A 216644-nucleotide genomic window follows, 5' to 3' on the forward strand; every position below is an offset into this window, starting at 1 on the left:
CTTACAGCATTTATCAATTCCTTCCTCTGGTTTTTGTTACTTATTGAAAAAAGTATGTCCTTCTCGTTAGACTATAGGCAAGTTTCCAGAGGTCAGAGACCCTGTCTTAAACATTCCTGTGCTCCCCACCCTCGCTAATAGTGTATGTGATTTCAATGAATGTTAACTGTTGAATGACTGATTTTCTTCCTCATAATAATCTGTATATTTGAAAGTAAGGGGGTACATTCATTTTGGAGTTAGGGTGATATTTTTATGTAGTTTACAGTTACTTCTGTGTATAGTTGTTAGCACTTCCAGGAATACTTCTTCCACCTCTACCCCTGGGGCAAACTCACCGAGCATTGCAACATGAAAGAGTGATACATCTTGATTCATGATATGAATATATTCCACTAGGCCTGGTACCTGAAGTATGTAGGTAGAGGAGAAATATTGTTTGAAATGTACAGAGTCAGAAACTACTCTTTGGAAAATTCTTCCACTCATGAGATGTTAAAATTGTAAGCAGAGAATTTGGTTGTCATTGAGCCTTGTCAAAAAGGAAAAATCTCTCTCAGTAGAAATATATTCAATATGCAGTTTATACAATTGTAAATGTTACCATATTAAAAAGAATCCTGATGTAAATCATGCAAAAATAGAATTTATCAGAATTCTTTTGTTTGTAGAACACAAACCTATAGCAATTATAATTATTATAAATATTAGCTATTTTTTAGTAGACTTCTTTTAGAGCAGATTTAGGTTCACAGCAAAACAGAGTGGAAGGTACAGAGATTTCTCATATATTTCCTACTCTCTCCCTCTCCTGGCCCCCAGAGCCTCCTCCATTTTCAACATCCCCCACTAGAGTGGTACATTTGTTACAAATGATGAACCTACCTTGACACAGCATTATCACCAGAGTTCACAGTGAATATGAACTTTTGTACCTAATTTTATAATCATAATTTTATATTTTTTATTAATTAAGGCTCCCCAATTTTATAAACTTCAGGATCCACAAATATTTGTTTTTCAACAAGATGATTTATGTTTTCCCTTAAGTTCTAATCTCTGTTGAGATTTTATTTTTCTCCTTACGCAAATATACAAACTTGAAATTGCCCATAGTGATCTCTCCTGTTTATTTATGGCCACTCTTCCAAATTATATTTCAATCTGGGCGGGAAATTTCATTAAGTGCTATTTTATGGCTCACTGTGAAATGTCAATCATTTTTTCTTTAAGCAGTTTAGGTATGTTGGTAATGCATAAAATTAATTCATAAAGGAATAACCTAAGTTTGTTGATACATCGTTGACAACTGGTTTTAGTACAATAATTCTCAGCTTTGTAATCACAAAAGTAGGTATAGAACAAGAACGATATTGACAAGTCCAACATACTCATGAAAAGAGAGGAGCCAAAATGCAAACCTGCTCCCAACACTAAAGAAAACCACAGCCCTCAATTCCTCTTTTAACATTGTTTTCATGCTTTCAGAGTGGAGCATAATCCAGTTCCAATGTCTTTCTAACCCATACCTCCCTTCACATTCTCTCCAAGTGTAAGATTGGGGTTTCATTGGGTCATAAGGGCCTTAGGAAGTTAGGGAATGAAAGGATTGCGATGGGTTAGTACCTTTTACCTAGTCAAAGTTCCAACATGTGGGTCATGCTTTGAAATTTCAACTGGAATAATGCTGAGGAAGTTTTTTGTAAATAATAAATGTTGTACAAAGGTTACTTTGTTGATGTTACTGTTGTCATTATGATGGGCATAACTTTTCATCTCTGTAAGATCAAATAAAAAGAATTGTTCATTTTGTATCAGAAGAGATTTAGCTCTTAATGGAGAAAATCCTGGCACTGAAACAAAGTAATAAGAGGCATAACATTAAAGATGATTTGCTAGGCTTTGACAGTGAAGGTTATTGTAGGGTAGAGAGAGGGGGAAAAGACTGTAAATAATTGCATGTACCTACTTTGTAATTTGGTTCTTTCCAGTCTCTTTGAGGCTAACTACATTAAGCAGAAAATTAAATCATGTTGACTATAGCTACACAAATGTATTTTGGTATGTATAAATGTTAAGTCAACACCAGTAGTTACAAGCATGACTTGCAAGGAAGGAAAGATTCACTCTAAGGAAAAAGCAAATTATCAGGAGGAACCAAAAAATAGGCAGGTTTTCTACACTTGAGAGGAAATATCTACCTAGCAATTAAAATGAAATTGGTTAAAATACTCATTTATAGACACATATAGAGAAAATACAAAAATGCCTTTTAACATGTCCTATTAGACTAAACAAAATGTGTTTGTAGCTCTGGTTCTACCATATTCACTCAGTACTATTAAATATTTCATTGAAATGATATCTTAAAAGAAACAACTGTTCAAAAAGCAATTAAAAAAAATCAGTCAGAAAAAATTGTGATTAATTAAAGGTATGATTCAGATTCGCTTTGGGGAATATTTGGGTGATCTGAGTTTATCTATGATGAATAACATTAAGTTCTAAGACAGACTGTGTTTATACATTTTCAAATCTTTAATCTTTTAATTTGGTTAAAAAATTCATGTTTTAGATAGGTCTGGAGTTTAGCAAATAAATGTGATTTGTTCAAAATTTGGTTTCATGGTTCAGTTCTGTACAAACCACTCATATGCATGACCCCAAACTGCAGTGAAAAGATTACTCCTGCAGAAAAAAAGTCAGAAGGGGAATATTTATCATGAATAATTTATATTGACGCAAGGTTATAAAACTGATGTATTATCTTTATCCAAATGCAGAGTAAAATGTATAATCAGAGTAATAAAAAACAACCAGTTCAGCATTATTAAAACGAGACTTAATAACAAATTCAACATAAACAAAAGGAACTTCAGGATCCTGCCCACTGCAGTTGAGCCGATTTTATGACAGGCTTGTTTCTGAAGCAAGGCAAGTTGTTTTGGGCATATCAGCCTTGGGTGATCACAGTGCTGTGCTGACCTAATTGTCCAATCCTCTCCCCCTCACCTCTCTGTTTAATTTCTTCCCCTCTAATACAGTCTTTGAAAACTTCACACAGAAAAAAGTGAGGAGGGGAATGCAGAGAAAATGATGTTCTGAAATTTTCTTTCAAAATGGGTAGTTACGACATTTGAGAGGGAAGAGAGAATACATGTGAATATAATCTATTATGAAGGAAGTCGTCACTGATTATGATAAGTACTATTTTTGACGACATGAAATAAAAGATGACATGTGACCAGATTTCGCTTCCAACAGTGGAAGGCATATTGAAAGGAACCTAGTAAATAGACTATATAGCCTTAAAATGAGTTTTTAAAAATACAATGTAATATCTGTTTGTTGCATTGGTTTTCCAGTTTTCACTATAACTCCCTTTAATCTTCACAACGACTCTGTGAGGTGACTCGGGTGGGCCTTTCCTTTTGGTCCCCTGAGGGGAGGGGGAGATGCTGCGATAGGCTCCAGCCGGGGCTGCCGCGGGACCGTGGGGGTCATTCACGGATCAGGGCGCCAGCCCCCTTGGCTCCCAGCTTAGCTGACACCAGCCTCTGGGATCTCACAGCCGGCGAGGGCAGAGGCCGCGGAGAGCGACTGCTCCCCCATCCGTCTCTCCTCGCAGTGCGGATTCCTGCCCCCACTCCGCACGCGAGGGCCGGCCGCTCTCAGGGAAATGCGAGGGTCGGCGACGAGGCGGTGGTCAGGGCACTGGCTTTGTGGCGTCAGCGTCATCTGGGTTTGAATCCCCAGACGTTTCCTTACTGTGCTTCACTTTAGGCAATCTCTCTCAGCCTCCATTTCCTCATCTGGAGAGCGGGCATGCTTTGATTCATTCCAAGGGGTTCGCCGACCATTGAATGATTTAAAGCAATGAAGGTCTTTGCCTACTGCCTGTGTCGAAGAAAATGCTATAAATATTATTAGCTCTGGGATAGGTAGGTCACCATCTCTACCGGCTTGGGGAATCTCCATCTGCAAAATGGGCGCAATGTAGATCGCAGTCTCTTAATAGCAAACGTTGCTTTGCCAAAAGACCCCTACAACCAAACCCCTCACCATCCCTCCCCACCGCCCTGCTCCCGCGCCCTATTCTGACGGACCAGTGTTTCCAAACTGGAGGAGCGGATCCGGAACTTAAGGAAACATTCTTATCAACCAGGGAAATTGAAAAGTGAGAGTGCAGGACAGGGTGGGTAGCGATGGGAGACAGGGGAGGCAAGGAAGCCTCACCTCTGCTTCGAATGCGTGCGACCCCGGTCGCAGTCAGGTGAACCGCCCGCGCCCACTGCTCGGCCCGGAAGCCTCGGCTGGGACCCTGTAAACCGAGCCTCAGGACCCGGAGCTCGACCCTGGGAAAGGAAACTGAGGAGGGAGGGGGAGGGACTTTAGGGGTAGGGGCGGGGCCTTCAGGGAGGGTCTACCAGAGCTTGAGGGGCGGAGCTGAGGCTAAGCGGGCAGGGCTAAGGGCGGGAGCTCGCAGAGTTCTTCGGCTGCGCGCCACGTCTCTCTCAGCGAGCTGGTTGGGGAGAGGCGAGGGGCGGAGGAGGGAAAAACCGCTCGGGGAGGGAGCTATCTCTTCTCGCGAGAGCTGGGACCGCAGCGGCGGTGGCGGCGGCGTGTCCGTGAGAGTAGCGTGGGGGCGGGGAGGAGAGGCGGCGGCGTAGGAGCTACGCCACACGCGGCCGGGGCGCTGGGAGTCCGAAAGCAGAGCGGGGTCGTGGCGGCGGTGGTGAGAAGAGGGAGGCGGAGGAGGGGGTGCCATGGCGGGGCAGCAGTTCCAGTACGATGACAGCGGGAACACCTTCTTCTACTTCCTCACCTCCTTCGTGGGGCTCATCGTGATCCCGGCCACATACTACCTCTGGCCCCGAGATCAGAATGCCGGTGAGTCCCGCCGGCAGCAGCCGGTGGACCCGCGCAGGCTCCGCCGGCCCCTCCGGGCCGCGCCGCTCCCACCCTCTCCGGCCCAGCTCGGCGCGCCCGGGGTGATACCGCACGCGCGGCCGGGCCTCGAGTCCAGGCGTCCGCGCCCGGCGGGGCCCGGGCTCGGCGGTGTTTCCCTCTGTGCTTCTCCGGATTCCTCTCCACCCCCTTCATTGTCCTCCTCGGGAGTTTCGCTTTGCACCCTGTTCCCCATTGTTCTGGACGCTGCTTGCAGCATCGTTTTGCCTCTTTGTCTTCTCTGCCTCCTGTGTTATTGGGTATTTTTCTTTACGGAGGGAGCAGGGTGGGATAGGGAGGATGGGAATTGGGAGGTGAGAGAAGAGTTGGCCAAGGAGGAAGCCAAGCGTGCAGGCTCCACTCTGAGCCCCCAGGCCACGGTCTTCTTCCCCCCACAGCCCAGTTTCCCTGTTGCAGCGGTCGTTACAGATGTTTCGGGCACCGTCTGAGCTGGGTGGCAGGTATAGGACTCCAGCTGAGCTCGCCAACCGCCCCTCCCCCCGTGCCTTTCCCCCGTTGCTTTTTCATTTGTTCACTCACACTGGGGGGGGGGGGGGTGTGTTGGAAGCGATGCCGTTATTACCCTTAGGAAAAATTAGGCTTTTCTCTATTTCCGTTTCTTTGGAGTTTCCTGTTGTTTATGGCGGAAAAAGTGCAAGTATGAAGGAAGGATTAAGTCTTCTAGGTAGTCCAGTTGTGAGGTAGCTGGTCCGTTTGCTTTTAGTTCTCAATCTTCACATTAAACAACATCGGGTTAGAACACAGAATTATTTAGATTCTTTGCAAGGCATTTTATGTTTGGGTTTTGGATTCCGTTTGTTGCACTCTACTAGGATATATGGCAGGTGATATTCTTATAACTGATAGAACTGCAAGGCCTTAGTAGGTTGTTTGTGGTAGCGTTAACAGTAACAAGTAGCTTTTGAGTAAGAACATTTAGGGAAGGCTTTCTGTTTCACAAGAGCTATGCTAACTTGAATAAATAGATTCTCTCAAGTTGGGTGTGGTGGGAGTCTAGGTTGTCCAGGTGGTATACTGTACTTTGGGGACATTGTTACCAGTGAAGCATGGAATCACATCGGAACTTGTTATGCTTTAAGACTGATTCAGTGCTTTTAACTACTTACAGTTTCACAGGAAAACTAAATAAGCTTCAAAAATCAAATATTAAAATATCCTGTTGTGTTATTCAAAATTACTACTACAGATCCACATGCTTTATTCAAAACGCTTGAGGACAGGTATGCTACAGAGTTTTTCAAATTTTTGAAAGATAGTACCTACCCTAACAAGCCTTTAAGGGTCTAAAACAGCACCAATAATCAAACAAATTAATATCCCAACAGCAAAATATGACTACTTTTTTAAGTGAGTTGAATAAAGATTATAAGTAGCCTTCTATCAGTCCAAGTCACCAAATTATTTTCCTGCAAACATCTAGGCATGTAATTTTGAATTTCAGAGTTCTTATGGCAATATTGACTTTTCAGGGGTATCTTCTATATGAAAGCATAAAAAGATTTACTCAGCAATTGTACAACATTAAAGTTGAGTTTAATCTTTGTTAAGCTTTTTTAAAAGATGACACATTTGGGGGCTTTCAGTTTCAAGGTTGACAGTTGTTTCAGTGTTGCTCTTTTGGAATTGTTGGGCTCTTGAGTCCATCAGAAAGCATGGCGCCATTTCAGATTGGAAAATACAGGGTTTGACAAATAGAAATAGCTTGGTCATTGGCATATTTGACGTGTTAATTGAAGTTACTCTGTTATCCAAAACATTATCATTGGAATCCTTTTGCCTTGATTTTTGTCTAATCTGTTGGGCTAAGTGCCCTTATAATTAATACCCCTTTTAGTAGTTGAAGGGTCCTATTTATCTTACTCTCTTGGTTGTTTGCAAATTGGCTGAATAAGATGACTGAATACTTTTTCAGACCTTTATGGGCAAAAGCTCTGTGTGAAGTAGTAATATGGAGGGTTTGGATTTCCTTAGAATAGTGGTTCTTAAACCTGACTACTCATTAGAATCACTTGGGGGACCTTTTAAAAACTTAGACCCATCACCAGATATTGTGATTTAATTGGTCTGGAGTGGGTGCTATGTATTGGTTTTTTAAAAAGTCCCTATGTGATTGTAAATTGTAACTAGGTTTGAGTAGTGTTGCTAAGGTAGGTAGTGGTCTTTTGTTGGAGTTGTCATTTTGGGAGGTGGTGTATTTCTTTTGATATGTGCACTTTCCTGAAAACAAAAAAACCTCTAATGTCTTAGCTTTTTTATTTTACAAAGCTAATAAGTACTTACTGTAGAATAGGGCTGTAAAGTTCTTGTAGTTGAAAGTAGAATATTTTTGTTAAAGCAACTTTAATAGGTTTATAATGATATTTGAACAAGAGAAAATAACTGTTTCTAATTATTAGAAATTCAAATAATCCAGAGAGGGCTTTTATTCTTTCCATAGGTTAAGGATTATAGATCCTTTGAATCGAGATAAAATACATCACTGCTTTTCCCAGATTTTGGAAGTTTTTTTTTTTGACTCCTTGATCTTACTTTTTCAAAACTGCCTAGTTTTGAAACCTGGATCTGCCAATTACTGTGTTATCTTAGGCAGGTGATTTAATTTATAGAATTAAATTAATAAAATAGATATATGTAAAATGTTTAGAACAGTGTCTGGCACATATGGGGGCTCTTAGCTCCTGTTGTTTTTGCTGGTTACTTAGACTTTCTGGAACAATTTGATTTGGTACACTTATGTACTCAGATTTTTTCCCCCATTGTTTGAAAGGATTAATGAAACTTTTTTTTAAAAAATTACATTCCTTTATTCTTCTTTGCTTGCTCCCTCTCAAATAGTGTACAAGTGATTTAGCTCTCTGACTTGGGAATGTGAGTAGGAGTTCACTTTTAGTGCTTAGTAGTGAAGTAAAAAACGCTGTATTTGAAGTTAGAAGTTTTGGTTTTAAGTTCCAGCCTAGTCCCTGTTTAGTTGTTTCTGAACTCTCATCCTCATTTTCTGGGGGTGATAATAATAACCTGCCCTACCTACCCAAGCAGTGGTTATGAGAAGCAAAGAAATAAATGCATATAAACATGCTTGCTTGTAAAACTAAATGTACTGTAGAAATTTCTTCATTTTGCAAGTATTTATAAAGCATAATACTTTGTGCTAGATGCTGCTCCTAGGTGATGGATCAGGCTTTTTTTTTTAAAGCTTTTTTTTATATTTATTTTTTTATTTTTGGCAGCGTTGGGTCTTTGTTGCTGCACGTGGGCTTTCTCTAGTTGTGGCGAGCGGGGGCTACTCTTCGTTGCAGTGCGTGGGCTTCTCACTGTGGTGGCCTCTCTTGTTGTGGAGCACAGGCTCTAGGCACACGGGCTTCAGTAGTTGCAGCACGCAGGCTCAGTAGTTGTGGCTCGCGGGCTCTAGAGCACGGGCTTGGTAGCTGTGGCTCACAGGTCTTAGTTGCTCCGTGGTATGTGGGATTTTCCTGGACCAGGGATTGAACCTGTGTCCCCTGCATTGGCAGGCGGATTCTCAACCACTGCGCCACGAGGGAAGGCCGATGGATCAGGTATTTAAGGGCTTATAGCTTTTTTCTTAGTAAGTTGCATATACTCAATGCAGAAAAGATCAAAGGAACAGAACAAAAACTGCTTGTAATTCCATCACCCAAATCACCCAGAAGTGATTAAACATTTTGGTGTGTGCATCCCCTTGGGATGACTTTAGACATAGTCCCTTTTCTTGTGGGGGGGAGACCCCACATCCTCCTCCAGTCTTAGACAGATAATTGTGATCCTCACCTCAGCTTTGCTGCTGTTCATTGAATGTTGACTAGCCTCAAAGATGGGTAGTGCTGAGTGCACTCACTGTAGCACTTTAAACTAGACTCAAGTGTTATCCCAATTTTATTAATGAGAAAATTGAACCCTAGAGGAGGTAACCAACTTGTCTAAAGCTGTATTGCTACTAGGTGGCAGATTGAGTGTTGGACCCAAATCCATCTTATGCCAAAGCTTCTCTTGTTAGCCACTACCTTATACTCTCTCCTGTAATTACTATAACACATTATAATAAGTATTAAAATGATAAGTGGAAAGTGCCGTGGGAGCACAGAGGAAGGAGAGAATAATTCTGTTTGGGGACTTGGGTGTTTTTTTTTTTTTTTTTTTAAATCTTTTATTTATTATTTATTTTTGGCTGTGTTGGGTCTTCGTTTCTGTGCGAGGGCTTTCTCTAGTTGTGGCAAGCGGGGGCCACTCTTCATCGCGGTGCGCGGGCCTCTCACTGTCACGGCCTCTCTTGTTGCGGAGCACAGGCTCCAGACGCGCAGGCTCAGTAGTTGTGGCTCACGGGCCTAGTTGCTCCGTGGCATGTGGGATCTTCCCAGACCAGGGCTCGAACCCGTGTCCCCTGCATTAGCAGGCAGATTCTCAACCACTGCGCCACCAGGGAAGCCTGGGATTTGGGTGTTTAATGTAGAGGAGTTGGTTTGAGATAGGTCTTAAAAGGTAAATGGGAGAAGTGCGTTCCAGATGTAGGGGAAAGCATATGCAAAAGCGTGGAGATGTTCAGTAAGTGGTAAAGATTTAATGTGATTGGCACTTAGGAGCAAATCAACCATTTTATACTTTATCCTATAAGTTATTGGGTAAATAATGGAGGTTTTTAAGTAGGGTAATTTACATGGTCACTTTTGCTTTTGTGGAGCTTTTAGTGGAGAATGGTTTGGTGGGAGGTGGTGGTGTCTGGGCGGGGAGAAACTAGATGGAGAAGGAGTCCATTTCAGAGGCTTATTAGTCCTTTGAGATGTCAGCATATAGGGGAATGAGAAGGTTAGAAAGAGAATTGTAAGATAGCATGGGCTGTTTGTGGAATATATGTACTGTGGAGGGAATGAGAGAGTGGAGTGCAGATTTTGAATTTTCACTCATTTCTGTTTTGTTTCTCTTCCTCTTAAAAGCTGTTTGGTGACTCGTCCAATAATAACATACTAACTTTTATCAGTTTTAGGGTTGAGTGCAGGGAAAAGGATGGGGATGAACATTTTTATTTAAAATGAAATGTTGGCTTTATCTATTGATTTATCTAGATAATTTCTAATTACAGTAGAGTTATCTCAATCTGTTGTTGAGTGGATTTTTTAACAGAAAAAACTGGCTAGTTATCAGTTTTGTGTTCAAAGGAGTATATTTTATGAATGTTCATATTCCAGTTAGAGCATACGGTCTTCCTAAGATTTTAGATTTTGAAGGGGTATTAGAGATCTGAGAAGTTTGAGTCATTTTAAGGTAGTCATTCCCTCTGTGTTCTGTCTGGACAGAAAAGGTATCAGACGTGAGCATGTACACATTTAAGTCTCACGTCATAGAGGAAACTTGGCAGTATGAATTATAGTACAACATTTAGGTTTTATAAATGCGGTGACAGACATTGGATTAGTAAATGCATTTATAAAATTGTTTTTAAAGGTCATCTTGCATTCTTGCTTGATCTTGGAGAACCTGAAAGACAAAGATAGGCTTACTTTCATATAAAATAAAATTTTCAGATGTTCACTCCCTTACTTATACTTTACAGGTCATAACAAATATATCCATATTGTACTCAGACTTCCTTTTAAAAAAAGTCCCATTACCAGACTCTGTTGATGACAAATGTTGTTACACCATCTCACCGTCACATTGTTTGTTGAAAGGCGTTATTGTTCATTCTCTTAATAAGTGAAACCAAGTCCCCCTAAACCCCGAGTTCCTCTGCCGAGTTTATGATTAACCTCTCTATTCAAAACGTTATTCCCTTTCTTGTCCCGTACCTGTTCCCCTCAAGATTGAGGAGTATCAAAGGAAAGGGGGATTGAAACCAAGCAGGACCCTGCCAGGTACAAAAGCCCCTCCGTGTCCCCCATTTCTTGTTTGTAGAAAAAGACTTTAGTCTCCTAGGCCTTCCTTGAGTTCCAAAGAGTAGGCATAGGTAGTTACTAAGTAGGGAAGTGAGGGAATGCAGAAACAAAGGAAAAGCAGTTAAACAAGAAAAGTAATGACAATAGTTCAGGGATAAAACAGAGTCCTAGTTCCTTCTCAAGGGATATACAGAACTATCTGAAGGATCTCTTGGAGTTGTTCTTCAAGAACTAAGACCTACCCCCCCCCCCGCCCCCCCCCAACCCTGTGGTGACTTTGGAAGGTTGATGATTGAGATTCCTGAGACACCACCTTGTTACCTCACCACCAGCCAATCAGAAGAAAGCCATGTATCCTGCAGCCCTCACCCCCAGATGCTGCCTTTAAAAACCCTTGCCTGACAACAGTCGGGGAGTTTGGGTCTTTTGAGCATGAGCTGCCCTACTCCTTGCTTGGCACCTGCAGTAAATGCTGTACTTTCCTTCACCACAACCCAGCGTCAGTAAATTGGTTTTGCTGTGGCAGGTGAGCAAACCCAAACTTGGGTTTGGTAACATAAGGTGTTCCTTACATTTTGGAATTATATTTGTCAGTATGGATGAAGGAATTTTCTTGTGTAGATTCCAGATGTTTTTCACTTTAGATTTTTGCCTGTTTAGTTAAATCTAGTAGTTATTGATTGAGCATTCACTGTTTGCCTGTACTAGGAGCAGCAGACGGTACAAAGATGAATGCAGTGTAAATATAGTCTTTTGATAGCGTTTATAATCTGGATGGGGTGGGAGAATTAGGATTAGACAGATACACAAATTATTATATCCAAAACGCAACAAAGAAAGTGTAAGAGAAGTGAAAGCAAGTGCTATGGAAGTTAGTTGGATAAAGTATTTGCATCTAGTTGGGGGTGGTAGTGGGCATCTAGAGATGAGGAAAGGCTCTTCAGAGTAAGTTGATTTTGACTGGACTGTTAAAGGATAAGAAAGATTTAATGGGTGGAATGGAGGGAGGAGGTGCAAAGAAGAAATCACATGAGCAAAAGTGTAGAGGCTGGAAAGCATGAAACATGTTTAAAGTACAGATCAAACCAGTTGCAGCAGAGTTCCCAGAGTGAAAAAGTGTGAGAAAAGGCCAGAAAACTTGATTAAGTCATATAGAAAACCTTATATGTTCAGCTGAAGAGTGTATATGTGATTTGGTTGACAGTGTGTCATTTTGAACATTTTAGAACACTTTTGCAACTGTGCTATATGCAAGTTAATGTAATAACATCTCATAGGATGAGACAGTATAGAGATTGAGAAGCAGACAAGAAATAATATGGGCCCAGACAATGGTGGTAGCAATAGGAAGGTAAGGGACATACTTGAGATATTACTTGATATATTACTTTTCTTTTAAAATTTTTATTGTGGTAGTATGTATATAAAACATAAAATTTGTAGTTTTAACCATTTTAAATGTACAGTTCATTAGCATTAATTACATTCACAATGTTATGCAACCATCATCTTTCCAAAATTTTTCATCATCCCAAATAAAACTGTGTACCTATTGAGCAATAACTTCTCGTTCTCTCTTTCCTTCAGCCCCTGGTAAACTCCAAGCTACTTTTTGTCTCTGTAAATTTGCCTATTCTAGATATTTCATATAAGTGGAATCATACAATATTTGTCCTTTTGTGTTTAGCTTATTTCATTTAGCATAATGTTTTCTACATTCATCTATGTTGTAGCATGTATCAGAACTTCATTCTTTTTATGGCTGAATAATATTCTGTTGTACAGATATACCACATTTTTATTCACTCATCTGTTGATGAACACGTGGGTTGTTTCTGTTCTTTGTCTTTTGTGAATAATGCTGCAGTGAACATTGGCATTCAGATGTCTGAATTATTATTTTCAGTTCTTTGGGGTATATTCCTAGGGGTGGAATCCAGTTGTCCAAATAGTATTTGTTGAAGAGACTGTTCATTTTTCATTGAATGAACAATAGCCTTTTCAAAAGTCAGTTGGCTCTAGACACGTGGGTAGTCTCTATTTTTGTGGGATAATTTATTGAGCATAGTTTACCAGTGAGGACCTCTTAATTTTAGAATACCTCAAGGCTGAGTCCTTGACTTGTTTTCCATCCACACTTATTCCTTTGGTGATCTCATCTGGTCTCATGGCTTTAAATATCAGCTGTGTGACTCATGAAAACTTATATTTCCAAAACTTATATTTCCAGTCTAGAACTCTTTCCTTGAACTCCAGACTTCTGTATATGTAAGTTCCAGGTCCACATTTCCTTTTGCATATCTAATAGACATCTTAATATGTAAAATACTGATGTGATTTCTGTCTGCCCTCTCCCCAACCTTCTTGACCCATAGTCTTCTCCATCTCAGTTAATCACATCTGTTTCTTCAGCTGTTCTGGGAAGAAGCCTTAGAGTTATTCTTGGTTCATGTCTTTGTCTCATATGCCACTTCCAGACTTTTAGTGTGTCCTGTTGGCTCTACCTTCAAATTATTATATCTAGTCTGACCATTTCTTTTTGCTCCACCACCACCACCACCACCGTCCTGTTTTATTGCCTGGATTATCATTAGCCTTCTAACTAGTCTCATTCTTTCTACCCTTACTCCTTGCAGTCTTTTCTCAAAATAGTAGCAGAGTGATCCTTTTAGAACTGAAGCTGGTCCGTGTCACTCTTGTGCTCAGAACCCTTTAAGCCTCTCCCATCTCAATCACAGTAGAAGCTAAAGTCATTAGAGTGGCTGTGAAGTCCTTCATGAGCTTTTTGACTTCATTTCTTATACTTTCTCTCTTGTTTCTTCCATTCCAGTCATACTAGCCGCTCTGCTGTTCTTAGGGCACATGAGGCACACTTCTTCTTTTGAACCTTTATAGTTGCTGCTCCCTATGCCTGGAATGCTTTTTCTCTAGATAGCCACATTATGACCTCCCCCATCTCCATTATGTCCTTGCTCAAACACCATCTTCTCAGTGTTGCCTTCTTTGAGCACCTTATTTAAAATTGTTAAGTATTTTTCTACCTTCAAAGAAGCTCTTCCCTTTTTCTGTTTTATTTCTCTTCATAACACTTATCATCTTCTAATATACTATATAGTTTACTTAATTTGTTTATTGCTTTCTCCTCCGCTAGAATATATGGTGTGTGAGAGCGGGGTTTTTGTTTTGTTTTCTGCTGTATCCTCAGTGTCCAGAAACATCCAGGCATATAGTAGGTACCCACCAATATTTATTTAATAAAGCTGTTCTCTACATTCTATACAAATATTTATGTAGTGCTTGCTGTATTCTTGGCAACTGGAAAGGGCAGGGCTGATTATGTATATGACAACAGTGTCTGCCTCCAAGAGTTTGAGTACAGATTAGTAAAAATTGGATTTAATACTGGCTGCTGAAGAATGGTGGTGCCATTCATGCCAGCTGCTGAAAAGAATGTATAGTCCTACTTCCTTTTTTAGAAGAGAGCTATAAAGATGTTAAAAATTTTTAATTTAGTAATTCCACTTCTGGGACAGTGTTCTAAGGATATAGTTCTAAATACTTGTAGGACCAAAGAAAGCTACTGTGATATTGTGACTTATAAAAATATATTTTGGTCATCTGAATGACCAGATATATGCTTCTTGTATATATTTGGCCTTTGTCCACAGTTTCTGCTCACAACTTCCAAAATCCTTGGAATTTCCTAAGTGTTAAGAGTGACACAGGTATCTTTTGTTATGTGAATGAGGTGACTTTTGGAAGCACTGAAAAGGGACTCTGCTGGTCACCAGGAGAACCAACCATGTGATTAGGGGGTTGGAACTTTCAGTCCTACCCCTGATCTCCAGGGATGGTAGAGGGGCTAGGGATTGAGCTCAAATGCCAATGGCCAGTTATTTAATCAACCGTGCCTATATGAAGCCTCTATAAAACCCCAAAAGGATAGGGTTCGGAGAGGCTTCTGGGTTGGTGAACACATGGAGATTTTGGGAGAGAGGCGCACCCAGAGAGGGCATGGAAGCTCCTCGCCCTTTCCCCAAACCTTGCTCTATGCATCTGTTCCATTTGGCTTTTCCTCAGTTGTATCCTTTTATAGTAAACCGGTGATATAGTAAGTGAAATGTTTCTCTGAGTTCTGTGAGCCACTTTAGCAAATTAATCAAACCAAAGGAGGAGGTGATTGGAACCCCCCCCAGTCTATAACCTGGGCTTGCGACTGGCATCTAAAGTAGGGGGGCATGGGTGTGCAGTCTTGTGGGACCGAGCCCTCAACCTGTGGAGTCTGATGCTAACTCTGGGTAGATAGTGTCAGAACTGAGTTGAATTTTCGGACACCTAGCTGGTATTCCAAGAATTACTCGTCGAAGGTGTGGGGACCCTCCCCACCCCCACGTTGGAAATTGAGTCTCAGAACACCCTATTTAAATGCCCGTAATATCAAAAAATCAGAAACAATTTGTATGTCGAATTATAGGATGGTAGATATATTATGGTGTCAATTTATTTGGTTATCAGTAGTCATTAAATGATGTTTACACTGAGTTTCTAAACATGGGAGATATTTAGAAATTAAAAAATGAAAAATTACAGGTAATGTGATTTTAACACAAACTTTAGCTTTATGTGTTTGTGTCTGTCAGTTTGTACGCTGGTACATTATAGAGTGCTGCCCTTAAATTAGCATTTGTATGTCCTGCTTGTTCTTCTGTCTGAGAAACTATCTCTTGGGCATCTGCTGCACTGGGGAGAAGTAGTAGATGTCATCATTACTGCAGAAGTGTCCTTGAGGGCCTTGATTGAGGCAGCCCCGCAGCCCTCTGATTGAGGGAAGCACATTGCCCCTAGAAATTAGTTGCTGGAATTTCCTTGTTCTTAGAGAAGTCTTTCCTGAGTATGTACCCTCAACCTTGCCAACTTTCCTTTCTTCCTTCCTCCTTCCCAGATGTTCTCCGAAAGAGGACTACAAAGGAAACACATTAAAATGTTATTATTGATTATTATCTGGGTGTCAGAATGGTGAATATTTTCTTCCTTCTGCTCTTATGTATATGCTGAGTTTACTGTATGAATTTGTATTAATGTCTGAAAGTTTATTCAAAGAATCTCTGGCTAGATTGGCTATGATGGAATGAGCCAATCATAGCCATAGAAGGAGGAAGACATTCTCTGTACCTCTTATGTCTGCAGGCCCTTTCAGCTCAGTGAATTGTTTTTACTTTGGGGTATGTAGTGTTTAAGGTCCCAGTGGGACATACATCCTTGTGTTTTTTGGGTTTTTAAAAATTAATTTATTTTATTTTTTATTTTTGGCTGCGTCGGGTCTTCATTGCTGCGTGCGGGCTTTCTCTAGCTGCGGTGAGCGGGGGCCACTCTTCGTTGCAGTGTGCGGGCTTCTCATTGCAGTGGCTTCTCTTGTTGCAGAGCACAGGCTGTAGGTGCACAGGCTTCAGTAGTTGTGGCTCGTGGGTTCTAGAGCACAGGCTCAGTAGTTGTGGCTCACGAGCTTAGTTGCTCCGCGGCATGTGGGATCTTCCCCGACCAGGGCTCGAACCCCTGTCCCCTGTATTGGCAGGCGGATTCTTAACCATTGCCCCACCAGGGAAGCCCCATCCTTGTGTTTTAAATTGCCGTTTTTTTTTAAAAGCTAGTATTTCTTCACTGTAACAGTATTTGAGTTTCTCTATTTTTTTTCTCTTGTTTTGTCTTAGAAATAATTAACCTTTGACTTGGGCTATGGATTATCACTTGGGATAAAGGTGAAAAGAAAAATAGAGTGGTAATGGTAGAGGATTGGATGAAGAGTAAGGTAGCTAACAGTAGCTGTGTTGTCGGCTGATGAGATGGCAGGGTAGAGAGGACCCTTTAGTAGGATCTTGGGTCATGTTTGAGAGTATGCTAAGGAGACATAGCATCCTTCTCAGAGACCCACTTGCAGCACACTATAATTCGTTTAGAATTCTCCACTATCTTGCATCTCTAGTTCAGTTTAAGAAATGTAACTTGAGGGACTTCCTTGGTGGTCCAGTGGTAAAGAATCTCCCCTGCAATGCAGGGGACGCGGGTTTGCGATCCCTGGTCGGGGAACTAAGATCCCACATGCTGCGGGGCAACTAAGCCTGCGCGCCACAACTACTGAGCCCGTGCACCTCAACTAGAGAGCCTGCGTGCTGCAAACTATATAGCCCACGAGCTGTGGAGCCTGTGCCACAACTAGAGAAGAGAAAACCTGCACGCCACAACTAGAGAGAAGCCCATGTGCCGAAGCAAAAGATCCTGCATGCTGCAATGAAGATCCTGCATGCTGCAACTAAGACCCGATGCAGCCAAAATAAATAAATAAATAAATAAATAAAATCTGTTAAAAAGAAATGTAGCTTGAAATGAATCGTTCCTGCAGTTGAGACTCCCCTTCTTTCCTTAGTATTATCTTCTGGCTTAGAGACAAATGGCTCACAAAAACCCCTGTGTCCTACAGATATGAAGGATGGTTTGCTTTTCTTTTGGATCTTGACACTTCTACAGCAAATTGAGCTAAAACAAACAAAAGAGAACTGGTTTGCCATCCCCTCCCCCTCAAATTTATGTACTACATTGCCTTGTCCCACACTCTTTAATACTGAAGTCCTTGTGGCAGTTTTATTTGTAGTACTTTTTTAAAAATAAATTTTAATTGTTCTTTTCGTTTGTTTGTTTGTTTGTTTGTTTTGGGCCACGCCGCACGGCTTGCGGGATCTTAGTTCCTCCACCAGGGATTGAACCCGGGCCATGGCAGTGAAAGCACCGAGTCCTAACCACTGGACCGCCAGGGAATCCCTGGTCTGTAAACTTCTGTTTCAGAAGTTTAGAGGTGTCACCTAATCAGTTGTTTTTAGCTACTCCTTGTTCTTAAATATTTTGACTTGAATTTCTTCATATTACATTTTCTGCTTCGGAGATATAGTCCAGTCTGGTTAAGTTAATGAGAATAGGGATATAATATATTTTAGCTGCTTTTGAAAATTGTCAAGGCAATCTAACTATTCTCTGATTAGGAAAGACAGTTAAAGTGATTATGTGCACAGACCTATGAATTTAAACCTGGGCACAAGTCTCATCTGTATTCTTTAGTGGTTATTTGCAATTCCTTTGGTACCGTCTGTAACTTTGGGCAAGTTACTTAACCTCACTGAGCCTAGGTTTTTTTGTTTTGTTTTGAAGTATAATCATACATACATACATACGTACCCCCAGGGTGGTTGGGAGGTCTAAATGAGGTAATTAAAACATTCAACAAATATTTATTAAGCACCTACTATTTGCCAGGCATTATGTTAGGCAATGGAATATGGGAGTGAACAATATAGACAGGATCCCTGCTCTCTTGAAGCTTACATCTTAGTGTGGGGGAGACGATTGACATCTAAACAAACAAACAAACAAAATCAGATAGTGATAAATACTGTGTAGAGAAGTAGAATATTCAGAGAAAATCTTCCTGAGAAAGTTTCTTCAAGCTGAGTGACAAAAGGGAGCCAGCCATTCAAAGATCTGAATTGAGTGGAAAAGCCTGTTTCAGGCTGGGGAAACTGTGTACAAAGTCTTCAAGGGAAGAAAGAGTTGGACATATTCCAGGAACAAAGAAGACCAAAGTGGCAAGAGTGTGGCAGGTGAGGAGAAGAATCTGGGATAAAGTCAGAGAGGGAGCTGGGGTGCTGAAAATGTCTGTAAGCCTGGTACGAAGCTTGGATTTTATTTTAGGTGCAGTTGGAAGCTATTGAAAGTTTCTAAGCAGAGAAGTTGACAAGGTCTCCTATTTCTTAATGAGGTGAAAAAAGTTTTTTGGCCAGCTTGGATATATATCCTTTTAAGGATGAAGTTGTATCTACTTAAAATATTTAAAAATCATATACTATAAAATATAGTACTTAAAAATACAGTTTTATCCCCTTACATTTCAGGAAACAATTATTTTCAAACTTCTCATGTATTCAACCTCAGTGTCTTTGTGATCACCAGAGCTATTTTATGAGTCATTTAACAATTTTTCAGAATGTATATGTTTCATCTGCGTTTGTGATATAGCACTTTTGGGCTCTGAATATGATACCATCACTGGAAATTTTATTCCAAGCCACAAGTGCAGCATTATATAACATTAGGTGTTTGATCATCCTGTAAGTATATATTTTTAATCTCCATAATGTAGCCACTTGCTAAATTTTTCAAGTGGTCTTTACAGAGGTTGCTTACAATGACAGCTTAACACTTGTAATTGTGAGATATACCCCCAGGGATAATTATGGAATATCTAAATATTTTTGCCTTCAGATGACCTCTAAGTGTGCTAAACTACTATTAATTGAGATTGTTGTGGGCTTTCTTCCTCTAGCTTTTTTTTGTTGTCTGGCTTTTTTCTTCTTTTAAAATAATGAAGCTCCCCAACCTCCCCCTCCCTCAAGGTGTTCATAAGTACTCAAATATATAGTGATTCTCTTTGCCTGAAGGATACTTGTAGGGGAATGGAAAAAGAGAATTGTTGCCTTATCACCTCTGTTTATTCTCCCAACCTTTCCTTTCTTCTCCCTGTGTCCCTGATCTTCAGGCCATATCATTCAGCTGCTTTCCATGACCCCTCTATAGCCATGTGTTTTGGTGTGTGTGTGTTTAATATTGTCTCCAGCGGGGAGGTGCTCTTGACATCTAGTGGGTAGAGACCATAAAGCTGCCAAACATACTCTAATACACAAGGCAGCTCCCCACAACTGTTACCTAGTCCAAAATGTCCATAGTGCTGAGGCTGAAAAACCGTGCTCTCTAGTACTCATTTCAGTACTCTAAAGGGAAAATAAAATTGAGGTGGGTAAGCATATGGTATAGTTGTATGCTGCTGTCCATTCAAGCACCAGCTGAATCTGTTTGAACCACTTGGTTTGTATTGGTTTGCACTTATGTTGCACTTATATAATCCTTAGGCATTCCTGAGGATTATGAACTTTGGTGGTGGTGGGGTGGTTCCACTCTGATCCAAACATTTTCAGTTGCTTTCTGGGTTTCCTTCTCTGTTGCCAGGGTATGCATAAGGGGTAGGTGGCAACTGAACCCAAGTTTCTGAAATCCTTCCAATTTAGGTAATCTGTGATTGTGTGCACTGGGTGGTAGTGATGGTGAGTAGTGTTTAGTCAAGTGTCTTATCTATCCCAAATCCAAACAGTTCTGACCTGGCCTTGAGAATGACACAGTATGGCTAACTATTCAGATTCAGGTTAAGAGCATAACAGAAGCTTTAGTTTCTCTTAGTCTGTTTTGAGATTAGGGTGACTAGGTAAGCTATAGTTTTGGTGGTCTGGAGCACTGAATTCCCAGTTTTTCATTTCCAAATTATCATTTTCATGCCTTTTCTATTTTGAAGTATTCTGGGAACCAAACTGCACTATTATAGTGAAATGTGTTTTCCTGTTTTTTTTTTTTTTAAATAAGACGGGGTTCCTGCCTTCATGCAACATGGCATGGCAGACAAAAATCAAGATTTCAGAAGTGGTAAGAGCTATGGAGGTAGAAAACAATGGTTGAGCAGTGATGGGGGGCCTCTGTGTTTTGTTTTTTTAAATTTATTTATTTTTATTTATTTATGGCTGTGTTGGGCTTTGTTTCTGTGCGAGGGCTTTCTCTAGTTGTGGCAAGCGGGGGCCACTCTTCATCGCGGTGCGCGGGCCTCTCACTATCGCGGCCTCTCTTGTTACGGAGTACAGGCTCCAGACGCGCAGACTCAGTAATTGTGGCTCACGGGCCCAGTTGCTCTGCGGCATGTGGGATCTTCCCAGACCAGGGCTCGAACCGTGTCACCTGCATTGGCAGGCAGATTCTCAACCACTGCGCCACCAGGGAAGCCCTTCCTGTTTTTTTTAAGTAAAAGAACAAAATTGTCCCAACAACAAGTGAGCCAGTGTCATCACATTGAGGTAATATATTCTCAGCTAGCTGCAGAGAGACTTTGGGTAGCTAGAAAACTGATGTATAATGTCTTCTAGACTTTTTGGAATATTGAATATAACCTTTTGATTCTTGGTACTATTTTCTTGGACCCCTTAGGGATTTAGGAATAGTTTTTAGGAGTCATTGAATTTTGGAAAGAAGTGTGGTACATTTTTTTCTTTTAAGTAAATTATGTTATCTCTATATCACTTAGCTTTATTAATTTTAGTAATCTATATTGCAAGGTATATTCTAAAATTTATTTCTCAGTGATTTTTATAATCCTCAAAATATCAAAATATATATTGATATATTTATTTGAACTGAAAAATGAAGTCAGACTTTTTTTTGGACCAAGTTTGATTTGCCTAATTGGTTTAACAGTGAGGACTGCCTTTGTCAGTTAGGTTATGGAGCATGTTTTTTTCTATAAATTGAATAACTGAAGATAATCTGCAACTTCCAAGTTTTGAAAAAATATACTTAAAGTAAAAGATAAAGCTATTTTACCTAACATTGTGCCATATTGACAACAGTGTACTTTTTATTTTTAAAACTAAGTGTCAGTGTTTAGAATTTCAACTCTTTGAACATATGGGATATTTACAAGTTGCTTATAAGTGAAAGCGTAATGGATGTTTTACTCTTATTTTAGTAATTTATCAATTTGTAGTATTTATGTTGCCTTGATAACACACACACACGTGCGTACACACACACATACGTATAAAAGTAGCAGCAGAAATTTTAACACATAAAAAACCTTATGGATGTGTTAAACTTCACTGTGGTAAAATTACTGATGTCCTTTGGTCACGCATGCCAAAGCATTTGGAGGTGAAGTGTCTTGATGTCTGCAACTTACTCTAAAAAAAGGGGAGAGGGAGGGAAAGAAGGAACTAGAGATAAAGCCAAGAGTTGCAGAATGTTAATAGTTGGTGGATTTAGGTGAAGGGTATTGTTCATTGTAATATTCTTTCACCTTTTCTGAAGGCTTGAAAATTTTCAATATAAAAATTTGGGAAAAATAGTCACAGGGAATAAAACAAATTAATTTGAAGAAGTATGTGTCAGTATTATAAGAAATGACTTACCAGGATAAAAATATATTACATTAGGATAAAATTATGTGGGGGAAGTAGAATGAAGAGCTTGTTCATAAATTTCTGTAAATGGATGATGGTGGATATGAAATTGCTATTATGATTTTTAGATTTCATTGGTACACTTAAAAGCAGTGAAACTATTTTATTTTAAAATATCAACTTATGTCAGAAAACATCTTTTGCAACTCTTCAAACTTACGATGAAAATTTTAGATGCCAAATTAGAACTCTACAAGAGGGTACATGATTTTTAAAAATTCTTTTGTGGTAAGCAGGCACACAGGTTTGAAGACCGGATCTGACTAACATTCTTTCAGCTCTTCAGGTTCTAGGAATATGGTGCTAAGGGTTCACTCAGTTTTACTACAGACTGACAGATCATTCTGCATGACAGGTGGATATGACTGTTTTAGCAAAGGCACTGTATAGCTTATGAAGCATAACCATAATAACCTGCCCCCAAGCCTGGACTGCTCCCGTGGACATATAAACTTCATGATTGCTGAGAGCAATTGTCATATGTTGCTATTTTTTTTTAAATCACAGAATTGTTTTATGACCTTGTAATTTCCCTTTTCTATAAATGTGAATAATTTCTTAAACTATATTATAAGTTAATGATACTACTTAGGTAATTTTTGCTAGCCATGAAACTAGTAATTCTATAAACTAGAAGTTGATAAATGAATTTCTTTTTATTCTAAGTGTCTTTAAAAAACTCTCAAAGTACTTTACTTTTTTCTTCTTTTCCATTATGGTTTATTACACGATATTACATATGTGCCCTGTGCTACACAATAGGACCTTGTTGTTTTTTCTATATATAATGGTTTGCATCTGCTAGTCCCAAACTCCCAATCCATCCCTCCTTGTGGAAGGACTTTACTTTTGATAGTTACTTTGACTTGAGGTCATTAGTATAGAATTTTGGAATGTGTACTATGAATATTGGGTGGTGCTGGATGTCACTGTGTTACTGTGTAAACTATACCCCATAGTACTTACTGATTATTTAAATATTCTACTAAAAGGTTAAGATATAAATTTTGGATTGGAAGAGTGAGGCATACAAGGTGCATGTACACATTGTGCAAGACTTTGGGGGCTGAAAACCATGTGTACTTTCTCTTGGACAGAAACATTGGGAGAATATCATTCCTTTGAATAGATCAAGCCATCTGGTTAATAAAGAGACTTCAGCATGTTCTTATAACATGTTTCCTTGGTTTCATACTTAAAATGGGAGACTGTGGAGGCTTAATTTAATGAGATCCAGATTAAAAAATCACCAGTGGTGTTTTCAAAAGTGTCCATAATTTAATTGTGAAACTCAGAAAATTAACATTACTACCATTTCATTTTCAGACCTATTCAAGTTTTGTCACTTTTCTCAATGATGTCCTTTATAGCAGATGATCCATTTCAGAATCACACATCACATTTAGTTGACATGTTTCTTTAGTCTCCTTCAGTCTGGAACAGTTCTTTAGTTTTTCCTTGACTTTAAAGATCATAGGCCAGGGCTTCTCTGGTGGCACAGTGGTTGAGAATCTGCCTGCCAATGCAGGGGACACGGGTTCGAGCCCTGGTCTGGGAAGATCCCACATGCCGTGGAGCAACTGGGCCCGTGAGCCACAACTGCTGAGCCTGCGCATCTGGAGCCTGTGCCCTGCAACGGGAGGGGCCGTGATAGTGAGAGGCCCGCGCACCGCGATGAAGAGTGGCCCCCGCACCACGATGAAGTGTGGCCCCCGCTTGCCGCAACTAGAGAAAGCCCTCGCACGAAACGAAGACCCAACACAGCTAAAAAAAAAATAAAATAAATAAATAAATAAATAAATAAATAGAGTAGCTATTAATTTAAAAAAAAAAAAAGATCATAGGCCAATTATTTTGTAGAATGGACCTGAATTTTGGTTGTCTGGTATTTTCTCATTATTAGATTCAGGTTATGTATCTTAGAGAAGAATTTCACAAAACTGATTCTGTGTTCTTCTCATTGCATTCTGTTAGATGGTATATGATTGCATTTTGTCTCATTGCTGGTGATGTTCACTGATCACCTGGAAAGATGGTGTCCACCAGATTTTTTGTATTAGTTTCCTATCATTGCTGTAACAAACCACAACCTTAGTGGCTTAATATTACACAAATTTATAGTTTTGGAGGCCAGACTTCCAAGGGCGGTTTTACTGGGCTAGTGATTGTGTTGGCAGGGCAGGTTCTTTCTGCAGGGTTTAGAATAGAATCCTTGCCTTTTCCAGCTTCTGGAGACAGCCTGTATTCTTTGGTTTGTGGCCTCTCCTTCCATCTTCAAAGAACATCGCTCCAACCTCTGCTCGCATTGTTACATCATCTTCTCTTTGACCCTCCTGCTTCCTTATAAGGACCCCTGTGATTATATTGGGGCCACCCAGATAATATAGGATAATCTTCCCATCTCAAATCTTTAATTTAGTCACATCTGTGAAGCGCCTTTTGCCGTGTAAGATAATATATTCACTGGTTCTGGGTTTTAGGATGTGGTGGACATCTTGACAGGGGGCAATTATTCAGCCTATCACACTTCCCCACTGTAAAATCATTCTTTCCCTTTTGTAATATTTTGTGGGAAGATACTTGGATCTCTGGTTCCCGTTCGCGGAGAATGCTATTTAGAAATCAAGATCTGGGTACTAGGTGTGCTCACTGCTATTGAGATGTCATTGTTCCTAGGCTCACTTAATAGAGTTAGGGAATGTGTATGTATGTGTATAGATCTACATCTATATTTCTATATTAAAAGATATTAATTAGTTCTTACTGATATCTTCAGTTCCACTCTAATACCACAGAGTTCATTCATGTTTTCTAATTTTTCACATATGTAACTCCCTTCTCTGACAGTGAAAAACTGACTGCAGTTATCCTTAATATATTAACTTACTTGATAATTCTCCCTGCATATTACCCGTCTCCTTTTCTGCCACCACCCCTCCCCCTATATGGATCCCTCTTCACCACACCTGTTTCTGATACCTCCTGCCACATAGCCCTCTCATGTGGATTCTTTCCTGGAAGCATGGTGATAACAGGGTTGGTGGACTTCTTATATGGCAGCTTTGGAACATTCTATTATATGCAAAGTTCTTTTACTTATCTGAGATCTCATTTAAGGACTTTGGTTTTGTAGTTTTTTAATATTGTGAAAAAATTTTTTTTAGTATTAAGCGGCTGGACTCAGTTTAGATGATCTCAGTTTTGTTGGCAACATCCAAAGCATCATAGTCAGTAGCCAGTTGAACATATACCTTCTTATCTCCATCAGCCCTGATCAGGGTGTTGACCTTGGCCATGTCAATGTTGTAGAGCTTCTTCATAGACCGTTTGATCTGGTGCTTGTTGGCTTTGACATTCATAATGAACCCAAGTGTATTGCTGTCTTCTGTCTTCTTCATGACCATCTCCCTGCTCAAGGGGAACTTGATGATGACATAGTGCTTAAGCTTGTCGCTCTTCCAAGGATAAACGGGCTGCCTTCGGGGTGTCTTGGGCCACCCAGAAAGTGGGTAACATGCAGTCTTCTTTTTTTGTGTGTGGATATGGATGCTTTTTAGCACTGCCTTCTTGGCCTTCCAAGCTTTTGTTTTTGGCTTTGGCTTTGGAGTGGCATGGGCTCCTTTCTTTGCTTTCTATATGCCATCTTCATGAAAAGGTAGATTTTTATTTTAAAACTTACCTAAAATTTTTTTAAACTTGGGAGTGTTATTCAAACCAAGTGATTGTGGTGAGCTTAGTAAAACAGTATATGATATGTTGGCTTTGGTTTAATTCCTTTTTAATTGAATTACAGATTTTTCCTGGGGACTAAAATAATACTTTTTGTTATAACTCTTATATAAACCTATTTTAACTTCTTATGGGTTTGGATGACTTTTCTCATTTAACGTAATTATTTTCATATTTGAAGACTATCATTTCTGCTTGGCTTCCCTAATAAAGTGCACGTTCCAACTATTTTGCACTTTTTGTTAACTTTTATAGCAGAAGGGAAAGGAGGAGAGAACTTCTCAGAAATTACTGATTATATAACTAAATATTTTGGGTTCAAGTCAGTTTTTAATTTTTTCAGTTAGAAGTTAAGTCTCACATGAAAAATGATTGCCTGGTAGTTGAATAAAATTTTCCAGATAGATCATTTGTTCTAAGTGGTAGAAAATTTAGCCTATCTTGTGAATTTTTCTTAAAAGTTTAAGTGGAGAGTACTTTGATGTTCCAATATAATATTAGCATGATAATGAAGGTTAGTATGGTTTTAACTCTGGTTTTTGCCTTCACTGTGGAAATCGTTGAACTTACCACCTTATTTTTCTTTTTTTGACAGAGCAAAATCGATTAAAGAATATCAGAAAAGTATATGGAAGATGTATGTGGTATCGTTTACGGTTATTAAAACCTCAGCCAAATATTATTCCTACAGTAAAGTAAGTAATTGATTTCAATAAAAAACATACTTAGTGCTTACTCTTTGCTAGGTATCATATAAAATAGGGGTATAATGATGAATAAAAACATGTGTTTGTAAAGAAATTGTAACCTTAGTAGGGGTAAGATGTGATTAGTAAATTTGAGAACAGTCTGAGCAGAGTGGTTTAGAAGTTCAAAAGAGAGAGAGTGTACTTCTGACTTGGGGGAGGAGGGGAGAAAGAGAAGTCAAATCTTTTTTTTTTAATTAATTTATTTATTTTTGGCTGTGTTGGGTCTTCGTTTCTGTGCGAGGGCTTTCTCTAGTTGTGGCAAGCGGGGGCCACTCTTCATCACGGTGCGCAGGCCTCTCACTATCGTGGCCTTTCTTGTTGCGGAGCACAAGCTCCAGACGCGCAGGCTCAGTAATTGTGGCTCACGGGCCTAGTTGCTCCGCGGCATGTGGGATCTTCCCAGACCAGGGCTTGAACCCGTGTCCCCTGCACTGGCAGGCAGACTCTCAACCACTGCGCCACCAGGGAAGCCCTGAGAAGTCAAATCTTGAAGGAAGATCTTGTATATCTTGTGTCAGGATTTGAATTTTGTCTTAAAGACTATGGAGGAATCTTTAAAAGGTTATCGAAAGCACAGAGGTGACAGGGTCAAGTTTGCATTTCATGGTGATTGAAGTTTTTGAGCACATACTGTGTGCCAGGTGCTGGGCTAGGATTTTATATGTTATCATTAGTTTTATGTTAACTTAAAGGTAGATATTTTTGCTTTTTCTCAGATGAGGAAACTGAGACTAAGAAGATGAGGTAACTTGACCAAGTTCCTGCAGCAAGAAGTGGTGGAGTAGGGACCTAGTTACCCTTTATTTTTGCAGGGCCATCTGCTTAAACAGGCCATTAGCATGTTTAATTAGAGTAGGTGTCTTTGATTTTTTGAGGCTGTGGGGTATGCTGGTTAGCCTGGGCTTTGGACCTTCACCCTAAGGCATCAATTTACAGGTAACAGATGAAACTGAAGGGAAGTGAAAGAGCTGCCATTATTGGAGGACTATATCCTGTGAATTACCTACATATATCTATCCAGTAGATAGGAGGGCAAGACCTAGCAGAGGATATTAGTAAAAGTGGATCCAGTTATTTTTAAAAATTGGTTTAAATGATGATGATAGTTTTCAACATATGTGCCTGGTTTAGTTCCTTTGTAGAGGGAGGGAAGTCTTAGCTTTGGTGTTAAGAGTTCTTCAATGGTGTGAAACTAAAAGGCAAAATTAGTGTTTACAAGAGTAGTTTCATGTTCACTATGTATTCCTTGCTATTGCTTCTCATTTTTTGTTTTGTTTTGTTTTTTTAATTTATTTATTTAATTTATTTTTTTTGGCTGCTTTTGGGTCTTCGTTGCTCACGCGGGCTTTTCTCCAGTTGCGGCAAGCAGGGGCTACTCTTTGTTGCGGTTCGTGGGCTTCTCATTCAGTGGCTTCTTTTGTTGCGGAGCACGGGCTCTAGGCACGCGGGCTTTAGTAGTTGTGGCACGCAGGCACAGTAGTTGTGGCTCGCGGGCGCTAGAGCGCTGGCTCAGTGGTTGTGGTGCACGGGCTTAGTTGCTCCGTGGCATGTGGGATCTTCCTGGACCAGGGCTCGAACCCATGTCCTCTGCTTTGGTGGATTCTTAACCACTGCACCACCAGGGAAGTCCTTGCTTCTCGTTTTAAATTAAACTTTTCTGAGGCAGCAAGGCAGATATTTTTCGCTTTCCAGTCTCTTCTGTTTTGGGCTTTGGTCAACACATTGTGGGTATCTGAACCTCAGTTTTCAAGAAAAAAAACCCAACTTTGTTCTATTTAATAATTAGTAAAGAGATTTACTTAAATAGAAGTACAGATTAATGGATGTTTAAGTAAGGAAGAATTAAATAATGGTAAAATTTTAGATAAGGTCAGGAACCATCAAAACCTTTTTGCTACTTAACCTTGAAGCATTCTTTCAAGATTAAGTAGTCATTGTGTAATACTCTAATTTCTGGAAGTTGCTTAAAAGAAAAAACACAAGACCTCAACTTAATTACTGAAGCCATATGTAGGGAAAATGTTTGTCTTTTAAGAGAAACCAAACATGTTTTTAAAAAATTGGGCACAGAGCATGATATAATTTGTTATGTTTCTACCTTTGGTTTGGCTCTCTGGAAATTAGAGCGTGGTTTTATTGGTTGTGGTAGTTTTCATCAGCCTGGGGATTCTGTCATGAACCTCTTCTCTCCTCCCTTTATTCTTTGGCTCAGAGAGCTAGATGCTACATGAAGAGCATCTAACACAGGGTGTAGTGTGTTTTAGGTGTTTTGTTCCCTTTCTCTTCTACCCTTGTTTGCTTTAAAATTTTACTTTAGTGGTTTTCAATTTTACTTTTATCTTTGTTTTTTGAGCTTTGTAGCCTTTTGGGGAAGTTCACAAAACAAAATGTGGAGTTACTAAGTTTGTGTGGAAATAAAATATATTTTCAAGTGTTCTTTAGCATATTGAGGGTATTAGCAAACTTTGGGTTTGAGTCAAAAGTTACTGTTTTAAATTATTTTCATTATTCATAAAATAAGTAGTTATTGTGTGCTATGTATGTGTCAGGTATTACACTAGGCGCTGATATACTGTGAGTAACAAATACTAACAAGTAAACAAGTGATGATAATAGAGTTTAGTAAGGGTTGTAAGGGGCGGGGAGGGTGTGCCATAAAAGAACTTAGGGAGGGCTCTTAACTGGCATGAGATAGAGAAGATTTCCTTGAGTAAGTGAGGTCCTAGTTGAAAGCTGAGACTTGGGTAAGAGTTACTAATAACAGCAAATAGCTACCATGAATTGGTTGTTTACTATCTGTGAGGCACCTTTTAGGGGCTTTACATACCTAATCTTATTTAATTCTCAAACCCACCCTGAAAGTTGGAAATTGAATTGTAAAAGGCTAAGCAGCTTGCCAAGATCTCTCAGTTAATAAGTGGTAAAGTTGGGATTTGACTTCAGGTAGTTTTTGCTCCAGAGCCTATGTTCTTAACTACCTCTCCCTAGATAGCCAGGTAAAAGTGGGAGTATTCCAGGTAGGCCTCCCTCTTCGTCTTTGGGCATACAGATAGTATGGAAAGCAGCTTGCGGTATTATACCCTTAATAAGGTTTAGAGCATTAATTTGGCCAGGTAGAAAGAAATTTGCATCTGAGTGCCATCTCTTTGTTATGCTGAGGTTAGTCAGAACTGAATAAGATCCTGTCCACATGCTCAAGGAGTTTGCAACGAGCCAGAGGAGGAAGGTCATGGTTTGTGCTTCTTTGTGACTGTAACCATGGTCTCCCCATTGATCATCTTAACAAGAGTTAATGATTGCTTCTTGGAGGATAGATAATTTGAGTTGAGTCTTGAAGGATGAATATAGTTTGGAGACGCAGCAATGGGGAATGGGAATTCTAGGTAGAAAGACCCAAGAGAGCAAAAGCATAATGGTGGGAAAAGCTTAGGGAACTGTGGGATATGGGGATTTATTTTGTTTGAAATACTAGGGTGATAAAAGTAAGGAGGTAGGTTGGAACTGGATCCTGGAAACTCCAAATAAACACGTTTAAGCTAGGTTCCTATCAAGAGAGCTTAAACACATGGAATGTTTTCTTTCTGTATTTGAAAATAGGTCACTTCAGTTTTGTTTGATTAGGTCTCCTATGATTCATTTATGTCTTTGTTTAACAGTTCCTATCTAATGTAACAAATTGTGATACAAAAGGTATAAAAAATTATTCAATTTCATCATTAAAGATAACCACCATTAAGATGATTTACCTTCTATATTTTTACTTATAATAAACTTTTATTTACAAAGAATAGGATTATATTATACATACAGCTTTGAAAGCTGTTTTTCTAATTTAACAGTACAAGGTAGATAATCTTCCACAGCAAATATTTTTAGTGTCTAGATAGTATCTCTCTATGGATGTACTGTTATTTATCTGTTCAGTACTGTATTGATGGACATTTATGTGTGTGTGTTTTCAGCTATTAATTATACCTGTAATCACCCTTTTATACGTTATAAACTTAATTTTAGTTTATTTCCTTCTAAATTTCTTGAAGTGGAATAGATGATAGTTAAAAAGGTATAACTTCTTTAGGGCTTTTGATAACCTTATTGCCAGATATTCCTTCAGAGTGTAGAATGTATGAGAGTTCCTTTTTACCTTAGCCTCTCCAACACTGGTAATATCAATCTTTTAAATATTTTTACTAAACAGAACATATTGAAGAGAAAAGAAATTAGTTGTTTTTCAAACTATATGTTCTTTTATATCTTTTTTTAACCTGTTATGCACGTCTTTCTATATCTGTTAGCTAAAAATGTTCTATTGTGTGGCTATATCTTGGTTTATTTAATTAGTCTCCTATAAATGGTTTATTTAATTAGTTCCTTATAAATGGACATTAAGGTTGTTTCCAAATTTTTACTGTTATAAACAAGGCTACTTATTCATCTTTGCACAATTGACCCATTATTTTTCATACTTTATCTTACTAAAAGTGTAATTACAAGGTCAAGAGCAATTCTTTTTTACATTAAATGGTTAACTGAATACTAAGTATTAATATATTTTGATCTAATGGAATGGGTCCAATAAGTTAATGAGTACATTAACTTCTTACTTAAAATTCTGCAAATAGTAACTGAGAGAATATTATATGCCAGGCACTGCTAGATTCTAGAGAATTCAAAGGTGAAAAAAGATGCTGTCCTTATTGTGTCTTACAACCCAGTGGTTATAGAATTTGAGTCAATAGCACAGTGACATGAGACTACTTAAGATTGTTTTATGCCTTGCCATAGTGTCTTTAGAATCTTAAAGGAAAACCATATAGTTGTATTTATTTATACTTCACTTATCTTTTTTCTAAACAGGAAAATAGTTCTGCTTGCAGGATGGGCATTGTTATTATTCCTTACATACAAAGTTTCCAAAACAGACCGAGAATATCAAGAATACAATCCTTATGAAGTATTAAATTTGGATCCCGTAAGTAGTATTTTATATAGTCCCTTGAAAATACTCTGGGCCCACAGCCTAAAAGAAATTGAGCTGTGCCTAAAGAAATCAGACTCTGGTCAGTTAAAAAAGATACCTAATCCATTATTATTCTAATGCATATATGTTTTTTAAGCCACAGATGTTGATTGCCGTCCTATTAAGGGTTGGTTTATAATTGCTAAAATGTAAAAATATCTGAAGATGAGATAAGAAGTTAGTATATTTTTAAAAGACATTTCTAAGGTTGGTTTAATGCAAAGTTAGAAGCAAGGGGTTTATTTATGTTAGTTGGGTGGGACCCTGTGTTAGTTGACACTAAGGCAGTGTGTTGGTGTCTTTGTCATAGAAATTCAGGTTAATCTTGAGTGTACCTGTTAGCTGACTTTCTTGACTGAACTTGAGTGATGGGTCCCAGTAGAAAACTGGTCTTTTAAGTTAATCAGTGGAAAGTTAGAACTGAAATGAATGCTAGAGATCATTTAGCCTTTTTTTCTCATGGAGAAAATGAGGCCTGGAAAATTGTGTTTTGTCTGGGGTCCCATAACTTAGTAACCAAGGTGAATCTAGTGCCCTTTCCATTTTTTCCCCCATATTACTTTTTTTTTTACTTCTAGCCTCTCCTCAATAGATGGCTTGATCCAGAGATTCATATGATACACAGTAAGGACTGTGTTTATCTTCTAGTTTTCTGCTTTGTAGAAGAAAAGTTTGCATATCACCTGAGTTTTCTTATTGTGATGATCATGGTCATCAAGAGAGATTTTTTAAGATTAAAAGGTTTGGGGGCAATTTAATGCCATAAAAAATCAATGTGAAAAATTTATTCATAGAAATTGAATCTAATTAGGAAACAACTAAGGTAAACTTATTAAGTATTTACTTAATATTAAAATATTGACAAGCAGGTGAAACCAGAAATTCTTCAGATTTTTTCTTAGAAAGGAAGTTAACCTTTGATTTGAGTTTTTTTCAGCCAGACTTAATTTACTGTGATCATTCGTTGATATTTAAATGTCACTATCATTTTATTTTATTTAAATGGCATTATATAGTATCAGTCTCAAATCGTCGGTGCCTAGGGTACTGCGTGGCACATACTAGGTGCTCAATAAAATAAAATACATTGGACAAAATGAGTATTTTTATTTAAAAAATATGGAGGTGAAATTTATAGGACAAGGTATATATAGGATGAAAACTTCATTTTCTGTTTCTGAAAATATTGAGTAGTTCAATATTTTAAGTTCAAAGTGGGATGGATTATGTTTTTACAGCATTGTGCTTATTTTTACTAAAACAAAGCCTTTTCTTTTAGGGGGCAACAGTAGCAGAAATTAAGAAACAGTATCGTTTGCTGTCACTTAAGTATCATCCAGATAAAGGAGGTGATGAAGTTATGTTCATGAGGATAGCAAAAGCTTATGCAGCGTAAGTATTATAGGACCTGTTACACATTTTTAAGAGTGGTAAAGATAGTTTTCTATTTGAATAAAGTAGTAATAAAATAGTTGTCATACACTTTTATTAAGCGCCTCATATGTTGAGTCTATCATTTATGGAACTACCTGGCAACCATGAAGTGTTAATTTAGCCAAACCTTAATTTTAAGTAACTTACAGTAGTGCTTTTGCCATGTAAGTTGGTTAAATTAATAAGTGATGGGTTAATTGAGCTATTTTCAAAGCATCCTGATTAGAAGAGATATACTTGCCCCTTGTTTTCATTTCTAGGCTTTTTGTTAGGCTAGATCTATTTCTTTTATTTTGGCCTGTAGCTTGTCTCATTTAAACTATAAACTAAAGATGAGTTTAATTTTGGGGAAACAGGATAGGGTATATAAAATTTGAAGTAATTCCTTGAGTATTAATATTACAAGAGTTAAAAAGTTAGCTGGACTCTTCCGGAATCATAGATGTATCCCACACAGCTCTTATGTTGAATTAAAGAGTAAACTACAGACAAGATGTTATCTGTTTTTTGGGGACTCGGTGATGTATATAATTTTGTAAGGTAACTTAAAAAATATAAGTAAATAATAGGATATGCAGATATAATAGCAGGCTGTGAAAGTGGTATGTGAATGACAGAAGTTTGGGAAATATCATCTTATGCATTTTTGTGCTTAATAAAAGTATATTGACCGTGTTTCCTCTCTGCCTAGCCCGCCCCCCCTTTGTGGATTGCTTGTTATCTATGTGAATATGATTCTGTAGTAAAGCAATACTTTCAGGAGCTTCTGAAGTGTACACTACATTTTCTTTTCTATGCAGCAGACGTCCTCCAGATTGCTGTCTTTCAGTTGGTGTCTCCTTTTCCCCTTTTTTCAGTGTGTCTCCTTTAAGCATTTACCTTTGTTGCACAAGTATTGCAGTGCCTTAGTTGCTGTCTTCAGGTAATTTAAGAAGAACTGAAGATTTCCAGAGGAAGTCGGATAGCCTTGGTTTCCCTGTACAATTGTCCACCCCACCCAGAGCTTTAGCTATTGTTTCTTTCAGCTTTCTGTCTCCTAATCAGATTCTTTTCCCCAAAATAATTAGTAGTTTTAATTTTAGTGCTTTTGGTACAGTTATTTTTTCCCCCCCTGAGTTTTCAGGTATTTAACACTTTCAAGTTCATGATTTTGTTCTCAGGTTACTGGAAATCTGACTCTATGATGTATGGTCACTATTCTAAGAAGTACAGAAGAATAATATATGGCCTTTGGTTTTAACTCAGTTACATGTTCAAGATGTAGAATGTTTTGTATGTAAAATGTCTTAAATAGTTGATGGTCTATCAGACAAATGAAGAAGTAAAATGATTATGGGACCCAGAACTTTGAGTTATTGTAACTTGGACAAGTATAACTAGATTAGTTAAAAGGGTGCATTTTACTGAATATAGGTTCTGAGTGATTGAAGCTACTATCTTACATATAACTCTACCAGCCTAAGTTATGTAATTCAATCAACTTGTAGAATGCAGTTATAAAAAACTACATGATCTACAAAGTTTTTCAGAATTTGCCTTGGTTATTCAGGCTAGTTTCTCTTCCCTTATTCATTCATTATAATAAACAAGCTGGGTCATTCCTATTTCTTCAGACCAGATTGTAACTTAAAGGAAAGGAGGTATAGTTATTTTTGAGGAGTTAGACCAACTATTGATATCTGATTCATTCTTCTGGATATAGTTGGGATTTTGCTTTTGTGTGTAAAATCTATGTTTAAACTACTTTATAACAAGTGGGCAGCATGATTTACATCCTTAAAGATATTTTGATTTTTAAAAAGTATGCTTTCATGTGTTCTTACATATGAATATGTAACTTAGCTCTACATAGCCAACTCAGGCCCCTCACATATAATTTAGTGAAAGCATTCTCTGGGTTAGGATTTATAAACTGAGGTCCCTGAAACTGTATACAGAATTTATGTGTGTTTGTAAATGTGCATTTTTTTTCCAGGGCAGAAGGGGCATAGGTTTCATTAGATTCCTAATAAGATCTATGATATAACCTCCCACCCCCAACGTCAAGGGATATAATCATGTTTAGGAAACTTTATACTCATTGAATTTAAAAAAATTATGTTAGCACCATTGGTGTTGTTTAAGCTTGTTATATATAAATTATACTGAAATCACATAGCTTTTAAGTACCTTAAGTCTTAGGAATGGATACTGAAGCACTAATAAGTAGCCAAAAATCAGTTGCTTTCCTACACTGACTTTTAAAAAAATGGATAATTCCTCTGAGTATACAGGATGGTTACACAACAGTTGTACAATTGGTTTAATGAATGAGTTAATGGAATTAACTCATTAATCAGCTGTGTATGCAGGTTGAAAAATCAAGTGCTTCTCTGATGAGAGCTGTGCTTTATTTTGCAAAACCTAAGGGCATTGTATAGAGAACAGAACAGTTTGTGGTGCTGCCATCATTAGAAAGTCAGGAGGGGACAGAGATAATTATTTTGGGGAAAAGACTCTGATTAGGAGACAGAAAATTGAAAGAAACAATAGCTAAAGCTCTGGGTGGGGTGGACAATTGTACAGGGAAACAAAGGCAAAAGTTTTTGAAAAACATCCCTCCCTTAGCAGAAAGGAATCTTAGGACCACTCCTTATTAACTTGCAGTCTCTCTAATAATGCCTTTCATTGGCTCCTGTATTTTACTGCGGCCTTAGGTCAAACAGTGTAAGTGGAGTTATAGTTGAATAAGGACTAAAGACATCAAGGTTCTTGTTTTCATAAATGACTAAATTGATAAGTTTAAAAATATTTTCCAGTCATTGAAAAATTTTGCAATTTTATTAAGGTACTTCTGCATTCTCTCTCTCAATTGGAGCTTTGTTGAATAGAAAATGCATTGTATCTTAAGTGCATATGTTCTGGGAAATAGAAATATGGCTAAAATTAGATTTGGACATAAACATAATCTTTTGCCAGTTGGTCTGCAAGAATGCCTTCCTTATTATGTTATTGGTCATTTTGTGTGTATGTGTCTGCCTTGTCTCCTTAACAGCATTGTAAAGTTTTTGAAGGAATTGAAAATTTCTTTTAATTTTTTTTTTTTTTTTTTTTTTTAACATCTATGCTGGGACCTGGAATAAAACTACTCTCACCCTGTGCCTTGAGCCATTGCCCAGGTTAGGGATTATATTTATGTTTAGGTGTTTAAAAAATCACTGTCACTTTCATATTGCTTGGGTTAAGAAGCTGTTGCTTTAGCAGGTATTTTCCTAGTCTTGCTTGAAGTTGGCTTAGGAGAAAATTGTGATCTTAGCACAATGCAAATGACCTTTTCCAAAGCAGTGGAATTTTATAGGTGTTATTATTTTTTTCTTTGAGAATGTGGTGCCAGTTTTGGAGGGATTATTATTAGTCATGTATTAAGTTTATATTTAAAAAATAGATATATATCATTATTAAAGTAAAAACATGCCCATTGAAGAAATTTTGGGAAATATCTGAGTGTATAAGATTTTAAAAAGTAACCTATAATCCTCCCTGCCTCCTTAAAAAATGTAGTAGCCTTTAAAGTTGCATCTTCTGGCTTGAACTGGCTAAACCTGAGAACCCGTGGGCCAACTAGGAATTTGTATCTGGGCTCAATAGTTAGCATTTTCTGTTAATGCTGAATTTCTTATTTTTCTCGCCCCCTTTTCTGATTTCAGAGAGTTCTTTTCTTGATTCTCTGAAATTATCTTTAAGAAGTGAGTTGGTTAGTTAATGGAGTTTGTGTATATGAGTACTTACTTTTCAGATGTGGCTTTCTAATTTTGCACCTTTGTTCCTTTTATGCTAGTTTAACTGATGAAGAGTCCCGGAAAAATTGGGAAGAGTTTGGAAATCCAGATGGGCCTCAAGGTGTGGTAAATGATGATTAAAAAATACTGGGGTTATGATATGTGTATATTATAAAAATGTTAACTAGATTGAAAAGAATGTTTTGATTTTCTTAGTTTGTGAATAGGAAAACTACAACCACAAGGAGTTAAACAAATATGTAAATTGAGTTCCCTTTAATTAATTTTTACTTTATTCTTCTTTCTAGAGATTGGTTTGAAAGATAGAACGTTGATTGATTTGATGAGGAAAGTAGTCACTGTCATTATTCTTCATTTCCAGTTAGTAGTTGATAAAAATTGGATGAAGAAAATCTGTTTTTCCTTACTGACTAAACATTTTCTCATATATTCATAGTGTTTACATAAACTCAGGACATATAAAAGAATTTAAGTGTTCTGGGAAGAAAGAATTCACGTACTTAGAATTTTTTTTTCTTCTGGAAAAATTTAAAGTTTCAAATATAAACCATGTCCATCAACTTTTGTGTAATGGAAACACATAATAAGATAATCTTAAAGCTTTTTTGGAGGGGGTGGGGGAGACAGAATTTGGGGATATAAAGAAATAAAACTGGAAATGGAGACTCTTCAAAAATATTCTTCCTATTTTAGCCACGAGCTTTGGAATTGCCCTGCCAGCTTGGATAGTTGACCAGAAAAATTCAATTTTGGTGAGTACATTTAAATAAGACACTGTAATGTGTTCGATATATCTCGGTAATATAAAGAGAGCTTTACAAAGAAAATACTGGTATGCTGTTTTCAGTTTAACTGTGGATTGTGAAAACTGTTTTTGCATAATGGAGAAAAGAATTGGTTCCTATTATTAGGTTGTTGGTTTGGGGCAGTGTGTTCTAGTGTAGGGTTCCCCCCCCCCCCCCCCCACTGTTTAAGGAATTCCTTACAGTTGTGGTGATTTCTTGTGGAGGTGGTTTCAGATTGGGTCCTACCCTTGGTTTAGGGAACCACTGTTTTTTTATGGTATCTACATTTATCTTAAGTAGCGCTCAAAATTTAAGTTATCTTTTATTCCACATTTACCCAGGCTAAATTAATTTTAATGTGTGCTAACATAATGATATATATTATATATGGTACTTCAGGAGGCAGTAGGTTATCAGACTTCAGTCCGTAATAGAGGCTGCAACTCTTAAAACATCGGGAGTTATCCTAACCTATTGTTCAGGAATTCCCTACTTCTCCTTTCTTGAAAATAACTATCTAGGAGCTATCTTTGAAGCAATAAAAAAATCCATGTTTTGTGTTGAAAATGGCTACTTAGTGTTATTTTATGGCTATTTATTTACATGTTATTTTCCAGAGTATATAGCTGCTGTATATAAGCGTGTTTATTATGCTTAGGGTTATTCAGGGAATACTAGAGAAGAGAAAAGATAGTTAGCTGTCAGATTTGGGATCAAACAGTAGGACAGACATCTAAGACCAATAGATAGAAATTACTTGCAAACAGAACATTATGTGTTCTGTTTGATATTTAGGTAAAGAAACCAGCTTCTGCCATTTATTTCCAAGGCACTAACTACTTGCCAAGGTGTGGATATATAATAGAGTTGACCCTTGGACAACAGGGCCTTGAACTGTGTGGGTCCACTTAATACATGGATTTTTTCGATAAATACGGACTACAGTACTACACAATCCATGGTTGGTTGAATCTGCGGATGCAGAACCACAGGTAATGGGGGGCCAACTCTGAAGTTAGAGGTGGATTTTCCACTGCAAGGAGGTCGGGGAGCCAAGCCCCACATTGTTCAAGGGTCAGCTGAAGTTGGCCCTCCCTTTCAGCATGTTTTGCATCCATGGATAAAGAGGCCCTACTCTTTTATCACCATTTTGTATAAAGGACTTGAGCATCCCTGAATTTTGGTATCCTTGGGGGCCTTAAAACCAGGTCCCCATGGTTACCGAGGGATGACTATATATGCTGCAGGTTCCCTATCTGCAAAAGGAAAATAATAATGGTACATTCCTCTTAGAGTTTGAAAATAAGGATTAAATGAAGTACTGCGTGAGGAGTGCTTTTAATAGTGCCTCCCCCATGTAAGCCTCAAAATAAGTGTTCATGGATGTTGTCATAGTTTACCTGATGAAGGCCATAATTTTTTCTTTCCTTTTCAATTCAAGGTTTTACTTGTATATGGATTGGCATTCATGGTTATCCTTCCAGTTGTTGTGGTAAGTTCCAGCTCTTTTTATTAACATTTTTTAGGGAAGGGAATTGGTGCATGCTTTGGAGTCTCCTTATAAGATTGTAATTTGTATTAGAATATAATCCATTAATCCTTGAATTTTAATAATCTTATATTCAGTTATACTTTAAAGGTCTTCTAAAGGTGACATCTCTTTAGTATGTTAAAATGAATCTCCTCCTGATCCAAAAATTACACACAAACGAGATAGTACAGATGTATTTAGAATTTAAAATGAAAATCTTCCGTTACCACCTCCCCCCAACTCCATTTCTCTGTCAGAGATAATCACTGCTAAGTTTGCTTCCTTTTCAGATATTTTTCTATGCATTATGTATATATACATGTGCACATTTTTTTAAAAAATGTGATCTTACTATATGTATTGTTCTGTGACTTTTTTTGCTTCATATAGGGGTACAACATGTAGAACAACCTCATTTTTAAAAACAGTTGCATAGTACCTCAATATGGAGGTACCATAAAGTTTATGATTTTATTGTTTATTACTCTTATGACTGGTGGTGTTCTTACTGATCTTACGGTTCCTGTGGGTCCCATAGTGAGGCTAACAATTAACTTGTCTTGCCTTCTTCATAGGATTGTTGTGTGAGAATCCACTTGTGTGGAATAATGTGAATGAAAGTAGTATATCAACTATAAAATTGCTCCTACGCTTATTTGTCAAATATTTGTTGAAGACATGCTGTGTGTGAGGAACCAGCTTGTTGCTTATAACAGTGGGTTGTTTCATTCCTATTTTGTCTTTAATTTCTAGCTGAAACTTAAATGTTTTAATCATATATATGTAATGAGGTAGGTTGGTGTTTAGGCCTCAGGCAGCATAAATATTTACCAAATAAATCATTTGAAATATGTAACAAAGGCATTTGTTCTAAAGAGCAGGTCTTTTTATTGGTTTATGAACATTTAGAAAATTTGACCATTCTGCATCAAAGTTAACATTTATCATGGTTTTTATGCTTTATTTCTGGTTTAATTTTGTGTTTTAGGGCTCTTGGTGGTATCGCTCAATACGCTATAGTGGAGACCAGATTCTAATACGCACAACACAGATTTATACATACTTTGTTTATAAAACGCGAAATATGGATATGAAACGTAAGTAAATTTAAGTAACTGTGACATTAGATTATTTTCTGAGTCATTTATGTAGAGTTGATATATATATTCAACTGGAGAAATTCCATTTAATAGTTTTAGGGATATTCAGTTCATTATAGCTAAAGCTGGAGGAAAATGCTAACACCCTTTATCATGTCTTAATCTGTAGTTCTCTTGTTCCCGTTTTACTCAGCTATATGTATATATCAATACATATTTTTTTCCCTCCAGAAATTTTATAGTAAAACTTCTTGTGGGCTAATTTTGTAATAATAATACCAGCTAACATTTCTTGAGTATTTGTCGTTGCCAGGCATTGCTAGCCACTATGCATGTATTAACTCATTTAATCTTTGTATGCCCCCATAAATAAGTGCTGTTTTTAAGCACATTTTATAGATGAAGAAACTGAGCCCAAGGATATACAGTAAGTGACAGAGCTAGGATGGAACTCAGGTAATGTGGTTCCCAAGCCCTAAACCAGTACATTATACTGTGTTAATTGTGTAAAGTATGTAGAGGTCTTGGGTGTGTTAAAAGAAAACTGCCAGAATATTTCATTCCCAGAGTCTTATTTCAAAATTTATTATGAAAAACAAAAAGTACCATCCTAAATAACTTTCTTTGATCCCATAAAGCTAACATAAATTTTATCCCTGGAATATATAGTGTTGCCTTTCAGAATCACTGCTCTGTGGAAATCATACACATTTCCCTTCCCTTCCCTTCCTTAAAAAAAAAAAAAAAAGTTAAGTTTTAAATTGTGCCTCACTGGAGGATGTATTTTTGTTCCAAAACCTGAGTGGACTTTTTCGTATTTCATATTTGCCAATTTTTAAAAAAAATTTATTTATTTATTTATTTATTTTTGGCTGTGTTGGGTCTTCATTTCTGTGCGGGGGCTTTCTCTAGTTGTGGCAAGCGGTGGCCACTCTTCATCGCGGTGCGCGGGCCTCTCACTATCGCGGCCTTTCTTGTTGTGGAGCACAGGCTCCAGACTCGCAGGCTCAGTAATTGTGGCTCATGGGCCCATTTGCTCCGCGGCATGTGGGATCTTCCCAGACCAGGGCTCGAACCTGTGTCCCCTGCATTGGCAGGCAGATTCTCAACCACTGTGCCACCAGGGAAGCCCTGAAACTCTTTTTAACTCTTATTTCTCAGCTGTATTTAGCCATGGAGTTCCCCCCCGCCCTTTTTTTTTTTTTTTAACAAAGCAGTTAGTAACATCACATAGAATACTTCCTGCTATAAATTTCTGTGGAACACATGCTTAGGTCTAGAAACCGATGCTATTTGTAGTGATTTTAACGCACCTAGTTGCTTCTGGGCCCTTAATTTGATGTGTATTTCTATTTACTTGTGATAGGTAATATTGCACACATTTTAAAAAGTGAGACGTTTCTTTTGTTATGAGAGAGATTACTGCTTATTGATAGTGGAGTTCAGATGATTTTAGCATTGTGTGTGATTGGAAAACTGCCTCACTCTAGGATTAACCAAGTATCATGGGAGGCGGATTAATGGGTGAGCAAATTTATTTTTCTTCATATTTCTTTTGTTTTCTTAGGGCTTATCATGGTCTTGGCTGGAGCCTCTGAATTTGATCCTCAGTATAACAAGGATGCCACAAGCAGACCAACAGATAATATTCTAATACCTCAGGTTAGGCCTGCCTCCCAAATTCCTTGATAAACATTTAAGTATATAAAGTTAATGCTTTTTTAAGTATACATTTTTAAATGATTATTTTACTTACTCTAGCTAATCAGAGAAATTGGCAGCATTAATTTAAAGAAGAATGAGCCGCCACTTACCTGCCCATATAGCCTGAAGGCCAGAGTTCTTTTACTGTCTCATCTTGCTAGAATGAAAATTCCTGAGACCCTTGAAGAAGGTATTTGTGATTCTAATATCTGTAGGGTTTTAGTGGTACAGAAGAGGTGGATTTAATTAGACCTCATGGTGCTGTGTTTTTTTGTCACTGTTCTTTTTTGCTCAATCAGATAATTACTCAAGGACCTTTTAAAAACAAATCTATATGCTACGTACATAATTACTTCACAAATTCTTTGAAGGTATTAGTAAGTCAGATGTTTTGGCAAATGTTAAAATGTTGTATTTCAAGGTGAGAGAATACTCTCTATGAAAAATGTTAAGTCAGTTGCAGATTATACAATAATTCCTGATGACTTTTAAAAAAGGATTTTGTAAGCCTTTTGGGGCAAGAAAAAAATGGATTTTCACAACAGATGTCTCAGTCACTGCCACCAGTACCACCATCATACTCCAGCAGTAGTTACCAATAAAGTGTCTGTTTAATCTTTATTTAAAGCTTCATAAGTACTTGAAGCCATCTATTCTACTTAAAAGAAAAGCAGTGGATTGGGACAGTGGTGTTTTCAGGGATGTCATGAATTTGAGTGTCATCTCTTTTCACTTGCATTATTTCAATTGGAAGTTTTAAAAGAAAGTTATTATCCTTAGGGAATTTTCTTTCTGAATGAACCAACAACCCCCCCCCCCCCCCAACCCCGCAACCCTGCTTTAAGCCAGTAATGCAATCAAATGCCTTTGAAAACAAGGTCAGTTGATGCTCAGTGATTAATGATAGGATAGGCTGCTTATGATGGAATCAAGGAGCGCTATTTAGACATTGTTTATTGAAGTTGCAAGTTAACTAGTAATTCTGTTCCTAATGTTCTGTACAGATATGAAACCATCTCCATTTTTACCAATTATCTAAGAAACAGGGAACAGATTTTTTTTAGGTTGAGTACCAACCCCAATAGATGATCTTAATGGTTAACTATTATATGCAGTATAAATGAAAGTGTCTGTCTCACTCCTCCTCCTATCCTCCTCTCTCCATTTAGTTGACATTTATTCTCAATCTTAGTCTTTGGACTTATCCATAATTATACTTATAGGCATTTAGGTATACAAGAAGAAGAATTTTGAAGTTCTTAAATTAGTAAGATTATGATTAAATTTAAGATTAAGGCTATTTCAAAAAAAAAAGGTAGGGAGTAATTTATAAAGGCCAAGACCATAATATTAAAAGTTTGCCTTTGAAACATCTAATTTGAAGTAGGGTTTTCTGATTGATTTTTGACATAGTGCTGCCGAGGAGAAACTATTGTGTTCAACCTGTAATATTCTGAGGTTATGTGAAAAATTTGTGTGACAGCTTAAATTTAGCATTCGTCTTGGACTACAGGTGATAAAGATGTTTTAATCATAAAAGAAGAATGATTTGTTTCAGGTGTTTTATTGTTTTGCAGATCAGCAATTTATGCTGAAAAAATGCCCTGCCCTACTTCAAGAAATGGTTAATGTAATCTGCCAACTAATAATAATGGCCCGGAGCCGTGAAGGTGAGGAGGAAGCATAATTATGTTGTACTTTTTCTTGCAAGCACATACAGATTACACTTCATAGTTTTAAGATTTTTGGGTGCTTAGTATAATTCTGTCTGTAAGGTGAATCAGTTTTCCCAGTTTTGTTCATGGTTTTTCTTCTTTCCTGTATTTTTCATGATGTAAAGTATCGTAACTTAATGTTTTTTGAGTTTAATTTTTCATTGTTTTATTGTTATTTATTGTTTGCAAAGATTTAAAATACCCTTTTCCTTCCTCTGAGTAGTTTTAGAATTAGGTTAACAATGAGTTTGAAGTAATTCTTTAAGTGATGTTATGGTGATTGATCTGACATGTAGTGTTTTTTACATAATGGAAAAAAGAACGAGGGAGTTTATTTATGGTCAGTAATGGAAAGAGAGACCCTTAAAAAAGAGATACTGGTTGTGTTTTGTTGTTATGGATGATGTCAGTTTTTGGCATGACATCAGTATGTACATTTGATCAAGTTTGTGTATTTTCTGTGTCTTACCCAGTAACTTTTAAAGGAAATTCAACACTGTGATCGTAAAATTTGAGGTGTTAAGGATGTTCACATGAATTTGGTTTTGTGATGAATTGTGTACTCCTGAACATATAAAAAGTCCAGGCCTGTTTTTGCTTTTCTTCTGTTCTTTCTAAGAAAGGGAGTTTCGTGCTCCAACTTTGGCATCCCTGGAAAACTGCATGAAGCTTTCCCAGATGGCTGTGCAAGGCCTTCAGCAGTTTAAGTCTCCCCTTCTGCAGCTCCCTCACATTGAAGAAGACAATCTTAGAAGGGTTTCTAATCATAAAAAGGTAATTTGCTACTTTAAAATTAGTTTTAAGCAGTTTGTCCTGTCATTTAAAGGTAACATGAATGAAAATTTTTCTAGAAATGGTTACTATGAACTTCTTACATTTACAATGTTTTAAACATTCTAAAGCTATCCCTCAAGTGATTCTGTTAATACTTTCTTGATTAGGTAGCTGTTTTGTAATATTTTACTACTGTAGTGGTTTACTTTGGCTGTCAGTTCATTTTAGCAGTCAACACTTTGTTCTTTATGTTGCCAAAAATAAATGTACTAAGTAAAAATGCACTGTATACTTTCCATTTATTTCATTCGTGGCTTAAAGGGCTGGGCAATAGTTTATTGGTTGAGTATGAACAAAAAAAATTAAGCATTCAAAAAATAAGTAGATCAAATACAGATAATTCTTATTTAGAAAATACAATCTGTATATAGATTATGATAATGAATCTTAAGATACTTAAGAAATGTAATATAAATGAAAACTTGAGGAAATATAAGAAAAAGTGGAATGAAATTTAATTTTGCTAGGAGATTTTAAACATTACTTTGTATATATTGATATTAACAAAGTAGGCAGAAGATAGACATTGGATTTGATAGTGTTAAGGTAGAACTAATAAATATATATTAGAAATTTGCATCAGAGTTCTCTCCTTTCGAGTTAAGTGTGTTACTCTTATAAATTTGATCACATTTTAAGTCATAATTGTAAACTTCAGAATTCAGAAGCAGGCATTTCACATGCCTCATGAGCTAATCCCTATCGGTGAAAGTAAAAATTAATAACTGGCACCAAATACTCAGAAATTAAAAAATCCTCTCTTGAGTATCCATTTAGCCAGGCTGGGTATTACTGCAATAACAGATAGCTGTACTTAGAAAATAACAAAAATGAGAGTATTGCATAGTAAAACTTAAGGGTGCATGCAGCTGTTACTTGGACATAAATTCATACTCTTAAAGGTTTTTATCATTAAAATTAAAAATAAATGTCTGCAAACTGAACAAATCAAATGACAGTCATTCTTGCTTGGGTCAAGAGTTTATATGAATGTTATTATTTTTTTCCTCTAACTTTATTTTTTTCTAATTAAAAAAAAGTAACTGTGTATTAACTTTGTAATAAAGAAAATTCTTAAGTTTAAATTTCCTTGGAGAAAAAGGCCATGAAATGCAGTGAAGTTGTATTTTCTGCTTTGAAATGTATATAATCTTAATATTTTTCTAAAAGTTTTTGGATTTTGTTTTGGTAAACATGCTAATAATTTTCCTTTTATGTAAAGTTATATGACTTCGGGATTTATTTTCTTTCTCTTTTTAAATTTAGTACAAAATTAAGACTATCCAGGATTTGGTGAGTTTAAAAGAATCAGATCGTCACAATCTATTGCACTTCCTTGAAGATGAAAAGTATGAAGAGGTTATGGCTGTCCTTGGGAGTTTCCCATTTGTGACCATGGACATAAAATCACAGGGTAAATGGGAGGTTTCCCATTGCTTCCCTTTTGATAGATTGGCTTTTGCTTATTTGGCTCAAGGTCCTCAAAACACTTCATTTAATAACTTTTAATTAGACTTTGCAGAACTATAGTTTACCTGTCAAATTTGCTGTGATGGAAGATGTTGTATACTTACTAGTTTTGAGAACCCTACTTTTATTATCCTCCTAATGGGCTTAGGCTTGAGGATGCTTCTGTTCTGTAGTTCAGCTTTCAAGAAGATCTTAACTTTTCAAAGAATGAAAGAGATTTCTAGATGTAATGAAGGATATTTGAAATATATCTATTGTTAGTATAAGATACCTGCTTAGTTCTAAAATTAATTTTTGAAAAAGCTAACTTGTTTATATTAATTAAATCTTGAAAATCACCATGCTCTGTGGCACATTTCATGTGTTTTTCTTGACTGACTTCTGTCTTTATGTCTGCTTGGAGTGAAAAAAATAGAGATTATTTTTCTACCTACATAATTGTCCTGTGAGTTCCCATTTTAGAGCTGAATATAGTATCTTAGAATGGTGAACAGAATTAGAGATTATTCTGCTCCATTCCTTCATTGTGACATTGTTCTGAGCTTTGACATTTACTAAGTTGCCATTGTGAAAACATTCTTGTGGGACCAAGAATACAAGGATGTGTTAGGAATGGTCTCTGTTTTTAAAGGGCTTGTAGTTGAGTTTTCTTATTATTAGACTTTTGGGGGTGTGTGTAGCAAATGTGGTTTTAAAAAATTAAACAGTTGCAAAAACATTGCAAAAAATGTTTTTAAAGTGTTTTTTAATATAAACAATATTTTCAAGTTCTTGCCTTAAAATATCTTTACTGTTGCTCAGAATACTAGTTTTAATTATTTTATTCTTACAGGCACGCATTTTTTCATATAGGTAAGATCTTGTGAGTATAAAGTTTGCACAATTTAATAGAGTGACAGAATTCTATTTTTATATCACTGTGAGAGAAAGCTGTTGTAGTCCTAACATTATACTCTGTTTTAAAAGACTTGGGTTTGAAACTTGGCAGTGTCGATGTAGCCATTTTGTGACCTTGGGCATTTTACTTTATTTCTGAACCTCAGTATCTTCTTTAAAGAAATAATAATAATGCTTCATAGAGCTGATTTAAGGATTAAATGAGTACATTGTTGAAGGCATCTACTAGAGAGCTTTTTATAGAGTAGATAGTCAATGAATTATTTTTTATTTAGTAGGTTTAAAACTCTGTATGTTTGAAATACTGAAATACCAGATTGATTTGAATAAGTTAAGTTTTGCTGTTTGCCTTGACATAGAGCTTGATTTTTATTTATTTATTTTCCTTTTATCTTATAGTATTGGATGATGAAGATAGCAACAACATCACAGTAGGATCCTTAGTTACAGTGTTGGTTAAATTGACAAGGCAAACAATGGCAGTAAGTAGTCTGTTTGTATTTTTATGCTTTAAGAGTTATGTGTTAAGGTTTTTATATTCTTTCATTCTAAGTTATACATTCTCAAAGTCAAAACTATTGTAGATTTTTAAAATAATTAATTAATTAATTTTTTTATTGTAGATTTGAAAATCTAATTTTGCAGGTTCTGTTAGCTGTTTTGAAATTTTAAATTAATTTTTATAATTTTCACATTAGTTTTTAACACACACACACAAAGTTGAAAAATACTTTTAATTCTTCCTGTGATGATTTGTTAATTCCCTATAAAACATTATAATTACAAGGTAGTGTGGGTATCTTGAACTGTAAAGTGTTATACAGAGGTTAATTATTGATTATTGTTGAGAATTTCATTACCTACTTTTTTTTTGAATTTTTGAATTTTATTTTATTTTTTTATACAGCAGGTTCTTACTAGTTATCTGTTTTATACATATTAGTGTATATATGTCAATCCTGATCTCCCAATTCATCCCACCACCACCAGCACCCCCCCACCCCCCCCCGCCACTTTCCCCACCTTGGTGTCCATACGTTTGTTCTCTACATCTGTGTCTCTATTTCTACCCTGCAAACCAGTTCATCTGTACCATTTTTCTAGGTTCTACATATATGCGTTAATATACGATATTTGTTTTTCTCTTTCTGACTTACTTCACTCTGTATGACAGTCTCTAGATCCATCCACGTCTCAACAAATGACCCAATTTCGTTCCTTTTTATGGCTGAGTAATATTCCATTGTATATGTGTACCACATCTTCTTTATCCATTCGTCTGTCGATGGGCATTTAGGTTGCTTCCATGACCTGGCTATTGTAAATAGTGCTGCAGTGAACATTGGGGTACATGTGTCTTTTTGAATTATGGTTTTCTCTGGGTATATGCCCAGTAGTGGGATTGCTGGGTCATATGGTAATTCTATTTTTAGTTTTTTAAGGAACCTCCATACTGTCATCCATAGTGGCTGTATCAATTTACACTCCCACCAAGAGTGCAGGAGGGTACCCTTTTCTCCACACCCTCTCCAGCATTTGTTGTTCGTAGATTTTCTGATGATGCCCATTCTTACTGGTGTGAGGTGATACCTCACTGTAGTTTTGATTTGCATTTCTCTAATGATGTTGAGCATCTTTTCATGTGCTTCTTGGCCATGTGTATATCTTCTTTGGAGAAATGTCTATTTAGGTCTTCTGCCCATTTTTGGATTAGGTTGTTTGTTTTTTAATATTGAGCTGCATGAGTTGTTTATATATTTTGGAGATTAATCCTTTGTCCGTTGATTCATTTGCAAATATTTTCTCCCGTTCTGAGGGTTGTCTTTTCATCTTGTTTATGGTTTCCTTTGCTGTGCAAAAGCTTTTAAGTTTCATTAGGTCCCATTTGTTTATTTTTGTTTTTATTTCCATTACTCTAGGAGGTGGATCAAAAAAGATGTTGCTGTGATTTTTGTCAAAGAGTGTTCTTCCTATGTTTTCCTCTAAGAGTTTTATAGTGTCCGGTCTTACATTTAGGTCTCGAATCCATTTTGAGTTTATTTTTGTGTATGGTGTTAGGGAGTGTTCTAATTTCATTCTTTTACATGTAGCTGTCCAGTTTTCCCAGCAGCACTTATTGAAGAGACTGTCTTTTCTCCATTGTATATCCTTGCCTCCTTTGTCATAGATTAGTTGACTATAGGTGCGTGGGTTTATCTCTGGGCTTTCTATCCTGTTCCATTGATCTATATGTCTGTTTTTGTGCCAGTACCATATTGTCTTGATTATTGTAGCTTTGTAGTATAGTCTGAAGTCAGGAAGTCTGATTCCTCCAGCTCCATTTTTTTCCCTCAAGACTGCTCTGGCTATTTGGGGTCTTTTGTGTCTCCATACAAATTTTAAGATTTTTTGTTCTAGTTCTGTAAAAAATGCCACTGGTAATTTGATAGGGATTACGTTGAATCTGTAGATTGCTTTGGGTAGTATAGTCATTTTCACAATATTGATTCTTCCAGTCCAGGAACATGGTATCTCTCTCCATCTGTTTGTGTCATCTTTGATTTCTTTCATCAGTGTTTTATAGTTTTCTGAGTACAGGTACAGGTCTTTTGTCTCCCTAGGTAGGTTTATTCCTAGGTATTTTATTCTTTTTGTTGCAGTGGTGAATGGGATTGTTTCCTTAATTTCTCTTTCTGATCTTTTGTTAATAGTATATAGGAATGCAAGAGATTTCTGGGCATTAATTTTGTATCCTGCAACTTTACCAAATTCATTGATTAGCTCTAGTAGTTTTCTGGTGGCATCTTTAGGATTCTCTATGTATAGTATCATGTCATCTGCAAATAGTGACAGTTTTACTTCTTCTTTTCCAATTTGTATTCCTTTTATTTCTTTTTCTTCTCTGATTGCCGTGGCTAGGACTTCCAAAACTATGTTGAATAATAGTGGTGAGAGTGGACATCCTTGTTTTGTTCGTGATCTTAGAGGAAATGCTTTTCAGTTTTTCACCATTGAGAATGATGTTTGCTGTGGGTTTGTCATATATGGCCTTTATTACGTTGAGGTAGGTTCCCTCTATGCCCACTTTCTGGAGAGTTTTTATCATAAATGGGCGTTGAATTTTGTCAAAAGCTTTTTCTGCATCTATTGAGATGATCATATGGTTTTAATTCTTCAGTTTATTAATATGATGTATCACATTGATTGATTTGCATATATTGAAGAATCCTTGCATCCCTGCGATAAATCCCACTTGATCATGGTGTATGATCCTTTTAATGTGTTGTTGGATTCTGTTTGCTAGTATTTTGTTGAGGATTTTTACATCTATATTCATCAGTGATACTGGTCTGTAATTTTCTTTTTTTATAGTATCTTTGTTTGGTTTTGGTATCAGGGTGATGGTGGCCTCATAGAATGAGTTTGGGAGTGTTCCTTCCTCTGCAATTTTTTGGAAGAGTTTGAGAAGGATGGGTGTTAGCGCTTCTCTAAATGTTTTATAGAATTCACCTGTGAAGCCATCTGGTCCTGGACTTTTGTTTGTTGGAAGATTTTTAATCACTGTTTCAATTTCATTACTTGTGATTGGTCTGTTCATATTTTCTACATCTTCCTGGTTCAGTCTTGGAAGATTATACCTTTCTAAGAATTTGTCCATTTCTTCCAGGTTGTCCATTTTATTGGCATTGAGTTGCTTGTAGTAGTCTCTTTTAATGCTTTATATTTCTGTGGTGTCTGTTGTAACTTCTTTTTCATTTTTAATTTTATTGATTTGAGTCCTCTCCCTCTTTTTCTTGATGAGTGTGGCTAAAGGTTTATCAGCTTTGTTTATCTTCTCAAAGAACCAGCTTTTAGTTTTATTGATCTTTGCTATTGTTTTCTTTGTTTCTATTTCATTTATTTCTGCTCTGATCTTTATGATTTCTTTCCTTCTACTAACTTTGGGTTTTGTTTGTTCTTCTTTCTCAAGTTCCTTTAGGTGTAAGGTTAGATTGTTTATTTGAGATTTTTCTTGTTTCTTGAGGTAGGCTTATATAGCTATAAACTTCCCTCTTAGAACTGCTTTTGCTGCGTCCTATAGGTTTTGGATCATCGTGTTTTCATTGTCATTTGTCTCTAGGTATTTTTTGATTTCCTCTTTGATTTCTTCAGTGATCTCTTGGTTATTTAGTAACGTATTGTTTAACCTCCATGTGTTGTGTTTTTTATGTTTTTTTCCCTGTAATGGATTTCTAATCTCATAGCATTGTGGTCAGAAAAGATGCTTGATATGATTTCAGTTTTCTTAAATTTACTGAGGCTTGATTTATGACCCAAGATGTGACACTTGATTTATGACCCAACATTCTCTATCCTGGAGAATGTTCCATGCGCACTTGAGAAGAAAGTGTAATCTGCTGTTTTGGGATGGAATGTCCTATAAATATCAATTAAATCTATCTGGTCTGTTGTGTCATTTAAAGCTTGTGTTTCCTTATTAATTTTCTGTTTGGATGATCTGTCCATTGGTGTAAGTGAGGTGTTAAAGTCCCCCACTGTTACTGTGTTACTGTCGATATCCTCTTTTATGGCTGTTAGCAGTTGCCTTATGTGTTGAGGTGCTCCTATGTTGGGTGCATATATAATTATAATTGTCCTATCTTCTTCTTGGATTGATCCCTTGATCATTATGTAGTGTCCTTCCTTGTCTCTTGTAACATTCTTTATTTTAAAGTCTATTTTATCTGATACGAGTATTGCTACTCCAGGTTTCTTTTGATTTCCATTTGCATGGAATATCTTTTTCCATCCCCTCACTTTCAGTCTGTGTGTGTCCCTAGGTCTGAAGTGGGTCTCTTGTAGACAGGACATATATGAGTCCTGTTTTTGTATCCATTCAGCGAGCCTATGTCTTTTGGTTGGAGCATTTAATCCATTCACGTTTAAGGTAATTATTGATATCTATGTTCCTATGACCATTTTCTTAATTGTTTTGGGTTTGTTTTTGTAGGTCCTTTTCTTCTCTTGTGTTTCCCACTTAGAGAAGTTCCTTTAGCATTTGTTATAGAGCTGGTTTGGTGGTGCTGAATTCTCTTAGCTTTTGCTTGTCTGTAAAGCTTTTGATTTCTGTGTCGAATCTGAATGAAATCATTGCTGGGTAGAGTCATCTTGGTTGTCAGTTCTTCCCGTTTATCACTTTAAGTATATCATGTCACTCCCTTCTGGCTTGTAGAGTTTCTGCTGAGAAATCAGCTGTTAACCTTATGGGAGTTCCCTTGTATGTTATTTGTCATTTTTCCCTTGTTGCTTTCAGTAGTTTTCCCTTGTCTTTAATTTTTGTCAATTTGATTACTTCGTGTCTCGGCGTGTTTCTCCTTGGGTTTATCCTGCCTGGGACTCTGCGCTTCCTGGACTTGGGTGGCTATTTCCTTTCCCACGTTAGGGAAGTTTTCAGCTATAATCTCTTCAAATATTTTCTTGCATCCTTTCTCTCCCTCTTCTCCTTCTGGGACCCCTGTAATGTGAATGTTGTTGCATTTAATGTTGTCCCAGAGGTCACTTAGGCTGTCTTCATTCTTTTTCATTCTTTTTTCTTTATTCTGTTCTGCGGCAGTGAATTCCACCATTCTGTCTTCCAGGTCACTTATCCGTTCTTCTGCCTCAGTTATTCTGCTATTGATTCCTTCAAGTGTATTCTTCATTTTAGTTATTGTATTGTTCATCTCTGTTTGTTTGTTCTTTAATTCTTCTAGGTCTTTGTAAACATTTCTTGCATCTTCTCAATCTTTGCCTCCATTCTTATTCCGAGGTCCTGGATCATCTTCACTATCATTCTGAATTCTTTTTCTGGAAGGTTGCCTATCTCCACTTTATTTAGTTGTTTTTCTGGGCTTTAATCTTGTTCCTTCATGTGGTACAAAGTCCTCTCCTTTTCATTTTGTCTGTCCTACTGTGAATGTGGTTTTCCTTCCACAGACTTCAGAATTGTAGTTCTTCTTGCTTCTGCTGTCTGCCCTCTACCTACTTCTTTTTAGTCAATTCTTGAGAATTTACTCCCTTTTATTTTTATTTTAAAAAGTACAGTAAAATTAGCTTTTTTTCCTAATTATGTGAAACATTCATGCTGTGTGGGGAAAAAAATTGAGGCAATGCAGAAAAGTATAGGAAGAAATTAAAATCACCTAAAATTCTACCACTCTGAGATCATCAGTTTTGAAGCTCATCCCTTTAGCTAGCCTAATGCATGAATACCCACAGAGTTAAATGATAGTTTTATCATGGATCCCTTATCTCACCCCTGCTCCCCCAGGAAACCTCCTTGTCAGACCCAGATGACCAGAATTCAGTCTTGTGTTAATCTTTTTGTATCTTTCTCCATGCTCGTGTTTACTATCTGGACCTTTTCAGTGCATATATGTACATGCATGTATATGTATATTGGTACTTTTCTCATTCTTTTTCATTACATCCAGTCATAATGTCTATGTTTCCTGCATCTTGTTTTTCTCAGTTTCTGTTACATATTTATATTACCTCCCAAGCCAAGTATAACTCCCAAGTTTCAACTATAGTCATAACCCATTTTTAATAGACTGTAGTATTTCAGCTCAGTTTTATTCAGCCAGTGGTAGATTTTAGCCTGTTCTACTCTGAGGTCTATTGGCATCTGTAGGAAACCTTTGCTACCTTTAAAACCCATGTCTAAAACCTCTGGTAGGAAAAGCATATTTTGTAGTAGGACATATCAAATCAAAGATACTGTTTTATGGTAGCAAGTGGTAAGGAAGCATTTGTATCATGGACTCTGGATGAGATGTGCCTCCTGGGAGAAGAGGAAGCTCTAAGCCAGTGGTCAGGATTGGGTTTAGAATCTAGACTTACACTGCCCACAGGCTTTGAAATTCCCAGCCTGAGAAATGAGCACAAAATTGGCCTTGGGCTGTTGACACTTCTCAGGTAATTAGTAAAAGAAAAAGCAGAAGTGCCCTGGAGGAAGGGAAAGAATCAAGTATTTATCTTTCAGTTCTTTCATCAGTTGTATCTCAGCATAATTAAGCATTAGAACCCAACTATTAAGTGAAGAAATGAAGCAGAGATGATAGAATTAGGCTAGAGGCTGGCAGACTTTTTCTATAAAGGTCCAGTTATTAAATAATATGTTCAGGACTTCCCTGGTGGCGCAGTGGTTAAGAATCCACCTGGTAATGCAGGGGAAATGGGTTCGAGCCCTGGTCCAGGAAGATCCCACATGCCACGAAGCAAATAAGCCTGTGAGCCACAACTACTGAGCCTGCGCTCTAGAGCCCGTGAACCACAACTACTGAAGCCCGCATGCCTAGAGCCCATGTTCCACAACAAGAGAAGCCACAGCAATGAGAACCCTGCACACCGCAACAAAGAGTAGCCCCCACTCACCGCATCTAGAGAAAGCCTGCGCGTAGCAACAAAGACCCAACGCAGCCAAAAACAAATTAATTAATTTTAAAAAAATATTGATATGTTTGGTTTTTACAGGCCGTACGGTCTCTGTAGCAACTGCTGAACTCACAAATGGGCATAGTTGTGTTCTAATAAAACTTTGTTTAAAAAGCAGACAGTGAGCCATAGTTTGCTGACCGATGCATTAGGCCAACAGTTTGAGCCCAACAGTTATTGTTTTCACTTGTTAGCTTTAATAATTCTAGGGAGTTTATGAAACACAACCCATATCACTTGTCGTCTTCTAGTATAGATTCTTGCTAAGTTCTTACGGGATTTCAAATCCTAAATTTATAGCTTCTGTACTGATTCTAAATGGATTATTTGGTGGGTGGGTATGTCTTTAGGATATGTAGATTTGGTGGTCCATTTCTTAGTTATATCTAAGTTATATCAGTTATATCAGCAATATCACTTACAATCATAAATAAACTAATATTGGTCTCCTGAAGTTTTAATGTTAGAGAATAATGTAATATATTCAAATTCTCATTACTTTAAAATAGTCATGTCTGATTACTATTAGAATAAAAGTAAAAATTTAAATTATGAAATATGACTGACTTATAATGAGTTTACATATTTTAAGGCATTGCATTTATAAATTTAAGTAGAACGTACTTCTCAAAATATATTCAAGACAGATGTGAGATATTTCAGAAGGTAACTTCTAAAGCGTCATTTAGTGATTGCTAAATTTGCACACATACATCATTTAGTAATTGCTTCAAGTCTTCTGTCTATCCATGGTTTTGTCCCCACCCCGTGCAGTTGTCAGCAGTTAAAAAACTTACTGATAATATATATTGAAAGATTGCTTTATCGGAAAGGTAAATATAGGTTGACAGACTTTATATTTTTCTTCCCACTACCTGTAGGAAGTATTTGAAAAGGAGCAGTCCATCTGTGCTGCAGAGGAACAGCCAGCAGAAGATGGGGTAAAAACTTCAGTTTTCCTATCTATCTTTCCTGGTGAAAGAACTGTTTTGTTTAGTTCTCTGATTGATTTATATTGCTGTGGGAGACTAATTCACTTTACTACAACATTTATTAGTTTAGCCATTTCCATCTAAAATTTACTATGACTTCCAAATGAAACTAGTGCTACAACTTCTGAGTGTGCATGTGTGTTGTGATTTACAGCAGGGTGATACTAACAAGAACAGAACAAAAGGAGGATGGCAACAGAAGAGTAAAGGACCCAAGAAAACTGCTAAATCAAAAAAAAAGAAACCTTTAAAAAAAAAACCTACACCTGTGCCCTTATCACAACCAAAGCAACAGAAACAAAAGCAGGCTAACGGAGTCGTTGGGAGCGTAAGTTTATTATCTTATGTAAAGATTATTGTTACTATCATCTTTATTGAGGTCTAACATACACTAAAATGTTCAAATCTTATGTGTATAGCTCCTGAAGTTTTACAATTGTGTGTACCCATTATACCCAGATCAAGATATAAAACCTTACCAGCACCCTAAAAGGCTCTCTTGTACCCTTCTCAGTCAGTGACCCCTCCATCCACCCCCCACGGCCTTCCCCACTATTCTCACTGTTAGGACCATAGATTAGTTTTGCCTGTTCTTAAAATTCCTATAAGTGGAATTGTTTGGCTGTTTTCATTCAACATAGTGTCTTTGACATTCATCTGTACAGTGTGTAGCAGCAGCTGTGTGTGTGTGTGTGTGTGTGTGTGTGTGTGTGTGTGTGTGTGTGTCTGTGTGAGAGAGAGTGAGAGAGAGATATTCCATTATATGAATATACCACAATTTATCTGTTCTGTGATTGGTGGACATTATGGGTTTTTTCTGGTTTTTGCCTATTCTTAATAAAGGTGTTCTGCTTTTGTACATGTCATTTTGTGGACATTCATTTTTCTTGGGTATGTACCTAGCAGTGGAATTGCTGGGTCATAAAACAGGTGTATGTTTAACTTGTTGAAAGAGCCCATTTTCTAAAGTTTTACCATTTTTTGGTCCTACCAGCAAAATATGAGTCCTGTTCCACATCCTCACCAATACCTGGTTTTACCATTCTTTTTTATTTAAGCCACTGTGATGGATCTGTGGTGGTATCTGTGTGTGTGGGTGTGGGTGTGGGTGTGTGTGGGTGTTTTTCCTGTGTGTGGTTTTATTTATGTTTACCTGATGACTAATGATTTTGAGCACCTTTTCATGTACATACTGGCCATTTGGATATCCTCTTTTATTTTGGGGTTGTTTTTCTTCTTATGGATTTGTAGGATTCCTTTATGTATTCTGGATATGAGTCCCTTTTAGCTCTCTTAATGGAGCTTTTGATGGTTCTTAATTTTAATAAAGTCTGTTTCATCAGTCTTTATGGTTAGTGCTTTCGTGTCCTGTTAGAGACATCTTTGCCTATCCCAAGGACACAAGGAATGGAAGATATTTTTGTTTTCTTCTATGAGTATTATTATTTTGCTTGTTAAATTTAGCTCTGTGTTATATCTTAAATTTTTGTGAATAGTGTGAGATTGGGATTATAGACCACTTATTTTAGCACCATTTATTGGAAAGATCATTCTTTCCTCTCTGAATTGCAATAGTGATTTGTTGTAAAAAAGTTACCATAAGTGTATATGCGCAAATCTGTTTATGGACTTTCTAGTCCATTGCACTGATTATTTGTCTCTTCTTGTGCCAGTACCACACTGTCTTAATTATTGTGGCTTTATTTTAAGTCTTAAAATATGTTCATGTAAGTCCTCAAACTCTTATCTTACTTCTTCAAAATTGTCTTGACTATTTTAGGTCCTTTGTATTTCCAGCTAAAATTTTAGAATAAGCTTGAGAATTTCCACCCAAAAAAAGCTGCTGGAATTTAGATTGGTATTGTGTTTACTCTGTGATTCAATATGGGAAGAATTCACCGGTTAACAGTATTGACTCTTTTTATTCATAATTATGCTTTATCTTTATTAACTGGATCTTTCTTAATTTTTCTCAGCAGTGTTTTGTGATTTCCATTGGCAGAGGATATGACACATCTTTCATTAGATTTACTCCTGTGTGTTTGATCCTTTCTAGTGCTATTGCAAATAACATTAAAAAAATTTCATTCTTCAGTGTTTATTGCTGGTGTATAGAAGTGTAGTTGCCTTCTAAATATTTGCCTTATATCAAGGATTCTTGATGAATTGACAGTAATTCTAACTATTTGTGGATATTTAAAGAGAAAGATTTTCTACATACACAATCATGCCATCTGGGAATAAAGACAGCTTTACTTTAATCCTTATGCGGTTTCTTCCTTTCTGCCTTACTGTACTGGCTAGAACTTTCAGTGTAATGTTGATTAGAAGTAGAAGTGAAGATGGCAGTCACCCTTTTCTTATTGTTGATCTCATGGAGAAAGCAAACATTATTTCACCACTAAGTATGAGGTTAGGTATAGGGTTTTTGTAGATATTCTTTATCAAGTTAAGGATGTGTTCCCTCTATTCCAAGTTTGGTTTTTTATCATGAGATGATCGTATGATATTTCTCCTTTCTGCTAATATGACTAATTATACTGATGAATTAAAAAATTTTAAACTATCCTTGTATTCCTGGAACAAATCTCATTTGCTTATAACATAGTATTTTTTAAATATTTATCTGGATTTAGTAATATTTTGTTTAGGATTCCTGCATCTATTTTTATGAGAGAAAATTGGTTTGTCATTCTTCTTTCTTGTATACTCTTGCGAGGTTTTGGATCACGTTTATGCTGGCCTCATTAAACAAGTTAGGGATTATTCTCTCTTTCTTTTTCCTGGAAGGGTGTATAAGATTGGGTTGTTTGTTATTTGAAAGAGTTACCTAGAGAAGCCGTATGGGCTTGGAGTTTGAAAAAGGATTTAATTGTAGAGTCCATTTATTTAACATATTCCACTTTTTTTCTTATATCAGTTTTAGTAAATTGTGTTTTTCAAGGACTTTGTCCATTTCCTCTAAGTTGTCAAATTTATTGACAAAGTTATTCATAATGTCCTTATTTTTAATGTCTTTTGGATCTGTAGTTATGTCTCTTTTATTCCTAATATTGGTAATCTGTATTGTCTCTTTTTTTCTTCGCTCAGTCTTGCCTAATAAAATTTATCAATTTTATTAATCTTTTTAAAGAACCAGTGTTTGGTTTTGTTTGGGTTTCCCTTTTGCATATCTGCTTTCTCTTTAATTGATTTCTGATCTGTATTATTCACTCCTACTTTCTTTGCATTTAATTTGCTATTCTTTTTCTTGCTTCTTGAAATGGACTAGTAAGTATTTTGTCTGGGACAGTGACTTTCCTTACTACATTATACTCCTTATTGAAGATGATATTAAATTCCCAAAGCAGTACTATAAACTTCTCATTTCTCCTTCTCAAATAAAATATATTGTATAATTGGTGTTTGTGAAAGATGAGCCATCTTAGCCATTGTGGTAGTATATTTTGCAAATAGAAATAAAATATTTTTGTTTTACAAACTCTGAAGACTGAATAAAATAACTGACAAAAAGACAAATAAGCCAAATGTTAAAAGTCTTCAGGCTGACTCCCACATATTTATACATAAAAATGTTTATAATTCTCTAAAATTCTGCATGAATAGTGAAATTGTAATCTTGAGCCCGTTTAATTATAATGACAGTAAACTAGTTTCAGGGACTCAGAATGGTATATTCATTGAGATATTCAGAGCTTTTGTGGTTGCTTTTTCCTTTTAGGAAGCTGCAGTAAAGGAAGATGAAGAAGAAGTTTCTGACAAAGGCAGTGACTCTGAGGAAGAAGAAACCAATAGAGACTCTCAAAGTGAAAAAGATGATGGTAGTGACAGAGACTCTGATAGAGAGCAAGATGAAAAACAAAACAAGGATGATGAAGCAGTAAGACTTATAGGTTTAAATAATTGGAATTATACCTCTGATGATAGTTTTGGTTTCTGTTGTTGTTTTTCCTTTGCTTGCTTACTTTTTTTGCTTGTCTTAAGCAATACCAGTATATTTTATAATCTTATATTACTTTTACAGAATGTTTTTGAGGGATGGTAGTTGTAATTATAAAGAAAAGTTATTTCTAACAAGATTGGAAATCGTAATTTTCTTAAATCTTAAATCGTTAGATGGGGTAGGACCTGGGTCTGAGGTGAAGTCAGTTTGTTCTCTTAAGGCAATTTTCTGTGTTATCTGGAAATATGAGTAAGGAAAGGTGGATTATGAAATAGGTAGCATTTACTTGGAAGAGGATCTCAAAAGTTCCAGGAAATGTTTAGGGTGAAGAAACATTACTGTGGGCTGTAACGTCAAGAAGTTGGTTAAGGTAAAAGCTAACATTTACGGAATGCCACCTCGTTTCAAGAGGTATATAAGACATTAAGGAAAGGGCTGTCACTAAGGAATTAAGATTGTGAGGGTAAAGGGAATAGAAAAAAAATCTCATGGCATGGCATTAAGTTGCACATGATTTATGAGAAGGCTGTAGAAAAGAATATTTGGTGGACAAATAATGGTCCTTAGAGGCTCACTGTAAATGAACTGTAACCTGATCAGCCATTTTCTTTATGTTTGTGGTGTTCTTGACTGGACCATTGATCTAAAAGTAACCCTTGTGGTTTAGGAATTTAAAAGAGATTCCCTGAATAGCCTCTGAAGCAAAAGCAGAGGCCAAAAAAAAGGAAAAAGTAAAAGGGCAAAGGATAAAGGTATATAGAAATAATGTACTTGCCCTTGGGAATGGTGGGAGAAAAATAAGGATGACTGTTTTTAGCAGTTGCTGGCCCTTGAGTGTTTTTGTACTTTGAGAATTAAGTTGATTGCCAGGAAATTAAAACCTATCAAAGAAATTATTCCCCCACCCTTGTTTTGAGAAAGAGTTGACATATTTCTTTCTGGCTGTATTAGGGTTAGTAGAAGTGACTAGGTTAGTAGGGTTTTGATAAACTAGTTTCTTCAGATGACCAAAAAATACATTCATTCAATTGACAAATAATTATACAAATAACAAATAATTACTCATTATCTGTCACACTGCAAGCGCGGTGTTAGATGATAGGAATGCAAAGCTAAATGTGCAATAGTTTCTGCCCTTGAATGATAGTAGCCTAATGGAGAAGGCAGACTTGTAAGTAAGCACTATAGTACCAAAGAGACTATGCACGTTGTGCAAGGGGCAGTGATGGCACAAAGGAAGGAGTGATCAACTCAGCTCTGGGGTAGAGGACGATTTGTGGGACTCAGGAACTCACACGTTAGACTTTAGCTGCTCCTGAAAGAATAATGAGTAGGAATTTGCCAGGTAGAGAAAAAAGAAAACAAAAATCCAAACAGGGTTTAGGAGGAGTGAAATAGCTGGTGAGGTCAGAGAAGTCTAGGTGGTTGGAAACGACTAGAAGAAAAAGTGCAGGGAGGAAAACAGTGACAGGAGACTGGAGAGACAGGTCCAGGTCAGGTCATGATTGGCCGTGTAGTTCATACTAGATGGGTTAGAGTTGATTTATGAAAAGAAGCATTGTAAGTCTGGGGCAGGGAAAAGATCAGATTTGTGGAACTGAACTCAGTAGTAGTTAGTGTTGTCAGGAATAACATCTGGAAGAAGACGGACACCCCTCAAAATGATTGAGAACATGCTTGATTTCAAATATTTAATTGTCACTTTACAGGAGTGGCAAGAATTACAACAAAGTATACAGCGAAAGGAGCGAGCTCTACTGGAAACCAAATCAAAGATAACACACCCTGTTTATAGTCTTTACTTTCCTGAGGTGAGTTATACACAGCCTAGTGTTTTCCTTATTCTATTCAGATATTTCTTAGTTGCTTTTTATCTCTCTGTAGTGTGTATTGGCTCAAATACGCTGAATGTGGTCTATTCTTGATAGGCCACATTTTTGAAGCCTATATTTCAACATAAATCATTTTTAGTGAATGTGTTGTTTAAAAGGAGGGTTGTTAACTTTTTAAGTACTTCTGTCTTTTCTGCGCCCAGATTACTGAGAGTTGTGCTTAATGATGATTTTTTCATTAGCAGTTCAGGCAGTCCTAGTTGGACAAATGCATATTTTTCCTATGACTATGTGGCTGTTGTGAATCTCACACTTCGGTCATGTTTTAAATAGGATGAAAATGTCCTTAAATTTTCCCCATGGGTTTTCTCTGAGGGTTCTCTACTGGCCACCTGTAGCCACTAGACTTGCTCCGATAATTGCCCTGGTCCATGGGAAGAGGCAAGCCCATGGCTGAGGGACCCGCTAAGTTCAGTAGTAGCCAAGCCCCAAGCTCAGGACAGATCATTGCAGTGCTGTTTGTTCCCTTGTGCTTGTTTACTTTGTGACTGTGGCCTGTTCAACTTTTGATCTCTTTGATACGCTATGTTGTTTGTCTTTCAAATGAATTTGGGATCTGCTTGACGTATTGCATTTGTGGATGATTTTGTCTGTGGCTAGAGATCAAGGACTGGTTGCCTCTTAGTTTAGCGAAGCTGTTCCCGTAGACTGCCTTGCAGCTTTGCCACAGAACCTTGTGCTTACCACTCATGTTTGGCAGGTGATTTCATGTATAAATCTGCTTTCTGCTCTAGAACATCAATCTCTAGTTGCTGGGGGCTGCTGAAGGCAAATTCCTAAGTGATTTGGCTCTCCTAATAATAAATGAGTGGCTCTGCACAGACTTTTGTTTTGACTTGGAGAGAAGTCAGCCCAGGATTCCATCTTACTGTGTGCACTGATCTTCTGGCATGTCCTGAGCTATAGCCCATCTGTTGGGGCATTTTGCCCATTGCAGTGTCGTCTGCCAACACCAAAGCTCCTGAAAGCAAGCGAATAAATTCCACTCATTGATTGGTTTTAAAAGTACCATGGGATGCTGTAAGCTGCATAATTTGTACCCTTATAATAGACAGCTTCATTTTAGACCATGCTTAGTTAATAAGCAAAGCATTCATTTACTCCCTTAGAACATTTTAGCAGTGAAAATGCCTTCTTGTAATTTCATCTACATGGTAAATATCTCAAAGTGCCATTTATCAGATAAACTTTATTTAGGATTTTCCTAACATCTACCTGTCTACCTTCCCATGTACCTACCTAACCACCATACTACCCACTTAAATTACTTAAAGTTTTATGTTAATAATTGACTTACATGTTAATTGCAGCTCATGTTTATTTAATAAGTTAAGAATGGTTGGGAATCTCACACAACAGAAACAGTTTTGTTTAAAGTACAAATAACTCATGGTAGAACATCTTTTCCACCATGTGCATCAAGAGAGCGTAGGTGCAGTGCCGTAGATTGATAGTCACTAGCTTCTTTTTTTTTTTTTTACACAACAGATCCGCTCTTTTTTTTTTTTTTTTAATCTTAAATTTTCTTTTATTTATTTAGGCTGCATTGGGTCTTTCTTGCTGTACGCGGGCTTTCTCTAGTTGCGGCGAGCGGGGACTACTCTTCATTGAGATGCACGGGCTTCTCATTGCCGTGGCTTCTCTTGTTGAGGAAAATGAGCTCTAGACATGCAGGCTTCAGTAGTTGTGACACGCGGGCGCAGTAGTTGTGGCTCGTGGGCTCTAGAGTGCAGGCTCAGTAGTTGTGGCACACAGGCTTAGTTGCTCCACCACATGTGGGATTTTCCCGGACCAGGGCTCAAACCTGTGTCCCCCGCACTGGCAGGTGGATTCTTAACCACTGCGCCACCAGGGAAGTCCCAGATAGTCACTAGCTTCTTAATAAATAGTATTCTTGAATGAATCTCATTTTAATCAAATAGCATGGGTAGGGGGTGGAGGGTGGGAGGCATTCTCTAAGTGGAGATAAAGAATAAATGCACATTTTGAATATACCCCTCTGCTTCTCATATTAATATATGTTCTGGTAATGAAATGTCAGACCACTTAAATAGTAGAGATGTTTACCTCATTTCATTAATAATCATAACTTTTAAAATTATTATTGATATATAGTTGAAATACAACATCACGTTAGTTTCAGGTATACCATATAGTGATTTGACATTTGCATACATTATGAAATGGTCGCCACAATAAGTCTAGTAACCATCTGTTCCCATACAGAGTTATTACAATATTATTGATCATATTCCTTATGCTGTATATTACATCCCCATGGCTTATTTATTTTATAACTGGAGGTTTGTACTTCTTAATCTCCTTCACTTATTTCTCCCCCTACCCCCACCCCTCTGGCAACTACCTGTTTGTTCTCTATGTCTGTGAGTCTGTTTTCATTTTGTTTTGTTTTTTAGATTCTACAAATAAGTGAGATCATATGGTATTTGTCTTTCTCTCACTTAACATGATATCCTCTAGGTCCATCCACATTGTTTCAAATGTCAAGATTTCGATTCTTTTTTATGGCTAAGTAATATTCCGTTGTATATATGTACCACATCTTCTTTGTCCATTCATCCATCAATGGACACTTCAGTTGCTTCCATATCTTGACTACTGTAAATAATGATGCGGTGAATTGCTGTGTAATTGCGGTAATTGCTTTTCAAATTAGCAACTTTGTTTTCTTGGGGTAAATTGCCAGAAGTGAAATTGCTGAATCATATGGTAGTTGTAGTATTTTTAATTTTTTGAGGATCCTCCATACTGTTTTCCATAGTGGCTATATAAATGTAACTGTAATTTTATTGTGCTCTGTGTCCTAGGCAGTTTTACAGATATTTTACTTGTATTATCTCGGTTTATGTTCACAACACAGCGTGAGGTAGGCATTCATCACTTAACAGAGAAAAAAGTGAGGTTTAGAGAAGTGAAATAATCAGGTCTGGATGGCTTTAAAACAGGCATTGGCAAACTACTGCCTACAGACAAATCTGCCTCCCAGCCTGTAAATGAAGTTTTATTGGAACAGAGTCACACTCATTCTTTTTGCAATACAGTGGCAGAGTTGAGTAGTTGCAGCAGAGACTCTGGCTCACAAAGGCCAGATGTTTATACAGTTGGCCCTTGGTATCTGTGGGTTCTGCATCTGCAAATATGGAGGGCGAACCGTACCATGACACTTTATGTAAGAGACTTGAGCATCTATGAATTTTGGTATCCTGGAGGTGGGGTGGTCCTGGAACCAATCTCCTGTGGGGTACAACTGTACTCCATTTTGAGTCTGTTATGTTTTACACATTTTGTGTGTTCAAAACACACATAGACGAACATATATATACACATATACCTATTGTGGTAGTCTTAACCCTTGGGTTAAGCAGAAGTTGGGTTAATCATGCACTTGTGATCTGTTATTCTGCTTATTAATGTTGCAGTGCCTTGTAGTTTAAGGCATTTAAACAAAAACTTTTAGCTGAACTTAGTGTAGCATTTTTAGAAAGATAATAAAACAAATTTTAATGTCTTAGGATTGAAATGCAATAGAAAGTGCAAGTGATTTTGGCTTAGAAGCATAAACATTTTTCCTACGAAACTATTTTCAGTAAAAAGTCATTTTTTTAACCTTCTTTTGGATAATTGAGACTTTAGAATAGTCTATTGTTGTTTTGGTTGATTATTTGGAATATCCTAGAATTTATTTTTAGCTACAAAACATTTTTTTTTTTTAAAGCCATTTTAGAAAGATATTGTCTCTATCCAGTTCTTAAACAGTGGATGCGAAGCAGATGACTGTTTAGTTACTGACCTGTGCTGTAATACAGTGATGGTTGCTGGGCACACTGAAGTTTGGTACTTCCAGACTAGTCTTATAATTTTTGTTTTAATAGATTTTTGTCTCCTGTCAGTGCTCTCTGCTACCATTGTGCATTCTGGTGGCAATTTTTTTGCCCAGCTCTTTTTCTGTTCCTAATCTTTTATGAAGTACAACTAAAAATGCTGAGCTTATTAAAATCATGTGCAGTAAAAGGTATAAACAGGCTCTTAGAATCTGAGATGCTCTCTTATGAGTAATGTGTTTTAATATATTGATTTCTGATATTGTTGCCCAAGTCCCTTCCACTCCTACTTTCTGGCTTTTGCTTATTACTAGGTAACATTACTAAGATTATTTGCTAAATGATATTGTAATAGTTCATACTGTTTTCTTTTTTAGCATATCTTTTGTCATTTACAATTAATCAGGGGTTTTTAATACAGAGGTTCATCAGTAGCGTTTAAGGGGCCATTTGAAACACCAAAATTACATACAAAAGTGTTGTGGAGAGCAGATCTACAAATGGTTAAGAACAATTTATTCATTCAGTAAATATTTATTGACATCTATTTTGTACCAGGCACTGAGTCTGTGCTGGGGATACAGCAACAAATAAAACAAGGAAAATACAGTTGCCCTCTGCATCTGTGGGTTTTGCATCCGTGGATTTGACCAACTGTGGATTGAAAATGTTAGGGGGGTACATTCCAGAAAGTTCCAAAAGGCAAAACTTGAATTTGCTGGGTACTGGCATAGCATTTACATTGTATTAGATATTATAAGTAATCTAGAGATGAAACAAATCATATGCAAATACGACACCAGTTTATATAAAGGATGTGAGCATTCATGGATTTTGGTGTCCACATTGTGGGTGTGGGGGGGCGTGTCTGGAACCAGTCCCCCTCAGGTACCAAGGGATAACCATACCGCTAAAATGAGACAAGGCAAAATTGTATTTCTCCAACTCTTTTTAGTTATTTATACTCTTTTTTTCTTTGCAGGAAAAACAAGAATGGTGGTGGCTTTATATCGCAGATAGGAAGGAACAAACGTTAATATCTATGCCATACCATGTGTGCACACTAAAAGATATGGAAGAGGTAATTATCCAACAACATCATTTAAATATAGAAAACAGTATAGAAATCAGTTTATCGTATTTGGCTTATTACATTTTATTTAAGACACATTTTATAACTATTCTCTGACATCTTTTTGGAGAGAGCTCATTGGAAATTTATAAAGTACTGAACTACAACTTGGTAGTCTTCTAAAACCTTGTTCTCAACTTATTTTGGGGAGTTTTCACTGTTACTATCTCAGAACACATGCCTTACCTTATCTCCAGAATTTAATTATGTTTTACAAAAATTTATGATTTTTATCCTCTTTGGGTTAGTGCTCAGATATATACCTCTTGTCTTAAAAAACAAATATAAGAACTGGTGATTCGTGTTTTAGAGTGGAATTTTTTATTACATTGCATTGTCCACTGTCAGTGACATCACTAATATAGCTTTGTGATGAACATATTTTGCCTTGGATTTTCTTGTTTTTCTTCTTGATTTTTTATGTTATTTTTCTAGGAAGAAGGTTCTGTCTACCTGGACTTGGTGGACAAGAGCAAGGCTTTGAATTTCAAGATCTATGATGATGATTTTTAATCCAAAACGTTTTTTCCCACCTTTCTAACCAAGTAGTACATGTATGAAGTAGTTTCTTGTTTATTTGACACTTAGAGTTGGTACCAACTTAAGGGTATTTCTTTGACAGAGTAATTTTAACATTTTTTTAAATTTAAATTTTACCTATTTTTGAATGGATAATACGTTCACCTAGTTAATATTTCAGAAGATATACAAAAGTGCACACACTGAAATATCTTGTATCCCTGTCTCTCAGTCACCCATTCCACTTCCTGGAGACCATCAGTGTTATCAAAATTTTATCTGTTCTTCATGTGGTATTGTAAATTACAAGCAAATATGTAGGTATATTCTCTTCAGTTTTGCACAAAAGGTAGCATATACCATGTTCTGCACCTTACCTTTTTCTCTTAGTGACATAACTTGGAATTTGCACCAAGTTATGGTGCAAATTAATTTCTGTATTAATTTTTGTTAGTACAGAAAAAGCTTCCTCATTTGTTTTTACAGCTGCATGATATTCTTTTGTGTGGGAGTTAGTTTATTCAGCACTCAGCTGTTTGGTGGACTTACAAGATGTTTCTTGTCTTTTGCTGCAATGAATAACCTCATGTCATTTTGCACATGTACAAACATATCTATAGGATAAATTCATAGAGGTAGAATTAATGAATCAGAGGCCCTGCACATTTGTAATTTTGATATTGCTGAATGTTTATTTCTCCATAGGGAGAATGAATGTTCAAGTGTGCCCATTGCCTCTCAGTGTGTGAGACATATAAAAATGTGGCATGCACATTATGCCCCCATAGACCCTTCATCTATGAGTTTTGACCTCTTTCTTTTTTATTTTTTCATGCCATTGACATTTTTGAAGAGTCCAGGCAAGGTATTTTATAGAATATCCCTTAATCTGAATTTGTCTTATTGGTTACTCACGCTTATATTCTTCTCAAATATTTTTGGCAAAAATACTGCGTAGGTGATGTAATAACCTTCTTAGTGCATCACATCAGGGGCACATTATATCAGTTTGCCTGATATTGGTGATATATCATGGTTGATCATTTAGTTAAGACTTTTCTCTGTTGTAAAAAGTATGTCTTCCTCCAATCTGCGGGGTGATACTTGGACACTATGTGAATACCCTGTTCTCCAACAGACTTTAACCCACTCATTTTAGCATATGTTGATGATTCTTGCCTGAATCAATTTTTACTATGCTGGTTGTATTCAGTGTAGTTTTAATTTTATATTTCTCTTAAGAGGGAAACTGTACATCTTTCAGTGTGTTTGAATCATATTTCTTTGTGTGTGTTTTTGTGACCATTGTTCATTTTTGTTGGGTTATTGGTCTTTTAAATTGGTTTTGGGAACTTTTTTTGTTTAAATATTATGAAATCAGCCCTTTGTGATGTGTATTGCAGATATTTCTCCCCAGTTTGTGGCTGTTTTTATCAAGCAAAAATAGAAATATTTACTCATTTGTTTATCCATTGGTTTATTTGGGTGTTTGATGGTGTGATTTAGTAGTTTTTTTCATTTATGATTTCTAGGTTTGATGTTACAGTTAGAGGGGCCAAACTTTGAGATTAATTTAAGAAAAAATTCTCCCATGATGTTTTCTAACTTGTTTGTTTTAATGGCAAATTTTAATATATAATCTTGCCAACAAAATCTGGATTTTGGGAAGTGGAGGCAGATTACCAGAACATCTAAATGTCATCATAAAAATGTATTCTTCCTTTGTCCAAGTGGAATAGAAACTTCTAAGGGTTCGTAAATTTTTGTATTTGAAGTTCATTAGTATATGATAGGAAATAACGTATCTTTTTGACCTGGTAAGGCATTGGACATCTATAAAGAAAAAATGTATTTCTCCTGTGTGTTTCTCCTTTACTCTAACACTACTGCCACACTCTCAACACTTCTGATACCAGTTTGTGGGCTTTTCCCCACACCAAGCAATTCGCTGTGACACCAGCTGAGTGTCCTGTGGTTTAGCTCAGTGCTGACACTGTCTCCCTGGATATCTACCTCAGGTTAAGGGTTCAGTCCCGCAAGACTGCTGTTCCCCCACTCCCCATCTTTAGATGCCAGTCACAAGTCCCAGGTTGTCACCTATACTTCTGACCAACTGGCTGTAAATCGTGGTTCCCATGGTCCCCCTCCTTGGGTTCAGTAATTTGCTAGAATGGCTCACAGAACTCAGGGAAACATATTTACCAGTTTATTATGAAAATAGTATGATAAAGGATATAGATGAATATCCAGATGGAAGAAGTACCTAGGGCCAGGGTATGTGGGAAGGGGCATGGAGCTTCCATGCTCTTTCTGAGCAATCCACTCTCCCAGCACTTGCACGTGTTCACCAACTCGGAAGCTCCCTGAACCCCTACTTTGGGGATTTTTATGGAGGCTTTATCACAAAGGCATAATTGATCATTAGCTCAGTTTCCAGCCCTTCTCTGGAGAATGGGGGCATGGGACTAAAAGTTCTAAGCCTCTAATCATGGTTTGGGCTTTCTGGTGACCAGTCCTCATCTAGGAGCCCACCAAGAGCCACCTCATTAGAAGAGAACTCATTCTTATCCAGGAAATGCCAAGGGATTTATAAGCTCAGTGTCAGGAACCAGAGTTAAAGACCAAATATTAGAACAAAAGATGCTCCTTGTGCTCTTATCACTTAGGAAATTACAGGGGTTTGAGGAGCTCTGTGCCTGGAACTGAGGGCAGAGGCCAATAATATATATTTTCTATTATCTCACAACATTTGTCGTAGAAATAAGAAAATTTGGCAAGAACTGTTTCCTCTCTGGTGAAGTCTGTTTTAGTCCATTTCATTTATTTTACTTTTATACCCAACTTCATTCAAGTTGTGAAGATGTGATGGTCAATATAGAACTTGGTTGCTTTAAATATGCTTTCTTGAATTGTGGAGATAGAAATTAACCCCATCAATTCTGCCTCTTTTTGTTTTCTTTTTGTATAGTATATATATGACATAAACATCATATATGTATGTATTTGTTGTTGTTAGAACTTTTGTAACATTTATTAGGACCTCCTGTGTCATCTGAGTAAACCCTAGCTATTAAATACTCTAGTCTAAATATTTTAGGAGTGAGCTGTTGTTTCTTCCACTCCTCAAAATACAGATTTTAAGTGCTGATTTTATATTCTAGGTAGAACTGAAGTTTCCTGCACCAGGAAAGCCTGGAAATTATCAATATACAGTGTTTCTAAGATCAGACTCCTATATGGGTTTGGATCAGATTAAACCATTGAAGGTAAGAATAATGACTATGCAGTAAATATGGTTGTCTATTTGAATAAGTGCTTAATATACTGGGGAAGCTTTTCTAGTTTTGAAATGTAGAATAATAGAAAAAGAGGTCATCTCATACTTTTAGGTAATATACTTGATGGACTACTCTGTCAATAATAAACTTAAGTTGTATTAACGGAGTATAATGATTTAGAACCTTGAGTATAACTTACGTGATACATTTTAATGTGCTGTAATATGCTCTTACTTTACAGGGCCTCACCAAATGGGTTCTGTTTTCTTTAAAAAGCACATGTGTTTTCCCACAGATTCCATTGTAGTGTTTGTTGATTTCCAAAACTAATTTGTTTTTGATCATTTTAGAGTATACATTTGTGTATCATTTGAAGCACACTCCCATCAGTGTTTACCATTTCACTTGAGCTTTTTATAAGAGGCATGCTATTGTGTTAGAGAGACTGTGCTGAAGAAGTATTGTTGCACTCTATACTGGAGACGTAAGAATACTGGAGACGTAAGAGAAGGGAGCCAGCAAAGACATACTTTTTTTTCCCCCATGAGAATACTGTATTTCTTTCCATTGGCTGTAGAATGTTACTTCATGAGTCTGGAGGCTGCAAATACCTCTTTGGAAGTCACACTTGAGTTTTTCTTCATCAGCAGAAGACTTATTAAGACATTACTCAGTGTTCTCGCTCAAGAATAACAATTATTCCTCTTTCATGTCACAGAATAAATAGTATAAGCTCCTAAAATCAAACTATCAAACTACATTAGAAATTTAACTATACTTACATGTTAGTAGATTCACCTTTTTATTTCTGGGATGAATATCTATTCTAAATCTGTTAAATTTAGAGTTAAAAGCGTAAAATCTATCTCTTTATAATTGCTGCAGTCAAAGAAAACCTTTTCTTTACCGGGTATTTCTCCCATGATTCCTCCCCAAGTTTCTGAAGTCTACATTTAATTCTTTTTTATAGTTGGAAGTTCATGAGGCTAAGCCTGTGCCAGAAAATCACCCACAGTGGGATACAGCAGTAGAGGGGGATGAAGACCAGGAGGACAGCGAGGGCTTTGAAGATAGCTTTGAGGAAGAGGAAGAAGAGGAGGAAGATGATGACTAAGCAGTACTATGAATGGACCACAACATTTGCACATATTTGCAAATTTTTGCTGTTTTGGAAGTGTGTAATAAACCAGAAACAGTGCAGAACTGATGTTGAGGGAGGTGTTAGTTCTTTACTAGAAATGGGTGCATAATATAACTAGGCAGTGGTGGTGCCTTGGTACAGTCTGAAAAATGCTTAAGGCTTGTGAAAGCCTTTCAAGTATGGGCTGGTGCATTTATTTCATCTGAAAATGATAATAAACCCTTTGTTATAACTGTCCAGAAGTGTGGGCTATGTATTATCTGATCATTTGTGGTCCCAGTGAAAGTAAAGGTACATGAAAAACAATCTATAAATGAGCGACTTTTCTTTGTTTAGCTTTAGTTTTAACAAACGTTAAAGTATGATAAACACCACAAATGTTTTAAGTAACATCTGCTCAAGTTTTAATCTCTTGGTAAGCTCTATTATTCATTTATTGACATTTTGCAGTGATACAAGAGTATTTATAACAGCTCCATTCATAGCTTTAAACATTTTATTTTTGCCTATCTTGGTCGTAAGTTGGCATTCTGTCACATTCCACATAATATAGAGGGCTACGTTTTGGGATTTTCCTTTTCTTAATTGCCCAGAGTTATCAGATTATAAAAATGGCTTTTAATGGCTTAAAACATTTTTAAGCCTCTATTTTAGCAGATCAATACAGGATCTAATTCTTTTTATAAGCTATAGATCTAAAAATGATTGTGGGACCATATGTTCTCTGATATTGGTGACTTAACGTTATTAAACCTTTTTTAAAAGGTTCATTATAAAAGCTGAAATACATTCTTAGCTTTTAATCTACCTGACTCTATCAGAAGCCTTTTAAGGAAAAATATAACATGCAAACGAGGCATTTTTTTGTATTCATTTTGGACTCCTGTCAATAAAATAGAAGTTTGACTCACTTTACGTTTGTAATGGTGTGTCTTTTTACTCCCAGAAAGGGATATGATAGGATAACTCATTCTTTTATTTTTCAACTAAAAATTTAATAATAATGTACATGACTGGTGAAGTGATTGCTATTTCTGTATACTATAGAAAAACCCATGATTGGGAGGAATTTCCCCCTCACACTGCCACACTGTACAACCTGGAAGGGTAGTGCGTATAAAGAGCAGAAATGTGTACATGATGAGTTATTGAGGTATTAGTATTACTAGGTACGGAGGAAGCGTAAGTCTCTATTATAGGACTGATTGTAATAATCCTCTCCTATCTAAATCTCCACAGACCAAAGTACTCCTGGAATACTAATTTGTGACCTTGTTTACTTAGAAGGTTGCCACTTTCCATGCAGAATTACCACTGGTGTTTTGTAACTGCAGTAGTTGGAAATAAAATTTGAAACTTAACCAAAAACATGAATGGGGGTTTTTTTGGTTCTAAATTTAGGTTGCTTCTAAATCCTATAATATGGTCAAAGCAGTTTTTTCACTGGAACCTCCATCACCTATTTTTCTTTTAAAGGTGTTAGTGAGACCCTTCCTTGGGAAGCAGAAGCGCCACTGAGGATTTGTTTCATTTTATAAGTAGAGGATGGGTTTAATTTTCGAGTCAGGTTTTGCTGGGAAGCTGCTGGTCACCTAATTGAGGTGGAAGGGAGTGAGCCAGCCTGTAGCATCCAGTGAAAGGAGAGGTTAGAGAAAACGCAGGTGGCATGAAGGCAAGGAAAGTGAGCAAATGAAACAATGTGCGCACTCCTGGTTTTCTTGAAAGATACTTTTCAAGAAAAGTATTTCTATTCTAGTGGCGATTTTGTCTTAAAGAGGCTTTGTAAGTTATTCAAACAACTGGCTTCTTTCTGATTTTAAGGCTAGAGGATGATTTTACAACCCAGTAACTCACCACAGTGCTTAAAAAAACAACATCACCTCGTTAGGAAACCCTACTAGCCTGTGTTCCTTTGCCATTTGTGTGATATATGTGTACTTCCTAACCAAATAGTACATTTTCTTCTAATGAGTACTTTAGGTAAGCTCTTTCCATATTGCAATAGTGAAAGAACTGAGCCTTCATTTTATAGTTCTCATCTTTCCAGCAAGTCTCTGAATTCTACATCCCTTCTTTCTTTCTCTATTATTGAGATTTAATAACTAATTTACCCTGGTTTGCATTTAATCAAATGGAAACTTTCATTGAGTGCAGTTTCAGTTTTGTTCCCATCAAGAAACACTGACATTTTGTCAACAGAATAGATGAACATATAGACGAAAACATTCAATGTGCATATACAAAGTGAAACTGGTTATTTATGAAATTAAACTACTTAAATTGTATAATATTTTTATCTCTTTAAATTGGTGAAGTACCTATTAAAAGGTACTCGTCCAGAGGAGACCACAATTGAAAGTCTTTCAGTTGTAAATTTTTGTGTTATGAAACTTGATTGAGGCCCCACCTGCATATCTCAATCTTGAAGTCAGGTGTTCATGTCCTTTAAAATTAAAAAAAATTTTTTGGTGAATATTTTTTGAAAAATTGAGTACATTGAATAAGGTTTTCTGTGTAGAACATTACTGTCTTCTAGTTCTCCCAGCTTGCACTGAGGGGTGCAGAAGGATAATGCGCCTGTCTGGCTGCAGGGCTCCACAGCGAGGTGGAGGCTCAGGCCCTGGGGGGAAGCAGGGCGGGTGGACACCAACGGACTGATGTGGAAAACGGGGGCAAGGGTGTTGAGGAATGTAATGAGGTTCTCTGAGCATATTATTCTCAACCATAACATTTATCCAGTTATTCACTTCAGCCAATAAAAACCAGATACTGAAGTGGTCTTTAGCAACAATTGTTATTTCAAATGTAATTCAGCAAGCACTTCGCATATTTTTCGAGGGGTTGTTCGTCATTCATCACATATTTACTGAGTTTCAGTGTGGCTGGGTCTGTGATTGGACACTGGGGCTGTAAAAATCAAAGAATTTGCGTTCTTAATGACTCACAGGTATTAGGGCAGGCAGATGTGTGGCAGTCTGTTTTAATCCATTTGCATTGGCTAATGACCATTGTTTGGAATGCCTTTTTTTGTTTGTCTTTCCACTGTAGGCAGAGGAGTTTTTTTAGGTGCTAGCTACTTGTTGGCTTAAAAAAAGAAAAAGGCAAACCTTCATCCTTTATTATTAAGTATTTCTTTAAAGCATTTTCCTCCCCAAATATTCAACTCCATGAAATCCCCTATTTAATCTGCCTTATGGTAACTGAAACAGCTATCAGTGAACCATAATGTGACATTTTACCTACCAGCTGTGCAGTGATTAGCCCAAATATGTCTTAAAAAGTTAGCATCAAGCAGCTTCACACATTTAAACTTGATGCTAGGGCTATTTTGCAAAACTAAAAAAAAAGCTGTGATCTTGTACATTTTTCTGTAACTTGAGCTGAAAATTCAAGTCTAGCAATCGTTGGCCTGCTTTAGGGCTGTGGTTTCAGGTGGGGGCGTGTACATCCCAGGAATATGCAGGTAATCAGTCCACTGGGAAAATGTTAAAGCGGTTGTTTGTATTTAATCTCAGCCTTTTAAATTTCTATTTTTATGTGTTTTATAATGTACATAATATATTGTACAATTGTACACTTCTATAATTTGTAAATAAATAATACATTTATTGGTGCATTATACATTCTTTTCTGATTTCAATGCATGGTCAAAATATTTGGATATGCTGCTTTGAAGCGTTGATATACTGCCATTTAAGCAAAAAGGAAGGTTTGGACCTTTGGCACTCACCATTTGAGTTCACAAAACAATGCTACTCTGCTGGAGTCGAAGGGTTGGCATTCACTGTGTAGCAAAGTGATATTTTTTGAGGTGGAACTGAGTAGGTTTGGTGATGGGGTTAATAGATGAGGGGAGGGTTCTAAGCAGCTGTTGTCCATGGAAAGAAAGTGGGACAGGTGAGGGCAGAAGTGCCAGGTGTGGCTTCCAGGGACTCCCAGCAAAGTCTACAGCTCTGTTAGTGGTCCCTGCAATCAGTGGCTGCTACAAATTACAGGTGAGCGTGAGAAGGACTGTCCACTCTTTTCGGCACTAGATGGTCCAGCGTTAACCTGCCAGGCTGGGTTACTGGACACCTGAAATGTACACTTTAAAATCTGGGTAATTATGAGCAGATTCCATAAAGAACTTTAAACTGTTTCCCTGTAGTTTCTAGCCTGGTTCCGGTAGAGGGCGATAGGGCTATAATTTTCTTTAGCAAAGAATGGTTTAGTTTGTGACACAAAGAACCGAAATTAAAGACACGGCTGTGTAATTTATTTCTATCTCCACCTTCTAGGCTTACTTCCTTCCCTTTAATGTTTTGTATTCCTGTCGAGCCCTAGCCTTTATTACATGTGTCCTTTAATATATTAAATTTGCTTCTCGGTTTTCTGGCTAGAAACATTAAGCCCCTTTTGCAACAAACTCCCGAGGACAATCCACGTTTATTAATACAAATGTATTAGATTGCTTGAGAGAGGTAGGAAGTCAGGTAGGACAAAAAAATCCTTTTATTCTACAAAATTAATTTTTGGATGGTAGGTGTCAAAAACTATTGAAGGGTCTGAGATTTTTACTCTGTGTGCAAGCTAACAAGTTAACCTGCCACAGTGCCATGGATGCTGGCGGAAGACAGGAGACTCCCAAGTCAGAGGCACTGGAGGCTGCGTGAGCTTCCTGTTCCCCATCTGCTCCTCTGTCTCCCGAGTTCCATGGGGCTGATGGGAATAGCTCAGGTGGATGCTGCACATGCTGAGGAATTTCGAGCTCAGGAAACCTGCTCTTTAAAGAGTATGCAAGCAAAGCTGCCCAAGAGGGAGATACTCTTTCTTCCAAGGCTGTTTCCTATGCACACATAAAAAGATAGTCTGGAACAAAAGCAGTGTGCCTCTGCTCACAAGGTTTGCAGAAACATGAGATATTCATAGAAAATTGTCTCTCAAAAGTTGGAATTCAAAATATATAGTAACTTCTATTTACAAAGAGGTATAGAGTACTTATTTTCAAAGAGAATGAGTTCTATTTAGTGACCGTTAGGACCAGCGAGGCCATGTTTGTTGAGAATAATGTGCATTTAAACCTCTTTCAAATGTTTTATTGTCAAAGATAGTTTCATGTTACAATTGAAGACCGTTCACTTAACATGTGCACCAACTAAAAAAAATACAGAATTTTCCAAATTGAATCCAGAGCAGTGTGGTAGTACAAACAGGGTGTCTAAAAATGAACACTATAGCTGTTATATATTGTAACCATAAAAGATTTTGATAATTGCCTCTGTACCTTTGCCCAAAACCTCAACCCAAAACGTGTCCTTCCCCCCCCTCCCCCAAATCCCACTCTTCCCAACAAACTGAACGTGTGCCTCCAAGTGAGTGGATCCTTGTAGAACAGCTGCCATCCCTTTAGTGGTGTCCTTTTTCCTAAGATGCTATCCAAGTCCAGGGAGTCTTTGGAGTGTCTTTGGTTGAAATAATTGAGGAACCTCTGAAATATTCTTCTGAACAGTTGTGCTGGCATCTGACCATCCTTTGAGAGAATATTTATTTTTTTACTGTGAAAACTCATTTAGAGATGATGCTGATGAATTGGGAGGGTAGTCAAATTTGCTGATATTTCGATGAAAAATTAAGCATGTGACTAAGATTCAATGGGTGCCTTTTTAAAAATCATGATTTTTATTTAAAGTGCATCTGAGGACTCCCAAGGAGACATTCAGTAATATTACTGGGATGACTCTAGCCTCCCTCATTTATATGAATTACTCTGCATCTATATCTTCGTAAAAATTAGTCTACTTGCTTTATAATCACATCCAAAGTTTCTCCAGCTTTTTATAATTTCTTGATTCTCTGCCACATTCCTGGGACTCCTGTTGCTGGCTGTGCTGTACCTCAACTTTCCACATTTTTCCAGAAGACTCCTCTTCTTGATGTGACAACACATATATGAGAGAGAGAAGGGGAAGCACCAGAAGAGGTGCCCCAAGTTGAAGGGAAGCAGGGCATCCCTTCCAAATGTCTCAGAGTTGCAGTTTTCCCCACAACCAGCTCCTGGTTCCGGACTCTGCAGTTCCTCTTTCCCACCGTCCTGAGATCTTGCTCCAGCTACCCTACCCCACTCACAAAATGCTGATCCGGGCCCATTATCATGCAAATTATGAGGATTGCTGTGATTTTCAGAATAGTGCTTTTGAGAATTGGAGATGAAACTAGTGTTATGACTCACAGTATTATTTCTTTATACACTGAACCTCCACATCTTTCAAGTTTGCTGACTTGATGACAGGGTATCCCTCCGAGCGCCAGGAATGACACATTAGGGGCAGCGCACTTTAGACGATTTTAGGTTTGCTAATACTAAAACTGAGTTTTGAGTAGAATTGTGACTGTTTCAGTGTGTTGAAAAGAATAATTTTTAGAGCGAGAAAAAAAAATCTTTTAAAAAAAGCCTTCCTCCATCTCCCTGTGTATGATTTGTAAAATTTTCTTTGCATAATTTAGTGCTAGGTATTTCTGATTGAACTGAGTGCCTGTCCCCCAATCCCTCCACAGCCTAATATAAGCAGAGAGAATGTAAGTATGGGAACAAAAATCCATGGATTTTAGTCTTGGTGCTACCTCCAGGGGGTGGCATTACCGTGGGGAGTTCATGACAGCGTGTATGCAAGTGCTGAGAACCTGGGAGGCCCCTTCTCAGCAGCTCTGGTTTGAAGTAGATCACACTTCCAGCTGCGCCCACAGAGGGCCAGGCATTGACGTGAGGGAGAGACATGGAAACAAAGAGTCAGATAAGAGATGTGTGGCTTTCCTGGTGGCTCAGTGGTTGAGAATCTGCCTGCCAATGCAGGGGACACGGGTTCGAGCCCTGGTCTGGGAGGATCCCATATGCCGCGGAGTGACTAGGCCCGTGAGCCACCAATACTGAGCCTGCGTGTCTGGAGCCTGTGCTCCGCAACAAGAGAGGCCGCGATAATGAGAGGCCCGCGCACCGCAATGAGGAGTGGCCCCCACTTGCCGCAACTAGAGAAAGCCCTCGCACAGAAACGAAGACCCAACACAGCCATAAAAAAAAAAAAAAAAAAAAAAAAAAGTAGAGGAATTTAAACAAAAACTCCTAAAGAAACTCAACACTTTCTGAGTCAACAAAGTTGAGCCCTCATATTAACTGATGGCTCACAGTGAGCATTAAAAAAAAAAAAAAAAAAAAGAGAAGTGACTTGTCACAGTTGGTGATGGAGCTGGGACCCAGGCACCTTCCCCCACAGGGGCTGCACTGTACAACCCACGTGTCTTTACTTGCACCACTGCTTCTGACAGCAGGGCTACCCAGGAAGACCATCACTGACGGGTTCCTCATGGACTCCAGGTGCAGGGGCCTGAGGCCGAGGGGAGGGGTGGAGGACAAAGCTAACAGTAGACTGTGCTTGGGATACAAAGAAAACAGAAAAGAACAAAAGCAAATAAAGACCCCTGCTGTACATTCTAAAAGAGGAGAAAAAGAATGAACAATAAACATAATTGATAAGTAATTTAAATAGTATAATTGAAGGTGATAAGAGTGATGGAAAAAAGAAAGTAGAGAAAAACAAGGCAGGCAGATGGAGGACAGGTTTCACTTTTTGTGGTCAAGATGGGTCTCATCTCAAGCTGACATTTGGGCCAAGGCTTGCAGGAGTGGAGAAGTTAGCCATGCAGATATTTGGGGAAAGAGTGTTCCAGACAGAGGGCAAAGCTGACACACAGGCTGTAAGACAGGAGCGGCTGGCAAGTGCGGGGAACATCAAAGAGGCCATCAAAGTGGCTGGATCCGCTGGAGCAGAGTGAGCGAGGGGAGAGCAGCAAGAGATGAGCTCAGAGAGATATCGAAGGTCAAGGTCGCAGAAGGCAGGGCCTTTCACGTTGTTTAAGGACTTCGGCTTCTACTCTGAGTGAAGGGGGAGCCACTGCTGGGTTTTGAGCAGAGGAGTGACAGGGTTTTGATCCTTTTATGTCTTAAAAGGATACTTCTGGCTATTATGTTAAAAAAAAAAAAAAGACTAAGGAGAGAGGGGTTGAAGTAGGAAGACCAATTAGAAGGTTACTGCAGAATTCTCCCCAGAATTTTTACATGTGTTATAAGGCAATGGATGCTATACAGGCATACCTCAGAGATGTTGCAGGCTCTGTTCCAGACCAGCACAATAAAGTGAATATTGCAATGAAGTGAGTCATAAGATTTTTTTTGGTTTCCCAGTGCATATAAAAGTTATGTTTGCACTATACTGTAGTGTATTAAGTGTCTATTATGTCTAAAACACCATACATATCTTAATTTAAAAATACTTTATTGCTAAAAAGCAGATCATCATCTGAGCCTCCAGCGAGTCATAATCTTTTTGCAATAGTAACATCAAAGATCACTGTCACAGATCACCGTAACAAATATCATAGTGAAAAAGTTTGAAATATTGTAAGAAATGCCAAAGAGTGACACAAAGACACGTGAGCAAATTCTGTGGGGAAAATGGCTTTGATAGACTTTCTTGACACAGGGTTGCCACAAACCTTCAATTTGTGGGGAAAAAAAAAAAATCTGTGAAGCACAATAAAACGAGGTATGCCTGTATAGCTATCCCTTTGTCCGCATGGAGGCTTCGGTGGGGCGGCAGCCGTGGAGGTGGGGTGCAGTGTTTGGATTTGGGATGTGAATATCTTGAAGGTAAATCCAGAAGGATTTCCTAGTGAAGTGAATGTGCTGTTATGAGGGAAAGAGAGGAGTAAAGATCCTTCTACAGTTTTTGCCTGAGCAACTAGAAGGATGGAGTTGCTGTCAGCAGAGAAGATCAAGGCAAGACGTGGAACAGATTTGGGGGAAAAGATTAGAAGTTCTGTGTTGGATATGTTAGTTTGAGATTCTTCAAATGAAAAGTTAGGTGGGCAGCTGAGCGTGTAAGTCTGGAGCTTAAGAACAAGGTCCACCTCAAAATAGAAATTTGGGTTGAAATGGCATTTACTCACTGAATGAGATCAACAAAGAAATAAGTGAGAGACATCCGGACCCTGAAGAGGGGTAACACTATCAGGCTGGAGTGAGGAGGAGGAGATGGCGGAGGAGACAGAGAAGGAGCACACCGTGTGTTGGGAGGAAAACCAAGAGTGTGGGGTTCCGGCAGACGCTGTCAAGGAGAAGGAGGTATCGTCACTGGTGTCAATTGCACTGAGAAGACAAGAAAGGGGTGAGAACTGAGAATTGACCCCTGGATTAACCAGGAGGAAGCGTTGCTGATCTTCATATGAGCCATTTCAGTGGAACAACTGGAGACAAAAACCCCACTCCAAGCAGCTTTGAAATTCAGAATGGGAATTATGACGTGTGGTATTGGGACAAGAGCAGACAAGGAGGCCAATGACACAGAATGGGAATCCAAAAACAGCCCCACACGTGTGGATAGACCCACGCACTTGCTATATGTGAGAAGCTGGTGCTGCAGAGAAGAGGGGGAAAGGAAGGCATTTTCAAAATATGATGCTGGGACAATAGGATATCCATTTGGGAAAAAAGAAAACAAAGATACATGGCTTCTGTCTCACGCTTTATACAACAATTAATTCCAGGTGGCATATAAGTCTGACATTGAAAGGCAAAACAATAAAAGCTTTTGGAATATAGGAGGATATATTCATGACCTTAGGGTGGGATACAAAGAGCATGTCTAAAAAGGAAAAAAAATTCAGAAACTGAATTACATACAAATGAAGGACTTCTGTCCAAAGACACAATAAAGAAATGAAGAAGGCAAGGCCCAGAGTGGGAGAAGATATTTGCCGTACATGCAATTAACAAAGGAGTTGTATCCATGCTAAACAAAAAGCACCAACAAATTGGTAAGAAAAAAAAAAAAGGCAGACACCTCAACAGGAAAATGGGCAATAGGCTTAAAAAGACACTTTGTGTCACAGATTGGCTTCTTCAGAAGCAGAGCCTGAGAAGGAGTTTGTGGTGCGAGACGTTTATTAAGAATCAAGACGCTTATGGCGAACAAAAGGGGGAGGAAGCAGGATCGGGCAGGGAAAAGAGCTGGGCTTTGATGTAGGGCCGGCAAAGCCCAGGCTGACTTGGTGGAGGGTGCTCATTAATGCGTCCTGTGCCCCGTGTCAGGCTGGTACGGCTAAACCTTTACAGTCTGCCTTGCTCAGTCAGAGAACGGGCTCCCCAGGAAGAGCGCAACCTTGGACAGGGTGGTTCTCTACAGTCGAGGCTGACCCTGAAGGAGCCACTGGCTGGAGGCTGTGTGGGGACCACTCCGCTGCTGGGCAGCAAGTCCTTCCTGGAAGGAGGAGCTGAGTGCCATGTCTCCACATCTACTACAGTTCACAAAACACTATATCCCAAGGTCCTCACACATACATAAAAAAAAAAACCGGTTCAAGCTCTTTATCCATCAGGGAAATGCAAATGAAAGCCACAAAGAGATATCACTACATGCTCATGGGAATGGCAGAATTTGATGAGATTGACAATACCAAGTGGTACTGAGGACATGCAGCAACTGGAAATCACATCTACTCCTGGTAGGGTTGTAACTTTGTAGATCACTTCCTAAAACAGTTTGCCATTAGTTACTAACCTTGACCTTATGCATAGGCAGTGACCTAGCAATTACACTTCTAGGTATTTATCCAGCGGAAATGCATGCACATACACACCAATAGACATGTACAAGAATGTTCATAACAGCCCCAAAATAAAAGTGACCCAAATATTGATTGATTATAGAAAGGATAAATAAAGTTTTCTATGTTTATACAAAGGTTGAGGTGGGGAGCCGCCAAGATGGTCCCCAGTGATCCCTGCCTCTTGGTGCTCATGTCCTTGGGTGGTCCCTTCCCACACTGGACCAGGATGGTCTGTGTGATCAATAGCAAACAGCAGCAGTGACAGTGTGTCACTTCTGAGATTAGGTTATAAAAAACATTGCAGCTTCCATCTTGGGAGCGCCTTCACTCACATTTTTTCTCTTGGACTATTTGCTCTGGGGAATCTATGTCATGAGCAGCCCTATGGAGAGGCCTAAGTCTTGTCAACAGCCCTGTGAGTAAATTTGGAAGTGGATCTTCCAGCCCTAGTTAAGTCTTCAGAGATTATAGCCTTAGGCGACAGCTTGACTGCAACTACACGAGACACCCAAAGCCAGAACACCCCGCTAAGCCACAAATGATCCCTGACTCTCAGGACATAGGTGATATAATTAATGTTAGTTTTAACCTGCTAAATCTTGGGGTAATTTGTTATACAGCAATAGATAACTAGTGCAATGGGATTCTATAAAGTAATGAAAATAGATGAAATGCAGTTACATTTGTCAACATGGGTGAATTTTATCAACATGATATTGCATGAAAGAAGCCAGCCACAGAAGACTTTTTTTTTTTATCCTATTATTTAAAGTTCTAGAAAGAGGTAAAACTAAAGTACAGTGTTGAGGGATGCATGCCTAGAAGGTAAAGCAATAAAATAAATCAAGGAAGTGATGATCATAAAAGTCAGGATGGTGGCTACCTTTGGGGGCAGACAGGGGAAGGAAGTGGAAGAAAGCATAAGGAAGAACTCTGTGCTCTTGCTAATGTGCTATTTTTCTTGATCTGGATGGTGGTAGCAAGGGTATTTGTTTTGGATAAATCATTAAGCTGTATGGTTCTGTTTTTACCCTCCACTCCCCCTTTTTTTGGTATATGTGTTGTATTTCACAATAAAAAAGGCAAACAAAGAGAATGGGAGGAGAGACTTGGAGACAGAGAGCACACACAACTCTTTAGAGGAATGTTGTTACAAAGATGACCAAAGAAAGAGAGTAGCAGCTGGAAGAGAAATGAAATCAAGATTTTTTTTTTAAAAGATGAGAGCAATAACAGTATGTTTTATGCAGAAGGAAATCGTCTACTGGAGAGGAAAAACTTATAAGGCAAGAGAGGGGTATTGCTGGAGCCAAGTTCTGGAGTAGGTGAGAGGGATGGGTCTGGGCTGAGCAGGGTGCCAGCCAGATATAGATATGTCTATATCTATGTATGAGAGAGAGAGGGAGAGAAAGAGGTGTTTTAAGGAATTGGCTCACACGATTGTAGAGGCTGGGCTGGTCCAGAATCTCCAGGGTGGGCTTCTGGCAGGCTGGGAGACAGGGAAGAGTTGATGCAGTCTTGAGTCCAAAGGCAGTCTGCAGGCAGAATTCCCTCCTTCCTTGGGGGAAGTGAATCTTTTTCATTTTGAGGCCTTCAACTGATTGGATGAGACCTGCTCACATTATGGAGGATAATCTACTTAAAGTCTACTGATTGAAATGTTAATCTCGTTTTAAAAATACCTTTGCAGCAACATCCGGTGTTTGACCAAAATATCAGAGTACCTTGGCCAAGCCAAGTGGACACATAAAAAAACCACCCACCATGATGACCTTGACAGTGTTTGTCAGTTAACTTGCATTGGGTGGAGAAGGAGGGCGAGAGAGAGACAGTCATTCGGCGGTTAGGACATCTCTTGCCCTTGGTTTTCACTTGGAACATCAGTCTCTTGATTTTTTGTCTGCCTAGAGAACGTCTGCACAGCATTGTGAGAAGGGGAGAGGATGGAATCATTGTGTGAGTAAGGTAAAACAAGACACAAGACCTTCATCTTTTTGTTTTGCGTTTGCTGCAAGAGATATTACTAATTTTGACTGAGCAAGATGTCTACTTGTATTTTTCTTAGTTTGGCAAGTCTTGTAGTTAATACGATGGATTCCCTATCACACTTACTCAAGGTGGTCTAAGTGATGGGGCCAGCGGAGCATTAAGCTACCTAACACCTGCGGAAGACGAGGGCAAAGATGCTCCCAGGAGCAGTGCGATTGTCCCTAGGAGACTTTGTACCAGGAGCTCAGGTCTTCCCTTGTCTCTGAAGACCCTGAAAGAGGTGTCTTCGGTGGAAACGGTCACTTTCTTCTGCCCTGCCCCACGAAACATTAGTTTCCCCAGGACTCTCGACCTCCCGTGCAGGTGCTCCGTGCAGGTGTCGGGATTCAGGCGGAAGCGGACTCAGCGAGTGAGCGGCGTGTCCAGCTTCCGCCGCCAGGGGGCGCGAGGCGGCCGAGGAGGCCGGGAGCAGGCCGTCGGGAGACGGGACATCCGGGGCGCCTTCCTGTGAGCCCGCGACCCGAGCCACTGTGGCCGGGGCCACTCCCGAGCTACGGGCGACCCGGAGTCCCGACCATGTCCCCTTTGCCCACTCCCAGGACCGAGCTGCTTCTCCTCGGACCCCTGGAAGCCAAAGGGAGTCACTGCCGCTTTCGTTGTTCGTCTCTCGGGTGGATAGACCTGGCGCCCCGTCCTCGGGCGGGGCTCCCCCACTGTCCCCAGGATTCAGCCCCGAAACTCCACCCTGGGGGCCGACAGCTACCCACGGTCATTGCCTCGGAGGGGTAACCCAGTGAACTTCAGGGCCTCTCGCTAGAGCATGGAGGAAATACAGCCACCCCCCTGGATAAATATAATCCTCATTAGGACTCACCGCCACACCTTCCATCGGAGCTGTCAGGGGCCTGGCTTTGGGGCCAGGAACAGGGTTGCCAGATTTAGCACACACACAGAGGATGCCCAGGTAAATTTGAATTTCAGATAGACAACAGATTATTTTTTAGTATTTAAGTGTGTTTCATACAATATTTGGTATATACTTAATACTAAAATGTATATTAAATATATTTTTATATTATATAGTTAGGAAAACACTTATACTAAATATACATTAGATAATATATATATAAATCTATTTATTAATAAATATGCATATATGTGTAAGGTATATACATTTGGTATACTAAATGTATGTGTGTGTATGTGTGTGTGTTCCTTGTTTATCTGAAATTCGAATTTGACTGAGTGTCCTGTATTTTTTCTGGCAACTCTAGCCAGGAATGAATTTATGTGGAGGGAGGAATGGAAAGGTGTGGGCGAATGAAAGAATGCGTGAAGCACTCATCGTGAGAGAGATTCATTTGTTTTGTCTTTTGAATGTCTTCTTATCTATATATTTTAAATTCCATTTATAAAAACCTGGCTGGTTTTTTAAAAAATCCAATCTCTGCTTTGTTTCAGTTAAACTCAAGTACAACCTTGTCTGTGACTTTTTTCCCAAGCCATCAGCATTCTTAACAGATTTTAAGAAGAAGCAACCAATCATTTAGATCATGAAATTCAGCTAAAGCTGCTGCTCTTTATGTCTATGGAAACTTCTTTTCGAGAAGCTTAATATTTTTACATTTATTTTAATAGACAAATCTGTATTCTGCTATTTTGGCAGAGAGGTTTACTTTTTTTTTTTTTATAAATTTATTTATTTATTTTTGGCTGCGTTGGGTCTTCGTTGCTGCGCGTGGGCTTCCTCTAGTTGCAGCGGGCAGGGGCTGCTATTCATTGCAGTGTGCGGGCTTCTCATTGTGGTGGCTTCTCTTGTTGTGGAGCATGGGCTCTAGACATGCGGGCTTCAGTAGTTGTGGCACGTGGGCTTCAGTAGTTGTGGCACGTGGGCTTCAGTAGTTGTGGCTCGCGGGCTCTAGAGCGCAGGCTCAGTAGTTGTGGTGCATGGGCTTAGTTGCTCCACGGCATGTGGGATCTTCCCAGACCAGGGCTCGAACCTGTGTCCCCTGCATTGGCAGGCGGATTCTTAGAGAGGTTTACTTTCTGACTGAAGACCAAGCTGAATAGGAACTGTTGGGTAGGGCAGAAATATGGAAGTCATGATATCACCTGTGCACCACCCTGAACAAAGCCTGGTGGGAGCCTTCTGGGGACCTCACTTCTGGATAAGCATTTTACTCCCACTGTCCTGTGGGACACACACACACACAGTCTGTGTGTCCATTACATTTAGATTTTGGGTCAAAGGACTCAATCCCCTATGAGGGACCAGATCCCTTATAATATTCCTAATAACACTGCTTGGCCCTTGTTGAGCTTGTTTCCTTCACTCCACTGTTGAATCCCATCCAAAATAGGACTGACTCAGATGTAGATATGCTCCCCCTTGCTCCTGACTTGCTTAGTCTTGGAGGAGAGAAAGCCAAGTGTGTTCGTTTCCTAGGGTTGCTATAACAAAGTACCACAAACTGGGTGTCTTAAACAACAGAAATGTGTTGTCTCCGTTCTGGAGGCTAGATTTTCAAAATCAAGCTGTCAGCAGGGTTGGTTCCTTCTGAGGGCTGTGAGGAAAGGATCATTCCAGGATCTGTCTTTGGCTTGTAGATGGCATCTTTCCCCTGTGTCTCTTCACATTGTCTTCTCCCAATGCATGTCTGTCTCTGTGTCCAAAGTTCTCCTTTTTATAAGGACACCAGTCATATAGGATTAGAGCACACCCCAATGACCTCACTTTACCCTGATCCCCTCCGTAAAGCCCCTATCTCAATTAAGATCATGTTCTGAGGAACTGGGGGTTAGGATTTCACCATATTTTGTGAGGGACACAATTCAACCCATAACACCAAGGAAACCCTGATAAATGAAAGTGCAATACATTGGTACCTGAGAGATGACTCTTTTGGCGGCGGGGAGGGGTCCCATCAGCACCTTGATAGACAGGGGGTTGGCTGCCAGGCTGGAGCTTTGGTCAGGAAGCTCCTAGAACCCAGGAAGTGCTGGCTTCCTGGGAGAGCACATTGTTCCTGTCAGACACTTAAACTTGGTCTGAGAGATCAGCTGAGCTGCTGGCAGGAGAGGCGCTTTCCTCTCCACAGTGAACCTTTCCATGGTGGAGATGCTTGCCTCGGGGAGCGGTCCTTGTCTTCCCCAGGGCAGAGGCCCACTTGTCTCTTCTCACTGCAGGTGGGACGAGGACCCTGAGCAGAGCATCCTCCACGGATTTGTCCAACACGTGTGGCACCCAAGTTCACTGAGGAGCTGGGAATTGGTCCAGGAAAGAAAAACAAGGGCAGGCATTCGGAGGATTTGAGGTAAAAATTTAATAACGTGTAGTACATGTTCATAGCAATCTGGGTCTCATAAAACCCAGCCTCCCTGGACTGTATCCTCTTACTCTGATGATAAAACTCTAATGCAACTCCATGTTCTGTCACACACAATTGAAATCTGAGGATTCAAAATAATGCCTTGCCTAATTCTTTCTAAGTGCATATAGTCACTGCAGAGTTTCAAACTCAGACTTTGGTCACCATTTTGTTCCATAAGATTGTAATATTCTAATTAGTAACAGGAAATCATGCAAGGGAGAGAATCCCAGTTCCTCCACTGGTTTATGGAGACAAAAAGAATCCAGTCAACTATTCTGTGATTTCCAGAGAACCGGCACCTTTCTAGTAGCTGCTAAGTCCAGTGTGAAAACAGGCTAATAGCACATGCAATTTCTCACCATTACTGGGCCCCCTGGGAGAGTCTTCAGGCTCCAGCAATGCTAACTTAGTAGTCAGGGCCATCACATCCTGCTGCATTAGGACAGATTTTTTCACAACCCATCCCCCCAGGCATAATTTCAAATGGTCCTTTTTGCCAAAATGAGATCCTTTGTCTCACTGTGTTGGGGATATGAATTTTTAATCTCCCTAGAATATAATATATTGGAGGTGCAAAATTTGGCATCTGAGCAAATGGGATAGAGAATTGACCTCAGGGAGGGAGTCCCCTTGCTGTGACGGCCATCGCCATTTGGGGCTCTGGAGGTAGTTGTTTGGAAAATGAATTGGATTCTGTCCTTAAAAATAAAGTTATTTGGCAAAATGAGGAAGCCTCGGTCCAGCTGAGAGCCCAGGAGCAATTGGGGGCTTAACACCCTTCTGCACACCTTTAAGACTTGTGGCTGCTAATTAGTACCTACTAATCATTTAAATCATCAGTTTCTTGATCCACCGTGAGCACATTAATACTTTTTCTCAATACATTTGAGGTAAAAAGAGATTGCGGGCAGAAGACCAATCCAATCACTTGCACACAAGGGTACCAACACCATTTTTCCTGCCTTCGCTCCTTGGCAGCCTCCTTCAACAACACATATCCCCATGCTGTTGTGAGTCAACCCTGCTCCAGAAGACCCACTCACCCTTCCATAGCCAACATGTGCTTTCTTCCTGTCAGTCTCTTCATTTCTTTTTCTCCTCCCAACACACATTCACATCTGTTTCCTATCACTTAATTGTTCTGTATCATGGTGTACATTTTATTTTTCTATTTTCCTATCATGTTACATCTAACTTTTCTTTAGCAAACACATACTCATTTCATTCTGATACCGTATCCTTGATTGTTTCCCCTACTCAGTTTGCGATTATTATAATTTTTCTTTGTCTCTTTTTTTCTGTTGCTTTGGTTTTTCTCTCTCAGGGGTATGGAAACCAGACTGCAGGTGCTGAAGCTGGTCAACATCACCAGCAGCCCCGGTGCCAGCAGCCCTGGTGCCATACCTTCCAATCTCTTCACCAGTGGGCTCTCTAATTCTTGTGAGAGCAGGTGTGGTAAATCCCCTTCCCGCCCCCTCCAGCCTGTTTCGGGAAGTTTGGGTGGGTCATTCCCACCTGGAAATATGTTTCGTCTCCTTCCCTGAAGCTGAACGTGCCTACAGGTGTCCTGCTCTTCTGCAGTCCCCCGCTATAGGGCCTGTGGGGGGAACAGCTCAGAACTCACTAGCAGGGTTGGCAGGCAGAGCAGGCAGGTTGATGAAGAAGCTGGTAACAGAAGTGTACAGTGTGTGGGGACTTGTTTGCCTGGATTACTTTGAATAACACGCTTCTCTAATGTGCTCAAAAGGCATGTTACTAGAAGTTTTAAGATTGCTGCAAAACAGATGCTCTAAGTTTGGTGAAGTCAATTCTATTTTTTTTTTTTTTTTTAATTTTGGATTGATGGCCTTCTAAAGGGGCACTGGAATGATGTTTCTGACTACTCTTTTAGAGTCTCCTGTCCTCCCCAGGGAATGTCATATGCCTTTTTTCTCTGGCTGCCTTTAACATTTCCTTTTCATCTTTTATTTTCAGCAGTTTGAAAATGATATACCTAGGTGTGATGTTTTTGTTTTCTGCTTGATGTTTCTGAGCTTTTGGATTTGTGGTTTGATGTCTGTCACGAATTTTGGAAAATTCTCAGCCATTAGTTCTTCGAATATTTCTTCTGCCTCACTCTCTCTCTTCTCCTTCTGGTGCTCCAACTGCATATATATTAAACCATTTTATATTGTCTCATTTTAAATATGAAAACATACATATATTGTGAGTAAAGGACAAAAAATAAATATGCAAACACTAAATAAAGCTGGAATAGCTATATTGTATTAATATCTGAAAGAGTACACTTCAATATAAGGAATATTACCAGGGATAAATAGTGATGTTACATAATGTTAAAGAACTCAATCCTCCAAGAAGACATAGCAATCCTAAATTCGTACATATCTAACAACAGTGCTTAAAAAGACATGAAGAAAAAACTGCTAGAACTGAAAGGAGAAAGGGGCAAATCCATAATTATAGATGGAGACTTCAAGGACTGATAGAAAAAGTAGACAGAAAACAGTAGACAAAGAAGATCTGAATAATATCATTAACCGACTTGACCTAATTGATGTTTATATTGATACAATACTCAGCAAGATCAGAAAATACATTCTTTTCAATTGCACACAAAATATTCACCAAGGTAAACCATACATTAGCTCATAAAGAAAACCTTAACACACTTTTAAAAATGGAAACCTCTTTTTGGTTCCTGGAGCTTTGGCCTATGGGCAAGAGTGGTGGTGCTGCCTAGAGAGTGTGCAGGGTGCCTCCACTGGGCCAGTGGGATAGAGGGCAGGTGGACAGGTTAAAAAAATAAACAAAATCTCACAAAGTATGTTCTTGAAGTATAATGGCATTAAACTAGAAATCAGTAACAATAAGATGTCTGCAAAATCCCCAAATATTTGGCAATTAACACACTTCTATATAACCTATGGGCCTCAAGGAAGCCTCAAGGTAAATTTTAAAATCCTTTGAACAAAATAAAAATGAAAATACATTATATCTAATTTGTGGATTGCAGCAAAAGCAGTGCTTAGAGGAAAATTTATAGCATTAAAATGCTTATATTAGGGATTTCCCTGGTGGCACAGTGATTAAGAATCCTCCTGCCGATGCAGGGGACATGGGTTCAATCCCTGGTCTGGGAAGATCCCACATGCTGTGGAGCAACTAAGCCCGTGCGCCACAACTACTGAGCCTGTGCTCTAGAGCCCGTGAGCCATAACTACTGAGCCAACATGCCACAACTACTGAAGCCTGCGCGCCTAGAGCCCATGCTCCGCAACAAGAGAAGCCACTGCAATGAGAAGCCCATGCACCACAGCTAAGAGTGGCTCCTGCTCACCACAACTAGAGAAAGCCTGTGCACAGCAACGAGGACCCAACACAGCCAAAAAAAAAAAGCTTATATTAGAAAAGAAGCAATGTCTCCGATCAAAAATCTAAGCTTCTACTCTAAGAATCTAGAAAAAGAAGAGCAATTAAACCCAAAGCAAGCAGAAGGAAAGAAATAATAAAGAGCCTAAATCAATGAAATAGAAAAAAATGGAAAAACTTCCTACCCCCTCCCCCAAAAGAGTCTTTAAGTCCCTGTGTACATCAGTGGATGCAAATACAGATGTATGGAGGAAGAGGAATTCATTCACTTACACAAGTTAGACTTGTGAGTGTTAGCTCTCTGTCACCCAGGACATCTGTGAAAACTAGATGTTATAAATGTTTTTTAAAATATTATAGGTCATCTATGTCATTTTAAAAGCTAACATCTGTTGAGAGCTTATAACATTCCAGGTATTGTTATAAGCACTTTAAGTGTATTAATTAGTTCATGTAATCCTTATAAATAACGTATTTTTACCCCCATTTTATAGACGTGGAAACTGAAGCACGCACAAGTTAAGTAATCTGCCAAAGGTTAGTCACCTAATAAGTGACAGAGTCAGGATTTGAATCCAGGCAGTCTGGCCTCAGAGCTCAGATGTAAAAGAGTGTTTTTGCTGGTATTCATGACCATAGGGTCCAGGATAGAAAAGTCTGTATTTGTTTCTCCCGTGCCTTGCACAATATCTGGCAAACAATAGCTCTGGATAAGTGTTAGTTGGCAGATTTGCAACTTGAGACCATTTTAGAATAAAAATGGAAAGAATCTTGGCCTATTAGAAAGGTGACTTCAAAGTTGCTAAGAGACTAGGTCTTAAATGTTATCTCTTCCCCAGAATGAATAATAATTATGTGACATGATAGAGGTGTTAGCTAAGGCTACAGTGGTAATCATTTCACAGTATATAAATGTATCAAATCAACATGTTATACACCTTAAACTTACACAATGTTTTAAATCAATTATATTTTACGCACAAAAAAGGTGATGACTACAAATCTACATTTTAAACTATTTATAAACCTATTTATAAGTTATTGATGCTGGTCAATACAGACAATATTGTCTGATGTGATATAATGGGTAAAGGGAGGGAGATGGTATGTTTGGGGACTGAGCAGATAGATGAGAGTGAGGTTCCTCTGATAACATCACGAAAGTCATAGAAGAGAGCAAAGAATTCAGTCTCGGGAATCTTCATACCCATTCTATGAGTTAGCTGCCATCACTCCCACTCTGAGGGGCCCAGACAGAGGTTAGGTAACTTGCCCAAGGCTGCTCTGCCAACATGCAGTGGGTGAGGGGTCCACAGAGCAGGCTGATACCCCTGCTCACCATCTTCCCACTATGCACTGCAGTGGAGGGGCTGAGGCTCAGAGGGCTTCCCCTTCACTGCCTTCAGGTCTTAACACACCTTCACCTCCAGGAGACTTGCCCTGCTACTCTGATTTTAATCACAATTCCCTTCCTCCTTACTGCAACCCTGACACTCTTTATCCCCCTTCCCTGCTTAAATGTTCCTCCTTGTCATTCATCACTATTAACATGTACATATTTTATTTATTTATCTTGCTTATTGTCTGTCTCCCGGCAATAGAAAGTAAGCTCGATGAGGCTAGAGATTTTGGTCTGTTTGTTAAGCTGAGCCTAGAATCGTGCCTGGAACACAGAAGGCACTCATTACCTATATGTTGAATGAATGAATGAGTAAAGATTCCCTGTCATTTCACTTATCATAAGTTAGGGGTAAGGCATTCAGAAGTTAGGAATCTGTGAGCATCTGATATGCTAGACAGCTCAAAAAGTGCCTATTTAATATAAAATCCCTGTCTATAATAGGGTCATGCTAGACACACAGTGAGTCACATTATTTATCCCAGATCAGGACCCCAAAATAGATCCAACACAGTCTCTGCTTTCAAGGAACATTCTCCCTCTCATTCAGAGTTCAGTGAACTCTGAATCTGGGAAACTAGATATTCACAAGTGTTTAATGAATTAGTATCATTCATTCATTCATTCATTCATCATTTAACAAACATTTATGGAGTGCCCACTATGTGTCAGGCACTGTTCTAGGCACAACAGTGCTATTGGATCTCTCCAAGAAAAAAAATTCCAATATCCAACTAGAGAGCAATGGTAGGTATTCTCATAAAGAATCTGTAATAATACGAAATTTTTTATTATGAGTAAAGAAAAAACAGTGTAATTAGATTTACTTTAAAATTTTTGTTTTTAATTTTTATTTTATGATTGAATTTTATTACATATTTTTTAAAATGGCAACTCTTCTTAGGTGAAAAATATCATGTTCCTAGTATTTGTGAGCTCCTCCACTCTCAGAGGTAGAAGATCAATGATTTTCTTTTTTTCTATTTTAATGGGCATGCTTAAAATTTTTTATTTAATGCTTTTTATAATTAAAGTTATATATATATGTATATATGTATCTATCTATTGAGAAAGAGATTAAAAAGGCAAATAATTCTATAAGATTTACATCAAAAATAGTTGTCTCCTGTCCCTACTCTTCAATGACAACCATGTTTTTTTAGTTGTTGCTTCTGATATTTGCCTAAATTTCTAATTAATCTGCATATAATGCCCTTTCTTGATTATTTTCATTTTAGGTACAGTCTGTTTATCTCTTACTTTGGAAGATGAGGGTTTAGCTTGAAGACCTCATCCCACCTTTTTCTCCTTCCATCCTCCCAATGAAGTTATGGCATAATATTTAGTGAAATCGATACTTAGTGATAATATTGTTTTGAAAATGTATATATCATTTAGAATTGAATCATATAATGTACTACAGTTATATTTTCTTTTTCTTTCTCTTTATCTCTCTGAGTTAATAATTCTCTCTCTCTTTCTCTATTTTTTGTTTGCTTGGTTTTCTAAGTACCTATCACAAATTTATCCCCAAATTATCTGCCAGCACTGTAACACTTTCATTATGTTTAAGCATTACCTTACCTCCTAGTTTTTTTTTCTCCCTTTGGTGACCTGCCTCTAGGATGGGCAGCTCACGAGGTCCTTGACATTTGTCATTCTGGAATTTCCCATCACCATTATTCTGGAATTAATCACTCCTACCAACTGCCTCTGGTGATTTGTCCTTCTTCAGACACTCCTGAACCAAGCCTTAGAGGACCCTAGGGAAGAATTGAAGATAGGGCAGACCTGACCTCATATTTCATTTATCACCGCTTCTGTTTGCTGCCTGGGGAGAAGGGAGGCTGAGTGGTCACCTCTGGGACACTAGAGGGCCACAAGCCCTGCCCAGGTGGTGGTAAGCCAGCAATAGCCCTTCATTGTTATTTGTGGGGAGAAACTTAAGGAGTCCCTGCTTCTCTCTTAATGATGGTGAGGTTAATCTAGGACATGTTGGGCTATGATACCAGTTGGAATAAGATTTAAGCCAATCAGCTCGCCCTAGCACTGTGCAGTGCTAATGCAGGGAGCCAGCTACGACTTGAGAGATAATGTAATCATGGCCCTAGTAGGCAGGGCTATGGCACCCATAGGGCAATCAGGGCCTTGATAGAGAGTTGATCTACATCAAGAAAATGCTTAGGAAAAGTACCCTTCCAGGTTTGGAAGACCCCTCACTCCATAATCTCTGAAGGATGGGCTATCATAGTATCTGGTGTTAAACCTGACAAGAGTCACAGGCTATCAGTGGCTCTGGGTGATCTGTCCCCAGTGGTCAACCTGATAAATATCATAAACAAAGAGAAAATGTCAGGAAAAACACTCATAATTATGGGATGGGGGACCAAAACCTTGAACTCATGGGGTATGGGTGGGAGCACAGTAGGCCTACTAATTTCTGGACATCCAGGGTTGGGGACCACAATGCCCAGAAACTGGTCACCCAGAGCTCATGATTGACAATCTAACCCTCAGACACCCCAAGATACCCACCCGATAAGGCTATTCCCTTGTTTAGGGTATACACATTTAATAAGCCCAGGTGGAAGTGGAAGGGCACAGTTCCTGGAACATGTGATGCTTCCTGATGGGTCCATGCTATCACCTCTCAATGCAGATCCCACCGAGTGGGCTCTGATAATGGGTAAGGAATAGCAGCCTGCCCTTTATTCTACCTACTGGGCATGTGAGACATCTGTGGATGTTCAATGGCTCCCTGAAGATGGCGGGTGGGGAGGGAAATCAAGACTGGGAATCAAGAACCCAGGATAAGCTCCAGAACAGTGTTTGAATATACAAATCCCAATGTATGGAAGGACAAAAACCATATGAGAGACTGGACATGTATCACCGTAAGAATGGTGGCTCTGAAAAATGTGGTGCTCCAAAACTTTACGGCCCTGATCATATCCCAGCGGAAAAGGGAGGAGTGTGTGATATTGTGGGGAAGACTGTGGCATTTGTATGCCAGACAACTTCCCAAATGTACAGGATTTAGTGAGGCAAGCATACAAAGAAATGGCTAAATTTAGGCAGATTCTGAGTGAGTCCTGGGCTATGTGGTCCTGATTATCATTTTTTTGAGAAAGTGGGAGCTTATGTAATACAATGTGTATTGTGCTTTGTTTTGTACGAATTGGTTGTAGTAAAATATTAACAGATGTCATCACCTGTTTGAGGAGTCACCACACCTATCTGGGCAATCAAAATTAGTAGTGGGAGAGCTACTCCCATCCTTGACTAAAGAATTAGACGATGATGTATGCTGTGGCCAGTGCTTGGGAGGTCCAGAGACAGTGAGGGCACCCCATGTTGTTGGTAAGCCCTGGGTGGAAAGTCCCTAGGTCTTGTGATGTGGTTAGAGGTTTAGCACCTGGAAATCAGACTTTACCTAAAGTGGTACCTAAAGTGTAGTTTCATCAGTCAAGATGTTGATGATGTGGCCTTTGAGTGGGTGAGGGATAAAACTCTGAGAATAAGGAGACAGGATAACTCTGACCTGCAGGACTCATTTCTGTGCCAGCTCCAAATTCATCTGTATGTCTTTAGAGTACTTCTGCTAAAGTATTTTCAAATGAGAGAGCAACAATATTCCAATTAACATACTTTTCCAAAACAGCATGTTTTTTTAAAAGGATGTATAAATCTGCCTTAAGAGAAATTTATTCTCTGCTTCTAAAATACATCTTAAAGCACAGGAACAAAAATTGCTGCAATCAAAATTTGCTTAAGATTATTTACGTCAGCACAATGGCCTAGGAAGCTCCCAAATCCTTGTTTTCCCAAGAAGACATCCAAATACAACCAAAAACTAGCTGAAATAAACTTGCAGGAGGGTAAAGCCAGGAGGGACATGCATCTCACTTCTTAGAGGGCATCAGCCTGCCATGCATCTCCTACACTGATCCCCTAATTTCTTCTAGATTCCTTCTTTTAGCTTTTCTCTCTTATCTTGACAATATCCTTTGATCTTTCTATTACATTTTCCATTTCTACTCTCATATTTTTAATTCCAAGGATCCTCTTTTATCCTTTTAATGTCTTCTAAAAAAATAGCAACCCATTCTCATGTTATTGGTGCAATATGTTGTATTATGTCTTCCAGGACATTCATCATAATTAAAAAAAAATCTTTTTTTCTCCAGATTCCTTTTCTTCCTGTTTGTTGGTTTTAGTCTCTGTCTTTCAGGCCAGAGAATCAAATTTAGTGAGCCCCTTAAAATGTGATGGGAAGCTTTCTGCGTATGGGTAGCCTTGTCACTGGTGGGCTTCACTGAAGGGGGATCTTGCTGGGCCGTTCATGTGAACCCCACCTGTCAGTGTGTGTAGATCTTTTCTCCCTCTGATGTCCTGCCTGGGGGTCTAAGTCTCCCTGCAAACAGTCTGACAGCTGAGTCAGGGTGGGCTCTGTGGGTCCCACGGTTAAGGATATGGATTTTTTCTGAATCCTGTTTTGGGGACATCACCTCTGCCCTCAGGTGGGCCTGTGTCCTCAAGAATAGAGTAATCCTTTGTTTGGTCAGGATTGAGGGGCCATCACCAGCAGCATAGGGGTGGGGAGGGGGTCTGGTCTTCTTGTTCTTAGTCCCCTCTCACTTCCGCTTTTGGAGATTCCTGAAGCCTCCAGTTTCAGAGGCTTTCATGGTGTGAAGTGTGTGCATCCTGGGACCCCTCACTTCAGAATAAAGGTTCAGATATCGTGGGTCCACCAGGTCAGATCCCTCTCGTCCATCAGCCCATTTGCTTTGCAGCTTCTACAATTTTGTTGCTTTTATCCCCCTTTTCTCCTGTTTCTCAAGTGTGTTTGTGCCGTTTAGATTCCCTTTTCCTTATTATAGCTATTTATGTATTTATTTATTCATTCATTCATTCATTCCGGGCACTATTCTAACAGCTTGACATTATATCTATTCTAACTCATTTCATCCTCACAACAGTAGTACTATGCCCATTTTACAGACAAGAGAAATTAAATAAAGCACAGAGCAGTTGAGTTTCTTCACCCAAGGTCACAGATGGGGTCAAGCCAGAATACTTGCTCTGAGCCACTGAACTTCACATAAAACTTCACATAAAAGAAACTTCACATGTTTCTTGTTAAATTTTCTTTTCATTTTAGTTTTTGCTATTCCCATCTCCTTTAGTGTTCATATGAATATAGCTCCCACAAACCAGGAGAAGATGGGCATCCCTCACTGGAGAGTCCCCCAAACTCTCTGGGTTTTGTACTAGTCCAGAGGTTGTTCCTGGTCTCCATCACTGAAAGGTCAGTAGAGGACCCATTCCCAGATGGTGCTGCCACATGTCCTGTTGCTGCCAAAAGCAGGTAGTCTCTGAGTCCCTACAGCATCCCTTGAGCCCTAAGCTGTAGGAACTCCTTCAGTTTCCACCTGGCCATTTTCCCAAGGCTTGCCTGCAGCCCCTACATTGTTCAAGAGGACGGAACTGACCCTCCCATCGATTCCCTTCAGTCAGGGCCTGGCTTTTCTCTCTCATCTCACAAAACACACACATGCAGTTTAGGGGTGAACTGTGCAGCTAGATTAAGGTAATCCCAGTCGTTCACAACAGTCTTCTCAAAGTGAGAGTCATTCAGTCTTGAATAGCTCATCTGGAGAGTACCAATTCCAGTCAAGGATCTCCAGAAGATCCCTCCCCTTTACTTAAGAGTGCAATATAGCTGAATATACACCCAACTTACATGGCTCTAGCCCCTTTGTCAGCTGGCTGCCTTTCTGTCCCTTAAATTCCTGATTTTCACATCCCAGGGAAGTCCAGAGTTCTCCCCATATGGCTTAGCAGTTAACTACTTCCCCAGGCTTAACAGGTTTTGAATCCCTTTGGTATTCGTCCCTGGCTTCTCATGTGCTCAGCATCTTCACCAAAACAGAGCAAAACTCAGCATCTTCACCAATTTCTACAAGAACTTCAACCACATCAAGCACTTCACAATTTCTGTGGTCTTTCCTGAAGATCATGTCTGAGAGTGCTGTAGGAGTGAGGGTCACATGCGCAGCGCACAGCATCCTGCCATCTCTTTACCCCCCAACCCACCAAGCTCTTCTCTCCTCCCAGATCTCCCCCTCCCTACCTTCTACTAATCAGTCGCTTCTTGCTGGTTATGGTCCCTTAGCACCCATTCCTTTTGGCCAAGAGCACTGAAATTATTCAGGTATTCAGCCCTTCCCAGGCAGCTCCTGTGCCTGGGGCAAAGCAGAATCCACCTCCCACCCCCTCCAAAGGTGGGCTTAAGCCAATCAGCATATATTAGTGGCTGTCATTGGTACAGGGATGGGGCATGGCCCAATTGCAGCCAATGAGATGAGAGAGATGTTGGCAGGTTGCTCTAAGAAAGAAGCTTCCTAGCTCCTCTGTGGAAGGTACCTGGAGAAGCTCTCCTTTGTGTTGAATGTGAATGGGGAAGTATGTGGCCTAGAAGCAAGTGGCAGCCATATTGTGACCATGTGGGAAGCCAGGCATAGGATGATTCAGACCAGGTGTTTTGTCATATCATTGAGTTGGGTCAGCCTCACTGAAAGCTCACTGGACTTCCTGCCAATGAATGCTCTGAGTTATTTTTACTGTTAATGCAACCTTACTTCTCTCTTTCTTCCTCTTGGCCCGAGAGTCAGTTTTCTGGGTTCAGCTTCTAACCAAGTGGGCTTATTAAAATTGTGGCCCATACTGAAGTTGGTTATCCTTACAGGGAATTCATCAACCAGTTGCTTTTTATTCACCAACCAGCTACTTTTTAATCTAAAGACAGTGAAAAATTTCCGACTGCATCATCTGCATTCAAGTTCTGTTTCAAGGACAATGGTTATGTTCTTGCCTTCTGGTAACTAAAGGACCCATCTTGGAGATCTTCCCTCAAATAAAGGGAGATGGAGCTTCAGGTGATCAATGACTTTATTCTAGAAACTGAAACTGCAGGCAACCCCCAACGGGCTATTCTCTAAATGACATTTTTAAAATGTAGAGTTTCTTTTAGCTGAGCCCCCTGGTACGTCCTTCCTACTTAACACACACACACACCCCTTTCTGTAGAAATTGGGTCCAGAAGAAATAACTGTTATCAGCTAAATTGCATATACTCCTTTTTTTAAAATTGACGTATAGTTGATTTACAATGTTGTGTTAGTTTCAGGTGTACAGCACAGTGATTCAGTTATATGTGTGTGTGTATATATGTGTATATATATGTATATATATCAATTCTTTTTCAGATTCTTTTCCCTTATAGTTCATTAAAAAATATTGAGTATAGTTCCCTGTGCTATATAGTAGGTCCTTGTTGTTTATCTATTTTATATAGAGTAGTGTGTATGTGTTAATCCCAAACTCCTAGTTTATCCCTCCTCCTGCCCTTTCCCCTTTGGTAACCATAAGTTTGTATTCCATGTCTGTGGGTCTATTTCTGTTTTGTAAATAAGTTCATTTGTATCTTTTTTTTTTAGATTCTACATATAAGCCATATCATATGATATTTGTCTTTGTCTGGCTTACTTCACTTAGTATGATAATTTCTATGTCCATCCATGTTGCTGCAAATGGCATTATTTCATTCTTTTTTATGGCTGAGTAATATTCCATTGTGTGTTTTGTGTGTGTGTGTGTGTGTGTATACACCACATGTTCTTTATCCATTCATTTGTCAACGGACATTTGGGTTGCTTCCACGTCTTGGCTATTGTAAATAGTGCTGCAATGAATATTGGGGTGCGTATGTCTTTTCCAATTATAGTTTTCTCTGGATATATGCCTAGGAGTGGGATTGCAGGATCAAATGGCAACTCTATTTTTAGTTTTTTAAAGAAGCACCATACTGTTTTCCATAGTGGCTGTAGCAATTTACATTCCCAGCAACAGTGTAGGAGGGTTCCTTTTTCTCCATATCCTCTTCAGCATTTATTATTTGTAGTTTTTTGATGGTGGCCATTCTGACTGGAGTGAGGTGATACCTCATTGTAGTTTGGGTTTGGATTTCTCTAATAATTAGCAATGTTGAGCATTTTTTCATGTGCCTATTGACCATCTGTATGTCTTCTTTGGAGAAATGTCTGTTTAGGTCTTCTGCCCATTTTTTGATTGGGTTGTTTGTTTTTTTGATATTGAGCTGTATGAGCTGTTAGTATATTTTGGAAATTAATCCCTTGTCAGATGCATCCTTTGCAAATATTTTCTCCCATTCTGTAGGTTGTCTTTTTGTTTTGTTTATTGTTTCTTTTGCTGTGCAAAAGGTTTTAAGTTTAATTAGGTCCCATTTGTTTATTTTTGTTTTTATCTCTGTTACTCTAGGAGATGGATCCAAAAAGATATTGCTGTGATTTATGTCAAAGAGTCTTCTGCCTATGTTTTCCTCTAGGAGTTTTATAGTATCCAGTCTTACATTTAGGTCTTTAATCCATTTTGAGTTTATTTTTGTATATTGTGTTAGGGAATGTTCTAATTTCGTTCTTTCACATGTAGCTATTCAGTTTTTCCAGCACCACTTATTGAAGAGACTGTCTTTTCTCCATTGTATAGTCTTGCCTCCTTTGCTGTAGATTGATTGACCATAGGTGTGTGGGTTTATTTCTGGGCTTTCTATCCTGTTCCATTGATCTATGTGTCTTTTTTTGTGCCAGTACCCTACTGTTTTGATTACTGTAGCTTTGAGTATAGTCTGAAGTCAGGGAACCTGTTTCTTCCAGCTTCGTTTTTCTTTCTCAAGATTGCTTTGGCTATTCAGGTTAAAAAAGAGTAAATTGCATATACTCTTTATTTGAAGTCTCTTTTTCTGTCTCTTTGGAGTATACATACAGGTATGGCTGAGTCTCACTTTCTCTAATTCTAGGAGTTTCTCAACATTCCAACATTGGTCGCTCATATTTAACTTGGGGAAAATATTTTAGGAGGTAAAAGGAAACCTATCAAATAGCCAAAAGTGTTTGGAGATCACCTTTATGAATTCTGAATAAAAATTCATCAGTTTCAAACAAACATGGCTCAAAGCAGAAGTGATCCCAAGGAGATAGCATTTTTAGAGCATAAAGGTAGAGGGAGATAGGAAATGGAAGTCATCCTTTCAGTTTTAACAGATTAGGATTTTTTTTTTTTTTCTGATGGCAGATATCCAAAGTCAGTCACTTTTTGGGGGGGAAAAGGAATCAGGTCTAAAGGCCTATACTAATATTGATTAAGATTAGGTCACCTTTTTTTTTTTTTTTAAATTTTATTTATTTATTTATGGCTGTGTTGGGTCTTCGTTTCTGTGCGAGGGCTTTCTCTAGTTGCAGCAAGCGGGGGCCACTCTTCATCGCGGTGCGCGGGCCTCTCACTATCGATCACAGCCTCTCTTGTTGTGGAGCACAGGCTCCAGACGCGCAGGCTCAGTAATTGTGGCTCACGGGCCTAGTTGCTCCGCGGCATGTGGGATCTTCCCAGACCAGGGCTCGAACACGTGTCCCCTGCATTGGCAGGCAGATTCTCAACCACTGCACCACCAGGGAAGCCCTAGGTCACCTTTTTAACCCCTAGTTTCTTTTGTTCATTAAGCAATAATTATTTGTTGATTTCCTACTACAGACCAGACACATGTTGGGGATTCCTTGGAGAGCAAGACTGGTTCCTTGGCAGCTTGGAATCTACAGACTGGTTACCAAAGAAAAGTCCCAGCTGTTGTCCCCTGCAGCTCTCCTGGCTGTCAGCACATGCCCTCACTAACCAACCCTGTTACCAGACACTGCCCCTGGGATGAGGGTCACTGGACGACTTGCTACCACCAAAACTGCCAGACCCTGAGACAAATATTTCCACTAAGTCAATCCCTGAATATCAGCCAGGGCCACAGGCCCAGAGCCACAAACACAGTAGGCCCCATCTGAAAGGAACTAAGTTTTAGGCCCAGGAGAATTTTAATGAGTCACTTTTTCCTTGGATGGGAGTGATTTTTACTTCATTCGATCACCTTCTCCCCTCACCAACCCGTTTATCTTTAGAATATGGCTTTACTAAAACAAGACTGAGTATTACCAGGTGTGAAAGGACCCCACAGACCATGGGAGCCCTTGGGTATAGAAGGATAGGGAGTCTGTCCCTGATTTTGTGTTAGTTGTACTGAGTATGCTGTATGGGCTCAAAGATATTAGGTAATGGTGAAGCCCAGAGTGGAGGACAGCAGGATAACTTGAGAGAGTTGGGGAGCAGTCTTCAAGCTAGAAGCACTGGCTAAGGCCGTGGCTGAATGTAGCCTACAACCACCAGGCACAGGATTTATTTTTATTTCATTGATGTAAAAGAAATTTGAGATTTAAGATTTATGAGAATTATAAGCAAATATGTTTGCAGATGTGATAAGGAAAACTTGTCACTAATCAATTAGTTCACATTAACTTTTTATTACCACGTAAAGTAGGTGTTCCTTTATAGAAAATATAAAAAAGAAAGATTAAGAAGATAAAAATTACTCATAATCCTATCACCAAGGGATCATCACTATTACCATAGCTCCAGTATTTTGCAAATCTTTTTTTTTTTTTTCAAAATAAGATTCTATTCCGCATATTCTTTTGTAACTTGCATTTTTTGGCAACTATATATTGAGAACCTTTTTTCATGTCATGGCTTTCTATGACATCCTTTTTGGTGGTTACATTGTATATTCTATAGTATGGACACATGATACATTAACAAATAATCTCTTTTTATTGGACATTGAGATTGTTTCCCATTTAACTTCACTACAAAGAACAATTTTGCTTCTAATTTTGAAAGATTCCTGCTTGTGTAGTTTAAACAAAGATCTGGCCCTGTGGAAGGTAGGGCTTTGGGTTGAAGAAGTGGCAGTTTGGAGGAACTAGGAGATATGGGTCTACTAATTGTTTACCTCTTGTCTGACTAATCAGGTTAACCATTTGCTGCCTCGATTTCGCTTCTGGCAAAATGGGATCATAAGCCTCATACCTTCCATAACCCTGAAACTTCTCAAATTTTCAGGAACATTCAGGGAAAAGTCTGTGTTGAATGATGTGGAAGCGGTGTCATGGGGCTTCTTGATTGTGGGAAACTGGTCTCCTTTTGCTACTTCAGGAATGGGATCTTGGCCTTTAAAACTTCCCTGTTCTTTCTCTATGCTCTGTCTCCTCTACCTCCATCCCAAATTGGCAGTCCAAAGCACTAGTTTATCAGATCTTATTCTAATGAAAGAGAGGGTGCTTTTTTCCTCTTAGTAGTCATGGCCATAGCCACAACCATAACTGAGTTCTCCTCCAACCCAAAGCATTGGTCTGTTCCAGCCCAGCAGATAAAGCAATTCATTGGACTGTAGAATGTCAGGACCATAAGAGACCACAAAGGTGATCTAGTCTCCTAATCCCATCCCCATGTTATAGAAGGAGAGTGTAATAACATTCCACCAATGTTTTTGGGTTAATGGCAGAGCTGGAACAAGGGGCAGTGCCAGGAGGCCATGTGGCCAAATGACTAAGTACTGTGTCTTTGGGGACAAAATGCCTGGGTCAGTCCTGTATGCAACACTTCTGAGCTGCATACTTTAAATAAGTATTTAAATTTAAATAAGTTGCCCAAGCAACTTATTTAAAGTCCTCAAGTCTCAGTTTCATTTTCTGTAAAATGGGGATGGTATTCATAATACTTATTTCATAGGGTTGTTGTAAATGAGATAACATATGAAAAGGGTTGGTACATGATATTTCCCCAGTAAATGTTGGCTATTATTATGATAACAAGTGTTGTTTTTCCCATAGCACTGACTCCTTTGTCCAGGACACAGCCCTCTCCACCTGATTCTTGTGTTGGAACCAGAACTCTTTACCAGCAGCTGACATAGGGATTACTCTTCAGAGAGAGGCTACTCTAAGTAGATTTGCATTTGGGATGCCCCCAAATTAACCTGTTCCCTCTGGCTGCCTCCTGCTAACTACCAACCCAGTAACATTTGTGTAGAAAGAGTGGAGCGTGCTGCCTGTGGTCTGAGACAGAAATGTAACCACAGTACCAAAGAAAATTAACAACGTGGCATAGCCTAAGCATCCTGATCCTAGCCCAGGGATGTATAAAACCTGGAGATACATTAGCACGGAAGGGCCCCTTGTCTTCTCAGCAGACCCCTTAGCTTGTAGGCAGCCATCCCACCAAATTTCCTTTCTCTTACATGTTTAACTTAAATTTTTCTTGGAATTAAAAACATTGAGGATTTTTAAAAACATGAACTTAATTACTTAAGACCCATAGTCATGGTTGTATAAAGAAAGAAATCCCAGTAAAATTACCTATCTATCTATCATCTGTCATCTATCTATCTGTCTATCCATCAAGCATCTATCTACTTTTTAAAAGCAAGTCAGGTTTAGTTAATTTCCATTTTAAGCCTCATTGTGCAGTTGACCTGTGATGCCAGTGCCTGCATCCCAGACACACTTGACTTAAGGACGGGTCTTGTGCACCCCAAGGACCAGAATCACCAGAATCTCTAGAGCTGGGTAGGAAAACTGAAAACTCCTTTATTTCAGGCAGATCTTGACAAGCCTTTTTCTTCCTTTACAGAAATTGGGAAATATTCTAGATTATCTAGGAAATTTTTATTTGATTCATCTGAAGAAATATTTTAAAGCAAAGACTGGTCTAGCATCTCAGGCCAAGGTGCTTCACTGAGTGTAGTGTAGGTTTGTGTTCAAGGCCATGGGGATAAATACTACCACTGTGGCTGCAGCAGAAATGCTGGCCAAATTGAAATCATCCATTGGGTCCTGTTTTCTTTCCTCCTCCTCTTCCTCTCCCTCCCCCCTCTTCCTCCTCCTCCTTTAATGAAATGAACTTATATTACATGAGCAAAATGAAAAACTACCAAACTTGCCTTTTCCCACACAAAACAAAACAACAAAATTAGATGATTAAGTGGTGAATTTATTTCTTGTTCAATAAGTACAATGCTTTGACTTCAAAAAAATTTAATTTTTTTCTATGTTTATAATTTGAGAAGAGAGATTTCTTTTTTTTTTTTTATATAAATGGAAGAGATTTGGTTTATGAAACCTAAGCCCACCCAAGTTTCCTAGTGGACTAAGGGTAAATGGGCCATATGATCATTTTCATGTGTACTGCTCATTTTATTCACCTGGAGGAGCTTTAAATTTATTTATTTTTGCCTGTGTTGGGTCTTCGTTTCTGTGTGAGGGCTTTCTCTAGTTGCGGCAAGCGGGGGCCACTCTTCATCACGGTGCGTGGGCCTCTCACTATCGCGGCCTCTCTTGTTGCGGAGCACAGGCTCCAGACGCGCAGGCTCAGTAGTTGTGGCTCACGGGCCCAGTTGCTCCGCGGCATGTGGGATCTTCCCAGACCAGGGCTTGAACCCGTGTCCCCTGCATTGGCAGGCAGATTCTCAACCGCTGCGCCACCAGGGAAGCCCGAGAGATTTCTTATTTCTTTCTTTTGTGACTCTGTATATGTATTTGGAAAAACCTCAAATTGTAATTTCATTTTTTTCATTCTCAGTAACTGTCCAAGTTGTGGCCTAAACCTTAATCATCCCTGGTTGATGTTTAGTCCTGGCTAAATTTGCTTGTTGTTCACCGCCAGGAATAAGCCTGCAGGTGATCACATATTAAACGGATGTTTCATCTTGTAGGAAATACTTGGGAATAAAATGCCACAATGGGGTGAATGAAATGGGCAATTGGGAGCCTTGCTCCACTTTACAAAAAAAAAGAAGAAAAAGTCTCTTTACCACTATAAATTGATTTGCCACAGAGAAAACAATAGGGCATGGAGGATGAATAGTAGCCCTTATCCCATGTGAGGACCATTCTACCTCATGCAGGACCCGACCATGTTTATGAGTGTAAACCGTGTTTACGCTTCTGCACTTACGCACAGATCTGGAGCCCAAGTCAGTGCCCCGTTTAAAAGAACTAACCATATGTGTTGTATGCAGCTGTCGAGTCAGTACGTACGAGCATGGTGTGCTCACCTGTAGAGGCGCACTCCTCTGGCAAACACACAGTCTCCCCTGAACAACGATGTCATTAGAATAATTCTTTTTATTTTATTTGTTCAAAGCCAAGCATTCACTCCTTCAGATCACCAGTATCTTATAAGCCCGGTGCTGGCACACTGCTGCAGGACTGGGACAAAGAGATGATGTTACAGTCTGGTTTCTATGGCAACAGAGGAGGGGTAATGAAAACCGAAATGTTGGAAACACCCATTCTGACAATTGTGACATACTTCAGGTTATTACAAGGACGTAACTACCAAGGAAGCAAAAGTGTCATTACCTTGCAGCTCGTGTCAGCAAAAAGCTACACGGCACATTTCTCTTAGTTGGGCTGCTAAGAGGAAGGAAACACAAAACACACACACACACACACACACACACACACACACACGCACTCGCACGCCTCGTTTTCTGCATGTAAAATGTGTGTGTTCTTTAAAAGCCAGTGGTTGGCTGGTTTTCCGGACATGAGGTGGTTGAAGCTGTCATCGTAATGGAAATTCATTGCTGTAGCTATGGTAAATCGAGTTTTCTGCCTGTGCTGAATGCATTAGTCTAATGAGATGTTTGCAGCCGGAGAGCAGGGCTGCTGGAGACTAACTGTGAGCTACTAACACACGGGTGGAAGATTAGCTTTTGCAATACTCGGTTTGCATGTACTGAAAGTCATCTGTCTTCTGAGTCAACATTCCCGGCCTGGTAAAGAACCTGATCAGGGCTCTGGTGAACGAGTTGTAGGTAAGGGAGATGCACAATCGGAGGGTGTGCCGTTGACATGGGATCCTTCTCTTTTCACTATAAGCATAACAGATTACCTGTTTCAGTTCTTCTGGATTGCATGCCTACATTTACGGCAATGCACGAGTGTCCTGCCCTAAAACCGCTGAGGCAGGCAGGTAAACTTTAGTTCCTCCTACTCAAAATACGGTGTTTGATTTCTTGACCAGATCTCAGAGGGGAAGACATAGTATAGAATTATATAGTTTATCAGTTTGGGGTACATATACTACTCTTTCACTCTGCATTTGAATATGTAGAAAGTTATTTTTTTTCCCAAATGTGCACTCAAATAATTGGTTAGTTTGTTTTTTTTTTGGCATGATGATTTCACTTTGCTTTGTTCTGTATTTTAATTTAAAAAATTGTAGTATGTCTTGGGATAAAAATATTCACCTAAAATTTAATTTTTATAATCAGTATGTTGTGAACATGTAAGAGTGGTTTTTAAAATTGAATTTTGTTTTTTATATCTCAGATGGAATATTTTATATGTCTTTGTACTAGTTTCTCCTAATTTACCAGGATAGATGAGAATACTATTGATTGCTAGTTGCTGGCGTTGGTTAGTTTTGGGGAAAAAAACCAGGTGACTATGGAGTGTCAGGAGCAGTTTTCCCAAGTTTAAATACAGAGTCACCTCCTTCCAGGTAGGGCTTTGTGTGACTTGAATCCAGGGGCGTGATTGCTTGCTGAGCAGGACAGGACAGTGGATGCGGGTGAGGTGCGGGCTGCAGGTAATCATTAGATTGATGGTTGAGGTGCTCAATAGTTCTTTCCATTACCTGAAACAGTGAAGGAGAGGAGGCCCTGGATTCTGTGATGCTACTCAAGGGGGTCCGACAATCAGTAGCTTCCTGAGAAAGTGGCTTTTTGGTAGGTCTCAGAAATTGTGGTATTTGAGAAAGTAATCCAGTCACTTCAGAATCCAGATGTTTATTGTATACTCTGTTTTTCTTCCTTTTCAACCAGAGGAACCATTTTTGAAGAGTGAGAAACATAGTTGCTTTTTTTTTCCCTCAAGACTTTAAAATATATATATAAGATAGGATATTTGGAGTGAAAGCATAAAAATAACTATGAAGGAATTTATAGTGTGGAAAAGTAAACTACCTAGGGGTGCAATATTCATGTGCAGCATTTTTGTGTGTGTTGTTTGGTAGAACTAGCCCAAAGAAATGAAGCGGGTATTTGAGCAACAGTGCTCGGTGAAGATTACCTAGAAGAGCAGTAGCGAATCGTCTAAACTCAAATAAAATGTGAATGTAGAGCCTTCAGTTTCAGGGAAGTTGTCTGGTGGCTTCACAATCTACCTTTCAAACATATTTGTGACAGATATTTTTAAAAATATGAATGTGTTTTTTTTATCTTTGTGTATGTGGAGAGGCTGTGTAATATTTTGGTAAATAATTTATGTCTTCTTGATTTGTGGAATTATAAGAAAAGTGAAAATTCCGCAAACACCCAGTTCTTTTATGTTTAACGTGTTTAAATTTCTTCCCTATGCCACTAAAATGACTTCTATTTTGCTGCCAGGACCCACCCCCCCAAAACCAGGACAACAGCAAGAATAAAAAAAACTGACAAGTAAATGAACAATAATAGAAAGAAAACAATAAGAGATACAAGAGTAAATTGCTTTGGGGCATTTATCTGCTTTTGGTGGTGTGTTTTTGAGGCAAGTGAAACCAGCAGAAGCAGTTTCACTTTCTAGTTCTTGAGTTCTGTGGGCTGGGGTCGCAGGGGCTCCTCCAACAGCAGGTAAGACAAGCAGACCAGCTGCTAGAACACGAGCCAGCCCCAGGTACTGTCTCTGCTGTAAAACTTTTATATTGAAAATTTGAAGGAATAATGACTTTTAAAATGTGAAATAACAGTTGCTTATTATAAAATTCAAGAGATGCCCCAGAGTACAAAGAATTTTAAAAAAATTTTAAACTTTAAATGATGTGAAAAATCACAAGCAGAAACCTCTCATATTGTGGCGGCTTTTATGCATTTTTTAATCTAAATTTTGGATCTTAAATATTTCAACAAGTTTAAGGAAACATTGCGGAAGTGCCCTTAAATCAAAACAAGGAATGCTCAGAGAGAAATACTCTTTACGCACACGTGGGAAGTTATAGTTTAGAGTGTTTTGGAGGTCTGCAGTTCGGCGTGGCTGGCTGACGCATCACACACATTCAGTCGCTCCTGAAGACACTTTAGAGCGAACACGGGGTCCTGGCAGGCAGAGGTGGGGCGGAGCTCGGAACTGGCTCCCTGGGGCCCCGGGCAGAGCTCCGAGGGATGAGGTTCCTCCCGAGTCTGTACCCCTGGAAGTCTCAGCGTCACACTGACGCCAGGTGGCCGGGCGTGCTTACCCCGATCAGCACGTCCTGGAGAGAGCAGGAGGTGACACTGCCTGGGAGCTTCACAGCCCAAGCACCTCCAGTGTCATTCCGTGAGGCTTTTCTTCCACAGAGCCTCTGCTTTTATTTGCAGATGGTGTGGGAGAGAAGGGAAAAGAGATGAGGAAAGACTCTTTTCCCATCAAATTAACAAAGGGCATAAAATTAGGTCTCACATTTTGGAAATGAAGTTTGTGAAAGCAGTCCCTTTTGGTGTGAGCCCATGTGATTCTTAATTTCGGTGGACAAATCTGACATTTCTAGGAGAGAGCTTTGTTTAAGTGTCTCCTGGACATCTTACTTCTTAATCCTGCAATCTCTCAAAAGGCTGGTTTGAGATTTACATGTTTTTAATGTTTTTGTTGCCTTCAAAGGCAGACAGGTGAGGAGAGGCCAGGGGGATTAAAAACAGCCCCTGGGAGAAAAATCAAATGGTTTTATACTATATAATGTAACAGAAGCCACCACTGTGTCTAGTAAATTACTCTAAATTTTAATTGAGTCACAAAAGCCACACCATAAGCTTTAAAAATTACCCCTTTATCAATAGGTGATAATTAACTTTCTTTGGAATGAGCAATTCTTTCAGCCCTGGGCAGTCTGCAGCCTAGTAAGTTCTCTGGAATCTTGCCAATTTTTAACAATTGGTCTTTTGGCAAACCTACTGGATTTTAATTCAAACATCTATTGCGACATTTTCCAATGTACTTCAAAGACCATTAGGATCACTCAAATTGTACAATTTCTGAGGTTGAAAGAGTGACTCAGAGTGTTTGGATTGCATTTGCATCAGTCGCTTTCTCTTTCTTCATTTTCCTTTTCTACCTTTCCCCCCAAAACCTCTGCCTTTGCAAGAGCACCACACGCTAGTCTCTGCTGTAAATCTCTGCTAGAATCTCTGCTGTAAATCGCTGTGGCGAATCCTGCATTCGTTGGGATGTTCAAACCAAGTTCGAGCGTTTGGCTGTGAGCCCACGAGGTTCTAAGTGTTTTTCATTGCTGCACTCATCTCGGTTTCAGTTCTGGCAAGGGTTCGTTCCTTAATACGTCTTCAGACTCTCACCCTGGGGTTGTCAGATGCCGAGGTTCAGACTGAGGCTCAAAGAAGTGGATGGAGCTGCAGGCCATTTTAGACGTGCTCAGGGCTGTTTGAAATCTGGCTTATCCTGACCTATGTGTATAAATGTCCGAGGAGGTAGAGGAGCACCGGGCACTTCAGAGCAGCCTGCCCCGCAACAAAACCCCCGTGCCCCACTCCCCGGTGCTGTTGGTCACTTGTGGGTGGCATTCAGGGGCAGCCTGAGGAGGGACGCTGCTATTTGGCCACAGCAGCTGGTAGGCAAGTGGCGATGTGTGCAGATCACTCCTTCCAGGAGTCAGACCTCTCTCTCCACCCTCTGGGTTCTTCACATGTTAGCGTTGGTGAGCTGTTGCTTCTCTCGGCCAACAGACCTGGCGAACAGGGTGCTGGAGACAAAACTTCCTGCTGGGTTAAACTGGCAGTTCTGACACAGGCCAGAACATCCCTGCCTTCAGGAGCGGGGGACGGAGACGAACAGCCAGCAGGATTTCCACATTCTGGAATAAATCAGCATTTTTCAATCTGAAGAGGCACTTTGCCACCACTGAGGAGCTAAAACACCTCTTGCTTCTTGAAGTGATTACTTCGTGGACTATCACTGCTTCTTGCAGTGATTATTTTAGGACAGAAAGGAGTTTATTACCCAGTGGCAATTCTCACTTTGCAGTAGGCTGAAGTCATTCCACTGAGTCTATGTGACACCTGGAGTAACAGGAGTATATTCCGAGATCCACGTCGCGGGCTTCCCTGGGATTGCTATTGTTACTGTTTGACCAGTTGTGATTTATAGAGAATCTGGTGGCACCAAACTGTATAAACTCCTCTTTACTCTCCCACAAACTCAGACACGTTCTCCCTAAATTTTTATTTGTGGGGAGGCAGGTGTGCATTCTTTTTCATCAGCTTCATTTATTGATCACATAAATGGAACTTGGTCCCAGTGTTGCTGCTTTTTAGGAAGGATTGCACACTCCTTTGAGCCCTTTGGGGAAGGGGCTGGACTGAGAGGAATGGTGGCCTTACTGTCTCCAGAGGGCGTTCAGTACAGAAGCAGAGGAGTGGAGTTGGCTGTTGTGAGAAAATTAATGTGCCAGGGAAAAATAGTGTCAATGCTGTGCTTTGAAAGGTGGTGACGTTGTCTGGTTAGCCCTGTGATGGTGACTCAACTTTCGTGAGCTGAATATTTGGTAACAAAAGACTTTGCCCTTTTTGTGTCTCTGTGCTGACCATTCTAGAGCAAAAGCCCCAGTTCTTTCAAAACACACACATATGGCTGAAATCCATTCTAAAGAAATATACAGCCTTTCCTGAAGATGGACACTAAACTTGGGAGCAAAGGCTGATCTGGGCAGAGCAAAGAATTACTCTGGTTAGGTCCTAGTCCAGCCCAGGGAAAATGGCACTGAACAAAGATACAACCCAGAGGAGAGAGCCTATTCCATCCCTCTTCCAAGGAGGACTTGGGCGTCACCCTCCCTCCTATATCCCCTGGTGCAGTTCAGAAAGGATTCAGTAATAGCCGACAGTAGCACAAGGCTGTCAGCTCACAGAGCTTTATGGGTCGTTCGTTTTCTTTTGGAAGGAAGGATTTTCTATGTTCCCTTTCGCATTCGTCCACAAGTCATCCTGGGACATCATCATTCTGATGAGAAAACCAGGGTGGAAGGCCAAGGAGTGTGTTTTTCTCTGGTGTCCGGACCCCAGGCCCTGAGCCCTCTCACCAGACTGGTGTTAACACTTACAGCGGCCCTGTGTGAGGGTCTGCCTTGACTGCAGTCTTTGAGCAGGCCTGGGACTGGCCTCAGGATTTGCATCCTGTTTTGACAGGGCCTTGGTAAGAGAAAACAAGAACAATTGAGGTGAAAAACCCAAGGTGAAAACCGACTTCGGGGCATTCGCACTTTTTGTTTTGGAGCCAGGATTTGGAGGTTGGATGCCAGTGACGTGATCAGGTGCTTGACATTTGCTACCTTCAGTGCAGCTAAAACAGGCGAGTGATACTGGAGATTTGGATAGCACAAGCTTGTGCTGCTGCCAGTGACATGATTTTCCAAAATGGTAAACAACTCTTGGAATTCTGAACAAAATAGAGAACAGTCTTTCCTTGGTTTAGGTACTAACTGAATTCCTGGAAAATATTATAGCTGAATAGAAATACATTATGTTTATACGCAAAACGAAGTTAGTTCTAGATTCAGAAAAACGAGGTCTTCACTTACGTGACTATACGGTGAGCAAGTGCTTCATTATGTGCGACAGCTGCGTGCACCCAGCGTCCCTCGTCTCTGCCCTCCAAGTACAGTAATGCTTACCCTGCCCCCTGCACTGGACCAGCGCATTTCCAAAATGCGCCTCTGCAGGGGTGTGATCACCACCGCCGAGCACCTGTGGATCAGAGCATGCCAACTGCCATGCATTTCACTCTCTCCTCCCTCCCCAAACACCTGACTAATTATGGCTTAGAAAAAAGATGGTTCTGTTTTGCCAGCTCCCTACATGATTACTAAGCAGAGCCATCTCAAATATCATGGCAGGAATTTGGGGGTAACTTTGACATTCTGAGAAGATGCTCGCCCGCGAATTTCCTCCAAAAACCGCAGCTTTAAGCTAAGTGAGAAGGCTCTTTGTATCATGTCTCATTCTCCTTCAGAGTATGAATAGGTTTTATCATAGATACAGTATTTTAAAAATACCTTTGTAAAATCATCAGTTTTTTCTGGGTTTGCTTAAAAGCATTAACTCTTACTGACTAAAGTAAGTCTTTTTACTAGGTATCCACACGATAGCCCTGGAACATACCATTATTCCACTTTACAGACAACACTCCCCCACCCCCGAGATTCAGTGAGCTTAAACTCAAGGTCACCCGGCAAGTGGTATAACTGGTGTCAAAGCTAGGTGTTCCTGACTTCCAACTGATGTCTTTGCTCCAGTGTGACCTGGCTCCTGCCTTAGTTCTTAGACGATCCACTTTTATCCATGATGTGGAAATCCCATGTCTGAGGACTTTCTCCTTCTTCAGTACGTAAGAATAGGGTGAAGGAATAAAGATGGCACAGATTCTTTGACATTCCTCCCATGGAGCTGTGGAGTCTAATTCCCTCTCTTTGACTCTGGGCTGTCCTAAGTGACTTCCTTGGCTCATAGGATGTGGCGGAAGTCACGTTCCAGGATAGACAGGGGGAACCTCTGGGACTCTCCGAATGCTCGCCCTTGGAGCACTGAGCCGCCACATAAGAAGTGTGACTGCTCCAGGGCTACCAGGCCATAAGAAGTCAAAGCTCTGTGGAGAGGCGCTGGAGGATGAGACACCAAGGGGAGAGAGGAATAGGCAGGAAACACGGAGCCACTAGACATGTGAGCGAAGATACCATCCTGGAAGTGGATCTTCCTGTCCCAGCCTCCCCAGCTGATGCCACAAGGATCAGAGACAAACTGCCCAGTTGAGCCTTTCCTGAATTCCTGACCCACAAAACGGTGAGATCTACATAATAAGCCAAAGCTTGGTGTAGTTTTAAGTGTAACAACTGATAACTGAAGCACATAGTAATAGCATTCTCTCTGTTGTATTGAGTATTACTTTTGATGCCTAAGAGGAAAGGATTTTCCACTTGAAAGGAGGGTAAAATTCACTATAAAATATAGTTGATCTCCATTTGCTAGGGACTGAAATGAGAGAGAGAAGTTTTGTACCATATACAGTTACCAGAAGTGTGTGTTTTCAGGGGAACTATTATTTTAATAAGTGTGTATTTAATTTTACAGTTAGCTTATATATTTATATTTTTAACAAAAATATTTGATTTAAACTTGTCAATATGACAAAGTTGCATTTTAAAATGCATTTATTTAAATAGGCTATTCAAAGATTTAGTAGGTATTAAGTAAATATGGTACAGGGGGTGTATTATTAGGGTTCTCCAGAGAAACAGAACCAATAGTATAGATGGATAGATAGACAGACAGATTAGAGATAGAGATCTATTATAAGACGTTGGCAGGGAATTCCCTGTGGTCCAGTGGTTAGGACTTGGCGCTTTCACTGCCGAGGGGCCGGGTTCAATCCCTGGTTGGGGAACTAAGATTCTGCAAGCCATACGGAGCGGCCAAAAAAAAGGAATTGGCTCCCATGATTATGGAGACTGAGAAGTTCCACGATCTGTGGTCAGCAAAGCAAGCTGGAGACCCAGGAGAGCCAATGGTGTAGTTCCAGTCTGAAAGCTGGAAGACTTGAGAACCAAGAAGAGTTGATGTTTCAGTTCAAGTCTGAGGGCAGGAATAAAATGATGTCCCAGCTCAAAGGCCATCAGGCAGGAGGAGTTCCCTCTTACTCAGCCTTTATGTTCTATTCAGGCCTTCACCTGATTGGATGAGCCCCACCCACATTAGAGAGGGCAAATCTGCTTTACTCAGTCTACAGAGTCAAATGTTAATCTCATCCGAAAACATCCTCACAGATACACTTAGAATAAAGTTTGACCAAATATCTGGTTACCCCACGTTTCAGTCAAGTTGACACGTAAAATTAACCATCATAGGAGGTGTTCAGACATGACAAATATTGCGAAGGTTGTAGCTAAGGATCCGAAGTTTGCTAAGCACTCCACTGTGCCCTAGGCCATCCTTATCTCTGGTCTGAGGGTTTGGAGCTGAAATCCTTGGTGATATTGCTTAGTTCACCCATAGAGACTGTGATCCTCTGAATCCTTCCCATAGTGTCTCCTGGAAGAGTTATTCTTTGGCTTTCAGAGCAGCTTTTAGAGAATGTCCCTGTTGGTGACTCTACTTCTGGGGAGGTTTGAGCCACCCTTCAGTCTTCTGGCTGCCTTCCTGGGAGTGGCCGTTCCCTGCCTCTCCTAGCTGGCTGCCACGTTTGCTGTCGGTGCCTTGGGCTGCCCACAGTTCTGCAGCAGCCGTTCGGGCTCCCTGCCAGCTCCTGCACAGGACTGTATGTCACAGCAAGCTTGGTTCTCTGGTGAGAGAATGTCTGCCCCAGAAGTCAGGGTCGCTGGACACCCTGTCTCAATATGTAATGTGAAGTCTGGCTCAGTGGTGACAAGGAGCTCAGATGTGATGTATACGATGTGGCATCATAGGAGCTATGATAGGTCCATGTCTCATGACCATGAAGGGAGCTGAACATTTTCATATCCCCCTCTGGGCTGGGCTTGTTTGGATGATGCTATGTAGCACCATCAATTTCACTTACCCACTGTCCCCTCTCTGTGAATTTGTGTCTAAACTGCCCTTGGAAGTGGAATAAAAAGTCTTTAGGGCAGCATTTTTATCTCTTTGACCTCTTTGACTTAGTGTCATAGCAGAACAGAAAATCAGTGGTGGGCACTTCAGTGGGATTGAAGAAGACACATCTTTTTCTCCAGGAGGATGCCTTTTGACTGGGGGCATTCTGGGCAGCCCTCATTTACACAAACTGCTGCAAATCAGCAGAGCCTGTAATTGTCTTCACCCTATCTTCGATGTCTGAGAGAGGGATGGAACTTCCACTCCCTGAAGTGATGAGTTCTGGTCAGACTAGAGAAAGGAGTAGGGATAGGTTGATTCAGAAGTAACATGAGTAAAGATGTTTTAAAAAAAAAAAAAAAAAAAAGAAGTAACATGAGGAACAACAAGAAGCAAACAATACAATAAAGAAAACAAGGAAGTTCACAAAAACAAGTTGTATTTATTTTGATTATATATCTATAGGATGAAAACAGCAGTGATCTCTTTCTGGTACTAAAGAAGAAAATATTCATAGTGCCTGTGTTAGTCTGATTGGGCTGTCATAATAAAATACCAGAAACTGAGTGGTTTAAACAACAGCAATTTATTTTCTCACAATTCTGGCGTCTAGAAGTCCAAGATCAAGGTGTTAGTGGTTTCACTTCTCCTGAGGCCTCTTTCCTTGGCTTGTAAATGTCTACCTTTTTGCTGTGTCCTCACACAGCCTTTCCTCTGTGCGTGGGTACCCCTGGTGTCTCTCCCTCTTCTTATAAGGACATCAGTCCCATTGGATCAGGCTCCCACATTTATGACCTCATTTAATCTTAATTACCTCTTTAAAGGCCCTCTCCAAATACAATCACATTGGGGGTTAAGCCTTTAACATATGAATTTTGGGGGTGTACAATTCAGTGCACAGCAGTTTTAAGATTTCAGCTGACAGTTTTCATCTATTTCCCTTGAAACTGTCAATGCTAAATGTGCCTCATGATGGTCTCTTATGACTTAGCAAACACCTACATTTCTTTGAATTTTAGGTCAGTCACTTATCTGTCGAACCCACTCCAGATGGCCGGGGGACCTACCTCACAAAGGTTCCAACACTCCCCTCAGGGCAGAGGAGGTGATCTGATGTCTCCAGATTCTTTTTAAATGGCAACTGGAGTCTCCCCCTCTCTCCTCCTCCCCCAGTGGTGCAAGTTCACAAAGTTCATGACGTTGATGGAACTCAACAAGGAGGGTTGTACTGATAGCGCCTCAGAGTTTATGCTGTGGACACAGCTCCCACTGTGCATTCTACCTCTCCCAGTAGGACACAAGGCATCTTAGGATGTCTTAGGAGATATCCTAAGATGCTCTGTGCACCAGTTGGGTGGGGGAGTCTTGAGGATACAGATTCTATTCAAGTGAAAATTATTAATCTAAGGTTCAACCCTTTAACTAGATTTTCTTAAACTCTTCAATCTGGGAGTTTCCTCTTATTCTTGAGAGATTAACCTGTTGAAAATGAATAATAATTATTGTGACCTGAATTTTGACACTGATGTTTGGATGCATGTGTGCTGGTTAACAAGCTTTGTTGCAAGGAGACTGATGCGCCCTTGTTGCAGGGTCTATGACAGTAGCAGGGTTAGGATGAAGAGCTTGCATTCTTGAATCCCAGGCCAGAGCCACTGTCAACGTTAACCTGTAAAGTTTTCCTAGAATCCCTGATTTGAGGATGGGCAATATGTGATGGTTGTGCATGAAGAAGTTTGAGAATACATTGCTATAACATATAACTCCAGCACTCTCCTCACTCGTATTTGATGGTGTGAATTGGTTTTGACTGGCCTGTCATGGTTTCGGTTCGTGTCCAGGCATTGAGAGAAAGCACTGGGATAGCCACCTTACTTGGGGGCCAGGGGTTTTCTGGGGGCTTTTGGGGTGACTTTATTTATCTGCATACCACTTGATGCCCCTGACTGAAGATTTCCGGTGACTCTTGACCCCGATGTGGCAGGCAGTGTGAAGAGGACCGTAGTGAGGGGAGTGAGAATGCGTGCCCTTGTGTTTGAGCTCCTCAGCTGATAGTGGTAGCATCAGGATTGTTGTGTGAGCCTCCAGGACAGGGGCCATGCTTGAAGTGGCTAGTGCCTTATCAGCCCAGGAACGGCCTCTCTGTTAGCTGCCCCTTCCCTGGACCACGAGAGCAGCAGGCCTGGCGTGGAGCTGCTCCCTGTGTTTTCCGGAGGGATCGAAGGAGATGTATGGACAGAAACGGGGATGGGTGGTTACGTGAGGGGGTTATGCACCCAAAGACTTGCTTGGCTAGCTTCCCAACTTCCAGGTTGGAATTTCAACTGTTTTAATGGACATCTCCACCTACATGTTCCACAGGTACCCTAAACTCAACATTTCCAAAACTGGACTCATTATTTGCTCCCTTCCCCACATCTTCTCCTTCTCCTTTATTCTGACTTCATGAAAGCGATCACTGCTTCCTCAGCTACCCAAGATAACAGTTTCAGAATCCCTAACTCTCCTCACCCCATGCCTTCCAACTAGAAACCAAGTTCTAATGGATGCTACTTCCGAAAGAGTTCCTGCGCTTTCAGGTCCTCCCTCCACCCTCCATTGCCCTTGCTCAGGCCCTCACTGTCACCCTTCTCCTGGGCCATGGGCTTCAGCCCTGCTCCTCTCGCTACAGTTCCTCCTCCCTTCACCCACTTCGTGCATTGCAGCAAGGTTACCTTTGTAACACATGGATCCACTCTAGTCACTCAGCTGCTTAAACATCCCACATAGACTCCACTGCTTACATCAATAGGTGCCAAATGTTTGGACTGTGTTCTCCATCACAAATAATTCCTCGAGCGCACATTTCCAGTATATGTATAGTCATAGATTATATACATACACTTGTATTAATGCAGTATACATATTATAAAACATATGCAAAAATAGAAATGAAAAAGGCCATATGAGCCTTTTGCCCTTTCCCATACATTCTCAAAGCCTCTGTGTTTTTTCACTTTCTCTTCCCATGTCTTCCCTCACTTCTCCATGTGATGAAATTCTGCGTCTTTTAAGACATTGCTCACATATCACTCCCCTGACCCTGATTCTCCACACATATTCTCCACACAGACTTTATATATAGTATTTAGATCCTTAACCTTCTCCTGCTGCACGACTTGAGAATATTTCTCTGGTGGGCAAGGAGGAAGAAGGAAGGTATCGGGATGTACATCCCTGTTGTGGCCAAGAACAAAACTGTAATAGTAACATGTCTTTCCTTCCTTGTCAAACATCCCAAAGAGGTTTTTGTTTTTGCTTTCTTTTTTCCTCATGCAACTTCTCTATTACTCTGGGTAAAATACGTCTCCCACAAATGAGTGCGGAAGCAGGCAGCCAGACAGACAAAGCAGGAGGGAGTAATTGAGGGAGATGTGCAAAAGTAAACTGAATTCCGAATATCAAGCAATTGGGCTGAAATGATTTGGAACAACGTGATGGGTGATGTTTGCGTTTGTTTTCCCCTCACACTGTAATTAATTCATGGAAGTGCTGTAGGTTGTTAAATTTTAGTAAACAGATAACAGAACTGTTCTTTGAAATAAAAACAATGGCAACAACCTAGTCATTTTACAGTTTTGTGAATGCAAGACAATTACAGTTTGCGAGAACTTCCCCATCCAGTGCAGGAACACCGGCAGGGCGGCTTGTCTTTGGCGGGGAGTTGCTGTGAGCACAAATGGCAAAGTTGATGTGTGTTCAGGGAAATGGCCAAAATGGCCAAGCATTTTCCCCATCTAGCCAAGGACAGTGTTTAACTCACTTTTCAGATATTCCAACCAGTGTCCAACAGGGAATTGTGCTAATAAATATGACAATAACATTGTTATGGGACAAGAAAGGCTGACACGGCGTTTAGTTAGTGTTCAGCATTAGCAGGGAGCTTTGCAACCCCTGGGCAATGAAGCAGGAGCATATTGGTTGACTGTAGGCATTTTAATTAGGGGTCTTGGGAATATTTCTGTGTTGTGGCAGCTGAGTGAGACCTGGCCCCACGAAGTTTACCCAAGGTGGGCTTTCCTCCTTGCCCTCAGCAGCCATTAAAAGGTTTTACCCGAGGCAGGGGTCTGGAGGAAGGGAGGAAAAAGTTTCTAAGAAGAGGAGGACTCCTGGTGGGCCGGGGTCCAACACCAGTTAGCTACTCGGCTGTCAGCACCCAGAGCCCTTGTTTTAACCAAGTGGTGGCAAAGATTGACATAAATGGCTCGACCCCATGATGGGTCCCAAAGCATTTTTAAAAGGTTCCTTTGAGTCTTGCTACCTTTTCATAATTTGGCATAAATACAGTGCAAGAATACAGACATCATAAATCAAAAGCTGTTAGCGCACATGGCCCCTGAAATTTATGGATATTAATTAGAAAAAGCTTAGGAACATTTCACCAAATAATTTTCCAATCCCCTAAGACTCATTTAAATTTCCCTCCTCTCCCTCCCCTGTTGCTGATGCACGTTCTCTGGCTGCCAGCGATTTATCGATTAGCACACAGGAGCACCTGAACCCTAAGGCAGGGGAAGCCAGTTCTTTGCCATCAGACAGGCTGGAGGATTCTTACTGGGCGGAGCTCAAGGCTTCGTCCAGCTACCAGCACCACATGGGCAAAGAGCCAGGAACCAAGAGAAAGATATGGCGACTGCCCTCAGGTCAGAGATTTGGCCTTGGAGATGGCTGAATCAGAGATGAAAAGAGGCAGTGGCAGGGCTGGGATTCAAACCCTGGGCTGCTCGGACACCAATGCTGCATCACAGAGCCTTGAGTGCGAGGCAGCAGCTGTCCTCAGAGTTTGCCCTAAGTGAGGAGAAGACATAATTGTGTGTGCATGCACGTGCGCGCGCGCACACACACACACATACACAGAGAATAGATAACCTCCGACCTAAGGGAGCAGGGGATTGAGGTGCAGACCTGAATGGCCCTCCAAGAGAAAGAACAAGAACGGGAGGAAGACAGGGAGGCTTCCTGGAGGAGGTGGTCCTTGAAGGGCAGGAGACCCACTTCTGGTGCTAGTGGACCTGACTTTATCTATCTGCATGTCCAGAGTAAGTTACTCCATGTGTCTCACCCATCAGAGGGGCTCAATAATTATTTGTCAAGTTCACTGATTACAAACAAATGTAACATCACTAATTGGTTTCTGCTTCTCCACTAGCAGACCCAGTAACCACCATCCAGGGCACAGCTGGGTGGTTCTGCTCCTTAATATTGACCTCTGGTGGGCCCGCTGCTCTACAGACATGAACACCTATATCACAGGTAGCTATGGGGAGCAAATGAGGTAAGATGGGTATAACACTTAGCATATTGCCTGGCCACAGGGAGTGTGCAATAAATTGAAGCTGATGTGATACTGTCATTTAGCACATGGATTGTCAACTGAGCCCCTGTTCACTGTCTATTAGGACAAAATCTCTTTTTGATTGTTTGTCCTTCTGAGTTGACAAGGGGCCCTCTAAGTTGAAAGCTGCCTGGGAGAAGTAGAGAAGGTGGTAGGCATAGGACTCTCTGTGGTATCACCTGGCCCCGTGATAAATCTTATTTTGTTCAATAAGGAAAGAAAAGAAAAGGAATGTCTCCTTAGACATTCTTCTGAGGCTGACAGAAATCTATAGATCAAGAACTCATAACCGTGGCCTTCTCCACGTGAATCCCTGGGTTCTCATGCTCTCTGATCCCCTGCCAATCCTGGTTCTCCTCGGAGATAATGTCTGTCCATTTCAATGCCATTGTTCTTATTATAATTAGGAATATTGTATTTCAGAAGCAGGCTGATTTCTCACCAGGTCTGATTGCGAATATTATAGCTGCCACGTGCTCTCAGATCTGAGGGCCTATAAAAGAGCTCACCACGTGTGTGAAACTCTACATCACTCATTCCCAGGCACTGAGAGGCCAGCTGTAAGAGGAGGTCCTGCAAAGCGCCATGGGTCCTCGCTGTTGGACAGGGTAGAGAGTCTTGCCAAGAAAATGTCCTTGGAACCATCTGGAAGGATGGCTTTGAGTGTGCCGGACAGAGAAGGGAGTTGGGAAGGGATTCCAGCAGGGTGAACAGTGTGTGCAAGACAGTCTGTCTGTGGATCCGGGGGAGCATGTCCTGGGTCTGGAACGGAGAGAGGCAAGATGAGAAAGGCAGGCTGAAGGTGTGAGTCTCACCATGATCCTCTAGAAACATAAAGAATTAGTCTTCCCTATGGAGGGGAAAGTGGACTTCCCCATGTAAATCCAGAGATAGAACTAGGGCCGGGGAGAGAAGTTTCTGGGAGGCAAGGTTGAGCTCAAGATTAGGAAGAATTTGCAATCAGTCATGTCCAGCAGCAGAGCAGGCTTCGTCCTGCTTGCTTGCACGCCTCCCATGTGTGCCAGCAAGAGCCAGGGCATGTGAGGGCAGCAGGTACGGGGGTGTGGCTTGTCTGGCAAACATAGAAGGCATTCGTGAATGGGATGAGGGTGAGAGATGAACTTGAACCCCACCCCACTCAGATGACCGGTGCTGGTCTCGCGCCTCAGGCTGGGATGAGAGCAGGGCCTCTTCCTAGGTAAGGGCCGCGTGTCCAGCTCAGCTCTGGGCTGCCTCGACAACCCCAGTTTTGTCACACTTTTTCCTTTCAAGGGCTGAGAAAAAAATGGGACAACTGGATAATATCCTCTGCTAGCAGGAGAAATTTGGAGGGCTAGCCAATTCTTAAAATTAAAGGTTGTATGTGTCTCTGTGTGTGTGCACACACATATACATAGGTATAAAATACTGTGTTTGGATTCCAATATTAGGTCTACTTGGATGCTTAAACAACATATTGCAATTTGAATCTGGCCCCCATTTTCTCTGTCTCCTATGGACTCCCCTCTGGGTGTCCTGCATCTATAATGCTGAAATGAAACTTGAGAAGCAAAGCCCTGGACCCCATCTTGCCTTCCCAGGGGGCCTGGCCTCAAGCAATGGTGGGCACTCTGCCAGGACTTAACTTTGTAGCAGGCTGTTGAGGGTTATTTACTTATTTTAAATTATTTTTTCAAGATATACAAGTTGTACACACGCATGTTCATGTTTAAAATGAAAATTAGTAAATTGGTACAGAATTCACATAGCTGTGCTCTCCACAGCAGCCAGAGTGAGTCACATTATTTCTCTGGCTTGGAAACGTCTGGTGGTTCTGCATCTTAGAGAAAGAACCAACACTCATAAGTGGCCTATGGGGTACTACAGTCTCTGGCCCCTTATTCTCTCTCTCACCTCATCTCCCATCCCTCCCATCAGACAGTCTACGCCCAATATCCTGGCCTCCATATTGTCCTGGAACACCCAAGTACATACCCACCACAGGACTTGGAACTTGCTGTTTTCTCTGCTTGGAACACTCTTCATTCACATATCCCCATGGCTCATTCTCCAAGTTCCCTGAGGTCTCTGCTCAAGTATCCCTTGATGAGAGAGGGCTTCCCAGGCCATCAATATAAAAAAGCACCCTCATTGCCATCAGGCTTTATCCCCCTTAACCTAATTTATTCTTATAGCATTTATCATCACTTAGCTTATAACATATTTGTTTATTTGTTTGTTTATTGCCTGTCTCTCCCCATTAGAATATAAGTTCTATGAGAGCAGTGACTTTTTGTTGTTGTTCATACTATATCCTTAGTGCCCAGAACACTGGCATATAGTAGGTGCTCAATAAACAGTTGGTGGATAAATGAATGAATTAACAAAGATCATAGTAAAAAGTAAAAATGTCTCTCTTTACCCACTTATGTGCTCACTCTCATTCCACACTTCTCAGTCTTTAGCCTTGTAATAGCATATACTTCTGGAAACTGTCTTTGCATGTGCAAGAATACCTAGAGGCTTCTACTTCCAGTTAGGATGTAAAAAAATGTGAAACATTTTTGGACATGGGAAGCAACAAGAAAAACTTAGAAAAATAAAACCCATACTTTTCAATGGGACTAGCAAAAAGTGATAGATGCAAAGAAACCTTGATGAACTATATTCCAGAGAGAAATGAGCCCTTCCTAGGTGTAGCAGAGAACTCTAACTTCCATACCTAGGGAGTGAGCAGGTATAGGTAGATGTAGGAATGGGGAGTTTCCTCAAGGAGATGCCCTCTGAGCCATCTGGAAGGATGACTTTGAGTGCACCATGCCAGGAAGGGAGGTGGGGAAACATCCAAAACCAAAATATATGGCTTCCCTGGTGGTGCAGTGGTTGAGAATCTGCCTGCCAATGCAGGGGACATGGGTTCAAGCCCTGGTCTGGGAGAATCCCACATGCCGCAGAGCAACTGGGCCCGTGAGTCACAACTACTGAGCCTGCGCGTCTGGAGCCTGTGCCCCGCAATGAGAGGCCGCGACAGTGAGAGGCCCACGCACTGCGATGAAGAGTGGCCCCCGCTCACTGCAACTAGAGAAAGCCCTCGCACAGAAATGAAGACCCAACACAGCCAAAAATAAAAAAAATAAAAAATAAAAAAAACCCCAAAATATACTTAATGATAAATTTAACAAAATGTGTGAATGATATCTACACCAAAAACTACAAAAACATTTCTGAGAAAAACCAAAGAAGTCATAAATAAATGGAGAGGTATACTACGTGTAAGGATTGTAAGACTCCATATTGGTAAAATTTCAATTCTTCCCAAACTGATTCATAGTTTCAATGCAATCCCATTCAAAATGCCAGTAGGTTTTTTTTTTTTTTTTGTACTTATGTGGAAATTCAAATGTAAGTTATGAAATAATCTTGAAAAAGGAAAATGAAGTTGGAGCACTTACATTACCTGATTTTAAGACTTACTATAAAGTTATAGTAAGCAAAAGAGTTTGGCATTGGCATAAGGATAGACAAATATGTCAGTGACAAAGAATAAATAGCCCAAGAAATACACTAAAATTCATACGGTTAATTGATTTTTGACAAAGGCACCAAAGCAATTCAATGGAGAGAGAAAAGCCTTTTCAACAAATTGTGTTGGGGATGACTTGCTAACTACGTGTGGGAATGAATGAATCCTGAACATTATCCCACACCAAACACAATAGTTAATTTGAGATGAATCATAGACCTTAAACTGTAATAAGTAAAATCACAAAGCTTCTAAATTAGAAGAAAACAGGAGAATATCTTCATGATCTTGGGGTGGGAAAACATTCCTTGGAGAGGGCACAAAAACCACTAATCAATAAGATGTTGCTATACTGGACTTCACTGAAAAAAAAAACCAACCCAAACGTCTGTTCATTAAAAGACACTATTCAGAGGGTAAATAGGCAAGCCGCAGACAGGGAGAGAAGTTTTGTAGTACAGATATTTGACAAAGGGCTTGTATCCAAAATATATAAAGCACTCCTACAGCTCAATAATTTAAAAGGCAAACAACCCAATAAATATTTGGGCAAAAGACTTGAACAGGTACGTTAAATAGAGGATACGTGAATGGCCAATACACACATTAAAAATGTGCTCAACGTCTCTACTCATCTAGGAAATACAAATTAAATTCTACACACTAGGATGGCTAAAATGAAAGACCGGCAGCACTGATATCGGTGAGGATATGGGTCAGCTGGGCTCTTTCACGCTGCCGGTGGAGTGAAGACAGTGCGACCATTGGAAACTTGCTGCGCAGTTCCTTACAAAGTTCAACATAAACCTACCCTATGACCCAGAGATTCCACTCCTAGGTATTTACCTTAGAAAATGAAAACATATGTCCACAGAGGACTTGTACATGAATGTTTCCAGCAGATCTGCTCAAATACCTTAAAAAGGGCTTCCCTGGTGGCGCAGTGGTTGAGAGTCTGCCTGCCGATGCAGGGGACATGGGTTCGAGCCCTGGTCTGGGAAGATCCCACATGCCGCGGAGCAACTAGGCCCGTGAGCCACAATTACTGAGCCTGCACGTCTGGAGCCTGTGCTCCGCAACAAGAGAGGCCGCGATAGTGAGAGGCCTGCGCACCGCGATGAAGAGTGGCCCCCGCTTGCTGCAACTAGAGAAAGCCCTCGCACAGAAACGAAGACCCAACACAGCCATAAATTAAAAAAAAAAAAAAAAAAAAAAAAAAAAACCTTAAAAACAGAAACAATCTAAATGTCTATCAACAGGTGAATGGATTAACAGGTTGTGGTATATTCATATAACAGGATACTATTCAGCAATAAAAAGAAATGAATTACTGATATGTGCAAAAATATGTTTATGAACTAAAGAAGCCAGATGCAAAAGAATACGTATTGTATAATTCCATTTAAATGAAACTCAAGAACAGAGAAAACTAATCTATGGTGATAGAAATCAGAATAGTGGTTGGCTTTGGAAGAGTGAGGTTGACTGGAAAGAGGCATAAAGGAACGTTCTGAGGTGAAGAAAATCCTCTAAATTTTGACTGGGATATGAATTACATTGGTGTATGCATTTGTCAAAACTCATTAAACTGTACCTTTAAGACCTGTGCATTTCACTGTATGTAATTGTGTATCAATTAAAACAAATATTTTTATCTGGAAAATGTAAATTTAAGTGGAAAACTTTACTTGCACAAATTAGCTTGAAGGTAAAAAAATTATGGTTAAATTACAAGAAGGGCTAACAGATTTTCTTCATCTTCCCAGGGGATGTAGGAAGAAAAATGTCTTAAATTATAGCAAAAGACTTCTATAGAAATTCATATTCTAGTTAACATACCACCACAGACGGTAAGATAAAGACAGCATTTCCCCCAAATGAAAGGTCGATGCATACTACTTGTACTGGCCTGGATAGTGTCCCCCCAAATTTCACGTCCATCCAGAACCTCGGAATGTGATATCATTTGGAAATAGGATCTTTGTAGATGAAATTGGTTAAGATGATGCCTAACTGGATTAGGATGGGCTGTAAATCCAATGACTAGTGTCATTACAACAAGGCCATGTGGAGGTACAGAGACACACGGAGAGGGATGAAGGCCATGTGACCATGGAGAAAAAGACTGAAGTGATGTAGTTGCTGGCCAAGGAATGCTAAATATTGCTGGTGACCACCAGAAGCCGGGAGAGAGGCACAGAACAGACTCTCAGATTCTCCCTCAGGACCCTAAGAAGGGACTAAACCATGCTTGGCACCTTGATTTCAGACTTCTGGCCTCCTGAACTGTGAGAGAGTAAATTTCTGTTGTTCTAAGCCACCAAGATTGTGGTAATTAATTATGACAGCACTAGGAAACTAATTCACTACTCAACTAGGTTATCAAAGAATAAAGTATTGGAACATTTGTTTGAGACACTCAAGTAGATTTTAATCAATAAAGTAAACAAAATGTGCTCTGAAAAGTGTATATATGCCTTTTCTTGTATAAAACATAAGATAAGTGTACATGCTAACATACTCTTTGGCTACTTCTTATTGTTGTTTTCTAACGGAACAATAAATCCTGGAGACATTTCCCTGTTAGCACACAGAGAGATGCCTGAATGTGCCTCCCTGGGCTGTTCTGGGGCCAGAGAATTAGTCTTTCTAAAGACTGCACCGTGTTCCAGGATATGGATTTCCCATGATTTATTTTGCCAGCCCAGCTCAGTTAGATGACGGTTTATTAAATGCCTTATCCTGAGCTCTTCTATTTAAATCTGTTCAATTCAATCCAACGTAGTGCAAACCAACTCAGTAAGCATCTATGGAGAGCACCTTCCTTGTGCCAGCAACTCTGCTGTGATCACATCTTTGGTTTCATCTTAATGACTACCTCTGCCCCTCAGGTCTCATAGCAAACAAAGATTCTTCTTGAAAATCTATTATGAAATATAATACGAGACTGATAATAAGACCAGAGTAAAAGAGTCTGATGTTTGGAATGGATACAATATTTTTCTTTTCCTATACTGACCTTCTTGTTTTAATAGGCTCTAATGTCCTTACTTAACTGGGCTTCTTAGAATTTGGGATTTGCCCCAGATAGAGAGGTGCAACTCATCCTATAAAGAAGTGACAGAAGAGATGAAAGCAGAAAGAATGTGAGTCCACCTGAGTCACAGTGAGAAAGACGCTCGCCCAGAAGCAGTGAGGAGGAAGCCAATGTCCTGTCCTGTTCAGCTTGGGTTAATTACTTGTTTGTCCGGTATGATTCCCAGTTATTGGTTCTGTGTTTCACGTGCATGCAGGGGGTTCCTGCCCTGTAGAATAAATACCCACTGGCAGTAATACATAGTATCTCACTCAGTTCTTCTTGCTGCTGATGTAAGGAAGCGCATTAACTACTGCTTTCCCACTTTTGAGTTAGACTGGGTCTTAGATTATGAGAATTCTGAGTAATCAATGTTTCCGTTAATAATTTAATATAAATTCTTGACACAGTGTGGGAGTGGAGATGGGGATCATTGGGGGCCATTTTGGAGGCTGCCTATTATATTCTGGTTCTGACTCGTTGTGCCACATGGAATAATCAACCTCTTCTCCAAGCTAAGGGTCTTCAGTTATTTCAACTGTTCCACAGAGGAAAGTTTCCATATGCCATTTTCCCCTCCTTTTGGATATAATATTTCCTTTAATTTTTGCCCCCAGAAGCAAGTGTAAAACTCTAGATGTTCTGCAGACAATGAGGTTGTTTCCTTTGATCTGGACACTCTACATAATCTATAATCTTGTGAACTTTTTAATAAAATAGCCCACACCATAGTCTAAAAAAGACTTGTCGTTAACTAAAATTCCTAGATCTTTTTCACACAGGAAGCCTTCCTGTCAAGTCTCTCCTGTACATCTGTGAATGAGGATTCTAAGTATTTTGTCTTTTAAAATTTCTATTTGATTGATTTGGTTTACCTGGTTTAAATTTTTTTTAATCTTAATTCTATAACCTGTAGCATTATCTGTCCCTCCCAGACTTGTGTTATCCACTTTTATTTGATAGGCCTGCTTTCCAAATCTTCATCCATGTCATCAGGGAGAATATAACTTACACTAGAGACCTGTGGCATGCCACTAGAGACAACCTGCAGATTGGTGTTGTCATTAGTTATGCAACTTAGAACCTAGGTGGTGTCTCATTAGTTACAATTCTACCCAAAAGTATTATCCTCCTACTCACATGTACTATCTTGATCCATGAAATAATCTTGGGAAATTTTGCCAAATACTTTGTGGTAATCAAGACAGCCCGTGGTTATAGCATTCCTGATTTCCAACCTAATCCCTACTTCCCCACCCACCCCCCTCACCCCACTAATAAACCTAGTTAGGTTAACCCTTAAACTTTAAGGGAATTTGCTCTTAGCGAGCCAATGTTCCAGTATTAGTGATGGCCACATTCTTTTGTAAGAGTTTACCAATTTGTTTAAATATCAGTTCTGTAATGGCTTATTCACATCCAGAATTCAACCTGTTTTGAAAATCGGGATAAAATATGCCCCTCTGCTCTTCTAGTACTTCTCCACTTTCCATGATTTCTCAGAAATTTCCAGCAGCAGCTCTGAGACCCTATGTGTAAACTCCTGCTGCCCTGGAGGAAGGGTTTGTCTGAGTCTGGAGAGACTGAGCTCACTGAAGTGATGAACAGTTACCAATTTTTCTGTCCTGACCCAGGGCAGCTGACCTCTTTCTCACCCTGTGTTCTGCTGCCTCCAGTTTGAGATCCTTCCCCTTCCCGTACTAAACAGGAACAAATAGTCCCCGAGCCTTTTGGCAGCTCACTGTCACTTGCGAACTCTCCAGTCTATTTTAAGCAGTAGGCTAATTCCATCCTTGTTCTTCTTGCTTTGAAAAATTAAAGTTAACCCAATGGCACATCCCTGTGTTCTTTAGTGCTTTTTGTCACTCTCAGCTCCTTCTGTGCTTTGACCTCTGCTGAGACTTTTCTGCCTGCCTCTTGCAGTAAGTTTGCAAGGTTTGTCCCAGGCCAGGCAAGCCTGCTGCTGCAGATACTTTTCTGTTTGCATGCTTGTCCTGATGCCCCTTTGTATCTCCAGGGCCTGGCACACGTGCCTTGCACCTAGTAAGTGGTAAGTGTTCAATAAATATTCATATAGGTATGGATTTTCAAAAGGTAAATGTTGAAAGCTAATTAAGAATTGATTTAACTGCCGTTGCACAGCCTCAGGAGACCTCTGAGAAGGGGAGAAGATGTAGAAAATTATCCAGGAAGCCCCTGTTTGCTGACTGCTAACCCACTGGAGAGAGACCAGGACGAGAGAGTCATTATTTTTTCCTTTTTTGACCTTTTCTTTCACAACCAAGCAGTAGAAGGCCACAGTTGTGTTGTTCTATGCTCCCCTCCCTCCCTTTCTTTGTATGAGTCAATCCAATCATATTTGCTGAGGATTCACTGCATGCAGGGCCCCAGCAGGTCACATAAGCTTTACCCAGCCCAGGTACAGCAGTAATAACATCCTTGACTTCTCTCAGGTTGTGTGCAAGGCTTCCAGACTTTTCGGTCAGACATTTTAAAATACAACACCTCCCACTCCACCTCCAGCCAGAAACAAAAGCCCTGGGAGATGACACTCCTTGGGTCTCAGTGACTAACATCTTGTTAACCAGGTGCTGGTGGTGAGAGGCTGTGCCTGGCCCAAGGCGCAGAGCCTCTCTGAGCCCTCACCTGTGTAGATTTGATAGACTCTTCATCTGTGTCATGGGGGTACATAATAATACTTGTTTTAAAGACTTGTAGTGAGAATTTAACAAAATAATGCATGCACAGGTACATGCTTCTTTCGTCCATTTGCTTATTCATCCGCTGTTTGTTACCCTGTTGGTCCTGTGAGCTGGGCCCTATGTGTAACCATGTCTACCAGGGACAGCGCCTGCAGCGTCAGGGGCACAGGTGTGAGGGAGGCGCTGATAAGGGCTGGAGGGACTGGGGATCTCGTGCTCCATGGGTGGGGTGTCCCAAGGGAAGAAGGAGTTGCTCAGGGAAGACCCGAACATGAACTTGGCTGTTGAGCCATGGGCTGGCATGCCTGGTCTGCAGAGGCTTTGTATTTGTGGTTACCAGCCACCCCTCCTTATCTGGACTGAGTGTGTGCTGTGACTGCTTTTCCTTGTTGAGTGACCTGCGAGTGTCACCAGGCTAAGAGCCATCCTGGGAGATGGAGACTGAGAATTTGGCTGTGCTCTGCACACCACAACATGCCATTGGGGCCCCCCTGGAAGGAGGTGTGTGTGTGTGTGTGTGTGTTTGTGTGTGTGTGTGGTCAGGATGGGCTGGGACTTGAGGAGATGTTGTGACCTGTAGGTGCTCTGCTTTCCTTCTGTCCTCCTGAGAGTCTCTGAGGAAGGGATCACTCTGGGTTCATCTTCATGTCCCCAGTGGGCTCTGCACAGGGCCTGGTACACAGTATTGTGCCCAGAAAGTATTTGTTGAATCATTGAAGGGATGACCAAGGGGATAAGAGTCCATTTCTGACCAGCGCTTCCCTTTTGAGGGCCAAGAAGTTGCTTTTTCGTCCCTAGTCTTGTAGTACCGTGAACTCTGGGGCCCCAGGCTGTTTAAGGGTGGCCACTGGGGGACACTGGTCCAAGAAGTGGTGACCAGCCCACCGTGTCCCTGGTGGGATAATGCTGCAACTGCACTTAACAGGACAACTGGGAAGCCTTTGTGACCCTTGGTGATCAGAAGCAAATTAGGACTACACTTTGTTTTCCTTTTTTACGTTAGGAAAACAAATACGGAAACAAAGAAACAAAAAATACCACAGGGAAAAGTTTCCCAGTACTCTTTGTTCCAGCCCCTCCTTCCCTTCACCCATTCTATTCCCAGACCTGGTGATAGTTTCCATTCCTATTTAAAGACCCTGGGATTCTTCTTTGTGAAATAAGGGGAAGAGTGAACCAGTGCGCAGTGACTGCACGTACAGATGACGGATGGTGACAGTGCGAGGCGTCAAGGACCCCTCCAGCCTCACAGCTTTCTGGAGAGCTCTGAGTCCCCCAGATGCCAGGGTGTCCATAGCAGCTTAACCCCCATGAGGAGGGTGTAATCTAGCCGGGAGACAGGACTAGCGTGACGCTCTGCAGGCGGAGATGAGGAGCGTGGCATTCTCTGGATGCATTTGGGTGTATTTCTTTAATAATAATAAGATTAGGATGGGCTCTTGTGGTTATTTTCTTATCGGATTCTTAAGGCAGCCTGGTGATGTGACCCTGGCAAGTACTGGTATCTCTGTTTGACAGGTCAGGACACTGACGCCCAAGCGTCACACTGCTTTTCTAGTTACTTCTCACTTCAATTCAAAACCGTCTCTCCTGATTCTTGCTCGCTGGACCCTGATCACCAGCTCCTCCTACTGGCCCCTCGATCAAAGAAACACGGTCCTTGTATATTGGGGAAGCAAAGCTTTCCACCACCAAACACAGAGGACCAAAATCAGTTTCAAGATAAACATGCACGTGCTGTTGCCTTTCACCTCTAACGTATATCTCTCCTTGACTTGCAAAGAGGTGAAGGCATTGGTTCCTGGGTTATTTTCATATTTGTTGACTGCTGTATCCTGCCTATGTGGAGCCAATGTGTATATCTTTCTTAGACAGTCCAAGGTGTGTATCTTTCTTAGACAGTGAGTTCTTCCAGGGCAAACATTGAGTTGCTAAGTCTCATTGCAGACCACTAACAGTGTCTTGGATACTTCAATGTTTTGCAAAGAGTATCATAATGCAGATAGCATAGTTTCACATTTCTGTGCCTGAAAATTTTTGTGAAAATGTTTGTGTTGAAAAGGATGCTGTCTAAAACATCCCTGTGTGAAATCCTTGAGGAATTCACAACCCCCAGGACTGCTGAATGGATTCCCATTCCGTGAAGCATTGATTTAGAGAGTTGTGATTTGTCTTATTGTTAAAGCTTTAAGAATTTTTCTTAGCAAAGTATTTTAAAGGAATCTAGGTCTACAGTTCGGTTATATGACAAAACATCGTCTTGAAAAGAAAGTTTGCTTTGTTGATAAAGACTGAACTAGAAACAACCAAAACACCAAACCACCAGTGCTTTCTCAAAACTAAATGTAAAGTATAAATAGAGAACAAAACAGGAAATTGTGGTTTTCAAAAAAAGAAATTGTTGTAGTTGCCCTAAAAAAGTGCCTTTCCCTACACTGTGGACTGAGTTCAGAGACCAAGTGACAGAAGGTCACTGGCTCCACCTCCCAGCAGAGACAGTGTCTTCCAGCACACGCTGCCTTACTTCACAGGCACTGGCCAAATAACTGTGCTCCTGACTGTTCAGTCACCACATGCTCAGTGAGTTGATTGGGTTGCCTGATACCACCTAAGCTTTCCCTTAGTGTCAGTGTCACCTCTTTACATCCTATAGAGATGTGGAGATGTGTCTTGAAGGGTTGGGCTTCCCTCCTGTCCCCCTGACCAGCTCCATTGCCAGCTCCTGGCATGCCACCCAGGGCTGACCCTGGGAGGCAGCTGTAGGGATTTGTGCAGAGGACCCTGGGGTGGAATCTGAGTTCTGCCCACTAATGGGTGATCTCATGCGACCTCTCTGGGCCATAGCTCTGCATCTGTAAATCCAAGGACAGTAATACTTATCTTAGAGAATCATGAAAATGAATAGAGATGAAGTAGGTGAAGGCCCATCTTGGGAGCATGTGGGGCACTGCGTCTTGCTGGGGTGGCCTTGTTGTAGGAGAGTGGCTATTGTCGGGTAGAGTTCTGAGCTTGCTGGTGGCCAAGTGCCCTGGGCTGGATCCTGCTGCCTCAGTGCTGGGGAGGGGAGGGAGTCCTGGAAGAGGGGCTGGCTTGTGATCCTTCACTCATCATTTATTCAATAAATATTTGTTAAGTCCCTAAGTTGTACTAGATGCTAAATTAGATGGGATATGTTGATCAAGATACAATGCCTCGGGCTTCCCTGGTGGCGCAGTGGTTGAGAGTCTGCCTGCCAATGCAGGGGACACGGGTTCGAGCCCTGGTCTGGGAAGATCCCACATGCCGCGGAGCAACTAGGCCCGTGAGCCACAATTGCTGAGCCTGCGCGTCTGGAGCCTGTGCTCTGCAACAAGAGAGGCCGCGATAATGAGAGGCCCGCGCACCGCGATGAAGAGTGGCCCCCACTTGCCACAACTAGAGAAAGCCCTCACACAGAAACGAAGACCCAACAGAGCCATAAATAAATAAATAAAAATTAAAACTTAAAAAAAAAAAAAAAAAAGAAGCTCTAATAATTAAAAAAAAAAAAAAAAAAAAAAAAAAGATACAATGCCTCCTTCAAGGAGCTCAGATATATTAGGAGACACAGACAAGGATATAAATAAATGGAATGACATGTTTGTGGTGTTGTGATAGAAATTGTCAGTCGCAGACACTGGGGGGATGTAGAACGGAAACATCCTATCCAGGCAGAGCTGTGCGGGAGGAGTCTCTAGAAAGCCACCTTCCTGAGGAAAGTGATTCCTTTTTATCTAGCCAAGGGGAAAGGCCTCACATTTCAGGGAGAAGCTGATGGCTTTTGGAGAAAGGATGGATCTCTCTCTTGAAAAGCTGGGCAAAGATCAAGTAATGGCACTTCTTTGACTTCGACCTTAGAAAAAACTGTGAGTGAGGGCACCACATTAGAGGCTTCTGAGGAGACTTGTTGTGATTCAACTCACTCACCTTGAGTTCTCCTTCTACCCTTCAGTCAGACTGGAAGCAGATCAGTTTCACCACTATGTTCAAGCCCATGAAAGCCGCCTGAAATGAGCTAGGAGTAGGTAATAGGGCAAAATTCCAGGGCTGTATCAGGGGACCCCCTTCAGTTTGGATGTCCTCTCGGTTCAGTAGCAAAGGGGGGGATGCCCAGGGCCCCTCGGGGAGTGCCAGGCTGCAAGGACCTGCGGAGAGTGAGGTGGAGAGAGGAGGTTAGCAGGCCGCACGCTCTGACTTCCCTTGGTTGTTCTGCGGCCCCAAGAATCTCAGCCCCACAGACCTCTTCTCTCTGAGCATCCTGGACCCTTTGGTCCTCATCCTAAGGGTACAAGTTGCCTCAGAACCGTCCTCCTGCCATATCGTGTACAAATATCTCTTCTCCCCTCCTCAGTGCTTAGCTTCTTGAAGGCTGGAGGGGAGTATGGGGGCCGGCTCAGCCATGGCACGCTGGGGACTTGGCACGTCTCCACGTAGGCCACCAGGCAAGGCTCAACCAAGTTGATGTGATTCTTGGCAGAGCCCCTGTGATGCTCCCAGACCACGAGCGTGTAGGGGGCCTGTGAGGAGCTGCTAGCAGGCCGCTTGCCACTCACCTCCCTATCTGCCCAGGGGCCGTCGTGGGACAGTCTCCCATTGCCTCCTGGGCGAGGCCTTCGCCTGGCTCTCCCTGAGGGTGCAGCTGCAGCCTCTAAAACTGCTTCCTGCAGCCTGAGGGCTCCTCAGCAACAGGGTGCAGTCATCTGGCCCTTTTTGTTTCTGTGTTGTCCTATGGGACAAGGGACATGGGGGCGTTGGTGCTCTTCTCGCTGGTGCTTCAATGTAAAGTGAGAAACTGTCTGGATTGAACAAGGGCTTGTTGTCTTCTTACTGGAGGTATCTGTCAGCTTTGTTCTTCAGGGAGTCTAGAGATCAAAACCCGCACAGATTAGAGGGCGGGGGCCGGGAGAGTTTGAGTGGTCTTTATCTCTCTGGCTGTTAGGAGCAGAGCCGGGACTAGAGGCTAGCGCCCTAAATCTGGGGTCACTTCCACTAGCAGCTAATACTATGCCTTATGGCCTATGAATGCCCTTTGAACAATTGCTGGTCCAGTCAGTCAAGTCATTGGGGTTATTAGTTGTCCTGGTCAGTACAAATGCACACAACCATGGCACCCAATGAGTGTAGCACCCACATATTGGCTTGTGATTTGTGGTCCTTGCAGGGTCCAGAGCACCTGGCCCATCCCACCCCGTACATGCTAGTGCAGATGGCCCTGGCTGATCAATGGCTGCAGATGGTAGAGCCACTCATTCATTCTTCTCTGGAGTAAGAGATTGTGGATGAGCTCATTTATTTGTCCGTTATTTTTATTTTAGAATAGACACAAAATACAAAAGGTAGAAAACAGTATGCAGAGAAAAATGCCAGTCCTCCCACTGCCAACCTCCAAGAGATGAATGCCACCATTTTTAAACCCTTCCTGAGGTATTTTATGCATATATAAGTGTATATATGTGTGAGTGTATATATTTGTATGTGTATCTTCCTCACCTACCATATGATAGCATGCTATCCATGCTACTATGTAAACTTAAACATTTACCTTGAAGGTCATTTGCTCTTATTTTTCTTAGCCACGATTCTGCTGACCACAGCAATGACAGAAAGCATTCTATCTCCTCCCTCCTCCAGGTTCCTGCTCACAACCCATGGGTTTGCATGTGCGCAGAGCTCCAGGTGTGGCCACAGAGAGATAGACTCCATTCTTTGAGGTAGCAGGAAAGATGGGAAATTCCCAAAGGAGGCTTTCTTACAAAGTTCTGCCCCGTCATGAACTGACCTGCCTTTCCACGTCAGTCTGTCGGGGTCTAACTAGGAAACCTCTTTAGTATTTAAGGCTCTGGGCGTGTAATGCAGGGAAATGGTGGCACAGTGATGGAAGAGCCAACACAGGAGGCTGGACCATTAGCCACGGTCCCTGGAGGTGAGCCACTGTAGGCTAGAGGGGCAGAGGGGCGAGGTGGTGGGGCAGGAGGCAGGGCCAGGCCACCCAGCAGAGTGTGGGACCACGTGGGCCTGCCCAGCGGGAGCTAGAGCCTCAGAGGAGAGGCAGCTCCTGGCGGAGACCCAGCAAAGCAGAGGCAGTGGGTGACAGAGCCCTGGCTTCACCCATGCCAACGGCCACCTCCAAACTCAGACCGGCACTTCCCATTGAGCAAACGCAGCCAGCAGCCAGCTGTCATGGCAAGCTTGGAAAACAGCTTTGGGGACCAGGCCCCTGGTGTAGAGAACTGCTGCGTAGCATAAGGGGCGGAGCTGAGGGAGACCGGCCAGGGCTGGCCCGTGGAATCTCCGGAGGGCTGTCTTCTCTAAGGACATCACCTGAAGGGGGAGGCCTGTCAGTGTGGGAGACTGGAGTTTTAAAAAAGGGATGAACACTTGAAACAAGGAGGTGGCAGCCAGTGCCTCTGGGGTCTGACCTCTGCTTTCCCTTGTCCTCTGAAGTTTACCTTCTGAGGAGCAGCTCTAGGCCAGATGGTGGTGCTGGAGTTAGAAGCAGCTTTCTCTTCTTCCTGTGCCAGCTGAGGGTACTGGCAGGACCCAGAAAATAGTTGATTGAGGGTACCGCCGAGCAGCTGCCCAGCCAGTAAATAATTCATACCTCTGCGGTGTGCCTGCCTCTCATGCTTTCAAATGTTCTAACGTTTTCCAAACCCTGCAGATTGGAATGGGTGTTTTCCCCACTTCGAGGCTCATAGTCTCTCCTCTTCCTTCATGTATCTTTCCTCCTTCCCCTTAAATATATGAATTTTGGCTCTCTATCACCCTGGCTGCTGCACCCTTTCTTGATGCAGGGAAGGTTGCAGAATCAGGGAGGGAGGGGCTTTTGTAAGTTCAGCCAGGGGTGGAATGGATGTGACAGGCTTTAGAATCTACCCTCTCAGCCGACAGCCAGTTACAAGGAGGCAGGAAGCCCTTGCGCCTACCCAGCAGCAGAGCTGGGAGTTCTGTGGAGAAGGAGGCGCCTGCACCTTGAAGTCTCCACACACTCTGCACATCTAGAAGCTTCATCTCTGGGGACTGAGGGGGTAAGTCTGCACATTAGAACCCCTCTAAAGACACTGAACAGATTCATCGCCTTCAACGTTCTCTTGAACCCACTTTCTACCTGGTTATTATGTGGCACAACGGGGGCTAACCAGTCCTTTTCGTTCCTGGGTCAGTTGCTATTTTTCCAGAATAAGCTGGCTTATTTATAATTTCTTTGTACTCACCCATGTGTATTTAGACATGGAAAGACAAGGGCATATCAGTATGCAATCAGTGGATAAATAAGTTATATTTTATTCTATTCTCCCTTCTATTGTATTAAAACAATTACAAATAGAGTTTGGGGCACCTTAGCTTAGTCTTCTGAGTATCATAAGGAACTCATAGCCTTTCACAAACAATTATTTCAATTCACTATATTACCATTGTTATTATTATGGTTGATTCATAAATTGTTACAACTTGCTTCTTTGTCCTCTTAGCACCACCCCTGATATTCTTAAAGTCATCCTTGTCTGGTAATAATAAGATGTTCCAAGCTAATTCTGGCCTTTCTCTGTCCCCAAGATACAGAATCAGCTCCCTCTAAGGAGTCTTGGTTTTTATTTCCAGTGGAAAATAGTGGCAGAGAACAAAAAGTGAGTGCCAGGAGTGAGTACAAATGAGTGTTGGTTTTGGCTTCTGTGGGCCCAATTTTTGTGACAGAATTGGGGAAAAATGTATATTAAGGGAATTCTTTTTCTCCATTCAACAGATTGTATTGCTGTCCCTCTTCTTATGGTATGAAGCTTTCATTGACCAGCAGAGTGTTCTATGATGTTCATATATTTCTAAATTAAAACATATGAATGCACAGCTCTGACACCAGCTGTGGGCCGGGAGCCTCGGTGAGATGGCAGACTCCATGGCGAATGGTATTGCCACAGGTGCCAGGTGCACTCTGTGGGGGCAACATTGCACCAGGTGCTGTGAAGAGCATAGTGACAAATGAAAGAAGCATGGCCCCGGGCCTCCAGGGATGGACAGAAATCACTTACGTGCTTGCAACGAGAAAACTATATAAACCATCATTTAATCAGTGCCTGCTGAAACTGGCGGCACAGTCAATAGGTGGTGAAGGAGTTGAGAGAAGGGAGAGATCAGTGTATGGAGAAGGGAAGGTCCCTGAAGCAGGAGGGCTTAGGTCACCTTGGAGAGTGGTTGAATTTTAGATAGATGCCAAAGCTCATCCTACTTGCTTGAAACCACCTCACATACAGACCTAAGCAGCCTGGGGAGCCATGGGTATTAGGATGCGTACGAGGCTGCTGGCAGAAGAATGATGCTAGAGACTCTGGCTTATGGTGAATTCAACATGGTGCCCCCAGAACGAGAGAAAATAAGATTCTGGTTGTACTTTTTTTTTTTAATTAATTTGTATTGGAGTACAGTTGCTTTACAATGTTGTGTCAGTTTCTGCTGTACAACAAACTGAATCAATTATATGTATACATATATCCCCTCTTTTTTAGATTTCCTTCCCGTTTAGGTCACCACAAGAGCACTGAGTAGAGTTCCCTGTGCTGTACCGTAGATTCTCATTAGCTATATGTTTTATATATAGTAGTGTATATATGTCCATCCCAATCTCCCAATTCATCCCACCCTCTCCGTCCCCCCATGTGTCCACACGTCCGTCCTCTACGTCTGCCTTTCTATTCCTGCCCTGCAAATAGGTTTATCTGTACCATTTTTCTAGGTTCCACGTATAAGAAATATTATACGATACTTGTTTTTCTCTTTCTGACTTACTTCACTCTGTATGACAGTCCCTTTGTCTATCCACGTCCCTGCAAATGGCATTATTTCGTTCTTTCTTATGGCTGAATAATATTTCATTCTATATATGTACCACATCTTCTTTATCCATTCCTCTGTTGATGGACATTTAGGTTGCTTCCATGTCCTGGCTATTGTAAATAGTGCTGCAATGAATGTTGGGGTCATCTTTTTGAATTATAGTTTTCTCCAGATATATGCCCAGTAGTGGGATTGCTGGGTCATATGGTAATTCTATTTTTAGTTTTTTGAGGAACCTCCATACTGTTCTCCATAGTGGCTGTATCAATTTACATTCCCACCAACAGTGTAGGAGGGTTCCCTTTTCTCCACATCCTCTCTAACATTTATTGTTTGTAGATTTTTTGATGATGGCCATTCTGACTAGTGTGAGGTGATACCTCGTTGTAGTTTTAATTTGCATTTCTCTAATAGTTAGTGATGTTGAGCATCTTTTCATGCGTTTGTTGGTCATCTGTATGTCTTCTTTGGAGAAATGTCTATTTAGGTCTTCCACCTATTTTTTCATTGGGTTGTTTGTTTTTTTGATATTGAGCTGCATGAGCTGTTTGTATATTTTGGAGATTAATCCCTTCATTTGCAAATATTTTCTCCTATTCTGAGGGTTGTCTTCTGGTTGTACTTTTAAAATGACAGTGAGAAAAAGCATGACTGACACCAAGGTCAGAAACCCATCCCATGCAGTTAATAGAAGGAAATAATCTCGAGTCCATTAGGAGGCTAGAGAGCCTTGTAACTACCTCGTCTCAATGCTTTTAGAAACAACAGAAAGCCATTGGTCCTGCTTCCGGTCTGCCTGGCCCATCCCTTCTCCATGCACCACCAAACATCCCTGAACGTACCTGCTCTATCGCCAGCTCTGTGCGTTTAGCTTGCTCTGCCTGGAAAATCCTAGCTCTGATGTCACCTTTTTGTGCTTCTCCTGCCTCCACTCTTTCCAACCCTGTTAAAAGAAATGATTTCTTTCCTCCTTGATGTTCTCATAGCATTTCATAGGAAACCTTTGTTATACCATCTACCTCACATATTATTATTGCCTCCTTACTTGTCTGCTTCTCCATAGTGCATATCTTAGGGAGATGAGTTTTATTTACTCTTGTCTGTAATCCAAGTGCCTATGCACAATATTTGACACTCACTTCATATTCAACAGATATTTCTTGGATGTATTAATAAATGAAACAGTGAATGAATGAATGGATACATGAACACATGCCTTAGGATTGAATTAGGTGACTCAGTGGCCCCATGGGATTGGGTATGCTTTGAATTTGGTAATTCCTTGTTCTTTACCTTGATGAAGTACCATTAGCCAGGATCTTGATTTATGTGTATTAGATCTGCAAGGCAAGCAGGTAAACTGTCATCCCCAAATTCATAGACCAGATCTTAGTTTCTCTTGGTTTCAGCTATAATATTTCTAGCCAAGCCTGTTTTTGATAAGAAGAGGGAGACTTAGAAAACCAGCAGCAAATCACTTGATTTAATACGTTGTCAGGATTTGCCAACCACTTAAAGGTTATAACTTGGAGATTTAGAGACTTGAATGTTAGGTTTTTCTAAGGACAGAATCTTTTAATGTTTACTAAAGCTCTTTCCTCTAAGATGGCTTCCAATTCTGAAGTGAACAGAGGCAGTCTGTATTTACCAAAACCCACAACTGAAAGCAGAGAAATTCAGAGGTATCATATATACCTCGGGATTTTCACAGTTCTCAAATGATTTATATAGTTGGTTGTATCGAATTATGTGCCCATGGCTAGGATGTCCTTGGAAGCACTTGAGGTCTTTTGAAGGTCTTTGGAGATGAGTGGAAGTCTTTGGGGGAAGGGCAGTAACCCAGCTGCCAAATGGGTGGAAGTGCCTGCAGGGAGGTGGTATCAAGGCCGGTAAAGGCAGTGAGCTGGTTCTCTCAGGAGCCCAGCAAAGCACCCCTGTCCACCATCTGTTTATGGACATTCTTAGCTCTGAAACAACCTTCTCTGTATTATTGGTTATAAAGTCTTTTTGCCTATTTGTTACAATTTATTTGAGACGTTAAAGCAGTGGCCAGTGAAATTCTGTGGCTTAGGAGACAAAACCATTAGAAAACAAGAAAACAAAAGGCCATCTAAAGAAGCACAAATTTCCAATAGAAACTTCCAGAGAATGAGAATTATTCACTCCTTGTTTATTTTCCCTTTATACTATTTTTCTGCCTATGGTTTAAAAATTCAAATAATGCAAAATGGTACAGAGAAGAAAGCAAAATCATCTTTCAATATTTTTCTGCCCAGAGCAACTACCATCAGCCATTTTTTTTTTTAAATTAATTAATTTATTTATTTTTGGCTGTGTTGGGTCTTCGTTCCTGTGCAAGGGCTTTCTCTAGTTGTGGCAATCGGGGGTCACTCTTCATCGCGGTGCACGGGCCTCTCACTATCGCGGCCTCTCTTGTTGCGGAGCACAGGCTCCAGATGCGCAGGCTCAGTAGTTGTGGCTCACGGGCCTAGTTGCACGGGCCGTGCATGTGGGATCTTCCCAGACCAGGGCTCGAACCCGTGTCCCCTGCATTAGCAGGCAGATTCTCAGCCACTGCGCCACCAGGGAAGCCCCCATCAGCCTTTTTGATGATTATCTTTCTCAGACTTCTTTCTATGCCTAAACACATGCAGATTTATCTCTATCTGTATATGTAAAAGAGATATGAATAGAATCATACTATAAATGCTATTTTGCAATCTTTATAAATGCATGTATATAGGTATGTATGTATATACACACAAATTACAAAGTATTCCATTTTATGAATGTGAAATAATTTACTAAACGAAGGCTGCTTTGAGAGGGGCATTTTGATTGCTTTCAGTGTTTTACTATCATAAACAATGTTTGAAGAATATCCTTGGCCATCTGTCTTTGTGTTCTTCCCAGATTATCTTCTTAGGATAAATCCTTAGGAGTGATATAGCTAGATTAGGAAGTGTGCACATATAAAGCTTGTAAGTGATTTTCAAATTGTCCTCCAGAAAATTTAACCAATTTCTACTTCTACCAACAGTAAATGGGAATTTCCTCTACCCCCTTGCCAACATGGAGTATTATCAGGGTTATTCACATTTATCAATCTGATAAGTGTCAAATGATATCTCAATTTACTTTTTGGAAGGTTACCAGTGAAGTTTAGAATCTTTTCTTGTAATAATTGATCACTTATTTCTCTCCTCTCTCTTTCCTCCCTCCCTCCCTTCCTTCCTTTTCTTTCTTCTTTTTTTCTTTCTTGCCTTCTCCAATACACCCCCTGCCTTTTGTAAGTTGTCTGTGTCCTTTGCTCATTTTTCTACTGGAGTGTTAATTTTTATTTTAATAATTTGAAGGAGTTCTTTGTATTAACCTTCTGTTGGTTCCATATGTAGCAAATAGTTTCCTCAGATTTTCATTTATTTTCAACCTTATTCATGATTGTACTTTTGCTGTATGAAAGCATTTGTGGTTATGTCCGTCAGTCTTTCCATGTCTACTTCCTGAGTTTTCCATCATACTTAGAAAGTCCATCCCCATCCCAAGAGTATAAAAATGTTGACTTATATTGTCTCCAGCACTTCTTAATGTTTCTTTTATTTTAATATATTTTAGTCTTAGATATCTCTAGGATTTATTTTGCTGATGTATAGTTAAAACTTTATTGATTTCTAAGTGCCAGTTGTCCACAAATTATTTATTGGGCTGTCTGCATTGATATGAAATGATCCTAAATTTCAAACAAATGGAAGCTTAATATACGTTTAATTTCTGGACTAACTTTTCCATTGATCTGATTGCTTATTTCTGTACCATACTACTGCCATTGTTATAGTTTTATAACACATTTTAAGAACCAGAAGGGCAAGTCTGTCCTGCTGGCCTTTGTTTTGTCTTTCTTTTCTTAAAATCAGTTTGGATTTTTAATGTGATTACACTTAATTTATAGAATAGGTAAAAATTATATTCTTAAAATATCCATCTGTCCAATGATAGATTAATCTTTTAATTTATTCATCTTATTTTTAAGGCATAAGTAGAATTTCAAAAACTATTATTTTCTTCATGTGACTCCTTCCACTTCTTATTAAGTCTATATGAAGAACAGAGAAGGGTCTGAAATTTTATCCTCTGCAAGCAGACAGGTTAGCCTACCCCGGTGTCGTGTATGTTGGCAGAAGAAAGGTGACTGCTAGATCAGAGGCACAGCAGGTGGTATAATCTTCATGTTCCCATCTGTTGTCTTGTCCAAGTTCCATTGTGGATGCTTTACATGCAGTAGTCACAGCTGAGGAACTCTAAGCTTAGGGAACCTTAATGAGAACTCAGGGTAAGTTTCCTTGAGCTAACTGATGAAGAATGAGGGGACTAAGCCAGAGCAGGAGGAAAGAGCATTGTAGGCAAAGGCCCTGTGATGGGAGAAAGTGTGGCAACAATAAATATCTGGAAAAATGGCCACCATAGTGATTCCATTATCTTCTGGCTAATGGAGCTGAAGACAGCTAGCCTGTTTATTTTTCCTATTGTAAATGATCTGTTTGTTCTGCCTAAATGCTTATAGATTTTTCCCTTTGCTGTTGAGTGTATTGTTTTTAGGATTTTTTCGTTGTTGTTCATTCTTAAAGGAAGTTTCTTAAGACACAGAGAGGCTCTTTATGCTTGATGACAGCCTCTTAATATATCTTTGAGTATTTTACTTTGCTATTAGTTTTGACCTTTTCCTTAAATATTTGATAAATTGTGATTGTCTATCATCCATAGTTTTGTTTTCCCTAAAAAATTTCCATTTGTTTTGTTTCCACTGCAGTCCAAGATTGGGACCTTTCTTTATTTTCAGTATTGATCTTTGCTATTTTTACTTTTTGTTGTTGTTGTTCATGTCTTAGTTTTGGAAAGGGAGACTTTGGGGACCCTGCAGTTTTGCCACCACCTTTTCCAAAGTGTCTGGATCTGTTTTTGTTTTGTTTTGTTTTTTATTACCCGCAATAAATGTGTATTTATTTATAAATTTCAAACATGTGCTACACTGCAAAATTATGTGTTATAAAATGTACACTTGGAACAACAGAAATTTTAAAAGATGAGATAAAGAGAAATACCTAAAAAGGTTTTAATACTTTTCTCTCTAATGGATCATCTTGATCCCTTCCCCAGGCACATACAGCCCACTTTCAAGACATTACCCTAGAGATAAAGACTGTCAAATGTGATGCCTATTTCCCCAGCCTTTTCTCAGTGCGTGTACTAACGTATATATCTTATTTGTTAAAAACGATGAGGGCATACCAGTTCTTCGATTGGCTTTCTCCATATAACACTACATGTTGGACAGCCTTCCTCTCATTACATAAATCAGACTCATGATTACAGCTCCACAGTAACCCATAATCAGAAACAGTTCATTTCTTTAATCAGACATTTACTAGACACTTAGAATCTCCTGATAGACATTTAGAATGCTCCTAATTGTTCATAAAGACAAAGAACACAACAAGGACCACCACTGTATGTTCACAGATTATTCATTTTTAACCAAACATGTGACTAGAGCTGCATGGTTAATAGTCTGCTCACTCCTAATAAGTTACTCGATTTGCCCAAGTGCCCTGTGGAGTAGGCAGTGTAGAGAATCATTCTCATTCTGTGGATGGGGAAATGGAGGTTGCAAGAGTCTACCTGATCTAACACAAAATAATGAGCCACTACGTTCTCTGTGTATCGTGCTAAGAACTTGACATAGATTATCTGATTTAATCTTCACAAAAGTCCTAGAGGATAGGTATTACTACTATCCCCATTTTAGAGATGAGGGAACTGAGGCTCTGAGAAGTCAGCAACTTACTAAAGGGCACACAGAGTAGTGGGTAGTGGAGTGAGGTCAGACTCTGAAGCCTGGGCATTTTCTGCCTGCCACTCACTCATTAGGGCTAAGATGGGGTGGGATTGGAGGCCAGCACACCTACAGCCCTCTTCGAAATAAAGTACCAGCTACAGCTGCAGTCTGGGATGGCCTTGACACTCTGCCCTAGACCCTCCCTTGGTCACATCCTCATGAGCAGGGAGAACATTTTACACAGGGTTAGTAAAAAGTATTTCAGGCAACGAATTCAAAACTGAACTGTATATCACACGGAGCTCTGCTCAATATTACGTAACAACCTAAATGGGAAAAGAATTTGAAAAAGAATAGATACATGTATATGTATAACTGAATCACTTTGCTGTACACCTGAAACTATCACAACATTGTTAATCAACTACACCCCAATATAAAAACAAAAACCAGAAAAGCTGAGACGAAGTTAACAGAAAAATCCCCTAGTTCTTGAAACTTGTTCTCTCTCTGTTGAGTTAATCTCTTTCCCACCACCAATGTCAAAGGTTTCTGGCTTCTTCCTCCTGGTTGGGGCCAGCTTCCTCCCATAAGGGGCACCTGTCAGTGTCAGCCACGTGCATTACTCACATGGTACTTAGATGTGGGCGGCCCAGTTGCCCCGCTCGTGGGGAAAGGTGAGCACTCGGCCCCTGTGTTTTGCGCTACCATCCGCAGGCCACTCCTCGGTGCCCGGGAGCATGTCCAGTACACTGTCGGGTACTGGCAACTTCTGGCTGGGAAGGGGGCTCCGGCCTCGACTGCGGCCTCCAGTCCCCGGCCAGACCCGGGCCCCGGCCTCAGCCTCAACCTCGGAGCCGCTGCTGTTGTAGCCCACCCGGGGCGCCGCATTCATGGGGGACCCCCTCCACTACAGCACAGCCTGCCTGCCAGCGGTTGAACCACACCAGGAATTCCTCTGTGCAGGAAGTTGGATCTGTTATTGAAAGAACCATTTTGTAGATGCTTTCCTCCAACTCTCTAAAATTATTCCAAGAAGACATTTTAAGACTCCCCCATGGTTAAAATAGACTATTCAGTTTTTAACAGCTTTCTGTCCCATTACTTAAAATTGGATTTATTTTTGTGTTAAAATGGTATATATTTGTAACAAGGAATTGGGGAACAGCATCTTCCTGATTGATGGATGAAATACATAATCATTCAGGTGTGGTGAATTGAGGAGACTGTGGGAAGACTCCCTATCTCCAAGTATCTCCCCAACCACTAACCAGTACTTAGTATTCCACTAAAAATACTTCACTGTTCTTCCATTAGCATGAAGTCCGTTGATCAGGTTTAGTTATCTGGAAAGGTCCTTCATAACTCCTGCGATGGATGTGCTTCTATAGAAGGGAGTGGAAAGTAGCACGAGTCCTGTTTTTTCCTCCCACTAGGGAGAGGGAAGTAGAACAAAAGAATCCAGTTTAAAAGATGACGATTTTTCCTAGGAAATTATTTCTGGCATATTAGAAATTTGGGGATACTTAAGTGTAATTTTGAGTGATACAAATTCTTAGGATAATGTGCTCATTAGTTTGTTACCCTTCCTTTACTCTTCAAAACCTGTTCAACAAGAAGAGTTTTGTGAGGGAGTGTCTCAGTTAGCAGAGTATCCCAACTCACGAGGGAAGGAGTGCTGCTAATTGAACCTTCCAGAGGACTTGCATTTTCATGAGAGGAAAGAAATTCAGTGCCTTCTCTGATTGTGGATTTTCTCTTGTTGACTTTTGATCTTGTTGTTATTAAATACTTGCTGACCTCCTCATTAGAGGAAAGTAGAAAGGTAGAGAAACTTGTCCTAGACTAGGAAAATTCCTGTTTCCAAAATCTGTAAAGATAAACTAATTATGAAGAAGCAGAAACTTGATCATGGTAGTTCAAAATGGGATTCAGATAAAGTTTCACATAGCAAAAATCTTACTGAATAATTTTTTTGTGGTTTTTCAATGTTTTTAAAATCCTCTCTTTTGAAAATGAATATTTGGGTATTTGTTGGCACTGTGGAGCAGAGACACTAAGTCTAGAAATAGTCTAGACATTTACATATTTGTTTACATATGGGTTTATCTGCATTGATCATAATTCCTTGACTCTAAGATGTCTTTAAATATATCACATGTCATTATTTCATATACCACTAAGAAAGAAAAAATGCTCCCTATGGAATTCTGACATGCTTACAGTGCTTTAGGGTGCATCCTGATTTCAAAGATGTTAATATGTGAAAAAATATACATCATAGAATTGATGAGATATAGTATTTTTCTTAAACTGACAAAAACAGGGAAAATTGATATCCTTAATAACTTGTCCATCTATCTGAAATATTTAACAATACAGTCAATAGGTTAATTTATGCTTTAAAATTCTATTTACTAGGTATGATGTTTCTAAGAAAAATCAAGACATTGATAGAATACCATTAATATTCAGAGAATTAACAAAGTGACCTTACATCTATAGATGATACGCCCCAGATTTCCCGTCATGTTTTTTTAAATATTTATTTTATTTTATTTTTATTTTTTAATATTTATTTATTTATTTTTATTTTTGGCTGAGTCGGGTCTTAGTTGCGGCATGCAGATCTTTCGTTGCAGCGTGCGAAGACTTCTCTCTAGTTGTGGCGCGCAGGCTCAATAGTTGCGGCGCCCGGGCTTAGTTGCCCCGTGGCATGTGGGATCTTAGTTCCCCGACCAGGGATCAAACCAGCATCCCCTGCATTGGAAGGCAGATTCTTAACCACTGGGCCACCAGGGGAGTCTCTTCCCTGTCATGTTTTTAAGAATTCCCACTATTTGACATTTTCATTCCTGAGTAAAGCAATCTGGTCCCTGCAGTGTTGCCCAGACCAGGGTGTAGGGATTGCTTCTATTGTCTTTTCCAACTCTTTCAGCAGCCTTTTGAGAAAGAGCCTCTCATTTCCACTATTAGGTATCACCAATGCTCAGAAATGAATTTTATCACCTAACATCACCCCTGAATTAAAGTCTAAAGTTCTGTCCCCCCTGCCACATTCCTGAACATGCCAGGAAATGTGATCCTTGAGCTCATGATACAGCTGCGTTCTCTAGGTTGAGGCTGATCAACTACCTCTTGCTGCAAGATTTAGCCAACTTTACTTGAGAAGCTTATTATAAGTATTTTTAATGCTAAGCATATTATGATACGAGGGGGAAAGGATTTGTATGTGGTGAACAATTACCCATAGTCCCACTATCTTTGCCATTGGCAGCATTTTCTCACGTTTCCTTCTAGTTTTTCACCACATAAATTTTTGCAGAGTTGAAATAAATTTTATGTGCAATTTGTGTGATGCTTTTTCACTCAACCTCATGTTATTAAAAAGAGTATTGTTCAAGGCTTGTAACTAGTTGACTGTTTTATTCTGTAGATATATTAACCATTCCCCTATTGCTTGTTATTGGGCTCTATCCATTTTATTTTTGCAGTTCTGAATCATGTCAAAATGAACATCTCTGTATGCAAATCTCTGTCCACATTTTGATAGGGGACATAATCAACGTTAATCCAATTGATTTGTACTGTTAAGTTTCTTTCATGGGAAAAAAAAGGTCATAACAATCTGTCACCCAACCAAAGGGTAGGAGTGAATGTCAGAAAACGGTTGTGTTTATTTAATACTGTTATTATTTCAGTTCAAAGTTGAACTGGGAAACTGAGACACGTAGATAAAGTTGTCTCCTTGCTGGTGACACCATCTGTTGGCTTGTTGCTGGGAAGCTGTTGTCCTCTTCACCTAGCCAGTATCTTCCCTACTTCACTATAGTCCCGTGGAAATTCACTATCCTTGAAATTATACCAGGAGCCCAACAGCACTTTAAAAGCTCCTACTGGTGCCTGGCTCTCTCATATTTGGTCTTCCCCTCCCTTAAGGGGTAGGTATGGCCAAAATCACCAAACCGGATCCATGTTTGCCTTGCAAACCAAACAAACACTTCTGTTTTTGTTTTGCTTTGTGTCTGGACTAATTCTTAGCACCTCTTCTGCCTGTGAGCGATTTGTCACTTCCTTCTGTAAGACTGGCACCAGCAGAAATGCAGTCTCAGAGGATCCCGGGGAGAAAGCGAGGCCGACCCCCACTTCACTCAACACCTATGAAGATGGCAGTTCATAACCTTTATTCTGCTTCAGCTGGTTCTTTACCAGCAGTGAAGATCCCAAAGAAAAGAGGGCGGAAACCCGGGTACAAGGTATGGCTCCATCATCTCCTTTCTCCAAAGTGGAACTGGGCTGGGGCATGGCGCTTGGGCAGAACTCCAGTGCAAAATGTGATGAGAGGTTGGAAACTGGGTAAAGACAGGGTGAGAAATAAGTTTCTCTCAATGAAGCATGTGACAGACGAGGCTTCATTGTTGCAACATGGCACACAATACATGCTGTCGCTGTCGTGTGCATTTTTACAAGTGGAGAAAACAAATTACACCAGATGGGGAAAGTTGTAAGGCGAGCAGATTTTAGGGTCATAGCTAAACACACATTATTAAGCCTCGCATCTCAATTAACGTTTCAGACACTGAGCTTTCCCCTGACTGTTCTTATGAGGGCGGTTCTGGAAGCCACTTTCCAGAACTCATTTGTCATTAATTTCAGTAGAAGCAGATGATGTCCCTGAGACATTTAAATTAATAATGTGAGCAAGCTAGTGTCAAAGGTCGTGAAGAGTTTTCCCTAATAGAGCCTCAATAAGGGGACTCATCATGAAAATTCAGGGTGTTAATTCATAGTTTCCTGCTTACAAAAGGCGCTGACGTCAAGATTGGCTACAAGGAGACATATCAGGCAAAATGAAAATCCTGTTACTCTTTCAAGAATTAATGATTTGGCGAGGCTGTGGGGTGGAGAATAAATTCTCTGATGTAACTGAAATCACGTAAAACAATCCAAACCCGAGGGAGAGCTTCTCCTCTAAGATGTTTTTGAAGAGTCTGCTAGAGAAGAAAGATCATTCAGTTGTTTTCCATGAGCCTTTCGGGCATTAGAAAACGAGCTTCAGAAGTTTTCCTTCGTCTATTTTTCTAGAAATAAAGAGCTTATGTTTCCATCTTGAGATCTGAATACGCAAATCAAAATGCAAATTGGCAATTAACTCCCATATATTTAGGAAAATGTATGGAAATTATTTCAGGTCAGCAGAAAGACAAAGCTTCCGGAAGAATTGGTAATGAATTCAACCTCTATCCCTTTGGTTCTCCACAGTTCTTCCAACTGCTGGAAAATAGACACAATAGGTAGGGGGAAGGTGACTTAAAGTTATTTGGGGGTCACTCGTTTTAGTAAAAGAAGCTTTTACTCAGCCAGCTCTTGAAGCAAAGGCTTCTGTCACTGGTTATTTTTTTAACAAAGAGAGCTTCCTTTTTCTCATGGGCACACCGGAATTGTGTCTCTGAATTGTCTCTGAAGCTGGCCCAGGGCAGGTCTCTCTGCTCAGCTACCTGCGCAGTTGCTGGGGTCTGGGAATTGCATCTGGAAGGCTGGAGCAGGGCAGCCCTTCTGTTTATAGAGCCAGGGAGTGAATCCAGGATCTAAAGAAACACACTGAAAATTTTTCTCTATTTGGCCTTTCTCCTGCTCCCCTGGGAGCTGTGACCCAAGAAAGAAAATTACCGACAGACACAGCATTTCTGGGGCCAGGAAAAATGGAAATTCACTCTGTGGAATGAACCCAACTTTGCAATTTTCCTGTCTCCTGCAAAAGGCAGTTTTCAGTTCTCCTAACACTCAGAGACAGCTCAGGGCAGGAAGAAAGCTTTGGAGACGGTTAGCTGACATACGGGCCCTGCACATGGCAGGTGGGTCTTATTCCCATGCCTCACAGGGTCTCTTTTCTGGGGACAGCAGGCCACAGCTCTTCTTTCAGTCCACCTCCCATATATTTGAGGAAATTGTGGGAATTATTTCAGGCCAGCAGCTCCCAGATAGCTCCCCAAGCCATGGGCTTCGTGTTCGAGAAAAACGGCTCCAAACCGGGTGCCAGTCTGTATGAAGTCCCGACCCGCTCCTGGTGACAGGAGAAAAACGTCTAAAGTCTTCACAAAGCTAAAATGATTCCACCTAAAGGATCGTCCTTTATTCTTTTTTTTTTTTTTTAATTATTTTTAAAATTTATTTATTTTTGGCTGCACTGGGTCTTCATTGCTGCGCGCGGGCTTTCTCTAGTTGTGGTGAGAGGGGGCTACTCTTAGTTGCAGTGCGTGGGCTTCTCATTGCGGTGGCTTCTCCTGTTGTGAAGCACAGGCTCTAGGCACGCGGGCTTCAGTAATTGTGGCACACGGGCTTAGTTGCTCCGCGGCATGTGGGATCTTCCCGGATCAGGCTCGAACCCGTGTCCCCTGCATTGGCAGGCGGATTCTCAACCACTGCGCCACCAGGGAAGCCCCAGAATCGTCCTTTATTCTGAAATATCTGCTTCCTGCTATTTTGGTGTTAAAATTTATTAAGTGTCATATATTGTGAGGGTTTGGTAATCTTAAAAAAATGTCCTTACTTGGCAAAGTGAAGTTAGCAATGTATTAAGTCTCTCTGGTTTTATTTTGACAGTTTCTTAGACCCTGAAGCCCCATTTTACCAGTAATGAAATGGTTTTAATTGTGGAGATGCCAGCAAGGAAACTGTACAGTTTGATTCCATTTACCACATGGCCACTCATTTGGCAGTTTTAACTACCTGGGACACAGTTGGGGAGCCAGAGTTGTTAAAAAAAATCCTGAGCAAGTGAAATAAGATATTACTTGGTCTACCCTTGAAGATCTTGTATTTTATTACTAAGAAAATGCTTCCAAACCCTTCCTCAGAGTCTGTTTACCTTTACTGTAGATGCATTTCTTACAAGCTTGATTATTGCAGTTTAATAGCCTTTGATTTGAAGGGGAAGATATTTTGGGGAGAAGATTGCACACACAGCTGGATACTGAAAGTATAATTATATGATATCATGTTAGTAATTTAGAACAATAAAATATACAGTAATATTATCAGTTATAAAACAATAACAATATAACTTTATGTCAGCACATTATTATATTTATATTAACAATATTATCATAATAAAATGATAAGTATTGAGCCAGGAGATTCTGAGGATGCCTGGTTGTACCAACTGTATCACAGGTTTGTGCTGGTTGACATTTGTCGCTTCTTGCCTGGTGCTGTCCCAAGCTGCTCTGTCAATCACCTCTGTGTCCCTGCACGTGTGGAAACTCTCTCTGGTCCAAGTATGGGTATAAGCCTCTCCCTTTAAGACCCAAGCACAGCTAACACAGGCTGTGATATTTAACCCCTTCTCTGAGTCTTGAGAATAACATGAGCAAATTATAGGCAGAAAAGGAAGGGTTTAACTGGCATTCAGATGTGAGTGCTCCAGAGTTCATGGGTCATTCCTCCTCCCAGGGCCCATCTGGCCATGTCTCTTGGCCCCGGCCTGCAGCCACTTTGCTGGGGCATGCTTGCTGCTGTGAGTATCATTTTATGGCCTTGCTGCCCCCTTCTCACCCCAGTCAAAGGAAGGAAAAACCTCTTAACGTCATATTTTCTCTGAAGAGCCATACTCTGACTGCCGTGAAAACAGCTTTCTTCATTATAGAACGGAACATTTACATCTCAGTTCAAAGAATCTGCTGTTGATTTATGTCCTGAGTTCAGAGACTCCCCAAGGTCAACAGGTAGATTTTCCTTACATTTCATGACTAAGGAGACCATGGAAGTCTTTTTAAAAAGATAAAGAGAGAGGGTCTGCACCAGGGATAAACCCTAACTTCCATTCAGTAGACAAAGCTGATTATAATGGCTCCAAATAGCGGGATTTTCAGCTTCTGTGTCTTTATGATTTAAGCAGGAAGAAAAAAGTGCCGTTTTTTTTAAGATAGCCGTTTGTCCCCAGTACACAATAATAATAATTAATACTAATAGCAATAATAGTCATAAGTAACACCTACTGAGCACTTCTACATTTGAGTCTCTGGGCCTAAGCACTTTATATATATATTTCTTATAGATCCTTGATAATTTCATAGTGAGAGGAGTCAGAAAAACTGCAGGAATTAGGCATGAATTAACCATGCTCCGCAGCCTGAGGCCACATACTGTCGGGCCAGCAGCCCTCTCCACCTCAGCAATCTCTTTGCATTATTGTTCAGAATAGTATTTGTGTTTCCTGATTCAGAAAAGAGTAGATTACTTTCTGTCTGCTCTGTTTAACTAGCTAAGAAAAGTGTAACATGCTCTAGAAAGAATAGCATCCCTGAAATATTAAAAACAAATAGTTTAAATGTTCTAAAATGTTAATAATTGTATCATTCAGCATACAAATTCAGCTGCTGTAACAAAGGCCAAAGAACAGTGGCTTAAAGAAGATAGAAACTAATTTCTCTCTCATGTTACTGTCTGGGAAGGCCATGTGGGTCTGATTCGATGACTCCACCGGGTCGAGGACCCAGGCTCCTTTTATATTATTGCTCTGCTATCTTAACACACAGTCTCTACCTCATGCTCTAAGGTGGCTCCTCCAGGTCCCACCATCCCACTAGTTCGGCCAGCAGAATGGGGACAGAGGTGGTGGAGGGCACGTTGTTCCCCTTTAAGGGTGAAACCTTCAAAGTTGTATACACCCTCACACTTGCACCTCACTGGCCAGAAGTGAGTCACTTGGCCACACTTAGCTCCATGGGAGGCGGGCAAATGTAGTGCTGAGTGACCACGTGATAAGCTGAAATCCAGGGATTCCATTAACAAATGAAGAAAGGAGCATGGATATTTGGGAAGAGCCAGCAATTTCTGCTAAATATTTAAAGGACAGTCTTCCATTAACTGGTAAATTCACTTTATAAAGAAAGTAATTTTCTAAAGAGCAAGAGTAAATGCAACATTTTCTTTTGTTCCTCCTTTCTTATTGTCATCCTTTTCCACCCCGAAAAAGTATGTGTTCTTGGCACTGTGTAACAAGGACGTCAAGTTAACAAAAATCTCAATTAAGAGAATGTTCAAACTTAAGTAGAAAGGGTTTGTTTGTTTCTTTGTTTCAACATTTGTTTAAAGCCTGTTTCTAAAGTGTGTTTTCATTATAACTGTTGAATTGGCTTCAGTGCTTCTTTGATTATCCAGATCTTGTATTGCCTTAAGAGTCATAGTTACGAACGCTAACGGCAGCCTGATAGTATGGAAGGGAAGAATCGACATCTAACCTTTCCTGTGCCTATTTTCAAGGTCCCCCTCTTGCTGATGGTGCATATGAAGTACCACTTGTGGCCCGTGAGGGAACTGACTACACAGGCACTAGGCAGGGGCCATTCCCTTGGGCTGAACGGTGTGCAGCACCTAGGGAGGGGACAGTCTCTCCTGGGGTTTTCTGTGACCCTCCTGCCCTCAGCCCAGGGCTGGAGCAATGGTCAGGGGTGAGGCTAAGCAGTGGATCTGGGGCAGCGGTATCTGGTGAATGTTTCCTGACCAGCATTCTGAGTGTAACTCAGACATGAATGTTAGTTGGTATTTTCACTTATGTTAAGGAGTGAGAGAAATGTAAACAGTGAAGTTGTATGTTGGAATTTCACTCATTTGTCAAGGATGTGGTTGACTTCTTTGCTGAATTGGATAATTTGTGAAAACAAAAAATATTTGTTTTTTCATTCTATTCGCTGTGTAATGGCTACAGACAAGACACACTTTTAAGTTTAATTTGCATTTTTAATATTTTCTCCATCACTCTCTTAAGCCTGTAAGTCAACAAAACAGTAAATCCAGCCCTATTTGTAGCATTTGCCAATTTCCAAGGTGTAAATATTGCCAACATGGCCAGTTTCAAGGCACCAATGTGACTTTCCTGAAAGTGGAGTTGGTAAAAGATGTGCTGCAGTATCACTCTTGTACTGTATTTCCACACAGATGCAACAGTAAAATAATTAGAAAGTGATGAGTTTTGAGTATCTATTACCTTTGTTCTTAATATATTTTAAAAATTAATACTCTGTAAGTGTATGCACTTTAATTTTTAATAATTGCTGTGTTTAACAAACAACTTGCAATATTCCCGAAAATTTAACAGTCACCTCTTGTGAACCAATATAAGCTGCTCCACCTCCCCACTGCTCTGAGCTCTGCTATGTGCAGGATGCCTGTAAGTGTATGTTCCATATCCCCACTGTCATCTTCAGGGCTGACCCCACACCTGCTGGTGCGTAGAACTTGGCTCCCTCGCCAGTTTCTGTAAGAAACTCCATCACAGCAAGCATTCCTTGAAATGTGTGGTCTCTACTAAAGATTGTTGGATTCACAGGGCAGAGTCGACATTCATTAAATACTTCACATGGATGGATCTGTTTTTCTGCATCCCGCTTTATCCAATGATGGTTATTTTTGTTTTCCTTTTTCTTCCTTCTGTCTCCTGGTACTCAACGGAGTACGGGCTTCACGGCTTCACTGTCTCCTCTCTCGGCTGCCCTCTGTCAGGAGGAAATTAACCCGTTCTTCTCAGCCCCACCCAGGCAGAATGGTAGCACCACCTCCGCCTCCGCCTCCGTGCACACTAACCCTAGAGCTGGGAACTGTCTCTCCTGGGGTTTTCTGTGACCACCCCCGCCCTCCGCTGCCCTCACCCCAGGGCTGGAGCAATGGTCAGGGGTGAGGCTAAGCAGTAGGTCTGGGGCAGCGGTATCTGGTGAATGTTTCCTGACCAGCATTCTGAGTGTAACTCAGATATAAATGTTAGTTGGTATTTTCACTTATGCTAAGGAGTAAGAGAAATGTAAACAAGGCCAAAGGATACTGGCCCCTCCATCCTTTGCATGTTTAATCTCTCCCAAGGGAAAGGAGAAAAAGGTGTGGGTAAACCCAGAAACAGGCTGACTCCTCGGAATGGAATTAGGCCATTGGCCACAAACTTCTTGTTGTTGGAGCTGATTTGCATTTCCAACAGGCAAGTTTTTTAGACTAAAGTCTAAGGTTAAACACAGTGAGGTTTTCAATTTTCCCTAACCCTGCTCCCTGAATCTCCGCAGAACCCTGAGGGAGTTTTGTGTGAAGGAAGAGGAGCCTAAAAGAGCAATGTGCCCCCAGGGAAAGCTATGGGCAGGGGCGTGGACAAAGCTATCCTCGAATGGCGTGGGATAGGAAGGGAGAGAAAACATGATTTTTAAAAAATAGAATCTGGTATATCAGTTTCCTAGGGCTGCTGTAACACAATACAACAAACTGGGTGGCTTAAACAGTGACAATTTTTAAAAAATTTTATTTTTATTGAAATATAGTTGATTTACAATGTATCAATTTCATGTTAGATATACATATATATCACTTAATATATATATATATACATGTTAGATATATATGTATTACTGAATATGTATATTCTTTTTCAGATTCTTTTCCATTATAGGTTATTATAAGATATGGAATATAGTTCCCTGTACTGTATAGTAGGTCCTTGTTGTTAATCTATTTTATATATAGTAGTGTGTATCTGTTAATTCCAAACTCCTAATTTATCCCCCCCTCCTTTCTCCTTTGGTAACCATAAGTTTATTTTCTATGTCTGTGAGTCTGTTTCTGTTTTGTGAATAAGTTCATTTGTATCATTTTTTTAGATTCCACATATAAGTGATATCATTTGATATTTGTCTTTGACTTACTTCACTTAGTATAATAACCTTTAGGTCCATCCATGTTGCAGCAAAAGGCACTATTTCATTCTTTTTTATGGCTGGGTAATATTCTATTGTGTATATATACCACGTCTTCTTTATCTATTCATCTGTCGATGGAACAACAGAAATTTATTGTCTCACAGTTCTGCAGGCTGGAAATCTGAGATCAAGATCAGCCAGGTTGGTTCCTTCTGAGGGCTGGGAGGGAGGATCTGTTGCTGCAGGCCTCTCTCCTAGCTTTGAGGGGCCTCCGGTGTTCTTTGGCTTGTGGATGGCATTCTCCCTGGGTCTTCACATTGTCTTCCCTCTGTACATGTTTGTCTGTGTGTCCAAATTTCCCCTTTTTATGAGGACACAGTCATATTGGATCAGGGCCCACTCTAATGAGCTTATCTTAACTTGATCATCTGCAAAGACCCTATTTCCCAATAAGGTCACATTCACAGGTACTGGGGGTTAGGACTTCAACATCTTTTGGTGGGGAGACACATTTTAATCCATAGCATCCAGTATAATAATCTTTATCTTGTAACTAGACATTTAGTCCATTTATATTTAAAGTAATTATTGATAAATTTGGGTGTTAATCTATGTCTTATTTTCTGTATTCTATTTGTCTCACTCATTCTATGTTCCTTTTACCTGTCTTTCCTGCCTTCTTTTGGATTTTTAAGCATATAATTCTTTCTTTTCTACTTCTTGAAGTTTAAGCACTATGTTTTCTATTGTATTACTGATTGCTCTAGAAATTACAGCATGCTTACGTACTAGAGTTTTCTAAAGTTAACCTTACCTTTGCTTCTTCCTAGATCATACAAGGACCTTAGGACACTTTAACTCCATTTATCTCCCCACTTCAGTATTACTGTCATCACACATCTTAATTCTTTTTTGCTTTTTTAATCCCTCAAAACAATTATTTTTGTTTTGTACAGTTATTTTCATTTAGATTCACCTGCTTATTTACCACTTAAAAAAATTCTTCATTTCTTTTTGCATATCATACATTCTACCTGAAATCACTTTCGATTTCCTGTAGTACATCTTTTAGAAGTCCCTTTAATATAGATCCTCTAGTGATGAATTCTCTTAGCTTTTGTTGTCTGGAAGTACTTTTATTTCATCTTCACTTCTGGAAAAAAATATTTTTGCTGGGTGTAGAATTCTAGGTTGTTATTTTCCTTGCAGCACATTGAAGGTATTATTCCATTTATCTTCTGGGGCCCATTGTTGTAAAGAACTCAGCTCTCCATCTGGCTTATGTGAGTGTTCCCTGGCAGGTTTTGTATTTTTAAGCTAATTTTAAGATTTTTTTCTTTGTCTTCGGTGTTCTACAATTTCATTCTGTTGTGTCTACCTGTGGATTTCTTTTTTATTCATCTTATTTAGAGTTTGTTGGGCTTCCTGAATCTGTGGATTAGAACTTTCATCAGATCTGGAAAATTCTTAGCCATTATCTTTTCAAATATAACCTCTGTTCCATTCTTTCTGAAACTCTAATGTTAATACTTCTCATATTCGCATTGTCTTTTAACCTTCCCTCAATAGTTTTTATCTATTTGTCTCTATGCTACTTTTTGGTGAATTTCCTCTGACATATCTTCTGGCACACTAATTCTTTCTTTAGCTATATTTAGTATGCTGTTAAATCTGTTTATTTGGTTTTTAATTTTAGTTATTGTATAGAAGTTAAATTTGGTTCTTTTACAATTTTGCTATGCTATTTTTTATAGTTTTCTGTTCTCCAGAGATATTTTCAAACTTGTTCTTTATATCTTTATACATAGTATCACACTTGCTTTTAGAATCTAAGTCTGACAATTGAAATATCTTAAGTATTTTATTTTATTTATTTATTTAATTTTATTTATTTATTTTTGGCTGCATTGGTTCTTTGTTGCTGTGCACGGGCTTTCTCTAGTTGTGGCGAGCAGAGGCTACTCTTCGTTGTGGTGCGCAGGCTTCTCATAAGAAGAAAAAAGCGGTGGCTTCTCTTATTGTGGAACGCAGGCTCTAGTCGCACGCAGGCTTCAGTAGTTGTGGCGCACAGGCTTAGTTGCTCCACGGCATGTAGGATCTTCCCAGACCAGGGCTTGAACCCGTGTCCCCTGTACTGGCAGGCGGATTCTTAACCACTGTGCCACCAGAGAAGCCCCGTTTCTGGGGTTTTACTGCTGTGTGTTTTTATTGCCCATTCTTGCTTTGGTTCCTTGCTTCCTTGTGTGTTTGGGCTGTGTTATTCACTGACTTTGAAAAATTATTTTGGGGACTTCGTTGAGACCTTTCTCCAGAGATGATTTGTGTTTGTTTTTCCAGGTAACCTGGGAGCACTGCCAGATAGGGTAATTTTTAAAATAACTTCACAACCTGAAGTTTTCTTGGTTGCCCGAGTTCTGTGAATTTGAGCTGCAAATCTGTGTGAGCTCTGGCTTGTGGCAATATCTTCCCAGGGATTCTGCACACCCCCTCCCCCAGTGTCAAGGCAACTTTCCTTAGAGTCAGGTATGGGTGGGGTAGGGCAGGACAAGTTTACAGCTAGCTTACCCTTACCCTGAGGTTGTAGCCCTTTGGGTGAGCCCTGATCCATGGCAATTCCAAGGCCTAGATTTCACCTATATTTGGGCCCAGTTATCCTTTATATATTGTTAGCTCCTCCATACTTTTACTAATCTTACATTTTATCCATTGTTGGTAGTTGTTTTCAGTTGATCCAAATAACATAGTTTTCTATATTCCCAGAAACAAAACTCCAAAGAAATTTAGGATGCCACATTTCTTCTAATCAACATTCAAAATATGGCACTGACACTGGTTTTATCTCAAACTCTTTAATGTTTTCAGAAATAGTCTAATGCAAGGTACATACACAACATTACGAGTTGGAATAGAACTTAGAAACCAACAAGCTGGGATTTCGCAGGTGGTCTAGTGGTTAAGACTCCGTGCTTCCACTGCAGGGGGCACGGGTTCGATCCCTGGTCCGGGAACTAAGATCCCGTATGCTGAGTGGCAAGGCCAGAAAAAAAAAAAAAAAAAAAAAGCCAACAACCCTACCCGCATTAATGGCTTTGGAAGATGAAGTCCAGAGGCATTGAATGGGTTGCTCAGAGTCCCATGTGAGTCAGGGGCAGAACCAGGATTAGAACCCCAGCCCTCTCTGAGTCCTGTGTTCTCACCACTCCCTGCAGCTCATTGGGCAATGTGAAATCATGTCAGTTCTCAGTGTTCATTTCCCAGATGAGGAAATGTGGATGCTCGACTTCTTTTTCACGTCCTCTCCCAGAAGTTCCGCATAGAATGTTTCCTGTCATATTCTGAAGTTTTACTGCTTGAGTATTAGAGGAGGAATGTTTTGAACCTTAGACACAAGCCAGTATTATGGCTTCCCCAAAGTTAACTAAATGAGCAACAAGTAAAATGCTAATGTTTTAAACTAATGTAATAAAAATATACTATCAAAACAAAGTTTATGTGAATAAATCTAGAAGTTATCTTTGATTTTGCACTTTCTCTCTCTAATCACCTTAATTTCACCTCCAAAGTACACCTGAATCCAACCAATTCTTTCTGTCGTCACTACTTTCACCCTAGTTCAGCCACCTATGCCTCTTGCCTGGACCATATGATAACCTCCTCACTAGTATTCTTTTCTCTATTTCGCCTCTCCCCATCCATTCTCTGTATAGCAGCCATACTTAATTTTATAAAATAAAAGCTGGGTTGTGTCTTTCTCTGCTTAAAATTCTCTGATTGTTTCCATAACTCTTAGAATAAAATCCAAACTTTTTAATCTGACTGTATTTATTTACTAGGAGTGCTATAACAAAGTACCACAAACTGGGTGTCTTAAAACAACAGTTCTGGAGGCTAGAAGTCCAAAATCAAGGTGTTGGAAGGGCCATGCTCTCTCTGAAGGTTATAGGGTAGGATCCTTCCTTGACTCTTCCTAGCTTCTAGTGGTTGCCTGCAATCCTTGGTGTTCCTTGGTTGTAGACATATCACTCCAATTTCTGCCTCCATTGTCACATGGGATTCTCCCTGTGTGTTTGTGTCTGTGTCCAAATTTCCCTCTTCTTATAAGGACACCAGTCATTGGTGTTAGGGCCCACTCTAATCCAGTATGGCCTCATCTTAACTTGATTACATCTGCAAATACCCTATTTCCAAGTCAAGTCCCATTCACAGGTACTGGGAGTTAAGACTTGAACATGTCTTTTTCGAGAGGGACACAATTCAATCTACAACACTGACTTAGAAAGCCCTCGTGATTGGGCCCTGACCACCTAGCTAACCTCATCTTGCATCCTTCTGCCTCTTGCTCATAATTCCAGCCACTCTGGCTTCCTGGTTCTTTGAAGAAGCCAAGCTTTAGGAGGCTTACACTGACCACTCTGTCTCCTTCGAAAGTTCTTTCCTTAGCCTCTCTCTTTTTTTTTTTTTATAAATTTATTTATTTTATTTATTTAATTTTTGGCCACATTGGGTCTTTGTTGCTGCGTGTAGGCTTTCTCTAGTTGTGGCGAGCGGGGGCTACTCTTCGTTGCAGTGCGCGGGCTTCTCATTGCGGTGGCTTCTCTTGTTGCAGAGCATGGGCTGTAGGTGCGCTGGCTTCAGTAGTAGTTGTGGCATGCAGGATCAGTAGTTGCGGCTCGTGGGCTCTAGAGCGCAGGCTCAGTAGTTGTGGCACACGGGCTTAGTTGCTCCGCAGCATGTGGGATCTTCCCGCACCAGGGCTCGAACCCGTGTCCCCTGCATTGGCAGGCGGATTCTTAACCACTGAGCCACCAGGGAAGCCCTCAGCCTCCCTCTTGTCATTCAGGTCTTGATGTAGGTGTCACCTCCTTATCAGCCTACCCTAGTCACCTGGTCCCTTTTTATCACATCCCCATATTTTACTTCTCAGAGTAGTACTTATCACAATTTGACATTTTTGTTGTGTTTCTTATTTGTTTCCTCCACTATGATATTACCTCATCAAGAACAATGACCTTACCTCCTCCATTTACAGATGTATCCTCAGCACCTACAACAGTTTCCTGCACACAGTAGGTGCTCAATAAATATTTTTTGAGTAAATGACTGCCTCATGGAATGAATTTTTTTCCCTTTTTAGACTTAGCTTAAATGATACAACTTGGAAAGGGCAGCTCCTGCCTAAGCAATACTTAACGTACTGGGAACATTTCTTAAAGGGGATCATGTGCAATGTGTAAGGTAGGAGGGTGGGTCTTCAAAGATTTGGGAAGATGTGATCCCAAGTGGGTAAGTGTAGAAAATGTAGATGGGTCCTAGAAGAAAGATGGGCAATTTCCCTTTCCTGCCATGGCTACATGAACAAGAAACTTGGAACTCATTTGTATTTCTGGAATTTCTAATAATAAAATCATAATACTAGCAGCAATAATGATCAGAAACACTTATTGAGTTCTCATTTTGCACTAGCCCTATGCTAAATGTTTACACTTCATTCTTGTCACATCCTTGTGAGAAGGTGCTGTTATCCTTACCTTACAGATGAGGAAAGGTAGGCTCTGAAAGGCTAAGTAGCGAGACTTAGGACAGGGTTAGTGAGTGACTGAGCTGGGCTTTGAACCCAGACCCAAAAGCTAGTGCTCCATTGTATGTGCCCACTGCTATCTTGAACTTATTTTAGTTTTGCTTTGCTGCTTCATCCTCTGCTGATGTGCAGGCAGGCTCTACACATCTCTATACTCCCCCAACCACATTCTGTATCCTTCATTTACCAACCTCTTGTTGTCAATCTAAGAAATACTCTTTAGTCAGTACTTCTGTTTCTCCACACTTGCGTATTTCTAGAAAAATACTTGAATTTTACATCAGCTGATCCCTTCTTCTTTAGTGTGCCCTGGCCACACATCTCAGTTTGCAGACAAATCCCCCCCCCCCCAACTCTTTGCAGTGATTTTCTAGCAAATGTCTTAGAGAAGGTCTTCCCCTGAAGACAGCAGGAGCAAGAAACTCTCCAGGCCCATATTTTGGATCTGTGAATGGAAAAGAAAGATGAGCTGATCCCAGCTTCCCCAGCCCCTTTGGTGAGACTCCAGCTGGCAGGGGCCGCCTCTACCCCTCTGCTTCATCCCACCATGATGCTTTAAGAAGGCAAAGCACAGCCATTGGCAACCATGCCCTGGATGAGGAGTCGCCATACCCATTTGATTGAGGTTTTGAATTTCAGGTAAAGGTGCCAACTTTGCCAGCATCCGCACAGGGCTGTTGGCTTTGAAGGCCAAGGATTAGCTCCTGCATGTCAGAGCAAGGCATCCTGGGCAGCAAATTTTCTTCCAGTCTTATGCAGCCAAGAAAGAGGCCTCTCCTCCCTCCTTCCTCTTTATTTTACGTAGTTTATTCTGCCAGATTCTGTTTTGAATATTTTTTAAAATAAACTATATATTAGAACAGTTTTAGGTTTAGAGAAGGGTTGCAAATATACAGAGGATTCTCATATACCCGACACCTAGTTCCTCCTATTGTTAACGTCTTACATTATTATGGTACATTTGTCACAGCTAGTGAACCAATAATAATACATTATTGTTAAATAAGGTCCATCTTTTATTGAAATTCATTAGTTTTTCCCTATTTTGTTCGAGAATCCATCCAGGATACCTCATCACATTTAGTCATCATGTCTCCTTAGGCTCCTCTGGGCTGTGAAAATTTCTTAGACTTTTCTTATTTTTGATGACATTGGCAGTTTTGAGGAGTATTGGTCAAGTATTCTATAAAATGTTCTGCAACTTGGGTTTTTTGAAGTTTATCCCATGATTAGAAGGGATTCATGGACTTTTGGAAAGAAGATCTCAGAGGTAAGGTGCCATTCCCATCACGTCATATCAAGGGTGCGAACTATCGACATGGTTTATCACTGTGGATGGTGATCTGGATCCCCTGGCTGAGGTGGTGTTTGACCAGTTTATCCACTGTAAAGTTACTTTTCCCCCCATTCCCATACTGTCCTCTTTGGAAGGAAGTCACTATGTGTGGCCCACACTTAAGGAGGAGGACTTATACTCCACAATAAAATATTTGGAATTTTTATACATGGGAGATCTGTCTATTCTCCTCATGTATTTACTTAGTCAGTCACTCATTTATGTGAGTATGGAGTCATGGATATTCACTGTATACTTTAAATTATAATCCACTACTACCTTCTTTATCTGTTGTTCATGTTGCTCCAGGTTTGGCCATTGAAAGCTCTTTCAGTTGACTCCTGTGTCCCTATGACCTACCCCTCTCCCTTTTCTAGGTTAGCTTACTTTTGATTCATTCTTTATATTAAGCAATGAGATAGAAATTTCAGAATGCTGAGTCAAAGGATATTCCTACTGATGATTTATCCTCTTACCAAAAGGATATTTTTTAAAAGTCATATACCACCCACAGCTGCATGAGATTCCTTCTTTGTTCAAAAGTCCCAGAAGTTGTTTTACAGGCTGAATGAGTAGGTAAGGTTTTTCCTGAAACCAGCTGACTTATTCTAATCCCTTTAATTGCTTCACCTGGGCAGAAATTATGGGCAGAGGTAACAGCCAACTATATTATTTCATTGGAGTTGGGTTCAATGGACAGATCCCCCTCTAATAAATATTAAAATAGTGAGCAAGTATTAAAGTTAGGGTCATTATGAAGTTTACATGAACAGTAAACAGTGTCTGCTATCTAAGTCTTAGCTGCCGTCATCCTCCTCCTCCTCCTCATCATCATTGTCATTTTTCTCGGGAAGGATCACATGCATCTTTGTGTAATTTACTTAAAGAACACAGGGGGGAAAATGACGACTTACTAATCCTGTTTATTTCCCCCCACCAACATCGTTATCTGTATGTTGGGCATTGAAGGGCTTTAAGCCTGTAAAGGAGGATTTAGCCAAGGTTCTTCCAGAGCCTGCTGCCCACAGTCCTTGGAGACTGTCACCACCAGCCTCTCCATCACAAGCTGTACCTTCCTAGAGATACCATTCCTAGAGAGACCACCAGGGGAACCCTTGGTGCATGACCTGGGAGAACAGGCAGGGTGGCCGCAGCCCTCTTCACACTTGGCAGATGAGGAAACCCTGCCATAGTCATGGTGACTGAGTCACAGGAGTTTTCCCACCTACTCTGTCCCACCACTGAAGTTTCTTTTAAATTATTTTTATAATACTTAGTATGGTATTGCTACATGATGAGCCTTTTAATTTTTTCAAATGCTAAGCTCAAATTAAGATGAACTATCTATTGTTAATTGCTGCTTCTGATTAACACAGGATCTCTAGCAAGAGCCCCAGACTCTGCACACATACAGCCTTGTGTAGCCAACATGCTCACTTTTGGCCTGTCTCCTTTTAAGTTCATTTCAGTTAATTTAAATTCATTTCCGCACATCCCACTGTGCCCTCAACGCTGCTCAGCAGCCACATTCCATTGCCCCCCACGGCCTCCCACCCTCCTAGTTCATTAACCCACCCTCCTCCACCCTCACACACAGCTTCCAGCATCACTGAGCAATTAGAAGCCATTGCAAAAGGCCTTCTGTAAGCTCCCACCTCCACATCCACTCAAATCCAGAGCCTCATATTCCTCCTTCCTTCCTACTGCAGTAGATGAAAAGTCCTTGCTTCTTTCTAAGGCCATAGCCCAGTTCATTAAATCTCATCCTCTCTCACCTGTTCAGAGTCTCAATGCAAGCAGTTCTCCACACACTCCCCTTTATCATCAATTTTTCCCTCTCTACTGGGCTATTTCCACCAGCATTAGAACATATTTCCCCCTTCTCAAAAACAACAACAAAAAATCATTTAAAAAATAAAAAAAAATAGGGCTTCCCTGGTGTTGCAGTGGTTAAGAATCTGCCTGCCAATGCAGGGGACATGGGTTTGAGCCCTGGTGTGGGAAGATCCCACATGCTGCGGAACAACTGAGCCTGTGCACCACAACTACTGAGCCTATGCTCTAGAGCCCGCGAGCCACAACTACTGAAGCCCGCGTGCCTAGAGCCCGTGCTCCGCAACAAGAGAAGCCACCGCAATGAGAAGCCCGCGCACTGCAATGAAGAGTAGCCCCCGCTCGCCGTGACTAAAGAAAGCCCGCGTGCAGCAACGAAGACCCAATGCAGCCAAAAATAAAAATAAAATAAATAAATTAAAAAAAATTTTTTTAAGTAATTGTGATAAAAACCACATGCATAAAATTTATCATCATAACCATTTCTAAGTGTACAGTACAGTAGTTTAAGTATATTCACATCGCTGTGCATCCAACTTCCAGAACATCTTCACCTTGCAAAACTGAAACTCTATACTCATTAAGCAACGACTCTCCCTTTCCCCCTCCTTCCATCCCTTAGCAGCCACCATTCTTCTTTCTGTTTAAGTGCATTTGACTACTCTAGGTCCCTCATATAAGTGGACTCATACAGTAGTTGTCTTTTTGTACCTGGCTTATTTCACTTAGCATAATGTCCTCAAGTTTCATCCATGTCATAGCATGTGTCAGAATTTTCTTCCTTTTTAAGGTTGAATAATATTTCCTTGTATGTATATAGCACATTTTGTTTATCCATTCATCTGCTGATGGACATTTGTAGTTGCTTCCACAATGACCATTATGAATAATACTGCTATGAACATGAGTGTACAAATATCTCTTGGAGACACTGCTTTTAATTCTTTTAGAAGTGGAATTTCTGAGTAATTCTATTTTTAATTTTTTGAGGAATGCACCATTTTACATTCCCACCAATAGTGCACAAGGGTTGCAGTTTCTCCACATCCTCATCAACATGTGTTATTTTTAATTTTATTTTTTTCTTATAGTAGCCATCCTAATGGGTATGAGGTGGTATCTCATTATGGAGCAAAAATCTTTCAGTCCTGCTTTTCCTGCTGCTATGGCTAATCGGCCACTCCTTTTTAAGACAAGACTCCTTGTAAGAGTTGGCTTTACTTCCTGATCCAGTGCCTCTCTTCCCACTATTTCTTTAGCTTATTCCAATCAGGTTCTCATCCCATCTACTGCACCACAGCCTCTCTTGTCAAAAAGTTGCTACGTGGCCACTTCTGGTCCTCCTTGTCTGACCGAGCATTTGACATGGTTGGTCACTCTCTTCTCCATGAGACACTTTCTCCATCTTTCCCTGCAGTGCCACGCTCTCCTGCTTTTCTTTCTACCCCACTGGATATAGTTCCTGGTTTCTTTTGCTGGTCACCCCTCTCTCTCCGACTTCTTCATGTTGGAGTCTTTCAGCGCTCAATGAATGAATCCTCCTCCTCTCCACCTACCCTCAATTCTCTGATGATCTCATTCATTATCATGGCCTTAAATATCAACTCACTACTTACGATTCCAAAATTAGATCTCCGTTTAGACTTTCCCCCAGAACTCCATAGTCCAGTATACGTACCTGCCTACTTACCATCTCTTCTTGGATCTAAGCATCTTAAACCTGACATATCCAAAATCAACCCCTGACCTTCCCTCGTTGTCTCCACTCTCCCCTCCTCCTTCCCCCACCTGAAAACTCCCTGGCCCAAACCCTCGGAGTCATCCTTGACTTCTTTCTTTTTCTCTCACACATTACATCCAGTGTGTCAGAACGTCCTTCTGGTTCCACCTTCAAAATCTGTCCAGAATCTGTCCCCTTCTCTTCACCTCCACTGCTCTCACCCTGATCCAACCTACTATCGTCGCTCATCTACTGTAGATTAGTGGTCCTCTCACTTTTGCTCCTTTCATCTCTTCTCAATACAACAGTCAGAAAGATTGTTAAAAATGTCAGTTTAGATTCGGTAGTATCTCTGCTCAGAAGAGCTCAGAGCAAAAGTCAAAGAACTTACAGTGTCCTGCAAAGCCCCGTGGTTTTACCACCTCTCCAATCTCACTCTTGCCTCCTTAATGTTGCACAAACACTCCAGGCATGCTCTGCCTCAGGACCTTTGCAGTTGGTATTCTCATTCACTGGAATGTTTTTCCCTTAAACACTGCTATGACTTAAATGAATGAATGTAGAATGGTTGGATAACTAGCAGTAGGAATACTATTTCTCCGTGACTACTATTATTATTACATCCTAAAAATCCAGGAATCAAGTTAGGATATGGATGGGGATTGCATATACATTAACAACAGAATGTCCACCCTTGCTACTCAAAGTGTGGTCCATGGACCAACAGCATCAGCGTCAGCCTTTGATGGTCTCCACTGCAGGAAACAAACCCTGAGAAGCATGTCACCTTTTGGAAGAATGGCTCCTGCTGTCTCTTCTAGCAGGACCCAGTGATCTTTGTGAACAGAAAACTCAGCAGAGTGAGCAAAGCTTCAGGATTGGTCACTGGGTGGCTGTCAGGAAAGACCTGTCCACAGGAACCTCAGGAGCACAGGGGCTCAGGCTGGGAACTGTCCCCCACCCTGCATCCTGCACTCAGGAGGCTTATAGGCTGCAATTCCTCACACCTCTGTGTGTCCCACACCCGCTGCCTGACACAGTCATTTCCTGGGTGGCTCCACTGTAAGGACGGGGTGAAGAGCTGACCTCTGGGTGTGAGCCAAACTCGAATCTTGATCATGAACTTGAATCTGAAGTTCAGCCCCCAAAGCTGCATAATAGAAAGGTGTGGAAGAATGACAGAGTAGCAGTGGTTAACTGAGCCCAGGAAGGATCCTGGGAAAGTGTAGAGAGCATCTCCAGATTTTCATTGACTCTCTGGGTTCTCTCTTGCAGCTCAAGTCTCGGGTTCTCATGACGCCTTTAGCCCTCTCACCCCCGCGGAGCACGCCGGAGCCGGACCTCAGCTCCATCCCTCAGGATGCAGCCACCATACCCAGCTTAGCAGCGCCACAGGCTCTCACAGGTAGGTGAGGCGAATGAACTCCAAGGCTGGGATGGCCTGCCCGCCAGCTAAAGTTACTTTGTGAACTAGATAGAGAGCTGCCACTGAGGTCGCTCAAATGAAGGATTCAGTGTGTCAGTTGGACAGTAGATAGGATGACCAAATTCTCTGAGAACAGGAGTTTAGTGTCTCACAGCGTGGATTATTTAAAATTGATTTTCAATGCATCTTGGGTTCAGCTGGTTGCTGTGGGTGGGTGGAGGCTCGAAAGAGTGGTTGGCGGCCCAGACTTTTATCTTCAGAGCCACGTTTACTTTGCACCAACAGCGAGCCTGCTCACCTTGAAGAGTTTCTATCCCTGTGTTTGTACTTCCAGATCTCCTAAGGATCCTAATGCCCCTCAGTCCCACCCAGTGCCTTCCAATCCAGTTCAGGGTGGAGCTCGGCCCAGTCTCTCTCATGGGGCATCCACCAACCAACAGTTCCATCTTAAGAGTAACAGCAGTCGGATGGTGTCTCTCTGTCTCTCTGTCTCTCTCTCTCTCTCACACACACACACACACACACACACACACACATACACACACACACACATACACATACACATCCATAGTTCCCCCTCATCACAAACCATCCCCAGCCCCATCCCCCTTAAATCCCTCAGTGCCCTCCTGATGCTGTTAGGTAAAGACCAAACTTTGTAGTATGGCCAACAAGGCCCTGCCCTTAGTCTTTAGGGCCCACCATAGGATCGTAACATATTCTCTTTCCTTCTTCTGGAATGATCTTTCCTCTGGGGTCAACCTATTCCTCCCTTGTACCTCAGCTCAGGTACCTCCCTCCAGAAAGCCTTCACTGACTTTCCTGCCAAGGTTCCCAGGATGGGCTCTCCTAGCACCTGCCTAATGTTTCTCACAGCCAAGGTCCCACATCACTTCCTGTGATTCTCTGAGTAGGTCTGTCTGCCCTTCTGGGCCCTAAGTTCTCTGAAGTCAAGGATTGTATAGATTTTCTCGGTAGGGCCTAGCACACTGCCTGGCATGAAGGTCCCTTAGCAATTAGATTTTCCTTAATCATGTGGGATTAGTCGAAGAAGGAAGCCTGGTAGAGTGAAAAGAGCACAGGCCGTGACATCAGAAAGAGGTTAGTTAAAATCCCTATTGCACCATTAATTACACTTTCTGAGCAGCCACTAACCACTTTTAACTTCAGTTTCTTCTTTAGTAGAGGAAGTAATAATATTTAATTCTCAGGCTTATCTTGAGACTCAAACAAGATAAAGGATATACAGTGCCTGGAATATAGTAGGTGCTCAATAAAAACTAATTTTCTTCAACTTTGTTGTTACTGTTTAATCCTCCCAAAGTCATATTGGTCTCCTCTTAAAGTCCCTTTTTAACACTCCTCTGCACTAGTGGCCCCGAGGGTAAGATGCTCATACCTGGGCTGGGGGGAGGGGGAGACATAAGAGGAGTCATTAACATGTGGAAGAAAATATGACACCTACTATTAATATTTCTTTTTATCTCATCCTTTAAAATTTTCTATTTTTTGGTTACATCTTTAAAATGTATGTAATATATTAATACAGTTGAGAATGTATATAATCTATAAATAAATAAACACATGTTGGGGCATGTGCTAAAAATTTTTTTACCAATGGGGTATATTAGTTTAAAAGTGTGGGGACCATTGGTTGGGCTCACCTAAATGGACTGCTGAGTGTTCATTATCCTGAGATTGTAAACAGAATTCTCTTTAGAATTTCATCGAATATATAGTCTTTGGAGTAATTAGCAACATGTTGATTTTTTTTAATTACTGAAGGTTAACAAAAAAAATGGCAAACATTATATACAGCTTGATAGCTTCCTGGGAGGAGAAGGGAAGATTTTGTGTATGTTCCCAGCACATAAATACATTTATATACATGGTCCACAATTGTCCATAATTGTCTACAATTCAGATTTGAGTACATCGGAGGGGACATGCCTATTTCTTCCCAACCAGGAGGCCTTTCTGAGAGCAAGCCCTGGCAGCTGGAGGTGACTGACTCTATTGCCTCTTTTACTTCTTAAGTTGGGAAGAACTGGTCCCACTTTGGCCTTTGCTTTCCCAAGACCACAAGGGGACATGGCTGAGGCATCCCCAGTGTGCACGGGAGCCACCCCTGGCCTGATGTGCTTCGATGCTGAGGGCTTTGTGGGTCTGTTTCCACAGTCTGCCTCTACATCAACAAGCAAGCCAACGCAGGGCCGTACCTGGAGAGGAGGAAGGTACAGCAGCTCCCCGAGCACTTTGGGCCCGAGAGGCCGTCGGCTGTCCTGCAGCAGGCCGTGCAAGCGTGCATCGACTGTGCCCACCAGCAGAAGCTGGTCTTCTCCCTGGTCAAGCAGGGCTACGGTGGTGAGATGGTGTCAGGTAAAGCCCTGGAACAGGCTGTATGAGGAGGGCCGTGGGTGTGTCTCCAAAGAGGAAAATAGCTGTAATCAGGCTTAGGGGACTGTGGCCAGGGTCTGTCCCCATCTTCTGGGCTCCAGGGTCCTTAAATGAGCCTGTGTGCCGAAGGTGTCTCTTGGGGCTTGAGGAGAAGATACTTCCAGATCTGGATAAGAAGACTGGACATCTGAATCCTCTCCCTTGACTTGCCTCTTTCACCTCCCACTTCCAACCCATCAATAAATCCTATTGTTCTAACTGCAGAATATATCCAGAATCCTTTCAGAATCAACTTCAAAATATATCCAGAATCCTTTCACAATTCTGGTTCTTTCAAAATCTAAGTCAGATCATGCCCCTCCTTTTCTCCAAACCCTCAATGGCTCCCATGTCACTCTGAGAAAAAGCCCACATCCTTACAGGGGCCCCCAGGTCCTATGTGACCTGGTCCTGGGAACTTCCTTGATCTCCTGGGCACTTCTATTGAGTCCCAAACTCTGCTCTGGCCACAGTGGCTTCATTCCTGTGTCCTCCAACCATGCTCCTCCTGCCTCAGGGCCTTTGCACCTGCTTGTTTCTCTTTCTGGAATGCTCTTTCCCCAACTGTCCACATGACTTGCTCCTGGAGTTCCTTCAGATTCCTACTCAAATGCCACCTTATCAAAAAGCCCTTCCCTGACCACATATCTAACACATCAGCCCTTGTCACTATTTATTCTCCCTTCCTCTGCTTTATTCCTTTATTCCTTAACACCATGCAGGGAAGTGGGGAAAGTTCATGGTCTTAACTCCATCTCACAGGACATTTTTTTTTTTTTAAACAAGAGCCTTCAGGGTCAATCCCATCTCCCATTGTCACCACCCTCCTCCAGTTTCCACCCTGACCCAACAGCATCCAGAGGGAGTGGAAACTGTCACCACAAGTCTGAGGCAGAATTGGGAGCTCTGCCCCCTTCAAATGTTTCCCCGCAGAGGCTCTGTCTGTCTTACCCGAGGCTCTCCACATGCACAGTGGTTGTCACCACCTGCCCTTAAGCCCTGGAGCTCCAGGCCTTTGCAAGATGCTTTGACTCCAAGGGGACAGCCTGGTGTCTTCTCTGGCCCAGCATCATAGACACAGCCTCCGTATCACCAGGGAAAAGGGATACAATACCCCAGCCACGGGGCAGCGCAGGTGACCTTGCTGGCTGGCTAAGAAAGGGTCAGGGAGAGGGGCCTTTAATGTGGCTGCTTCCTGAAAAACCAAAGCATAAGTGTTTTATTTAACTCCAGATTGATCCCGAGGGCTTGCAGATGGGGAGATTTTCCAACACAGATTCACCCACTCTGATTGATTCAGCCCTCCTTCTGGAGCTCCCTCTGAGCAGGAAGCTGGGTCTGACTTGCTGGTAATTGATTAAAATAGAACTTGGCAAGGTCTGGGTGCATGTGTCTGACCCAGGGTGACTTTTAAGAGACTTCAGCAGATGTGGGCAGAGACAGGACAAAGAAGTACTGCACCAAGAGAGGCCAGGAGGAGAGTCCTGCTGTTAGGCCTCTGAGAGCTCCTTGGCTGTTCTTCTCCTGGTTTCTGTCTGAGAGCCAGGTTCTTGATCCTGGGCTGCCCTCTGAGTTTGAAGGCCTTGTCCTTTTCCTTGCTAAACAGCAGGGCTCAAGACGCAGACCCAGTGCTAAGAGAAAGCTCCTCCTGTACCGTGTGTCCCCACTCTTGAGCGAATCCCGTCTGAGTTCTTTGTGGCCCCTGCCCCCAAGCTGGGAGAGCTGACCCCGTTCTCCCTGCTCTCCTGCTCAGCCTTTCTGTGGCCTCAGGGGCCTCGGTGCTGGGGAGGAGGCTCTGCAGTGCCTGGCACCAATGCATGAGCGGGCAGAGCCCTGCCAAGTTTCCCTTGGCTGAGGGATTCCCAGGAAGGCCAGAGCTGAGGACTTGGTCATGGAGAATGCAGTAGCGCTGAGGGGCCTCCTCATGCCGCCGCCTTGAGGTTATGAGGTGGCAAGGTGGGCTTTCACGTTTCTGATGGTGATGTGGCAGCCCAGCAAGGTGGCGATAGCCCCAAGGTGGTTTAGGGAGGGACTCAAGGAGGAATAGTCAGACTCTCCCACTCTCCACCTAGAACCTGATCCTTAGGGCACTGCTTTCTAAACATCCCCATGTAGAAAATGGTGACACTGGTGCTGGCACCATGGGCTAAGGGAATTTAACCTGCTGTGGCTGGGCCTTGGGCCACCCCAAAGGCTGAGGGGGAATAGTATCTCAGTACCCATGACCCAGTCCTAGCACACCTGTTGGGACGCTCTGCCTTAGTCACACTCTCCCAGAGGGGTAGATTTTGTGATCTCACAAATTCCATGTCTGCTTCCAGGAGGTGGAATTTTCCTACTATGTGACCATCCAGGCACCTCTGGGAATGTATACACACTGATTTATGGCACAGGCCTGATGACCCAGACCTTCCTGCTGTGGGTTCAGTTTCCAGCACACCTACTCTTTCAAGGTATCGGAGGCAAGCAGCAGTGCCCACCTAAGAGGGAATTTCCAGAGTGTTCGAGTGGCCAGGGTGACCCCCTTACTGAGCATCTAAGCAGCTCTTTGCTGGCTCTCCTAATCTGAGTCACCTGGAGTATTAAAGTGACAGGCAAGTGCCACTTACAGGCCTCATGAGCTGGAAAAAACCACTCTAGGCCTTCTCCTCAGTTTCCTCATCCGTATTATGGAGTCATAACTTTTTCTCCACTGTCCTCACAGGACAGTCAGAAGGCCTAAATGAGGTGATAGGTGTGAAAGCTCTTGTCAAACTATAAAAAGTTACACAGAAGAAATAGATTGTTTTGATTTCTAATTTAAAAGGGTGTGGAGTTTTTTTGTTGTTTGTGTTTTAGTTCTGAAATCAAAACTAGCTCTGGTCGCCCTGCCGCAGCCCTTACAGTGTGCTAGCCTTTGAGAGATATAGTATAAGGATCCAGGCTGCCCTCCAGGTGCTGGTGCTGAGGGCAGAGCCCGTGTGGGAGCAGAATGTCCTGCTGGGGATCTTCTCACGTGTTCTGCACCCTGGGGCTGCCGTGCGAGCTTCATGCAGCAGCAGAGGGCTGTGAGGGGGATTACAGAAAGCAACATGCTCTGGGCTGGAAGAACCAGGTGTTTCTTCTAAATTCTGGTCACCCTAGAGAAACTGAGTTTGATCTAGCATCACTGTGGAGACATTATTGTTCTTTTATAAAGACTTCTCCCCAGAAGGCTGAATGCACCCTGAACACTGTGGTGCTGCGTTAGAGTTGGGGACCTCAATATGAACTCAGGTTTATTTGAATATACCTATATGGCTAGATCTAGACGTATCTATCTAGACCTACCTATTGATCTAGATCTATCTATCTAGAGTTGCTTAAAAAAAATGAGGGTATGTCATAGGGACACAGGAGTCAATCTGAAAGATGCCAAAGACAAAAATTGGAATAATTTAGCAATAAGATACATAATATAGTATTGGACAACCCACAACACAAAATAAGTATATATTTTTTAAACTTTTATTTATTTATTTATTTATTTTTGGCCACACCACGTGGCCTGTGGGGTCTTAGTTCCCCAACCAGGGACCGAACCCAGGCCCTTGGCAGTGAGAGCGCTGAGTCCCAACCACTGGACCGCCAGGGAATTCCCCCAGAATAAATATATTGAGTCTGCACTGATATTAATGAATAAACAAATAAATAAATGGAGGAAATGGGACAAGTCTTCCTTTATAGAAGAATTCCAAATGATACAGAGACTCTTCCCTCTCCAGGAGGTAAAGCTTAATCCCTCCACTGCCCTTAACTGTGGGTAGGACCTTGTGACTTATTTCCCAGGAATAGAATACAAAGAATACAGGGGAGAAATGTGGCAAACGCTGTCTTGGCCAGGAGATAAAGGTTAACATCCCAGTGATGAACTGTGGCTATCATGTACCACCCCCCACTGCCTCTGTGGTCTTCCTCCTCAAAAACCCATGACCCCAGTAAAATCATAAGAAAAACATCAGACAAACCAGATCGAGGGACGTTTTACAAAATACCTGACCAGTACTCTTCAAGACTGTCAAGATCATGAAAAACAAGAAAAGACTGTGAAACAGTCACAGACCCGAGGAGACCGAGTTCACACAACAGCTACACCCGATGTGGTCTCCTGAATGAGATCCTGGAAATGAAATAGGACATTAGTGGAAGAACAGGTGAAATCCAAATACAGCTTAGTTAAAAACAAAACAAAACTGAACAAACCAAAACCTCTTCCCCAGGGCTGACGGGCTGACGGCTTTCCCAGAGTCCCACTCTGAGTCGCTGTCTCTTTGCTCTTCCAGTCTCCGCGTCCTTTGATGGGAAGCAGCACCTGCGGAGTCTGCCCGTGGTGAACAGCATCGGGTACGTCCTCCGCTTCCTTGCCAAGCTGTGCCGAAGCCTCCTGTGTGACGACCTCTTCAGCCACCAGCCGTTCCCCAGGGGCACCAGCGCCTCCGAGGAAGCCCCTGAGAGCCAGGAAGACAGGATGGAGTCAGGTAGGGTTTGCCCGTCTGTCTTCCTGGGCCTGCAGGTGGTTCCAGGTGTCCCCGCCCTCCCGGGGCAGGTGAGGCTGCCACTGAGGGGGCTCCTGGGAGCTCTGCTGCTGGAAGCTCATGGGCTGCTCCTCTGGGCACCCGGGGAAGAGTCAAGGCTGACCAGGACCAAGGACACCCCGACGGTCCCTGCCCAGGCTGCAGTGGGAAGAGATGGCTCCAGCTACTGAGAGCTGACAATATAGCTTCTAGGCCTATGTTATTAGAATTTAGACAATGAGACCGCATCACATGCAATGAGTGATTTTTTTTTCCTCTCTTCTAATTAAGACTCTTGGGCATTTATTCATCATCGTTGAGTAATTGAAGGACTACTAGCCTCAGGAACAAAGAAATCCTGAAGAAACAAGGGCTAAAGAATTGATTACGTTGGTCCTGTCTGGGGGCCTCAGATTCCTATCCAGGTCAATAAAATGTGTAACAGAGTGTCTAACCTGGCAGGAATTTGACCTGCCCATAAATCACATATGTCCTCCAGTGAGAGTGTTTCTCTCTCATCACAGGATAGAAAGTGACCCAGGGGCTGAATGCCTTTTGTATCACCAGCCCCAGAATAGCTCAGCATCGGGAACTGGCCAGTGGGAAGGGCAGCAAGGCCACATGGGCAAACTTGCCACACCATTGTCTGCCCAATGGGCTGCTCCTTCCTTCCGCACTTAGCGGCCCTGAGTTATGGATTTGCAAGGAGTTGAACATGAGTCCAGGTTCTAGATTCCAGGTTCCCAAGGATGAACAGGCATGTTGCCTTTTTTTCTTTCCCTGGAAGCAGTGTTGTTGATACATAAAGAACACATAGACAGTGAAATGGAATCTAGCCATTATGTCATTCTGCAAACACTTGCTGAACCCTTTTCTGTTCCAAGCACCATGCGAAACCCTGTCTTGGAATAAGGCAAATACGTATGTGAGCTTAGGAAAGTTTTTGAGGTATTGAGTGACCAGTATGAATAATGAAAAACTTACATTTGCAGGTATGTGCTCACAGACAGGCTTAGAGCATTCAACAAAAGGATACTTATAATAGGAGTGGCTATGTTTTAAGCCTAGGAGAACATCAGGGAAGGATAAAGTTAGATTCTAAGCATAGATTTTCTCACATCCTGTCAAGAGCCTTGTCTACAATTTTACTTTAAACTCTCAGAGACCTGGGAAACAGGAAGAAATCTGGCCTTTACAAAGAAATGTACCTAATTAAATATAGTCTGTGTGAGCAGATGCTATATACTTCTGTGTTTTTCTTGATGCCTCTATATGTGTGAGCTTGGGGAAGTCTTCTCATGTCTCTGGACCTCAGTTTCCTGTGTGAAATGATGGGCTGAGTTGCTCATGTATAATGTTCTGGTTCTGACAGTCTATGAATCTGGCCTCTCCTGTAAACCTTAGTTGACTCAGAAACATATTGTAAAGCTAACATATCTTACAATGAAAATAGCAGATGATGATCTGTTTTCACTTCGCACACCCTAAAGTCATTGTTACATTGAACAAGCAATGACCCATGGACATAATCATAAAGCCACATAATGCATGTCTCCCATTCTCCTTTAAATGAAAGTCTCCTGTGAGACCACTTCTTCCCTGTCCATGGATGAAATTCAGGGCAAATCTTGTGACTTTTCTGGCTCCTTTCAGATAACAAAACATTGTCCAGTAAATAATTAATATGTCCAGGTCAGTGTGATCATCAAACTTTAAATTTCACTCAAAGATGGAACTACTCCCCATTCCCAGCTCAGCCCTGCTTCAGGCCAGTTGCCTGCAGCAGTAAAGGAGGGCATGGTTGGCTTCTCTCCACCTCCTGCCCAACCCCATGTTTTTGCCCCTTCCTTATCGAGCTAGTAATGATTCCCAATCCTTCCTGATCAGAGTGAGGGAAGGAGGGGAGGCAAGAGGTAGGAGAGTTTTTACTTGACTAATCCCGCTGTGAGCTGGCATCAGGCTCCCTGGTTCTGGCAGGTGTTTCAAGCTGATTCTGCATCCTGTGGGCTCTTGCATGGGTCCTTTGGTGATCCTACCATCTCTCATCTGCACGTTCCTTGACATGGACAAAGGTAACTCTTCTCTGGCTGGTCACTTAACAATTCTTCCCACAGCCTCAAGGCATCCGTGGGTACATCTCTAGCTTCTTTCTGCTGAGGCCCCCTTGTGCCTCCAGACAGTCCTATGGAAAGGATCTAAGATAATCTCACTTCAGATCTCTCTTCTGATGGCCCGCATCTGGTCCCTTAGAAACATCCTTTGCCCAAACAAACTCAGGGCATGCAGGCTGATCTCAGCAGGCACCTCTCCTTTGTCCTGCCATCACAGCAGCCAGACTTTTTGGTTTCTCATGGAAATCAAGCAATAATCCATTGTGTCTCTTGAGCTCCAGGGACAGATATCAAGCTATTCACACGGCCACACTGAAGCCCTTGGAACACATGGGGCAGTTCTCTCCACAGTTCATCTTCTGTTCAACCTGCTTTTCAACCTCTACAATTTCTTTTGCAGGCTGCATGTGGGTGGTCATCTACACATGTAAAACTGGCTTCCCACCACCTCTTTCTGCTAGATCTCCACACTTCACTCTGGTATGGGGAGACTATTGTCTTGCAGCTTCAGCAAAACTGAAACTAAAATAGTTTCATTTTAACTTCCTGTCCCAGGAACCCCCCTTCAGCTCTCCTTAAGTGATCATTGAGGAAACCTTTGCCTTGGTTTCCACCTTATTCTTTCTCCTTCCAAGCTCACCATGCTGAGTGAAGTTACTGTCTTCTTCCTGGGAAAAGTGTAGTGTAGCCGCCTCACTTCTTCCCTTGGCTGAGGCCGGTATTTCTGCCTGCAAGCTGGTTTCTTTCCTAGTTGGCTTGGCTTTGGAAGTAATGACTCCAGTTGTCTTCATGAGCCCTTCCCTAGCCTGTGGCTGCTCTGAAAAAATGAATTGCTCCAGTTCTTGTGGAAATTGTTCCCAGTGCCCTGGGTGCTACAGAACCAAGCGCTGTGTGTTTCTTGTGTCTGGGGCCCCAGGGAGGGTGGAGGAAGCAGCTACGGCACGGTAAGCTTTGAGCAGCCCCCTGGCACACATCTCTCCTACCCGTCTGCCATGGGGCCTAGGATGATACCACTAAAGAGTTTGCCTTTAGACTAAGACGTTGCCTCTTTAGGACTGCCTTGTCAAAGTTCCCTTAAAGGATAACATATCAAGTTATTATTACCTTGGATGAGGAATTAGTTTATTACCCACTTTCCCACGATTGTGGCAAGAAAGGCAGGTGCATTTATAAGCGAAGGGATGGAGGTCTTCATTGATTTTAGGCTTCATATCTATCCGTAGGACCACGTCGTTCCTAAACAAGATCGTACAGTCTTGAACTCATTTGAACCAGATGCTGCTCTGCCCCAAGGTTGTTCAGTCAAAGCTGGAGTGTTCCAGGTTTGGTGCCACACAGTTAGAGGGTTTGTCAACACTCATTAGGACATTTCCAAAAGACAGTTAATCAGACAATAAGAAAATGCAAAACCATGACACATAAGGAACTATATTAAAAAATGGTTGATTTGGGGAAGACACAATTTTCTGTTCCAGGATATGACAGCAGGTCATGTGGATCTGTTCTCCGTGGCCCTGAAGATAGATTTAATTAAACCTCACGTCTTGCCACTCAAACTCTGGTCAGGAGCACTGTCATAACCTGAGAAAGGAAAAGCTCAGTGGCCCTCCCTCACTCCTTCACAACAGGTCCCAGGTGTTTTGAAGACATTAAAGTTGGAGAAGCCTGGGTTTCAGGAATACTTTCCCACGTAGAGGACTTGGCAGCTGACTAACCAGGTGGAACTCTCAGAAGACAGCTCCCTCAGGAGTCAGGTGGGGTTGACATTGTAAAGAACTTTGAAAAGTCAAAGCCATTCAGAAGTAGAAGGAGCTGCTTGGATGGAGAGATCTCCTCATTACTGGTGCCAAGTGCAGGTGTCCACGTGTCAGGGCCATTAGGGTGAACTCTGGCAGCCCAGAGGAGGAAGAGCAAGATGTCCTCTCTGGTCCCTTCCAAGCTGAGAGTCACGGCTGGAGGTGGCAGAGGAAGGCCACGGACAGCAGGAGGTGAGAGGCCCCAGGAGCCCTGGGGAGGGGTCCCCCAAAGGGGAAGATGAGGATACCGAGACAGAAGGGCTCACATTAGAGCAGAGAGAGGGCTTCTTCCAAATCTCTTCCTCAGACCTTTGAAAGATACACTCTGTCACCAAATGATGTTTCTCCTGCATTCAGGGAAAACCGGGCTTCAGACCCACTCAGCTGCCTGAATTCAGTCTGGAAGGTAGAGTTCTTGGCTTGAGACCAAGAATTTTAGTCATTTTCCTCCAAATCTATTAACTGACAGCCAAATGTTCATGGTTTCAGAAGAAGAGCAGTTCCCTGGATGCTTTAGGAGAATGGAAGCAAAAACATGGATTTGATAACATTTGTGGTTCTGTCAGAAGTCCTGAGATGATCATGGGGAAATTTTACCTTATCTTTGAATGCTGAAAAAAAAAAAGGTCTCAATTATAAGTAAGCTTTAGCCAGTGCTTCTCAAACTTTAATATGCCCTGGTACCACCCGGGCATCTTGATAAAATGTGGATTCTGGCTCAGGAGGGCTGGAGTGGGGCCTGAGAGTCTGGTTTCTAACAGGCTCCCAGGTGATGTCCGTGCTGCTGCTGGTTGGGGACCACACTCTGAACAAGAAAGTGTGTGCTGACGGAGTCCTGCTCCCAGAGGTAAAGTTATTTCAGGTTTTCAGTAAAATAAGTCTATCTGTGCTAGAACCTGTAAAAGCATTGCTGCTGAGGATGATCTGGTGCCCCGTGGAGGTGTCTGTGAGCTGGAGAAGAAGAGAGGGGCGTGAGGGGGCAGAGTAGTCAGGCAAGGTGGCACATGTGCAAATCCAGGTGAGAAAGAGGAGGTTTGCAGTGCTGGGGAAGAGAGTAAAAGAAAGGAAAGAATGATGACGGGCAAATTTCTCGGTGCGGCCTGACCACCACCGGCAGCAGGGTCTCTGTTGCCCTCTAAGCTTCCCTGAATTCCTAGAAGACCCCAGGGATCTGTTCTCTCAGACCCTTGTTTACATACCCTCCCTGCCTTATACTGCTAGAATCTGGGTCCAGACCTCATCTCCCTGCTAGGTAGACTTGAGGGCAGGGACGTGCAGTCCCCAGCAGAGCCTGAGACGTAACAAGTCCACAGTAAATATTTACTGTTTCGAATTCTATGCGACACAACAGAACAAACTGTCTGCTCACCAAGCGTTGGGGAGATCTTCTCTGGAAACCACAAATGTGATAGCTGAACTCTTTTGCAAGATCTAGTTTAGTGATTGGTTTCCTGCCTTTTGAAGGTTTGACATGATGGGAACAAATTGTTTACTTTTTGTTGAGTAGCTTTTTTTGATACACAGACGGTGGGGGTGGGAGATGAGAAAGGACATTTATTCTTGAGACTTGATGTTTTCTTCCTTGGCTGGTGGTCTTGGAGCCAGGCACCAGAAAACTACTGGAGTAACAGACACGCACGGTACATTCTGCTGTGGTTGAATGGTTGAACCTTCATACCCAGCCATCTAGAAATCAAATCTGCTTCCTTGTTAAACTACAAATTTGTCTAATGTAATAGCTGTACAGAGAATGACTATCCAGAGAATATCTCTCTCTCCAAAAGGTTGTTTATTTCTAAAAGAAAATAGAGCTTATCAAGTGGCATGAGTTCCATTATACAGAACTATCTATATGATCAGTTGGTAAACAGTTTCTGAGCTCCCTCTACGTGTGATACCTGCAGAGCTGAGGCTACTGGTTCAGAGCCACACAGAAAGGCAGCAGCAGGGTGGAAGCTGAGCCTAGGTCTTCTCCTCCCTGGCCCTTTGCTTTTCCTCCCAAGCCTATCGGTAGGGCCCCATTACCCAACACTTGCTGGGGTGTGTGTGTGTCCTGTTCCCTGGCTCAGAAGCCTGACCACACAAAATGGATGTTCACAAGTGGCTTGTGGTACCCCTGTGTCACTTCTTCTAGAAAAGATGTAAAAGAACAAAACAAACACAGATGCCCACTTAGCAAAATCTAGGCAGAAACTGCACTCCAGGGACATCAATTATCTTTTCTCCTTCTGGTTAATATCTTGGCCCCAAGGAGTGTCTCATCCTTATCCTTGTGCCCTAGCTACATCGTTGCTAGACGACATCCACAGGACAGGCAGAGCCTATCATCCTACACCAGGAGAACTTTCTCATCCCTACAAAACCCACACAAAGTGGCCTACTCCACCGACACTAGGTGTGGTTTGACCTGGTATTTTAAATAATATATGAAATGATGGGGGAAAAAAAGAAATGAAGGAAGGTGTGTGCAGGCCAATGATTAGAATATTGCAGAGCTATGTTCACCCTGTCATAGCCACGGGCCATGTTAACAAAATGAGCCATCAGGTTCTCAAGCCATGCATTGGAAAGGGGGTCATTTGGAAGGAGAACAAAGTATCAGTGTCAAGCTCAGTTCTTAAGAATCTTTGCAGGAAGTTTTGATGGAAAGGTGAAAAGAAGAATGTCCGCAAGTTCGGCAGCAAATATAAAAGGCCTTCCTATATTTTCGGACAGATGGGTCCAGGAGAAGCCCAGCCAGAGCTCTTACAGCATGGAATAGGGAGTGTTTGCCAGTGTAGAATTCCTGATCTTAGCTCTGCCTGTGTGCCAACATGAGTTCATTTAGGAAAAGCTATTTATCATCCTTTCAGTGATATCATTCATTAAAGTATAATATCTGTACCTATTTCAAAACATTGAGCTAAAAGGGAAAAATGTAACCACTAAGGAAAACACTGGGTTTTGTAGAATTTGAAATAGATTTTCACAATGCTCAGTAATTTATTGGATCCCTTTGCGCTGTAATGCTTTGGTTCTCTTTTGAATCCTGTAGATATTGAGGAAGCACAAGGATTCAATAATTATTGGTTAAATGAATGAATGAATGTTCCAATTAAGTTGTTGGAACCTCCCAAGGTACTTGAAATATGGGATAAATAGGCTACTATTGAATCATGGTGACCAGTTTGGTAATATTTTAATAGAAAGTATATACTTTAAAATGGAACAAAAAGAAATGAAGATAACGCTCCTCATGTCCAAGATCACAAATAAAGTCATTTTGTGGATTAAAGATGCCAACACCAAAGACTTGAGGAGCAGAATGATGATGGTAGTAAATCCCCAGTAGGCTTTCTACTGTTTGGGAGAGCTCCTTCTAGGAGGGAGTGTGGAGGAGAAAAAGAGGCTGCCAAAAAATAGGCGGTATGAGCTCTTTCTTCCTACAAGGCTGGTCTCAGGAATTCTCTGAAAGACACCCCTGCCCCTGCCCCATGCCTCTCTTCAAATAAAGAAATCTACTGGAAATCTTCCCCTTTGTTCCATGAAACTGTCCTTCATGTGACACCCCTACCCATCAATCCCCCATGAGCCACTCTTGGACTGGGGACGATGCTGGGGACAGCTGAGCCAGGTGCGGAAGGCCCTCTGTGTCTCTGGCAGGCCTGTCCAAAGAGGCTCCTGCCTTGATGGAAGAGTAGACGTAGGGAATGGGCAAGGTCTCTAAGGAGATCCAAGGAGATGGTGACCAAGGTCTCTGGTTTATACATCAGAACACAGAAAGCACAAGGACTGATGGAAACAAAGGATCAAGTATATGAGATTTGGCCATCCCAAAATCTCCAGGGCCCAGAGGAGCTGTAATTGGATTCTCTATCCTTTGGGCTGCTCCTCTGGACTAATACCCTGAGCCCCTGTGGTGGGTCCTAAGGTAATATCTGCAGGTTATCCACACCAGTATCTACTGACCGTGCATCAGAACTAGGGTTAAATTGGCAAACCATGCCAAGAGGAATTGAAGCAACTTTGGAAACCAGTAGCCTTCTAAGATAAACTCCATGAGCTTTCTCGTATTAGTTGGTAGTTTCTGGGTCTCAGACATAAGTAGTAAACCCTTTGATTTTGGAAAAAAAAAAAATCCCATAAACTTCCTGACAGAGAATTAGATATTCTATAGCAGATACATCCTAGCTGCTACCGAATTAATAGTTACAACTTCCAACCTAGATATGCAGAGTCAAGAGGAATGAAACAAATTCCCCTTTCCCACCTGTATTATTTATCTATTGCTGTGTGACAAATTACCCCAAAACTTAGTGGCTTAAAATAACATTTATTATCTCACAGTTTCTGTGACTCAGGAATTCAGGTGCAGCTTAACTTGGTCCCCTGGCTCTGGGTCTTTCACAAGGCTGCAAGCATCCCAGAGTTCAATTAGGGCAGGATCTACTTCCTAGCTCATTCATATGGTTGTTGGCGGGATTCCATTTCCCACAAGCCATTGGTTCCTTGCCATATAGGCCTCTCCACAGAGCTTCTCACAACATGGCAGCCTGCTTCGCCCACTTGAGAAATACAGGAACGCCTTCCTAAAAATTAAGATGTCCATTTAGAACCAAAAGTTATATGGTGTTCTCTATTCCAGGGACTCCAACATTTTCCTGATTAAGGGTCACTTTAAATTTCCCCAGAGTTCTATGAAAGACCAAAAAGAGCGGGGGCTATTGAGGAAACAGAGCTTGACTGTGGGAGGTCCCACACTCTCACCCTCCCCCGCCTTCTGGGAATTCATTCCCTTAAGCCTCGGGGTAGAGGCTTGGCAAAGCCGCAAAGAAAAGACCACAGAGATGGTGGTTAGGGAACCTGCTCCCCTCTGGAGACTGAAAGGGCATTCACTATTCTCAAACGGCTGACACTGGGCAAAATTGCCTTCGGGCAAAATTTCCACAAGAGGAAATCTTAAAGACAAAGTCTCAGGCAAACCAGCAACATTGGAAAGGACTAAAGAAGTTCAGGTGTCAGGGGGAAAATATAAATGTACTTAAATGGACCCAAGGGGAGTTATAAGGTTGATTCTGAGGGCTGAGTGATCTGAACTTAGAGACGAGCTTGAAGAGAAAATCTATACTGGCCAGAGACCAAGTTAATGGAAAATTTAATTGAAGCGAACGAAAGGCTAAGCCTCATAGGTGGTGTGGCCTGGTGCCCTTTGAACCAGGAAGGCTGGGACAAGAGGCCACAGGGGGCCCTAAGGGAGAACGTGATGAGCTTATCTGAGCCAGAACAAGGGGCGGGACCGAGCCGGAGTGAAGGAAACCTGCAGACCTCCACGAGAACCGCAGTGAAAGGCGGCGGGAGGGCAGAGAGGAGATCTGCTGGTTTCGGACACCGAGGAGTCCCGCCGAGGGCCTCCCTGCCGCCCACAGCCGAGCACGCGCTGGGCGCTGGCGGCGGTGCTGGCGAGAAGCGTGCGTGCGGCTGCCTGGTGGCGGAGACCCGGCCACTCCAGGTAGGAAGTGAAGCCCAGGTCCGGCTCTGAGCAGGGGAGGGGCTGCTCTACGGGGACCTGCTAGTGTCTCCTGGCCCTTCTCCCTCCTGCCCCCCTTCCTCTTTCTGCTTCTCTCCTTGCAGGTCTCTTTCCCTGCATTCTAGAACTCACTGGCTGTGCTCCTTAGGTGGTGGCACCTGATTAAGCAGAGGGGAATAGTTATTGCACGGTTATTCACGTGGCGGTGTTATCAGGCCGACTCTGTTACTTTCTTTTCTCATCTGGGGTTCAGGGCTAGGGACCCGTGGTGCCGCTATCTCTTTAAACAGCAGAGCCAAGGCGCTCACACACGGAGCCCTCTGGACACTGGTCCAGTGGTCTGACCTTCTTGTCAGCCTGGGCAGGGTCACGTGGCCTGCTGGGCTGGGCAGACCCGCTGGCAATCAATCCCAGGAGAGGCAATGGCTTTCAGCCTCGGGGGGAGGTAGCAGAGCTGATTGTAGAAAGGGTTCACTCTGTGCAGCTGCTCCTTCAGCTGGGAAGTTGTGACTGATGTGAGGAAAGGGGAGTGGAAGGTGAGTGTGTGTGTGTGTGTGTGTGTGTGTGTGTGTGTGTATGAGAGAGAGAGAGAACTGTTTAGTGCTGGGAAGAACAGTGTCTGAGACTCTGGGATGTAGGGTTATTATTGCAGAGAGATTACTTGAGAATAATTTTGCAGACGGTGGTGGTGTCGCTTTTCAGGGCTTCATTTGGTTAGAGAATCCAAGTCAAGTGCCTTTTAAAATTCTTTAAATAAATTAAATAGTCCAAGCTCACTTAACTGTGAGCAGTTGGCTCTTGTGTCCTACCTGAAAAGGGGCCAGCACCCCCTGAACTAATTCGTCAGCAGGTCTGGAGTCTCATTCATGTGGGCCCCTCTTTCCTCCCTGGGCTGCTGTCGCTGCTTTGGGACTTTCTCTTTCTCTCTCTGGCTCTTGGCTTTCTCCTTCCTGTCCCTCTGCCTCTTCCTGCTTCTCTTTGGAGTTTCTGCACTTTCCAGGTGCTCAGCTGACCCTCCAGAACCGCAGCAGCATGGGCTGTGCTGGGCGTCCCCCAGGCCTCTGCAGGGGTGTGGGTGGAGGGGGGAGTCCACACACGCCTGACTCAGACCCTAGAGCTTTGTTCTCCAAACAAGGACGCTTAGACCTGGTTCAGGTTCAGGAGCAAAGGGGTATCCTTTGAGGCTTGAGTGGGTTTGAAGTCTTCTAGAGTATTTTTTAGCGTAATGGGCAGGCTTTATACGTAGCAGCTGGGGTAACCATAGTCCACAAGCAGATTAGCTATGGTGAAGAAGGCACGTTAGCCTCTTTTCAATGTTCCTAAGACACCAAACCTTGAAAACGTGGCAGCCTTCTTTGAATGTGCCATTGGTGCCTGTGCCTTTCTATTTAAGCATGCTCTTGTGATCGTATGAAAGCAGATTAATCCTTTTTCTGGAGGAAAGATTTAATGATTTATAAGTGGCATCCTTAGTGTCTCGGATAGAGGCAGGAGGTTATAGAAGAGAAGCACATAAAATGCCTCTTGTTTACCCTGCTTTGCTGAGCTGGTGTGCACAGCGATGAAACGGCCTTAAATAGAGGCTGGGCTGGATCCTCTTGTTTAATGAGAGGTGCCAGGGTGACAAGGTATCTCATTTCAGATGAGAAGGGATTTTCTAAGGATCCAGGAAAAAAGACTGGGAACGTCTTAATCTGTCAGCCCTGTGGTTTACCAGAAGTCTGTGTGCGGGAATCAGATCCACGCAGGGCACTCTCCGCAGATGATCCCAGGTCTGCTGGCCCCATCTGGTGTTCACTCACCAGTCAGCCACAAAACTGCTTGAAAAGTGTAGTTCTCTCTCCAAGGAGATTTGGTCCCTTTTTTTTTTTTTTTTTTTACCAACTTTAAATAGTGGTTTTGGGTAACAAAGAATTCACGAGCCACACTTTATTAAATTCATCTTACCTGTATGTTGGATGACTTAATGGTTTTAATAGTATAAAGGGTAGATACCCAGCAGTCATCGTTTTAACTGAAGCAAGAGGAATTGGGGTTAGGTGTAAGGAAGAAGTTTCAGGCAATGAGGTTTGTGACACAATGACCTAACTGTGAGGAGACTGTAAGATCTCTTTAGGGAAACTTTTAAATAAGAGGCTCAGTTATTTACTTTATTTTCCGCTCCAAATACCACCATGCTTGAAAAGAGAATTTGGGGCAAGCTCAAGGCATTCCACCATTAATTTACCACCTTCACAATTTTTGCTATGTCTGACTAAAACCTAGAAGTGTTTACTCAAGATATTCCTTTAAATGGATTCATTTCTTTTAACCGTAGCCTTTAGTTATCTTAAGCAGTGATACCTTATCAGTGAAATCATAGTTTGATGAGCTAACTATATTTTATTGCTGTGCACTAAAATATATGACTATAATAAAATAACGTTCACCTGTTTTTGTGTCTTCCAAAAAGATACATGTTCAAGTCCTAACTGCAGGTACCTGTGAAAGGGACCTTCTTTGCAAATAGGGTCTTTGCAGAGGTAATCAACTTGAGGTCACACTGGATTACGGGCGCTAATCCAACGACTGATGTCCTTATAAGAGGGAAATTTGGACACAGACACAGACACAAAGGGAGAATGCCATGTGACCACAGAGGCAGAGATTAGAGTGGTGTGTCTGCAGCCAAGGAACACCACGGATCATTGACTATCACCAGAAGCAGGTAGAGGCAAAAAAGGATCTTCTAGAAACTGCAGAGAGCATGGCCCTGACAACACCTTGATTTCAGACTTGTAGCCTCCAGAAGTGAGAGAGAATATATTTCTGTTGTTTTAAGTCACCAAATCTGTGGTAATTTCTGCAGCCTTATGAAACTAATACACCTAAGTACCGCCAAGAATCATCCCCTGCTGGGCCAGCGGGACACATTTTTTTTTTTAAACATCTTTATTGGAGTATAATTGCTTTACAATGGTGTGTTAGTTTCTGCTTTATAACAAAGTGAATCAGTTATACATATACATATGTTCCCATATCTCTTCCCTCTTGCATCTCCCTCCCTCCCACCCTCCCTATCCCACCCCTCTAGGTGGTCACAAAGCACAGAGCTGATCTCCCTGTGCTATGCGGTTGCTTCCCACTAGCTATCTATTTTACGTTTGGTAGTGTATATATGTCCATGCCACTCTCTCTCTTTGTCACATCTTACCCTTCCCCCTCCCCATGTCCTCAAGTCCATTCTCTAGTAGGTCTGTGTCTTTATTCCCGTCCTGCCACTAGGTTCTTCATGACCTTTTTTTTTTTTTCCTTTGATTCCATATATATGTGTTAGCATACTGTATTTGTTTTTCTCTTTCTGACTTACTTCACTCTGTATGACAGACTCTAGGTCCATCCACCTCACTACAAATAACTCAATTTCATTCCTTTTTATGGCTGAGTAATATTCCATCGTATATATGTGCCACATCTTCTTTATCCATTCATCTGTCGATGGACGCTAAGGTTGCTTCCATGTCTTGACTATTGTAAATAATGCTGCAATGAACACCGTGGTACATGACTCTTTTTGACCTATGGTTTTCTCAGGGTATATGCCCAGTAGTGGGGTTGCTGGGTCGTATGGTAGTTCTGTTTTCAGGTTTTTAAGGACCCGCCACACTGTTGACACATTTTAACACTCGGGGAGATGCTGAGCCGGGTGCTCTGTGAAGGTCCTTTTCAGTCCTGTGGTTGAATGATGATGCCCTTCATTGTATCAGTCATTTTTACACTCAGGTATGATGTAAGTGTCAGCACCCCTATTTATAAAGGTGAGGAAAAGGCTGTGTTAATCGGGTTTGAGCAGATGCATCTCGTCAATTCTGAATGGCACCCTGATGTGTGCACCTGAACGTGCTAATCACTCCCAGGCTTCCTGGGAGCTACAGGCTGTGTAGGACCACGGCTGGGGCTTAGTGATCTGTTTCCATGGCTGTCCACCTGGCCGCCTTTGGAATCACTGTCACATCCTTTGCTGGGTAGAGGGCTATTGCTTGATGCTCTCTCAAGTCGGTTTTACTTTCTGATGAATTCATTTGGATCATAGCCCAGAAGCTGGCTTTTATTACCTTTGATCTCACCCCATGGTTGTCAGCAGTTTTTAAACCAATAAGGTCCATATTCCCTTGGTCCCCATTTCCACATGTTGTCATAGGAGAACAATATTCCATCTGCATCTCTAGTTTCCAGCTGTAGTGCAGATTGGTGAATTATCTGCATTCTCTACCTTAGACTATCAGACTTTCATAGGCATATTTAATTTGGATTTAAAATATTTAATAAACAGAATAAATGTTTTAGTTAGATTTTTTTCATTGTTTACCGTGCATCTACATGAAGAATTTATATTTAGTTCTTTATAATCTGAATTTTAACACGTCTTCTGTGTAACAGCAGTCTTACTGCCCAAATGTCTACTTAATATTTATTGAGCGCCTTCTGAATGCCAAGCACCATGCCAGACACTGGGGACACAAAAAGGATTAGTATCCCAGACTATGAAAACTTTTCAATGAAGGGAATATAATGGCAGGCTTCCTGCTCACTGGCTTGGAATGTGCTGGCGCATAGCAGGTGCTCAAAAAATGTTAGTCTTCCTCTTCCTCGCTCCATTCAAGAAGCAGCCTAGTATCTGGCTCCATAGCCAGGTCCTTTCTGCTGATGTCTTCTGACCAGGAGGGACGATGCAATAGAGGCCATCTAGGGGAAGGTGCAGGGTTCCAGGTTCCTGAAGACATCATTCAGCACTGCATTAGCCACAAAGGATGAGGCACAGAGCATGCATGCCTACCCTTTGCTGCTCAGCTTCCCTGTGTCCAAGTGGGCAAAGCAGTGTTGGACTTGACTGTACAACACTGTCAAGAATGTGTTCACAGCCAAACACTGGGCCTCTGCAATGAGTTTTTAAAAACAGCTTTATGGAGATATAATTCATATATCATACAATTCACCCATTTAAAGTGTATTATTCAATGGTTTTTAATATATGTACAACTATCACCCCAGTCAATTGTAGAAAGTTTTCAACACCTCAGACACCATACACTCTTTAGCTAGGACCCCCGGTTTCCCCAACCTCCAAATCCTAAGCAACCACTAATTTACTTTTGTCTCTATAGATTTGCCTATCCTGGACATTTCATACAAATGGAATCATTTAATATGTGGTCTTTTGTGGCCCAGTTTCTTTACTTAGCATAACATTTCAAGGCTCACTGTCACTGTAGCACGGATCAGTACTTCATTCCTTTTTATGCCTGAAATTATTCCATTGTATGCATATACCATATTTTGTTTATATATTCATCGGTTGATAGCTTTTTGAGTTGTATCCACATTTTGGCTATTATGAATAGTGTTTCTGTAAACATTCATATAAAAATTTTTATGTGGAAATTTCATTTCTCTTGGGAATATATATATATATTTATATACACACATACATACACACACACCTAGTAGTAGAATTGCTGGGTTGTATGGTGAATTTATTTTTAACCATTTGAGGAAGAGCCAGACTGTTTTCCAAAGAGGCTGCATCATTTTACATTCCCACCAGCAGTGTGTGAGGTTTCCAATTTCTCTACAGTATCACCAACACTTAGTATCATCTGACTTTTTGATTATAACCATCCTAGTGAGTGTGAAGTGGTACCTCATTGTGGTTTTGATTTGCATTCCCCAATGACTAATGATTTAGAACAAGTTTTTGTGTGCTTATTGGCCATCTGTCTATCTTCTTTGGGAAAATGTCCATTTTAAAATTGGGTTATTTGTCTTTTGATTGTTGAGTTGTAAGAGTTTTTTTAATATACTCTGGATATGAATACTTTATCAGAGGTATGATTTGCAAGTAATTTCTCCCGTTCTGTGGGTTATCTTTTCACTTTCTTGATGGTGTCTTTCAAAATGCAAAAGTTTTAAATTTTGATAAATTCAATATGTCTATTTTTTCTTTTGTTGCTCATGCCTTTGGTGTCAAATCTAATAATACCTTGTCAAACCCAAGGTCATAAAGATTTACCCCTATATTTCCTTCTAAGAGTTTTATAAGTTTTTGCTCTTACATTTAGGTCTTTGATCCATTTCAAGTTAATTTTTGTGTATGGTATGAAGTAAGGGTCCAACTTCATTGTTTTGCATGCGGATATCCAGTTGTCCAAGCATCAGTTGTTGAAAAGACTATTCTTTTCCTATTGAATGATCTTGGCACCTTCGTTGAAAATCAGTTGAACATGACACATAGGTTTATTTCTGGACTCTCAACTCTGTTCCATTGTTCTATATGTCTCTCCTTAAGTCAATACCACACTGTCTTTGTTACCATTGCTTTGTAGTAAATTTTGAAATTGGGAAGCGTGACTACTCTACTTTGTTCTTCTTTTTCCATGATTGTTTTGGCTATTTATGGTTCCTTGAAAATCCATATGAGTTTTAGAATCAGCTTGTCAATTTCTACAAAGAAGTCAGCTGAGATTCTGACAAGAATTGCATTCAATCCATAGATGAATTTAGGGTTTATTACCATCTTAATAATATTAAGTCTTCTGATTCATAAACATGGAATTTTTTCCAATTAAGTATTTAGATCTTCTTTAATTTCTTTCAATAATGTTTTGTAGTTTTTAGAGCATAAGTTTTATACTTCTTTTGTTAAATTTATTCCTCAGTATTTTATTCTTTTTAATACTATTATAAATTGAATTCTTTCCCCAATTTCATTTTCATATTGTTTAATGCAAATGTATAAAAGTACAATTGATATTTGCATATTAATTTTGTATCCTGTAACTTTACTGAATTCATTTATTAATTTCAATTAATAAAAGTGTTTTATTGGATTCCTTAGAATTTTTTACATACAAGAGATAGTTTTACTTCTTCCTTCCCAAATTAGATGCCTTTTCTTTTTCTTACCTACTTGCCCTGGCTGGAACCTCCAATACAATGTTGAATAGAAGTAGCAAGAATAGAGACATCTTTGTGTTGTTCCTGATCTTAGGAAGAAAAGCATCCAGTCTTTTGCCATTAACTATGATGTTAAGTGTAGGTTTTTTTGTGGATGTCCTTTTTCAGCTTGAGGAAGTTCCCTTCTATTCCTAGTGTGTTGAGTGTTTTTCTCATGAAACAATGTTGGATTTTGTCAAATGCTTTTTCTGCATCTATTGAGATAATCACATGATCTTTGTTTTTTATTCTATTGATATCACATATTACATTAATTGATTTTCAGATGTTAAACCAACCCTGCATTCCTGAAACAAATCCTACTGGATCATGATGTATAAGTCATTTTGTATGTTAAGGATTTGTTTTGCTAGTATATTGTTGAGAATTTTTGCATCCATATTAATGAGACAGTGATCTGTAATTTTCTTGTGATGACTTTGTCTAGTTTTGGTATCAGGGTATTAGTGTTCTCATAGAATGAGTTGGGAAGTATTCCCTCCTTATATTAGTCTGCCTGGCTGCCATAACAGAATACCACATACTAGGTAGCTTTAACAACAGAATTTATTTTCTCACAATTCTAGAGGCTAAAAGTCTGAGATCAAGGTGTCATCAGGGTTAGTTTCTGGTGATACTTCTCTTCCTGGCTAGTGGACAGCCACTTTCTCTCTGTGTCTTCACATTGCCTCTTCTCTGTGCATGTGTGTGAAGAGGGAGAGAGCTCTCTCATGTCTCTTCCTCTTCTTGTCAGTACTTTCTTTTTAACCAGTCCTATCAGATTGAGGTCTTACCCTTAAGACCTTACTTAACCTCTATTTCCTCCTTATGGACCCTCTCTCCAAATATAGTTGCAATGGGGGCTAGGGCTTCAACATATGAACATTTGAGGGGGACACAATTCAGTCCATAGCACTCTTTTTTTACTTTTTGGAAGAATTTGTGAAGAATTGGTTTTAATTTTTCTTTAAATACTTGGTAGAATTCACCTATGAAGCCATCTGAGCCTGGGATTTCTTTGTTTTTTGATTACTAATTTAATCTCTTTAATTGTTATAGGTCTATTCAGATTGTCTATTTCTTTTTGTCAGTTTTGGTAGTTTGTCCATTTCTTCTAAGTTACCTAATTGATTGGCATAGAATTATTTGTAATATTTCTTAATAATCCATTTTATTTCTGTGAGATTGGTGATAATGTCATCTCTTTCATTTCTGATTCTAGCAATTTGAGTCTTCTCTCTTTTTTTCTTGGCCAATCTAGCTAAAAGTTTGCCAATTTTGTTGATCTTTTCAAAGAGCCAGCTTTTGGTTTCTTTGATTTTCTCTATTTTTCTATTCTCTATTTAATTAGTTTTCACTCTAATCTTTATTATTTTCTTCCTTCTGCTTGCTTTAAGTTTAGTTTGCCCTTTTCCCCCCAGTATCTTAATGAGGAAGATTAGGTTATTAATTTGAGAATGTTCTTCTTTTTAAATATAAGTATTTACAGTTACAAATTTTCTCTAGGCACTGCTTTAGCTGCATTCCATATGCAATGGTTTTTATTTCCAGGCAAGCTCCATATGCATCCCCGTCTGTGAGAAGACCTGCTAGTTCCCCTAATAATTATCAATTCTTAATCTTTCAATACCTATGTTGTGCGAGGAATCCATACGTGAAGAAGACATCTGGATCTTGTGTCCCAAATGTGTTTACTCATTGCCAACATTGGAGGATCCCTTGGTTTTTGTTATTCTAATGCCTTTGGGGATGTCTATATCTGTTTTGATCATGTGTAGTATATAGATGATTGTTGATGGGGCTAGATAGATATGATCTTGTCTGGGGTGGGAGGGACTGAAGAAAAGGAATTACTAGAATATTTTTCTTCCTCTTTCTATCCCTATAATCCCTCTGGACTTTGTTCTTCAAAACAAAACAAAGCAAAACACCCCACACCATTTGGCCACAGGTATAGCTCTCAGAGTTCAACAGGCTGCAAGAATGAGCTTTAAAAGTGTAGAAAGTCCTGATCTACTTGGGTGGGGGAGCTGACGATGAGGTTGGCAGAGTCTCCAGGTCCTCTACTCCCCCTGCGCTTTAGATTGGTTCTTTCTCTCTCATCTGCAGGGTTTGGGGAGGACCATGGGGCCATCCAGATCAGCATTTGTGTCCCTAGTTTGTTAGCTTTGGTGGAAGGTTAGTGCCCTTGTGTGTACTGGAACTAAAAGTGTGGGGAGGAAGCACCGTCACACCTGTGTCAGAACCCAGGCCAATCATCAAAAAAATCTACAAACAATAAATGCTGGCGAGGGTGTGGAGAAAAGGGAACCCTCTTGCACTGTCGGTGGGAATGTAAATTGATACAGCTGCTATGGAGAACAGTATGGAGGTTCCTTAAAAAACTAAAAATAGAACTACCATATGACCCAGCAATCCCACTACTGGGCATATACCCTGAGAAAACCATAATTCAAAAAGAGTCATGTACCACAATGTTCATTGCAGCTCTATTTACAATAGCCAGGACATTGAAGCAACCTAAGCATCCATCGACAGATGAATGGATAAAGATGTGGCACATATATACAATGGAATATTACTCAGCCATAAAAAGAAATGAAATTGAGTTATTTGTAGTGAGGTGGATGGACCTAGAGTCTGTCATACAGAGTGAAGTAAGTCAGAAAGAGAAAAACAAATACTGGATGCTAACACATATAAATGGAATCCAAAAAAAAAAAGGTTCTGATGAGCCTAGGGGCAGAACAGGAATAAAGATGCAGACGTAGATAATGGACATGAGGACAAGGAGAGGGGGAAGGGTAAGCTGGGACGAAGTGAGAGAGTAGCATTGACATGTACACACAACCAAATGTAATATAGACAGCTAGTGGGAAGCAGCTGCATCACACGGGGACATCAGCTCGGTGCTTTGTGACCACCTAGAGGGGTGGGATAGGGAGGGTGGGAGGGAGACGCAAGAGGGAGGGGATATGGGGATATATGTATACATATAGCTGATTCACTTTGTTATAAAGCAGAAACTAACACAACATTGTAAAGCAATTATACTCCAATAAAGATGTTAAAAAAAAAAAGAACCCAGGCCAAAGTTGTTACTCCTAGCTCTGGGACACTGTGACTCTGGCTTGATCTCTCCCAGGAATCATGGGCCAGGTGCGGGAGGCAGTGGTGATGGGCAAGAGAAGAGGGAGCAGGGAGATTCTGACAAGCTGGCAGAAACTCCAGGAAGAGCAGAGCCATAGAGGGAGAAAGACCTTTGTTTGAATTTTATTTACAAGTCATCAATAACCAAGATAATCACATTTTCCTCAGAACATGGAGGGTCACATGTCCCAATCCCTACTAAAATATGCTTCGTTGGTGAGGTGTCAATCTGCTGAGAGGTGAGCTATTTGGGATTATGCCACGGTATCCATTCCTTCTCATCTGCCATCCCCACAGACAGTGGCACCTGTGCTGCTGGGGAAAGGTTTTCCAAGACTCAGCACCAGGTGTCTTCTTGAACTGCTCTCTGATCTCTGCTTCTCTGCCCTGCCTTCTTGCTTAGCAAAAACGGTCACCACTGAGGAGTGCCTGGTGAACCCTGCGAGCATGAACCGCTACAGCGTGGACTCCTCCTCCTCCGCCTTTAGCCACAGGGGCTCCCTGCCCACCTCCTCTTCGTTGTACTGCAAGAGGCAGAACTCTGGAGACGGCCACCTTGGGGGAGGCTCAGCCATCACAGTCGGTGGTCCCCATACCAGCCCCATGTCCTCTGGAGGCCCCTCAGCACCTGGGCTGAGGCCCCCTGGCTCCAGCCCCAAGAGAAACGGGACCTCTCTTGAAGGAAACAGATGTGGTAATGTAATGCGTGCCCTGGCTTCCCCATGACCTAACCTCCTCTGCCCTTGCCCTGGGACCACCAAATGTAGGGAGACCGGGGGACTGTGCTGGTTTGAACACAGCAACACTGGGAAATTAGTAGTTTCCACAAATCCCTTCATGGATTTTTGTTGTTCTTGAGGGCAGCTGACTTCAACCTTTGACCATAAGCAAAGAAAATGGTGTATTAGAGTAAGTTAGGCTGTAGGAATAAGTAGAATCCAAAATGTACAGTGGCTCAAATACAATAGAAGTTTTTTATCCAGGAGTCCAAAGTGGGTGTTCCTAGTTGGTGTGTGTATCCCAACTCAGGGACCCAGGATCTGTCCATTTCATGGCTCTGCTGTCCCCTATGGCCTCCATGCCCCATGCATCTAGTGGTAGAAAGGGAAAGAACAAACGAGGAAGATGAACGTGTTTCCCTAGAACCTGGAAGTGATGCTCATCGCTTCTACTCATGTTTCATTGGCAAGAGCTGGCCATTTTACCACACTTAACTCTGGGGGAATCTGAGAGGTGTAGACTAGCTCTGTGCCCGGAAAAAGAAGAACCAGAAGTTGCTAAAGACTTTTCTCTTGCACAGTGGGTGACTCTTGCAGGATACAAATACATGGGCAGACCAGAGTTAAGTAAAATTCCCACAATGCTGGTTATTTTTTTTTTGTCCCGTAAGTTTTTTTGTTTTGGTTTGGTTTTCCATTTATTTATTTATTTAGGCTGCACCGGGTCTTAGGTGTGGCATGTGGACTCTTAGTTGTGGCATGCATGTGGGATCTACTTCCCCAACCAGGGATCGAACCCGGGCCCCCTGCATTGGGAGCCTGGAGTCTTACCCACTGGACCACTAGGAAAGGCCCCCCACAATACTGGTTATGATGCTACTTCTGTCTCACCCATTAAAGTTAGCTTATTGGAATGCAGTGTAGGAAGGTACTGTCATTCTAGGGGTAGCTTGATGTCCATTTTGATTTATGTTATTAAAAAAATCATTTTCAATTCAGTATTTGAGTATGAATAGAGCATAGTGGATAATCACATGGACAATGGAGCCCGATGGCCTGGGCTGGAATCCTGGATCTGCCATTTTCTGACTGTGTGACCTTTTGCAAGTCTGAACTTCTTTGTGCCTCAGTTTCCTCACCTGTGAGATTGGAATAATAATAATAGCACCTACTTCATAGGTTTGTTGGGAGGATTAAATAAATTCATATGTGTATTTAGTACAAGGCCTAAGAGTTAGTAAGAGCTCAGTAAATATCAGCAATCACAGATCACGTGAACACACCCCTCAACAGATCACAGCCCATCAACTCTACACCTGAGAACTGCTGAACAAAGGAGGCCAGAGGCCCGGGAGTCAGGGAGTCTTCATCTTGCCCCTCTGGTGCCTCCTGCGGGCTGGCTGTCTTCTCTGGCGTTTCTGTTCTGAGCCTTGGCTCGTCCACTGGTAGCCCTGACAGCCACAGTGGTGAGCTATTGCGTATGGTCCCAGATCCTCCACACTCTCCCCTCGAAGAGCCTCACCATCACAGACGAGCCTCTGTGGGCCGAGGAGGGGAGGCAGTTTTGAGGGGCAAGGCACTGTTCCCTCAGCCATGGGGGCTCTTGCCAAACACGATGGCCCTGCTCCCCAACATTGTCACGCGGGGCCGTCGGCCAGGCAGGTTTGAGTGGGCAGAGCCCATTTTCCAAAGTGGAGAGACGTTGTTGCATCTGATTTCTAAGAACAAGAGAAGGGAACAAAATCTGGCACAAACCCGCGTCATAAAGTAAATGAGGGGCAGCAGTTATTTCCTAGGTTTATCCCCAGAGTTAGTGTAATATCAGACATATAGTAGGCGTTCAGTAAACATTCAATCTCTACCCCACGCCACTCCCCCCATGGAGCCCAGTGCCCTCACATTGCCCCTGCTTGTCAAAGCCCTCATCCTGGGGTCCCTCTGCCCATCACATGTCTCCTTCTCTCAACCTCTTCTCCTCAATGCAATTCCCATCTGCTCAAGGTGGTGATCACAGGACACCAGGCTGATTGAATGGACTCATAAACCTAAGAGTATTGCCATTCTTTAAAAAGGAGATATTTACTCTCCTATTTAAGTTGGTGAAATCTTAGACCCTATGTCTTAAGCGTAGGATTTCAAGCAGTAAGGGGAAGGCACGATTTGAATGCAGAGAACTTCTACCACTCCATCTGTCACTGAAGAGTTGTCTGCCCCAACCCAGCCCATCTGGTGGCCCAGATGAGGGGAATCCAGGACCCTTCAAAGGGGTCTCAGGTATTTAGCTCCCTCCCCCTTTCTCTTTCTGCCTCCTTCCAACAGAGTCCTGGGACGAACTCCCATCCCAGTTCCAACAGCCCTCCTGTCCTTCCTTTTCATCTCCGCTTCAGCCCTTTGTTCTCCTGGAATTAGGTCCTCATCTACTGTCTGAGTAATCTAGCCAAAGGGAAGCCCAGACCCTTGCTCAGAACAAGCTCTGAGAGAGCCCCCTCTGTCAGAGCCCTAGTTGCACCCCAGGAGAGCCCCACTAGCTCAGGACTTCTGCCTCTCAGGATCTTGGGTGAGACCAGAGAAATGGAGTGCACCAGTGCCTGCTGCCTTCCACTCCAAGCAAGCCACTGACTGTGGCCAGGAAGATGTAAGCAGAAGTGGAAAAAAATTGGGTCGGCAACTGGCAGTTTCAGTCACTGCTGACTAGAAGTATTCCTTCCCTCCTGTTTCCTCCTGTGGCACTTTGTCTCCTCATCTCTGGTACTTCCTCTCTCCTGTCCCACAGTAGGAACCAGACTCTCAGCTTCATGAGGTCTCTCACTCATATTTGAATCCTCTGCAGCCCCAGGAAAGGGGCCTGTTTGAGGCATATCCTAAATAGCTATTTATTGAGCACCTACTGTGGGCCAGACACTTTCCACACAATATTTATGACCTATTATAAGTTATATCTTATAATTTATTATTATAGCAAGTATATATTATTATTGTAGGTATTATTATATTCAATTTACAGATAAAACAATTGAAGATCAAGAGAAGGTCAGTCAAGTGTTGAGTCAGGATTTGACTTCAACTGACTCCAAAGCTGGCTTTCAAAATTATCCCAGGGATTTTCAAACCATGCAAAATGGGCTTCAAGGGGTCCCTCAGAGGTTCTAGGGCATAGGAGAGAGGGGATGGGAGCAGATAATACTCCCACACTGCCCTCTTTAACCAGGGCCTCTTCACACTTGAAGAGTGGGGTTCTACGTTTGTGTAGTTTGAACAAAGTTTGCACAGCTAAATGCATTTGGAAACCATGGAGATAAACCATGCTGAATTGAGTGGCAGTATATTAAAGTAGGAGAGAAAACCCCTGGCCTCCTTACCCATTTGTCACCTAGCTGCCAGTCTAGGTGCCGGCTGCAGGCCTTCTGGAGGGCTGTTAAGTTTTCCCTCCACCCAAAGAAGTGCTCAGTATTGCTCTGAAATTGCATCCCAAGTGAAAGCAGTTGGTATTAAGAAACCATATCTCTTTAAGGGGGTTTGACCTAAGTCATAAACCTGGAAGGGACCTAGAAATGGATTCTCCCCCATGGTGCTAATCAAAATGGTTTAAAACCGCAGAAGCCAGAAAATGGCATGAGGCTGCACAGGACAGTAGGTATCGATGACATGACAAACTTCTCAGTCCTCTCTCTCATGTGAATACCTACCCTGGCCTCCTGCTGTCTTTTTTTTTTTTTTTTTTTTTGAAATGTGCAACTCTTTTATTTAAAAAATTATAAAATATTATTAAAGGACATAAAAATGAATAAATCGATAGTTAAATTATACCCATCAATTGACCCAATATCATGATGGTGCTAATGCTCCCCAAATTACTGTATATATTCCATTAAATATGTTCATGTCCTATGACCCAATAATACTTCTAGGAACATAACCTATAAAAACTTCCTTAGAGACATGTGCAAGGAAATTTTTTGCAGCACCGTTTGTACTTCCTCCTGCTGTCTTGATATATCGTGCCCATCGCCTCTGTCAGTGGACTCTGAAGGGATGTGTTCACAGGACACGTTTCCCTGATTTTTGCTGATACTCAGGTGAAAATCTGAGAGCTCTCCTCTGTCTCTCATCCAAGATATAATCATTAAGAACTATAAAGAGGTTTTAGATAACAAAAGCTTCCTGACATTTGCATTAACAGGAGAAGCTGTAGAATTCCCAACCACAAGTATGTCTAAGCTTCAGAACTGAAGTGACTCTGACATTGTTATTACCACTCATATGCTTTCCATGGGTTGGAGTTTGATTCCGTAGGGTATGGGCTCGGGTGACGGATAGAGAACAATTCAGCAAGAGAAAGAAGAATGGGGACAGCGCTCGACGTGGGGGGCGGGGAATGAGAGAAGGTGCGGCACGGCTTATTCATTCCAAGGAAAGAGAAGAGTTTGTGCAGGAACGCCAAGGGAAATCATGCTGGGAAATTTGGGGTTCAAGTCAAGCAGACTGGGCTTTCTTTACTCTGTGGAAACGAGACATGGCTGAACAGGGAAGTGAGCTGATGACCACAGAATTGAGGAAAACAAATCTATTGGCCATTATTGGAATGATATATAATAATAAGAATAGCAGCTATCTTTTGATTAATTCTTACCATTTAATGCTTCACATTATCCTATTTAATCCTCACAACATGGTAGAGGTTTGACAGGTGAGGCAACTAAGACTCAAAGAGATGTTGGTCAGTCCTGGCCAGCAGATACTTATGGAGCACAATATGCCAGGGCCTCTTCTGAGGTCCGAGGATGGAGCTGTGAGCAAGACAGATGTGGGCCCTGCTCGCTGACAGCGTCCAATTCCAGAGAGGCAAACGTTAACGAATGTAACAAATGATTCTGAGGGGCCCCGTTTGGAGACGGACGGGCTTCCCTTCAAGATGCTTCTCGTCAGGCTCCAGCCCAAAGCCACATAGTCACTTGACTCCTACAATACTTTTGAGAGACAAGATGAAGAAACGGAGGCTCATAGAGAACAGAATGATCAGGTCCGGGAAGGGGCTCAAAACCTGGCCATTGGCTCTGCATTCACTGTGCTTTGCACACAGACACACTGCTGAGGCTTCAGATGTGTGAGAAAGTAGCTCCCTCGTGTTGCCCGGGACAGCCTGTGGTGCGAAGGGACCTTGGAGATCCTTCCCAACTCCTTATTTCACACCAAAGAAGCACAGAGACGCTTGCACAGAGGGTGGGTGGTAGGGGCTTCTGACTCCCAGCTCATTGTTCCTTCCATTCCTCCACATGACTCTATTGTTAGCTAAAGAGTTTCCTCTGAATTATGAATGAACAAAAGGAAATTATGCATGTGCTTGTGGGTCTGTGTGAGACAGAGAGCGACTCACAGGCAGCAGCATGAGTACCGGGGCTGTGAAGATATCCGGGGTTGCTTTAGACAGATTCACAGTCAGTCTATTCCTGGTGGATGTGAGTTCAGCGTTAGAAACAGCCACCACCAGCCTTCATTCTACATCCATGCACAGCTGGGTTTTACTATACACACGTCTCCCGCATCGCCCAGGGAATAGACCTGACCACGTATGAAGTTCTCGGCGCTGGAGAATGCCACCTCCCGTAAAGGCGGTTGGCAAGCGCTTTGCGTACTCTCTTCCTTTAGGAGCAAGGTATTTTCACCTCTATCGTGTCTGACTGCTGTCCAGTCACATCTGCCTGGCCTGGCTATGTCAGGCCAGACCCATCTGTCTTCCTGACATCTTCACAGCAGCTGGAGGGGCTAGCGTGCTTGTTATCTTTGTGTGAGCACAGGCCATTGCAAAGCCTCTTCAAACCTGCTAGAAAGTTCCCTCTCTTCCTCTTAGAGCTAGTTCATGTGCTTTGGATCCTGAGCAGGTCCCGAGGTGTGACAGCTTCCCGCTGCCGTCTTGTATGACTGTGAGGCACCTCAGAGAGCAAAAGTGAAAATGCCCACAGCTAGTACCAGGTGCCAGGAGCGGAGCCACTCCCCCTCCACATTCATCACCTGGAGAGCCTCCCCATAAAGACAAGCCAGACCACCCTGCTCAACTCCACGGCTGTGGCTCACGGGGAAAGTATTTCCCTGGCCTTGCTCAAAGGACCTTAGGCTCCCATGGATGATGGTGTGAGTCGGTCTGGTGGTTTTCCTTCCTGTCAAACACAGGAAATTAGATTTGACCTCCGCTCTGATCACTCTAAAATCATTCTTGGCACTGAAGACTTCCCGCCTTTGTAATCAGAGCATCTATTATCACCCTGATTATCGCCGACGCTCCGATGGGGCAGGCTCGAAAGACAAATGCGTTTTCCGTGGTTCCTGTTCCCCATGTTGAGTGCAGATGTCTTTAAATGCAGTGAAATCATCTCTAGTAAGCATGCGTCAGCATTCAGATGGCCCTAGGGTGTATTAACAGTTTCCCGCCAAAATGCACCACCTGAGCCCGTGCCAAATCACCTTAGGGGACCCTTCCAGGTCCAACAAGGAAAAGGCAGGGAAAATCTCAAAGTAAATCCAATTCGCAACCAAACTATTATGTATTTAGGACAGACTTCAAATGTGATGCTGTACTTTTCTCAGCACTACTGGAGAACTGTGCACTTCTCAAGTACATTGAAAAGAGGAGGAAAAAAAGAGACAGCAGAAAACCACTGCACCTTGAGATTAAAGAAGGGAAATGGAAGTGAAGGCTTCTCAACTTCTAACTTAGAATTATTCTGTAGGGAAGCTGCTTCATTGTTCAGAGCCTGAAAATAGGATTAAGGATTACTCGCACAAAGCTTTTGTGTAAGTTACTTATACTGTTTCTATGAAGTATATTGATTCATTTTACATTCATTGAACCCATATTACAAATATATTTGCATGGAGCTGTGGAGAGTCAATGATTATAAACTCTGTAATGAGAGGATCCCATTTTTCACCAAACACTTTGCCCAGGACCTGGTACAGAAGAGACACTCAGTAGATGTCCGTGGATGAATAGGGGGAAGATGAAAAAGATCATCCTCAAGAAATTAAAACTAACTGGAGGTTACAGGCAAGCACATGCATAATGGTAATACAAGGCAGATGTGGAAAGCATCTTTAAGAAAAGAACAAACAAAGATTTGGGAGTTAAAGGTAGAGGAAGATGACATCCAGGTGGCAGGACACGGAAATGCTGCCTGTGAAGGGGTCTACCTGGGCTTTGATGGCTGGTAGAGCTTCTTTGGAAATGAGGGAAGGTAAACACCTTCTAGAGAGAAGCAAAAGCACTAGCTAAGGTGGATACTGGAAGCTGGAGGGACATTCGGTCAGAACCAGTATGCCCAGATGGGGGTGTGCAGATGGGCAGGGAGGTGGGCAGGGTGCCTCCTTCCCTCTGTGGACCACCTAATGCAGGTCAGCCATAAGGCCAGCCCCGATCCCATTTCCATCCTCACACCTGCCCTTTCAGGTGGAGAGCATTGCCATTTTACAGCTAACGATGGGCAGCTCCAGGATTTGTCCCTAGGTTTCTCTGGCACCAAAGCTCTTCCTCTCTATCCAGGCAGGAAAGATGTTATTGAGACCAAAGAGAGCCCTTGACCTTGTGCTGGAGTACGGACTTGGTGCACGGGCGAGGGGCATCCACAAGGGGCCCTAGGGAGAGTGTGAGGCCGTGACAGTTTTGCTCTAGAAGGAATAAAGCGTGAGGTGAGGACATCTGCTAGAAAACCTTTGTAGAGGGTCAGGTGAGAAGTTCCTGGATTGGGGCAGCAGGGATGGAAGACAGGAGACCAGTGTGAGAGACATCCTTCTAAGAGCTTCAGAATAATTAAATGCGGGGAGCAAATAAGGGACAGGAGGTAGAGATATCACTGAGGTTTCAGAAACATGAGAGATAGGAGGGGATGCTGGTTCTAGGGAAAGAGGATGAATTCGTTTGGGACATACAAAACAAGTCACCCCCTAAATATTGCCTAAATATTGATTCACTACTCTCTCCTCCTTCATACGTCCTGCACCTTTTAATCTGCCATGTGGGAAGAGCATTTATGCAGCAATGCAACTCATGCCACAATCACTGACCAGCTGTGGACCAGGCACAGGATTAGGCTCCTGTTGTCAAGGAATCCCTAGTCTAGTGGGAGGTTGGAGTGAGTGCTCTGACAGACCCGAGGGCTGGCGAGGCACTCAGTGTAGGCGGTGAGTCTTCTTTCTGCACATGCGGAGCAGGGCATGGACCTCTCACAGACAGGGCTTCTGAGACTGTGGCACCAGAGACCCAGAACAAGCACAAAATGCCCCTCCATTCTGCCGCGTCCTTCTTGTCTCAGGGTGACACCAGTGGAGGCGGAAAGGACCTGAAGTTGTTTTGGCCTCACAGCACTACAGAGGTCTATCTGGAGCTTCATGGAACCTGGTTACAGCAGGCCCGGGGCCCACTGAGACAGGACTGATCGGGGTGTGGGGTGGGGGGGTCTTTAAAACTCTAACATGGGTCAGCATTTCAACCTGCTGCAGGAGATCCATTTTCCAATGCTCTATTCCCTGGGAGAGCAGAGAACCTCGGTATGGAGGGGGAGGCTGCTGCCCTTAGGAGTGGCCTCCGGTGCTCCAGGCTCCTGCCAAGAGCAGGCACTCCTGGCCTTTCTCTGTCGCAGGAGGTCACTCGGGCCGTCACCTTGGACTCGGGGGCCAGGTGGGGACAGGCAGCACCAGGTAGGTGCCAAGGCCCGAGGCCCACTGTCTCACGGCCTCCCTCTCTGTGCTCTACCTTCCAGCCTCAAGCCCTTCTCCGGACAGGCAGGACACCCGGCGGCCAAGGAGCAGGAACCCCTCTACCTGGTCTGTGGAGGATGTGGTCTGGTTCGTGAAAGATGCAGACCCGCAGGCTCTGGGGCCCCACGTGGAGCTCTTCCGGAAGCATGTACGTGCAGTGGCGGGCCTGGGGGCGGTCAGGGAGCTGTGGGGCTGCGGGGGGCTCTGCACTATGCCCGGGGGCACCACTCAAGGGAGGCCAGATGGAACCACAGGGTTCTCAGAGCGGAACAACCACCTAGTTTTGTTTGTCCCATCCGTTCCCTCACTTTGGCCTTTATCAGGAGTGCCTGTTTTCCTGCCCATCCATCCGTCTGTCTGTGCATCCGTCTGTCTGTGCATAAACAAACATTTATAGTACACCTACAATATGCCAGCAGACAGTGCCTATTCCTAAGCTGCTTTGAGGATTAAATGAGAAAATGCACATAAAGTGAGCCAGCACAGCACCTGGCTCGTAGATGGCCTTTGGTTAGCAGGCCATCTACATATTTGCATAATTATTTAGGAGATTCTAAAATATATAAAGATGGTAATTTTTTTTAAAAAGGTAAGAATTAGTACTTTACCTGCCAAGCTTACTATGTCAGTTATCGATTGTTGCTATAACCCGGTACCACAAACGTAGTAGCTTAAAACCACACAAGTTTATTATCTTACAGTTCAGTGGGTCAGGAGTCTGACAGGGGTCTCACAGGGCTAAGACCAAGGTGTCGGTGGGGCTGACATTCTTTCTGGATGCTCTAGGGAGAATTCATTTCCTTGCCTTTTCAGCATTGAGATCCACCCTCATTCTTGGCTCCTACCTCGCTATCCTTATCCTCAGAGCCAACAAATCAAGCTGAGTTCTTCCCAGGCTGCCAACTCTTTGGTTTTTTCTTCTGATTTCTTCTTCCACTTCGAAGGGCCCTGTGATTGCAGTCTCCTCCCTCCCCAATAATCCAGGATACGCTTCCTATTTTAAAGGCAGCTGATTAGGAGCCTTAATTCCATCTGCAGCCTTAATTCCGCTTTGCCAGGTAACCTAACATATTCACAGGTTTCAGGGATTCAGACGTAGACATCTTGTGGGGAGGAGAGGGAGTATTCTTCTGTCTACCAGAGTTATCATTATTTTTTTCCTCCCTGTCTTTCATTTTATTTGAACTGAAGATCATAGAAATCATAGGCTCAGACCTGAGGAGGATCATCATCTAATCCAACACTCATATTTTATTAAGGATATATTTGACCTCAGCTAAAAGTGGGGCCTTGAGAGCAAGGACCGCAGAGGGTTTATGTTTAGACAGATCTGGGTGGAAGGACTCTGGCTTCCTTCCAGCATGACAGGAGGCAGTGGAAGTCTAGGAGGTGGGGGAAAGAGAGAACATTCGGCATTGAGGCCCCTGGGAGGCCCCACAGATGAGCTCTGAGTGACGCAGAGTAGGTGCTTCATCAGTGCTGGCTGAGTGGCTGGCTGGATAGAGGAATGAGAGGGGCTGCTATATGAGTCCTGTACTGTGCCTCTTCTCCCCACCTGAGCACCCAAAATCTCTACCCTTTGTCTCTAGTAATCTGAAAATAGCACTATAGGTGAAGGAGGAAACCCAGCCTTACTAAGTTCGTGAATTCAGCATGCAGTCTGGAGGGTTACCATTTTCAGAGACAAATGGGAGCAATATCGGGACCTCAAAGGATTGGCATTCCCTTAGTAATGATTTGTGCTAAACCCTCAGATGAAGCAGATGCTTTATTTAGTTGTATGCCACCTAGTATTATTGACAGGGCCAAAAAACACCTGAAATCCGTTATAGAGTGTTATTAGCAATTTGGTAATCAGCTAAAGGCAGGCGAGTGTCCCACAAAAAAAAACCCAGAGATTAGGATGATGGATGGAAGTCAGGGCCTTATACCAGCACCTGGGATGGAAAGGTAACTACTAGTTTCAGGGTCTAATGGGATGATACTTTGCCTTAGTCAGTCCAGGCTGCTGTAACTACCACAGACTGGCTGGCTTATGAACAACAGCGATTTATTTCTCAGTTCTGGATGCTGGAAGTCCAAGATCAGGTTGCCATCAAGGTCTGCTTTTGGTGAGACCCTTCTTCCAGGTTTCGGACTGCCATCTTCCCATTGCATGAGGACACTAATCCCATTCACGAGGGCTCCACCCTCATGACCTAATTACTTCCCAAAGTCTCACCTCCAAATACCACCACTTGGAGGTTAGGATTTCAGCATATGAATTTGGGGAGGGGGTAGGGGAGGCACAGTCAGTCCATTGAACACTTCTTGCTTGTTTAGCCCTAGATTGGATGAAGAGATAAACATATGTGGGATATTGGGAGTATGGCTGGGATTATGTTAGATTCCTTCAATCAGGAGAGAGCAGGAATATGAAAGATCCAGTGTATCAAATGACCCCAGGGAGAATATAGGAAGAGGAGCACATAGTATTTGTAGGCTTTCATTTATTTTCTTAAGGTCTTGCCTTGGGACTAAGAGAATATGCATCTAAGTAAATCCATATTCCCTTACTTTATTCCCTGACCATACTCTTAACTGTGGCCACTATTTGATTACTTTGACTACTTTCTGGGTATTCTTTTTTCTGATTCTGTTCCACCAGGAGATTGATGGCAATGCCCTCCTGTTGCTGAAGAGTGACATGATCATGAAATACTTGGGCCTAAAGCTGGGACCTGCACTGAAACTCTGCTACCATATTGATAAACTGAAGCAAGCCAAGTTCTGAAGGTATTTAAAAGACAGAAGCAAAATCCAGACAACAGAGCTCCAGATCATCTTCTGCCTTACCAACATTTGCCACCATCACAAAGATTCTCTCCTGAAAAAGAACAGCCACAAAGACTTGGTCTTTTTATAAAACTCATGCATCTTGACCTTTTAAAAAATTCAACATGGCCCTTTTGAAAGGTTCTTCTGTGTTAATGATTTGCCAAAAAATTACAAAGAAGCCTGTTACTTTTAACATTTCTGGTGGGTTGGTTGCTCTTAGGGTGGGTGCTGTTTTTATAATGAGAGTGTGGGGAACTGAATGCTATCACCCAAGGAGGGCACTGGAGACGTCCAAGGATGTGAGAAGAACCTTTGTCCCTGCAGGCTCTGCGGGGACGCCCACCGCAGCACTACCTGTCTTTAGCTCTGACTTGGGGACCCTATCATTGTGAGCCTTGCTTAATTCAGCTCTGGAAGCTGTCTTCTGAGGATAAATGCCTCACCTTGCACTATCTGGAAAACTTGAATTCTTTTGCTCTCTGAAAGAGAAGGAAAAAAAATCTTTTCTATTCCTAGTTATCTGAAGTACTGTCTTGCCCCACTAGAGGGCAGACTGCTAATGTATTTTCGGGACCCTCACTTCAGCAGCCTGATATTCAGTACCCAGTGGATGGATTAGGGTTTCTGTGAACAAGACCTAGCCTACACAGACACAGGGAATTTATTCCACAGTCAGCACCACAGATTGCAACGTGGGAAGAAACCGTCTTCTAGAAGGTTCTAGTTCATATCCAATCATTACTGACTGACTGAGGTGCACCAGCAGCAAAGTCAAGAATTTGGAAGCACGTTCTTCCCAGATGGGGCTTTGGAGTTCCTTCCCTTCCAGAGTCCTTACTGAGGTGTCGATGTATTGGCATGCCGGAGAGCTTAGTGACATTTAGCCATGGTGTTTCTTTTAAAAAGAAGAAAGATGTCTCTACTAAGCTTTGAAATGGGAGAGTGTTGATTTCTCGTTACATTGTGGGATTATATAGTTGTATGTGTGGCTAATTTTAATAATAATAGCATGTACACAGCCATGCTATTATTGGGTTTAATTCAATTTACAAATAGGTTTTCCTTTCTCACCGTGGAGTAATAGAAAAAAATTGATTTCTACCCTTTTGCAGCTGTGTCCAGGGACGGACAATGAATCCACAATTTACTAGGCAGAAGGGCAGCCTTGTCTCCATTCTTCTTTTTATTCTTTTCCTTGCTCTCTCTCCCTGTCTCTTTCTTCCTTCCTCTCTCACTGAATAGGAAACATATCTTCAAAATGATTTCGCCTTTGCCTTGGGCATGTCCTCTTCCTTAAAAAACATCCGAAGTGTTGTAGGGGAGGAGATGAATACTAGACTTTGTGATCTCTGGGAGGGGGAAGATCAAGGGCCACTCAGGGCCTCCCTTGGCCCAAATGCAAACCAGAAAAGGCACACCATCCTCGGGATGCAGCCTGGATGGGCGTCTTGGCCAGTGAGTGGAGCAGGGTGGGATTGCAGCCTTCTCACCCCTCCACCAGGTGACCTTGTGCAGGACAAGACCTGTACAAACTTGAGGGCAGCCCTGGGTAGATTTGTATATTGATCCTCTATAAATCAGTTAGAACTTGGATGAGGATCATAAGAAACATTCCATGCCATGCTCTTAGACCCACTTTGATGAGTGATATTTGAGAAAGAACATCAGAGCAAAATCCTTTTTAGACACGCAAATGGTGGCGGACTTAAAGCGTGACAGAAAACGGATAGAGCAGAGTGTCCGAAAACTGTCCATGGAACTGAGCTTATCAGGCTGTGGAAGAGCTGAGTGTCGGTTGGTCCCGGCACCTGACAAAACTACCCTGAATCAGGCCTTGGGACAGCGTCTTCAAGATTTTGAAATAATAAATTGACTCTGTCCCTCAAAGTTTGTAAATCGTGAAGTGCTCACTGCTGATCTGGAGTTAGATAGTTGCCCTCAAAAAACCATGGATAGTGTATATATTCAGAATGGCCAGTGTGAAAACAGTGAGATCCGGAAAATCCCACGACAGCCTATGTTTCTCACTCCACCATTTTTGCTCAATCCTCTGAAACTTGTGGTGCCTCTTGCATCCACATATACCTCATATAGAGATTTTCAAAACTTTCTACCGTTCTTAGTAGTGCCTCCCTCAGTACAAACACATCAACATTGGTGCCGCCAAATCAAAATCATCTGCAAACAATGTCAAGGAGATAGAGTAGTTTTCAGGGGAGAGAGATTTTCCCATCTCAAGTCTAGGAGAAAACTGGGTCCACGTTCATGTGGAACTGCCCTCACAGAGATGCTATCTCATTTTGCATTAAACTTTAAGCAGGACAGATTGCTGAAACCATGATATTTAAGGTTTGACTTTTTAAAAATCTCATTACTCTTGAAATGAATGCTGCCACATCAGAGAATAACCTAAGGAGGAAATTCTTCCTTGCCTGTTTTTGCACTGAAATGCAGTTAGCCGACCAAATTATTGTTGCAATACTGCAATTAAATTAATTTTCACCCCTTTCAAAAATCTTGTCAAACCAGGCAGCTAAAAGCTTAGCAAATGTAAAACATGCCAGGCCATCTCCTCTAAACGGACCTTACAGAGTCATGCAACGTGTGTCATTCTCATCTGAATGGGAGCTTATTTGGCGGCCCTTGAACTTGTACAGATGTGTTACTTGTTATTCCATGGCAGTAGATTTGCTCCAGGTTGTGGTAAACAATGATATAGTTTTGCATAATTTCAAATTAGTGTGTGTGTGTGTGTGTGTGTGTTCATGTTCCAAACATTTCCAATTACACTTGTCTGTTAAACACTTTAAAAAAAAAATCTAGAGACAGTTCTATTGCCTAAGGCATTTAAAATATTTTATGAGGCACATTATTCCCTTTGTGAAGACTTCAGGTAAAAGAGGTGCATTTCGTCTGTGTGTGTGCGTGCGTGTGTGTGTGTGTGTGTGTGTGTGTGTGTGTTTCCTGACACTGTAGTGGGTGGGAGTGTATCAGCTTTTGCATTTGCTTGGTTTCAAATGCCTTCCCAGCTTTGTAGCACTGAGGCAGAACCCTCTCTAGGCTGTTACTGCGAAGTATCCCCTCTAACACCAGCAGGGTGCGCCCTGGAGGCAGCTGGGGGACAGTGCTGGGGTTCTGGGCCTGCCCAGGTCAGGTGCTGACTGGACTCACCAAGCCAGCCCAGGCTCTGCTCCGTGTCACTAAGGGGACAGGCCTCGCCAGGGAGCCCAGTGGGCTGGTTTAGTGCCCACCGGAGCTATACCGTGCTTCCATCATTTCCCTTCAGCAGGGCTGCCTCGTATTTTCCTTTACAGCAGGAGAAAGGAGTGGGGAGCTCCTCAGGAAAACCAAATAGGATATTAAAATACACTGGGGAGGAATACTGCATGAGAAGGAAACAGTAAAGAAGGGAAGACAAAAATAACTGTCCTAGGAAGACGGTAAGAGCATCTCTTCTAACAAGCCCAACCCTTTAAGCTACAATAACCTATTTTTGTATTTATGTGCTGTATGGAAGATTTCTTATTTTTTTTAAATTAAAAGTATGTTTTTTATTACTTTCTGAGATTGTTTTAGGAGAATTTTGTCATAGCTCTGAAGATGATTGGAAGTGCCCAGAAGTGACCAGGGACTTGAATTTAGTCATTGTCAGAAGGTCCTGAAAGATGGAGATACTCTGCTTTCTTTCTAAAGAACTAGCCAGGTTTCCATATGCGTGAGCGGGAGGTGAGTGCTGTGTGACATTTGCTCTGATCCGGTGCTTTTTCAACTCTTCTCCAATGGGCTTAAGAGGAGGAGGAGGAGATGGGACTCACGTTTTTTTCCCTTAAACCTCAGATAACAAGACAGGCAATTGGGAAGGAGGAGATGATTTTTCAAAACTGCAATATTTTGTTAAGGAGAGGGATGAACACCTGTCCGTGGGCATGGTTTATTTTTTGTTACAAACTCATTCCAAGAACTAGGTAGCTGCCCATCTCTGCTGTGATCTTGCCACGTGCCATGTTCCCCGTGGCATGAGATGACCGTGCTGAGAAGCCCAGCGGTGAGCCCAGCAGATGGTCCGCCGTCTAGAGGTACAAACAGCCCTGTTCCCATCTTGTGATGTCACCCCAGTGGCTACTTTCACAGGACTCCCGGCCGTGCTGCCCCGGGAAGAGGGCTGGGAGCCTCAGCTTCCAGGGTCCCCTTCCCTCCAACCATTATCCTAATCGAAGACGATTCCTTCATGGACAATTGGAAGCTGGATTTTTGGAAATCTAGCATTTATTTGAAAGAGAATTGTTCTTATTTATTGCCACCAGTTAAATATTATGGAAACATGTCTGCTAACAATTTGCTTTGTGTAATTTGTTCTAATGCTAATAAGCAACAGCTGGGACACTTCCTGTGGTAAATTCCTCTGTGGTTACAGTGGTATCATCACACATGGACTTCACCAAATCGCTGTACTTGAGAAGAACGCTCACTCTGGCTCTCCTAGGCTGCAGGAAATTCCCCTAACTTAGAAGCAGTTCTGGGCAAAAGTGTATTTTTAGAGGAGTATTTTTGCTTTTCTTTGCTCCCTGCTTTTCTAAACAGGGCCCCAGACCTGTGCTCTTAAAATCCTACATAGAGAGCCTGGGGTTCTCCTCACACCCAGCATTGAGATTGATTTCCTCCAGAGGAAAAACAGCAAGCAGAGCTAAAGAATGACCCTTTCCTCCAGGTCAGTGTGCTGTACCCATAGTTGATGTGGGGCACAAGAAGGGTGGAGATGCATCCAAGAGCCAAGAGCTGCTCAGCAGTTGGTTAAGTAATGATAGCTGACAGTGTGGGCATCTTTCCGTCCAAAGGGTCTAAATTTACCAGTCGGACTTGCTTTGGGCTGCCAGCCCACCATTCTCTGCTCTGTAGCTCGACCACATGACCTGAGCCTTCGAGTTGGTTCCATCTATTAGATGCTTGTTGTAAAGGCCAACACAAACGTCTTCTATTGATCGGATCCTACTTTGGAACACAACCAAAGCCTTGCTTCTCCAAACAGCTCTCTATGGAACAGCAGACCCACACTGGGTGTCATCTTACAGTAAGGACATGTGACCGGAGGCCACCTCCATCATAAATGTAGCATCCTCAAACCTCAGGCAGCCTCCACCTCCCCATCCAGTGCTGGACCGCCTTCCGCACAGCCTGACCGCTTCTCATTAGGGGGAGTTTACTCCCATAGGAAGTGGCTTATTTCTCTGTTGGACAGCTCTGGTTGTGAAAACGTTATTTCTCAGGGAGACACAGATGTCTGTGAATCAGACACAGACGTTTGAGATGAAGCCAATTTTGCAATCTTTCTCTTTTTTAACAGAGCTTGTCCATGCAGTAACCACACCTATAATACAAATTGACATTGGCGAATAGATCCCAGCTCCGCTACATTAGCGTAGAGGAGCAGACAGTGAATATCAATGTGGGACTCAGATAGGTCATGGCCATCAGATTCATCAGCCCTGTCCTGAAAATCTATCGAAATTCCTGTGGTCTCACACACACAAAAAAAGGGTGTCCTGGGAGAATCTTTAGTGTAGTTGTAAATCTGGCTGTGGTCACATAAGCATGTGAGTTACAAAAGTTTGCATGAACGAATCTATAAGTCCATGCACCTCATTAACTGGAAAAGATGCTATGAGACATGGAAGCCCTATCTCTTAATTGTACTCACTGGTGATATAATAAACTAAGGAAGCTTTAGTTTAGACAAAAACAAGTTATAATTGATGATAGAAAAGTAAACATGGTCTGTTGTGAATTTATACAAGAGGTATACAGTTTATGACACCAAGCCCACGTGGATTTCATGCTTGTGTGTGCATGCCCCAGTGAGTGTGTATTTGTGAGTTAGTGCAATAAGAGGTGGGAATTGGGGAAGGTTAGAGAAGGGATTGCAAAGGGAGCTTTTGCTTTCTAGAGCACTCTTATTCAGAAGAGCTATCTAGCAATGATTTAGAAATCAGATCCCAAAGTACACATAACATGTAGTTTATGTAGTTTGCTTAGATAAAATTCTGGATTATGGAGCAGATTCTCTATGAAAATAAGTAGCTACAATTATATCTAGCACCCTGCACAGCGGCACCTCATTAATATTCATTCGCTGATGAACAAATGCTTGACTAGTTTCCGTATTTTATTCAAAAAGCCACTAGTTTCTTTTTTGGACCCCATATCTTTACTGAAAGGAGAAGTGCCGAAGGGACAGGCCAAAAGGAGAGAGAAGGCATTTCGTTTCCTCTGATTCCCCAAACGCTCAAGAAGGTCAACCCCGCAGTCACTGACTTGCATCTCACTCCTCTTTTTGTCTTAGCCTCGTGTTCTACTGCAAGCATCAGAGAATAACAATAGATTCCTTACAGCTTTACTTCTAAGACATCTTTTCCTTTCCCTTCTCAATGCTCGGTGCCTCTCAGCATGAGTAGGGTCTCGGCGGGCCGGGTGCCTCTCAGCATGAGTAGGGTCTCCGTGGGCTGGTTAACTGCTCAAGGACAGCAAGCGTCTCCAGGAGGAATAGAGCACCTTCCCTGAGCCCTGCACTCCCAGTACCTTGCTCACCTTGGAGAGGGCAGGTCAGTGGAGCTGGGTCTTCCCCGCGAGCCACTCTGTCATCATGCTGATGGTAGCCCGCCTGGGAGGGCGCAGCCCACAGGACGTGGGTAGAAAAAAAGCTTCCCCTTTTCACTCTTTACCCATCTCCACCCTTCACTCTTTTCACTCCTTAGCCATCTCCACCCTTGAGAGCAGATTTGGAGAGATCAGGGGCTTCTCTTTTTTCCCCAGAAGGTTACATAGGAGCATTGAGAATAGAATTATGTGACTGATTTTTTTTTCACAACCACACCAAATCTTAGAGTGTTTCACCTTCAAAGAAATCACCTCAAAAGCCTGAGCACATGTTCCAAGGATGTTGTCATTGCTCAGAATATTTCCACTGCATCTCTTTTGGGGTCATTGTTAGATGCTAGAACCCATTCTTTTCAAAGTGGAAAGCCCATCGTTGTCACTTGAGGGTGGATTTTTTTTTTTCTTTTTGGAGTCAAAGGCACTGGGCTCCTGTCTGGTGAGCAGCACAGGTAATCCACTTGAGATGTAAGGCAATGTTTCTCCATACTCATTAGTTTGTCTTTTCCTTGTGTGTTTCCTTACTGGGTACAGATGGTTTGAGCAATAACAGCCACAACTCATTTGTTAACTTGAATATATTAGGCAGGTGTCAGTATAAGGAGCTGCAATGCAGAGACTGATTTGAAGGGCAGCGTCACTTGGATGCACGTTCAACGTGTTCATTTTAAAGCTCGTTTACAGTTCGTTGCTGTATCTTTAGGCATCGTAAGCTGAGGATATTGTGAGTGTACCTAGAACTCTAGAATAGCAGAGCAATTGGGAGGTAGAAGCCTTAGGGGACACCTGGACAGCTCACCTCCAGGGTAAAGTCTTCTCCACACCGTCTCCCGCTGGTTGCACACCACTCGGGCAGCAGATTGTGGTGCAATACAAAGAAACAAGCTCTCCGAGTTACTGCCTCCCCCACACCCCCATCTCCTCATCTGGAAAAGGACAGGCATCCAGTTGACCTTCAGAGGCATTTACAGCTCAGTTACTTTCAGCAAAGGCCAGTGGGACTGTTGGCTCCTCGGTCTTCTGTTTTATGATTTCCAGCTTCTGCCTCTCCTCCTGTCTGGCCTCGTCTAGATGTTTTCTCATCCTCTTCTCTCATTGGCCCATAGCTCCTCCTCAAAGCCACGGAAGCATCACTTTGCTATCCTTTCTCATTATTTTTTACTTTCCATTTAATTCTTTCTTCCTGTCTCCATGTTTCTTTTGTCTCCTCTTTTCTGTTTTTCTCCATTCCACTACCTCCAATGCCTTGTGGGAAGGAGAGGAGGTGGAGAGAGAAATAAAGAATTAACAGGTAGCCTCTTCCCTCCCTGGCCGGGCTCTCCTGACCCTTGCCTGCTCCCACTGTCCCATTGTCACCCGCCTACAGCATTCCTCGGCTCTGTCGTGCTTCCGGCCTGAACTCCACTTGTTCATTCCATTCCTCAAGGTCCTGCCCTCTCAGCCGGTCCTTGATTTCAGGAACAAGAGTCCTGTCCCTTTTGATTGCTTCATTCTGCGACTCGCCCTGATGTCTCACTCACAGGCCTCATCAGCCTTCCTCAAGCATAGGCCCCAATGCCCATCCCACCAGGTGTCCCTCCTCATTCGGCCCCGAAGGTCAAGAGCCCAGTGACCTGGAGCTGATGTGACATACCTCTTCAGAAGCATGACTTGTTTCTGCCAGCCGTGCTGGCTCTTGCAATCTGCATGGAGTCACTCTGCCCTTCAGTAGCAATTCTGATCATTCCACAGTTGTTGTTTTTTTTTCTTTGTAAAGTGATTTTATTAATTTAAATTCTTTTTTTAATTGGTGTATAGTTGATTTACAATGTTGTGTTAGTTTCAGGTGTACAGCAAAGTGAGTCAGTTATACATATACATATATCCACTCTTTTCTAGATTCTATTACCATATAGGTCATTACAAAGTGTTGAGTAGAGTTCCCTGTGCTATACAGTTGGTGCTTATTAGTTATCTATTTTATATGTAGTAGTGTGTCCATAGTTCTTTATAGAACATGTAGCTTTGTCCAGACCTGCTGAGCATTGACTGTGCCTCTCAGTGACCAAAGCCAGACCAGTGTCTCAGTTTAAATGAGGAGGGCCAGCTGGGATCAAAGATGAGACACAATGACCTACATCAGAAGCACTTCTGGGGTGAGGGTTTGTTTTTAGACATTTATAAGTCTGCTGAGATGTGTGCAATGTTAAGTGGCTTGTGTCTGTGTAGGGGAAGATGATGACATATTTCCCAAAGGAAAATGTGATTTAGAGGAGGGAGAAAGGCAGCAAAATTCTGGAACGGGAATGCTCTGTTCCTGGCCTTTATCCAGCACCATCACATCCCCTCGAGGTCTTTCTAGAAGTCAAACTTGTTTCCTCCACAGGAACTGAAAGTGTTTCTGACGAAGTGTGAGAGAGTTTGGAGAACTTTGATTTCTTTCATTCTCCACTGTGTTCTAAGCCACAATACTTAATTTGCTGTCATCTTCCAGCTACATCCTTGATCACATCAGGATTAAAAAAACGAGCTTGTCTCATCTCATCCTCCAGAAACTTTGAAATAGCAGTTGTTTTATATAGCATATCTTTTCATTTATAGTTATTGATTAATTAGACTGTTTCTCTCCTGTAGATAAGTAGAAGTAATTTTATTAATATAAAGATTTTATACTATAAGTACATTTGTAGATAAATTTACTTTTTATTCTATACACACACGAAAACTAAATAGATGAAATAAAATCATTTCATCGTAATTGTATTCTGTTGAGATTTTTTTCTTCACATTAACAGTGAAAACTTTTTGCTAAGTGCCACTGTAACATCATGAAGTGTCATGAGGCCAAAAGGTCTGTGTTTTACTAGCGATGCTAGGCTGTGATTATCTGACAAGGCTCTCGCTAAATAATGAGGAATTCCGAGTAAGTGGAAATCCATGTGTGCTAAGCTCTCGAGGTTGAATGATGATGATTGAAATGTTGTGCCTTTTGTTTTATAAGTTGAGGGGTTTATTTTCAGATTCTTTCTTTCAACTCAGCCTTAGTTAATCTCATGTTTCCACCTCTTTATTCTACATCTTGACCCCAGTATGCCCACGCGGGAGACTGCTGTCTTTCCACCTGGGAGACGGGCAGCTGCACGCTTTCCCTGGTTAAGGTCTG

The 216644-nt window shown here is 41.3% G+C and overlaps 2 protein-coding genes and 1 long non-coding RNA gene across 4 annotated transcripts; all 3 read left to right on the forward strand.

Moving 5' to 3' along the window:
• Positions 1-4621: 4621 nt before the first annotated feature.
• On the forward strand, positions 4622-71780 carry SEC63 (SEC63 homolog, protein translocation regulator). 2 transcript variants are annotated; one of them, XM_082475199.1, is made up of 21 exons: positions 4622-4890; positions 26274-26373; positions 31285-31399; positions 32727-32839; positions 36699-36760; positions 37354-37412; positions 38887-38937; positions 39965-40073; positions 41644-41738; positions 41838-41970; positions 43358-43450; positions 44115-44269; positions 45596-45743; positions 47096-47178; positions 55012-55071; positions 55277-55450; positions 58844-59002; positions 60775-60876; positions 65782-65880; positions 66367-66485; positions 69612-69716. In XM_082475199.1, the coding sequence occupies exons 1-20, from the start codon at positions 4767-4769 to the stop codon at positions 66442-66444; spliced, it is 2112 nt and encodes a 703-aa protein (XP_082331325.1). In that variant the 5' UTR covers positions 4622-4766; the 3' UTR covers positions 66445-66485; positions 69612-69716. The 2 variants fall into 2 exon arrangements, with proteins under 2 accessions (XP_082331325.1, XP_082331324.1); XM_082475198.1 differs by lacking the exon at positions 66367-66485 and adding an exon at positions 70699-71780 and having other exon boundaries at positions 4625-4890.
• Positions 71781-105094: 33314 nt separating this feature from the next.
• On the forward strand, positions 105095-207047 carry SCML4 (Scm polycomb group protein like 4). Its single transcript, XM_082475310.1, is given in 10 exon segments — positions 105095-106248; positions 106250-106307; positions 106309-106414; positions 148541-148755; positions 167917-168046; positions 170246-170446; positions 174805-174999; positions 194974-195264; positions 204040-204185; positions 206685-207047. Coding segments are annotated over 10 exon segments (1482 nt in total). The 5' UTR covers positions 105095-106234; the 3' UTR covers positions 206811-207047.
• On the forward strand, positions 175006-177600 carry LOC309667221. The gene is made up of 2 exons (XR_014267635.1): positions 175006-175997; positions 176028-177600. It is a non-coding gene; the product is annotated as an uncharacterized lncRNA (long non-coding RNA).
• Positions 207048-216644: the final 9597 nt, after the last annotated feature.

Source organism: Balaenoptera physalus, assembly GCF_965194825.1.
Source record: "Balaenoptera physalus genome assembly, chromosome: 9".
Classification (NCBI taxonomy): domain Eukaryota; kingdom Metazoa; phylum Chordata; class Mammalia; order Artiodactyla; family Balaenopteridae; genus Balaenoptera; species Balaenoptera physalus.

What these genes read in the sequence shown, in the direction of transcription:
- SEC63 (XM_082475198.1), top strand. Translation starts at nt 4,767, where the DNA reads ATGGCGGGGCAGCAGTTCCAGTACGATGACAGCGGGAACACCTTCTTC. An exon ending in AATGGCCCGGAGCCGTGAAG is followed by an intron (nt 43,451 to 44,114) that starts GTGAGGAGGAAG and finishes GTTCTTTCTAAG; the next exon opens with AAAGGGAGTTTCGTGCTCCA. An exon ending in ATCAGATTAAACCATTGAAG is followed by an intron (nt 69,717 to 70,698) that starts GTAAGAATAATG and finishes TCTTTTTTATAG; the next exon opens with TTGGAAGTTCATGAGGCTAA.